This window comes from Esox lucius, chromosome 17 (assembly GCF_011004845.1).
Source record: "Esox lucius isolate fEsoLuc1 chromosome 17, fEsoLuc1.pri, whole genome shotgun sequence".
Lineage (NCBI taxonomy): Eukaryota > Metazoa > Chordata > Actinopteri > Esociformes > Esocidae > Esox > Esox lucius.
The window spans coordinates 33371028-33631277 of NC_047585.1; the positions used below are offsets into that span (position 1 = coordinate 33371028).

General features: G+C 40.6%; 15 protein-coding genes across 36 annotated transcripts; 7 read left to right on the top strand and 8 right to left on the bottom strand.

The window, feature by feature from the left end:
- Window positions 1-13094: 13094 nt before the first annotated feature.
- kiaa1328 (KIAA1328 ortholog) lies at window positions 13095-49123 on the bottom strand. 2 transcript variants are annotated; one of them, XM_010881001.4, is made up of 12 exons: window positions 48972-49030; window positions 48390-48422; window positions 48194-48278; window positions 47586-47851; window positions 45252-45352; window positions 45002-45117; window positions 29101-29219; window positions 27415-28070; window positions 25132-25218; window positions 24955-25037; window positions 24732-24849; window positions 13095-13474 (listed from the first exon to the last, which is right to left on the bottom strand). In XM_010881001.4, the coding sequence occupies exons 3-12, from the start codon at window positions 48222-48224 to the stop codon at window positions 13249-13251; spliced, it is 1803 nt and encodes a 600-aa protein (XP_010879303.2). In that variant the 5' UTR covers window positions 48225-48278; window positions 48390-48422; window positions 48972-49030; the 3' UTR covers window positions 13095-13248. The 2 variants fall into 2 exon arrangements, with proteins under 2 accessions (XP_010879303.2, XP_010879300.2); XM_010880998.5 differs by lacking the exon at window positions 48194-48278 and having other exon boundaries at window positions 48972-49123.
- Window positions 49124-51954: 2831 nt separating this feature from the next.
- On the bottom strand, window positions 51955-65353 carry LOC105016873 (myosin heavy chain, fast skeletal muscle). The gene is made up of 39 exons (XM_029113956.2): window positions 65150-65353; window positions 64895-65038; window positions 64656-64812; window positions 64477-64504; window positions 63849-63966; window positions 63416-63508; window positions 63260-63323; window positions 63056-63154; window positions 62857-62960; window positions 62387-62525; window positions 62136-62254; window positions 61904-62053; window positions 61569-61739; window positions 61063-61372; window positions 60850-60917; window positions 60604-60691; window positions 60374-60491; window positions 60133-60256; window positions 59904-60040; window positions 59352-59607; window positions 58868-59110; window positions 58605-58781; window positions 57735-57880; window positions 57548-57638; window positions 57073-57462; window positions 56858-56984; window positions 56641-56759; window positions 56349-56545; window positions 56011-56194; window positions 55747-55912; window positions 55460-55584; window positions 54880-55188; window positions 54591-54794; window positions 54370-54495; window positions 53152-53322; window positions 52927-53031; window positions 52743-52838; window positions 52337-52471; window positions 51955-51975 (listed from the first exon to the last, which is right to left on the bottom strand). The coding sequence occupies exons 1-39, from the start codon at window positions 65351-65353 to the stop codon at window positions 51955-51957; spliced, it is 5823 nt and encodes a 1940-aa protein (XP_028969789.2).
- A 7625-nt stretch (window positions 65354-72978) lies between these two features.
- LOC105016874 (myosin heavy chain, fast skeletal muscle) lies at window positions 72979-85201 on the bottom strand. 4 transcript variants are annotated; one of them, XM_029113952.2, is made up of 41 exons: window positions 85135-85201; window positions 84968-85019; window positions 84310-84520; window positions 84049-84192; window positions 83808-83964; window positions 83693-83720; window positions 83411-83534; window positions 83219-83311; window positions 83070-83133; window positions 82882-82980; window positions 82668-82771; window positions 82164-82302; window positions 81915-82033; window positions 81691-81840; window positions 81347-81517; window positions 80792-81104; window positions 80454-80524; window positions 80120-80207; window positions 79892-80009; window positions 79666-79789; window positions 79446-79582; window positions 79098-79353; window positions 78756-78998; window positions 78490-78666; window positions 78236-78381; window positions 78053-78143; window positions 77578-77967; window positions 77362-77488; window positions 77161-77279; window positions 76869-77065; window positions 76591-76774; window positions 76341-76506; window positions 76116-76240; window positions 75691-75999; window positions 75400-75603; window positions 75190-75315; window positions 74826-74996; window positions 74614-74718; window positions 74421-74516; window positions 73296-73430; window positions 72979-73103 (listed from the first exon to the last, which is right to left on the bottom strand). In XM_029113952.2, the coding sequence occupies exons 3-41, from the start codon at window positions 84511-84513 to the stop codon at window positions 73083-73085; spliced, it is 5835 nt and encodes a 1944-aa protein (XP_028969785.2). In that variant the 5' UTR covers window positions 84514-84520; window positions 84968-85019; window positions 85135-85201; the 3' UTR covers window positions 72979-73082. The 4 variants fall into 4 exon arrangements, with proteins under 4 accessions (XP_028969785.2, XP_028969787.2, XP_028969784.2 ...); XM_029113954.2 differs by having other exon boundaries at window positions 84968-85014; window positions 85184-85197; XM_029113951.2 differs by having other exon boundaries at window positions 84968-85014; window positions 85135-85197.
- A 14720-nt stretch (window positions 85202-99921) lies between these two features.
- On the top strand, window positions 99922-113170 carry LOC105016875 (myosin heavy chain, fast skeletal muscle). The gene is made up of 39 exons (XM_013138227.3): window positions 99922-99955; window positions 100172-100210; window positions 101041-101256; window positions 101368-101511; window positions 101594-101750; window positions 101851-101878; window positions 101998-102118; window positions 102821-102913; window positions 102995-103058; window positions 103163-103261; window positions 103365-103468; window positions 103665-103803; window positions 103969-104237; window positions 104324-104494; window positions 104590-104902; window positions 105019-105089; window positions 105486-105573; window positions 105673-105790; window positions 105901-106024; window positions 106239-106375; window positions 106467-106722; window positions 106986-107228; window positions 107315-107491; window positions 107582-107727; window positions 107818-107908; window positions 108013-108402; window positions 108503-108629; window positions 108722-108840; window positions 108947-109143; window positions 109229-109412; window positions 109505-109670; window positions 109806-109930; window positions 110163-110471; window positions 110550-110879; window positions 110970-111140; window positions 111248-111352; window positions 111436-111531; window positions 112800-112934; window positions 113039-113170. The coding sequence occupies exons 3-39, from the start codon at window positions 101056-101058 to the stop codon at window positions 113057-113059; spliced, it is 5829 nt and encodes a 1942-aa protein (XP_012993681.2). The 5' UTR covers window positions 99922-99955; window positions 100172-100210; window positions 101041-101055; the 3' UTR covers window positions 113060-113170.
- A 3778-nt stretch (window positions 113171-116948) lies between these two features.
- On the top strand, window positions 116949-124503 carry p4htm (prolyl 4-hydroxylase, transmembrane (endoplasmic reticulum)). 4 transcript variants are annotated; one of them, XM_034287502.1, is made up of 10 exons: window positions 116949-117242; window positions 117596-117959; window positions 118060-118141; window positions 118276-118470; window positions 118583-118693; window positions 119468-119630; window positions 120594-120779; window positions 122464-122554; window positions 122698-122821; window positions 123060-124503. In XM_034287502.1, the coding sequence occupies exons 2-10, from the start codon at window positions 117603-117605 to the stop codon at window positions 123284-123286; spliced, it is 1536 nt and encodes a 511-aa protein (XP_034143393.1). In that variant the 5' UTR covers window positions 116949-117242; window positions 117596-117602; the 3' UTR covers window positions 123287-124503. The 4 variants fall into 4 exon arrangements, with proteins under 4 accessions (XP_034143393.1, XP_034143391.1, XP_034143392.1 ...); XM_034287500.1 differs by having other exon boundaries at window positions 116949-117221; XM_034287501.1 differs by having other exon boundaries at window positions 116949-117221; window positions 118583-118687.
- Window positions 124504-124577: 74 nt separating this feature from the next.
- slc26a6l (solute carrier family 26 member 6, like) lies at window positions 124578-133054 on the bottom strand. 2 transcript variants are annotated; one of them, XM_010881009.3, is made up of 19 exons: window positions 132574-133054; window positions 131289-131428; window positions 130932-131042; window positions 129538-129713; window positions 129179-129343; window positions 128892-129044; window positions 128243-128325; window positions 127848-127995; window positions 127510-127623; window positions 127313-127390; window positions 127042-127137; window positions 126830-126936; window positions 126607-126676; window positions 126409-126501; window positions 125919-126041; window positions 125388-125816; window positions 125143-125197; window positions 124915-125057; window positions 124578-124821 (listed from the first exon to the last, which is right to left on the bottom strand). In XM_010881009.3, exons 1-19 carry the CDS (start codon window positions 132711-132713, stop codon window positions 124795-124797), a joined length of 2451 nt encoding a protein of 816 aa, XP_010879311.2. In that variant the 5' UTR covers window positions 132714-133054; the 3' UTR covers window positions 124578-124794. The 2 variants fall into 2 exon arrangements, with proteins under 2 accessions (XP_010879311.2, XP_019911520.2); XM_020055961.2 differs by lacking the exon at window positions 124578-124821 and having other exon boundaries at window positions 124925-125057; window positions 125139-125197.
- A 5694-nt stretch (window positions 133055-138748) lies between these two features.
- Window positions 138749-143016, top strand: kbtbd12 (kelch repeat and BTB (POZ) domain containing 12). 3 transcript variants are annotated; one of them, XM_010881013.3, is made up of 6 exons: window positions 138749-138885; window positions 139306-140463; window positions 140735-141005; window positions 141411-141561; window positions 141994-142191; window positions 142496-143016. In XM_010881013.3, the coding sequence occupies exons 2-6, from the start codon at window positions 139403-139405 to the stop codon at window positions 142663-142665; spliced, it is 1851 nt and encodes a 616-aa protein (XP_010879315.1). In that variant the 5' UTR covers window positions 138749-138885; window positions 139306-139402; the 3' UTR covers window positions 142666-143016. The 3 variants fall into 3 exon arrangements, with proteins under 3 accessions (XP_010879315.1, XP_019911503.1, XP_010879316.1); XM_020055944.2 differs by having other exon boundaries at window positions 139373-140463; XM_010881014.3 differs by having other exon boundaries at window positions 139445-140463.
- A 203-nt stretch (window positions 143017-143219) lies between these two features.
- iho1 (interactor of HORMAD1 1) lies at window positions 143220-148415 on the bottom strand. 3 transcript variants are annotated; one of them, XM_010881065.4, is made up of 8 exons: window positions 148283-148414; window positions 147833-147896; window positions 147484-147646; window positions 145659-145819; window positions 145504-145546; window positions 145339-145414; window positions 144851-144966; window positions 143220-144312 (listed from the first exon to the last, which is right to left on the bottom strand). In XM_010881065.4, exons 1-8 carry the CDS (start codon window positions 148287-148289, stop codon window positions 143512-143514), a joined length of 1431 nt encoding a protein of 476 aa, XP_010879367.2. In that variant the 5' UTR covers window positions 148290-148414; the 3' UTR covers window positions 143220-143511. The 3 variants fall into 3 exon arrangements, with proteins under 3 accessions (XP_010879367.2, XP_019911504.2, XP_019911505.2); XM_020055945.3 differs by having other exon boundaries at window positions 147986-148414; XM_020055946.3 differs by lacking the exon at window positions 144851-144966 and having other exon boundaries at window positions 143220-144308; window positions 148283-148415.
- A 1510-nt stretch (window positions 148416-149925) lies between these two features.
- On the top strand, window positions 149926-158216 carry c17h1orf159 (chromosome 17 C1orf159 homolog). 3 transcript variants are annotated; one of them, XM_020055947.2, is made up of 9 exons: window positions 149926-150027; window positions 151286-151370; window positions 152169-152253; window positions 155479-155574; window positions 155701-155757; window positions 156104-156238; window positions 156350-156375; window positions 156499-156529; window positions 156760-158216. In XM_020055947.2, exons 1-9 carry the CDS (start codon window positions 149969-149971, stop codon window positions 156861-156863), a joined length of 678 nt encoding a protein of 225 aa, XP_019911506.1. In that variant the 5' UTR covers window positions 149926-149968; the 3' UTR covers window positions 156864-158216. The 3 variants fall into 3 exon arrangements, with proteins under 3 accessions (XP_019911506.1, XP_019911507.1, XP_010879317.1); XM_020055948.2 differs by having other exon boundaries at window positions 150013-150036; XM_010881015.3 differs by lacking the exon at window positions 149926-150027 and adding an exon at window positions 150107-150685.
- A 2007-nt stretch (window positions 158217-160223) lies between these two features.
- Window positions 160224-162495, top strand: LOC105016881 (RING finger protein 223). The gene is made up of 2 exons (XM_010881016.4): window positions 160224-160583; window positions 161505-162495. Exon 2 carries the CDS (start codon window positions 161536-161538, stop codon window positions 162211-162213), a length of 678 nt encoding a protein of 225 aa, XP_010879318.2. The 5' UTR covers window positions 160224-160583; window positions 161505-161535; the 3' UTR covers window positions 162214-162495.
- A 4501-nt stretch (window positions 162496-166996) lies between these two features.
- si:ch211-157b11.14 (uncharacterized protein LOC799552 homolog) lies at window positions 166997-176100 on the top strand. Its single transcript, XM_010881017.3, has 4 exons — window positions 166997-167181; window positions 169556-173047; window positions 173936-174052; window positions 174362-176100. Exons 2-4 carry the CDS (start codon window positions 169579-169581, stop codon window positions 174475-174477), a joined length of 3702 nt encoding a protein of 1233 aa, XP_010879319.2. The 5' UTR covers window positions 166997-167181; window positions 169556-169578; the 3' UTR covers window positions 174478-176100.
- Window positions 176101-176698: 598 nt separating this feature from the next.
- Window positions 176699-199892, bottom strand: rereb (arginine-glutamic acid dipeptide (RE) repeats b). Of its 6 annotated transcripts, none has more exons than XM_029113908.2 (17): window positions 199700-199892; window positions 198390-198438; window positions 197981-198105; window positions 189047-189146; window positions 188717-188815; window positions 186109-186189; window positions 185744-185897; window positions 185217-185297; window positions 184804-185009; window positions 184257-184424; window positions 183763-183873; window positions 181012-182273; window positions 180660-180873; window positions 178803-179523; window positions 178350-178511; window positions 178005-178203; window positions 176699-177842 (listed from the first exon to the last, which is right to left on the bottom strand). In XM_029113908.2, the coding sequence occupies exons 1-17, from the start codon at window positions 199723-199725 to the stop codon at window positions 177809-177811; spliced, it is 3792 nt and encodes a 1263-aa protein (XP_028969741.2). In that variant the 5' UTR covers window positions 199726-199892; the 3' UTR covers window positions 176699-177808. The 6 variants fall into 6 exon arrangements, with proteins under 6 accessions (XP_028969741.2, XP_028969743.2, XP_028969745.2 ...); XM_029113910.2 differs by having other exon boundaries at window positions 183763-183876; window positions 184804-184997; window positions 199700-199891; XM_029113912.2 differs by having other exon boundaries at window positions 178350-178487; window positions 178809-179523; window positions 183763-183876; window positions 199700-199891.
- Window positions 199893-200260: 368 nt separating this feature from the next.
- eno1b (enolase 1b, (alpha)) lies at window positions 200261-208845 on the bottom strand. Its single transcript, XM_010881018.5, has 12 exons — window positions 208724-208845; window positions 205454-205548; window positions 204667-204762; window positions 203886-203944; window positions 203666-203735; window positions 203395-203528; window positions 202966-203188; window positions 202306-202503; window positions 201974-202175; window positions 201285-201393; window positions 200983-201041; window positions 200261-200849 (listed from the first exon to the last, which is right to left on the bottom strand). The coding sequence occupies exons 2-12, from the start codon at window positions 205536-205538 to the stop codon at window positions 200783-200785; spliced, it is 1302 nt and encodes a 433-aa protein (XP_010879320.3). The 5' UTR covers window positions 205539-205548; window positions 208724-208845; the 3' UTR covers window positions 200261-200782.
- A 25068-nt stretch (window positions 208846-233913) lies between these two features.
- ppil1 (peptidylprolyl isomerase (cyclophilin)-like 1) lies at window positions 233914-236325 on the top strand. Its single transcript, XM_010881019.3, has 4 exons — window positions 233914-234134; window positions 235072-235226; window positions 235835-235903; window positions 235992-236325. Exons 1-4 carry the CDS (start codon window positions 234079-234081, stop codon window positions 236210-236212), a joined length of 501 nt encoding a protein of 166 aa, XP_010879321.1. The 5' UTR covers window positions 233914-234078; the 3' UTR covers window positions 236213-236325.
- Window positions 236326-239225: 2900 nt separating this feature from the next.
- slc6a11a (solute carrier family 6 member 11a) lies at window positions 239226-249125 on the bottom strand. Of its 3 annotated transcripts, none has more exons than XM_010881021.3 (14): window positions 248838-249125; window positions 247249-247383; window positions 246759-246899; window positions 246048-246138; window positions 245785-245917; window positions 244524-244658; window positions 244266-244369; window positions 243010-243134; window positions 242417-242517; window positions 242171-242308; window positions 240881-240983; window positions 240632-240732; window positions 240274-240444; window positions 239226-240083 (listed from the first exon to the last, which is right to left on the bottom strand). In XM_010881021.3, exons 1-14 carry the CDS (start codon window positions 249022-249024, stop codon window positions 239976-239978), a joined length of 1773 nt encoding a protein of 590 aa, XP_010879323.1. In that variant the 5' UTR covers window positions 249025-249125; the 3' UTR covers window positions 239226-239975. The 3 variants fall into 3 exon arrangements, with proteins under 3 accessions (XP_010879323.1, XP_010879322.1, XP_019910727.1); XM_010881020.3 differs by having other exon boundaries at window positions 242417-242529; XM_020055168.2 differs by having other exon boundaries at window positions 239977-240083; window positions 240267-240444; window positions 242417-242529.
- Window positions 249126-260250: the final 11125 nt, after the last annotated feature.

The following is a 260250-nucleotide window of genomic DNA, read 5'->3' on the forward strand; positions in this document are numbered from 1 at the left end:
CAAGGAGAGCCATTGCAACGGTCTCCAGGGAGTCTTACCTGTCATTCCTTTGTTTTTTTAGGGACCAAAAGACCAAACATTTTTATTGTAGCTCTATTAATATACTCGGACCACCGCATCTCTTTTAATTGTTGGTAATTGATTAAAGAGTTTTATTTAAAAGATGTGTACATTTAGAATATAAACAATATGTGTATAAACATACATATATATTGCTGATATGCTTTTTGAATACAGGCAAAACTATTTCAGATGACCAATAGCTTACTTCGCTAGTTTACAATTAACTATTCAAAATGTTTATTTTTTCTCTTCTCATTTTCTCCTGGGGGATGGGATGAAGAGTGCATGGGAAGGGTTGTTCCATATCACAGCCTTACCTTTTTTAACTGACATCCTAACCTCATAGGTAAAAGAACATAAAAAATGTTTGAAATATATTAACTTGTTTATATTTGCAGTACATATATGTATATGTATAACACACATTCAAGCAAATGTATTCATATATACAGTATATATATATATATATATATATATATATATATGTATGTATATATATATATATATGTATTTATGGATCAAATTATATTAATCAAACTAATATATGTATTTATATGCACATATTTTATATAAATATAGATATGTGTCTGTATATAGAACGGCTATTGACTATGTTGAGCAGTCTTTTTTTTTTTGTAGGTTGTAGCTGGTTTAAAACACTGCACTGCTTGGGAAGAAACATCTGGCAGCTCCCAAAACTGCAGGCAGATATCTTTCTCATCAACATATATGCTGATACACACATATTCTTAAATATATGTGAAGGTTCACATACACTATATAGGTGTACACATACCATTTGAAAATGCAAAAAAGCCATTTCTCAGTAGCAGGCTTAAGAGAATCAGGCTAAATGAATTTTGTAGGTAAATGACAAATATCTTCGACTCAATTCCAAACATATCTTTTTAGTTTCGCAGTGCACTCTACACAGATGTACTGTCACGTGAGAAAACAAAGTGTTCTCCTTGAAACTTGAACCAAAATGGATGAATACCATGACCTTTTCTTTCTCTTAACTGCATTCAGTAAGTAAATGCATGCATGTAGCGTATGGGCTGTCACCACAAGGTGTGCCTTGTAATTTGCAGAATCTCCCATCAAGCACTGTGCTCTCAAAACACCTCTGCAAGCAGCCAGTGCGCTACAATGATGTCAAAACTGAAGTTGCATCCATCATGTCATTTAACATCTCCATGAAGAGCTTTAGCTGTAAACCCTGTCAAATATAACAAATTGTTCACGGTCTTCTAACACATCCATACCATGAATTAACCTGGATGTCCCCAGAATTATTTACGACTGGCAGTCAAAAACGTATTGTGATGTATATTTATTATACTTTCTATCAAAGTGGGCATTAGGTACTCTGCTAGTGCAGGTACTAACTGAAGGAGTGCTTGGAAATGCTGTATAAGAACCCTTGAGGGTGGGTTCCATTTGTTTTGGTATTAATTAAACTGATGGTATTACATTGCATATTGTATGGGTACTGTAAGTGTCATGATGTTAACACATTGCAGAACCAGAATGGTTACTGAACAGAATGGGACCAGGAAGTGTTTTTTTATTATTTTCTTTATGGATACAGCCACTGCTAATTCAGCCATAATTGTGTTGACCTTTATCCTCCAAACTGTTCCTCACCACACCATTGCACTAGTGGTTATTTGAATACTTGTAGTAGTAAATAGAAGGTGGGTAAACACTGACCACCGGTGAAGAACACCAGGCAGTTCCCAACATCAATAGTAATTTACTGCTGTACATGACATCTTTGCTGCAAGATCTCTCACCTTGTCTCCCCTGATGTAAACAGGCCTAAAGATGTCATTAACGCTGTCCTTGACACTTATCAAGGAGTGTGTTACCAAAATGCCTCTCCCCATTATAAGGATACAATTTATCTTGAGATCTTTTTCATGTTACTTCCATTTTTGTACACATTTCCTATTGACATCAGTAAACTCATGGTTTACTTGAAATGTATCTGCATATCAAGTTAGGATTTGGCTCCCAAGTCTTCAATGCATCTCCCCATCTCAGAACGAGCCCTATTCCCTATTCCCATCTCAGAACGAGCCCTATTCCCTATTCCCATCTCAGAACGAGCCCTATTCCCTATTCCCTATTCCCATCTCAGAACGAGCCCTATTCCCTATTCCCATCTCAGAACGAGCCATATTCCCTATTCCCATCTCAGAACGAGCCCTATTCCCTATTCCCATCTCAGAACGAGTCCTATTCCCTATTCCCTATTCCCATCTCAGAACGAGCCCTATTCCCTATTCCCATCTCAGAATGAGCCCTATTCCCTATTCCCTATTCCCATCTCAGAACGAGCCCTATTCCCTATCCCCTATCCCCATCTCAGAACAAGCCCTATTCCCTATTCCCTATTCCCATCTCAGAAAGAGCCCTATTCCCTATTCCCTATTCCAATCTCAGAACGAGCCCTATTCCCTATTCCCTATTCCCATCTCAGAACGAACCCTATTCCCTATTCCCTATTCCCATCTCAGAACGAGCCCTATTTCCTATTCCCATCTCAGAACGTGCCCTATTCCCTATTCCCTATTCCCATCTCAGAACGTGCCCTATTCCCTATTCCCATCTCAGAATGAGCCCTATTCCCTATTCCCTATTCCCATCTCAGAACGAGCCCTATTCCCTATTCCCTATTCCCATCTCAGAACGAGCCCTATTCCCTATTCCCTATTCCCTATTCCCATCTCAGAACGAGCCCTATTCCCTATTCCCTATTCCCATCTCAGAACGAGCCCTATTCCCTATTCCCTATTCCCATCTCAGAACGAGCCCTATTCCCTATTCCCTATTCCCATCTCAGAACGAGCCCTATTCCCTATTCCCATCTCAGAATGAACCCTATTCCCTATTCCCTATTCCCATCTCAGAACGAGCCCTATCACTTCTATTCATTGCATTACTTATTTAGATCACTCTCACCCTTAATCCCACCCCTCATATGTTAACGGAGGTTGGTGATGCTTCCTCCTTGAAATTTATCTTGCATTCTTCACTTGGTTCTGTTTTGCCTAATTTTTCTGCTTGCACACCTCTCTGCCTATGTTACCTCACCCTCCAAGACCGGACAGTACTGCGTATGTGTCAGCATGATGGTAAAAAGTCCTTCAAGCCTTTCAAAAAGGCTAAAGCACTGTTAGTGCGTTTCTTACACCTTTCCCAATGCTTTTAAATTGAGTGAATGATGGTAGCAGGAGGGGAATGACGATATTGAGCGCCTCTTTCTCACACAATAACTTTCAGCTGCAACTGTTTACATGTTAATGGGTAAAAAAAACAGTGGTTCAAAAACAATGAAAAAAAAAACAGAGAAGACTGAATATAAATATATATATATAAATATAAATATATACATAAACTGATGAATATACTGTAAATGTTTTGTTGCTCCGTTCCTCTGTACATAGGTTTGCATATTTTATAGGACTTTTACTTCTATCTAAAATTACTGGATAAAAATTAAACTTGAAATACTAAAAAAAAAGATTAATGGAAACATAATAATCATTGGAATCAGGTTAAATAAAAAAATAAAAAAAGAGTCCAAAGGGATATGATACAACTGTAACGTAGGACCTGACCTAGGCAGTTAGCCAGAAAACAGTCAGGGAGAGCATTGAACTCAATTAGACCATGGACATGCATTTATCTTTTTATAAAAATATTTTGGGGTTCTTTTATTTATTTATTTATTCATTACTTCTGTTTACAGACGATATGCATGATTTCATAGCATTATTTTTCTATGAGTTGGTATGTGACCAAATAGTTTTTTTATATTCATGTATAGGCCCACAGTGGTACACTGATGACCACTGTATCTTGTCTACAGGTTCGACAACTCCAACAGTGGTTTGAGAAATTGACATATAATTTGCCACGTTTGTTTTGTCAAGCATTTCTTTTTTTCATCTGTGAAGCGGCTTTATATTGAATATCAGAGCTTGATTCCACCTCAAGCTTTTTGCTGCTTTCAACTAAACTGTTCTTAATTTCCCTTGTACTTTGCCATACCTAACCTTCTCCTAACATTTTTAAATGTATCTCAACTGTTCAATCATTCATTGCTGTAAATACCCAAGCTTCTTAGTGCATTCAAATTGTTATATATTTGTAAATGGTCACATGCCAAATCCAAATTTTGCCAGTCTATATGTTGCACTGACAACAGCATGACAAACTATGATTGTTGGGGAATATCAAGATTTCATACCATTCCTGTCCTGTACTTGACTGACAAGCTTAGTTTGGTTTTTGCAGACATCTTACCAGCCAGATATAGTCACCAGAACGCAACAAGCCAATGAAATTCTCACTAACGATTCCAGTTCCCATCTGAGGCGACGCATTGAGCTCCCAGCAGCACAGTCAAGGCTTAAACCTGACAGTAGTTATTTATTTGTGCTACAAAAGACTGGCCTAGACATTGGCATGGGAATTGGGAGGGAAGAAATAACATTGAAAATACCAATCAGGCTATAATTTTTTTTTAATACCCCAATATACAGTACATATATGGTATTATGCCCAAATTTACTAATTTAATTTTGTTTAAAAATCAACAACAAAACATGTCCACTATAAAGTAAAAACTGTACATGTATCCAACAATTTGAATGTGCTATTCTGTTTAAATGCTGCTTTGTTGACCATCTAAGCTCTTTGTAACACTTCAAAAAAAGGGATACACATTTGGTTATTACATATTTGTTTGTAGTAGTCTAAGGTTGCCAGGTTAGATGTCCATCCATGACAGACGCATTTCCAAAGTATTGATGCTCATGTAGGACTTTTAAAGAACTAGTGCTGCTAATTGGTGCTTAGAAATGCTACATTGTATGTGTCCCTTATTCTGAGGTGTTAGGAGTTCTGTAATAATCACAGTTTATTTTTATCTGATTATTTGGTATGTCTTAAAGAGCTCTGGCATTGTACAAGTTCTGTATTATCAGGGGTGAAACACCCATCAAGAGCTGCACTATTTCATCAAATATTTAGTTACCCGATTTCTGAGTTTACCTTCAAAGCTGTTATCAAGGGTTTATTCTTACAAGCTAGTGTTCTTAGAATTACATTTTGTTAATGGTTTCAAAAGTATTCTGAAGATAATTTCAGTACATGAAGGGAATGGGGAATTTAATGTTGAGTGTTAGAGCTTCGCCATGTCTGATGAGGGAGGCCTCTTGTTGGTTAGACTGCATTAGGCTCCCACCCTCATCTCTCCAGACTGCATCATTCTCTGGTCCCCTGGACTCTTTTGTATTTTAATGAATGATGAGTCAGCTTAGCCCAATAATAAAGCACAGTCTAGAATACACCTGTGTCATGTCTCACTTGCTGTCTATTCTACCAGGACATTGATCTGGGTCATAATGTAATAAAGAACTAAAGGGAAGTAAATGTTCACTAGGCAGGAAATTACAGGTTTTTTTTTATGAAAAAACTACTATTTTGCTACAGTTTGCCCAATGTAATATGAGGCCATTCCATTTGTATGTATTTTTTGTACAGTATTAGGAAAAGGAACTACATTTTTTATTCATTGATAGAATATTTCAAATCATTCAAATATCTGCTCTTCACCCTGTGAGCAGGGAAAATACACACTACTTAAAACAAGAAGACTGTTTTTGGTTAAATGTGGTCACCCCTAAATGTTATTTGTATTCTTCTCTCAGTGAGTAATGCACACTATTTTTGTAGCTGCCTCTCACAGTGCCTGTACGTAAATTCCAGCATGTGGAGATGGATTCAGGATTTGGTTATAAATAACAAATGTATAGCTTGCCTGGGCAAGGAGACAAGTTATCATCACTCAATCCATTTGCTGTGAGGTCCTTGTCCAGTGAGTAGACATGGAAGATCAAAAGATGCTTAATTTGGTTATTACAGCTAGCTATCTGGCTGGCGAGAAATTGCTATGAAACTGAAGATCTTGTACAATGTACAATTCCCTTCGCAGATCAGTGCAAACTGGCTCTTACCAGAAATAGTTGTGGGAGGCCCCGGTGCACAACTGAGCAGGAGGACAAATACATTTGTGTCTGTTTTGCGAAACAGATGCCTCACAGGTCTTCAACTGGCAGCTTCATTAAATAGTACCCGCAAAACACCAGTCTCAACGTCAATAGGGAAGAGATGACTCCGGGATGCTGGACTTAAGGGCAGAGTTGCAAAGAAAAAGTAATATCTCAGACTGGCCAATAAAAAGCAAACATTTTGATGGCCAAAAGAACACAGACACTGGACAGAGGAAGATTGGAAAAAAAAGTGTTACGAACAGACTAATCAAAGTTTGAGGTGTTTGAATCACAAAGAAGAACATTCGTGAGACGCAGACCAAATGAAAAGATGCAAGAGGAGTGCTTGACGCCATCTGTCAAGCATGGTGGAGGCATTGTGATGGTCTGGGGGTACTTTAGTTGTGTTAAAGAGGGAGATTTGTATAGGGTAAAGGGGATATTGAGGAAGGAAGGCTATCACTCCATTTTAGATGTCTATCAAGTTGGCAAAAGCAGGTCATTATTTCACTATAACCTGTAACCACTAGTTCTTACAGTTCAGGAAAATAACAGAGTAGTTATTCATAATTGACTGTAGCAAACATGCTGAGGCCCTAAATTTAAAAAATATTTCTGATACTGTTAAGTTAGGCCTGGTTAGCTTTCTTGGTCATTGATTGAAAACATGCTATATAAAGTTAAGTATGTTATCATACATTTCTACGTTACAACTGATGCGTGAACAATGTTTCCCACAAAAATGTTGTATACACGGACATTTTTGTGTTCATCAGTGGAAAAAACCTTTTAATCCAAATTAAATAAACTGGATATCATGTTGCAACACAAGATGTCCAAGGAGGTTGAATACTTATGATAGCTACTCTTAATCAATGTAAAATATCAAAGACAAAGTTCCCACAGGTGTGTTAGGATAACAGTGTAAATGTTGTGGTTGAGCAGGCAACGAGATAAGAACCAGAATGGCTTTGTGTTTCCTAGGACGTTTCTCGACAGCTGTCCCAAATCGACTGGCAGCTGCCTACAAGGTGTGGCCTTATTCATTAAACTGGACTAAAATTACAAAAATCTAACAAATTACTGTTCTGATTGAAAAAGGTTTGTTAGACAATAAACCATAAAAAACAGGATTTGAAAACAGGGTTATATTTAAACATGTAGTTAACATTTATCCTAACTTCAGATTAATTTGAGATTGGGGTCCTGTTTTGTTGCTGTTACTGTGTAGCAACTTGGTTGATAGTGATTCAAGGATCAAACCTGGCCATAGAAATCTATGAAATGTTCAGAGTTTTGGTGCAGGGACCTCCAAAATCTTACAAGAAATTCTGATTAGATCCTGTATTCACACAGGATTTGGATTGCTCTAAAAGTACAGTAACTTCATTGAGAGTGGTTTGCCTAGTCATTTCAAAATCAACCCTGGCCATAAAATGTCTGCGGGAAGAGCTGAGTTTGGTACAGGGACATACAACACTTTACAGGCAATTGTGATTTGATCCTATAGTCAAAGTGGATTTAATCTTGCCAGTATATGGTATCATAGGGAGTTTGTTTTAGGCAGTGTATTATATTTCTCTTATCTGAATTGACATCCTTGTTTTAAAGTAAATATCAAAGTTTGAAGTCTTTACAGTATGTTAAAGAAAACAACAAAGAATTCGAAAATAAACACGTTCACAGAAATGTGTCAGTAAAGAAATATTGCGCCAAAATGTTAATAGATTTTAAAAGTCAGTCTGGATAACTAACTAATGAACAAATATCAAGTTTATATCCTCATCCATAGCTTAACAACAATTTAAACTGAAGTGCATTTGCGCTGATCATTAGTGAGATGTTTTGGTGAGTATATAAACAAAGAAAAACTATGCAAACCTAGTTCGGACAGTCTGCAAGTAGAAGTGATTGTGGTAAAAAAAAAGGGAGGAGGTTTGAAGAGCAGCTATTTATTGGCCAATAGACTTGAAAACTGAAACCGCCCATATTTTGCCATTTTGGTTCCATGGATTATGTGACCCATTCGTTTTTACCATAGACATTTCAAAAGAGGACGGGTTATGGGTGTTTGCAGTGATCAATCAGTCCGCAAAGCTATCAAGTTAATGATTGCCTTAAAAGCTTGTAAATCACTAATGCAAAATGTTGACATACAGCTCCGGAAAAAAATTAAGAGACCACTTTTCTTTCCTTTCCAAAAAAGTTGAAAAGGGAGGGGTTTGAGTGAGAAACAGAGGGTTAAAATTAAGAGACCACTGCAAATTGAATGCTTCTGTTCCTCACTCAAAACTTTCCTTTTCAACTTTTTTGGAAAGAAAAATCTAATTGTTTCAAAACAATGGATATTTTACTTCCGGAACCTCACTTTCTAAGTCTATGCCAGCTTTATTATGAATTGTGGCCAGTGTTGCCAGATGGGATGATAATTGGGCTATTTTTAATGACAGCATGCAGGCAAAAATGTGTTTAGGAGGGTCGATACATAGATAAGGTTGATGATTTGATAGACAAAATGGCATTTGGGATTATTTTTTGTGGGGTCCACAGGTGATTGTTTGGTTTACTGTCAATCAAATTTGGTAACCCTGGAAGTGGCCAATACTCTGTTCTTGTGCAAATCCGAAACCTAGTGCATGCAATGCACCCATAGCGGAAAAGCCCATAAACAGCCATCTCGGGCATTTGCTGGCAAATTTGCGACGTGCACCTTAAGCCACGCAGTTGCTATCCAGTGACGTGCGGTCTGGGTAGACACTGCTTATCTTGGAGTTTTGAAAGCAATATAAATGTATGATATCATGTTCCAAATACAAATTCCTGCAGTAATTATTGATTTGTCAACTAAAATGATGTTTAAATGTTCGGGATTTATTTGCAAGAAATATGTGCGGAGGCAGTATATTGGCTAAACCGCTTTCACTCTCAAATTCACACTAACGTTTGCGGGCTCTGCTCCTCAAAACGGTTGCATTGCTTTTCCCCCTAGTTCAAGTGTATGCAAATGTTTTTTGACGGTTGGCGTATGATTAGTACGTTCACATATTCTTAAAAATGGGTATGGAAAAACACAAGGGCTGAATCTCAAATTGCATTCTATATAATACGTCCTGCAAGTACGTACTTGGCGGGTGATGAAGTAGGTATTATACAGGTGCTGGTCATATAATTAGAATATCATCAAAAAGTTGATTTATGTCAGTAATTACATTCAAAAGGTGAAACTTGTGTATTATATTCATTCATTACACACAGACTGATATATTTCAAGTGTTTATTTCTTTTAATTTTGATGATTATAACTGACAACTAATGAAAACCCCAAATTCACTATCTCAGAAAATTTGAATATTGTGAAAAGGTTCAATATTGAAGACACCTGGTGCCACACTCTAATCAGCTAATTAACTCAAAACACCTGCAAAGGCCTTTTATTGTCTACACAATCATGGGGAAGACTGCTGACTTGACCTCTGTCCAAAAGACGACCATTGACACCTTGAACAAAGGTCATTGCAAAAGGTCATTGCACAGATCTATGTGTCCAAGCACATTAATAGAGAGGCGAAGGGAAGGAAAAGATGTGGTAGAAAAAAGTGTACAAGCCATAGGGATAACCACAACCTGGAGAGGATTGTGAAACAAAACCCATTCAAAAATGTGGGGGAGATTCACAAAGAGTGGACTGCAGCTGGAGTCAGTGCTTCAAGAACCACCATGCACAGACGTATGAAAGACATGGGTTTCAGCTGTCGCATTCCCTGTGTCAAGCCACTCTTGAACAAGACACAGCGTCAGAAGCGTCTCGCCTGGGCTAAAGACAAAAAGGACTGGAATGCTGCTGAGTGGTCCAAAGTTATGTTAACTGATGAAAGTAAATTTTGCATTTCCTTTGGAAATCAAGGTCCCAGAGTCTGGAGGAAGAGAGGAGAGGCACAGAATCCACGTTGCATGAAGTCCAGTGTAAAGTTTCCACAGTCAGTGATGGTTTGGGGTGCCATGTCATCTGCTGGTGTGGGTCCACTGTGTTTTCTGAGGTCCAAGGTCAACGCAGCCGTCTACCAGGAAGTTTTAGAGCACTTCATGCTTCCTGCTGCTGACCAACTTTATGGAGATACAGATTTCATTTACCAACAGGACTTGGCACCGGCACACAGTGCCAAAGCTACCAGTACCTGGTTAAGGACCATGGTATCCCTGTTCTTAATTGGCCAGCAAACTCACCTGACCTTAACCCTATAGAAAATCTATAGAAGAGCTGAAGGCCACTATCAGAGCAACCTGGGCTCTCATAACACCTGAGCAGTGCCACAGACTGATCCACTCCATGCCACCCCGCATTGCTGCAGTAATTCAGGCAAAAGGAGCCACAACTAAGTATTGAGTGCTGTACATGCTCATACTTTTCATGTTCATACTTTTCAGTTGGCCAACATTTCAAAAAATATATTTTTTTGTATTGGTCTTAAGTAATATTCAAATTTTCGTAGATTATGAATTTTGGATTTTCATTAGTTGTCAGTTATAATCATCACAATTAAAACAAATAAAAATGTGAAATATATCAGTCTGTGTGTAATGAATGAATATAATATACAAGTTTCACTTTTTGAATGGAATTACTGACATAAATCAACTTTTTGATGATATTCTAATTATATGACCAGCACCTGTATAGTAAGCTAGTATGCCAGTATTGGGACCAATTAGGCAAAAAAATTAAATCCAAATTCCACCAGCAGGTTCTCACTTCCTGGAAGCTTTGCTTTTTACATAACTTTTCACCACACAAAAACCTACTGTGGAACAATGCAGATAGAACTATTAGAAATAAGTTATCTCAAAATGGCACTAATTATATATTTCAGATTCTTGATGAAAAAGGGAGTGTCTTGTCATATGAACAATTTATGAAAACACATGACTTTCCCATACCCTTTAAATAATTTGCTTATGTAACTAAAGCCATCCCAGTTTGTCTACTACAACTTATGAAATCTCATTTAAGCTTTTATATTCTCAAATGCCAAGTATAAAATTAAACTGTATTGATTTATCAGATAAAACATTTGATAAAAACATAACATAAAGAAATAACTCCCAGAGGCAACTTTTACTAGAGATCTTTGATAATGGACATCAGTTGTATTGCGATAGATGAACTGCACCGGCAACGTCCACATTCCTCTCGATTTACAAAGCGTAGTTCACAAAGCATAGTGGAACCAGCCATGGAGTGATTGGAGTCATTGTTTTCATTACTGTTTAGATATTAGCTAGCCATCTACAGTAATATCCAATTCAACACATTGAATGTAGTGTAGCAACACTGTTATACCTGTTGTTGGTTTGGATGTTATCTAATGTAGGTAACTAGTTTAGAGAACCCTGGAGTTTCAACTAATTTGTTTAATAATGCAGAAGTATACCGACACTCAGTTTAAAGACACAGCCTGTCACATACAAGACCCGGTTCAAATCCAGCAAGGGCAAAAACATTAATCCCTTCTGTGATAATGTGGAATAAGCAGTCATTACACATATCATAGCTAGTTATTTTTGTATGTTTTCGAGTTAGGGAATGTTCCGGGGTCAGAGAGTGATCGTGTGTGGAAACAGTAGGCCGTGGGCAACGTGTTGGTTGTAATAAAGGAAAGCCAGAGTAACACGCTTCTCCATCATTGTTATGCACATAACCATTCCTTTGGGTTATTACACCTTCTAATCGCTGGCCAGCTGAACTAGGTTTGCCTAGTTTTTTTTTAATCGTCTAAATTTACATTAATTTATTTTAGAAATAAGCTATTTTATGAAATCTACTCGTTTAACAAATAATAAAAGTTCTGTGAAATCGTTACACTAATATCTTGGAGAAAGTGACTAAATGTCCTCATACCTTACATCCTATGTATGCAACCTCAATGATTGTTACTGTACATTCCATTTATTTTCCAGCAATATATCCAATACTGTTTCCTATGTACATTTTTTTACTATCATAACATTATTTGTATTCTAGATTTTAGTTATTTTGTTACCCTGTACGTGTTTTACCTTTAGAGACATTTTGTGTAATTTGGTAGTTGCCTACCCTGACTAGTACCTCTCTGCACATCACTGGAAACGTCCTGATTGTCTGTATACAACTCTAAATAACCCCACTCTAAATAACTCTTCCAGTGTAAGAGAGCAGCATGCAACAAGACAATCCAACACTTAAAGAAAGCGATTTATGTTAGACATTGTCAGTTATAGTTCACCCAATGCAACATAACAATAAACAGTTCTTCTTTTGGCCTACTTTGTGTAGGTACTGAAGCTTTTAGACAGTGAACTTTTAGTTTTTCTTCAACTAATCCTTATTTCTGTCACTGGCCGGATTCGATATCCATTCTCCTGTGTGGCAGACTGCGCCCCTAACCACTACGCTATTTTACAATGGTTGGCCAGTCAGTCAGTCAAAGACATTTGCCCTTCTTAGCCAGCTCCATTTACACAGCCTGGTAAAAATTACTCATTGGTAGTAGAAATGCCATTAATCCATTGTATTCTTTCTACTGTCGACATAATGTATCAAAAGAGGTAGTTTATTAACAAACCATTCTCGTGACCTGAATGCCTTCGGAGTCAATTTATTGAAGCATTGTGGGAGTACCAACAATGGACTTCAAATTTGGACAAATTTGAATTGGCCTCGACAATGAATACATTTAGAATCTGCAAATAGAAAGCGTGAGCTAGATTCACCATACTCATTTTTTATTACCCAAATGTTTACATCTGTCAGGTAACCCAGTTCATTAGTTGAAAAGCTGGAAAAATAAGCTTTTTAAGAATGTCACCGTTTAGTAATGAGAATGATTATAGAGACAATACTATCTGGGAGACCAGAAAATGTGTGGACCACTGCACAAATCTTAAATATGTTTATTTACAATCAATATAAAATACAAGCATAATACAAAATAAAATAGAAAATCAACAAAATCATGATTGTTTTGGAAATTCTAGGATAAAATGTAAGAAAAAATAAAAGGCACAGGTTTAATTTAAGTGCCAACAGTGAACAATTAGTAAATTATTAATCATTCTTTTTACATTTTCTTTTATCACCCCTGCCTTAGCAAATGAAGAAGATATCTTCCAGTATCTGACTCTCTTCCAGATCCTGTTCAGGGGCCCAGTAGCGGCCAGAGGGCGAGAGCAGAGTTTGGCGGGCTGGCTTGGGGGTACTTAAGGGGGGCGGACATCGGACATGATATTCTCGCTGGGAGGTTGGTCGGTTTTGCTCAGGCCCAGAGATGGGACTGAAGACCTGCAATAACTCAATCAAGGAGGAGTCCAACCTGAAAAGAAATAGGAATAAATTATTCATAAAAAAAGCATTAAAATGTACAATCCAGGAATTTTGAGGGATTTGTGTGACCATTTTTAAATTTAAAAAACCTGAAAAAAATATTTAAGGAAAATGTATTCTTATGTTGTAGCATTGGTGAAACGTCTTCACATTAATGTATGTGCCAAACAGCCAAACTTAGGGCCCTGTCCACTAGACATTTCAAAGACGAACGTCATCTTCCGAAATTGTGCCGATGAATTCCGATGAATTGTAAATGGAGTCACATCACATTGTGCGCGGGGATACCTGGCAACACTGGCTTGAGAGGCATATAATAGAGCTCACCCATATATTATGCAAATTTGAGGCAGATTTTGCTAGCCGGCGTTGGTATCCCTGAGAAAAGTCCCTAATGTTTAGTTAGGTCAGGAAACTCAATTCCATAGTTGTAACTTGAACAGTTTTCAAATGAAACTACTTTAAAAATGTCATTTAGAAGTCACCAATTATACTTTCGTGTCATACTTCACATTGCTATGATATTGTAACTGATGAATCAACATGACCTTGACAGATATGATCAGTCCAAATCAGACCATTCAGCCTCACTAGATACTTATTACATATTTGGACACATACAAGTGCTGGTCATAAAATTAGAATATCATCAAAAAGTTTATTTATTTCAGTAATTCCATTCAAAAAGACACCTTTTGTGTCTTGCCCTCCTTGTTGAAGGTGTCAATGGTCGTCTTTTGGACAGCTGTCAAGTCAGCAGTCTTCCCCATGATTGTGTAGACCATAAAAGGCCTTTGCAGGTGTTTTGGGTTAATTAGCTGATTAGAGTGTGGCACCAGGTGTCTTCAATATTGAACCTTTTCACAATATTCAAATTTTCTGAGATAGTGAATTTGGGGTTTCCATTAGTTGTCAGTTATAATCATCAAAATTAAAAGAAATAAACACTTGAAATATATCAGTCTGTGTGGAATGAATGTATACATTATACAAGTTTCACTTTTTGAATGGAATTACTGACATGAAATCAACTTTTTGATGATATTCAAATTATGACCAGCACCTGTAGATAACTGAGCCAATGATACAGGTAACCCAATTTAACAAATCACACAAAAATTTAACGTTAAAATCATTAATGTAATTAAACAGAAATGCAGTTTCCTTATTCTGATAAAAGCTTGTACACCCCTACCTTCACCTCACATAAAATGGATAACATTTGAATAAAAATTATTTTCAAATGATAAGAAAGAGTAACTTGGGAAAGCCCAGTCTTCGATAAAGATTAAAAGAATGGTCTGGTTTGGTCTTAATCTTATGGATGTTTGGTAACATTACCATAATTTCCCTTTTATAAACCATGGATTTACACACAGATTTTGAAAAATGTTCAACTACAGTGGTTAATACATGGGTGCGTCTAATACACGAGCGGACATTTTTTTAAACCGCTTCCACCGATGGACCTTTACATCGGTGGATGATCACTTGACGACATCAAGTGTCTCAAACTCATGCAGCAAATATTATACAATTGGCGTTACAGGGTTTTCAAAAACATTTTATTCTTCAACAAATTTAGTTAGCGCCCTATGACAGATGTTTAATATGAATGTACAATGTATGTACGAGTCACAATTCTCTGTTGTTTATGTATGGGTGTGGTTAATACTCTGGTTTGTATGCACACAAAGCTATAAAATTTATGGTGTGGTTTATACACGGTGCGGGTTATAAATGGGGAATTATGGTACGTCAAGATAAAGACCTATCGAATGCTCTCAGAAGAACAACTAAACTGAGGGGTAAAAAGCAATTTGAAGCACAACATTCTACTGTCACAAGGATCATTTACAAACAGAGAAAAGTCAAGATCACTGGAAATCTACATAGGACAAGTAGTCCCATCTAATTCAGGCCAAGAGCTGATGGAAAGATGCTCAGAATTTTTTAAGAACCCCAGTGCAATACCAAGGAATATACAGTACTGGCTTGTTGCCACAATAAATGTTGAAGTGCAGGAATCAATTGTCAGAAGAACACCTTAAACTATAGCCTATAGGGAAGGTCAGGAAAGAAGATTCTGCTCTCAAAAAATAATATCAAGACATGACTAAAGTTTGACAGACAACCTGGATAAGGATTAAAACATCTGCAACAATGTGCATGAGCTCTGTACAGATGAGCTAAAGGTGTAATTGGTAGGCCGCGATGCCAGAAGGGATGTTTGGCAAAACGGAGCACTGCCTTTGAAGAGAAGAATCTCATACCAACTTTAACACATGGATGCAGTGACATTATGGTTTGGGGCTGTATTGCTGCCATAGGTCCTGGCCAATTTACAATCACTAAGTCAACAAAGAATTCCATATTGTACCAGAGACTTCTTGAGGAGAATGTGAGACCATCTGTCAAAAAGCTGAAGTTGAAACAAAAATGGATCTTGCAACAGATCTAAACAGATCTATTGGACAAATTATCTAAAACCCACAAGCAAAGTTAAAACAGAATGGCAATAAACAAGGTGGGTTATGAAAGTCAAAAGACCAGATCTCAATCCCAATGAAATGAAAGCTTCTGAATAAATGAGTTGAATTAGTACTGTTAGGAATAAAGGGCAATAATAATGGGTCTTGATGTAAGCGGTTATAAGAAAAGGCTACGTAACGTTATTTCACGAGGAGGCAACACTAGCGCTATGAACTGTTCTGCACATTTTTTATTAATAACTGCCAGCAATGCATAATCTTTATTTGTTAAATTAGGTTACATTTATCTGTCAAGTGTTTAAGTGAAGATGACATTCGTACAAGCAAATACATAAGAAGAAAGGGGTGAACTTAAGTGGCTGGGTTATAGAAATATTGTTCTAGTTTTAACTTTTGTTCTAATTTAGGTTTGCAAATAGCAATAAAAAAAGATTGTTATTGTAGTAAAACTTTCATAAAATAAAAAAATACAGCTTTTCTTTCCATTCCAAAAAAGATGAAAAGAGAGGTTTTGAGTGAGTAACAGAAGGTATCGGAAATTTGCCGTGGTATCGGAATTTTAACCCTTCTGTTCCTCATTCAAAAGCTTCCTTTTCAACTTTTTTGGAAAGGAAAGAAAAAGGTGCAGTTGTCTCTTAATTTTTTCAGGTGCTGTATATAATACCACTAAGAAATGCATAATATTAATTATGAGTTTTACCATTCTCCCCAGAAAGAAGTGCAGAATATCACTATTATCACTGTATTGACTGAGCAGCTGGAGTGTGCAAGAAGTTGTCAGTGCCTTTACAAAAAGCTGGAAAAAGATGAGAGTTGGCAAAGCAACAAGAAAAACTCAACCTGCCCAAGCACCAGATGATAAGATTCACCAACCAAGAGGGGCTCATGACAAAAGACGATTTGTCGGTTCTTCGAGCAAGAGAAGGCCATCAATCAAGTTCTCTCAACAGATAGGTCCAAGCACCAGGTGCCCACTTGGCAAGACCTGGAGATCCTCGAATCAGTGCCCAAAGCACTGAGTCCTCTTGGATTTTACTGATGCTCATTCTGGGAATTATTATGTTAGTGTGTCATATCTGAAACACATACTCGGCCAGTTCAAAAACAGGCTTTTCAAACCTGAAAGACATGGAGCTAAAATAGACCAAGACCACTGTCCCTGATTATATCACTGAGAAAAATGATGGGGAAGACACAGCCGACGTAATCCAGGACATATCCTCTCTTGTGGATCCTCACTTTAAAATCCACTACGCCAGATAATGTCCATGAAAGTCAAAGCTAGGGAGGAGCATGACACAGGCTGCTGGACAATCACCACTCATGGAGCAGCCATGCCAGACGCTGCTGCATCAGAGCCAGCAGAAAAGACAAAGACAACCCTGGGCAACTGAAACAAGCACATCAGGCCTTACAAAACAAGAGGAAATTGACATGGGACTTAGAAAATACCCTTTGTCACCAGATGCTGAGTCTCAGGCAAACATTTTGGAATGGTTAGAAGCCTATAAGGCAAATCTTACACATATTGGAAATTTGGCAAAGAAGCAACTTTGCATGTCTGCCACAAGCAGCACAGGTGGCAACATTGTCACCTGCCACAGGGCATCTCTGAAGCCAGACGCAACTAGTTTTTCTAACAAGAAACTTTATAATTTTATACAACAGACCAAATAATAAATGTTACGTTATTTAGAATTTGTAAAAAAGTGTAGCATGTTAGGATATTTTTTTTGACAGGGACATTTTCATTTTTTACAGAATGCCTAATCCAGTTCTCACTGTGAAAGATGGACGGTAACATAATGGGGCTCAACATTTGTTTACTTATTTTGGTATAATTTATTTTGTTATACAGCAGTCTATTCAGAATAAGAAAGGATGTAGTTAAGCTATTAAAAATAAGAATGGATAGCTCTGCACAAATGAACTGTTAACAACATTTTATTTGATTCTGTAGTGTCCAAAGAAACCAAAAGATAACCAGCAGTCTAAGGCTTTGGGATTGAGAGGCAGAAGGGCATGAGATGTTACAGGTGAAAGACAGAGTGAGTGGGCGAGCAAGCATGCATGGGGGCCTTCTTTCCAGAATAAGAATGAGGGAAGAAATAAATAAACCAAAGCGGGAGATTAAGCTAATAGAGATTCAATCCTTCAGTCTGGCTGCTAGATAAATTATTCAGTGTACACAGTTGGACGAGTGCATTTTAGATACAAAACATGAATTCTTAAAGCATGCTCTGCTGATGTTGATAACCTAATTCTCTGCTCGTTTTAAGCAGAATCGATTTGCATCTGCACGCTTCAGAGATTGAGGGTCAGTGGTAGACACCCATGTGATCTTTGGCATATGTGTGGTAGTATCCTTGTGAAGCTTTAATTGCTACCGAAAGAGTGAACACTGTAGTTTTCCATCCACAGTTGTTTTCTAATGTACATTGAATGCATCTTTAGACTTGTGGGTTTGTGTGTGCGCGCGCACCTGGGAGAAGCAAACTGAGATAATACATCTGGGGAATCTTAAGGTTAGTAAATCTCTCTACCTGTCAATAACAGTTAGTGGGTAAATTACTGTGTGTGTGTGTGTGTGTGTTACTGTGTGCATGCCAGCGTGAGAGAGTGTGTGTGAGTATGGGGCAATCAGGTGTAACAGGATCCCTGTGGGGCTGATTTGGTCTCTCCCTTGTACTCTATGAACCGGCGCCCAACTTCTGAGAAGTGAACTTTACCCATCTTATCTGCTCTTCAATATTCAAGTATTCAATATCGGTATTGTTTGTCTTCTTTGATAATCGAGTTAGACATAAAAATGTCTGGATATGACTGAGTTAAAGATATTAGAGAAGTCAAACTTAAACAATAGACAATAGATATTTAGGTTCAGAAACAAAAACGTTGATTGTGAACATATACAGGATTACTACTAGTTTTCAAAAAAAACTGCTGATATAAAAGGACACTGCTGTTGAATTACAGAACTACCCCATTAGAGCTCTCACAGTGACATAAAAAAAGATGGTACGAACTGACTATCAAGGGTCGGACCTAATGTTGTCCTTATATCATTTTAATTGTCCAGGTACCTTTCAAAGGCTTGACGACAGCAGTCGGGCATCATTTTCACCCAGATTAATTCCATCTTCAACAAAGTAGTATGGCCTTTTCCAAAAAGAGTCTAAAGTTGACCACAAAGGACATGCCCACATTCTTGGACAGACACATTAGCCACAGGTAAAGAGACGAAAGACAACGAAAATTTGGTCCCACAACAGCAAGACTAAGGAATTGGGCCTGAGACAACAAGATTTTTAGCCAAGTTCCACCCAAGAAAAGCAAGTCGCGGTCTTTGAGCTTCTCAGATTTCATGCACATAATATAATTTGAACCAGCACCCCATCACGGTAGATGGCTCAAAAGGAGGAGGCCGCCACCCCCGACAGACAAATGTGTTTCCATGACTGGTTAGCAGGATCCAGAGAAGCATCCTGTGACTCATTAATAAACAACCCACCAGCTATAGTCTCTTAGGGAGATCCTTTCTGGTGGATGCCTAGAGAGCAATGGCCAGTCTACCGAAGACCGTCTGCCGGATGGTGAGAGACCCATCATCCCAGTGCGATATGCAGCCATTGAGGTGGAGGAGAATGAGAATGTAGGAGTATGTGGTTTTTCCTAACGGCTAGCTGTTTGTTTAGCATAGCAACTTTTTACCTGAAATCATCAGTGAGTAAGCAATTCTCCATCAGTGTTAATTATTTTTATTTTTTTTATCTTGGAACAGAGCAAAATATACACAGCTCCTGCAGCGCAAGGGAAATTGTTTTTTAGATTCATATAAATAGCGGACCCTGTTCTCCATTGTTGATTAAATAGCATAGCTAATTACAGTATGTATTGTTTATTTTCAACAACTTACCTATTCCCCCCCAATAAAATCTACACTTTTTATTTCAAGGCAATCATCAAGGTGATTATGAACACCACAGGGTACCTTTAATGGTTAGAACCTTCAACAGCAGAACATACCATATTGCCTACCACCAGGAGGGCCTCAGAAAACAGATTTTTACAACAGTTTTCAAGGACAGTGTGTAGTATTAATTTATTAAGGAAATGTCAAGGGGTAACATGACTTAAAAAAATGTCAGAGTAATTAAACATGTTGTACATATTTGTTTTGCACTTTGACGAAGCACCTGGCCTTTCTGGCATACAAATGCAACATTATGCATACTGAGAAAACTTTATGTTAAGGCCAGTGCTTGAGTTCAGAATGGCTGTCCGTCAAAATCCATAGAGCACTGGGAAGGGCCAAGCAGTAAATAACTGCTTTGCTGTAGTAATATCGCAGACAAACGTGACAGTATAACTATTAAGGATTCCAGCTTTAAGGGGCCACAAGGGCGCAGGTCCGTCAAGAAACCCTTAAAATGACACGGTTCATTGACGCCCTTCTGCACACAAGATTGGCTGTCTTTGAATAATGCAACAAGCTGCTACTGGACAGCAGACAACACTAAAAATATGCCCACACCCATGCAGGCATTCTCTGGTGCTTGTTAGCCTAAGCAGTTGCATTACTAGGGTTTGGAGTTGTCTGGATTAAAGGGCAGGTAAGAGTGGAATATGCAGCAGTGTAGTCCTATTGGAAGTGTAAAAAGGGTGTTTTAACTCTACATTTCCTCATTAGAGAGAAGGTTCTGGTAATTTTTTTGGGCAACTATTGGTTATTTTGTTTTAATTGGTGTTTGCTTTTTGGAATTTCAGGCTTGGTATCTGTAAAAGCACTTGTTCACAACTGCTGATATAAAAATGGCTTCCTAAATAAATGTGATTGATTCGGCTTGTCCAAACAGCTTCTACATTTTTATTGTCCAGAAGAACTGGAGAGATGTCTGACTGAAATGTTTAAAAAAAATTTAAACACTTAATATAACAGCAAACTAAGTATATGTGTCCTGATCAACTATCAACATGCTCCATTGGAATGCTCATGACAAGGTTGATATAATAATGTTGAGATCACAACTCAATTTCATGTTTTACATTTGATCCAGCTATTCCAGTCAGGAAACAATGCATTTTCTCCACTTTTCACATGCACAGCAAAGCCATCTGTAGTGATCTAATTTATGTTGCAGAATGAGAAGACATGCTATATTCCATTTAAACCAATAAAGATAAATCACCTGAAATTAGAATGTTTACTGTGATCTTTACATAGGGAAAGAGTTGGAGAGAGATTTTATTTTTTAATCAAGTAACAGATTCAAGAATTGCCCGGAAATGTCACACAGATCTTCCTAAGTAGCTACCCCACTAAATTGTTGTTTAGATGTCAACCAAAAGCATTAATTCTACCAATCTATAAAAATATTCAGGTGAGCAAAGAAATATTTCTATGTCCATCACCACTGCAGCAATGAGTAATAACATTACAGCAACAACTACATCAACTTTGATTGTTAGATGTTAATGGTTAAAAGCATCAAATACATTAACAAACATTTCATTCGGTGCAGGGTGTGTTTTGGACTTGTTGAATAAAATGTTGAATAAAATGACCCAAGCAAGCCTCACTTTGCTCCATTTGCTTGCAGTTGACTGTGGCATGTCTCAAATGATTTCACTGTCTCACTGAATTCTTAAAATGTGACTCATGTTAAGAGTCACGTTCGGAATTGGAATCTAATCAAACTGATTTCTCACCGTGATTTACTTAATTCCTGATCCAGAAAAAGGGCTGATGAGAGCAATCTGTAGCTTGCATTAACCTAAATGCGCGCACACACGCACACGCACACGCACACGCACACGCACACACACACGCACACGCACACACACACACACACACACACACGCACACGATTTTGCAGGTTTTCCTACTTACAAAGCATGTAGAGGTCAGTAATTTTTATCATAGGTACACAACAACTGAGAAAAATCCAGATTTTCTTTTTTATAATTAATTAGGATTTTATTGCATTACATAAGTATTTGATCACCTACCAATCGGTAAGAATTCCGGCTCTCACAGACCTGTTAGTTTTTCTTTAAGAAGCCCTCCTGTTCTCCACTCATTACCTGTATTAACTGCACCTGTCTGAACTCGTTTCCTGTATAAAAGACACCTGTCTACACAATCAAACAGATTCCAACCTCTCCACAATGGCCAAGACGAGAGAGCTGTGTAGGGACATCAGGGATACAATTGTAGACCAGCACAAGGCTGGGATGGGCTACAGGACAATAGGCAAGCAGCTTGGTGAGAAGGCAACAACTGTTGGGGCAATTATTAGAAAATGGAAGAAGTTCCAGATGACGGTCAATCTCCCTCGGTCTGGGGCTCCATGCAAGATCACACCTTGTGGGGCATCAATGATCATGAGGAAGGTGAGGGATCAGCCCAGAACTACACGGCAGGACCTGGTCAATGACCTGAAGAGAGCTGGGACCACAGTCTCAAAGAAAACCATTAGTAACACACTACGCGGTCATGGATTAAAACCCTGCAGCGCACGCAAGGTCCCCCTGCTCAAGCCAGCGCATGTCCAGGCCCATCTGAAGTTTGCCAATGACCATCTGGATGATCCAGAGGAGGAATGGGAGAACCTCATGTGGTCTGATGAGGCAGAAATAGAGCTTTTTGGTCTAAACTCCACTTGCTGTGTTTGGAGGAAGAAGGATGAGTACAACCCCAAGAACACCATCCCAACCGTAAAGCATGGAGGTGGAAACATCATTCTTAGGGGATTCTTTTCTGCAAAGGGGACAGGATGACTGCATCATATTTAGGGAAGAATGGATGGGGCCATGTATCGCGAGATCTTGGCCAACAACCTCCTTCCCTCAGTAAGAGAATAGAAGATGGCTCGTAGCTGGGTCTTCCAGCATGACAAGGACACGAAACACACAGCCAGGGCAACTAAGGAGTGGCTCCGTAAGAAGCATCTCAAGGCCCTGGAGTGGCCTAGCCAGTCTCCAGACCTGAACCCAATAGAAAATCTTTGGTGGGAGCTGAAAGTCTGTATTTTTTCCGGGGGGTGTGTGTATATATGACAGAGACTTTGCCTGTCACCTAACTGGCTTTAAGCACCCAATAATGAATTCATTACTGAATCATGACTGCACTTTAATTGGGTAAGTGTGGCTTTTTTGGAAGGCATGATTTAATGAATTTACATTCATGTTACCACGGCTAATGCAGATTTCTCCCCTGAAAAACCATAAATCCTGCTAACTTAATCGTTTTGGGAATTCTCAATCTTCCCTGCATTTTATTTAGGCAAACTTCAGCTCTAAATATTATAATGGCAATGGAACTTATTATAAAAGACATGTCAATTTTCTGTTCCACATACATTATATCTGGTTTTAGACATTAGGTTTACATTAAATGCATGTTTACATGGCCTGAAAATACATTCATGATTTATGCGTAAGCAAAAGGTTTAACCATGAAAAACACAAGCATTTTTAAGAGCAAATCTCTATTTGAAATGCATTCCAAGTTTACAATTATTATGATCTGTATGCATGATTTCCCTGGTTGTGGTTTTAAAGGCCATCTGCTTAAGTTTATACGTCTTGAGTTAGTACTGCTTGAGGATGTGCAAGTGGCAAATCCTGGTAGTAACTTGGACAGTACTGAATTATCTAAGATTGACTACTATTTCTCAGCACATTGTGAATAAAATTTCTTCTGGCCTGAGTCAGAGACAAGTTGCCTTTTGGCTTAATGTTAGCTAGACCTGTGATGTCCATGTTGCCACTAGAAGGGAAGAACATTTTGATATTCATATGCAAAAACAAAAATACACTTGCCAGAAAGAACAAGGAAAAACAAAGTCAAAGTATTCACTTTCCATTCAAACATTCAGACATGACAGGGAACACACCACTGTCAAATGAATTTCCTTTCTATGGAAGGTGAGGGGAAGGGGGTAGTAATGCATTTCATTTTATTTTCTTCGAGGGTTCCTCAAGATATAACATTTATTCCTCTCTTCTCCCCATATCTCCCTCTCTTCATCCACCTCACTCTATTTCAGCCTCTCTTTTATCATTATTACAGAAGCAGATAGAGAGCAGGAGAACGAGCGAGACATAAGACTGTTGAATTGTACCTGCTGCTGGTTCCCTGCTAAGCCGACTAATGGAAGGCAGCTTGGCTCCTGTCAGCCTCGCCACTAGCCCGGGAGAAAGCTTAATTTAGCCCATCAAACACTAAGGCCTGGCTACGCTGGACTCTGTCTGCCTTCCTTCATTTTTTCTTTCCTCATCCATCCATACACTCCAATCAAAACAATTTGGAACTCAACACAAACTCATGTAGAAACGCATTTCATCAGGTGCTAATTAAAGCTTCAGGCAAGGAAGTGCGCAGGAAATATCATCAGTGACTCTCCTCAACCCAGGTATTGCCTTTTCAAAACACAGCTCTGATAGGCAGGTTCAACTCAATCATGAGCAAAAATGCATATGTTGTGGTACTCACCTACCAACCACCTGGCCCAAAGACTAACGGACTAGGCGCTACACTGCCCAGTGCATCAAACCATTTCTAAACTCCACACAAAATCACATTCCACGAACACATCAAAGTGGTAGAGTAAGTCATTTGTGGAAATTCTACAGCAATGTACAATTGCAAATGGGATACATATTGTACAAATAAGTCATTACATTGCTATTGTGTGAAGGGGAAGGCCAAACCAAATAAATCCTAGTGTTCTTGACTGGACCTTTATTTACCGTGCATGGGGGGTCCTGGTTAGAGTGGTGGGTGTCACCGGTACAGGTGTGGCGTCCGGACCGCTTTGGGAAACCAAGGGGGAGGTGGCCATATCCCTCCTGGCCTCATGACAGAGCACTGCAGACAGAGGACATCAAATGAACATCTGAACACCAAGGAAGAAAACTAAGCCAAGAATGTAACTGGCTGATTCAAGGCTGGCGCGCTCACACACACACTTACTTGGTAGTGTGTCTTTCTGTGGAGGTATTTCTGGTTCGGCTGTTTCAGCCAAGCCCCACGCATCGTCACACCCTCTCATCTCGCTGCATATACACATACATTAAGGTTGGATTACTAAAACAAAAAATGTATTGAGAAAATGAACAAGAGAGTCAGGGACTGACTGCACGGATTTACCTGAGTGGTGCATGGCTGTTTGGTAAAGGATCAGCCCCGTTTCTGGTTAGGGAATGGCCAAGTTCGGCAGCGGTGGCTTGCTGGAATCTGTTCAAGGGATGAAATAAAGTACCGGCCCCAATTACTGTGAACATCTTGTATGTGTTTGTCTTTCACTTAATATTTTCTGTTTAAACTGTCTTATTGGTAATATATTGGTAATATATCCCCGAATTATCCACTTCTTAGTAAGTGATTGAACAGTACTGACTAGCATTTGCAAGGCCTTGGATATCTTTTTATATCCTTTTCCATCTTTATAAAGATCCATGACCTTGTTATTAATACACAGACACTAATTGCAGTTTAAAACGCTACAGGGGTGGGAAATTCACCTTTAATTGCCATTTTCACCTTTGTGTGTAACCTTGTGTGTCTGTAACAAGGCCAAACATTCAAGGGTATGTAAACTTTTGATCAGGGCCATTTGGGTGATTTCTGTTATCATTATGATTTAAAAAGGAGCCAAACAACTATGTGATAATAAATGGCTTCATATGATCGCTATCCTTAAAGATTTTTTTTTGCATGATCTGTCAAGTTTTCCGCCAAGGTATGCAAACTTATGAGCCCAACTGTAAACACTTGTCATTGTTGTGGACTTTCAGGGCAATATATGTAAATAGTCTTGGAAGGTGGGTGATATCTTTATCTCTGCCAATCAATCGATACTAGAAGGCAACTGTCAAGGCTAGGAAATTAGCCTCTACACTCAATTTGTTTTGAACACATAAGAAACATAAAAGAAAAGAACACAGCAGATGCCACAAAAAGTACATGGATGTGAGAAAAGAACAAACTGAATAATAATTGAAGACTCCCATTGACTACAGACATGTCCTTGGCCCTGCTCACTCCCCAGATGCATTCCCACCCAACACCTCTCCACCATTCAGTCCCTTCTCTCACGTCTACTGCCTGGAAAAAACGGCAGGCAAACAAAGACCAATCCACGGAAAAGAAAAGCACATCATCTAGAATGTGACATATTACAGAGCTGAATGTTCCAAAAAAGGATGAGGAGGGGCTGCCGGATCTTATCACACTTGGTTAAATAGTTGCTCGGCATATAAAATTCCCTCCGAATGTAGAGGGTTTGCACAATAATGGCTTATTGAATTGGCAATTTCATAGCTTGTCAACTTTGAGTTTTCTATTCCTGTTCACTTCTTAAATTCAGTTGTTCTTCCCAATTTGTGATTAAGGCCCTGCGTCATTGCAGTAAATCCCAGTGGACTCGGGTCAGTTAATATCGAGCTGTGTGTCTCACAAAGCACACCCAATGCCCTTCCAGTTCTTATCACCCTGCTCTCTTAACCAGCAAGGCTAGAGTGGGCGGGTGCTACACTTCCAGTGGTTTATGATTCAGACAAGGTTAAATAATACAGGTAAGGAACTCCATCCCTGTCTATATTTGACTGTTCTGCCTACCGGTACCATCAACACTGCCATCATTACTACTTCCTTTCTATAGTACCCAAACACCCTGTCAACTGTGGAAGACCAAAAAGCCAAGACCTAACACTGTCAGAATCCTACATTTGTTTGTGTTTAAATGAAAAACGCTATGTGAAATATTATATGATATAATAAATTATTGGAACTCAGGACCTAGCCTTTTTCCTTCACTGTGGGAAAATCTTGATTTGAACTATAATACAATATGGCTCGGCTGCTACTATAGTAAGGTTCCACACAAGATATTTTCGCAGATAATACAAAAATTTAAGAAAAGGTTGTGCATCAGTGACCATAGTGACCAGATTATCAGGACCCTTTTCTCTGATTTGGCCTGCCAAAAATTCATCAGGTAATTGTTAATTATACATACAAATACAATTTTCAATATAGAATTTGAAGATATGTCAGCCAGCACAATAATAGGCTACATTATTTCATGGAAACATTTTAAACTTGCCCTATCTATGAAAAAATGAACTAATATGACTGCCTTCAAAACTAAGGGATGAAGATTTATGCCAAATAATCTGGCAAATATTTGACGAGATATTGCGAGAAAATGTTAACCCACACGCACCGCATGTAAAGTGACAGTGCAGTGTACAGTCCCATTCTTTCTAAACCCAAGAAGGGGGATGACCGAAGTGAGAGAATCCTTAGACAATATTAGCTGCTTAACATGACAGAGTTCATCAAAAAAAGCAGGACCATGCATACTGCATTATTTGAAAACTAAGAGCAAGCTAGAACGCGCTATATACAGCTTCAAAAATAATGTAGTACCTGTTGTAGTCAAGGCGCGTGTGTCGGAGCTCCTGGTTTTGTCGGATCAGCCTCGTTTCCTGCTGAGCCAGCCGCGCCTGAAGCCGCTCCCTCTCCACCTCCAGCTGCATTTTCTGCAAGAGCAGCCGGTGCCTCCTCTCCTCCCAGTCCTCCCGGCCCAAGAGTGGTGCTGTGAGGGCCCCCTGTGCTCCTACTCCCTCACCTGCTGGGTCCCCTTCGGGCAGCAACACCTGCGGTCCAGTTACACCTCTGCTATCTTCGGGTGGTTCACCAGGCCCATTGTGGCACCGCGGGCTGGTGTTGCGGAGTTGAGGATCTTCTTTGTTTCTGTGGGGAAACCCTCCACTGACCAGGTGGTCCCTTCTGCTGGGGCTGGACGATGGGCGAGGCTCGCTATGGACCCCTCTTCCTTGGCAGACACAATGTCTGACTGGTCCATGGGATCGGTCACTGAAGGCGGAGTAGGGAGAGGCTGAGGGGGAGGCGGGACTAAGAGGCAGGACTCTTCCCATGCCACCACTTCCATCCCTTTTCTCCCTTTCACCTCCATTTGGCCTGCTTCCTCCAGCAGTGGGCAGACCCAAGTAGGAGCCATCCCAAGCTGTGGCCTTCTCTTCCTTGCTAGGCTTGGTGGAGCCTCCCTCACTGCTGGGGGCCTGTGGAGATAAAAGCCACACAGACAATATCATCAAGAACATTACGGTCTTCATTCACCACCATGTTAGTTCAAAACTACCATTTCAAATCAAGCTTTATATCTGTAGCCTATTAAACAGAATTGGAATTGTAGTGGGAAGACCACTGAACATAGGCTTATTCATCTAGTTTCCATATAACCTTCAAAAGGATGGACATTTCATCAGTATTGTATAATAAAAGGATTTACATTGCCATGCTTGAATAATTAATTTAACAGGAAGATCCCACTGTGTTGAACAAAAATTGTCTGTCAACATATATATTTTACAGACCCCCTCGGTTTCCATCCTATTGGAATTTTATTTCATACATGCCTTTACTTGAAAAACAACTGCGAAGGTAAATGAGGCTCCCTATATTATTCAATCTTATGCACCTAAACTTCAGCCTGAATTAACCGCTGAGGTACAAAGGACAACGAAGACGTATGGAATCTTTTGCCCAAATTGCATTTGAGCGAGTTTGAGCTGAGCAACGAGAAACCAAGGTCACCGAAGCAAGAGAGATAAACACTTAAATGAAAGAAAAGCCCACCTTCAGCAAGACGAGAGAGAGACTGACTAATTCAATGCGAGGTCACAGAGCATGCAAACACACATTACTCAAGCCCACTGTAGGACACTGAGGATGATGAAGTGATCTATCCTCAGAGCAGGGGGCCAGGGAAGTTGACTCTTATCTCTATGATTACCTTGAGAAAAACAACCGGTTGTGCTACTGTATTCAGCCGTATGAAGGAACATTTTTTATCATTATTGTGATATCTGATGTGGTGTCTAAGTTGTAGTAGGGGTCTTTAAAAAGAAAATATATATGTGTGTGCGTGTGTGCATCTGTTGGCAGCATGCTGATTAACGGTAAACTGCTTGGAGACTGTAGAATGTAAAACTGTCTCTAATACCCTCCCCATCTGTCAAAGACACATCTGCATCACCATCGTATGTACACTAGCATGCATGGACATACACACACAGACAACGGGAGTACCTTTTTGTGGGCGTGACTGAGCTGGGCGATGGACTGGTTGAGTTTCTCCTGCTGCTGGGAGAGGTACTGTTGGTAGAGCCCCAGCAGCTCCTGGCACTCCCGGTACTGCTGCTGTAGACCTGTGCCACAGGGGCCTGGGGTTAAGGGTCATGTTCTTCTCTTTTTTTTATTTTATTACTGACATTTTAAACAACACGACGGCTTCATTAGGACTGCAAATTAAAGAGTCATGAAAGTAAAAAGATGAGGCGGTAGTGATTCTCCAGACTTCTTTATCTGTGTCGGGCCAACCAGAAATAAGCAGTGCTGGGCCGTGATGCCAGATCAGCGGGCAAGACCGAATGCCAGACAGAGAACTGGCAACAAGCTGCAGAACAGAGCTTATCTGGAGCAGAACTACTGCTGAGCATCAGGGTTTTGCTGATGGCCCAACTCACACACACACCCAGGCAGAATGAGTGAGGTATGGAAACATTAATTTATACATAACCCTGTTGCAACACACACAGTAAGAAGGCATTGAATCATACACAATACGAATGTATTCAGACAGCGAATTTGTGGTTGTTATAGCGTTTCAGCCATGCACTGTGGATTTGAAACTTAGGTTAAAGGGTCGACAGTCATCTTAAATGTAAGGTAGGGCTGCACGATGTATCGACATTGCGATATACGCATCCGCAATAGGCACATGGCAGAACGTGCGATTTAGTAAGGTAAACATATATCAGTCTACAATATATATATTTTTCAAATAGAAAACCAGCATTATATTTGTCTGATATAATGTAATTTACTCTGCTTTATGGGTAACTGGATACACAGTTTATTATTATTTATAAACATGGTTCGTTGCTGCACTTTAGTTGACATGCAGGCTCTGCTTGCGCATGACGAAATGATGAGCGAGGAACAGGCAAAAAAGACAGAAATTGAGAATTTGGTTGCAAAAAGAAATGCATCTTCAATTATACGGAAATATTTCGTCTACAGACAGGATGTTGACCAAAAACAGGTACTTTGTCGAGTGCCTTGCCATTCTTCTCAAAACACGAGGCAACACAACCAATTTGTTTGATCATTTAAGGCGTCACCATAAATCTTCGTATGACGAGTGCAAAGCATCTCAATGCCGTCCAAAGCAAAAACACCATACTAGAAAGGTTCCAAACGTCACACAGATTCAATAACACTTCACGTGGAGACATGGTACCAATTAACACAGTTACCAAAGAGGGTTTTAAAAACATGATCCGTTTGCTTGACAAGCGGTATGTAATGCCATCACGCAACTATTTTTCTCAAGTTGGCATCCCAGAGCTGTACGAGAAGTGCAAGACAAGTTCAAACAGAGCTGTCACAAGTGGAATATTATACAGCAACAACAGACTTGTGGTCCAGCCGGACAACGGAGCCCTACATAAGTCTGACCGTACACTTTATTAATGAGGACTTAATGAGGTCGCTGTTTGCAAACTGTATTTTTCCCAGAGGACCATACAAGTGAGAACATCTGAGAGAAGCTTTAGCTGATTGGGGACTAGATGAAAGTCGTCTAGTCTGTATAACAACATAGAATGCCGCGAACATGGTGAAGGCTGCCGCCCTGAACAAGTGGACCAGATTGCAGTGCTTTGGTCACAGACTGCATCTTGCAGTTAGTAAGTTATGCCCAATTGCGCATTCTATTTTACGACTGTTGCTATAGGCTCTGTGCACAAGCGTATGGAAGAACTTCCGCTTCAGCCAGATGTCGGCATATCATTTTCCGGTTTACTTAAGGCGATCACCCGCGTCGCCCAAAATTTCAGTTTTTAGTAGATGTCTCCAAGACCTGCCTAAAATAAGCATTAGTGATGTCCGTCGAATTGTTGATGCCTGGTCCCCTGCTCCAAAAGCAAGCGGAACAAGGGATTCAAACTCTACGTATCCAGTTATCTGCACAACTAAGAGGGTAAGTAGCTTACTGTGGTTTGCAGGCCGGCAATCGGCTAAGCTAGTTAGCGACGTGTTCCTTTTTAGTGTAGTATTAGGCAGGACAATAGAATGCATAAAAATTCACCCTATCCTCAAAAACGGCAAAAGAACACTGGCTGAGCTGGAACGCTAGCGCGTCCCCATAGCAAGTGAATTGAAACAAACCTTCCTTCAGGCTCTTCTTACCTGAATGAAGCTTAAAATTCCATAGCCTCAAAAAAAGCACCAAAACAGGTCTCCTCTTTTATTTTACTACGGTAACCTCATTTCACAACGAAACTGAAAAATAACAACTGGCATAGGAAGTAAACATCTGGTCCTATATGGTATTAATTGCTCTTAAACCTGCGTTGCGTGGAAGTATATATATATATATATATTTTTTTAATCGCCTTTTCTGACTATTTCTAGTCTAGCGTTTGAAGTCGTTGAATGGCGCAAGCCATATTTTATTACAAAGAGGACATTCTCCTGATTAAAATGATGCCCCACTTGTACCTTTTTTTCGTACAACAGTATCACTCATCTTGTTGTGAGTTTAGGTGTTTACTAATGCGGATGAGTATTAGTAAGTAAACCCTAGACAAAACCGGAAGTTCCTCACTACGCTGGTGCACAGAGTCTATTGCTATAATGTTACTGTTACATATTATTACCTAGCAACCTGTTCTGAAATATAAAATTTTTCATGAGTTTCAAAACATTTTAATTGTAGGGGCTGGGGAAGAAAGATACATACTGTCAGGTTGATAGCCAAAGCTCTTTCTGAAGACATTTTTTCATATCGCAATATATATCACAGAAAAAGAAAATATCACAATGTCAGTTATTTCCAATATCATGCAAACCTAATGTAAGGGTAATTTCATCCATATTAGGAAAAGGTCAATAGTTTTTATATTGCTTTTCAGGGAACCCAACGTATGTGTATACATAGACATTTCTATAATAACCAAATGTTTAATATTGCAGTTTGTTGTAGTTGAATATTTTTAGAATAGGTTTGTAGAAAATTATAAAAATGTTGATGAATGTAGTGTTCAAACATCTATTTTATTCTAATTTACAATGACATTTATGGCACACATTTCTGAAAACAAACTGCCAATACATCGTATGGATTTCTGGAGTACCTGGGTGCATCCCACAAACAAAGCATTTGCAATTAATCCATAATACATGACCACACCCTCACCTGTAGCCACAGAAAGACACAAACATGCATAGATCGTTTTCAAGCACACTCCTTCCAACTGCTCATAAACATCCCTGCTCCCGGCCATATCCATTTATGGATTGGACAGCAACTCTGACCGATGACTCGCTCAACACCAGATTTAAAGGCTCAAATGAAGACTCCGATTTAAGAGCAAATTAAAGTTTCAATGTAAAGCCACACTGAAGTAAGTCAGTGGAAGGATATGCTCAAAGAATTTATTTTTTAGCATATCCTTGCCAGGGAAATGACAAGAGATGGGGAAGTGAAAGACTTCATATGAAGTGAAAAGCCCCAATACTATAAGGCAGATTAAAAATTGTGTCAATTTCCATAGAAAATGATCAATGTTAGTCATAGAATGTCCTCGGGTTTAGTCATCATATTCCAAAAGAAAAGCAATGCTTCACTGTCCAAATACTTGGAGGATGCTATCATTTCATCACTTTTCTTCAAAGCAACCTTGAACAACAATGTCAGAGTCAACCCACACAAATATGGTAAATTGCCAGTGTGGCACATGGCGATTGGTAAAATGTACTATTTAGCTTGAAATGTCCATAAGGCACTTCCCTTGAGCTGGCTTCTGAGTAATGCGACCAGTAAAGAAGCTGGTGGGAGGAAGTTCATCTGTTAATGAAGCGGAGATCCCAGGTTCGAAGCCAGGATTGTGCCAAATCAGGACAAAGTGGCACTTGCCAAGTAACTGGAGTTACATCCTTTACACTAACCAGACACAACAACAAAACGGACTCAGAGTATCTGCAGGTTTCAGCAAGTTAAATGTAAGACTTTAATGTCACTTCAAATTCAATTTAATACCAATTTCACAACACCCCACGCAAAAAATACATAAGGACCACCATTCGTATCACCAAAGCGTGTGGCCAATCAGTGCCCCCACCATGAACATAATGGTTCACTTATCTCAATGCCAAAAGCTAGTGATATCTGGTTTGGTCTTGTACTAAGTTTTGTTCAACTAATATAATAATTAAAACAATTATAACAATAGGCCTATAGCCTAATAATTATAACAAGAATAATATTGAAACCATAAGAAATACAAATAATCCGCTAACCTAGCTAACTACATTATTTCATGTAGTTGTCTTTTGTGATGGCAAAAGTCAAAACGATTTACGAAAATGGTAGGTAAGACAGGAAAACTCAAATGCACAATAAACAGTTCATTCTTGCAAGGAGAGAATACACAGGTTACAAAGTAACAATGAATAATCTCTAAATTAGTACAGGACAATTGTCATGGTGAAAAAGGGGTGTGGTAAGATGCTGCCCATCTGTCTTATGTCAACACAACACATTCCCTTTGTTCTATCACATATCCTAGGCTTCACACAAAGCACATGTTGTCATCCCCCACTTGGGTAACCTTCTCAACCCTTGAGGAGGACTTAAAGCATCTGGACAAACTACAGATAGGCAGATTTACGATTAACCCTATAATCTGCTGATTCCAGTCAAGGATGCTCCCTGAGACAAATACCAGATCCCCCTCTCCCACATTCCTCTACTTATCTAAACATGGGGACCCAGTCCTTTAATCAGTAAGAATATATCAGTTTAAGAAATTTCCCTGACACTTTAAGAGAAAGTTTAACACGCAATGTCTACTATGTTGCTAGCTAATATAACCTAGCTATCTACCTCATGAACAATGGTGTTGGGAGAAAAGCAGCCAACCGAAATATCTTGATGATATCTAAATCTGACTGAAATTGTGGTTCCTCTCTGTGAACGACCAGAGCTAAAATGCGTTGACACAATTTTTGCATCACCTAATCACAGAAAAGGACAAAATAAGACAAATCTTAATTTTTATTTTGATAAATAAATGTACGACTAAGGACTCGCAGATTCCCTGATTAAGTGTAATCTGGCCCAGGGTTATGAAGGTGACCGTAATGGCTTGATACTGTCCAAACTTCCAAAAACATGTCTGGGCATTGGTGCTAATTAGAGTTACATCCGGCTACACATCAACTTTTTGCCATTTCATTTGTTATCTGACATCTTCAGAAAGAACACATTTTCTAATGGCTGCCTAGGGGTCTAACTGTAGTTTCCCCTAATGATGGGCTTGGCTCAGCGTGTTGTAATGTATCATGTGACGCCGATGCTGACCATTACCGTATCACTGGTTGCTATAGAAAAGCATCATAATGGCTTCATTCTTATAAAAGCAAATAACATTCAGTTAGTTCCTTATATTGCTTCATATTGCTTACGAGAGCACATAAGTATTTTTGTGTAGTGTACCTTGACTGAAAATTCAAGACGTTTAGACTGTCAGAGCAGAGCAACATTGATCTCAGATGGGTCAAGCTCAAAGCACAAATGTCTCCAAGAGGCAACCTTAGCATATAGAGGAAGTAAAAGCTCAGAGAGAAAAAGAAAACCCATCCGATTGAGGCTGCCTTTCAGTTTCTTTTTATGCTATCCTGTGGAGTCAGCTGTAATGAAAAGGAAAATAATAGTTCAAATTCAGAACACTTAAATGAGAACCACAGCAGTGCAAGATCATCTTTTCATTCTGGAAAGCTTAGATCCCCCTCAGACAGGGGAAAGAATCAACCAAACAATCAACAAGTCCAAAGTCATCCAAAAGAGGGAAAAAACAACCAACAGGCTCCAGACCCAGAAACAAAGACACTATCTAAGGAGAAGAATGGAGGATTAACCAGATCTCAAACATCAGATCATCCTGGAAGAAGCAAAACCTGTGTCAAGAAGATCAGCATTATCCCAGAGTGGTCTCCAACCACGCCTTACTCCCGGCCTCCTAGCAACACGTCATCCAGCTCCATAGACTCATCGTCCTTACGGTCTCAACTGGTTTTCATAAAACCTCAACAGATTCTACAAGCCTCTGCTTCAAACTCAAACCAATGCTGCCAATCCTTCACCGCACTGACCTCATTGGGAAACAGCAGAGTTTCCCCAGACAGTCAAATGGACAGGCAGCTCCTGCCAGGTGTGCCATCCCGATCCTTTCCAGGAGAGAAGCGAGACAAAACCCCTGTGGGGATACAAGCTAGCAGCACATTCTATAGACACTCTATGACAACAGTTAGTGGTGTTCAAAAGTTTGCATACCCTTGGAGAATTAGTAACACATCTACCATTTGTAAAGAAAACATGAGTGAGCAGGCAAAACACATGTATCTTATTTCTTATGGGATTCACATTCAACTGTAGGTTATAACAGAATGGCACAATCGTAAAACAAAACATGTTAACAAAGAATTTTTTTTTACTGACCCATGTCAAAAGTCTGCATAATCTTAGTTCTTAATACTGTTTATTGCCCCCTTTAGCATCAATGGCAGCGTGCAGTCTTTTGTAATAGTTGTCTATAAGGCCCCGACTTCTTGCAGCTGGTTTAGCTGCGCATTCATCTTGGCAAAATGCCTCCAGGTCATGCAAAGTCTTTGGTCATCTTGCATGAACCGCATGTTTGAGATCTCCCCAGAGTGGCTTGATGATATTAAGTCAGGAGACAGGTGGCCACTCAAGAACCTTCACCTTTTTCTGCTATAACCACTGGAGGGTCAACTTGGCCTTTTGCTTAAGGTCATTGTCATGCTGGAAAGTCCAAGAGCGTCCCATGCGCAGCTTTCATGCAGAAGAATTCAAATTGTCCGCCAGTATTTTCAGATAACATGCTGCATTCATCTTGCCATCAATCATCAAGATTCCTCATGCCTCTAGAGCTCACACTTCCCCAAATCATCAGTGAGCCACCACCATGCTTCATAGTGGGGATGGTATTCTGTTCACTATAGGCCTTGTTGACCCCTCTCCAAACAAAGCGCTTAAGGTTGTGACCATTTATTTTGGTCTCATCACCCCAAATTACAGTGTGCCAGAAGCGGTGAGGCGCGTCAAGGTGTTGTCGGGCATATCATAACCAGGCTTTTTTGGCATTGGCCCAGTAAAGTCTTCTTTCTGGCAACTCGACCATGCAGCTAATTTGTGTTAAGGTATCGTTGTATTGTGCTCCTTGAAACAACCACACTGTTTTTCTAGAGCAGCCTGTATTTCTCCTGAGGTTACCTGTGGGATTTACTTTGTAACCCAAACGATTCTTCTGGCAGATTTGGCTGATATCTTTCTTGGTCTACCTAACCTTGGCTTGGTATCAAGAGATCCCCAGATTTTCCACTTCTTAATAAGTGATTGAACAGTACTGACTGGCATATGCAAGGCTTTGGATATATTTTTATATCCTTTTACATCTTTATAAAGTTCCATTACCTTGTTACGCAGGACTTTCGACAGTTCTTTGCTGCTCCCCATGGCTCAGTATCTAGCCTGCTCAGTGCATCCATGTGAGAGCTAAAAAAACTCATTGACTATTTATATACAGACAATTTAAAAAGCCACAGGTGTGGAAAATTCACCTTTAATTACCATTGTCACCTGTGTGTGTCACCTTTTGTGTCTGTAACAAGACCAAACATTCAAGGGTATGTAAACTTTTGATCAGAAACATTTGGGTGATTTCTGTTATTATGATTTAAAAAGGAGCCAAACAATTGTGTGATAATAAATGGCTTCATATGATCACTATTCTTAAATAAAAGACAGGTTTTTTGCATGATCAGTCATATTTCCAAAATACACAATTTCTGCCAGGCTAGGCAAACTTATGAGCACAACTGAACTTCAGAACTATACAGCAAATCTGACTTGGGAGATTACATCTCAGATGTAGGCACACCCAGTCCTCTGACGTCAGGGCTTAGTCATCAGAGGAGAGAACTGTCAAGTCCTCATCTGAATTTCCTTGGAACTGTCGTCTTTGCACCTGATGAGGAGTACCAGTCTGACATCAATATCTACTCTTCTGCCACCGACTCAAGGTGACGCACCTGAATATAAAAAGGAGATCTAGCAGGCAAACCACACCTGAATACAAGGAGCTCCAAGACTGGTGTCTGAGGCTGGCTGAACTAGAGAATGAGATTTCTCACTGCATTATGGACGTCGCTGATGATCAACGAACCAACAAGTATGACAGACTGACCAAACAATCCACCCATCTGTCCATCTGCAACGTCCCGTGCCAGCTCTCACACGCACGCACACGCACCTAACTCCCTCCCTCCCTCCCTCCCTCTCTCGAACATGCCAACAATCCCTTGAATCGTTTTTGTTCATCCTCACCGATAACACCTTTAGCCTGTTCCTTGCCTGTACTTTTGCCCATCGGATTTCCTGTTATCGACCTCTTGCCTGATCTCATTTTATGTCTGTTGTTTACTCCTCTTGTACCTTAGCCCTCTCTGGTTGGATTGCTCCGCTTTGGACGCCTGCCTGGTTCTGCCCTGACTATTCTCTTAAATTTGCCTACCTGTACCATTGCCTTTAATAAATATAACGCTCTGCACTTGAATCCACACCTGTCTCCCGAGGATCATTACACCATCCAACCAACCAGTAAGCAACCATCCATTTGACTAACAAGCTGTTCAACTAATTAGCCTTAACTAAAGACAGAGTAAGAAAGAAGTTCTACATCCCTGTAGTACTGATCCTGCACAGGATCAGAATATATATTCCAATAATATTGTTCAAATATACAAAATAATCCATATCATCTTAAAATCTTATAGTTGCCATGATTCTGTATTAGCGAAAGATAAGTGCTTGTGCCGCAGAAAGAAGCTGATCGCAGGGAAAAGAAACTCGCCAAGGTCGCCACTGCAGACTTATAAAGTAGAAGATGAAGAGAATATACTTTAAAAGACACTGTCTTTACTGCCTCATCGACAAGTCTGATTAGAAATACTGTCAACTGGGTATGTCATAGCCTTCTCGGAATTACATTGGTTAGTAAATTCTCGAGTAGAGAACTTAGTTCACTATTCCGTTCCTTCCGTAATTCCACAACACCACCAAGGTTGTTGCTTTTTAGATTTTTCAATACCATATTGCGCTATATTCACGATCTGCATAGACCAAGCTCAAAGAGGACTGATCCAATAGCCAATAGAAAGCTGATATAGAAATACGGTACATTCCGCCAATCAATACGTAAATTCCAAAATTCTGACAGATAGGCTACTGAAATGTACTTGATTATAAAATTAAATTACCCTCCCATGGATTCAAACAAGAAACCAGGCAAGCCTAGTTCAGCTGGCCCGCAGTAGAAAGTGTTGCTATCCCGAGATTCGAACCCGGGTCGCTCACGTGAAAGAGCTGTGCATTTGCCAGCTGTCAGTATAGCCCGGCATATGTATATCCTGACCAATGCATTTGTGAATGACATTGAAACACAGTTTAAGTGACTAAGTTCGCTTCTCAACCCACTACGCTATTTAACAAGGGGCAGTCAGTCAGTCACACACTCAGTAAGAGATATTCGCCCTTCTTAGCCGGCTCCGATAACGCAGTCTGGCAAAAAAAAATGGAAACCCTCCCCAAGACTGGAATTTTTAAAAAGCATCATCCTCCCCCATTTCCCTGCATGTCTCATGTGAAATCCCAATCTCTCCCTCAAAAATATCACAAATGCGTAGGGCTGGCCCGAATAATTTGAATATTCAGGTATTTGTTCATTATGCTGGTATTCAAATCTGAATTCAGTATTAAGAAGCTTTGTTTTTTTTAAATTTGCAACAAAACTTTTCAATAGTAGGCAAAATTACATTTCGTCAGCTAAGACCTATAATACAGAGAGCAGTAATTGCTAATATTTAGAAAATACACTCACCTAAAGGATTATTCGGAACACCTGTTCAATTTCTCATTAATGCAATTCTCTCATCAACCAATCACATGGCAGTGGATTCAATGCATTTAGGGGTGTGGTCCTGGTCAAGACAATCTCCTGAAACTGAATGTCAGAATGGGAAAGAAATGTGATTTAAGCAATTTTGAGCGTGGCATGGTTGTTGGTGCCAGACGGGCCGGTCTGAGTATTTCACAATCTGCTCAGTTACTGGGATTTTCACGCACAACCATTTCTAGGGTTTACAAAGAATGGTGTGAAAAGGGAAAAACATCCAGTATGCGGCAGTCCTGTGGGCCAAAATGCCTTGTTGATGCTAGAGGTCAGAGGAGAATGGGCCGACTGATTCAAGCTGATAGAAGAGCCACTTTGACTGAAATAACCACTCGTTACAACCGAGGTATGCAGCAAAGCATTTGTGAAGCCACAACACGCACAACCTTGAGGCGGATGGGCTACAACAGCAGAAGACCCCACCGGGTACCACTCATCTCCACTACAAATAGGAAAAAAGAGGCTACAATTTGCATGAGCTCACCAAAATAGGACAGTTGAAGACTGGAAGAATATTGCCTGGTCTGATGAGTCTCGATTTCTGTTGAGACATTTAGATGGTAGAGTCAGAATTTGGCATAAACAGAATGAGAACATGGATCCATCATGCCTTGTTACCACTGTGCAGGCTGGTGGTGGTGGTGTAATGGTGTGGGGGATGTTTTCTTGGCACACTTTAGGCCCCTTAGTGCCAATTGGGCATCGTTTAAATGCCACGGCCTACCTGAGCATTGTTTCTGACCATGTCCATCCCTTTATGACCACCATGTACCCATCCTCTGATGGCTACTTCCAGCAGGATAATGCACCATGTCACAAAGCTCGAATCATTTCAAATTGGTTTCTTGAACATGACAATGAGTTCACTGTACTGAAATGGCCCCCACAGTCACCAGATCTCAACCCAATAGAGCATCTTTGGGATGTGGTGGAACGGGCGCTTCGTGCCCTGGATGTGCATCCCACAAATCCCCATCAACTGCAAGATGCTATCCTATCAATATGGGCCAACATTTCTAAAGAATGCTTTCAGCACCTTGTTGAATCAATGCCACGTAGAATTAAGGCAGTTCTGAAGGCGAAAGGGGGTCAAACACAGTATTAGTACGGTGTTCCTAATAATTCTTTAGGTGAGTGTATAAACATATACATATATAGCAGGTTTTAATGCATCATAACGTACACCCTGCATCCACGTCCCACTAGACCCATTAGCATCTTTAATAGCTTAATAATAATTATTGCTATATTATAGATGCATCCCCAGACATCAAAACCATCGACCTCAAAAACAACACAAAGAGCACTCAAGTTTGAGAACCCTATCACGGAGAAGAGACATTACAGATAAAATAACAGAATTCATAGCGAAGGACATGAGGCCCATGAATAATTGAAGGCAAGGGGTTTAAAAGACTATTAAAAGACATTTCCACCCAGCTACACCATACCTAAGCATTCAACGTTCTCAGAAGCAATCACGTTAAGCACAACGAACTGCGTGGCCAAGATTTAATGCAGATAAGGAGCTCTACCGCAGTGAGTTTAAAAACAGAAATTATGATTTCTGTGGGAATCGAGGCCTACAAGGCAGTCACTGCACATTTCATTACAGAAGACTGGGAGCTGCAGGCCTATGAGCTTAAAACGAAAGTGATGGGGGACAGCCACACCAGAGAAAACATCACAAGACTTGGAGAGGTGGCAGACTATTTTGAGATCCCCAATTTTAAAAGATTGGCCATTGTTCACGAAAATGCAAGAAATATTACACACACACACACACACACACACACACACACACACACACACATACATACACACATATATATATAAATATATAAATAAATAAAAACTGCACAAACACCCGGAGAAGTGGGGCAATGTCCAGTGGTAAAAAAATGTAATCAAGGAAGAACAGAAACAGCAGAATGTGACTGAGCATAAACTCATTCAAGATGTGCGCACTCGGTGTAACTCTACGTTGTCACAGGAGATGTCATCGCAATCTGACAGATTTGGAGTGGGCACACTTATGCAACCAGGTTATTGTGTTTTTTGTTTTTTTTTCCCGCAAAGATTTCAGTTTGTTTTTCAATTGAATTTTTCACGTTATAGGTCACTTTAAAGGTGGAAAAAGTTCTGACAATTTCTTTGTCTCATTCTTTTACATCACAAAAACCTGGCATTTTAACAGGGGTGTGTAGACTTCATATAGTAATGGCCATTTGAGGCTTCATTACTGTTCTTCTAGCAGCAGGATATTATGCTAGCAGCGCTAACTCAGGTTGTCTTTTTCAAAATAAAAGCCATCATTGAAATATAAGGTTAATCTAGTCGGATCATTTTAAGTTTAATGTCCGTTCCAATATTATTCTTGTCCGTCCTTTTTCAAATACTAGATTGTAAACAATATTGCCCTATACATTTCAATGATGGCTTTTACTGTGATAAAGAAAGTCTGAGTGCTGCCAACATAATATCCTGCTGCTAAAATAACGCTAATGAAGCCTCGAATGTATCGTCACCAGGTGACGAGAACTTACTTTTTCGACAAGTGAAAAGACGAGAGAATCGTGTAGCCAGCAAAGTGTCTATCCACCAGAACGGTTTTATTTCAGGCTAAAAATGGTGGGGGCCTAGCTGTTTTCCAGTGCATTTACATTGGGAACTTAGTTCTCAGACCACTAAAAACGGCCAATAATGGGGGGGTGACCGATATCAGTAAGGAGACATTAGCTACTATTTACAGAAGGGAGCTCGCTTCAAATGAGCGAGTTGGTACTAGCTAGCCACCTACCTCATGAACAACGGTGTTGGGAGAAAAAGCAGTCAACAGTCACGTTTTGTTGACATCTAACAATCTGACAGAAATCGTGGTTACTTTTTGCGCACGACCAGAGCTACAATGCATTCACCAAGCACAAATGTTTTGCATCACCTATTCACAGTGCTAACAGAACTTAAATACGTTTTAAGACCTTTTAAAAGACGAAATAAGACAATTTAAGACTATTCAAGGTGTTTTATTTAGATAAATTAATTTAAGACTTTTTAAGGACCCGCGGATACCCTGACTAATGGATCTATGCTTACCAGTGGAAGTTCTAATAATGGGGAGATTAAAATTGCCAAGCTCCTCCAAAAACTGTTTAAACAAAATCTCTCACCTTGTCTAACAGTGACCTTGCCTTGTCTCAGAACAGTCAACACTAATCTCATCAAAATTAGTTTCAGGTAAGCAGCAGGTGTTACCATTATGTTACCTTCTAAACTAATGATTTTTTTTCAAGGTGGGACTTTTCAGATGGAAACAGTTCAGATGGATGATCCCATGACCAGAGTGGGCCTTTGAAAACATTGATGGGCAGACACAGCCATGCCACTCAAGTCCTGGTAATCTGAGGTAACTGGAGCGTAATTGTTAAGGTTCTCTTCTTTCATTTGAGGGCTTCAGATGGAGCCTGTCAAAATGATTCACTTGCCCTGTCAGGCCGCACCTAAATGTAAAAATGAAATCCACCTCAAGGTGGAACAAATTGCGCTGGAGAGGAATAACTTAAAGCCTCACTGTGCCAACCGAATGGACATGTGAATGTGCGTGCGTGCGTATGTGCGTGCGTGCGTATGTATTTGAGAGAGAGAGAGAGACTGATTGTAAATGTGTTCAGGCGTGACGATGAAGAATTGATGGAAGATGACAGTTACCATAACTGCAATACTTTAGGCTCCTGGAGAGAAAAAAATAATTAATTTACAATCACCTAACCAAAAACAGATAAATAGACTTGCAAACAAAACTACAGCATGTAGTCACTATACAAACATTTTAGTTTTATATAGTTCAGACTTATATTAGGCCTGTGAGATCTTGTGAAAAGCAGATCATGTCTTCCTGTGACAATGACATTTGCCAGGGTCTGCTGTTAGGTAACATGACTTAAAAACCTTTCATTATCAGCAACCTGGGATTTGCTGTTAAGCTGCAAACATGCCTGTTGCGAAACTGTGCTCAATTATTCCTACCTGGCATAAAAAGGCTAGGACAGCAAACTTGCAAAGCCTAGTTCTGATTTTACTGTGCTCTTTGTTATGTGCTTGCAAGACGATGAAACGATTAAGTATGTGCTCTGCTTTAATGTACACACTGTACTAATGTAACAGAACTCAGAGTCAGCATCCCAGCTCACAGTCATTGCTACATTATATACAAGGAATAGCTGCTCAGGAAAAGAGCACAGAAGAGTAGGTGACTGGAAGCGGATTCCACTGGCTCATTCTACTCATTACCGCTGCTACAGGTAACTCACGCGTGACATTTAAATAGACATGACTGCCTATTCTAGTTAAAAAATTCCACAACATTGGTGTATACACTGCTGTTGCTTATAAACAAAATTCACTTAACAGGCACCATCCAGTTAGGGCCAAAAAATTTGGTGGTATAATAAGAAACAGTACTACACTGTTGGTATCATAAGTACAATGACATTTTGGTAGTGACGTTAACATGGTACCAGTGTACCATGCAGCACTCCTCTGTACGTTCATATTATTAAAAGGTCAACAACAAATGTAATGAGACCAAAGTTAACTTAACCTTTAGCCATTTATCCATTGCCTAAGGGATGGACCACAGCAGTCTAAACATATATAGTCAGACTGATTGTAAGTTTTTTTTTTTTTATCATAAATGCATGTGACTTTCAAAGCACCCACTCTCCAATGACAGCCAGCCTTTTAACCTTTCCATGACATCATGCCAAGGAGAAATATCCAAAGATAAGCTTATGAAAATATTACATTTTATTCAACACTTGAGCTCCTAAATGGTTCTGACAGACAATATTTCAACAAGAACCCATCGCTCTCATCTGGGGGTTTTTAGATGGAGAGATATCCTCCCCTTGATAACCTGGCTCTTGGTAGATAAGACTGAAGGCGAGGCAGAGGCTATAATGGAATTAGACTTTACAAGTCTCCCCCTAGTCTGTTTGCCTTTGGTGTCTCCTTAACCTTTAAAAGATCCGTCGTAACCGAGTCAGAACTCTCTTTAGGACTCTGTGTGTGTGCTTTAAAAACTGGTTATACCCTCAGGTGCTTTAATCAAAGGGTTTTTCCCCCTCAAATTACTTTTTAATGGAGTTTAAAAGTTTAGTGTAAATGCCAGGTCTCCCAGCCAAAGTGCCTTTAATTGAGTTGTGCTTTCCTAATTTCCCAGCTCTGCTGCCAATTGTGCAATTTACCAGCCGGCGATTACTCTTCATATTTCGCAGTGTTTTCCCCCTAAATGGAAGGCTCTCGCCACATCGGTTTGACCTGAGTGAAATTGTTAAAAAGGATGTGATGTGATGTGATGGGGGGGGGGGGCACACTGGTTTCAGGAAAGAGTAACTCTATGTTGCTCCAGGAATTACAGGAAAGTTGCCAGTTCAGGCCAAGACACTGAGCCTGACAGTGTTAGCATATTGTGGTGCTGCACCTGAAAGCCATTCACAGGCCAGAAACAGGTTTGGTGACAAAATTAAAGAACAAAAGATTACCAAGAACGGACAAAAACTTTTCAAAAACTGAATGCAATCTATAGTGAACTTGGACATACTGTGGGGAAAAACACCATATAAAAATGTCAAAATGTGGCCAAGATGCAAAATCATGAAATTCGGGGGGGTACATGGAGTATCCTGAGAAGTTGGCAGAGGAGATAAAACCCTATGCAATGCTGCCCCCTGCTGCCAGAATGTTAGATCATTCTTGAGAATATAATAGGCGGCAAAGTAGGGCTGTAGTGTACATGACAAAGCAATGACTGATACAGGCTTGGAAAAGCATGAGCCCACCCACAGACACAGGGACTCACAATGTGTGTGGGTTCTCCATGGAGAAAAGGATACCCTCTCTTTCCAATACAATGAGCTGGTTCTGCTGCTCAAGCTGTAGAATCTTGCGCTCAAAGGTCTCCTGTTCATTCCTCAGCCTCTGTACTGACTCCTCCTTCTCCTCACTCACTCTGGGAAAGAAAAGCTAAGGGTCAGGGGTTATAGCAGCATTCCCCCTGAGTTCAGTTCATTCTTGAACATTTTAAATATAAACATTCCAGCACCCTAACTCCGTGCCAAACACAAAGACTCTTATATTGGTTACCTGGCCAGTTCCTGGATAAGGCTGGCAATGCGCCGTTTATCCTCAGGACAGAGGTCCTTCAGAGATGCCCTGCTCTTAGCTTGGGTCACCACAGAAAGTGCCTAACAAAAGGTTAGATATCAGAACAAAGGGGTGTATTAGAATCCAGACATTGTGTTTTTTAAATGTCAGCCTATTTCAGTTTTTTTCCCCTCATACCTGGTTTGGACAAGACAGCTAGTATTGCTGATAAAGGAATTTGAAATCACCGTGAAGCGGCATTGCGAGACAACTGAATGCTCTGCATAGGGGCACAGTTGATATAAGAATCACTCTGGAGAGCGGCTTTGTGGCATGAACTGAATGTGTTGCAAATTGTTAAATTGTCTAATCTATGAAGTGCCTTCACGTTGAATGTGCAACATAATATTGTATATTGGACTTCGAATTTTGGAATTGCTGTGAAGATTGGCTTTGTGGGTAAAATGAAATGCTTCGCTTTAAAACCTTTTGAAATTGCCGTGAAGAATGGCTTGGCAAGGAATATTTGAATGCTGTACATATTTGAACATCGCTGAACCGTTACCAGAGTTACCATGAAGAAGGAGAAATTGAATGCTCAGCACTGCATATCAAAACTTGGAAGTGTGGAATTTATTGTCGAGTGGTGGACAGTGTTTTTAATTTACCGGTAGTTGAAAATGTTGATTGTTGTAAAATTGGAAGTTTGCTTTCTGTTGATTCACTAGGATTAGGCATACAGAACAGACTGCTTTCTATAGATTTACATGTACTGTCTAAAGTACATTGCATTTTGACTCTGGAACTGATCCGTGCTGACGACTCAGGAATTAAAGTGGGCAGAGGGACAAAAGCACTTCAGAACGTTCTAGAGCACTTATTGAATATGTTCTCCTTTCTGCTCCCATTCCATTTTGTTGACTATGGCACCCTACACGAACATGGTTGCAATGATAGTGGCAATGCTGTTTAGCCAACTCTAGATGCATACATTAGTTGGTGGCTCTCAATAAAAGCTGTCTGATGACCCTTTCAAAGAGAAATTGGGCATGGAGAGAGAGAAGTGGTGAACCCCTTTATTTGTGAGTATTTTTCTCCATTGTGATTAGATGACAAAGGAAACAATGTAGACTGACATGTACTTTGACAAGAAAAAAAAAACGTGGCCAGCCTAGTTATTGTGGTGACCAAAAGAGGGGGTTTGAAGAGCAGCTATTTATGGGCCAATGCCAGCTTTGTTGTGAGAAGTGGCCAATATTCTTTTGCTGTGCTAATCAAAAACCTACAGTAGTGTATGGAACACCAATGGCAAATAAAAATGTACATTACACATTAGAAACAGGCGGTGGGAAAAATGTATACTACTTGTCTGTCAATCAACATAATATATTTTTGGTTGTTCGTTTTTCATGCAGCTGATGTATTTCTTCACAAAGTTCTATCAAGCGCATTAGTTGGAAGAGACCAATATGTATCATTGCCACCATTCTAGCCTACTCTTCCTGAGTGAAAGGATATGGTTTATCCTCAACAAATCCTAATTTGTTTTGTCCTTGGGGGATTTGATAGCCTGTCTGCCAGACTCCGTCTCTAAACACTACGCTATTTAACAACAGGTAGTCAGTCACTCAGTGACACTCACACAGTCAGTCACTCAGTGACACTCACACAGTCAGTCACTCAGTGACACTCACACAGTCAGTCACTCAGTGACACTCACACAGTCAGTCACTCAGTGACACTCACACAGTCAGTCACTCAGTGACACTCACACAGTCAGTCACTCAGTGACACTCACACAGTCAGTCACTCAGTGACACTCACACAGTCAGTCACTCAATGACACTCACACAGTCAGTCACTCAATGACACTCACACAGTCAGTCACTCAATGAAAAAATATATGTTCATAAAAAATTATGTTGTTTGATTTCATTCACAAGAACCCTTAGGTGTCTGTTTTTGGGACCCCTATCTTTTATAGAAAACAATATTACTTCTACAGCAATTCTTTTAAATAATAGCTTCCTTTATCTGAGCATACATTAATATAGCTCATTACCTTTTTTATTCAATATCAGTTGTTACTATCAGTGATTCATTTGTATTTCACATTAAAAGCACACAGCTAAAGCTCCGTACTGACAGTGCAAGGGGACATGAAGTGCCTTTAGAGCAGACTTCTCTAGAAACATGACATTTGGGGAAAGTCATCTCTGATGAATAAAGAAAAGATGTGTCCAGGACTTATTTGCGGGGGCCCCTATCTTTTAGAAAAGTTATCCGATAGTAACCCACAAGTGCTTAGTAAGTGGTTGCTCTTAGCAGATCTACCTTTGGGTCTTTCAGAAGACAATGCTGTGTAGCTGGGCTGGGGGGTGGGATTGTTGCTGCAGGGAGGGACAGATGCTGCCCACTATCAATGGAGGACCCCGAGACAGAGGACATGGAAAGAGGTTGGGATAGTTTCTTTCTACCACATCTAAGAGGAGCCTCAGCTTGGATCTCACTGCCATACTTCGCCCTCATCTTCACCTTTCGCTCACTGTTGCATGAGCCAGACTTATAAGCTGTCCGTAAGTTCCCCGTTCTGCTCACACCTGAGAGACGATACAGAGATCAAGAAAATAATTACACAGAGAGAGTGATGTGGAAGCCTAGTTAAAGACAACATTAAATGGATTCCCTCAGTATAGACCTTCAGTCACCATGTATGCAATCTCGGTATGGGTGAATGTCTCGGCCTTAAAATGAAACCCAGTCTCCAATAGGAACAGTGTGACAGTATGCAAAAGCTCGTGTAAAATAAATGGAGAAAAGAATACAGGCATCCCCACTGCTATTTTACAGTGATGTATAAAGACGCTACAGTTCACCATGTTTAATGCCGAAAACAAGCTATAAAATGCAATGTTAACATGCTAAAGAAGATATTTTCATACCTTCTCCGCGGTGGTCTGCACACCCACACATTGCTACCCCACAGCCCTGCACACTATAAAAACATCACTGTGCGGGTATGTGACACTGAAGTGAAGTACAAAAACTGCATAATAAGGATCTGGACTGTCCTGTGAGTGAGGGTGAAAAGCTTTTCTTCCCCAATTTTACACTCCCCCCCATTATTATAATCCTTACCTGGAATATACACAGGTTGATCTTCATCTGACGCTGTGTACAGTTAAGAATTATTTTTAATATTAAGTAAAGGTACGTATTACGTTCGCCCTCGTTTAACTGAATATAGTAAAACGTTAATTCTAGGTTCATTACAAACAACTTCACGTTATGTTAGGCTCCCTGCTAAAGTTGGTTACTACTACTAGACTGCAAATGTGCCATACATTGTTTTCAGGAGTACTTCTGTAGTCTATTACTTGCTTAATAGTCACAGCACAAGCTACTTTACTTTAAAACCTGACTCGCAAGTTGTGGTTACAGAATGGTTGTCCAATTTCCTTCAAGAAGGGCTTAAACAAGGTTTACCAAGACTATATTATTCTCTGATTAAAGAAAGATATCCGAGAAGTGTTTCGGACCTCTTCACAAGGCTGGGTTTAAAAAAGTTAGCTAGCAACAGTCATTCGAGTTCAACAGTTACGCCATCCCTGCAGCCGGCTGCTATCAAACATTCATTGACAACATACTGAAAATATCGACGTCGAAGTTTTTCATAGGATATACATGATATAAATGACATATATGTAGCGCAAAGGATACTGTCGTTAATCCAAACAAACCCTGAGTGGTTTCCCGTTGAAGCTGCCGCCATATTGAATCAACCGCCACTCCCAGGATGCTAAGCGTCGCGTTGCCAGGTTCTTTTTCTTCGTCTTTGGGATCGGCTTGGCAGATCGCATCTAACTTCATGCTGCATTCACCGCCACCAATTGTCCCGGAGTGTTAGGGCAGTCACGCCCAACTTCCGCATTGGTGCCTGCCTAACGTTATTTTCTTCATACACTGAACAAAATTATAAACGCAACACTTTTGTTTTTGCCCCCATTTATCATGAGCTGAACTCAAAGATCTAAGACTTTGTCTATGTACACAAAAGGCCTATTTCTCTCAAATATATTTGTCTAAATCTGTGATAGTGAGCACTTCTTTGCTGAGATAATCCATCCACCTCACAGGTGTGGCATATCAGATATTGCTGATTAGACAGCATGATTATTGATCAGGTGTGCCTTAGGCTGGTCACAACAAAAGGCCACTCTAAAATGTGCAGTTTCACTGTATTCCTTCGCATAGAGTTGATCAGGTTGTTGATTGTGGCCTGTGGAATGTTGGTCCACTCCTTTTCAATGGCTGTGCAAAGTTGCTGGATATTAGCAGGACCTGGAACACACTGTCCAGAGCATTCCAAAATGCTCAATGGGTGACATGTCCGGTGAGTATGCTGGCCATGTAAGAACTGGGATGTTTTCAGCTTCCAGGAATTGTGTACAGATCCTTGCAACATGGGGCTGTGCATTATCATGCTGCAACATGAGGTGATGGTCGTGGCTGAATGGCACAACAATGGGCCTCAGGATCTCGTCTGCGCTGTACAGTGAAAACCGGGATTAATCCATGAAGAGAACACCTCTCCAAAGTACCAGACGCCATGTGTAGACTGATAAGGAAAGAAAAAAAAAACATTTTAATTTTAGAAAAAGGCTGTAACCTAACAAATTTGGAACAGGTGATAGAGTCTGAAAATAAACATCCAAGGTTTAGGACCGTTAGGCTAGGAACCAAAACCAAAAGATTGATGGATCAAATTCCAGAACAGACAAGTTGAAAACACTAATTGCACCCAATATGGAAGCTCCCTCCTCCTCTCCAAAATTTTGAACAATTTGAGCTTTTGCTTGGGTTGACTCAGGAGCAACAGGGCTATTTGGCTAGCTACTTTAGTTTATCTATTATCTATACAGTAGCTGGATGACTCTCACTGCTGCACTGCCATTTCAGCACACTCCCTGAGGCATACTTCAGCTATGAGTGGAAAAACAAAATGTGTTAATGCTGACAAATAAATGAACAGCCTTAAGCATTTTAAATGAATCACACGCATATGGTGTCTCTGAAAGTCCTAATCACAACCTTTTCTTTTACGCTACTTTAATAAAAACATGGTTCGACCTTTGATTTACAGCATGTGTAAGTGTATTAATAATTTTGTCACTGCCCAATACATGTTCACTGCCCAATACATGTTCAACTGGGATTCCTCTGTGAAGGGCACATGTCTTCAGTGTGCCAGTGGCCATCAAAGGTGAGCATTTGTCACTGAAGTTGGTTACAATTTCAAAATGCGGTCAGGCTAACACTGTATCTGGGACAACAAGCACACAGATGACTTTCCCTCAGACAGTATCTGACAGTTTGTGCACAGTCAAGAACAGATCCAACCCCTGGATAAATTCAGAAATATTAAACTTAAAACAAATGTTTTGTGAGCCAAGGCTAGAAAAACAACTTCTAGCTTGGACTGGCAGATTTTGAGATATTGTGAAGCCTATGTATAAAACCTATTAGAAAAGCGAAAGCAGTCTACTGTGTAAGTACAATTTATAACTGTAATGGATTGTAGAAAACAGTAAAATGCTATTGAAAAAGCTGTCTTCTTTGTGCCTGGCCAAGGATACTTGCCTCTGGTTTCAAAATTACCTTAGCGACAGAATCCAGAATATTTTAACTGATGGAATTAAATCAAAATTCCTTGTAGTGCACAAAGGAGATCCACTGGATTCAATTTTGGGACCTATATGTACATATATACGTTCTCAGGACTGGATAGTACTGGAGATTCCTATTCCTAAATTGCCCCACACAGGAATACCATTCAGAGCAGGGGTGGGCAATTAATTTTTACAAGGGGCCACATGAGAAACCTGAATTGTGTCAGAGGGCCACACCAACGATAACTTGAACTTAATTCTGCTCAACTTTCTCCCATTGTAAAATGCACTAAATTATATATTTTGAATAGCTGGTACTGATAATCGGAAGAATAAAACAATTCTGTAAATATGTATATTCGGCGATGTGAAATTGTGGTGTAAAGGTCAAATAAGAAAACAAAAGCAATTATTGAACCAGTGCAATATATTTTTTTAACTTGTTAATCTCCACAAACAATGAAAAACAACTTAACAATTTTATAGAAATACAGCAATACAACAAACAATATCGGTGCATCCCTATAATTTATGATTGGCCTCACGCGGGCCAAACAGGGACGTACAAAGGGCCGGATGTGGCCCGCGGGCCGTAGTTTTCCCAGGTCTGATTCAGAGTGATCTTAGGTGAAATATTTCAGTGCCTATAAGGCATTCAATATAGTATTGTCAGTTGTGATTGTTTTTCTTAATGTATGCCTTATTTCCATTTTCTTTGTGTTTTTATTGTTGTAATCCAAGGCTCTGCCATGTGCAACCTTGGTCTCAGCTGATTTCTCTGTATATTTAAATGTAAAGAAACATTGTTGACCATTTTATACAAAAATATTCAATCTGTTGGATAGAAAAAGAAAATTGACTGTATTATAACTTAATACAGCAATATATTGTAATTTAAATAATCACAAAAACAAGAAGGTTTGCAGGTTTTGCCTGCTCACTTTATTGAACTATTCTACAATGTATTATGAGAACATTTTATTGGGAAGTCATATTTTATGATTCCTCATTAATGTCTCTTTCAGGGCTGTGCTTCATTCTTCAGCTTCCTTACCCTAAAAAAAAAAAATGAATGGAGTGAGTATTTTTTTTTATTTGTGAGTATTTTGATGCAAATCTTACTGGGGTTTCAGTTAAGTCCACCTCTAAAGTGGTTCTCGAACTATTCAATTTTTGGAAACAGTCAAAGGCATTTCATGAGCACCATAATGTTCCACAGAGGAGAGCATTTCAACATGTATACATTGGCAATTTAGTCCATTTTAGAAGTTAATTAAACTAATTATTAAAATGTATTACTTGCGAACGCAACAATAAACAAGGTACTAATACAAAATGTACTTTGCACTAGTACCCCATGTTGGAAATCGCTGATAAAAGGAAAATAGGTCAAATAAATATTGGAATATTGTATACCTTGCTGCCAATTTCACGGCTCTTGGCTCTCAGCTTGTTGACCTGGGACTCAGCGATGTCAGCACGCTCCTGAGCTTCCTCCAGCTCATGCTGCACCTTCCTGTACCTGGACAGGTGAGTGTTGGACTGCTCCTCCTACATGTCAAATCAATGTATTTGCCATTCAAATAAACAAAATAAAAAAGAGAATTCGCTTTTGAATCATTCAATCCTAACAACAAACAGAAGTCATTTATATTTTCAACATACATTTTTGAAACTACTTGCAAACAAAGCCATAAACCAAATATACATGTGCCACATTTAATATATATTACTTAGCTAATGTACAAATACCAAACTCCATGCAATCTTTAACACTACAAACAGTAAATACACAATGTCAGTACAGATGGAATTTACTCACAGCTTCCTCAGCCTGTCTCTTATAAGCTTTCACTTTCATCTGCAGCTTCTCCACCAGATCCTGGAGCCTGTTCACATTCTTCTTGTCCTCCTCGGTCTACGGGTTGTAAAATGATGTACAGCAGGCATTATATTACTTATGGCTTTATAAACTGATTTCATGCTTACTATGAGAAAATCCGAACCTGGTAGGTGAGCTCCTTGACTCTTCTCTCATATTTGCGGACACCTTTGATAGCCTCAGCTCCACGTCTCTGTTCTGCCTCAACTTCAGCCTCCAGCTCGCGAACCTGAAATGTTAGACTTATGTGTTTCTTTTTCTCAGGTGAGATAGTCATCTAATGTATCACCTTTGCAATTTTGGATTTGACTTTCAATAACATAAAAAAGTGATGCAGAGTCTAGTTTACCCTAGCCTCCAGTTTCTGGAGTTGTTTCTTTCCACCCTTCATGGCCAGATTCTCAGCCTCATCCAGACGATGCTGCAGGTCCTTGACTGTGACCTCCAGGTTCTTCTTCATCCTCTCCAGGTGAGAACAGGTGTCCTGTTCCTTCTTCAGCTCCTCTGCCATCATGGCAGCCTGGATTATTGCAAAGTTAAAAATATTGTTCTTAAGCTTCCACCATGTACCTCCAACAAGTACTTTAACAATCCATAGGCTGCATTCATCTTCTAAACCAGACAATTGTGCACAGTGTCTTGACCTTACTGAATACATATGTGTCAACATTATTTTGTTGCTATTCGAAATGCTGTGAGGCATGGTTCCAAATGGAATGATAATTCTGCCGTTCTGCCATGATATTGTAAAAATCTTTTGCCGGACCGTGTATGTGGAGCCAGCCTAGAAGAGTGAAGGTCTCTGACTGAGTAAGTGACTGACTGATTACCCATTGTTAAATAGCGTAGTGGTAAGCGATGTGGATTTCCATGTAGAGGATCGGTGTTCGATCCTTGCTCCAGACACAACAAATTAGGCATTAGGATTTGTTCCAGATGGTCTAAAACGTTGCTGGCTACAAGCTTCAGTAGCTACGTTATGATAAGCTTAAAAGAAAACTGTTTATGGTTATATTGCGATAGATGATCTGCACCGAAAAGGAACATATTGCTTTCGATTTACATAGCGTAGTGGTTGACTATTCAACTGTCATTGTTTTCTAAAGAAACAAACCAGCCATGGAGTGATTGGTGTTTTTATTACAGGTACTGTATAGCTAGACTAAAACTTTGCTGGCTACAGGCTTCACAAGCTACATAATAGTAAGCCTAAAGTCAAAATGTTAATGGTTATACTGCGATGGATGGACTGCACCGACAATGAACACATTCTTCTCGATTTCGATTTACATAGCATAGTTCACATAACGTAGTGGAACCAGCCATGGAGTGATTGGAGTCATTACTTTCATTACTGTATATATATTAACTAGCCATCTACAGTCATTTATTTCTAATTTAACGCATTGAATGTAGTGTAGCAACCTTGTTTTACCTGTTGTTGGTTTGGATGTTAGCTAATGTAGGGAAATAGTTTCAAGATCCGTGGAGTTTTGACTAATTAGTTCCTTTTCTATTTTTACCATTTCATCCAATTATTGCCTAGATGTAATGCATGTGGACTCACATCAGTAATAGCCTTCTTGGCCTTCTCCTCTGCATTTCTTGCTTCCTGGACGGCATCTTCCACTTCACCTTGGATCTGAGCAAGATCCCCCTCCAGCTTCTTCTTAGAGTTGATCAAGCTGGTATTCTAAACAAGTCATGATAATGTGCTTATGTATATACGTGGGAAACACATTTTAGTTGGGCATTCTTAAGGCTTGAGCATTTTGTGGTATCATTTACCTGGGAGTGTAAAAGTCCAGCACGCTCACTGGCATCAACCAGCTCCTGCTCTGCAACTTTGCGGCTTCTTTCTGTTTGTTCCAGGGCAGCCCTTAGCTCTTCAATCTCAGACGTCATCAGGTTGTTCCTGCGCTCCACCATGGCTATCTGCTCCTTCATGTCTTCCTGTCCTCTGAGGGCCTCATCAAGGTGCAGTTGGGCATCCTGAGATTTAGAGAAAAATGTATTCTGATTACAGCTCAATGGAGCAAATAACACTGTCTTTGGCATGCCATTAACTAAAGTGTACCTTTAGTTGTCCCTGGACATTCCTCAGCTGTTTCTGGCTTTCAGCAGCCTGGCGGTTTGCATGGCTCAGCTGAATCTCCATCTCATTGAGGTCTCCCTCCATCTTCTTCTTGATTCTCAGGGCATCATTCCTGCTCCTAATCTCAGAGTCCAAACTGCTCTGCATGGAGTCAATCACCCTCTGGCTGTTCCTTTTGATCTGCTCTATCTCCTCATCTTTCTCTTTAAGTTTCCTGTCAATTTCACTTTTGACCTGGGTTAGCTCTAGTTGAACACGGATAATCTTTGACTCCTCATGCTCTAGTGTGGCCTGCAAAAAAAAAAAAAGTTTATTTTTTTTATTCAGAGCTGAAATACCACAATACCTATTAATCAAGGTGATAATGACAAACAAGGAATGTCATCAACATTAACAATATTTATATTATTTGTATGGAATCACCTCTGTATGACCTCTAGATACACCTATTAAAATATTGGGGCATTCTGCAGTCTGTAACTTTATTTTTCCATAGCTAAGTGTTCTTGACCAACTGTCTTTGATGTGTTCCATCAGTTCATGCCTTTTACAGGACAGTTACCTCTGCTTCCTCCAGGGCTGACTGGATTTCTGTCTTCTCAGTCTCTGCTGATTTCTTTCCCTTTTCAAGCTCATGAACAGTCTTTCCAGTTTCACCAATCTGTTCAGTCAAATCAGAAATCTCCTCTGTTGGAAGAGATTCAAAGGCCAATGAAGGCACAATGTGAATGTTTCGAAACCAAAGCAAGAGTGCCAAGATGTGTCTGTTTTTGTTTAATGAAATATGTTCCTAAGTTGTTTTAATATGATGGTTTACCAAACATTTATTGCTGAATGAATTTAATATACGTTGCAGGTTCTTGTTCTCCCTCTTCAATGTCTCCAGGTGGTCCAAACATTCCTCATAGGAGTTCTTCATCTTGAATAGTTCAGTGCTGAGAGAGCGAGCCTCTTTCAGAGACCCTTCAAGCTCAGCCTGGCTCTCCTCATACTTCTGCTTCCATTCTGCCAGAACCTGGAGTTGTCATAAAGTGAATGAGTAAATTCCTGAATAGAAGGATGTAAAGGTTTTACTATAAGCATTTAAGTGTTTTATCATGTCAGTCAATTCACCTTGTCAAAGTTCCTTTGCTTCTTGTCAAGACTGGCAGCCAAAGCATTAGCTCTTTCAACATCAATCATGAGGTCCTCCACTTCACCCAGCAGTCTCTGCTTGGTCTTCTCCAGAGAAGCACACTTGGAGTTTGTTGCTTCAATGCATTCTTCTGCCTCTTGCAGACGCTGGGCAAGCTTCTTCCTGAGAATAGATACAGGTTTAATGGTGATTAAGCTTTTATTTACCTAATAATGCTGTCATTTTTTGTTTAATGATTAGAGAAATAACATGCGCGTATATATATATATATATATATTTATATGTGTATGTATGTGTGTGCGTGTGTGTGAATTACTTAGCCTCCTCTAGCTCCTCAGTGCGCTGAATGGCATCAGTCTCATATTTGGTCCTCCATTGAGCCACCTCCCCATTAGCCTTGGACATTCCACGCTGCAACTCAGCCTTGGCCTCCTGCTCCTCTTCAAACTGCTCCCGAAGCAGGTCGCAGTCATGGCGGGCTGATTGAACAGAATGGGCCAAGGCATTCTTGGCCTTTAATGCAAATTGTATGTTATTTCATGAACAGTTCTGAATTACAGATTCATTTGTTGATTAAATATTTTATAGATTATTCTCTATGTCTTTACCTTAACCTCCTCCTCAATGAGCCTCTTCAGTTCCTCAACTTGCTGTGTGAAAGCTTGCTTTCCCCTAGTCAACTGGGAAACAAGAGCTTCTTTCTCTTCCAGCAGGCGCCCAAGTTCACCTTAGTGAAAAAATTTATCTTTAATTGTTTGTCATTTGTATATTAAAACCTACAGTGATGCATATAATAGGTCACTGAATGAATGAAGATTCACACACCGTTTTCAGTTTGAAGTCTTGCTTTTTGGGTGCTGACGTCATTCAGCTGACGCACATGCTCATCATTTTTAGTTTTGAGTTCACTCAGTTGATCTTCTAATGTTCTGCACATCTTTTCAAGGTTGCCCTGTTTAAATGAAAATGGCATCCTTGAGTGTTTATAGTTTGTGCAGTGTGCTCTTTAAAAACAAATGAACACAGCACTTTGTTTTTACCTTTGTCTTGGCAATAGCTTCCATGTTGCTGGAGAGGTCATCAATTTCCATTTTGTATTCACTCTTTTCCTTCTCAAGCTTCTGCTTGACACGCTGGAGGTTGTCAATCTGTTCTCCCAGTTCAGCTACAGTGTCGGCCTGCTTCTTACGGAGAGCAGCAGCCGTGGCCTCATGCTGCAGGGTGGACTCTTCAAGATCACGACGCAGCTTCTGGAACTCAGCCTCACGCTTTTTGCTCATCTCAATTTGAGCAGCTGTAGCTCCTCCAGCTTCCTCAAGCCTCTCACTGATCTCCTCAAGTTCCCTGGAGAGATCAGACCTCTGCTTCTCCACCTTGGCCCGAGCAGCACGTTCAGCCTCAATCTCTTCCTCTAGCTCCTCAATTTGTGCCTGAAATACATGGTAATAAATGATAAGTTAAGCAGTATTTTGTTAATGTATACTTCTATTTACACATATCAATAAAAAGAATTACCTGGAGTTCTTTGATTTTCTTCTGAAGTTGGGCCCCAAGTGACTGCTCATCCTCAATCTTACTGAGGAACTGACTTGTCTCAAATTCCTTCCTGTTGTTGGAACGATTTCATTTGAATATACAGAGTTTACGTCGCTTTTATAAACATTGTAATTTCCTACTAGTAAATAATCAGAATTAATCATACTTTTTCAGCTTTTCTTCTGACTGCTGCTTGTCATTTTCCAGATCCATTATTGATTCTTGGGCCAGTTTCAGATCTCCTTCAAGCTTCCTTTTGGCTCTTTCAAGATCCATGCGGAGCTTCTTCTCTTGCTCCAAGGAACCTTCCAACTATAATGCAAGCAAAAATGGTGGTTAATTTGTTTTGTGTAGAAAAGATACAGTCCAAAAGTAAAGTTGTCTGGAAGAACCTTGTGAAGTTTCCACAACAGCAGAATCTTTCCAGTTCAACAAAGTTCCTCAAAGAACCCCCTTGGAAAGAGTAATTGAGGAACCCCAGTATAAAGGTATGACAGCTTATCAAGAGTGGGTTATTGGAAAAGTGGCCAAAAGATAAGTAAGATAAGTTATTGTAGACCACCCATTAGAGTGCATTTAATTTCCATTCATCAGATTTGATCACTTAAATAAAAAAATTTGCATCTACCTTTCTACAAAGATAGATGATACTGTACAGTATATTCTAATGTGATATTATTTACATAAATGTGGCTTAAAATCTACAGTAACAAAAAGGCAAATATTTAAATTTCATGAAACTCTATTAGCTTCAAGCTTAAGATGTGATGACATTAGGCTACAACAGAACAGATAACCTGGATGCATATTTACTCCATTAGGTGGTCAAAGAAATATATATCTTAAAGTCACACCACTACCACCACCTCCTCTCCAGGAACCCATTGCTACATCTCACCAATAAATCTCCCAACCTCTAAACTAACTAACAAAATTTGCAAATATGAACAATTCACTAGAAACAAAAGGGATTCTATTCGGATCTCTAAGGTCCTGAGCTCATTAATTCTAAGACAGAAGATACTACATTACTAACATCATCAACTTGCTGTTCCAGCTTGGTTTTGGCTTTGGTCAATGTGTTAACTTTATCTTCCTCTGCCTGGAGATCATCAAGAGTCTGCTGATGGGCCTCTTGGAGGGCTTTCTTCTCCTTGGTCAACTTGGCAATGGTTTCATCTTGGGAAGACATCTCCTCTGTCAGGTTTTTAACCTAAATATAATAAATTGTTATTTTAATCAAAGTGACATTATGGCGCATTATGGGTTGAAATCATTTTATAAAAAACCTAAAGAAACCTTGTTTTCTGTGGCATGTTTCTCCTTTTCCACTTTGGCCAAGGTGAGCTCCAAGTCATCAATATCTTTCTTCAGCTCAGAGCACTCGTCCTCCAGTTTCCTCTTCTTGGCAGTCAGCTCAGCACTGATCTCCTCCTCATCCTCCAGTCTTTCTGCTGTCTCTTTGAGTTTGGCTTCAAGCTGGATCTTGCTCTTTATTAGCCCTTCACACCTTTCCTCAGCATCATTCAGGCTCTCACCTTCCTAAATGTAAATAAAATGTCTATATTTTATCCAGCTTAAAGATGCATTCCGGGATCTTAATCACTAATCAGACAAACAGCAAAAAGCATTCATCTAAAGTAAATTATATAGTACAAACAGTAGAAACAGTAACGCCCATTTTGGTTCAGAGCACCACTTTAGCTGACTTTCACAAGATTCCTATAAGGGGTATCAATGTGATTATTTTTTATATGGAAAAAAGCTAAATTTTCCTACTTACAGATGCTACTTGTAAAGCCAGGTCATTCTTTTCCTGCAGTAGAGTAACCATCTTTTCTTCAAGCTCTTTCTTCTTGGCTAATGCTTTTTCCAGATCCTCCTTCATTTTCTCAAAGTTCTCCTTCATTTGTGCCATCTCCTTCTCTGTTTCAGCACTCTTCAGAAGAGGCTTTATCTTGAAGTACAATTTCATCCATGGCCAGGTTTTGACGTTCATGAATGAGCGAATGTTGTATTGGATGGCAAAAATAGACTCTCTGTGTTGCAAAGACAAGTAACATGACGATTCGATTATTGGCCCTTTTTCTGACTGATCTGGTGGCTGTACCACAATTTTATTTCAAAATAATATCCCTTTAGACTGTGATTCACATCCCTGTTCATGCCTCCCCCTAATGTGTTTCACCTGTGTACTCTGTTGTCTCTACAAACTCCAAAATCTGAAGAACATTTCAGTAATTAATGTGTTATTCTGAAGTTTTGATAAAATCTTTTTTATCAACTAGTTGGTGCATGTGTTATTAGATTTTTACTATAATGTCAGGTAATGTACCTCCTCTCTATCATTTTCATATATTCCCTCCTCATGAGGAAACCTCTGCAAAGAGCCTGAGTCATGGTAACCAGAGAAGCCAGTTTTTCATCTCGCATCTCCTCCAGCAGACCCAACAGACCAGCTTTGAAGAACACCTTAAATGAAATAAGTGGAATTATTGCACATACTTGCATAGCAGCTGTACCTATTACTTTTTTTTTTGCATGAGAAGCAAGCATTTACTTACCTTGGTGTGTCCAAACATATACTGACTGTGGTCCACATCAATCGAGCCCAAGAGCTTCTCTGAAGCCTTCTTGTTGTCCATGAACTGTCCCTCAGGGATGACACTTGCATTCAATACTTTGTATCTAGAACAAAAACAATGTATTAATAGAAATAGTATCATATAGGGTTGAATGTAATCACCTGCCAAGGGCAATGAACATTGCAAATGCTGTTTAAAAAATATTATACTCTATGATTACCTCTGCTTGAAGTCACCGTAGAGGATTCTGCTAGGGAAGCCCTTCCTGCAGATTCTGATACCTTCCAATACACCATTACACCTCAACTGGTGGATGACCAGGAAGTTCTCCATTAGACCTATTGTACAAGAAAATAAGAGGTTTAACAACCTTATGTAGTTTAAACAGTTAATACAGTAAAGAATAACTGTTTTTCAAAAGCATTCCGGTATTTCAAAAATAACCCAGACCTGGTGTCTTTGATTCATTGGGAATCAGACAGCGCACAAAGTGAGGATGGGTGCTCCTGAGATTGGTCATCAGTTTGCCCAAATTCTCCTGTGAGGTTTGAAGATTGTATTTTAACATTACCATTGTAGATTGTGAACACAATACAACGGCACAAAGTTTCATTTAAGATGTATGGGTCATGCACTGCACTAACAGCACATATGCATGCTGGTAACTACAAACTGAGGCACAGTATTCCCACTCACCCTGAACATAGCAGACACAGTCTGAAAGGAACCACCCTTCTTCTTGCCCCCCTTCTTGCCACTTGCCTCTGTTTGTGGGTTTAAAAGAAAGGCAGCCATATTAGTGGCAAACTCTGTTTATAGAACGCCCTATCAATCAGCTGGTTGTTTGGCATTTCATTACTAGGCTACAATTCTATAACAGCAGTTATAGACATGATGGGATGTATCCACCTTCTTGTCCAGCTGCTGCTCCTGCATACAGCAGAGCCAACAGTTTGACTGAGGACTTCTGGTAGAGCTGCACAACAGAGTCGTTCAGGGGGTCCTTGTTTTTGTCCAGCCAGCCTGTGATGTTGTAGTCCACAGTGCCGGCATAGTGCACCAGGGAGAAATGGGCCTCAGCTTTGCCTTTTGCCGGTTTAGGTTTCTCAAAGGCTTTGGCTTTACCAAGATGCTGATCATAAAGCTTGCTCTTGAAGGTTGTGTCTGAAGCCTTGGGGAACATGCACTCCTCTTCAAGGATGGAGAAGATGCCCAGTGGCTGAAAAAGATAAATGGTTTATAGGTTACTGTTCAGAAATGAAAATAACATTATGTTTAAAATATAGAGCTTTGATGAATAGAAATATATGTAACTGTGCCTTTGAGCCAGGTACTGTACACTAATTGCTCCTCTAAGTCACTCTGAAAAAGTACATATACATTTGGATTTCATTTGAATGACCTTTCTCACCTACCTTTTCAATAAGCTCAATGCAGGCAGCCAAGTCCATACCAAAGTCTATGAACTCCCATACAATACCCTCTTTCTTGTACTCTTCTTGCTCCAGTACAAACATGTGGTGGTTGAAAAACTGTTGCAGTTTTTCATTGGTGAAGTTAATACACAGCTGCTCCAAGCTGTTAAACTAATATTGAAATAGAGAAAACATTTCAATCAACTCACCAAACATCAACGCTGCTAGTCCATACCGTAGTTCTTATCAAAAGATATTGAACTCCCATATAATGTATTTATTCTAATTAGTAGGATGGGGTGAACAGCGATGTGCTGAATTGAGCAAACACTTACGTCAAAGATCTCAAATCCAGCAATATCCAGCACTCCAATGAAGAATTGTCTCGGCTGCTTTGTGTCCAACATCTCATTGATACGGACCACCATCCACAAGAACATTTTCTCATAGACCGATTTGCAGAGAGCCATCACAGAATTGTTAACCTATAAGACAAATGTGTTCAAAATGATGGACCAGCATTCATGTTTTGTATCCAATTAAATGCGCTGCTTAAGAAAGTACTACCTGTGGCACGGTCTGTCCTTTGGTCACCATCTCATTCCCGACCTTCACTCTGGGGTAGCACAGAGCTTTGAGCAAGTCAGCAGAGTTCAGGCCCATGAGGTAAGCGATTTTATCTGCCACTGAAATCAAAAGAAATTTAGTATGTGTTTAATTTACTTCACATGTTGTGTCCTAGACCAGAGTAAGAAAGACGTAGTCTGTAAATATTATTCAGTTCTTCATATAGAATTTTATGTCCAAGTTGGAGTTACCCTCAGTGCCATCAGGCTCTGCCTGCTCCTCGCGCTGCTTCTGCTTGAACTTCATTGACCCATGATGCATCACAGCACCAGTGAGCTTGTAGATACTCATCTTCTCATCGCCAGAGAAACCTAAAATGTCAATGGCCGTCTATGAAAATGGAAGAATTGTTTGATTAATGTTTTGTTTTAATAATGTTTTTATTAATGCATTAGGTAATCTGCATTATACACTTATACAGCAGACTTTTTTCTCTAAATGGATTCTCACTGATTACAATGTCAGTTAATGTATTATTATGTAGTTAGACCTATTACCTTCATCACCCTCAAACCTTTTAATAACCTACTGTCACTATACAATGTTCTTGACCATGTTAGATAGCAAAGCTCTATGTTTTCTGAAGTATCTTTTTAGTCTGCCAGGCCTAGATCATGCAATGTTAATGGTCTTACGTTTGTTGTAAACGTTTTTTACTTACATCAGTGGCAATAAACTCCTCGACATCATCGATACTCTTCACAGTGATTTCACCCTGACTGAGCATGGGGTAGTCATAAGGATTGGTGGTGATCAGAAGGGCCTCTGGAATATGAAGTGGAAAAAAAATGTGTCAAGTATTTTTGCAGCCCTTTTGTCTCTATCCATTTTATTTAAGGGTGTCTGTATTTGTCTTTTACCCAGCAGTTCTGGCTTGTGTCCAGTCATTAGCTGATAGAAAATGTGGTAGCTTCTCTCGGCCGACAGTTGAAATGTCACTCTGGACTTCTCCAGCAGATCTGTAGAAAAAAAGATTCTATGAGCAGGAGTGTTTTACATATCATATTACGTATCAATCAAAACGTGGATGAAAATACTGTGTAGACTAATCGGGAGGCACTTACATGTTTCAATATCAGCAGAGGCCAACTTTCCAGTTGTTCCAAAATGGATTCTAATGAACTTACCCTAAAAGTAAATTAGACAATTATCAGTATATTACCTCCAAAAAACGTTAAAAAGAAATTGTATAAATACTAATGTTTAGTTTTTACACTTACAAAGCGAGAAGAGTTGTCATTTCTCACAGTCTTGGCATTACCATAAGCCTCCAGTAAAGGGTTTGCTGCAATGATTTGATCCTCTAGTGACCCCTAGAGATATCATCAGATGTGTTTGTTAGAAAAAACTGCTAACGCATACATGTGTTTGTAGAAGCAACATCATTAATTATTTTCTGGGTCCAAGTGAATATATTATTGTCAGGCAAAATATTATGGTGGCTGTTTTCCATTTAGAGCTACAAACCCCTGGGATGGAGAGCTTACTGTTTTTCCTCTTTGTTGAAAATTGTTTTATGCACATCAAAATTAAAGGCACATTTTAGAGTAATCTCAAATAGTTTGTATTTTTTAAGATAGGAAGGGAAATTAAGGACATATACTTATTATGTGATAATTATTTAAACTGTAATGCTACAATAACATTTCTTACCTTCATTTTGCCAGCCGAAGCAGGTGCTTGTTCCTTTTTGCCACCAGACACTGCGATGGTTGCGAAGTACTGGATGACCCGTTTGGTGTTGACAGTCTTTCCTGCACCGGATTCTCCACTGGAGTGAAAACAGGCAATCGCTTCTAATTGGTTATCTTGTTTTCAATAAAATCTCAGAACATAATACATTGCATTACTTGTTTAGAAAAAGGGCCCCAAAAAGGATATTTTTTATGTAAGTGAAAAAGTTCAACCAAACACTGTTTATATCTGCAGAACCCTGTTTTGGAGACAAAGGTTTATTTATTTTTTCATGAAAAGCGTAAAAACAATACGCTCTTTTTGGATGAAAGGGTTCTTAGATGATTCAAAACAATCTCTAGTAAATTCATTGTTTGATTGGTTTTATGCTACACAACAATCCATCATTTAATAATAATAATAACTGAGAACTGCCCTAAGGTTGGGGGGATTTTTTTTTTTGCTACAATCAAGTGTATTTCTTTTCCAAGTTATAGAGCACTATTTTACATTCTGTTTTTCAAGAACTAACAATTTGCCTTGTATTTAAATTTTTTGACATTGAAAATATATTGTGATACTGGTGTTTACCATAATTTTTACTTACGTGATCAGAACTGACTGGTTCTCACGATCTGAAAGTGATACGGACAAATCAGTTTAAAATGTACAATATATATATATATATATATATATATATTTATATATATATATATTTATATATATATATATATATATATATATTCTGTAAAGTAAGTCATAGTAATAACACAGATGGTAATGTACCAGTGAGCATGAACTGATAGGCATTATCAGAGATGGAGAAGATGTGGGGTGGGGCCTCAATCCTCTTTTTGCCTCTGTAAGCATTGACAACCACGGTGTCGTACACTGGAAGCCATTTGTATGGGTTCACTGTGACACAGAACAGCCCAGAGTAGGTCTGTAACAGAGGAGTATCATGTTAAAATGCTCTACGTTCATTCCTTTATCTACAGTGGGATAATTGGTTACTTTAAACTCACATAGATCATCCATGCTGCATAGCGCTCTTTAAGGTTATACAGCACAGTGGGCTCGTTGAGGTGGGTCATCATGGCCATGTCCTCAATCTTATCATACTTTGGAGGGTTCATGGGGTAGATTTCATCCTCTTTTACAGTGATAGTCTGTGAATAAAGAAACACAAGGGATGTAACATCCCAACACAACATCCAGAATATCTCACCTTGTAAGGACTAACAGAGTAAAATTGAAGAAAGATAATTCTAATCACTTACTTTCCCACACAGAGTTTTGACAGTGGCTTTACCACCCTCTTTACTCTGGAGAACCCCTTTGAGGTACATCTCTTTGGGCTCAGCCACAAAGTAAGCTGTTTTGGCATCAAAGGGAGCAGCCTGGGCCGCAATCCTCTCCTTTTCTGGCTTCCGGAGGAAAATGGCCGCCGGGCCGAAAACCTCCATCTCTGCGTCAGTGCTCATGATGGTACCCTACTATAGAATGGGAGAAAATTTATAACAATTCAGCATATGTAGTACTGTCTATATTGCGTCATCACATATTTCAAAATATCATTAATTTATTCTTTTGTCTGATTTCTGAAAAATTACAATATTAGTCTACAATGAATCTTAAAAGTGCTGTTGAGAAATCATTAAACAATAATACATTTAAATTTGGTATTAATCTTTTTTGTAAAAGCAGTGGATAATACGGTATGTAAAAAATCATGTAAAAGATCAATGTATAGTTGGAAAACAGAGGTCAAAGGGGAACCAAGTGTGTAGACTTGAGTCGGATGGGATTAGAATTTCTGAGATGTGGGAATAATACCATATATGTCAATAGTGTCATATATAATGATTATATGAAAACATATGCATTTTTATATTTTAGTAATTTAGCAGGTGCTCATATTCAAAGCTAGTTATATTTAGTGTATACATTTTAAGGTGGAACATCCTGGCGTTGAGTTATTTTATGCACTCTTAAAATAGAGAGGGTTTTAGGGTTTTTCAGAAAATCTGCAGGGACACTTACTATATTTTCTGCAAATATATTTCTACTGTGGTTTCAAGTATACAAATAAAATGCCAAAATGTATGCTAAAAATTTAAAATGGTGAAAAATATCTGTACTTTTGTCTTGGATAGGCAAAAAAACTAAACACAACATTAGTTTGCAAAAGGTTCACATTAGTGATACCTAAACCCACTAAGCTAGATGCTAGCTAACTTGTTAGTCTGTAACGGTACTTAGTCATTAAGAACATGCTCACCATTAGTTCAACAAACATGCTTAATCGCATATGTTAGCATATCGCATATGTTCCCATATCATTAGCTATCTTCCTTATTCCAAAATTACTGGAGAGTTAAGAGTGGAGTTCTTCAGTTGTTTGACAGAATCAAAATGTTAAGGAAATCAGGCTAGAGAGCAGTACAACCAGGTTGTTTTTTATACAGGTTAGATCAATGTACTTTCAGCAGATTGAGAAAACATTCACATGGTTGAAATGAGAACTGTGAACTGGTTTACATACCCCTGTTGAAACATGTTCACAAACGAACAGGCAACACGCAACAGCCAGCAGTCTCACTAGGTCAGATGTCTGACCAGAGTCACAGCAGAAATGCATTTACAACCACATCAGCAGCAATAGTTAAAGATGAACTGTAGGATTTTAGCACGCCAAACTCACTATGTTATGATATGTTACGCATGTTACGAATTGGCTAAAAACTAACTGCTAATTACTCTGTCATATCTTGGCCAAATAGTACATGCAGACAGACATGTTGTTAGTTCAGTTGCACTATATTATTATTATCCATGCAAATAAACACCCATGACAGATCAGTAATCAAAAATGATTTACTCTACCTCCTTTCCTTCCCCAAGAGAAAAGTAGTTACTACAGTACTGAGGTGATCTGAGAATGCTACGAGGAAAACAAAACAGGACATCTTTGAAGTTTGACATTCATATTGTCATGATATTTAAAATATGTTAATAAACAATAAAGTCCTTTGATCAGATCAAGTCAGTTTCAAATGCCTTTTGGAATCCATAGACATCTTTGAATATTAAGTACTTAACATCATTGACTGAGCAGTTGGCTCTTCCAAGGCTGTATGAGAATGACAATATGAGAACTCACCTTGACTTGTTCCCTGTCAGCTCTTGGAGGAGTTCTGCAATGCTTCTTATATAGAGAGAAAAATGTCTACTCAGCAATGACTAGCTCTATTTGGTGGTGTTGGTATAGACCATTTGGGTATGTATTTTTAACACTGATCTTGTGTCAGTTTCATTGACACACATAAGTACTAAGCATGCCACTTATGTTAAACTCATGTTATATAAATATTAATCTCATAAATTCAGAGAACTAAATAATGATTTGAAATGTAATTTAGTCAAGTTAATGCGAGCATTACTGAACACCAACATTATCACCTAATAAATTTAATTACAGGATGTCAGCTATGAAATTACTGACATTACTGACACCTTTTTAAAAACTATGACCTCGGGTCTCTAATAGAACATGTTGTTGAATATACGAATGGCAATCTGTAGGTTGCATTTAATAGAGTATTTATAGAATAGGTCACTTGTGATGAACAGTTTGTTTATGTTGTGAATGTTGTTCTGGAAGGATATCAGTTAGGGAGAGTTAGAGATTGACTGAGCTGGGGGAAGCTAGTCCTAAATGGGGGGAGACTTTAATCCAAGTACCTATTTGCTTTGCATTGGGATGGTTGTATATTGGTGTGTTTGCATTTACTTAATCTTTACACATTTTGATATAGTCTGTTCAGGTTCCTTTTGTGGGAAGAGAGAGGTTAATATTGTAGAGATAAAATATCCAATCAGGATTTTTCTTTGCCTGTCTCTGGGTAGAAAAATCTAGCTAGCTCAGTCAGCTACTGGCTAGGCTTTCAGGATCAAGACAGGGCCTCTGCCATTCAGCAGTAAAACAGCATCATTTTATAGTAACTATTTGATTGAACCAATTCATTTTTTGTCATTTGAAACAAGACAGTGCACATCTTTTTGATGAAGAAAAGTGACGCAACTTTTTTATGAGTGACACATCTTTTTGAAGACGCAAGCATGCCCCAACTGACTGAATGAGAGTAAATAGCAGTAATAGGTAGGTAATAGGTATAGTATCAAGGGACTCCAGATTGGCGTAGCTGTAAAATCTTTGACTTGCAGAACAGCTGCGCCATTTCGGACAGGAGTTTAAATACTGGTCCCGGGCTTTTTGCCTGTGGTGGAGCAAAGCCGGTCAGGACAGTCTAGGGTGAGTAGGATGAAGTTAGACAAGTGTTGCCTCTTCGCGCACTGGTGACACCTTGTGGTAGGTCAGGGGCCTGCAATCTTGTGGTTTCTGGACGTTGAATGCATTCTTCTTCAGTGTGGTTGAGTCAGAATACATCATATCGTTGGTTTGGTGGTTGCAGCTTCAATGGTCATAGCACAGTGGCAAATCCAAAATACCAACTTACCATTCAAGCCTACTTGGAATTTATGTATTTAAAAAGGTTATCATTCAAAAGGTATAACTAGAATTAAAATATCTGTTTAAACGTTTGAATGGTGTCTCTAGACTAATCTAATGAAAAATAGTATTTACCAGCATTTTTAAGTGAACTGTGAAGAATTTTAGCATCCAGAAAATGGCAGAGGGATTTCAAATGACCCATTCGGGTGTTACTCATTTGAGGGAAGATGTTGAGGTGTCTTGGTGGCACCAATGGAAGAAAGGGAGTTTGTCGCTTTCCCTTTGGCAGCAGAATAGCCTTGTCTTGACGAGTAGAAATCCTGTAGTTTAGGATTAACTTTTGCATGCACCGCAAACAAATTCTGGGTGTAAATGTTGTGAAACACAATCATTGAATTATTTTGTGGACATTTATCAATATCACATTGCAGAAATGTTCCATAATTCCCCTTTAAACCACAGCGCCACCCAGTGGACTCAGGCTGCCCTTTTAGCATTGTTTTGATGTTGGTAGCTTTAACAGTTCAGGCGTGCAGATGAGAATCGTAATACCAGTCAAACCACTCAAGCATTCAAATTAATTTTAAGGTTATAATAAAAAATGGCACTTTGCCATGGCATTCACACAAATATGTTTGTAGTACCAAAAATATTAGTGTAATCAAACCTTTTTTTTTTAAGCAACTACTATCATTCAGTCTGAACTGAATATATCTAATGCTAATAAATAAAATAAATATAGCATTAACATTTCAAAATCTGATGTCCCCCGAGCTGATAATTGTCTCCAGTTGGCTATGATAATATTTCAATAAGACGTGCAGGAGAATGAGTTGTCAATTGTGGTCGAGGAACCATCAGCCTTCTAGCCCAAATCCTTTTGTATACTGTGCCACAAAATTACACTGTAGTGGTAATGTCAAAATCCATATTTATAAGCCCAGGGCTGTTACATTAATAAAAGCAATATGAGAGGGAATGGTGTGCCTTTTTACAGTACAATGGGAGGGTCAAATGAAAAAAACAAAACATTTTGGGAGGGGGAGTTTTTTAAATTACGCCTCGAGTTGGACCTTGAGTTACCCCCCCCCCATTAAATTGCGAACTGTCCCTTATTGGAGTTCAACCATTATTTTTGTCTTGTGTTGACACTAATCTCCCCTAATGCAACTTGGCACCACAGGGGATCCCAGTTTAGCTGTGGAGAAGCTCTCAAATGTCACCATCATACTGTTCCAGAATCCTTGCATGTCATTCATGTGACAAAGGTTGGGACTAACAGTTGTCCATCTGTGGACTTGTGAGAATGATGATAACTCATGACACTGGAAACAGGCTTATCTTCTTGAAAAGGCAATACTCAAACGGCAAAATTCACTTACAGTATTTACTAATTATAAATATATATACATATATAAATATATAAAACAATGCAGTGTAGCACATCATTTTCATTAACATGTCACACATTGTTTCACTGTTTGTTCAGAAATATAACGATAAACTGATCAACACATTGATCTTGGGGTTAGTCATTGCTCTGTAAAGGTAGCTCATCATCAGAGCTTAAATCGTGTTAAGATAATAATCACAGGCAGTGAGGAAGGTATGCAGTGCCAATCCCTCTACAGGAAGGAAACAAAGAACCGAACAGGTGAAGGCTGGGGTGGTGGGTGGGACTGCAAATCAACTGGCATCTAAGAGTAGCGATGCAGCACAGGCATCTTTGTTTCCAAATTCCTCTCTCCTTTTACCATCCATTCCATCGGTAATTGATTTAATATATATATATCAATTAGCAGTGTCCTTGTCTGCCTGGCAGATGACTTTAGAATACTCACGTTTATCCTACTGTGGAAGAGTTTATGATTCTGATGCATCCTTTGAATCAGATTTTATTTTGTTGAAAGTGAAAATCATGGGCATGTTTTAAATATGCAAATGTAATTCATTTCAGTAATTACTTAATAAGAAATGAACTTTGGGATCCGCTCTCCCCAGCTCCTGTCCTTGATTACCTTTTAACCTTTTCAGAAGGAGGCCATAGAGGATGGCTCAGGAGTGGTGTGATCAGCTTAAATAGATTGCCTTGTTAGGGTAAGCAAAATACAAGTGACGCCAACAAATGTGTCATCGATGTCAACTTCATGTACGTTTGGAAATTCAGACCCATCATAACATTTGTAGAATCCAGTGTTTAGTTTTAAGTTGCATTTTCATGTTTCTACGGAATGTTTATGAAGGCAAGTGTAAAAATATCTCAAGACCGCCCCAATCAATGTTGAAGTTCCATGAATTTGCTCCCTGTAGTGATAATATTCCCAATTAACTAATTAGAACGTTCTAGAATGGACATCTTGGAGAGAAGCCCATACTCCAGTTAATGTGACAAGAATGATGTAGATCAGTGTTGTAGTCATAAGCAGTGTGCCGCACTGAATGAAAGACTGTATGGAGGTCAGGGTAACATAAAGTCTGGAAATTCCTACCATTCAGCTGATACAACATATGCATCTATAAGTCATTCCACCACTACAAAGGCTGGGCCCTCTGTTCTTCATCTTTAAAATACTACAATGTGAAATCAACCTTTCCTAGTGGTACATTATCATTAAAAGAGGGGTATTTATTTGAGCTAAAAGACATGACCTTCCTGAAGTGTTTGTTCTTTATATGAGTAAGGAGGGGATACAATTATATGGTTAAATAGCTTTCAATCTTTCATTGTGGAAAGATGATATGAACAGGCGAAGATAGAGAGGACATTAAGAGTAACATTCCTAAGGAGTTCACATGTTATGAAATAGGTGATAAACTCAATAAAAATGTGATACTTGATCTCTTACCCTCCCTTGTGTTCTTATAAGGATAGAATACAAATATAGCTGCCTGCTCAGCAATGTTGTCACAGCCTAGCTATTTGTCACCAAGTGTATCAAGCCATATTTTGCATCAACCTTTGATATAAAAGTGCCTTGCGCTCTTTAGTGATGTTTCTGCTCCTCGCTGGCGCTGATACTGTCATTCAGAATTTGGCTGACATTTTTCCATGCAAACATTTTCAACAAAACATTTTAATGTTGTACATTTTTATATTTTGTATGAAGATGATATGAGCATAAGATAATCATCAGCTTAGGTTTTATAGGAACCTTTTGCGATACTGGTTTGTGGTAAGTAAATGATAGGAATTTACAATACTGTTCAAAAGTTTGGAGACGCTTAGTAATGTCCTTGTCTTCCATGAAAACATAGATGAAATTAGTTGGAATAGGAAATCGGGCAAAAGGAACAGGGAATAAAGCCATTGATTAGAAGGTTAGAAATAATTAATTTTAATTGAAATAATAATTGTCTTTCCAACTTTGCTTTCTTCAAAGAATCCTCCCAAAAATTGGATTGGCTTGATGGGCAATTCTTATCACATGGTCAAGCTGCTCCCACAACAGCTCAATAGTGTTGTGATCCAGTGACTGTGCTGGACACTCCATTATAGACAGAATACCAGCTGACTGCTTCTTCCCTAAATAGTTATTAGATATTTTGGAGCTGTGCTTTTGGTCATTGTCCTGTTGTAGGATGAAATTGCCTCCAGTCAAGCCCCGTCCACAGGGTATGGCATTGCATTGCAAAATGAATGAAAACTGAACTGATTTGTTTCCCCTTATTGGATTCAAACTAGCAACATTTCGTTCCCTGGACTGATACTCCTTACAGCAATTTGAGCTACAGTAGCTCGTCTGTTGGATCGTACCACACGGGCCAGCCTTTGCTCCTCACGTGCAATCAATGAGCCTTGGTCACCCATGACCCTGTCGCCAGTTCACAGATTTTCCTTCCTTGGACCACTTTTGATAGGTACTGACCACTGCAGAACCGGGAACACCCCAGAAGGGCTGGAGTTTTGGAGATGCTCTGACACAGTCGTCTAGCCATCACAATTTGGCCCTTGTCAAAGTCGCTCAGATCCTGATGCTTGCCCATTTTCCCTGCTTCTAACGCATCAACTTTGAGGACAGAATGTCCACTTGCTGCCTAATATATCCCACCCACTGACAGGTGCCATGATAAAGAGATTATTAGTGTTATTCACTTCTCCTTGTCAGTGGTCATAATGTTATGGCTGTTCGATGTATTTAAAAAAAGATTGCTGCAAATTCCAACCAATAAATACAGTATAGATATTTACATTTGAAGGTGAAGTTCAACCTTTGCTGACAGATTCAGCAGAGTCATTACATTATGAAAATGCTACAGTATATAAAAATGTGTTTAGACGTGTTCTTTAATGATCAAAAACAATCCAAACCATCTCATATTGCAATACAATCTAATTCTGGATAATGTTTATGCACTTTATTTGAAATGAAAATTCACTGCTAAATTAATTCACTTAAACAATTGTGAAATTTGTAAATCTATAAAAAAAATACAACAAGGCCCAGGGCCAATGATTTCTTAAACTGGAAATTATCTGTAGCAGAAACATGAGATCATCTGGCTTTTGATGTTGATACAATTAGTGATATCAGAGCAAGATAAGGTGTTTGTATCACACAGTGAATTTCAATGGCACATTAAAAAGAAAGACAATTTCTGGATATGCTTCGCTGATTTATTTTTGCATTATGAGAACATTTCACAAACAATCATATTGTATGACCTCTTGATACTGTTTCTCATCTGGACTGCATCTCTCACTCTTCAGCTGTACTCACCTTGAAAATAATGTGTTTTCATAACGTCAAATGAAACATTAGCATCATTGCATGCATTATCTACAGTATACATTCTCAAAATTGACTACTTTGAACTATGTATAAAACATTTAGTGAGACAGATGGTTTGAAGAAAAAAAAAATAATACTGTTTTTTTTAAATCAGCTAAATTTTCTTAAATTGATTGATACCTTGCTGCCAATTTCACGGCTCTTGGCTCTCAGCTTGTTGACCTGGGACTCAGCGATGTCAGCACGCTCCTGAGCTTCCTCCAGCTCATGCTGCACCTTCCTGTACCTGGACAGGTGAGTGTTGGACTGCTCCTCCTGTTAGAATTGATAACAGAAAATTCAACAATGAGACTTTGGGGAATATACATAAGCCTTCAAATGTCTTATGAATCATTTACGTACACAAATGTTTCCTGAACACCTTTTAAATAACAAGGAAATCATTATACAGTGGATATAAAAATTATACACAACCCTGTTAAAATGCCAGGTTTTTGTGATGTAAAAGATGAGACAAAGATAAATCATGTCAGAAAATCATGTCTTTTTCCACTTTTAATGTGACCTCTAATGTGAACAATTCAATTGAAGAACAAATTTAAATCTTCAAGGGGGGAAAATGAAGAATAAATACCTTACAATAAACTGGTTGCATAAGTGTGCACACCCTCTTATAACTGGGGATGTGGCAGTGTTCAGAATTAACCAATCACATTCAAACTCATGTTAAATAGAAGTCATTAAACACCTGCCATCATTTAAAGTGACTGATTAATCACAAATCAAGTTCAACTGTTCTAGTAGGATTTTCCTGACATTTTCTTAGTTGCATCTCAGAGCAAAAGCTAATAGACTCCTACCTAAAAAGACTGAGTGCTGTAATAAAATCAGGTTATTGTGAGTTTTTAATTTAAAATGTTTCCCCCTCAAAGATTGCAGTTTGTTTTTCAATTAAATTGTTCACGTTATAGGTCACATTAAAAGTACTGACATTTTAGACTTTTTATATCCACTGTATGAGCCACACAAGGCAAGCAGACTACAAAATTCTATATTTTATTGTTTTCTTTTTACTTTAAGTTCTTCTTAAACACTTATAAATGCTGTTAAAAAATGTACATTTTATTTGCAGGTAAATTAAAATCCTCTGTTACAGTGTTATTACATAACAAAAAACATGTAACTAAATCCCAAAGACCAAGTTACTAATTTTATTAAATCTTTGTAAAAGTTGTAAAAGTGACTTGTAAAAGTGTATTTTAATCACTTCTAATTCAAAATATGACATGAGTGTATTATACTCACAGCTTCCTCAGATGTTCTCTTGTAAGTCTTCATTTTCAGCTGAAGCTTGTCCACCAGATCCTGGAGCCTGTTTACATTTTTCTTGTCCTCTTCAGTCTATTAAATATACAGCATATTAAAATGACCAGTCAAACTCACAACTACTTTACACAGTATCTTAAAATACATTTTTAATAATCAATCATCGTTGTACCTGGTAAGTAAGCTCCTTAATTTTCCTCTCATATTTGCGAACACATTTAATTACTTCTGCTGAACGTCTCTGTTCAGAGTCAACTTCACCCTCCAGTTCACGGACCTTGAATTAAATAAATAAATTACCACCATTTTATTACAGTGTATTTCCTGTCACCAGGAGTCATTGGTAGTTAAGTTCATAGTTTTCATTAAAGTTATATAGTTTACCCTAGCCTCCAGTTTCTGGAGTTGTTTCTTTCCACCCTTCATGGCCAGATTCTCAGCCTCATCCAGACGATGCTGCAGGTCCTTGACTGTGACCTCCAGGTTCTTCTTCATCCTCTCCAGGTGAGAACTGGTGTCCTGTTCCTTCTTCAGCTCCTCTGCCATCATGGCAGCCTGGAGTAAAATATGGTCATTGATTATATGTTGAACACTTCAGCAGTAGTTCAGGATAGGGTTAAGAAATAAGAAATGTGACAGATGGACAGTGTTTGTCAATGTACTGGTGTAACTATTTTTGGTGTCATTATAAATAATAAATGATCTAAACACAGTACAGTAGAGACATAAAACATCATGTTAAACTCACATCGGTGATGGCCTTCTTGGCCTTCTCCTCTGCATTCCGTGCCTCCTGAACAGCGTCCTCTATTTCACCTTGGACTTGACTAAGGTCAACCTCTAGCTTCTTCTTGGTGTTGATGAGACTGGTATTCTAAATTAATTGAGGGCATTAATCACATGCTAAAACCTGATTTCACCGCACCTCATTTGTAACTGAGGAAGTTGATATGTGTACCTGTGAGTGCAGCAGTCCCGCACGCTCACTGGCATCAATCAGCTCCTGCTCGGCCACTTTGCGGCCTCTCTCGGTCTGCTCCAGGGCAACCCTCAGTTCTTCAATCTCAGCCATCATCAGGTTGTTTCGACGCTCCACCATGGCCACCTGCTCCTTCATGTCATCTCCAAAGCGAAGAGCGTCGTCAAGTTGCAGTTGAGCATCCTAAGGTTTTGAGGAAAAAGTATTTGAACAACATCTAAATGAAAATAAAAATGTATTTGGGGTCTACAAAAATAGGGCATAGAGTACCTTGAGCGCCCCCTGGACATTCCTAAGTTGTTTCTGGGCTTCAACAGCCTGGCGGTTGGCATGGCTCAGCTGAATCTCCATCTCATTGAGGTCTCCCTCCATCTTCTTCTTAACTCTCATTGCATCATTCCTGCTCCTGATCTCAGAGTCCAGAGTGGCCTGCATGGAGTCAATCACCCTCTGGCTGTTTCGCTTGATCTGTTCCATCTCCTCATCCTTCTCTTTAAGTTTCCTGTCTACTTCCCCTTTAATCTGGTTGAGCTCCAGCTGTATACGAAGCAACTTGGATTCCTCATGTTCCAGTGTGCCCTAAAGAATAAAATTGAACAATGACCAAACCATTAAATAGTATAGTGGTCTAGGTATAACGTATATCACCAGGGCCAATTCCTGCACATGAAAATTCCTTCACATGTGGTGTATACCTCTGCTTCCTCTAGTGCAGCCTGGATTTCAGCCTTCTCATTCTCCACTGTCTTCTTTGCCTTATCCAGTTCATGGATGCTCTTGCCAGACTCACTGACCATTTCAGTCAGGTCTGAGATCTCCTCTAGTAAAATGGAACACAGAGACAAATGAACATGCATGAAATGTGTATCCATGCATACATGAACATAGACATTGCACTGAAAATGTTAATCTATTCATACGTTGCAGGTTCTTGTTCTCTCTTTTCAGTGTCTCCAGGTGGTCCAAACATTCCTCATAGGAATTCTTCATCTTGAACAGCTCAGTGCTGAGACAGCGAGCCTCTTTCAGAGACCCTTCAAGCTCAGCCTGGCTCTCCTCATACTTCTGCTTCCACTCTGCCAGAACCTTGGTGCGCAGACAAGGAAATTAATATACAAGAAGGAATGTGTAGGCTTCCCTGTATTTTATTAATATCTGTCAAAAATGTACCTTGTCAAAGTTCCTCTGTTTCTTGTCAAGCTGGGTGGCTAAAGCATTAGCTCTTTCAACATCAATCATGAGGTCCTCCACTTCACCCAGCAGTCTCTGCTTGGTCTTCTCCAGAGAGGCGCACTTGGAGTTTGTTGCTTCAACAGCCTCCTGTGCATCTTGAAGACGCTGAGTCAGCTTTTTCCTGTAAAAATGAATAAATAATAATGAAGAATATGAACTATTGAAAGCAATTTTTAGAGTATGAAGATAAAGCGATATAATGTGTTTTGAATTACTTGGCCTCCTCTAGCTCCTCAGTGCGCTGAATGGCATCAGTCTCATATTTGGTTCTCCATTGAGCCACCTCGCCGTTGGCTTTAGACAATGCACGCTGCAACTCAGCCTTGGCCTCCTGCTCCTCTTCAAACTGCTCCCGAAGCAGGTCGCAGTCATGGCGGGCTGATTGAACAGAATGGGCCAAGGCATTCTTGGCCTAATGGTTAGGAGTGTGGAAAAAAAAAAATCAGTTAAAATATTAGCTCATATGTGAAATACAAAAAGAAGTGGACCTAGAAGATGGCAGAAGACCTTCACTTCCTCTTCAATCTGCCTCTTGAGTTCTTCAATCTGTTGTGTGTAAGCCAGCTTGGCCCTGGTTAGCTGGGAAACCATAGATTCCTTCTCTTCCATCTGATGCCCAAGTTCACCTAATTGAGACAAATTTGCAAGTCAGGTCTTTGCTATAAGGGAAAACAAATATACCTGACTTAACGTCTGCTTTTAACTTACCATTTTCAGTCAAAAGCCTAGCTCTCTGAACATTAATGTCATTAAGTTGGCGGACATGCTCATCATTCTTTGTTTTCAATTCACTCAGTTGATCTTCAAGGGTTCGGCACATTTTCTCCAGATTACCCTATCAATAATATTGCAAATATTATTCAACCATTTTTCAATTGCTTTGATATATATTATGTACTATATTTGAGCAACCACAACTCCTACCTTTGACTTGGCAATAGCTTCCATGTTGCCGGAGAGGTCATCAATTTCCATTTTGTATTCACTCTTTTCCTTCTCAAGCTTCTGCTTGACACGCTGGAGGTTGTCAATCTGTTCTCCCAGTTCAGCTACAGTGTCGGCCTGCTTCTTACGGAGAGCAGCAGCCGTGACCTCATGCTGCAGGGTGGACTCTTCAAGATCACGACGCAGCTTCTGGAACTCAGCCTCACGCTTTTTGCTCATCTCAATCTGAACTGATGTTGCTCCTCCAGCTTCCTCAAGTCTCTCACTGATCTCCTCAAGTTCCCTGGAGAGATCAGACCTCTGCTTCTCCACCTTGGCCCGAGCAGCACGTTCAGCCTCGATCTCTTCCTCTAGCTCCTCAATACGTGCCTGAAATACATGGTAATAAATGATAAGTTAAGCTGTATTTTGTTAATGCATACTTGTATTTACACATATCAATAAAAAGAATTACCTGGAGTTCTTTGATTTTCTTCTGAAGTTGGGCCCCAAGTGACTGCTCATCCTCAATCTTACTGAGAAGTTGGCTTATCTCAAAGTCTTTCCTTTTTTAGAAAAAACATTTACATTAAATATATGTTAGGAAAGCTCTTCTGAGAGATTTTTCAACTGTTTTTTATTTTTATTTTATACATACTTCTTGATTTTTTCATCTGACTGCTGCTTGTCATTTTCCAGGTCCATCAAGGATTCCAGGGCCAGCTTCAAATCTCCTTCAAGCTTCCTCTTGGCTCTCTCAAGGTCCATTCGAATTTTCTTTTCTTGCTCCAGGGAACCCTCCAACTAGTCCACACCAAAACAGTTTCATAATAAGTAAATTGTTAAAAAATATTTATTGGATAAGAACATTAAGCTGTTATATGTTATGCTTTAGGTTGATACAAATCTTACATCATCAACTTGTTGTTCAAGCTTGGATTTGGCTTTGGACAGAGAGTTGACTTTGTCTTCTTCTGCCTGGAGATCATCAAGAACCTGCTGATGGGCCTCTTGGAGGGCTTTCTTCTCCTTGGTCAACTTGACAATTGTTTCATCTTGGGAAGACATCTCCTCTGTCAGGTTTTTTACCTAAATTTAATTATTCAGCATTAAATAATATTAATTTGCATTTTACATTTAAACTCAATAGACACTCTAGTAAATTATAAATGTTAAACCTTATTTTCAGTGGCATGTTTCTCCTTCTCCACTTTAGCCAATGTAAGCTCCAAGTCATCAATATCTTTCTTCAGCTCAGAGCACTCGTCCTCCAGTTTCCTCTTCTTGGCAGTCAGCTCTGCATTGATCTCCTCCTCATCCTCCAGCCTCTCAGATATCTCTTTGAGTTTGGCTTCCATCTGGATCTTACTCTTGATGAGAGACTCACATCGTTCTTCAGCATCAGAGAGAGTTTCCATTTCCTACAACAGATACATGACAAATACAACAACATTTGTAACTTGTATTTAATAAAATTCTAGAAAGAATAATTGAATGTTGCAACCATTATCCTAACTCACAGAAGATATTTGTAGCTGTAAGTCATTTTTTTCTTGCAGCAAAGAAACCATTTTCTCCTCAAGCCCTTTTATCTTGACCATGGCTTTTGCCAGATCCTCCTTCATTTTCTCAAAGTTCTCCTTCATTTGTGCCATCTCCTTCTCAGTTTCAGCACTCTTCAGAAGAGGCTTGATCTTGAAGTACAGCTTCATCCATGGCCAGTGTTTCACATTCATAAATGAGCGGATGTTGTATTGGACGGAATAAATTGCTTCTCTGTTATAGTAACAAAAAGAAAAAATGAAATAGTTTTGGAGGGAAACTTTTGCTTCATTAGCACAATGTACTCAATAAGATAGTGTACATACCGTCTCTCCATCATTTTGACAAACTCTTTCCTCATCAGGAAACCCCTACACAGAGCCTGAGTCATGGTAACCAGGATAGCCAGTTTGTCATCTCGCATCTCCTCCAAAGTACCCAAGAGACCAGCTTTGAAGAACACCTGCAATATAATAATTTAGATCTTGATCGCATTTATACAAAATAAAGTTAGTTAGCTACGTTGGGAAAAGACCATTGATCTACCTTGGTGTGCCCAAACTTGTACTGACTCTTGTCCACATCTATTGAAGCCAGGAGCTTTTCTGAAGCCTTTTTGTTGTCAATAAATTGTCCCTCCGGGATGACACTTGCATTCAATACTTTGTATCTAGCATGATCATTTAAGAGAGAAATAAAAAAAAAAGAATGCAATATATTAACATTTGATGTGATTATGGCTATAAAATGAGCACTTACTGATGTTAATTACCTTTGCTTGAAGTCACCGTAGAGGATTCTGCTAGGGAAGCCCTTCCTGCAGATCCTGATACCTTCCAATACACCATTACACCTCAACTGGTGGATGACCAGGAAGTTCTCCATTAGACCTATTGTACAAGAAAGTGACATTTTCTGTTATGTTTCTCAAGGTTACCAGTACACTATATAACCAATACACTATATTTTCGTAAAACAGTTATTTAAAATGAGCCCAGACCTGGTGTCTTTGATTCATTGGGAATCAGACAGCGGACAAAGTGAGGATGAGTACTCCTTAAGTTGGTCATCAGCTTGCCCAAATTCTCCTGTGGGATTTTAAAATGAGTTGGGAATTAGGTATTTAATAAACAAATTTGTGTTTAACGATTAGATTTTAAGCCATTTTTAGTAAGATAAAATTCCCATGGATAAAATATAATTTTTATATTCTTCCAAATGTATGGGTATCATATACAGAAATAGCTATCTATAAGACCCCACCCCACAGTTTACAATCTATAGACAATACACTAAATTACATAATAACACGTTGTAATTAAAAGTGCAGATACCCTGAACAGAGCCGATACAGTCTGGAAGGAACCTCCCTTCTTCTTTTTGCCACCGCCTGCTTTTGCAGCATCTGTTTACAAATGTATTAGGATAGTAAATGTCTCCTCTTCATATTATTATCTTACATAATGTCAAACCCTACACACTAACATTGACACACATGTACATTTTAAACACTATAAAGAATTTTAAAGAACAAGTGATACAAACTTAAAATTTGTCCTGTTTACTGTATTGTTATTTAACACAAATGATCCCTTCTACCTAACTGATGTACATCAGCTATGTAGCAAAGGGTAAAGATGGTCTTCTGTGGTATTCCAGTAAATATATGTACCGTCTGCTTGTGAAGCTGCTGCTCCTACATACAGCAGAGCCAACAGTTTGACTGAGGACTTCTGGTAGAGCTGCACAACAGAGTCGTTCAGGGGGTCCTTGTTTTTGTCCAGCCAGCCTGTGACATTGTAGTCCACAGTACCAGCATAATGTACCAGAGCAAAGTGGGCCTCAGCCTTGCCTTTTCCGGGTTTTGGCTTTTCAAAGGCTTTGGTTTTTCCAAGATGCTGGTCATACAGTTTGCTTTTGAAGGTAGTGTCTGAAGCCTTGGGGAACATGCACTCTTCTTCAAGGATGGAGAAGATGCCCATTGGCTGTTGGTGAAAAGATTATGTGAAGTATTCAGTTAATAAGCAGACATGCCCATTACTGTACTGTCTGCATTTTTAAGATTTTACCCGAAAATAACATTATGTTTAAAATATAGAGCTTTGATGAATAGAAATATATGTAACTGTGCCTTTGAGCCAGGTACTGTACACTAATTGCTCCACTAAGTCACTCTGAAAAAGTACATATACAATTGGATTTCATTTGAATGACCTTTCTCACCTACCTTTTCAATAAGCTCAATGCAGGCAGCCAAGTCCATTCCAAAGTCAATGAACTCCCATTCAATACCCTCTTTCTTGTACTCTTCTTGCTCCAGTACAAACATGTGGTGGTTGAAGAACTGTTGCAGTTTCTCATTGGTGAAGTTGATACACAGCTGCTCTAAGCTGTTGTACTAATTTTCAAATGAAGAAACATAAAAAGTTAAGTTAGCTCACAATTGCATGATTCATACATTCATCATTAGATTTTACAGTCTTTCTGCCTACTCTTGGTTATATTTATTTTACAAAACAATCAGGTGAACAGAAGTAGAACATGCTGGATTTAGAATATACAAATACTCACATCAAAGATCTCAAATCCAGCAATGTCCAAAACACCAATGAAGAACTGTCTGGCCTGCTTTGTGTCCAACATCTCATTGATACGCACAACCATCCACAAGAACATTTTCTCGTAGACTGATTTACAGATGGCCATAGTTGAATTGGTCACCTATAGAAAATGAGATGTTAATAACTCTGTGTGTAATGGCATACTGAAACTGAAAATATTTTAAAAGAATATACCTGTGGCACGGTCTGTCCCTTGGTCACCATCTCATTCCCGACCTTCACTCTGGGGTAGCACAGAGCTTTGAGCAAGTCAGCAGAGTTCAGGCCCATGAGATAGGAGATTTTATCTGCCTCTGGTTGGAAGAGAAAATGGATCCGGATAAGAACTTCTGTCATAATGACGCAGCAGCACTGTGAAGCAGTTTCTTAGGCAGTTGCACCATTTGGGGACTCCAGTGAGAACAATTTAAATCTGATAGTTACCCTCAGTGCCATCAGGCTCTGCCTGCTCCTCGCGCTGCTTCTGCTTGAACTTCATCGCCCCGTGATGCATCACAGCACCTGTGAGCTTGTAGATGCTAATCTTCTCCTCAGAAGTGAAGCCCAAAATGTCAATAGCCGTCTGCCGGGAATGGAAGCATTGTTTGATTAGTGTTTTCTTCTAATGAATTTTTGGGGGGTTATTTTTTTAGGTAAGTAAAAAAATGACAGATATTGTTAATGTTCTCTTAAAATATTAAATGAAATGTATTTTGAACTAGAACATATTATCATGCTTTATTCATGTTTTACTACCATGCTGGACCTTTATACCAGGCAGTGTTAGAGGAAGGCTTTACAAATAAAGAAAAATTCCACACAACCAAGCCAAAGACTATTCTAAGTGCAAAAACTGCAGGGCTTCTGCCGTGAGACGTCGTAGCAAGACTGTTTTTTTTCCCCGTCTTTAAAATGCATTTGATTTATTTATCTCTTTCTGTTCCTTACGTCAGTGGCAATGAACTCCTCTGTATCATCAATACTCTTGACAGCGATTTCACCCTGACTGATCATGGGGTAGTCATATGGGTTGGTGGTGATCAGAAGGGCCTCTGGAATACAATAAGAAACACTTATTGTATGTATACTATTACTGTATGTATAATATACATACTGTTTGCCCCTATGCATTGTATTTATTGTGTCTGTATTTGTCTTTTACCCAGCAGTTCTGGCTTGTGTCCAGTCATTAGCTGATAGAAAATGTGGTAGCTTCTCTCGGCCGACAGTTGAAATGTCACTCTGGACTTCTCCAGCAGATCTGTGGAGCAGATGAGCCGGAGTCTGTTACACGTGTCACCATCAAAATGTGGGTGAAAATACTGTGTAGACTAATCGGGAGGCACTTACATGTTTCAATGTCAGCTGAGGCCAATTTTCCAGTTGTTCCAAAATGGATTCGGATGAACTTACCCTGTAATTAAATAATAACCAGTCTTTTTCCCTTCGGTGCACTTATATGTATTCATCTTTGTACATTGAATCTAGATTTCACTTACAAAGCGGGAGGAGTTGTCATTTCTCACAGTCTTGGCATTACCATAAGCCTCCAGTAAGGGGTTGGCTGCAATGATTTGATCCTCCAGTGACCCCTGTGGATGTCATCACAAGTGTTAGTCCGTGGATGATGCATACACACATACTGTCTTCACCTAACACTAGATCCGGAAGACTCCAGTCATTTTTCCAACCTTTATTTTGCCGGAATCCGCTGGGGTTGCTGCTGGTTCTTTCTTGCCACCAGACACTGCGATTGTCGCAAAGTACTGGATGACCCGCTTGGTGTTGACAGTCTTTCCTGCACCGGATTCTCCGCTGGGGGCAGACAGATTAGTTTTACTGACTTAATTCAATCATTTCAGATGTAGTAATGAATATACTAAACTGTAATAGTACCAAACATGCATCCATATCTATACCTTTGTATTTTTAGCCACAACTGAATCCCAATATATTCATTGACATTGACTTACGTGATCAGAATTGACTGGTTCTCACGGTCTGAAAGTGATAACATGAGGACAAATCAGTTAAAAACATATTATACATTTCTGTAAAGTAATTGTGGCAACATAGGTAGTAATGTACCAGTGAGCATGAACTGATAGGCATTATCAGAGATGGAGAAGATGTGGGGTGGGGCCTCAATCCTCTTTTTGCCTCTGTAAGCATTGACAACCACGGTGTCGTACACTGGAAGCCATTTGTATGGGTTCACTGTGACACAGAACAGCCCAGAGTAGGTCTGTAACGGAGGAGTATCATGTTAAAATGCTCTACGTTCATTCATTTATCTGCGTTCATTCATTATCGGTCACTTTAAACTCACATAGATCATCCATGCTGCGTAGCGCTCTTTGAGGTTATACAGCACAGTGGCTTCGCTGAGGTGGGTCATCATGGCCATGTCCTCAATCTTATCATACTTTGGAGGGTTCATGGGGTGGATATCGTCCTCTTTCACAGTGAGGACCTGTGACAGGAATAACATTTTGTTAATGGGTTATTTGTCTGACAATTAAGTCAAGGGTTTTAACTCGCATAACAGTTTTAACAGTGAAGACAACACTTGTCATAGAGAAATGCTTACTTTCCCACACAGAGTTTTGACAGTGGCTTTGCCACCCTCTTTACTCTGGAGAACCCCTTTGAGGTACATCTCTTTGGGCTCAGCCACAAAGTAAGCTGTTTTGGCGTCAAAGGGAGCTGTTTGTGCTTCAAGTCTCTCCTTTTCTGGCTTTCGAAGGAAGATGGCCGCCGGGCCAAATGCCTCCATCTCTGCGTCAGTGCTCATGACTGCCCTTTGTCAAGGAAAGAGAGATGTATTTCCTTTAAAATGACAAATACCCATTCTTATCATTGTCTTTTACATACATCACCAGTGAAAAGTTTGTGTACTGGTACTGTATATTTGATCTATGAGAATCTGAATATATTTTTTTCTACCCTGGTTATGAAGTCATATGTTATTATTAACAAGAAATAAATAAGAAAATCTCTATGATATATATTGAACCCTGATCATCTGATTCAAAATCCCCATCATGCTTTTCAGCTGAGATAAACAGTGACGCTATCCAATGTTCCTTTCATTTTCAGAAGACAAACTATTTCCCAAAATGTACTCAGTGTCAAAAAAAAATCTGTAATTGTATCAACATGATCCAGTAAAGTATCTTCACATTTCTTTAAATCTTTTCCTTATACTAAACAATATTGTACATGCCAGACAGATAAAACCAATTTACTTTTTTTATGCCCAGGTTCGTGGGATGCTGCTATGATCCGGTTGGTACTGTACTTGAAAAATAAGAAATGTAAGTAAGATAAACACAGGTCAGACGCACAACTTTAATTAATATTAAATAATAACAATTGATTGCAGTAGTGTGTTTTTAACCAACAAAAAATTTACCTGTATGCCTTGGCCAGTGGTAAGTGATTGTCAGAGCCGTGGTACTCACCTTTACTAGGAGGCCCTCAGTCTAAGTGGGACCCTAAGATGGCTTCTTTTATAGAGAGATTGGTGTTCACACAGCAGAAGCCCTCCCTTCAGGGACATCTACTTTGTCTTTATTTGGTCATGCAGGCGTGTGCCCCTTCTTACTTCAGCATCCCTACTTGTGTCACTGTTCATAAAAAACTAAAATTGTGCTAACAGCATTGTTTACAACCTTGGAATATTCAAGAATGATGTTGTTGTTCAAAACAAAACAATGAATTAAAGGAGAAAAAAAAGAAGCATTTTTCCTAATGGCACACATGTACATTCATTCAGTTGCATCATTATAGTAATTATTGTGAATGTGCTAAGCGGATGTCATTGGGTTTTCACTGAGTGCATAGATTGGGGGGACAATACACAAACATACCTGCTATGGGTTGCGTGCTACCAATTGAAATGTTAAACTGGAAATAGGCTTAAATGTCATATATTGTCAAAACATTTCAAATTGGAACATAATGTAATTTTGTTTTAAATGTACTAATGTGTGATAGTATTCAATAGTAATATAAAAATGATTTTAAAATGTTAGTGCTTAACATCACAAGGGTTATAATGGATATTAAAATGCCTGTCACTCAGGGTGTTTTGTCTCTCACCAAATAATGAATGGTGCCAAGATTGATGGTGACACAAGTCAAGTGCTCTAACAGCTACAGTCAAGTTTTTTAAATAGATTATTTGACCTTCTGTAAAAGATGATATTGTAACGATATTTTTTATTTTTTGTGCAAGCAGTTCCTTGAACTAAAGATGAAATCAAATGTCTATAAGTAGTCATTTTCAATGGATATAAATGGAATCCCCTCTCTTGAGTATTTGAACAGGAGATCAACTGATGCTAATTTAAGACAGGATCCATTATGCTGTCATACTTTAAGATATTTCTAAATGGGGAAACAGTGTCTTAAGTATTCTTCAGTGGTCCCACATGTGATAAAGTTGCAATACAAATGTGATACACAATATCTTTGGCTTCACGGCAGGTACTTATTAGGACTTAAAACAGATATAGCCTCTCGCTCATTCATGCAGACTATTGATATTGTTGACAAATGCATTGAGCCAAACATTCAAGTATCAGATTCCTTTCAACCTTCCAGCATCCTGCTGTAAAGAAAACTACTCCCACACTCTGATAGCTATGTTGCCACTTCAGTGTCACTAGAATAAATTGTTTGTCCCTCACAATGAAATCTGGGTGTTTACTATGGATCTCTTGATCCATCAGTCTGTGGATCTCTTCATCCATCAGTCAATGGATGTCTTCGTGTGTCCCTCAGATGTGTACGGGAAAACACTCCACTTGGACATCACTTGAGCTACGTGTCCAGTGTTACTCTGATAGTCAAGCTAGGTGATCAGTTCTATAGACAAACTAAAGACTAGCTTTATAGTGTTACTCAAATAATCAAACAGTTTCCAGTGTTACTCTGACAGTCATGCTGGATGCCAAATGTTACACTAATTAACAGTCAGGCTAGATGTCCAATTTTACTCAAACAACCAGGCTAGGTGTCCAATGTTACTCTAACAGTCAGGCTAGATGTCCAATTTTACTCAAACAGCCAGGCTAGATGTCCAATTTTACTCAAACAGCCAGGCTAGGTGTCCAATTTTACTCAAACAGCCAGTCTAGGTGTCCAGTGTTGTTCTAACAGTCAGGCTAGGTGTTCAATTTTACTCAAACAGCCAGGCTAGTTGACCAATGTTACTTTAACAACCAGGCTAGGTGTCCAATTTTACTCAAACAGCCAGGCTAGTTGTCCAATGTTACTCTAACAGTCAGGCTAGGTGTCCAATTTTACTCAAACAACCAGGCTAGGTGTCCAATGTTACTCTAACAGTCAGGCTAGATGTCCAATTTTACTCAAACAGCCAGGCTAGATGTCCAATTTTACTCAAACAGCCAGGCTAGATGTCCAATTTTACTCAAACAGCCAGGCTAGGTGTCCAATTTTACTCAAACAGCCAGTCTAGGTGTCCAGTGTTGTTCTAACAGTCAGGCTAGGTGTTCAATTTTACTCAAACAGCCAGGCTAGTTGTCCAATGTTACTCTAACAGTCAGGCTAGGTGTCAAATTTTACTCAAACAGCCAGGCTAGTTGTCCAATGTTACTCTAACAGTCAGGCTAGGTGTCCAATGTTACTCTAACAGTCAGGCTAGATGTCCAATTTTACTCAAACAGCCAGGCTAGATGTCCAATTTTACTCAAACAGCCAGGCTAGATGTCCAATTTTACTCAAACAGCCAGGCTAGGTGTCCAATTTTACTCAAACAGCCAGTCTAGGTGTCCAGTGTTATTCTAACAGTCAGGCTAGGTGTTCAATTTTACTCAAACAACCAGGCTAGTTGTCCAATTTTACTCAAACAGCCAGCCTAGGTGTCCAATGTTACTCTAACATTCAGGCTAGATGTCCAATTTTACTCAAACAGTCAGGCTAGGTATCCAGTGTTACTCTAACTGTGAGGTTAGGGGCCCTATCTCATTCTGACAATCAGGCTAGGTGTCCAGAAATGCTCGGACAGTCAGGCTATTACTAAATTGTCACTTTATCATTCACTTTCTGAGTTAAGCAAAAATGCGTAAGAGGCTGTGCTGTATCAGTGCGTTTCGCTGTCACATACAGTAACGGCTTAACAACACGGCTCAGAATCAGGCTCTTAAACATATTGGCTTTTATTTGATAATGTTGTCAGAAATGTAATAATTGATTGTAAAATAACCAACTATTGGAAAGCAAATCGTGCTTTCACCATTCAACATCTACAGTACAGCATGGAGCCTTGTGCTTCTAATGTGCCAGCATGTATCCTTTGTCTTTAAATACACCTCCAATCAATTGGGAGTGCTGGCTGGCATTCCTTTACAACACAAGGGAGAGCACAATCGCATCTGTTGCACTGACACTTGTGTAACCTGTCATCACAAAGCAGCCTTAGTCCACAGCTGCTACCACCCAGGGTGTGTGTGTGTCTAGGTACGTGTTGGTGTGTGTGGTTTGTGTGTGTGTGTGTGTTATGGGGGTGGGCTGACCTGGACAGATTTCCTGGGTTGCTGATAGAGAAGGTATAGTGCAGACTGCAAGGTTTGATAGTTTATGCAGTTTGCCGATGTTTACAGATGAATGCTTGCATGCAGGGAAAGTGTTTTGGCACCGAAGCCCTTAGCACTCTGTGCATTAGCTTAATTAATCAGAACAGGACCATTTTATTCAACCGTTTTGTCATCATGACATACAGGAATTTCCCTATCACATGGAGTTCATCATGGGTTATGTAGAGTTTCTAGGGCTTAAAGTTTGTGAAAACTGGTTAAAGAGCAACGGTCAATGAATCATACTGGATTTTAGTTCATCTTGGGTCATGGTCAAGCAAAATGTCAATGCAAGTCAAGGAAGCCATGTCAGCTGTATCAGGCTGAAAAATTGGAAGAAAATCAGTGAGAAACACATCCAACTAACTTTAGAATGAACACAATCCACCGTGTGAAGCTCTAGTGAGGTCAGCGAACCCAAACGGCCTGATAGGCAGACCCATGAACAGAGAGACCCCCCCGGGGGTGTTGGTGAGCCTGTGCCATTTCCCTCCACATTCTACAAGTGCCCTTTTTGGTGATTTCACTGGCCACCGTTCCATCAACATGCGTCACCTGCTCAGTCCATGTGACGTGGTTTGGTCAAACCATCAGGCACACGTGGCCCATTGTCTGTTCCTCTTGCGGCATGAATCTGGAGGAGTATTTTTCCAGATTCAGCACATAAGCCTCAAAAGGTCTGTGCACAGGGCGCCCCATTTTTTTTTTGCTTGAGCTTTTGCCTGCTGTTTGGCCAAGGAAGACTTCTTCAGTGGATAACCGAAGAATGCTCGCTATAACCGAAGACCGATCTGGAACACTCTCCAGGAGGTAGGTGTGGAGGTACAGATCAGCAGAATACTTACACTAGTGGTGTTCTAGATGCAACACATGGTGCAAAACAGTAGTTAGCCAAGTTATAGTTTGCTAAAAGTTAACTAAATTAGCCTGCTGTGTTAAAAAAAAAAGGCATTGTGGATATATAAGCCAAATATGAAAATGGACCAGAGTGTAGGCATGAGGAAAGTGTGGAGAAAAAAAATGAAGCTCCCCAAAATCCCCAGCGTACCACCTTGTCCGTCAAACATGATGGAGAGGAAGTTATGGATTCAGCATAGAGCAAGACGATCACCCCAAATTGCCATAGCAACTACTGTAGGGATAAGACTGACAGCAAAAAGCTCTTAAAACAAACAACAACTGAAGATGACTGCAGCACACCCTTGCCAGAAAATAACAGACACAATACCCAGCATCGAGTAGGCATCCCGAAGATGCATCACCCAATTAATCACAATTGTTTATAAAGCCCTTTTAACATCGGCAGTTGTCACAAAGTGCTTACACAGATACCTGGCCTAAAAACCTAATAAGAAAAAAGAGAGGCTGGCATTCCTCAACTAGCATTGCAGGGGATGCTGTTGGGTGGGGTAGGTGTGGGAGGGTGGGTGGATGGGGTTGGTTTTGGAGGGTGGGTGGATGGGGTTGGTGTGGGAGGGTGGGTGGATGGGGTTGGTGTGGGAGGGTAGGTGGATGGGGTTGGTGTGGGAGGGTGGGTGGATGGATGGGGTTGGTGTGGGTGGATGGGTGGGAGGGAGGGAGGGAGGGTGGGTGGGGGATGAACTCGTTACACACAGCCAGCCAGTGAATAGGTACATTTGGAGTTACACATTAATGCTGTTTGTTGCTTTGCTAAGATAAGGAGAACATTTATTTTGTGGAAGACTGGCAGCATCAGGGTATAGTTCACAGTGAGTAGCATAATATCCAGTCAGACCTGCATGTCTGCAATAGCCCTGTCTAAATATACAGTGTAGCATGTAGATATTGTCAGGAGAGATATAAAGACATGATAGACTGCTATATTTAAGATGGAAAAACATCGGCACAATGAGGTCTGGTAGTTGACCAGATATCATTGTGAGGGATAACTAGCGGCATTGGACTTTTCTTTAATGAAATGGTATATGACACTTGCAGATAGTCAAGGCAGTATAAAGTACCAGAAGTTATTACATAGAACGACATAATTTCAATAAAAATGTGTTACTGGATATCTTATGCTCAGCTCTAAAATGTAAATTTGGACTCTTTAGAAACAGACGATTGATGACCTCTTCTCCCAGAAATACATTAGTGATTTTTTTTTTTGCAGTTGTTTTTGATGCTTTGGATACAGCAGAAAATAAAATACCAGTGTATCTACAGCAGGACCACACCTGTACATTTGCGAATCTGTACCTTTGTGAATGAGGTTGATTTATTGAAATCTATGTTTATCAGGTCATTCAATGTTCGCATTACCTCAGCTTCTTTTTACGTTTTAGATTTTTTTCACTCTGTATAAAGTATAACCAATGATGAAAAGACTGTAGCCAGAAGCCACTGCCCTATGCCAATTACATGCATATTATACATGATATATGATGATAGGATCTCATAAATGTCAACTGTATGCTATTGAAGGGTTATCTATGATCTGCTAATACATCAGTTTAGTGTAACTAAATGTATTAATGAAATAGGCCAGGCAAGAAATAAACATATTTGGATTCATTTGTTATTTTTTATGTTAATACAGTCCACTTATTTTCCAAGGATCTGAGTTTCATTATAATAAAGTGTATTTTTTTAAAGTTTATGTTGAACATGGAATATCAAATAAATCGGTTTCTAATATTCTATATTATTTCCATTTTGTTTAATATCTTCTAACATTATCTATCCACTATATCCTTCCACAAGGAATGGTCCCAACACAACTGTAGCATTCAATTTGTTCAATTTGCAACTTGCCTGGTTGTCTGTTAATTTGAGAGGCTATGTGCATTCCCACAATAGGATACACTTGAAACATACCAGTTGGACAATTTTATATATTTCTATCATGATACTGAAGATTCATTTATTTCAATAACCGAAAAGTTCGAACTGAACAAGAGAGACAGTAAGCCAGCTGGATTTAGTTAATTTGTACCTATTATTTGCACTTGTCCATAAACAATATGCTAACACATGATTTAAATAATATGAGAAAATATAAGTAAAGCGGTCTGTGTCATCCTGATGCATGGCTGCTACCTTGGAGATGTAAACAAACATCAGAGAGGCAGACAGCAACAGACTGAGGATGCCACCGAGAACAATCTATTATCTACATGTGAAGGGTGTGTTTTAGTAGAATCCAGTCGGGTTGTATGTCAACTGTAAAGAACCCGTAATGTGTATGTCATTCAATCCCTATGTGTGGGAGCGCAGCCTCTGATATATCAGATATGGTCTCCAGAGTAGCCTATAAATAGCATGTTTGAATCCAATGGTCAGGGTCAGAGGACATTAAGAGAAATGGGTGAGACATATCCAAAAAAAATATGGTTCTAAACAATAGTCTACATACTACAAATGGCAGTGCAGACTTCTGCTTTGTTTTATATAGTTTTAGTACAATTTCTGATTAAATATAAGAATACGTGTGGAACTTTTACTAATAGTACAATAGCATTCATGATAGTGGTTTGCAAGTCAGGACAGTTGCTCAAAATATGGCATTTAGGAATGAAGCAGAATTTTATTGTCATCCAATACACAAAGCCGCCAACAATGACTTAATTGTTCTGAATTATGACTGATCTTAGGATAGACTGATTATCTTCCTCTAATAGTCATAGCCCCTCCCAACAAATAACTTATAAAAGCTTAAGGGAGTGTTCAAGTCTTATGCCTACATATAGAAAACTCCAAAATAATTTCAACACATAAACAACAGGTAAAATGATGTAACCATGTTTAGTACTCTGCAAATCCTTAGGCTAAAGTCTGCAAGCCATTGATGTTAAAAGCCACTGGGTATCATTGTCCTGCAGCATGATGAAGTGCTGTCCTAGGGGTTGTGTCGGGGCAGAGCAATGACACAGGGCCAGGCACTGGGTATGGGGGAGTTTTATTAATACATTTCCTGAAAATGTGAAACTGGAAACAGAGGAAGAACACAGACAGGCCACTGTTCACTCCAAGGCTTCCCTCCCAAGAGTTCCTGCCCCTCCCTTTGTAGCCACAGCCGGGACTGTTGGGCCAGGCCCTTCCAGCTGCTTCCAAAATGTTCTTGGTGCTTCTGGTGGATTCTCTGGCTGCACTCTCCCAGTTCCTTAAGCTGCGCTGGCAGGGCTTTCTGACCGGACAGGGCCTGAACACTGATGGAGCAGGCGTGCCACAGGGTTTAGAGGTACGCCGTTGAATCAGAGTGGCCAAGATGTCTCCCTGCTCTCTGGAATTCCTCCTACTGTTGCCCTCAAAAGTTACACCATCAATGTTGTAAAGACAGCTAGTTCCAGTGGCAGCCATACATGCCTAAAACATAACACCCCCTGATGTATTTCACAGATCCAGGTTAGCTGCCAGTTCCTTTCTTCTCCACACTATTCTCTTGCTCCTGCACTCCTAAAGCCTTCTCCTCCTCTGAATGCCTTTCATGTTCTAGAATGGCAATTGTTGCAACGAATGTCAAAGTCACCTTAACCATGACGCTTTCATCTCGTTGCGCTCCTTTAAATATAAACTGAACAAGCCGCTATCTGATCAGTGCACCAGAAGAGCATCAAATCTATCTGTGTGTCTTGTTGAACGTAGTGTCAATTCATTATTGTTTTATCTTCCTGGTGCGGTATACAGTTGTACTGTAACATTAGGAACCAGTAGACTCAGGGTAAACACCAGAGTTTATAGAAGGATTTATGAAGTAGTCAAGGTGTCAGGTAATTGCTTGCAACTGTTCCTCCAAGTCCTTGACCACCCTAACTGAAGTTTTTGGAATGCTACAATATCAAAAATATTGTTCGGCAAACAAATTATTTTAATTGGAAATGTTTTGATGAGTATGCTTGGGCTGGGTCCCGAGATACTCTATGTAAATATGTTTTACTGGTTTTATTATTTTAATATAGATGTTGTGTTCACTTGTGTAGGAGCTCTACTATAAAACAAGCTCCTGATATTTGTTTGGTCACACAGAGAATCTCTATGAGGTACACACTGTGAGTTGATTTTCATTTACCAATCAAATACCTTTTAAACATTTGTTTTAATGAAAGAGCTCATGATAAATATTTGCTCTACAGTTGAACCACTGATTACCATTTATTTTTAGATTTTCATCTGTAATTCCTGGTTTTACATTTTTTTCTGTATTCTTTTTTCGAATTCCCTTGTACCAAGGCTTACAGAAATGTTTTCATTTCATTATGGGGTCGCCGTCAGGATTAATGTGTCAAGTCTTTTCCGGCTGATATCATGGCAGGGTTTTTGAGTAGTCAGTGGTCTGAAAATGCTGTGCTAGAACCTGGAAACACTGTTCAGCAGACCAAGGTTCAGGGATTCAATGGCCATGTTCAAGAGCATCAAAACCACTGTATCGTAAAAACAACATGTTGTCATTATGTGTAGCTCAGTGAGTCCAAACGTACACGTGATACATGGCACCAAAGTAACATGAGTTCCACTCTCTTCATCTCCTACTCATATTCTACTTCTCACATTCCTACTTCTCACACCTCTGATTCAGATGTTCATTGTCACCCCTATCCCCCCTCGTTCCACATCGGCAGCCATTTGTTTTGAACCACCTTTTTATCAACCTTTTGGATTCTGTTTTGCTGACTGAACAACATCATTACAAAATTAGCATGTTTGAGAGCCTGCATGGCACGGACATCCACCTCCTCATTACCCTGTAATCTCACAAGGGCTAGGACTCGCAGGAACATCACAAATACCCCCATCTGTCTTTCATTTGAATCAGGTGTGTGAGTGCTAGGGCACAAACAAAAACATTCACCCCTTTGGGTCCTGAGGAGCAGGACTGGGAAACAATGCCAGCTCTGTCATTGGCTGAGTAAGCAACCACGTGCGTATAACAGGAACTAATTTAGGGTCAGTGTGACTTTCTAATCATCCCTATCTTTTTTCTACCATTATTTATAAATTAAAGCTGAGACCCATGCCTCTTTCACAGTTGAACCTTGGAATAAACAGAGAGAGGAGCCGGGATTCGGGCATAGTCAGTCCTCTTCTTGTTATTCCGAAGGCAAGATTGTTCATAAAACATTCAGCTGGCTAAATGTCAGTTTCAGTGGCTGCTTAGCTGAATAGTAGTGGTGGCTAAATTTATGACAGAATATTATTAATGATGATATTGCCTTGCTAGCAATATACAGGATTTGAATCCTCTCAGCCATTGTGTAATAAAACAGTTCAATTAGCCTTTGCAATGTGGTCATCAGTAACTGTGATGGTAGATAGTGGATGTAAATAACATCGGGAGCAGGTGGCTAACACAATTTTGAGCCAGATGATTAACCCAGCTACCTACGATTATAAATTGACAAAGACAGTTGCCTAGTTCATTTTCAGACATTATTCATTTGATCGATTAATGGCTTGCTAGATCTTATCCCCTGACCATGCGATTTAGAAGAATACCTGACAAAAATGTAGCTCAAAGACAGGTCGTCGAATGTGTAGCGTGGATCATGATTTCACGTGAAACACAAATCAGAGAAATGCATGTCACAAAACAAATATGTCTCAAAACTCTGAATAGAATATATTAAATTGTTACTTTGGTGTTGCTATTGTTACTATTTTGGTGGCCATACAGTCCTGGACTCCTGTAACGTATATTCTCTGATTCTTCAGTTTCATCATGTCTCCCCTAAGTGTCAGCTCAAAAGATCCATAGTATTTTACACAGTCAAGTATCTATCTACTCCCAGGTTGTGTAACTCTAGCATTCCAGACTACTTCTAGTCTTTAAGTTAGGCGTGAGTGAACCTTCCAGATGTGCTCTTTTAGAGCTTAGCCTCTTAAGTTGTTCAGCTGCCCTGCAAAGCATCCAATTCCCCAAAGTGGTCCATTAACATTGTGCTGCAACAGTAATCTGACGAAATCCTACGATCTCATAGCAAACAATCGCTGTAACGTCCAAGTGTTGGGTCTTCAGGCCCCGTGCCCAGAGGTTGCTGCTGGGAGAGTAGTAAGGATATGCGCAGCCTGTTCTGAATTATAACATTTGTTTTACACAATTCATACATAGAAAATATAAAGTGCTTTTCAAATGAAAACCAAAAAAAAGGCACTGCCCTCAATGCCGTAATGGGCCGTGGTTGGTCAGTCGGCTTTCATGACAAAGCATTCCAAATATTCACAGTGGTCATAATGGGCACAGAGGGTCAGCTGGCTTTTCATACTGCAGGCGAGTGTTAAGGCAATACAATGGGACCGCATTGGCTGTGGCCAGCGTCAGCAGACGTAATCTAGAACAGCAATAGGACCGAGCAGACTTAGATAGGGAGGACCAGGTGGATTGTGGGCAGTGACGGCAGGAGTCGCCAGGCAGGACGTAGACCAACAGTGCAACCAGTTGGAGTTTCATCCTGAACAGAACGAGATTGGCTGAGAGCAGAAGAAAGAGAAAGAGTTAAAGACATGGACCGACTTGAGACCGTTGTCGTTCCTATAGGTCACATGATAATGATCACTAGCCGCTGTATACCCCGAACTCCCAGCTACACTCATTGTCCGGTTTATTTGGGACACTGATCTAGTACCGTGAAGATGGTGTACCTTTTGAACAGGCCACTGAGTGGCGCTACATCCTGCGGTGTAGTTCAATTGACAGTGCGGTGCTTACAACGCTAGGATTGTGGGTTTGATTCCCAACATGGCCACCAAAACAATGTATGAAAGTATGAGAGTATGTAATTATACTCTGGATCAAAATAAAATCAAGAGCAGATCCATTTCTGTTCACTCTGTTAATATGGATTCCCCTATCTGTCATTAAGGCACTCAAGTGCTTTTTGGTCAAGTAGTCCTTGCTCCTCCCTAAACTGTACTGTGGGCATTGAAATCCCCACATCGCCTGTCTCCTAGCTTGACCTTCTACACTCCCAGGGGCCATCAAGTCTAGTCTCTTACATGGGTTCTAAAAGTTCACTATTATCATATTCCCCCCTCCCACGACTTTTCTACCACTACATACTCCTGTTCAACCCCCATCTCCCTCAGGCCTATATGGGATCCGCAGCTTTCTAAAGGTTGCTCACCCTCCCCCTTCCACCCAAAAGAAGGTTGAAGCAATGTATCTTGGAGAAATATCATATCTGCTTCAATCCTCAAGATACTGTTTGAACTTGCCCATTTCACTATCACAATTCTCCCATTCCATTGAAGGATTAACACAAAACATTATTATGAAAGTTAATAGTGAACTGAATTTATATCTTATTGAGGTCATCCTGAACATTATTTAACCTAAGTCCTGTCTTCTCAAGATACTTCACCACTTCTTTGGCAATGATCTTTTGGGTTCTTGGTCTTAGATTGTTATTAATAAAGATGTTAATAAAGATGCAGTCTGGGACATTTGCTGATGCAACATCAAAACAAATTTTCCATTTCAGGCTTGATTTGCAATATATATATATATATATATATATATATATATATATATATATATATATATATATGTATATATATATGCACATATATATATATATATATATATATATATATATATATATATATATATATATATATATATATATGTATATATATATGCACATATATATATATATATATATATATGTGTGTGTGTGCATCTACATGTAAAATCACTACCATACCTTAATTAGCCATGTTAGTTCAAGTTAGAAAGCAAGTGGTTTTGATAATATGGAGCTCACATTGACACAGATTATATAATATATCGTTTTCTGGGACTTATTTTGGCTCAACAGTGCCAGTTTTACAACCAGTGACCAACAACCCTAGAATGCATCTTTAAGTTTCCTTAATTACTATGTAACTGATAATATTACAAAATTATATTATCACCATACTCTGTATTACTTTCTTACTACATGTTAAAGCCTGTGACTTTCTGTCATTTCTTGAGATAAGATTTCATCACAGGAAAGTCTTCCACAATTTGTCTTGGTTGGAACTAAACCATTTGGGCTATAAACGAATAGCTACAGTACACTCTGTTGATGTAGTAACTGTCTAGAAGCACCACCGTTTCTGAGTTATTCCTCTGTGATGCTGAAAGGCTTCAAAGAGTTGATTGAAGTCAGGCATGTCTCTTTCAGTTTTTCAGTAAAGTGTTCCGAGCATGGACATTGGAACATTATCAAATTTGGGTTAGAGAAGACCTCTTCTTTCAATTCCTCTTACCACTATATATTTAAAACATATTATATATATATATATATATATATATATATATATATATATATATATATATATATATATATGTATATAGGTATTTACTTACAGGGGTATAGAAAAAATGCAGTTGCCTATATCAGATTAGCCCAAAAGGAAAATAGTTTAGAGACTCATGTTAATTACCATTTTAATATCACATTCCTAAATGTGACACTGTTCCATGCAAATGCAAGGTCTTACGACTATGGATACAGAAAGGAGAGTTTCTCCAATTCTCCTTCCGCTGCTACACTCCATTCTCATCCACTCCTAACATACCTTCCCATCCATCTCTGCTCCAGTCACAGCCCAGTTTTGCTCAACTTCATCCATGTCAATATTCAAACACTGTGTATTGACTATTTAAATGTTTGCTTCTCAATCGCCAGCAACAACCACCTGCCCTTCTCCTTAACGGCTTGATGCTTGCATGGCTACCTACCATGAAATTGCCTACAAGTAGTTCCTGTGTATCTTCATACTAAACCATCTTGGGTGTTGCTGTGCTGCAGCCTAGAAAGTGAACATTATGGACTTGGGCAGTACCAGAGCACCATCCAGTGGTTCATTTGTGGACAATTTCTCCATTAAGATTTTTCAATCACAAGAGTCAATAACGATTTCTTGGTGAAACATTAAGAATGAGTTCATTAGTATGGAGTGGAAAAGAATACAACATGCTAATTTCTTCCATTAACAGGAAACCATTTACAATACAGGTGACCAGTGATGTTGGCAAGACTCACTGTGTTGAATACAGTCAGGGATTGACTTCATTCAGCACAAAGGAATAGTTTTTCGGTGGGTAACGTATACATAAATTACCCCCTGATCCTATATAACTTTTTTTAATATATATATATATATATATATATATATATATATATATATATATTCATAAGCTCCTTTGGAACACATTCTTAAAAAAATACTAAGTATTTTGACTGAATGTTCTTGCTAATTGTTGACATTCACAATGGTCTGCTGTACTGTCTACAGTTGCTGCTGTCTGACAAACATGGAAGCTCAAGTGGTTGAATTTGTCAGCGAGATAGCAAGGTCCCGGAAAACACAATAAGCCTTCTAGGCATGTTGACATTTGGCAGAACACAACCAAGCCGCCTGCTATATTTGAAATATGTCCTAATAAGCAAGCAAGTGTTTCAAAGGAGATATCAAGTATCTGTATTCCATAGGCCTACACAGATGACCATTATATCCTCTGGGTAACCACTTTAGAATGTCTTATCCCTCCAATCCAGTGTTTAGATCAGATCACCTTACCAATGGAAATAAAAAGTATTCTTCTGGCAGCCTTCTCTTGGTTTTAAATCACACTGTTAGATCCCTTGGTGACTGCCACATTCTTGGCAAAACAGTGGAAGGAAGGTCACCCTGTTGCTTTCTTAAAAATATCTGCCATAAATCTTCAGACAAAGAGGAATGCACTCAATCTGAGCTCTGTGTTTGTTTTTCATGCATGTGTGTAACCTAGTCATGATACATTTCCCACAAAAAATATTAGCGTCTACAAACCCTCCAGGTCTGTCTAAATGCAAAACCTTTTTGGTGGGGGGGACTTGACACATACAAAAATAAAACACAAAATGTTTAAGTTGAAAGGCAAAGGGAAAATCAATCAATTTTGAGGGAGCTGAAATGTAGCAATTGTAAACATTCAATGACTTAAGATGTGCATACACTGGGAGGTTGTGTGATCCCCCTTCGTGTGATTAGCTGGTATGTCCACAGCTGTTGGCCTTGTTGTGTGGAACAATCATCTCTTGGCAACCTCCTCTTTCATTCAAGCTCATCACTGTAGCCATTCTATTTCCTTATAACAATTTAAATGTGCAAGGCCACTGCAACAGTATACCAATGACACTTCAAGACATCCCCACTGCTACATAAGGAGATTCTGTTGTGCTAGTGTTTATATTTGGAGTTTTGATTATTCTTATTCTATGATTTCAGGTGCCATAAAACACAATTTAGGGCCGTACACACAATGTAGTATTATGGACCAGCCAGACCTTTAATCAGGTATTTTCTGGGTTGTACCTCTTCTTCAATCCTCATTCTCTCCTGTTTTATGTACATTACAGTGTGATGTAAAAAGATGTGGACAAAAATCTCTCAGAACCATATTATTTAAGGCCAACAGTTAAATTTATCATTCAAAACAATGACAGCTACTGATCCCCATGATTAGAGGTAAGACAAATGGGATGTGCTATGAAGCAATCACTCATCCACATAAGGTTCAGAGGTTACTGCCAAACCAAGCTAAAATACATGACCAAATTGAGATCAAGTCGTAATCTCCTGAGAGCACTTGTCCCCATATAAAAGAAGGGAAACTACTCCTCCAAGGACAGACAGGGACCCAGCTTGGTGAGTCATTCTCCAACACAGATGCTACATTAGTCTTTCCTTGTTGATTGATAAGAAGCATTTTGAAATGATCAAACTTTAATTGTTACTTATTTGCTCAATTCTTAAACACTGTACATTCAACGCAGCCATTTGATATTGATTTAGGTGATTTAATATTCTACATTTAAAAAACAGTTAAAATGTTTGTTTTATTTATGTTTATTCTGTTTAAAGGCATCCAGAGACCTTCCTTCACTGTAGTTGTCTGACAAGGTAAAGACAATTTCATCTGAATATCTATGTAAAAATATATACATATCAGGGTTTTGAATTCATTTTTTCTTTTTTATTATTAGCTACTAAAACTATATTACTTTTTGGATGTGCCATTAATTTGTATAGCTGCAGTTACAATAGTAACATTCAACAAGGCAGCAGTTCTCAAGCCTGCCCTCAGGGACAGGCCAACATTTCACATTTTTGTTTATCTGATTCACCTAATTCACCTAATCAAGGATATGATAATTAGTTCACAAATTAAATCAGGTGAGCTAGCTCCGAAAAAGTCTGAAAACGTGGAATGGCTGCCGTTCCCCAAGGAGTAGTTTGAGATCCCCTGCCATAAGAGCAGTGTAATGTATCTATGCCGTGCTGCAGTGTAGCCAGTAGTCAGTAGCCAGTAGTCAGTAGCCAGTAGTCAGTAGCCAGTAGTCAGTAGCCAGTAGCCAGGTCATACGTCAATGAAAAGCATGAATGCCCAGCTAACCCCCAGACACATTACTGGGAGTTCAGTTAACTGAAGTTGAATTTTCTGAAATCTGGAGAAAATATAAGTATTAACTCTGTATTTATGGTACCATATTCAGTAATCAGCTAAGCTGTTTAAGTATATTTTGACCACAATCATTTGTAATTATTTTCATCTATTTTTTTTTTCTGCGACATGCTTAACTCAAATGGTTATTCTTTGTACATCACTTTGAAAATTAAGATATTTTTAGGCATACAGAAACTATATTTCATATAGTTATTGCTTGTATTTCTGCATTCTCTATATTTTTTGGGCATCTGATTTTTGTAACCAGCGTTTCAATATATTTCAGGAATAAAGAGCCACCATGGGGGATGCAGAAATGGAATGCTTCGGCCCGGCGGCCATCTTCCTCCGGAAGCCAGAAAAGGAGAGGATTGCGTCCCAGGCTGCTCCCTTTGATGCCAAAACAGCTTACTTTGTGGCTGAGCCCAAAGAGATGTACCTCAAAGGGGTTCTCCAGAGTAAAGAGGGTGGCAAAGCCACTGTCAAAACTCTGTGTGGGAAAGTAAGTGATTAGAATTATCTTTCTTCAATTTTACTCTGTTAGTCCTTACAAGGTGAGATATTCTGGATGTTGTGTTGGGATGTTACATCCCTTGTGTTTCTTTATTCACAGACTATCACTGTAAAAGAGGATGAAATCTACCCCATGAACCCTCCAAAGTATGATAAGATTGAGGACATGGCCATGATGACCCACCTCAACGAGCCCACTGTGCTGTATAACCTTAAAGAGCGCTACGCAGCATGGATGATCTATGTGAGTTTAAAGTAACCAATTATCCCACTGTAGATAAAGGAATGAATGTAGAGCTGATGAACATGATTCTCCTCCGTTACAGACCTACTCTGGGCTGTTCTGTGTCACAGTGAACCCATACAAATGGCTTCCAGTGTACGACTCTGTAGTTGTCAATGCTTACAGAGGCAAAAAGAGAGTAGAGGCCCCACCCCACATCTTCTCCATCTCTGATAATGCCTATCAGTTCATGCTCACTGGTATGTTTAGTTATTGGAGCAGATTTAATTATCTGGAAAGAAAAACTCTAATAATGTCTCATCAACATACTTTAACCATTTATCTTTTGCTCGCTGGCAGATCGTGAAAACCAGTCAATCCTCATCACGTAAGCATTTGTCTATGTAGCATGATGAGTGCATCCACTTTTAGATGCTCATTTTTCAATAAGGTGTCAGAGAATAATAACTGTGCAGTGTTTTTATTTTGAGTTTTTCCTTTCCACAGCGGAGAATCCGGTGCAGGAAAGACTGTCAACACCAAGCGGGTCATCCAGTACTTTGCGACAATCGCAGTGTCTGGTGGCAAGAAAGAACAACAAGCACCAGCTGCTGTTGGCAAAATAAAGGTCTGAATGCAGTGTGATAAATAGTATAGTGTGAAGAGATTGAACTTTTGTGTCTGGAAGGGACCTTGGTACATATGCCTGGGAAAGCAATTTAGCAGATAATCCATTCTGAGACCAGGTTGGATAATCATATCCAGAGCAAGTTACTGAAGAGGGTTATAACTTAACATATTGTCCTGTGGTAAGAATTGAACCCAGAACCCTAGCATTGGAAGTGTTATGCTCTGACCAAGTAAGGCTACATAAAAATAACTATGCACATTGCCCTTCAGCTTCCTGTTGTAGGAGAATTTAACCCTTTTGCATTATATGGTTCAGCATAAAAGTTATCTATGGACCGAAAGAAACTGTAATCTGTGTTTCAGTTTTTTATTCCAACAAAAATTACAAATTTCAGCTATCTTTAGCTACCGCTAGCTAAACAGTTATTCAATGGATGTTGTTAGGTTAGTATGATTTTTTAAATGGAGTTCAATTTAAGTTGGGTATTGCTCACCTGCGTTATTATGTCCAGAGATCTTTAGATAGCGGTGGCTAAAATCAAGTGTGTAATGGCTGTTTAAAAAAATCTGAAACTTGTATATACTATTTTCAGGAAGAGGAACCATCTGACATACATTTTTAAATAGTGAAACTTTATGTAAGTCCATTTTAGTAGATTTGTATATGTTGTTACTGATACTGTATAACTATCATTTCTAGGGGTCGCTGGAGGATCAAATCATTGCAGCTAACCCTCTACTAGAGGCTTATGGTAATGCCAAGACCGTGAGGAATGACAATTCCTCTCGTTTTGTAAGTAATCTTAAAATTCAGCTTTACAGTACAAGCTTGTTGAAATCTTGAAGAGATTTTAACAACATCTTGACTTTTCAGGGTAAATTCATCAGAATCCATTTTGGAACCACTGGAAAGCTGGCTTCAGCCGATATTGAAACTTGTAAGTATAAATATATATTTTAAAATATACTCAATGGTTAAATGTACATGTATGTATATTTGTTATGTCATACAACACTCAAAACCAGTTTTGCTTACCTGTAGATCTGCTGGAGAAGTCTAGAGTAACATTCCAGCTGTCTGCTGAAAGAAGCTATCACATCTTCTATCAACTCATGACTGGACACAAGCCAGAACTGCTGGGTAAGAGACTGTACCAAAATATTCAATTTAATTTGTGCTACAAATAGGTTATTTGTAATATGAATTGTTAACATAACCTCACAAAAATGTGTTCATATTCCAGAGGCCCTTCTGATCACCACCAACCCCTATGACTACCCCATGCTGAGTCAAGGTGAAGTGACCGTCAAGAGTATTAATGATGTGGAGGAGTTCATTGCCACTGACGTAAGGAAATGTCATTTTTTACATCATATTGTTTGGGAGTCATTTTAATATCATGTATTTGCTTCACTTAATCATGCCTTTTTTCCTTTATGCATACTTTAAAAGGCAATGTTTAGAGGATAAGCATTCAAATGTCGATTCCCTGAAAGTAATTTTCGCGTGTGCAATTGTTGCCCACCTCTCCGTTAAATGACAGGAGGCCATTGACATTTTGGGCTTCAATGCTGATGAGAAAATTGGCATCTACAAGCTGACTGGTGCAGTGATGCATCATGGGGCATTGAAGTTCAAGCAGAAGCAACGTGAAGAGCAAGCAGAGCCTGACGGCACTGAGGGTAAATAGAAAAACATAAATGACATAGTGATACTTGATCACTGGTGCTGTCAAACTGTGTACTTTACAGTCATGGAATTAGAATCAAGCAGTTCTAATTCCCCCGGGGATTGAAATGTCAGCTTTAAGATATTTCCTGAGGGTAACATTTTATTTTACATTTCAGTGGCTGATAAAATCTCCTATCTCATGGGCCTGAACTCTGCTGACTTGCTCAAAGCTCTGTGCTACCCCAGAGTGAAGGTCGGGAATGAGATGGTGACCAAGGGACAGACTGTGCCACAGGTTGGCAACTCAGTGATGGCCCTCTGTAAATCGGTCTATGAGAAAATGTTCTTGTGGATGGTCGTCCGTATCAATGAGATGTTGGACACAAAGCAGGCCAGACAATTCTTCATTGGTGTTTTGGACATTGCTGGATTTGAGATCTTTGATGTGAGTGAAAAACAATATTTTTCCTTCAAATTTACTCTGACTGCATGATTTATGCACTGTTTTAAGCAGCTTATTCTTTAATTCAGTTTAACAGCTTGGAGCAGCTTTGTATCAACTTTACCAATGAGAAACTGCAACAGTTTTTCAACCACCATATGTTTGTACTTGAACAAGAAGAATACAAGAAAGAGGGTATTGAATGGGAGTTCATTGACTTTGGAATGGACTTGGCTGCCTGCATTGAGCTTATTGAGAAGGTAATCATTTTTAACAGTTAACTCAATCAGACCAACATTCTTCAATAAAACAAATCTTCAGGTCTAATCACTTAATATGATCCCCTGGTCAACAGCCAATGGGCATCTTCTCCATCCTTGAAGAGGAGTGCATGTTCCCCAAGGCTTCAGACACTACCTTCAAGACAAAGTTGAATGAACAGCATCTTGGCAAAACAGCTGCCTTCCAAAAGCCCAAGCCATGCAAAGGAAAGGAGGCAGGAAAGGAGGCCCACTTTGCCCTGGTGCACTATGCCGGTACAGTGGAATACAACATCACAGGCTGGCTGGACAAGAACAAGGACCCCCTGAACGACTCGGTTGTGCAGCTCTACCAGAAGTCTTCAGTTAAATTGCTGGCTCTGCTCTATGTAGCTCCAGCAGCTGAAGGTAGTGTCCTCAATCTTATCATACTTTGGAGGGTTCGTGGGGAAACACTTTACACTGATTCTTGCATATTTTAAATGCTTCTCATACTGCAATCTGTCTTCTGAATTTACAAACAGAGGGTGCAAGTAAGAAAGGAGGTGGCAAGAAGAAGGGCGGCTCTTTCCAGACGGTGTCTGCCCTGTTCAGGGTGAGCTGATCACAAACAGGGAGAATGTTAGGAGGGAGTAACATTATAACTTGTGACTCTGATTCATGTCACATTTGGTTACGAGAAAGGCTTTGGTTGTGTGCATGGATGTGAAATAGCTTTCTGTTTAACCAAGGGACAAGCAACCGTGGTCCTGGAGAGCCAGAATTTGGATTTAGCAGAACATGAAGACCAGTTGTGTAGTTTTAAGTCAATTGATCGATTTGCTCACTCGTCCACTTCACCAGTTGATTGCATTCGACACATCTATTCCGTCGCGTCAGATGAATTGAAATCTCTAGGTATAGGGTTGCCTACCCCTGTAACCAAAAACTTTTGAGATGAAAAAACTTGAAAATTGTTGAATTAATTATTCCTAACCCTACTACATTTCAGGAAAACTTGGGTAAGCTGATGACCAACTTGAGAAGCACTCATCCGCACTTTGTGCGCTGTCTAATTCCCAATGAATCAAAGACACCAGGTAAGTGCTGAATAGCTGATTCGTAGGAGCTTTTGGTAAATTTAAGTCAGATTTACATTAATGAAAATTAACGAGTGAAACGTTACATTTGTCTTCTAGGTCTGATGGAGAACTTCTTGGTCATCCACCAGTTGAGGTGTAATGGTGTATTGGAAGGTATCAGAATCTGCAGGAAGGGCTTCCCTAGCAGAATCCTCTATGGTGACTTCAAGCAGAGGTAACACAGAGTGTGTTTGAAAATATAGTAATTATTTGGTCACAGACAATGGGACATCCAACACAGCACCAGGTAATTGACTGATGAACTTGAACTACCTTTACTTTCAGATACAAAGTATTGAATGCAAGTGTCATCCCAGAGGGACAGTTCATGGACAACAAGAAGGCTTCAGAGAAGCTCTTGGGGTCCATTAATGTGGACCACACTCAGTACAAGTTTGGGCACACAAAGGTAAACATTATTCTGTAATAATACATTGTTGGTTTGTAACTTCAGTCAAAAGATTGCCATGTAAGACAGTGGAGACTTAGTAAATTAGTATCTTTTTACATCATGTCCTAGAACCTAATCCGTTGCTATAATACAAATGTAATGCTTTAAGGGTGCTAAAATGCTTCTTTAACTTCTGAGTTTAGAATCATTTTTTATAATTTCTGAATTGCAGGTGTTCTTCAAAGCTGGTCTGTTGGGTCTGTTGGAGGAGATGCGAGATGATAAACTGGCTGTTCTGGTTACCATGACTCAGGCTCTTTGCAGAGGTTTCCTCATGAGGAGGGAATATATGAAAATGATAGAGAGGAGGTAAAATAAATATACTTATTAATTTAAACAGAATTGTTATATTTATTTTAATTTACTTCACCCAACAATTATTTTGATTTATTTTTAACAGAGAGTCTATTTTCGCCATCCAATACAACATTCGCTCATTCATGAATGTGAAACACTGGCCATGGATGAAGTTGTATTTCAAGATAAAGCCTCTTCTAAAGAGTGCTGAAACAGAGAAGGAGATGGCACAAATGAAGGAGAACTTCGAAAAAATGAAGGAAGATCTGGCAAAGGCATTAGCCAAGAAGAAAGATCTTGAAGAAAAGATGGTTACTCTACTGCAGGAAAAGAATGACCTGGCGTTACAAGTCGCATCAGTAAGTAGACAAAGTATATTAGTAAAATGTTAAGGCCATACTTTTTATTTCATATTTTATTTATCTAGAACAACTTACTGTAGTCCTAACCTAAGTGCATACGTTTTTGTATTAATTTAGTTACTCTTTGACCAATTAAACTGGCAACAATCACAGTAAGATTTGTTAACCCAAAAGCCTTTGATATTGCAATTAAAACAGCTGAATTGTGCCTAGAAGGGTATAATATGGTAACAATTACATTACTATCATCATAATCCTAGGAAAGTGAGAACCTGAACGATGCTGAGGAAAGGTGTGAAGGGCTGATAAAGAGTAAGATCCAGCTTGAAGCCAAACTCAAAGAGACAGCAGAAAGACTGGAGGATGAGGAGGAGATCAGTGCAGAGCTGACTGCCAAGAAGAGGAAACTGGAGGACGAGTGCTCTGAGCTGAAGAAAGATATTGATGACTTGGAGCTCACCTTGGCCAAAGTGGAGAAAGAGAAACATGCAACCGAAAACAAGGTAATCTATTTTTCAATGCGACTATTCTGCCTCCCTATATAAAGAGAGACGACCATGTTAAATAAAAATAATGTGATTGTACATAGGTTAAAAACCTGGTGGAGGAGATGGCCTCCCAAGATGAAACCATTGCCAAGTTAACTAAGGAGAAGAAATCCCTCCAAGAGGCCCATCAGCAGACCCTTGATGATCTCCAGGCAGAGGAAGACAAAGTCAACACTCTGACCAAAGCCAAAACTAAGCTTGAACAGCAAGTTGATGATGTGAGTAAAACATAATTGAATTTAGTAAGTGGAAATTATTCCTAAGTAGAAGTGCGCTATCACAGTAATGACGGCTCTCTTTTACCACAGCTAGAAGGCTCTCTGGAGCAAGAGAAGAAGCTCCGCATGGACCTGGAAAGAGCGAAAAGAAAGCTTGAAGGAGATCTGAAATTGGCTCAGGAATCCATAATGGATTTGGAAAATGACAGGCAGCAGTCGGAGGAAAAGATTAAGAAGTAAGTAGTTGGCCAATACTGAAAGACTTGTAAGACTTTCTTCAGTTAAAATCCTACAAGTTGTCACCATCCCCTATTTTTATGCTCCAGGAAGGACTTTGAGATAAGCCAGTTTCTTAACAAGGTTGAGGATGAACAGACACTTGGTCTTCAGCTTCAGAAGAAGATTAAGGAACTTCAGGTTAATTTAAGACATTTAACTTGACAAAATGTGTAGAATGTATTACAAATCAGTATTTTAAGTTTACTTGACAAAGGTAAAATATATACATTAATGTTGTTCAGGCCCGTGTTGAGGAGCTTGAAGAAGAGATTGAGGCTGAACGTGCTGCTCGGGCCAAGGTGGAGAAGCAGAGGTCTGATCTCTCCAGGGAACTTGAGGAGATCAGTGAGAGACTTGAGGAAGCTGGAGGAGCAACATCTGCCCAAATTGAGATGAACAAAAAGCGTGAGGCTGAGTTCCAGAAGCTGCGTCGTGATCTTGAAGAGTCCACCCTGCAGCATGAGTCCACGGCTGCTGCTCTCCGTAAGAAGCAGGCCGACACTGTAGCTGAACTGGGAGAACAGATTGACAACCTCCAGCGTGTCAAGCAGAAGCTTGAGAAGGAAAAGAGTGAATACAAAATGGAAATCGACGACCTCTCCAGCAACATGGAATCTATTGCCAAGGCAAAGGTACGAACATAAGATATACAAACATAAGATATACTTCATATTTAAATCTAAAAAGAATGAATGATCAAACAATGTCAATACATATAAAACTTTGTTTTAGGGAAACTATGAGAAAATATGTCGCACTCTTGAGGATCAGATGAGTGAGCTCAAATGCAAGAATGATGAATACGTACGCCAGTTGAATGAAATAGGTGTGGTAAGGGCAAGACTGCAGACAGAGAATGGTGAGTGTGCAAAGAAAAACGATTTACCCACACAAACGTCCTCAATAAACTGTATCCATTAGAAATGTTTCATACGTTGCATCTTTAATCAGGTGAATATGGGCGTCAGCTGGAGGAAAAAGAAGCACTGGTTTCCCAGTTGACCAGGGCCAAGCAGGCTTTCACACAGCAGGTTGATGAACTCAAGAGGCACATTGATGAAGAAGTGAAAGTAGGTGAAATCACTTAATAGGTGTGTGAAAAATAGATGAAATGTCTACAAATGGTTTGGAACAAATTCTAAAGAAAAGTTTATTTCTCTACAAATCAACTGAAAGGCCAAGAATGCCTTGGCCCATTCTGTTCAATCAGCCCGCCATGACTGCGACCTGCTTCGGGAGCAGTTTGAAGAGGAGCAGGAGGCCAAGGCTGAGTTGCAGCGTGCATTGTCTAAAGCCAACGGCGAGGTGGCTCAATGGAGAACCAAATATGAGACTGATGCCATTCAGCGCACTGAGGAGCTAGAGGAGGCCAAGTAATTCAAAACACATTATTACATTTGACCAAAATGCCCACAAAGGCAAAAAATATGAGAGAAAACTGTTTCCATACCTTTACAGGAAAAAGCTTGCCCAGCGTCTGCAAGATGCACAAGAGGCAATTGAGGCAACAAACTCCAAGTGTGCTTCTCTGGAGAAGACCAAGCAGAGATTGTTAGGTGAAGTGGAGGACCTCATGATTGATGTAGAAAGAGCTAATGCTTTGGCTGCCAATCTTGACAAGAAACAAAGGAACTTTGACAAGGTAGAGTACTGTGAAAGACAAGATAGCAAGTACAAATGAAAGAAATCTACCTATTCATTATCTTATTTATTGATTGTTTATTATGCTTCCAGGTTCTGGCAGAATGGAAGCAGAAGTATGAGGAGGGCCAGGCTGAGCTTGAAGGGTCTCTCAAAGAGGCTCGCTCTCTCAGCACTGAACTGTTCAAGATGAAGAACTCCTATGAAGAATGTTTGGACCACCTGGAAACACTGAAGAGAGAGAACAAGAACCTCCAACGTACATTCCAATAATTATACAATAGTTTAACACAGGCTGTATCTGTTTCTTAAAATATTCCAACTAGAGTAAATATTCTTTATAGAATCTAATTCATCATCCTCTTTTGTGAAACTTTAATTTGATGTTTATCAGAGGAAATTGCTGACCTGACTGAACATATCGGTGAAACTGGAAAGACCATCCATGAGCTGGAAAAGGGAAAGAAAACAGTAGAGATTGAGAAGTCTGAATTCCAGACTGCCCTGGAAGAAGCAGAGGTAAGTTAAATTCACTATTTTAAATGTGGAAGGTGAATAAGGTACATTTAAATGTAACATTAAAATAATTCAGCAGACACTCTTTTCCAGAGCGATTTTCTGTTGATTTCTTTTTACTGTACAGTATGTTTTACAATTTGGAACATTGTAATATATTCTTAGTTTTTTAAGTGTAATTGTAATTTAAAGTATATTACTCATCTTTAACTTAATTTTTGTTCAAATTGTTTAGGCCACATTGGAGCATGAGGAATCCAAGATTCTCCGTGTTCAACTAGAGCTAACCCAGGTCAAAAGTGAAATTGACAGGAAACTGGCAGAGAAGGATGAGGAGATAGAACAGATCAAAAGGAACAGCCAGAGGGTGATTGACTCCATGCAGAGCACTCTGGACTCTGAGATCAGGAGCAGGAATGATGCCCTGAGAATCAAGAAGAAGATGGAGGGAGACCTCAATGAGATGGAGATTCAGCTGAGCCATGCAAACCGCCAGGCTGTTGAAAGCCAGAAACAGCTGAGGAACGTACAGGGAATGCTCAAGGTGTGGATTGAAAGATGGACTCAGTAAGGATGTGTATAATTAATAGGATTTCACTAAGTTTGCTTTTTTTGACTACAGGATACTCAGCTGCACCTTGATGATGCTGTCCGTGCTGCAGATGATATGAAAGAGCAGGTAGCCATGGTGGAACGTAGGAATAACCTGATGCTGGCTGAGATTGAAGAACTGAGGGTTGCTTTGGAGCAGACAGAGAGAGGCCGCAAAGTGGCTGAGCAGGAGCTGATTGATGCAACCGAGCGTGCTGGACTGTTGCATTCTCAGAATACCAGCTTGATTAACACTAAGAAAAAGCTGGAGACTGACCTTGCCCAGGTCCAAGGTGAAATGGAAGACATTGTCCAGGAAGCAAGAAATGCAGAGGAGAAGGCCAAGAAGGCTATTACTGATGTGAGTTCTACCCTAATCCGGTATATGATGAAATACACACCTGCTGATTAGTAATATCCCTATAATGATCTACTTGCAATTATATGGCAGGCTGCCATGATGGCAGAGGAGCTGAAGAAGGAACAGGACACCAGTTCTCACCTGGAGAGGATGAAGAAGAACCTGGAGGTCACAGTCAAGGACCTGCAGCATCGTCTGGATGAGGCTGAGAATCTGGCCATGAAGGGTGGAAAGAAACAACTCCAGAAACTGGAGGCTAGGGTAAACTATATAACTTTAATGAAAACTATGAACTTAACTACCAATGACTCCTGGTGACAGGAAACACACTGTAATAAAATGGTGGTAATTAATTTATTTAATTCAAGGTCCGTGAACTGGAGGGTGAAGTTGATGCTGAACAGAGACGTGCAGCTGAAGCTATTAAAGGAGTTCGCAAGTATGAAAGAAGAGTCAAGGAGCTCACCTACCAGGTGAGTTCACCGTCTGAAGAAAAGAAAGAAATATCTATAGAGAACAATTGTTACCCCCTAAAGCACAATCCTTTTGTCCATAGACTGAGGAAGATAAGAAGAATGTAAGCAGGCTCCAGGATCTAGTGGATAAGCTGCAGCTCAAAGTGAAGGCTTATAAGAGACAGTCTGAGGAGGCCGTAAGTACACAGAATTCCTATTATCATATGAATGCCATTGAAATACATTGAAATACATTGCTATAATTATAATTACACTCTGCATGTTACTTTGGTAAAATATTGTAACAAACAGCACACCGAAGCATGGATGTAGGTAAAGACACTTCCATTGCAGATGATTGCATCTAATGATAAGTAAATACACCTACTTCCTCCAGGTCAGATCATATACATTCTTGACATTTCACTTTCTTTCGATTGTTTTGTAATCCCACAGTTCAAGGATCGTTAGTCAGATTGAGAATCTGAGGGAACATTAATACCAAAACAATTCTAGTGAAGTTCCAGATGAAGTAATACCAAGGCATACTGTAGATTAACAACATGGTAGGAAATAATATCCAAGTGTTTGGATATCCTAGTGAGCACAGTTGGATTGGCAATCAGGAAGTGGGAGCTACATCACACCACCCAGACAATACCAAGAAAAGACTGTCCCTGAAAACTCAGCACTCAGAAATAAGACTTTTGAGAAAAGCCACAGACAGGCCAACAACGCTTTGAATGAGCTACAGAGTTGAGTTTTTAGAGTGGAGGAATAGTGCACCAAATGGATAGTGGCAAGAAAAAAAACTGTGTGAGACCCAACTGCAATGTGGGAAAACGTTTTGTTTTCAGATGAGCTCAAGATAGAGCTTTACTCGTAGCACTCAAAGTGCAACGAGTAAAGCATACCAAACACTGCCCATGCCATTCCATGCATCAACATGGTCCCTCTTGTGAAATATGGTTGTGGCAGTAACATGCTTTTGGGTTGCGTCTCATGAGCAAAAAGTAGAATGTTCTACAGTGGCGTGGTCAAAGTCTTGATCTCGATCCCACTGAGAATCTGTAGCTCTATTTAAAAATCCACAAGCGTTTGTCCAACCATCCTGTACAACCTGGAGTAACTCTGTCAAGAAGAAATTACCAAAATCACACTGGGTGCAAATACTTACCAAATGACTTGAAGAGGGAATATTAAAGATATTTACAGTACTACTAGCATAACTCCAAGCAAAAATTATACTTTCTTTTATTCCACAAGTACATATATAGATAATCCCTTTATAATTAGTAACACTAAGGTACACCATGTCAGTATATAGACTTGCTGGTCATTCTGAAGGTAAGTGTAATTCTTTATAATAAGCATGTCAAGGCCTATATAATGAGTTATAATATGACTCACGATATACTGTATACCATGTATATTACATTTGACCACAAGTTACTTTGTCTAACAGGAGGAGCAGTCCAACACTCACCTCTCCAGGTACAGGAAGGTGCAGCATGAGCTGGAGGAAGCTCAGGAGCGTGCTGACATCGCTGAGTCCCAGGTCAACAAGCTGAGAGCCAAGAGCCGTGAAATTGGCAGCAAGGTATGATCCGCTCTCTATGATTTATTCATCTTCTTGCTAATCAACAACATTATGGCTTTTAAAAATGTCATTTGACACATTCCTGTGCTGTAAATTTGTTGTAGCCCAAGGATGCAATGGAGTGATGGAGAAAATGCAACCACGCAGCCTTCTGAAATGTCTACTTAACTAGTAGGTGAATGTGTAACTGGGGTTGTTAAACTGCAGCACTCAATAAAAATAGCTTAGTACAATAATTGCTGTGTGTTTCTTTCACATGTCATATGCTACATCTGAAACCAAGTAAGAGTTCATTACTTTGCAAATGCTTTTTCAAGGTCTAAATGAAGGTTCTTTGTGTTGGCAAGTCCAATACAAAGTTTGAAGAGAACACAAGTTGCAACAATATACAATCTTTTGTAACAGAAAAAACAGCTGTTGTATATACCTCTACACTTAGGAAACAGTATAGATTATAGAAACTGTTCTTCTGACTGGAGTGGAGTTTAAGTTGTAAAACCACCCGAGAAAAATCTGTAATGAGGTTTTATGGGGCAATTAGAAAACAGATTTATTTGCACGCGCAATGAAACGACTGCATCCGCTGCGTGCCCTATCCCTCTCCGGTGCACCACTTCGCCGGCGTACTAACCGCCGGCAGGAGATTGATGGCAGCAGTGCACCCCATACTGGAGAGTAGACACACCTGGTCCTCATCACGAATTAGTTCTGTGTACTTATGGCTTGTTCTCCACCTGCACCCCACGGATTATGACGTTGATATGGTATTGACCGTGAAGGGCTGTACCTTTGCTCTGCTGTATTAAAGACAAGCTAAATTGTGCTTACGTGTTGTTGTCGTTTTGTTGTTTTTCTTTTTTTGCCTCACCTTTAAAGCACACGCTAGCCCACCCTCGCACTTCACATACAAAATCCATCGGAACCATCACTCCTACTGATATTTTCCTCAGGGATAAAAGGCTGGGGTGGGAAACCAGGGAAAAATAAATCAAATTATCAGTGACTACAACTGTTTTCAGATATACCGCCACTGAGTAGAATTTATTATAATGGTAGCTACACATATTTTATATTTATTTTGTATTTACTGTGAACTATATAGGGTAAGATTGGGTAACTACCTAAGAACACTGTCTACCTGCAGACACAAAAATAAAAATGTGGATGTGGATGTTGATTAGGCTTAGACGAATAAACTATAAGGGAACGAATTGGACACAATTTCTAGATATTTAACTAATCAAATGAAATAGCTATAGCCTATAAAAGGCCTATCACAGGCTAATAAGCTGTTTAAACGGCCATGGCAAAAGCCATACAGTTCATAGATTCTATTTGTGGTGGAGGTAAACTTAATTAGAAGGTTTAGTCAGTAAAACACAATGCGTATTGGTGTCAAGTGAAATATTCAAACTTGGTGTGATGTTAATGCGTGGAATAATGATCTCATGTCGAGACGCCAAACTGCCACTCGGCAACAAGCTCAATGACGTTGTGGTTAAAGACACAGCCTCTCACGTGGGAGACCTTCATCACTTCTGATTGCAGGCTGGCTGAACTATACTTTTTTCTGGCTCCTTTTCTGGTTTTAAGAACACTCTCCCCACAGTTTACAAATGGTAATGTAAGTTACAAGACCAATATCAACATATTTCACACATAATCTCCATATAATTTTTCTTTTTAAATGTTTTGAATTGATCACATAAAGATCTATACAATAACTTTTACAAAATATTTTTGTCATTTTATTTTTCATCTTTGAATAAATTAGAATTCAAACAGAGGAGATATGATCAAATGTTAAAAAACAAATGAAAACAGAACCAAAAAGTTATAGGCACAGGTAGTTCCCTAATCGACCGTAATATACGTACTGTATTCGTTGAAATATAATGATTGCAATATGACTACTTGTCGTTGAAAATGTAGTAATAGTTTTACCTTTCATACCACTAGATGACACTGTCCCCCTTGTCTCTTCCAAGTTTTCCAAAACCCATAGCCTCCATCACAATGGAAAAGAACCGAGAATACAGTAACGATGAGTGAATAAGTTTGTTGAGCTGCACAAATCAGGAAATGGCTATAAGAACATCAGGAAATAGCTATAAGGACTGTCCCAGTCCCAAACTTTGATCCTACATAACCGTAAATTGTGTTGCAAAAAAAAAAAGCCATTGCTGTCATCAATCAACAAACTCAAGCATCTGGAATTTGCCAGAAGTTACTGGAACTTTTGATGGGACTGGGACAGACAGACGAAAATAGAGATTTTAGGAAATAATCACCAGAGGTGGGTTTGGCATAAACAGGAAGATAGCCATGCAGAAAAATACCTTATCTCCACTGTGACATATGTTGGTGGATCTTTGATGTTGTGTGGCTGCTTTTCTTCCAAAGGTCCACCAGACCTCTACAAGGAAGCTTAAACCATGGTTGGATCTTCCAGCAAGACAGGGATCCAAATAACACCTTAAAATCGACACACACAAAAATTAAAGGACACAAAATTCAGGTTTTGCCATGGACATCCCAGTCCCCTGACCGAAACCCCATAGAAAACCTGTAGGATCAGCTGAAAAGGAGAGTCCACAAGTGTGGACCTCCTAATCTGAAAGCTCTAGATATATTCTGCATGGATGAATGGAGTATACTGTTATCTTGGCGAAGGGATGTTGCACAAAGTATTAAATCATGGGGTGCCTAAAATTGTGGCAGACACATATTTGAGAAAATGTTTATTTAATGAGATGACACACACACACATATATATATATATAGCTCCAGAAAAAATTAAGAAACCACTTCAGCTTTTTCTTTCCTTTCCAAAAAAGAAAAGTTTTGAGTGAGGAACAGAAGCGTTCAATTTGCAGTGGTCTCTTCATTTTAATCCTTCTGTTCCTCACTCAAAACCTTCCTTTTCGACTTTTTTGGAAAGGATAGAAAAAGTGCAGTGGTCTCTTAATTTTTTCCAGAGCTGTATATATATATATAACATTATGACCACTGACAGGTAAAGTGAATAACACTGATAATCTCGTTATCCTGGCACTTATCAGTGGATGCGCTATATTAGGAATATTCTGGCCCCACAAGTTGATGTGTATCTGAGCGAATTTGACAAAGGCCAAACTGTGATGGCCAGACAACTGGGTCAGAGCATCTCCACAACTGCAGTCCTTGTGGGGTGTTCCCGGATTGCAGTGGTCAACACCTATCAAAATTTGTCCAAGGAAGGAAAGGTAGCTAACCTGCAAGACTCAAATTGCTGAAAAAGATCATGCTGGTACTAATAGAAAGGTGTCAGAACACACAGTGCATCACAGTTTTTTTGTGTAAGGGGCTGCGTAGCTGCAGACCAGTCAGGGTGCCCATGCTGACCCCTGTCCACTGCCGAAAGCGCCTACAATGGGCCAGTGAGCATCAGAATTGGACCACGGAGCAATGGAAGAAGGTGCCCTGGTCTGATTATGTTTTCTATTACATCACGTGGATGGGCCGGTGTGTGTGCTTAGGTTACCTGGAGAAAACGTTACCAGGATGCACTATCAGAAGAAGGCAAGCCGGAGGAGGCAGTGTGATGCTTTGGGCAATGTTCTGCTGGGAAACCTTGGGTCCTGCCATTCATGTGGATGTTACGTCTATGACAGATGGCAGTGTGTTGCTTTTCATTCTTTTTCTATATTGTTTGCTTTTTATTTTTATTTTCTTTCACCGTTTTAGAATTTAACTTAAAAACTGTTCTCCAATGGAGAGGAGTTAATCCTTTGTGTTACTTTTCTTATAAACGTATTGGAGCATTCACTCAGTCTATTCTTGAATCACTGTTTAATTTGAGAAAGAAATAACAACTTGTCATTAGATTTTCGGAGGATTTCACTTTCTTTCATTACACAAAGCCAACTTAATGTGAAAAGGAATGTAACACGTACTGCTGGTGTATACATATAGATATTAATTTTCTTCATAACAGAGATTCGTCCTCTAACCTTCTCTATGCCAGTAGCTAGGCATGTCAGGGCAATGGCGTGTTGTCAGTCTGCCACTGGAATTTCTAGAAGAAATGAGAGGTCGCACGCATACGTTTTTCCATATCAATAGATGATCACTGCACTTAGGAGATTGGAATGAATGAATCGCGCACTTTTTGAAATGGATGTATTCCATCTACTGTATTTTATATCTAACGTTAGCTTGCTACGCAGCACTGACTGCTGAAACTGCAACGTAAACAATTCGTTGCTGGATGCGGTTCCCTGCTGGCCGAGTCTCTGCAGCGTTGAGGTTGGTGCGATGTAACTAATGGTACTGTCAGTTCAACCTAGCTACCAAACCATGTTTTACATGATTTAAAGCTTTAATTGATTTATGTGAGAGCGAAAAATATAATTAGCTAGCTAAGTTGACTGATACCGCAGTAGAGAATGTTGATCAACTCATGATGATCACACGAGTCTGGACGGTTGTGCACTCATGCGGAACTTTTATGACCTAGTCAGTCATCTAGCTTGATAACGGCAATCTAATTACCAGAGGCAGCAGACTCCAGTAGTTCACGTAGCAAAATTGAATGACGCCTAGTTTTTTTCTGCATCAGGGTAAAAAAGGAACTCAGAATAGCAAACCAGTGATAAACGTGTGGTCCGTCCTCATATCAGGTCCAAGATGATTGAACCACAGGACTGCGGTGACGGCGATGAACATGAAGCTACACCACAAACAGTCCCTACTCTACCCAGTATGCCAAGAGAGCGGGTGCCGTTGCAGAAGAGCAGCGTATGCTCCCGCTCTTACTTCATGGTGGTGATGGTCTTTTTCCATGTATACATCATCAACGTCATTGCACTACTTTTCTATGTGCACTACAACAACACTCCTGGGGATGTACTGGCCAGCCCCAGCAGGGAAGCAGTAAGTGGAGGCAGTGATCATCACAAACCTCACGAGTCCCATCAGCAGCAATCTGGCTCAGAATCTGGCTTTCAGCGGGACATTTATCTTCCACGCCTTGAAGGCATAAGGGTGAGCATGAGAGACAAGGCTCTTTTGAGTAGTCATGTCTGCTGTGCGATTTCTGCTGCTGTTTGTGTCATATTTTCGTGATGGTGTTTGTGTCTGAAAGGTGGGCCATGTCCAGAAGGTTTCACTGATGCCAGGCAAAACACACGAGATGCGGACCCTGAGCCTAAAGCCTCTTCTGTTTGGTAAACTTCTTGCTACCACCAAGGTTCTTCTGTTCTACATTGCAGTCCTTGCTGCTCCATGTCACCTTTCTCCGAAGCTCTGTGTTTATGTGTCCGTAATAAATCCGTTGCCTGTGTCTGTGTCTTTTCCCCAGAGATCCCTGGGTTCCTGTCTGAAGAGGAGTGTCGTGTGGTGGTTCAGCTGGCGCAGCTGAAGGGTCTGATGGAGAGCCAGGTGATGGTGCCTGAGGGACAGGAGGAGCTGACGGAGCAACTCAACCTGAGTTCCGAGGAGATCTTCAACCTCCTGGACCTCAACCAGGACGGACAGCTACAATTGCAGGAGGCGTGTAGGGAGTTAATGTTATCGGTGTCCATGTCATGATGCAACGTGGCACGGAGACAGCTGAATTATTGTTTTATGTTGTCTCTGTATAATTGATCGGGAAAGATATATTGCAGTGTATTCCCTACAGATATTGACCCATTCGCGGGTGTTGGATGGTATCTGGCTTACACCAGAGAATCTGAGAGAGATCTATGTTGGGCTGAAGGCTGACCCTGATGGTAACGGTATGAGTCACTTCAATTATTGTTTTAGCACTTGGCTCTTTTTATCAGGCCTCTCTTTCTGTGCATACAGAGCTTATCATAATCCATAACTAATCCATGAAACTAACAGAATACAACCCACCCCAATACATCTGTGACGCCAGGATATATTGGAAGCCAGTTCCAGGGAACAAGCAAGAACAATAACATTGTATTCTTTACCTAGGAGCCGTGATATTATCGTCCTCAATCGTTAAATGCTTTGTGTGTTGTCAAACAGCTACAGTCATGGCTAAATTAGCAGATGGGCACTTGTCTGTATATCTTTGTTATGTCTATCTGACCCCTGTGTATGTGACCCTTGTGTATGTCACCCCTGTGTATGTCACCCCTGTGTATGTGACCCCTTGTGTATGTGACCCCTTGTGTATGTGACCCCTTGTGTATGTGACCCCTTGTGTATGTGACCCCTTGTGTATGTGACCCCTGTGTATGTCACCCCTGTGTATGTCACCCCTGTGTATGTGACCCCTTGTGTATGTGACCCCTTGTGTATGTGACCCCTTGTGTATGTGACCCCTTGTGTATGTGACCCCTTGTGTATGTGACCCCTGTGTATGTGACCCCTGTGTATGTGACCCCTTGTGTATGTGACCCCTTGTGTATGTGACCCCTTGTGTATGTGACCCCTGTGTATGTGACCCCTGTGTATGTGACCCCTGTATATGTCACCCCTTTGTATGTCACCCCTGTGTATGTGACCCCTGTCCATCTGTCTGTGTGACTCTGCATTAGGCCTGCTGAGCCTGGAGGAGTTTAGGCTTCTGGGTAGCGATGCTTTCCAAAGGTTCCTGCAGCAGCGTGGGGTGAAGAGCAGCCAGCTGGTCAGGAACAGCAGACACACCTGGTTGTACCAGGGCCAGGGGTCGCACCAGGTTCTCCAAGACCTCAAGAAGAGGTGAGTAGAGCGTCGCCGTTAAATGTTGACCCGACCTCTGCATTGAACCCTAGCTTTTCTGACCATTTATCATTCCTCTCCATCCTCTGTTCCTTCTGTTGCTTGACTGCGATACATTATTTATTTCTGTTTTCTATGACTAGAAGGGTATGATTTTACTACTGGCTTATGTGTTGAATTTGTGTGACGTTCATGGATATCATTCACTTGCCTTTATATGGGATTTAGAAAGAGTGCTTTGAGATGGAAAGAAATGTGCACACTATAAAGCAAGGGGTTATAACTTTAATTCCAAAACCTGATACGATCTTCTACGTCTAGATAATTGGAAACCAATCGGTTTGTTTTACGTTGATAACGCTTTTGCTTTGGTTTATGTCAAATGATTGAAGAAAGGATTAGGTCAGATAACCAATGATACTCAGTGATATCAATGGTTCTGCGATTTTGCGTCTTAATACCTCTGACAGATTTTGTTTCTCTGGAAGTGTGAGACAGGGATGTCAAAGTTCCCCTATTTTATTCTTGATAGTTGTTGACCTTTTACCTTTTGAAGATTCACAAAGCACAACATAGCTATGGAATATCTATTCGGATACAGAAGTCAAGACCTTACAATTAACCAGTAATACTACAGGTATCTTGTTTCTCTGGGGGGGAAAAATAGTAAATGGGTCTGGTTCTTAAAGTAATTAATTCATTTTGTAATGCTAGGGGGTTAAAGTTGAATATCTCGTAATGTGCAGTTCTTAGATTGCACGACAATACAAAGAGACGTGTCTATTATCAGCCGAGTCCTTTTGGTGAAAGCAGAGTGTCTTTTATGTTTTATATACCCCCGACTGTATTTGGCCATGAGTTTGACTGCCTGTTTGTTCCTTTCTCCACACCCAACAACAAAGGTTTTTATAAACTCTTGAGGTCATCCGGGTTTTTTGCCCCTCGCTCTCCCTTCCCCCTTAGGGTGACCCGCCTGACCCGGCTGCCCTCTGCTTTAGTGGACCTGAGTGAGCCCCTGCAGGTGGTGCGTTATGGACAGGGGGGTCACTACCACGCCCACCATGACAGTGGCCCTGTGTACCCTGAGACGGTGTGCACGCACACGCGCCTGGCCGCCAACGCCTCCACACCGTTCGAGACCTCCTGCAGGTCAGTGGGCTGTGTGGAGTCAGCCAGCACTTTGGTCTTTGGCCTGGTTTTGACGATACTGTAAGTCTGGCTCCGTGTGCTTCAGATGAAGGTGGATAGGGTTAGTGTGAGGATGTACTGTAACGTCTCCGCAACTCAGAAAAGTCTTTAACTCTGTATTCCAGTACTTTGGATCTGAAATGAGACAGTGAGTATGGATTAAAGTGCAGACTGTTTGATATAATTTGAGTCCATTTTCACCCTTACCCAACTAACCATTTAGAAATGACAGCGTGTTTTATACATTGTCCCACTACTGTAATGTGCCAAACTTATTTTAGCAGATTAACTTTATGTACAGTGAGGTAGTCATCTTTATTAGTTCTTGGTGATTTTACCTTTGCAATCAGTGATTGTCGGAAGTCAGCCACCCACACATACATACACACACACACACACCAGAAACTATGAATCTTCCCTGGTGATTCTCTGCCCAGCCTGTAACTCAGCCATCTTCAGTTCCTGCTTGTTTCCGGTATTTTTGCCCGTCTTGTTTTTAGCATGTGGAAGGAACGTTGAGTAAGATTCAGAAGGGTTGATTGAATCGGCCAGTCAAGAACTTTCCAGTGGCCCCAAAAACCTCCTTTTTTGCTATGGCATTGTATTTCTTCATCTCATCTTTTCATAACACTTTGTCCCAGAAATCTGCAGACTGTTTTTGGTACTTTTTAGCTAGCTATAACCTGTCTGTCCTGTTCTTGAGGCTTAGAAGTGGTTTGCGTCCTGTGGTGGGCCCTCTGAAGTTCTGCTGGGGTACTCTTTTGCGTATGGTCATCTATGCCTAGCTCATTTCGGATCAGTTGTAATGTTGTTTGTATTTTTTTTTTCCCTCACCCTTGGAAGTATTCTGAGCTCGATAGTGCTTTGTTTCGTCTTTGGACTATGTACAAAATGTGCTTTCATTTCTAAAGGGTTCATCCAAGAATTTTATACTAAAGTAAAGCAGACAATTTGCACTTCAAATGAAAAGTAATTGTTTCATTTGAAATCAAAAGTGCTGTAAACAAGAGCCAGGCAGATGTAGTCATTTCTGTTTATATCCGGTAGATCAGTAGTATGGTGATTAAGGCAGAGGTTTACAGACCTTTTTGCTGATCTCCCTATTTTTTGTGACTATTGAAGTTATGTAACAGCCAATGTTTACTTTGAATCTAACCCCCCAAAAAAATGTGACCGATTGTTAATAATAGAAAATAAATGTTGGGGACTGAATTGCATCAGAAAGGTACGAGAGGTTCTAGAACAACATCAAGGTATTATATTTTGTGTAGAAAAGAACATTATCATTGATGTTCTTTCCCTCCAAGTCTTATTGTCTGACATCCTTACCACTCTACTCACGGGTTCTAAAGAAACGCACAAGTGTTGCTCAGGGTCTCAAGGAACGGGGTCCTTGTACTTCGAAGCTTCTCAGCTGCGAAGTACAATGACCCCGTTCGAGAAGTTAGAGCCACGTCTGTAGGAAACATTCTGTTGCAACTGCGTTTTGTGGCTGCATGAGGTAGTTACATAATGACAACAACTTTCGACGAGGTGAGCGACCCCTAAAAGACGACGTCGCTAGGGCTGACGTTTCTATGGTGCGGCTGCTCTTTGTGTGGTCGCTGGTATGTGTGTGCAATAAATGCACGTATTGCACACCCAGGTACATCACAGTGCTCTTCTACCTGAACTCTGTTGAGGAGGGCGGGGAGACCGCGTTCCCTGTGGCAGACAACAGGACCTATGAGGAAGTGGTGCGTTTTTTTTCACTTTGTGTGTCTCTTTGTTTACACCATATCTCTGTTAACATTTGTGTGTTTGTAATGTGTGTAGGTATGTATGACAGGTTTTTGTTGTTCATCCGAGTATTAATGTGTGTTAATGTTTGTATTTTTAGTCTTTGATTCAGAACAATGTGGATCTTATGGACACAAGGAAGAATTGCGATAAGAGCAACCTAAGGGTGAAGCCTGTTAAAGGGACAGCTGTATTCTGGTATAACTACCTCTCTGACGGACAAGGTACAGACTACATAGTCCCCCTCCACACACAGACACAGCAATTTACCCCATTCCACCCAATCACTGCTGTTCAGGTCCTTATTGGACAAATCAAAGCATGTGCCATCTTGTGGATGATTAGGCCCACCGTTTTAGAAACGCATGCAAAGGGAACCCTCCTGCTGCTCCGTAATGTGGTTATCTGTTGTGCTGTGGTGAGAGCTGCTACCAGACGCTGACTGCCCTCTGCTCCCCACAGGCTGGGTGGGTGAACAGGACGAGTACTCCCTGCACGGGGGCTGTGTGGTCACCCGCGGCACTAAGTGGGTGGCCAATAACTGGATCAACATCGACCCTGACTACCAGCGCCAGGCTCGCTACCAGCAGCTGGTGTCCCTGCAGGAGGGGGAGGGGGCGGAGGACGGGGATGAGCCGGATGAGGATGGGCCTCCATCCCAGGTCACCGACGCCCATCAGGAACTGTAGCTGTCCTCAGAAACCCCAAAAGAATGACCTCTCCTTGGGTCCGCTGATTACACAAATTCCAGCGTCCAACGCTGGTCCATTGGCAAAGTCTCCAGGAGTAGTGGGTGGCCTGGACGTTCTGTAGTTAGTGGCCCCAGGCCTCACTCACCCCTCTGTTACCCTACTGCCCCTCCCCACCCTAAGCCCAACCAAACGTCTGTCCTGCTGTGCAACAACCTCCCATGGCAACCCATAATGTGGTCAGTAGCCTACATAGCGATATTTCAGGGACTGTGGTCACTTTGGATTTATGCAATGAGAGGGAAAGAAAACGGAAAGTTCCGATGTGTGTTCATTGTTTTGTCGTTTTCCGCAGCTGAATTAATTTCATAATTCCAAACCTTGTTTACAGTATATTTATGTATGCACAATTTTACCTCCCTTTGCATCGTAGAACACTTCCACTAGCCGTATCTTAATTTGAGCCAGTGTCACACAGCCGGAAAAGAATATCCCACAGCAACAGGAAATATGATTTATTATTTGTATCGTAATGATTTCTGAGGGGTTAACACACTATTTGTTAGGGCACAAGTGGAAATTCTAACGTTTAGAAGCCTTTTTAAACATTCAATACACAAAAAGGTTTTGTATTTCTTGCTGTAGGGGAAAATGGACGCAACAACGGGATGATCCAATTAAGCTATGGGGTATGTATGGTCCATTGATTTGTGAGTGAGTCTGTCACTCCTAAAACACTTTGTGGAGAGGTATCGATCATGCTTCTATTTGCACGTATGCATACCTTCCAATTAGCTGTTACGTTATGGCTGTGTACAGGTTTTTCCCAATGTAATGTTGAAGATAGCCATAGGCTCTCTAGACTAGAGAGACAATGTTAGATGCTGTGTTTGCTCTTCAGTATTTTAGCGTGACAATATCATCACCCAAAGACCCCCATACTCTGTGATGATGCATGTTAACTGCTATTGAAACGTTACACGGCTTGTTGTTTTTTTATTTTATATTTATCAATTTTTTTATGTATAAACAAAATGTTTAATATTGTCTCAATTACATCCAACACCTCTCAATTTACTATACCTATTGGAGTGATTTTGAAGTGTTATTTATTTATTCCATGTTTTGTTTCACATTGTTGTTTACATTGTTTGATGTTTGTTTCAAAATGCACTGAATCACTTTCCTCCGCTCCTAATAAAGAATACTTTAGATTTGAATTCTTGATTGGAGTCGCAGAGGGTTTACAGCTCATTGGCAAAGCTTTTCATGAGAATGCCCTGGCATATGCGGACCCGTATTGGCTTTTATTTAATAAGCATTTTATTCAAATGTTGATGCAGGTGGTTTTATACACTTCGTTACAAAAACATGACTTGATTAGACCTACCATATACATAGTATATGCCTGTGTAGTTCCATGAACATTCTAATGGGATAGGGACCCGCCCCATAACAGAAGACTGTCTCCACCAATACCCAGGGATGGCCGACTTCGCCGAGGGTCCTCAGAGTTTGCTGCTACACGGGATCTCCTGCGATGACATGTATTATTAGTTTATGTTCTTTTCATATCGTGTCTTCCGTTGATCTGCCGTGTTGTCATGTGTAATATGCGTGTGTCTCACCAGTGAATACTCCAAGCCGGGCGTGGACGTTCCCTGGTGGCCGAGGCAGTGTAACACAGCGTCATGGACGGTAACGAACAGGCGTCCTTTAGTGATGGTCTCTGAGAAGAAGCCTCCCAGCTCTAATTGCTCCACCACATGGACTGGATGTGGAAAGTAAGAGTTATTCACACATCCGATTCAAAGGAGTTATTCGTCTGTGCGCTACAGATAAGGGGGCTTACCTACCCTGACACCCGGCCATGTACACAGTAACATCAATCTCACCAAAGTCGTGGAATATCTATTGAAACAGGAAAGGAGGATGAGCTCTTCCGCAGTTTAACACATTAACATTCAAACCTAACATTTTAGTCCTAACCCCACCCCATAACTTTCATGGAGTGCACCCGCTACTGACAGTGTCCCCCTCTATTCAAGGTCTTCTCTGCTATCTCATCACTTGTCTCCCTCTTGCCATCACCTATACTAACGTTTTTCATAGTCTTGATGGCGACGGTGTCGATGAAGTTCGCTGTGGACAGGTCTAGGATGATGGAGTGGATGTCCCAGGTCCACTTTCCCAGTGATCCCAGGGAGACCTTGTCCAGGTCCCGACTCAAGGTGTCCTCACTGCTGGAGCCCAGGGTGGTGGTGTCCCCGTCTTGTAATTCCGACACTGTCCCCAGGGTGGCGCTGTCTGGGTCCCCACCACCCTTCAAGTACTCCCAGCTGCACTGATCGCCTGACGCGCGGGGCGTCATTGGCATGACGAACACCGTGCCGTTCTCGCGGCCGCACCAGCCTGGTTGGTCGTCTCCCGGCGACTCCCCCTGGTCTCTCCGCCCCTGCTCGTTCCATCTCCCCGCCTCCTCCACCGAGAAGACCGCTGTTATCGGCTCGCCGGCTTTCGGAGGCCGCCGCTGCGTAGTCCGGACATAGAAAACAGACGGGTGCATTGCCAGATGAATTCCAGGGTGGTTTGTATGGTTGGTGTGCATGAGTGGCGTCTCCGCCAGCCTCACCTGGCTTGTGGCCTCCCTCTTTGCTCTCCTCTTTGCTCTCCTCTCCGCTCTCTTCTCTCTACGTCTCTGCTTGGCCTCTTGTCTTCTCTTGTAGATGATCATCTTGCTGATGTCAAGCCCGCTCTAAAGACAAAAACTCAATTTCCCATCAAACACATTCATGACCTGCTCCATGGGTTGGCCTGGTGTCGTGCACGGTGTCGTGCACATGTGTCGTGCACCGCGTCTGAGGAAGGGCGCAGTTGAGGAGGCAGTCCATAAGGGCAAATAACTGTCCCCACGGGAAGCCCCCGTTTATGCCCCGGTTGTAACGTTTCCTTCATCTGTAACGTGACTCGTACGATCTGTTCGCAATAATGTAATGTGTCTGTTGGTAATTGCTAATGCCTGTCAAAAGATTTGGTCACAATCAGAATATTGACAAGATCTGGACACATTTCAGAAGCAGGCACAGTTTCAACAGGGTTAGAGTTGTACAACAAAAAGGCACCTTTTCTTTCAAAGCCTCCAGGTAGAGATCCGCGTTGGCAAAGTACACAGTGGCTGAGGAGTGGAAGATGGTGATGCCGGGGACCTCTCTTACCTGACCCACAAACACACACACCCAACATGGTTATAATGTGTTCTCTCCTCCACATGATCACCCATCCATTCTGCTCCTCCGCTTCCTCACTGGTCAGTGCGTCACCTCTCTATGGGTCTCCATGTCCAGGTAGAGCTCTGTGCCTGGAACGTGTCCCAGAACCGAGTACCTCGGCCTGGAAGAGAGGAAGGCAGGTCATGCTGACCACCAGAGCAACTCACAACTTGGATTATTAAAGGCGCCGTGTCGTGGGAGAGGTTCTGATGCCCCTCCCACAACACACTGAGAGACGAGGTGAGAAGCACGTCACGTCGAGGAGGTGTCTTACAGCTGGGTCCTGAAGATGACGGTCAGCACGGCGAAGATGATGGACGCACCCAGGCCCAAGTCCAGGTTCAGCAGCAGAGTGGACACCCAGGTCACGAACCACACCATCTGGGAACAGGGGGGATGCTTATCTACTGCTGAGAAATGATGTAGGTTCCTAAGCAACGTTTTTTTGTTAATGTGTGACCATGTGTGAGGTTGCAGCACGCTCACCAGATCAACTTTGCTACTTCTCCAGAGGGTGATGATGTCATAATATTGCTTGAACATGCTTTTCAGGTTAACAAAAATGATGGCCGCGAGCACTGCCTGGTATAGAGAAGAACACAGTGGTGCGTTCAACTAGTGAGAACAGTCACACACCAACGTGATACTGCAAACTAACGTGCATACACACCGCATTCCTTCTGACACAGCACAGTCTCCCGAAACACGCCGTAATAAAACCCTACAGGAGGCTTCAAATCTGAAGCAGATATGATACCTTGGGAAGCTCCTGGAACAGTGGGCCCAGCTTCAACACCGTCACCAGCACGATCACGGCCGAGGCAATTCCAGCCATCTGGTGAAAGGGACAAGCCTCTTACCTGGTTATGCCTTCACATTTGATGTACATGCACCGTACAACATGGGGGAAATCCCTTTCACCATTTATGTAAAATGCAGCGTGTTTTCTCAGACCTGTGTCTTGCCTCCGGTGGTCTCCTGGATGAGGCTGCGAGACATCGAGGAGCAGACAGCGTAGCACTGGAAGAGACCACCCACGGCATTACTGAGACCCAGCGCCACCAGTTCCTATGGCATTTCGAGGGATGACAGGAGAGAGATTTGACTGGGAGGGGATGATGGATGTAAGTGTAACACACAGATGTTGGTCCAGACTGTATTGCAAAGCGCCATAAGTTATGGTTGATGAAAGCACATTGAGTTAAAACATATGAATGAGCGGATGATAGTGTGTGTAGAATGTCAGGTGTAGAATGAAGGTGTTGCAACAACGAAATGAGTTGCACTTTCACCTGGTTGCTGTCCACCTTGTAGCCATGTTTCAGAGCAAATGTCTTCCCAAGGGAGATGGATATGGCATAGCCCACAATGGCCAAGGCAAATGCGTCCCCGATCACCTCTCTAAACAGGTTAGTATCAGGCAACCTTGGTGCAGCCAGGCTGAATAAAACAGGATGTGGAGGTCAGGTTAGTACCAGGTGTGTGATCCATGAATCAGCAGAGGCGAATAATGATAATCAACTACAAATACCAGCAAGACTAGAGGTCAACAGACATCCTCTGGAGTAGAATTTGACACACAAGGAATTCATTATAGGTTTTGTACCTTGTACATACTGTGTATCATCCACACACACACACACACACACACACACACCATTCAGTGCAAAACACTCTTTATACTCACCCACTGGGAATCTCCCCCACTACTTTGATTGTGTAGATGCCATTTAGTTTGATGTAGAAAGAGATCACCGTTGCTGACACAATCTAATTTCAGAATAGAAACACACCATTTTCAGTGCAACTTGGTCACACCTTTAGAACTGGATTGATGGAAAACATCATGTCAATCATTTAGTGAATATATTGTAGGTCCGGTCAATCAGAAGCCAGACGTGTCCCTAATCATTACTTTGTGAATACTCTGTTTCTGCTGTGTAAGACACTAATACATTACATTGACATGGTCTCTAAGTTGACTCAGCTTGTTTTATTAGGGACATTCTGGAGTGAATAGTCTTAACTTCTCTGTTTAACCATGCAGCAGGCAAGACTTGGGCCATCATAACATACACAACCTTTTTCTCTGCCAAGCAAAGAAAACTCATGTCAAGTCCAAATTAATGTATAGACACTGACGTTGACTGAGGAATTAAGATCATCAAAGTGGCCTGTAAACAGGGCCGAGGTTGGTCACATGATACATCGTGGTTTTGAATCCTGCCCGCTGTTGTTTCACACAAAAACCTTCTGGCTTTCCCGTCTTTCCTGTCCAATGAGGCACACAAGAAAAATATTTAATGTGCATGTTTTTTAAATGGACTGCGACTCACTGTAATGAGCTCCACTGGGATGGGCACGGGCAGTTTGGCGCTGATTGCCGAGTTTATCTGCTTCGCTGCGATGAGAAACCCAATGGATACCGCGCTGACCACCAGAGTGGGGAGGTGGGTCTGCGGCAGTTTGGAGCACACCTCCACCAGGGTCTGAAGAAGACAGGAACACTGATATTATAACACATCAGCACCATGTGTCGGGGTTTACTTACAGTGTCGGGTGAGTTAAAGTATAAAGCTCCCCTGAGCCCCCACCAACACTTACACGCACGCACAGTACTCACATACACCAGTGACAGAGGTCCGCTGAAGCGCGTGATTGATACCCCAAAAAGCTGTGCGACCACGGCCAACACGGCGTGAGCAGCGGCTGCTGTAGTGTAGGCCCGCACCAGTGGCTCTGACAAGTAGGTACCCACGAACCCAAACCTCACCAGCCCCAGAACCACCTGGAAGAGGGCGCATTCAAACACACCGCGTTGAGTGTACAGACCGTCACTGCCCGAACGGTTTATCTGCGAGGGCTTGATTTGTAATGTGCCGTGGCTCTTGATTGTATTTTATTGTTTTGCACTGAATCACGGTGTGGAATGTTTTGCACTGTGCTGCATTATCCGTTAGAAGCTGAACTGTCAATGCAGACCTGGATCATTCCTGCTAGGATGCTGGTAGCCGCGGCAACCTGCACCCTGTAAGAGTCCCTAGAAGCGATGTCCACCTCAGTCGAGTTTGTCCCGTTGATCATGATCAGGAAGTCGTTGTCTGGTGCCAACCTCTCTGTCACACTTCCAACCATGATACTGAGCACAGCAAAGGTACCTAAAAACACAAGATTAATTAAAGTCAATTTATTCTGCTTAATTACCCACGAAAGAGGACAGAACAGCTGTTTCCCGAGGGAGACCTGGTCTTAAGTGTCCAGTGAGTAAATTATCAGTGGTGTAATTAAATTATTATAAGCCCATGTGCAAGATGTTTCACTGTGTCCTTAAGTGAAAATATGCATTAGACTCTGCATTCAGGTAGTGGAATGAAGGGATCTCAATGCTGTGTGTTCATACAGCATTGAGCCCCAGTCAGAATGTGCTCATCTGCGATCTGAACAATTGTACACAACTTTTCAACAACAGACCCTGTCTGCAAATATAAGGACCCAAGCCTGTAGGACCCTGTCTGTAAATATGAGGACCCAAGCCTGTAGGACCCTGTCTGCAAATATAAGGACCCAAGCCTGTAGGACCCTTTCTGCAAATATGAGGACCCAAGCCTGAAGGACCCTGTCTGCAAATATAAGGACCCAAGCCTGTAGGACCCTGTCTGTAAATATGAGGACCCAAGCCTGTAGGACCCTGTCTGCAAATATAAGGACCCAAGCCTGTAGGACCCTTTCTGCAAATATGAGGACCCAAGCATGTATGACCCTGTCTGTAAATATAAGGACCCAAGCCTGTAGGACCCTGTCTGTAAATATAAGGACCCAAGCCTGTAGGACCCTGTCTGCAAATATAAGGACCCAAGCCTGTAGGACCCTGTCTGCAAATATGAGGACCCAAGCCTGTAGGACCCTGTCTGTAAATATGAGGACCCAAGCATGTATGACCCTGTCTGCAAATATAAGGACCCAAGCCTGTAGGACCCTGTCTGCAAATATAAGGACAGAAGCCTGTAGGACCCTGTCTGTAAATATAAGGACCCAAGCCTGTAGGACCCTGTCTGTAAATATGAGGACCCAAGCCTGTAGGACCCTGTCTGTAAATATGAGGACCCAAGCATGTATGACCCTGTCTGCAAATATAAGGACCCAAGCCTGTAGGACCCTGTCTGCAAATATAAGGACAGAAGCCTGTAGGACCCTGTCTGCAAATATAAGGACCCAAGCCTGTAGGACCCTGTCTGTAAATATAAGGACCCAAGCCTGTAGGACCCTGTCTGTAAATATGAGGACCAAAGCATGAATTGTGCCCCCCACCCACACACAGTTGTAGACCCAAGTACACTTGCAGAACCTGCTTCCCTCCTGCAGCATGTTTAACTTACCTATGGAAATATGTCTTGATGTCCCAAAGAAGAAGTAGACTAGTGCAGGATAGAAGGACGTATATAGCCCAAACACTGGAGGCAAGGAGGCTAGCAATGCATAGGCCATACCTGCAAACAGCAAAGTTGAATCCACAACACTCTCAGCAAACCATTAAACACTGCATCTCTCATTGTGTCTTTAATAAGTTGATTCATAGCTAGACCACTTGCGCATGTCCTGTTTTATGGCTGATCACAGGAAAGGAGGCAGTTGGTTTCTGTTATTTCAGTTAGTCTAGATCGACATGCAGGTTGTTTGTTTTCAGAGTAACTGCCATTTTCTGGGTGACCCACGGAGGTGTGGTCTCATAGTACCTTGTGGCAGGTGCATGATGCCCACGCTTATGCCAGCAATGAGGTCCGGCATGCCGTAGTCCCAGATCGAGTAGCGGGGCAGCCAGTAGAGCACAGGCAGGCAGCCCACCACTGTACGCTTCAGCCTGGGTACAGTGCATCTGGGAGGGGTTCGGGACCAAAGAGGGATTTAGGTTGGAATTAGATTGAACCGAGATGTGACCGTGAAGCTAGGGTCAGGGTTCAAATTATACAAAGGTGTTGCCGTAAAGCAGTAGGTTAGTGTTAAACCCGAAAGTGGACATGAACCAAGGGTTTGGGTTAGCCTTACAAATATACGCCAAAACCAAAGTATACTCTGAATCATTAAAATGTACCATTTTAGCCTTGAAGTGTGTTGGTACTACCGTCGTTCTACCAGTGTACCTAAAAAATGTCTACCATGGTATAGAGCTTAATCATGGACACGTACCGTCGTCTTAGCTGTGAAGTGTGATGGTACTGCCGTGCACCAAACAACAATGTGCAATGGTACTACTATGGGACTTTTCTTTCTACACTGGTACCACTATGGCACATTCACTTGTACCTTATAGGGGTATAGTCAGAGTCATGAGGTTGTGTACTATGTGCCGTGGGTTAAGTCTTAAAGTTCTGTGGTAATATTGAGCAGGGGTTTAGTTGGGGATGAACTGAACTGAATGCAGTTTAGCCAAAGTATAGAGAACTTTTTGTGACTGGTTATTATGGGTGTATATTAGTTCAACCATTGTATAAATAACTAGGATTTCGCATCCTTTACACCATGGTGTGTACGCTGGAGCTGAATCCGGGAAATGTATCGTGGTTGTAGCTTAAAACTGTCATGCATTCAAATAAAGGCATGCTACTGAATCATGTATCTTAACTGTAAGCAGGCCTGAGGTTAAGATTGTGAGCGTTGAGTCAGGAACCAAACGTTTTGGTAAAATGTAGTTCATTAGTTAGCGGTCTTTATTATCCACAAGGGGCAATTTGTTGCACAGCCAGCAATACATTCAACTATCAACACAATTAGCACAGTTAACTCCCCAAACACCACACAACAATTCACACACACAACAAAACAACAATGTACCATGGTGTATGAATGATGGGAGCACAGAAGTGCAATGAAATCAATAAAATAACCAACATGGAAAAACGAGCAGCAATGAGCCTTAGCCACAGGCCTACCAGTTGACCAGACTTTCTTTTAAATACAATCATGATCCCAGTTATTTACAAACAATAAGAAATGTACACACACACAGACACAACACCATACCTGAAGGACTCCTTTAGCCGCTCGTTCAGGGGAAGGTGAGTGTCGGAGTAGTCCATTCTTCGAGCCAGCTCTTCTAGTCCTTGCTCATCCAGCACATCTCTCTCCACTCTGTACCCCATAGCCCTCCGCCCTGCCCCCATACCACCTTGTACAATGTGTCCTTACTGTAGATATGAACCTGATCACACTATTTCCTCTCTATGTGAGAGACTTTACGTGCCTCAGTCCCCTTATTGTATGGTATAAAAGGCTTCAAAAGTTCTTCAAACAAAAAAACCTATCTCACACAATGCATGTGGGGTATCTCCACTGACTGAGGTTGCTCTGTCTCTGCAGTAAATACCACCATTTCTGATAAATCGTTCTTTATATATACTGTGTGTGCCTGTGGGTGTGTGTCTGTGTTTGAGGGATTAATCATGTGTATGGAACGAGTAGGATATTTGTCCAATCAAGTCTTGAAGAGCCCCACTGCAGGATGTCTTGGGCATCCGGATTACATTGCACTTTGGTCATAGGAAGGTGTTTCAACCATATTCCCTAAATTGCAAAAGTGATGCTAATGAACCATGAAAACTCTAGGCAGCCTGTAACTGATGACACACTAGCCCTGTCATCTATTACAGGCAGCTGATTTAGAGGAAGGTGACGGAAAGCCACATCGGATATGGAAAAAGCAACATCAGGGAAATTTATTTCATGTGGAAGAGCAGACAGTTATGTTAACCAGATTAGAAAACTAATGCTGGACATGCCTACAACCAATGTTGCACTGTCATTTTAATGCATAACTGATCAAATACTGAAATAGAAGTAGTTTTGATTGATGATTATGTTTTATTATTATTTGCCAAATGTTTTATCTAAGCCTGAAGAAATGTGTTTGCTCAGGGACCTGGAAGGAAGCCAAAGTCTATCAATATTTTAAACAGCCAAACCACTCCGACTGTTAGGAGTTTTTGGCGATCTTATGGAGAAAATGTTGTTCGACAAAATGTCACAGACAACAGTCCTGACACATGGCAGATGATTTGATGAAAGGAACTCATAATTAGAACATTGTGGAAGCTGTATTGTTAGAATTCACTGCAGCTTTTGATATCAAAAAACTTTTGTAATGGATATACATCCTCTTTCATTTCAAGGATTGCATTACCCATCTAATTGAACACAACGGGTCTTCATGATTGGAGGACTCTGGAATGCGAAACCATTTGAGTGTGGAGTATCGCTGGGCAGTTGACTTGGCACTTGTTTTTACCAACCTTTGAACAACGTTGCATTTGGAATTTTAATCTACTTCAATTGACAATTAAAAATACATGAAACATTTTACACCAAGCCACAGATACACATACCTCAAATTATCAATGATATAAACATAATAAAGTCAGAGATTTGTTTCCATTGTGGTTCTGAGTAAAGGCATCCAGGCAACGGACAAGGTAACATAAAGCTTATATGTCTGTGTATGCGGTTGACTGAACAGTATACATCAGCCACTACAGTGGAATAAATCAAAGAACCTCTGAACAAAGCAGTACATTAAGCCCGCTGGAGGCAGGACTTTCTCCTGTGTTAATGGAATACTCTGTGAACCAATTTAGGAGACGCAGACACTCACTATTCTACTGGGAAATGATCTCTTGAAATGTTGAACAAATTGACTTCCGACATAGTATTTAAAAAGGTTTTAAAATGCCACTTTGCATTTACAATTGATGAGTGTTCATTTGCTTCTTATGATGGGCTTCCATGAGGGTCATCCATTCTCTGTTATGGTCTCAATAATTTATATCATTTTACTGAGAGGTATCAACAAAGATACCACTCAGAATGTATTGTTATGATTAGTATTATGAGTATCAATCAATCAATCAAATTTATTTATAAAGCCCTTTTTACATCAGCAGTTGTCACAAAGTGCTTTTACAAAACACGTGGCCTTAAACCCCAAGGAGCAAACAACAGTAGTGTTGAATTTCAGTGGCTGGGAAAAACTCCCTAAGAAGGCCGACATTTTGGAAGAAACCTAGAGATGAACCAGGCTCAGAGGGGTGACCAGTCCTCTTCTGGCTGTGCCGGGTGAACATATTAAGTGTACAAATTGTAATAATTAATAAATGCATGTGGGCTAAGTCCAAAGTCTATTTAAACTTAGTCCAGGTCGGAAGCATAACCAGATGGACAAGGACAGACCATGCTGTTGAGATGAGTCTTTAGTAGACACTTGAAAGTTTGCCCTGAGCTTACATTTCTAACCTTAACTGGAAAATCATTCCACAGTAGTGGAGCTCTAGGAGAGAAGCCCTGCCTCCAGCGGTTTGTTAAGAAATTCTATGTACAATTAAAAGGCCTGCATCTTGTGATCTAAGGTTACATCTGCCATGCTAGTGTGTATAGGTTTGATTCCAACAAGAAAATGTAAGCATACACTATTGTGTATCACTCGAGATAAGAGCTTCTGCTAAATTACTAAAATATAAATGGATTACCTTTTAATTGGATAGTCAAAATGTTTTTGCCCCTCCATGAACTGCCACCTGAACGAGGGGTTTGAGTACCCAAGTGACCCTAGGAGCTATGTTGTCTGGGGCTATATGCCCCTGGTAGGGTCTCCCAAGGCAAACAGGTCCTAGGCGACGGGTCAGACTAAGAGCGGTTCAAAACCCCCTTAATGATGAAAACAATTATGAGTTCTGTGACGTCGCCCGGTATGGCGCAGCCGGGACCCCACCCTGGAGCCCGGCCGGGCTCAGCCCGAACGAGCGACGTGGGGCTGCCTTCCCGTAGGCTCACCACCTGCGGGAGGGACCATAAGGGGCCGGTGCGGAGAGGATTGGGCGGCAGTCGAAGGCAGGGGCCTAGACAACCCGATCCCTGGACACGGAAACTAGCTCTAGGGACGTGGAATGTCACCTCGCTGGCGGGGAAGTCTACTGGGGGACTTCAACACCCACGTGGGCAACGACAGTGACACCTGGAGGGGCGTGAGTGGGAGGAACGGCCCCCCTGATCTGAACCCGAGCGGTGTTCAGTTATTGGACTTCTATGCTAGTCACAGTTTGTCCGAAAACCATGTTCAAGCATAAGGGTGTCCATCAGTGCACGTGGCACCAGGACACCCTAGGCCGCAGGTCGATGATCGACTTTGTTGTCGTTTCATTTGACCTGCGGCCGTATGTCTTGGACACTCGGGTGAAGAGAGGGGTGGAGCTGTCAACTGATCACCTGGTGGTGAGTTGGATCCGATGGCAGGGGAGGAAGCTGGACAGACTCGGCAGGCCCAAGCGTACTGTAAGGGTCTGCTGCGAACGTCTGGCCGAGCCTCCTGTCAGAGAGATCTTTAACTCCCACCTCTGGCAGAGCTTCGACTGGATCCCGAGGGAAGCTAGAGATATTGAGTCCAAGTGGACCATGTTCTCCACCGCCATTGTCGAAGCGGCCGCTCTGAGCTTTGGCCGTAAGGTCTCCGGTGCCTGTCGAGGCGGCAATCCCCGAACCCAGTGGTGGACACCGGAAGTAAGGGATGCCGTCAAGCTGAAGAAGGAATCCTATCAGGCCTGGTTGGCTTGTGGGACTCCTGAGGCAGCTGACGGGTACCGACAGGCCAAGCAGACTGCAGCCCGGGTGGTTGTGGAGGCAAAAACTCGGGCCTGGAAGGAGTTCGGTGAGGCCATGGAGAAGGACTATCGGCTGGCCTCGAAGAGATTCTGGCAAACCGTCCAGCGCCTCAGGAGAGGGAAACAGTGCCCTACCAACGCTGTTTACAGTAGAGGTGGGCAGCTGTTGACCTCAATTGGGGATGTCGTCGGGTGGTGGAAGGAGTACTTCGAGGATCTCCTCAATCCCGCCGTCACGTCTTCCATTGAGGAAGCAGAGGATGAGGGCTCAGAGGTGGACTCGTCCATCACCCGGGCTGAAGTCACAGAGGTGGTCAAGAAACTCCTCGGTGGCAAGGCACCGGGGGTGGATGAGATCCGCCCTGAGTACCTCAAGTCTCTGGATGTTGTGGGGCTGTCTTGGTTGACACGCCTGTGCAACATCGCGTGGCGGTCAGGGACAGTGCCTCTGGGATGGCAGACCGGGGTGGTGGACTCTCTTTTTAAGAAGGGGGACCGGAGGGTGTGTTCCAACTATAGGGGGATCACACTTCTCAGCCTCCCCGGGAAAGTCTATGCCAGTGTTCTGGAGAGGAGAATATGGCCGATAGTAGAACCTCGGATTCAGGAGGAACAGTGTGGTTTTCGTCCGGGCCGTGGAACACTGGACCAGCTCTATACCCTCTACGGGGTGTTGGAGGGTTCATGGGAGTTTGCCCAACCAATCCACATGTGTTTTGTGGATTTGGAGAAGGCATTCCACTGTGTCCCTCGCGGCATCCTGTGGAGGGTGCTTTGGGAATATGGGGTCCTGGGTCCTTTGCAAAGAGCTGTCAGGTCCCTGTACGACCGAAGCAGGAGCTTGTTTCGCATTGCCGGCAGTAAGTCAGACTTGTTCCCAGTGCATGTTGGACTCCGGCAGGGCTGCCCTTTGTCGCCGGTTCTGTTCGTAATTTGTATGGACAGAATTTCTAGGCGCAGCCAGGGGCCGGAGGGTGTCAGGTTTGGGGACCACACGATTTCGTCTCTGCTCTTTGCGGATGATGTTGTCGTGTTGGCCCCTTCAAACCAGGACGTTCAGCATGCACTGGGACAGTTTGCAGCCGAGTGTGAAGCGGTGGGGATGAGAATCAGTACCTCCAAATCCGAGGCCATGGTCCTCAGTCGGAAAAGGGTGGCTTGCCCACTTCAGGTTGGTGGAGAGTGCCTGCCTCAAGTGGAGGAGTTTAAGTATCTAGGGGTCTTGTTCACGAGTGAGGGAAAGATGGAACGGGAGATTGACAGACAGATCGGTGCAGCTTCTGCAGTAATGCGGTCGATGTATCGGTCTGTCGTGGTGAAGAAAGAGCTGAGTCGCAAGGTGAAGCTCTCGATTTACCGGTCAATCTACGTTCCTACTCTCACCTATGGTCATGAGCTTTGGGTCATGACCGAAAGGACAAGATCCCGGATACAGGCGGCCGAAATGAGCTTTCTCCGCAGGGTGGCTGGGCGATCCCTTAGAGATAGGGTGAGAAGCTCGGTCACCCGGGAGGAGCTCAGAGTAGAGCCGCTGCTCCTCCACATCGAGAGGGGTCAGCTGAGGTGGCTTGGGCATCTGTTTCTGATGCCTCCTGAATGCCTTCCCGGGAAGGTGTTCCGGTCCCGTCCCACCGGGAGGAGACCCCGGGGAAGACCTAGGACACGCTGGAGGGACTATGTCTCCAGGCTGGCCTGGGAACGCCTCGGTGTCCCCCCGGAAGAGCTGGAGGAAGTGTCTGGGGAGAGGGAAGTCCGGGCATCTCTGCTTAGACAGCTTCCCCCGCGACCCGGCCCTGGATTAGCGGAAGATGGATGGAAAATGTTTTTGTAGAAGCAACAAGTATATTCATACTATCGACAAACTATCACAAAATAAGGGCTTGCTAATTTAAAGGTTAGGGTCACAATAAGTGTTAGGGTTAGGCTTAGGGAAAGGGTTAAGTTAAGGAATAGGATGAGGTTTAAGGTTAGGGTAAGTGTAAATAGATAATTAACTGAAATTCGAGACCAAATGTTTTAGTTTTTGCCCAAGCACTCACACACCTGATCCAAATGAAAGACTTGATGACAGGTTGATTACATCAATCAAGTGTGTAAGTGGTAGGGTAACATTTGAAACAGGTATGTGAGTGCTAGGGCGATAAAACAAAAACGTGCACCCCTTTGGGTCCCGAGGACCAGGATTGGGAAACACTGGTCTAGACAGTGTGTCAAGCCTCTACAGACTGACTTATCCAAATAAAGTGTTACCTATAAATGTGTGACATTTGAATCCGGACCTCAAGCTGCCCGGTTCCATTCACCACGACACATGCATAGTCTTACACTGGATTGAGATTGCTCAGAATAAGAGCATTGCCGAACATTGCACAGTCTCATTCCAACATTATACAATGTTAAACTGTGGTCCTCACCCTTGCATGCACGTGCCTCTCTGACCCAGTTGCCGCTCCGTCTGCCATATCACAGTCTATTTTAAGGCTTGTTGCTCAGCTCAGAGGGCCAAGGCATTCATGCAGTCAGCAACGTAAGGGGGGGGGGCAGTGCTGTGTTTCAGTGGGGACAGCTATGCCCCCTGTCTCTGTCTGACCCCTCTTCTAGATGCATTCAGTCACAATAAAAAACAACGCCTGCAGCCTGGCCGGATGAAAATGACGGTCTACTGGAATTGGAGTATTCTGACTGACTGGTAGGGTGTGATTAAATGAGCTCAACTACTGTGTGATCAAAGTTGAACGATGGCTAAGACTAAAGGGTGTAATGCTTAAGTAACACAGTGAGAGATGATTCTGATCCTTGTTTGACAATGAGTCCCTGGTTATAAAATGCTGGGCAGGGCATGACCAGGCTTTAGTTGGTGAACTGTGATCTAGGTGACAGTGTGAGAAATGGGACTTCTAGGAAGAAAAGATCTTAACAATTAATGATTGTATATTTACAACAACCGAACTTACAGTTAGTGCCCTTTAAACTCAAACTCTAATGCCCTTTTTGATTAATAAATAACTATTTTAGAAATACAGTAAATGTAAACAATGAACAGGACTTTATTAGATCAACACTGAAATTGTTCTATTTTCTGTGTCTTTTTTTTTATTTATTTTTTTAGCTAAAACTCTTACACTGTCACATGGGGATTATTTTTTTTAATTCATATTATCTTATTTTTTTCTGAGTTATCGCTGCCTATTAGACATTTGATCCAAATGGATCTGAAAATAAAACACAGTCTGGGTCTTCTGGACCAGCTGAGGAAGATGAGGGAGACCGAGAAGCTGACAGACGTGGTTCTGGTGGCGGAGGGCTCAAGCTTCCCCTGTCACCGCGTGGTCCTGTCAGCCTTCAGCCCTTACTTTCGGGTCATGTTCACCTGTGGCCTGAGGGAGTGCAGTACCAGGGAGGTATTCCTGCGTGACACACCAGCCGACAGCCTGGCTCTGCTGCTGAACTACATGTACGGCTCCAGTCTCCCGCTCAACAACACCAATGTACAGGGGGTCTCTGTCGCCGCCTTTCTTCTGCAAATGGATGAGGTGTTCAACCGCTGCCAGAACCACATGAAGGAGAACATGGACTCGTCCAACTGTCTCGGGGTGTACTACTACGCCCGTGATCTCGGTGCGGAGGAGCTGGCAGACTACGCCCAGCGATACCTGCGGACGCACTTTGTACAGGTGTGCATGAGCGAGGAGATTCTGGAACTTGAGGCCCACCAGCTGGGGGTGCTGTTGAGCTCGGACAACCTCAACGTGTCACGGGAGGAGACCATCCTGGACGTGGTGCTGCGCTGGGTCAAGCGGGACAACGGGGTGGAGGACGGCCGGAGAAGACACCTGGCTGAACTCTTGAGGAAGGTGCGCCTTGCCTTGGTCGCCCCCGATTACCTGAAGGAGGCCATGAGGAGGAATATGTCCCTGTTAGTGGATACAGGGTGTCTAGAGATCATGGAGGAGGCAACAGGGATGCACCAGGTCGCCGTTCCACGTAAACTGAAGCTCCGCTATGGGATGGAGACCACGGATCTGCTGCTCTGCATCGGCAATGAGGGCGGGGGGTTTCGGTCGCGGTACGGAAATTACTCAGAGCGCAGCTTCTGCTACGCCCCGGCCACCGGCCGCACCCACTACATCACGTCTCCGCGCTACGGAGACATTCTCGGATACGTTTGTGCGGGGGTCGTCACTGAGGGCAACGAGATCGTGGTGGCCGGTGAGGCAGGGGTGAGGAAAATGGCCAGGCAGACGGAAAGAAACGTGGAAATATTCAGGTAGGAATCTGGAAGAGCAGAGTGTCATTGTGTGTAAATCATCAGCGGTAAATGGACATGTTGGGTCAGCGATGAGAGCGACAGTCAGAGGGATGCTGTTTATATGCTGTGGCCTATGCTGTGGCCTGATGGAGTGACAGTTCAGTAACACAAAACCGAGGCTTGGCTTACAATGGGCTTTTATAACACTCCTGTGTTGATTTTAGCATTGTGTCTTAATAAAATTGGATTCATCTAATAGCCTCTGTCCCTTACTTGGTTGCCTCCTCAGGTACAGGGTGGAGGCCCAGGGGACCTGGGAGCACCTGACCTCAGCGGAGTACAGAGATTCTTATGCTGTGGGTGCGCTGGGCGATACCATTTACCTGCTGGGAGGCCAGATGAAGCTGAAGAACCAGTACCTCATCACCAACTGTGTGGAGCGTTGGTCCCTGAAGGGTGGGCCGTGGCGTAACGCCGCCCCACTACCCCTGCCGTTAGCCTATCATGCCGTTGTCCCTCTGAAGGACCGTCTCTACGTCCTCGGGGGTCGAACTCCACAGGTAATGAACTACAGAGAAGGGGTTTGAGGTTAAAACAGTCACTGATTCTGACACTGTCTGTGCGTGCACGTGTCGCTTGAGTACCAAAAGTCCAGACAAGCATACTAAACCATGCTAATGTTGAGAGGTGGTGACATTTGGCTGATCCAAACAACCAAAAAAATGTTTTAGCTTAGGGGCTTTTGTTAGGTGTATAGTTTGAATTAGGGTTAGTAGTGTGTGTGTTTGCCCTGTGTGTGGACGGAAAGGCCAGAGCTGCATTTCAGTTTCACAACACTTATGTCCTGTTGATCACACTCACTTGTGTACACACTGTGCCTGAGGCTGAGGCTGACAGTGCGTGACTGTTAGCCAACACCCTCTGTGCCCTCCTCATTCCCCTAACTCTGCACCTGTCCTTGGCAGTGCTGGAGGACGGACGATGAGCCGGATCGCTTGAGCAACCGTCTGCTGGAGTACAACCCTGAGACAAACAAGTGGACAGAGCTGGCTCCCATGGAGTTCTCCAAGTATCGATTTAGCGCTGTGGCGCTCAATGGCGAAATCTACGTAATGGGTACAGTCTATTAGATAAATATTAGATAAGTTCACTTTGAGTCAGAAACCAGTCATTATTTCCCATAATTGATGGTCTTCTTTATCATGTTTCATCTAGGTCAGTTTTTCTTAACCCTGCTTCAGGACGCCCCCCCTGCCCTGCATGTTTTAGGTCCCCCCCTGCCCTAACATACCTCATGTAGTTCATGAAGGACTTGATAATGAGCTGATCATTTGAGTCAGGTGTGACAGAGCAGGGAGAGATGTAAAACATGCAGGGCAGGAGCAGGGTTGAGAAACACTGACCTAGAGCAACCCTTCGAGTTCTCTCCTGAACAAATTTTAACACAAAAACATAAATATTGTCATTGAAAGTTGGACTCACCAATGCATTTTTAAGTACAGAAAAATAAACACCATTTTAATATATGATGACATTTGGTTAAAACAGGTGGCATTGGCTGTGAGGGGTTTGATCGTGGCCAGTCCCGTCATTGTCTTGATGCTGTGGAGATCTACAACCCTGATGCTAATGCCTGGCGGAGAGGGCCCAGACTCCCCTTTCCACAGCTATCCCTACGCAGCAACTCGTCCAACGCTGGAGTAGTAGGGGGCAAGATATATGTGTGTGGATACTACAAAGGAGCTGGTAAATAAACCTACTTTCCTGTAATACATTCAAGACAGGTTTGAGTAAAAGATGATCTGTCCCTTTAAGACTGTTGAAGCAACTGTTCAATTTCACTGCCACACCCAGAGGTTACAGGACACGTCCCTACATACTGTCCATGAGGGCATTTGTGAGTGTGCATTGTATAACTTCAATGTGGTCACATTTCTTCAATTGTTTTATGAAGGCATACAGCTCATTTTGGTGATTCCCGTACAATTTGCCATGTGTTGTCTTTGACAGAATGACATTTCTGGCCTTTCCTAATCCCTGTCTACCTTAGATCGTCATGAAGATATAATCAAGGACATCCTGGAATTCGACCCCTGGGAAAATCGATGGACTGTGGCGGCCAGTCGCGTTCTGATGCATAACTCCTATGATGTCTGCTTGGTGGCCAGCCTAAATCCCCTGGAGCTAATGTCTCCCCCTGCAGACCTGGCAACGCAGTGACAAGCAACAGCTCCTGAGGAGCCCTTCTCAGCTAAAAATAGATTGAGCAAAAAGACCGTGCCCTGCAGTGGGCCAGTAGTCAAAGATCTGTAATGCTGTCTGGACCTGGTGGTGCATGTTGGCGCTAAGAGGCTTACAACCCTGTGTTTAAAACCCTGACCTGAGAGGCGCACTGCACAAAACAACTCTGCACTTGAACTGTATATGCCCTACTTAGTTGCACATCTCGTCAATAGGCAATATACTTTAATATGACATATAGCTTGTAAATATGAATTTTAGGAATTTGTTTTCTATTGTTATAAAATGCCTCTAGAATATATCAAAATAAAAGTATTGACAATTTCTTTACATCTGTGTTGAAAATTATATATTTTTCTCAAGCAAATGAAGCTTACAATTAATGGTCTTTGCTCAGGCTTTAACATGTTTAGTGCTAGAATTAAGAGAGGGTCTTACACATGACTTGTGTTAACCTAGTGTTGGCCTCTTATAACTTCTCCTGTATGACAACAGAACGACCTAACTGCTATAGATAACTCCAAAACCAAAAATAATACAGTAATATAGACAGTTTATCTATTTTGCTTAGTTCTGTTATGTTTGTTAAAAATGCTTCGTTTTCTGGGCAGGCTTGATTTCTGTACATTTTATCAAAAGAAATTAAAAGAATTACCCTGAACCATTAGCCATTTCCTTATTTATGATGCATTAAACAGTTACAGTGCAAAGGATTTGGAAAAGAAGCATAGGGACACAATAACAAAAAAAAATGTAATTAAATTTTTGTGTCGAAAGAAATTAGAGATTAACCAAACTCAAGAATAACACTTCCTTGATTCTTCATCAGTCAGAATCACAGTTTATATCAAACAGATGCCAAAAGCCTCTCTTTCTCTCTGAGGAGAGAACCTCAACCCTAGGCTCAGGTGGTCTTTCATCCCAAGCTGGCCCAGGGTCCCCTGTGGCTACACACACAGATTGGTTACACTCCTGGGACCACATCCTGAAAGGGTGGCGGTATCCAACAGTTTCCCGCTGTTGTTTCTGTGGTTCTGTAACACTGTCCATATGTACCCAGTTGGGATCGTGTTGCTCCTTGCCAGTTGATCTGTTGTCCTGCTTCTGTTGCTGTTTGATAGGCTGTTGGTTCATGCACTGGCCCCTAGCCTTTACGCCACACCTCTGTGGAGGCACCAATGCCCTCCTTCTGCTCCTGAAGGGCTGTTTCAACGGTCTGTGGCCTCTCAGTGTGCATCTCCTCATGGCCCTGCCCTGGTTACATGTCTTTGAGAGGCCCCCATCTGCAGAGGGTAGCTGTTCTGCCGCCTCACCTCCAGTCTCCTTTACACCACACAATGCTTTCTGAGGCGCTGTGACTGCCATCGCGACACAAAGGCCTACATCTTCCAAGTGCCTGTTCTCCTCATCCACCTGGCTGAACCTCTCCATCATTCCTGGTGATGTCTGGACCATGCTGTCCATCACCCCGACAGGGACGGGGTGGAGCTCGGAAACCAAGGTGCCTGTAAGGCCCAGGACTTCCCCTAACATGCGCTGTACTTGACTCTGCTCATGTCTCAGGAACTCTAGATTCTGCAGAAGGCCCTGCATGTGAGAGCTGAGTGCTGTAGTCGCCACACCTGTCTAGGACAGAATACAACAATGTCATGTCTACCCATAATAACTTACACCTCTATCGTGGCCTTATGGAATTCAGAATAAGCATGTAAAATAGTAAACTCGGCAACCACTGTTATGCTGAAATAGGGATGAGGCAGGATACTGGCGCAGGGAGAATAGAAGATCTCAATAAAAGAACTAAGAACAAGCAAAAACTACAGACAAACTGAAAATACAAGTAAACAGAAATGTTACACTGGCGTTGAGAACCAAATAAATCAAGAAACACTACGGAAGGAGGAACTGCAGTAGGGACACTGATAAGCAACACAGGTAAGGGCAATAATAAAAACAGGTGTCCACACAACAGGGAGGGCTTTGGATTTCACTATCCCTGCAGGCTTTGCCATGACGTGACACACATAAACAAAACAGTGTGTGTGTGTGTGTGTGTGTGTGTGTCACAGTAAATATAATGGTATTACGCTCGCTACGAACTCTCACTCATCACGTCTTTATTAGGTGTCAACTCAACAGCAGGAGAAATGTCACCTGTTCTCACCTTAGCGGCTCTATCATCCATCTCCTTCAGCATCTGATTCTGGGTGCTCAGTTTATTCTGCAAGGCCTCAAACTGCTGTGCAAACCCTTCCTGCAAACTGGCTATGTTTTGCTGCACTGTAAGTAAATAGCAACAGATTCTGCTACTTTAAGGCAACCCACATCTATTTTTGTTCCTTATTTGTGTATGTGGCACTACGGCAGGCTTCACAGTGGCATTATGAAGATACTTTCTGGGATGTAATAAATTCATCCACACAATATTTCATGACCCTCATCAGTGTTGCCTATTCTGGTGCAGCTAGCAGTGAGCAATTGCCTGACCTTTGTGGAAAGTATGCAGTGCCTGTGTTCTTTTGTAATCGTAAAAATGCAAATGGTAAGTGCTGCTAGATTTCATGAAGACAATTAAAGAACCTAAATAGATTAGTTTCAACATAACTTGGCCTAAAACATCTAGTTTTCCTAAAAGTATTCAGATCAACTTACATCTCTTTTCAAAATCAGCAAAATCTTTCTTGCCAGACATAGTGCTCTGATCAATGTGATTTAGAGAGAGCTTGATCTGAAACACACATAGAAGCAGGGTTTTACACTATCATATAATCATATCATACACTTGGAAAAACTTATTGTTCTGGACAGTCGGCTTACACATTCGAGGTTGTCACGAAGAAATCCAGAGGTGAGAATGTCACTGATAAAACATGCAATAAAAGACAACAACAATTAAACAACCAGATTCACAAAACAAAATATACTGTAATATCCTGGACATACATTAGCTGCCAATCATAAGACAAAGTTACCTCTCTAACTTTTCTTTTGCCCTTTTCTTGTCCTCTTCAAACTTGTCCAGCACACCAACAGATTTGCCACTTGAAAAGCATGGTGCCTTCACTTTGTCCTTACCATTTCCAAGAAGGAATGGTTTGGTATGGTAACTGCTTAAAGGTTTTGGCTCACTTGCCTGAAACCAATAATCAGCTCATAATCAGCTCATCATAAAACAGAAAACCTACAATTTTACGATTACGATTTTGAGCAAGTCCACTAACTTTAATAGCATATAGGGCCAATCCAGTCATTGTTTTTGTTTTTAAAGCTGATATTACACTTAATGGCTGCACAATGAATCTATGTGATTGACATTTACAGTGCAGCTTGAAAGCATGTGAACTTCTTGTGCAATTATTAAAGTTTTGTGTTTTTTAGTGTTCACCATGAAATCTTAATCAGAACCAGTCTTTTATACCTGACATAATAGGTTTCAATCAATGAAATGCATTTATAAATCCCTTTTTCCAACAGCAGTTGTCACTAAGTGCTTTTACAAAACACCCAGCCTGAAACCCCAAGGAACAAACAACAACAGTGTTGAATTTTAGTGGCTAGGAAAAACTCCCTAGGAAGGCCGAAATTTTGGAAGAAACAGAAAGGAACCAGGCTCAGAGGGGTGACCAGTCCTCTTCTGGCTGTGCCGGGTGAATTTTAAGAGTACAATTTGAAATAATAAAAAATGCATGTGGGCTGATTCCAGGTCAGAAGCATGACATGATGGACAAGGACAGGGGTATATTTTATATGTTCATCAAAGGAGTGGTCAGGGTCGAGGGTAACGCAGAGGTTTCTTACAGTTTTTGGGTTTATAGTTTTATAGTTACCAATTCCAAATGTTGATTTAGGTGAAATCAGTGTGTTGTAGGTTTAGGGGAAATCAATTTGTAGTAGAAAAACTAAAAGAAAAAAGCACTTAGCGAAGGTGCAAACATAAGTGAAGATCTGGGGCTGCTTTTCCTTCTCTGGACCTGGTTGACTACACATCATCAAGGGAACCATGAATTCTGTGGTATACCAGGAGATTCTTGAAAAGAACATCAAGCCATCAGTCAAGGAGCTTAAGCTGGGCCAACAAGGCAACGACCCAAAGCAATCAAGCAAATCTACCAAAGAATCTCTCAAAAGAAAGAAGATTATGTTTTGGATTGGCCAAGTCAAAGTCCTGACCTTAATCCAACCGAGATGATGTGCTAAGAAGCAGGCAATACGTCCCAGGCACCACCTCATACCTCCCTCAAAAGTTCTGTAAGGAGTGGCTAAAATAATATGTTAGAGACTATTGATTAGTGGGCATAGGTTTCATTCAAATTATCGCTGCTAATGGAGGTGCCACAAGCTATTGTATGGGGTTCAGATATTATTGGACGAATGAAATTTTTAAACCACCTTTGTTAAATAAACAATTAATATCATTTAGTTATCTTGTGTCCTTTATTTGCAATGTTTTTATTACGATTTGGGGTTTAGATAAGGATTATATGACTTAATTTAACATTTTATACAAAATATAATGACCATCACTGTAGGGTTCACATACTTTCAAACAGCACTGTAGGTCAAGCCTGTGTATTTGTCATAAATTAACAACTGTAGTTTTCCACTGGAAACTAAGCAGTTCATAAAGAACCAGTATTTCAGGTGCTTGGGCCAAAATGCATGTTGTTTCAGATAAATAGCTGGTAGCCAATTAAATGTCAGGAATGGCTTTCATATTGGCTACTTAAGGTTAAGTGATGGATTGTTCCATCTGAAATTTTGTGAATATGGGTGGAAATGGACGCTAACCAGACCTACCTCCTGTGATTGTGAACTACCAGATGTTCTGTTTGAAAAGGCTGTGTCTTGCAACATTCCCTGCATGTTGTCAGGCAAAAATTGTGATCCAAACAGAAACTGTGAATCTGTCAAGCTGGAGTAGTCACTGGTTGCCTCATTCCTGCTGGTGATTTTGGGTCCACTACAGTACCATAAACAATTAATTAATTACACAAACATTTAAGCTAAAGTAACTATAAAGTAAATTCCAATAATATATTTGAAAATTGTATACATAGACTGCTGCAGAGCAGTATTCGTTCTAGGTACACAATTTTGGTCCTGAGGTTCTTGGCAGACTGTTTAAACTGTAGCTACTTATGCTTACCTGGATCCATTTGGAATGCTTAAAATCTCTTTGATATTCCACATATTAGGATTCATTGTTATTTCTAAAAGAAAAATACCAAAGATAAAAAATTCTAACCCGACAGCAAATGTATTACTTTATCGGTATCTAGCTATTACGTAGTATCTGTACCAGTTTAGCTAGTTGAACTGTTTCATGAACTTCACCTGCCTCGTTTAGATTCTACCAACGTTAACGTTTGTTACATAAGCAGGCTACCGTAGGAAGGCCATACTATGCTAGCTCATAAAACGCGTACTAGTCAGCCAGCTAATTGCATATATCTAGCATATTTTCGGTAATGAACAACACAAACACTACTGGATTAGTTTGATTCGAAAAACTGTTTTCTTACAGAGGTTGGCTAGTCAGCCAAACATTTTATCACGCGCTAGTACCATAACGCACGTGTCGGTAACTCCCGCCTACCTTTCATGTTGTAGAACCCTGCCTCTAAATGACATGACTTGTCTCCTCGTCTACCCTAAGACCAGTAATGTACTGGCTAGTCTAGGGTGGTTTAGGCTTAGCATGGTAGTACTGTGTGTCTAAAGCAATTATAAGGAGATGACAAGTCATTGTAAACTGACAGACCTAGAGGCAAGAAAGATTAAATGGGGAATATGTCAGTCACTCAGATTCATTTTGTAGAAAAATATGATTTGCCCCTTCATAATGAAGGACATAGAGGGAGGCAAGCCATGCCCCACGGGACCTCATGGTGCATTTATCATTTATACAGTTTAAACCCATAACCAAAAATGTATATATTAGAATGGTTTGCAATAAAACTGAAGCATATTTACATACATTTTAATATATTAGGTAAATGTATGTGTCAGATAGACCCCATAACTTTCTCTATCCAGATTGCAATGTCAAGTCATATATAACAATGAATCACTGCAAATCGTCTTCTAATATAAATAACACATTAGAAAAATGTGTAGGATAATTTACCCTGTACTCGGTGATGTGCTTCGGGTCCCTGCTATTGTGAAAATAGCAATGCTGACTGTTTTGAGTACAAGCTAGGACCCAGTATCTATTCCTGTGTTGATAAGTAATTGAAAGAATCGTGAGCATGCAACCCATAAAGTAAACTTGCCTAATCTGTTAACACGTACTAGTCTAGGAACCCCTATTATATCTATTAAGCTGGCTTAATATCAGATCTCCCCCCCACAAATAATTCTTGGTAAATGACATTATAATATCCTACAACCTAGATTTTATGCTTCTCACTGAAACGTGGCTAACAGAAGATTATAGCGCTGCAATTCTTAACGAGACAGCACCCAAAAAATGGTAGGAAAGGGCTCATTGGGTACATCCTCCCATTAAAATGTATTTCCTTTTCATATATATAAACATACATGAAAATATATGAATGCGTCCAAAACTGTAACATTTCCGAACATTTGTTTAAATATACTGTATGTACATATATAGTATATCTTTTGATATCGGTCATTTAAATAGATGTAAATACATGCACATACATTTTGCAAAAATACATTTCAATATATGACTTTTACGTATGGGAAGATGTGATTGTATTTTTGTCCGAGAAACATTTCAACTGTGTTTGGTTTGTTTTTACATTTTGGAACAATCAGTTTAAAAACAGCGATGTGTTGGGTTGAACTAGAACTGCCTCTGTCCATTATAGCTCACTCGTTGCTTCAATCAACACCTCACCACAAACCTACTCAAGTTCTGTTGAATAACATTTGGGGAAACAGGTTGTTCTGTACAGGTAGTTCTGGAAAGGTTTTAAGATTAATTATAGGCATTATTTTCAGGCAATTTTTGCAAGGCAATGTGAAAATAGGCATCAGCTAACCACATGGTAAACATCCTAATGTTTTCCTGCTCAGATGCTTGAAGCATCAACCAGTGGTCATGTTATTTGATAGTTAAATACCTAAGCTAAGTCTAACCTTTTTCCAAATCTTAATCTACTCCCTGACTGACACGTTTAGTTCTCTTTACCTGCTACGTGATCATAACCTCTCATGTTCATTCTCCTAACCTGTCGCATTAAGGTAAATTAAGCCACCCGACACTTTTATTTTGAAGGATTAATATCCGGAAGTCAGTATTGCGTGTCTAATGCTGCTAGTTATTCAACAGCTGTCACCTGTTTCGAGCGTATGTTGTTATTTGAAAAGGTAGCTATTGTATGTATATTTTGCTTAACATTCTGCTTAACAAAACTGTTTTTCTTTCTGATTTATTTAATGCTGTTGAAAGCTAATCTTGCGACATTATCTTATTTCTTATTTTAATGGAAATCTAGTGAAAACTAGTTAGCTAACGTTACATAGCCAGAAGTGCGCATTACGACTTGAGTGTTGGCCGTCATTTTGCGTAGATTGTTATGATATTACCTAGTCTATTATTAGTTTTTTATATTTGCTGTGCGGAAAAATTGTATAACCTAATTTTGCCTAACCTAATTTTGATGCATTTTAGCATGGCTAACGTTAGCCAGTTTGCCTAAGTACTGACTCAGAATATAGGGACAGAGACGATGATTTGACAGGTTTACTCTGAAGCCTAGCTAGAGCGTTCAATTAAAAATCTAGCTGGCCAGTCTGCAAACGTAATGTCAAAATACGTTAATTACGGGTCAAAACGTTTCGCAGACCATCTAACTGCGATCGTTACCTTCTTTTACTCACAGTAACAATAGAACTGCAAAAATGTCGCGTGCCTGTTAGCATGTTTTAAATTATTTGTGAGTTTCAAATCAGTGTTAATAGTGGACAGTGACTCAGTTGAAAAAGTTGGTAGATGAACTTCGCAAAGCTACGACAGCCTGAAAAGGTGAGTATTGGTTTGGGCTCTAGTTCAAAAGTTAGGTATAGTATAAATGGATTACTTCATGCAAAGAGTTAAGTACTGTATTTTTGTAACTATAGACAACGGAGCCAAATTGAGCTCAAATGTATTGAATAAGAAAAGAAAAACGTAACTGAAATATTTCATAATATGAAAAAACTAAATTCAATGAAATTAAAAAAAAATATTCAAACGTGAAAAAGTGTATGCTAAAATCAGTCAATGGATTTTCGCGTCCGATCTTAAAATGTCTTCGTTCAAACACGTTTTTTCCACGTTAGCTTCTTACGATTTCTTCCCACCTTCGTTCGAATCATGTTTTCTCAAAACCAAGTTTTGAGCCTCTATTGGGCATTGAATTCTCGCACCCGATTAGCCATGAATCACACCATTATAAGGGGAAAATCATATAGCCTTTCCGAGCACTGCAAACATTTTATAATGTTTATAAAAAACTTGCTTGGCATTGCTTGACAGACTGCTGATAAAATTGCTTCTCAAATCCATGCTGGATACAGATCTATCTTTTAAATTTTTTGTTGAGTATTACACACTTTTCCTGACACCTCCGCTGTGTATTTCTAGGACTGTTCGGAATATGACTGTGTCATACCTCATGGTTCTTTCAGCAGCGTTGATCCTGATCAGTCATGAAACTCTAGTAACTAAGGTAACATCAAATATTCATGTTTGTACATAACAACGTACAGTGAGGGAAAAAATTATTTGGTCCCATGCTGATTTTGTACGGTTGCCCAGTGACAAAGAAAGGATCGGTCTATAATTTTAATGGTAGGTTTATTTGAACAGTGAGAGACAGAATAACAACAAAGAAATCCTGAAAAACGCATGTCAAAAATGTTATAAATTGATTTACATTTTAATGATTTTAATAATGCAGTGATCATGAGAACGGGACCATAGTCACCAAGTAAACAATTGGTAACTCAAGGTCCCCCTGCTCAAGAAAGCACATGTACAGGCCCCTCTGATGTTTGCCAATGAACATCTGAATGATTCAGAGGAGAACTGGGTGAAAGTGTTGTGGTCAGATGAGACCAAAATTGAGGGACAAAATCCCTTCTGTGCAAACCTGGTGGCCAAATACAAGAAACGTCTGACCTCTGATTGCCAACGGGTTTTTTGCAGAGGGGTAAAATACTTATTTCGCTCATTAAAATGCAAATCAATTCATAACATTTTTGACATGTTTTTCCGGATTTTTTTGTTGTTATTCTGCCTCTCACTTTTCAAATAAACCTGCCATTAAAATTATAGACTGATCATTTCTTTGTCAGTGGGCAAATGTACAAAATCAGCAGGGAATCAAATAATCTTTTCCCTCACTGTACATGAAAAGTTGTGAATGGGACTGGCTTACCTTGGATGTTTGTTGGATTATGTGAACATGTGCTGCTTTTACCCCAATCCATTTTAAAGGATTACAGTTTTTTATTTTTTATTTTAGGCCCTACATCAGAATCTCATTGACTGCTGTGGAGGAAGACATAGAGTGAACAGCTCATGCTCAAATGGCACTCAATGTGAGCCAGGTACAGAACAACTCTGCATCCTTTAATTCATTTAATTAATTGTTAAATCTCCAATGCAGTCTTTTTAATTGCAACCCAGTTTCCAAAAAAAGGTTGGATGCTGTGCAAAATGTAAAGGAAAACAGAATGCGCCGATGTGCAAATTATTTATACGCTATATTCAATAGAAAATAGCTAGTATGAAACATATCAAAGTTGACAATAAGAAATTTTATTGTTTTTTGAAAAAGATGTGCTCAATTTGATGCCAGTAACATGCTTCAAAAGAGTGGGGACAGGGCAACAAAAGACTGGAGAAAAAAAAACAAATTAGGTTAATTGGCAACTGGTCAGTAACATGACTGGGTATAAAAAGGGCATTACTGAGATGATGAGCATATCCGAAGTAAAGATAGGGAGGGTTTCATCACTCTGTGAAAGACTGTGCAGGCAAATAGTGCAATGACGTTTCTCAATGTTAAATTGAAAAGAGTTTGGGGATCTCATCATCTACGGTACATAATATAATTAAAAGATTCAGAGAATCCAGAGCAATCTTTTGTATGCAAGGGTCAAGGCCAAAAACCAATATTGGATGACCATGATCATCAGGCCCTCAAGTAGCACTGCATTAAAAACAGACATGATTCTGTTGTGGACATCACTGCATGGGCTCAGGACTACTTCCTAAAAACATTGTCTGTGAACACAGTGCGTCACTGCGTCCACAAATGCAAGTGATAACTCTACCACGCAAAGAAGAAACCATACACGAACAAGATCCAGAAATGCCACCGCCTTCTCTGGGCCCGGGCTCATTTAAGATGGACACTCATTTAAGTGTAAAATTGTCTTGTGGTCTGACAAATCAAAATTTGAAATTATGTTTGGGAATCATGGATGCCACATCATCTGGACTAAAGAGGAGAGGGACCATCCAGCTTCTTATCAGCGCACAGTTTAAAAGCCAACATCCGTGATAGTATGGTGGTTCATAGTGCACATGGCATGGGTGACTTGCACATTTGTGAAGGCACCATTAATGGTTAACAATATATACAGGTTGTGAAGCGACATGCTACCATCCAGATGAAATTTTTCAGGGAAGGCCTTGCTTATATCCCCAAGACAATGCCGAACCATATTCTCCACGAATTTCAACAGTACAGCTCCGTAGTAAAAGTGTCAGTGCTAAACAAGCCTGCCTGCAGTCCAGACCTGTCACCCATTGAAAACATTTGGCGCATTATGAAACGAAAAATATAACAAAGGAGACCCCGAACTGTTGAGCAGCTGCAGTCCTATATCAAGCAAGAATGGGAATACATTTCACTTTCAAAACATCATTGCATTCAGTTTTTACAGTATCTCACAAAAGTGAGTACACCCCTCACATTTTTGTAAATATTTAATTATATATTTTCCTGTGACAACACTGAAGAAATTACACTTTGCTGCAATGTAAAGTAGTGAGTGTACAGTTTGTATTACAGTGTACATTTGCTGTCCCTTCAAAATAACTCAACACACAGCCATTAATGTCTAAACCGCTGGCAACAAAAGTGAGTACACGCCCAATTAGCCATTTTCCCTCCCCGGTGTCATGTGACTTGTTAGTGTTACAAGGTCTCGGGTGTGAATGGGGAGCAGGTGTGTTAAATTTGGTGTCATCGCTCTCACACTCCCTCATACTGGTCACTGGAGGTTCAACATGGCACCTCATGGCAAAGAACTCTCTGAGGATCTGAAAAAAAGAATTGTTGCTCTACATAAAGATGGCCTAGGCTATAAGAAGATTGCCAAGGCCCTGAAACTGAGCTGCAGTACGTTGGCCGAGACCATACTGCGGTTTAACAGGATAGGTTCCACTCAGAATAGGCCTCGTCACTGTCGACCAAAGAAGTTGAGTGCACGTGCTCAGCGTCATATTCTGAGGTTGTATTTGGGAAGTGGACGTATGAGTGCTGCCAGCCTTGCTGTAATCCCAGAAGGAAGCCTCTTCTAAAGATGATGCACAAAGAATGCCCGCAAACAGTTTGCTGAAGACAAGTGGACTTATGACATGGATTTCTGGAACCATGTCCTGTGGTCTGATGAGACCAAGAAACTTGTTTGGTTCAGATGGTGTCAAGCGTGTGTGGTGGGAACCAGGTGAGGAGTACAAAGACAAGTGTGTCTTGCCTACAGTCAAGCATAGTGGTGGGAGTGTCATGGTCTGGGGCTGCATGAGTGCTGCCGGCACTGGAAGCTACAGTTCATTGAGGGAACCATGAATGCCAACATGTACTGTGTCATACTGAAGCAGAGCATGATCCCCTTCCTACAGAGACTGGGCCGCAGGGCAGTATTCCAACTTGATAACGACCCCAAAGACACCTCCAAGACGACCACAGCCTTGCTAAAGAAGCTGAGGGTAAAGGTGATGGACTGGCCAAGCATGTCTCCAGACCTAAACCCTATTGAGCATCTGTGGGGCATCCTTAAACGGGAGGTGGGGGAGCGCAAGGTCTCTAACCTCCAACAGCTCTGTGATGTCATCATGGAGGAGTGGAAGAGGACTCCAGTGACAACCTGTGAAGCTCTGGTGAACTCCATGCCCAAGAGGGTTAAGGCAGTGCTGGAAAATTATGGTGGTCACACAAAATATTGACACTTTGGGCCCAATTTGGACATTTTCACTTAGGGGTGTACTCACTTATGTTGCCAGCGGTTTAGACTTTAATGGCTGTGTGTTGTGTTATTTTGAGGGGACAGCAAATTTACACTGTTATACAAGCTGTACACTCACTACTTTACATTGTAGCAAAGTGCCATTTCTTCAATGTTGTCACATGAAAAGATAATCAAATATATACAAAAATGTGAGGGGTGTACTCTTTTGTGAGATACTGTATTCACATTTCTATAGACCATTACAGCTTTTTTGGAATACATTTTAAATCTTCTGTGTATGTCTAATGAATCAGTTTATGCTCCGTCATTTGAAATTCAGAGAAAGCCAGTGTATTGCTGATGTATTTACCAGAGGCTCCTTTTGCTGTTTAGATGCTTTGTATAATACGAAAGGGCGCAGAACACTTAAATCTGTTGACTTAATCAGTCATTGAAACTTATGTCCTAGTATTGAATTATTATTTAACTAGTAGTGGAGAGTTAGTTTTATGGATTAGATTTGTTGATTAGGATTAGGAAAGAGATTGCCTTGTTTTTCCAACATTTCAGCTTCATCCAATCTGATTTTCTCAGGATGCTATCAGCGTGTCCTGGAGAACAGCACAGCTGTGTGTTGGCCCTGTGACTTGGCGGTTTCTGATCTTGAGAACTTCACTGCTTGCAACTACAGTAAGAGCACAAGAATGGGACATAATATTATGGGTATTACTGACTCAGAAATCTGGATTCAAAAAGGGGTTGTGGGTTTTCCACAGGTGTCCTTCCCTAACTAGTATGTATTTTCCCCTTCTAAAGCATACGTCACAGACAGAACCAATCGTACAACAATAACTACAGTCCTACCCAAAATTGGTAAGACATTGTGCAAGTTCTTCTTTACATAACATTGTGCCAGTTATTTTAGACTTAACTCTTGCACATGTGCAGTTCCTTTTTTAAATGTATTCACCCCCCCCCCCCCCCTTCGATCTTTGTTTGTGTTACAACATGAATTCTAAATTGATTTAATTAGGAGTTTTTTATTTTACTTCAAAATGATTGATGTTTTGGGGGTTGATCAGTGGCACCAAAAAGTTTCGAGAGCCACGCTATACAATATGAGGCCAGGCTAGTTGGGCTGTATGTCTCATGAGAACAAAGAGCTGAACTGTGTGTCCACTGGGAGTGATGAGGGTGCAACATGTCTTTGTGTGAACAGGAGGTCCTGGTGTGGCAGCATCCCTTTTGTTTGGAACATTGTTGATCAGCCTCTTCTTGATTCTCTCCGTTGCCTCCTTCTTCTACCTCAAACGCTCCAACCGACTTCCAGGTATCTTCTACCAGCAGAATAAGGGTACGTTTTTCCTCTTGACTGGTTGACTTTGAATAAGTGTTTACAGTCTTTTTTTTTTATTGTGTGCTCCTAATATAAAATGGTAATCATGTGTCTGGTGTACATTTACAGGCTTCATATTCCAACCAAGCGAGGCAGTAAGACATTTTCAATTTATTGTGCAATGTTCACATTTTTAAAAATGGAGTATATGTCTTAAATATTATATACAATACTATAAAAAGACTCTGAATACAAGACTCTGGTTTTCATCTTTCCAGGCTGTCATGATCCCATCAGCTACATCTTCAGGTAGGAACATTTCACAACAACACGTCACAACTTCAGACAGGGGTTTTACGTAGGACAATTTGTGCATTTGTGTAAAACATGAAGAATTTCTCAACATTTTCTTTTGCTCCTTTATCCTTGCACACGTGTAGTCAGAGTTTAAACTACAGGCAGTTTTTGGGATTCTTAGACTCACTCCTCAAGATCAAGTTTCGTTTACCGTAGTCCCCTCTCTCCATTGTGTTCGGTAGTTAGGAAACCCAGATACGTGAGGAGGGAGAGGCCTTCGGCCAACTCCGGACCTAGCGCTGCAACCATCCCCACCTCCGCCACCACCACTGTCTATAATGTGTAGGGAGCGAGGAGGTCTGAGCCAGCCTGCTAGCAGATGCAAGCGGAGGGGGGCACGTACCGTGAGTCGGTGTGGTTGAAGTCCTGCCCTTCTACTGTGTTGTCAAACAGGACCATTCACTCAAAAGAAAGGGGTGTCAGCTGTCTGTGTCTGCAGTATCTGCGGTAGCTCATTTGCTTATCTAAATGTTAAATAGACATTTGGTTATTTAATTTGTTTTTTTTTAATGTAATTTCGGTCAAAAATTTGACCAATTATTTATTACATTTGCTATGTAAAGAATGGGTGGAGGTGGATTAGGAATCTTCAGTAATGATATTGAACTAGTCCATGCTGTTTTTGATACTGTAATTTAGTGAATCTTCTCTCAGGAGTTTTAAATTGTAGACTTTTTTCCCTGTATGTTCTTTGAGCACTGGACCAAACTGAATGTATTGTCATTGTCTTCTTGTACTAAACAAATGCGCATATACAAACACTACAGACGGCTTACCAAGCAGCACACACCAATAACATTAACACATGATCTGCTGGCTGTGAGATGTCTTGCATTACTTAATTAAACATGACAAGATGGATTGTCAGAACATGTTTATGCACCACTGCACATAAGCTATTACTTTTATTCCTTTTTGATTTGAAGCCTTGTTTTTGAGCTTACATTTTGAAATGTGCTGAGACCGATGAAAAAAGTGATGTCTGTTTCCAAATATTCGTTTTAAATGTGCACTAAATTGAAGTTATTGCTGTGCCATGTATGTGATGTGCTCAAAGATATCTCAAAGGAATAGGGGTGATTATTTAAAGACGGGAGGACTTTGGTTAATTGTCTTTCGTTAGTTATTGGGAATGTGGGGATATTCTGTGGCCTTTTAGCAGCACCTTGTATTCAGTCAAGGCTAATTTTTATTTTGCTGGAGCACTGGTAAAATGGTTTTGTTTTGTAAAATTTAAGGGTGATTGAGTGAATTTATGGAAAGGATTTTTTAAGTTTGTTTTTTTAGTTATTTATGCTGAAAGAACTGTGAAGATGTTTCAGGACTAGTATGACTGGTTTTTCTAGTTTTGTATGTACAGTATGCATGAATCATCTGAAATGATGGTATTTCAAACAAAACAAGAAAAACTTGTAAAACAGCTTTCTCCCCAGAGTATTTGTCCTTTGATCATTAACTGTTGCAAAGCAATTTGTAAAATTGTTACACGTGTACATACCCTTTTTATTTGACAAATATTGTATTGTTTTTGTATCGCAGTATTTTGTACTAATGGATTCATGTTTTTTTGGTAATTGAAGTATGTTTTGATTCTAAAGTTTCTGTGTATGGTTTACAATAATAAAGCACCTTTCTCTTATTAGTTTGTGTGGTTTTATTTTAAGTATTACTGTTGCTAAATATTTGATCAGCTATGGATAGGATGTTGTAAAATCTTTAGTTGAGCAAGTCTTCTGCATATGGTAAATATGTTTGGTATAGTAACAGAATGTGTTATTTTTAATCACTGAAGGTAGCTAAGATAGATTGGAGCTCCTTTCCAAAGGTTGAGTTCAAGTTACTAGCCTTCCATAATACCAACAAAATGTAAGAAACACTTGAGAGCATGACTCAAATATACAAAGTACAGGTGCTGGTCATAAAATTTGAATATCATCAAGTTGATTTAATTCAGTTATTCCATTCAAAAAGTGAAACTTGCATAATGTATACATACATTCCACACAGACATATATTTCAAGTGTTTATTTCTTTTAATTTTGATGATTTTATAACTGACAACTAATGAACTGACACAATCTGCTCTGGTGGCTGGTAGTGGCCCACTGCTATTTGCACATAAAAGCTGTTCTGGTGGCTGGTAGTGGCCCACTGCTATTTGCAGACACTGTATTTGTAGACACCCTTTATTAGTAGACACTTGTGTTGGTGTTTTCCTCATTGTGGTTGATGCATAATGCAGCTCTGGAAAAAATTTAGACCAATGTTTTTGTTCCTTTCCAAAAATTTTGAAAAGGAAAGTATTGAGTGAGGAACAGAAGCATTCAGTTTGCAGTGGTGTCTTAATTTTTTTCCATAACTGTATATGTTGTTACTCTTGAATAATTAATGTAGAAAGAAGTAAAGACTAATCCTTGAAACAATGAGGCATAGCTATGTAATGTGTAACCTAGGATGAGGAAATAGTGTTTGAAAATAGCTCTCTGATAAGGGCCTACTTAGGGGAAAATGTCTTCATGGCGGTTTAGATAAGCTTTATTGTGGCAATAAGTCAGGGAACAGATTCTGGATGACTAATGACCAAATGGTTGTCTCAGCCTTAACAATGCCTTTTATTGTCCATGGAGAAAAACAGTGAGCTGTCAAACTCCCTCCTATTCCTCAAATTATTTTGGAGGATACACCTTTTCATTTGAATTCTTTTTTAATATTCATTGTGGGGTGTTGAAACCGTTTTGTCTGTATTCAGTGATAGTTTGACATACTGTACTTGACTAACCTTAGGAATTTACATCAACCATTTCATATTACAACAGGGACTACACCAACATAACGAACTTGTTAAATTTCAGTTCACTCATAATAACCCAACAACAAAAAATTATATTAGATCAAAAGAATTTCAATGAGATACACAATAGAATCTTTATAATGTGTATGTCCTTGATAGTAATGTTACTCATGTATTTTAAATTGTCAAATATATCTAATCCAACAAATACACACATTCATTTATATCCTGACTAAATTCAACACCCATTGCCCCATACATAACGTCTCACTTGTTTATAACTATTAATTTGGTTAACATGGACTTGAAGTTTTGAAGGAAATATCCCTCCCTCAGTTCAGGGTAATTAAATCTGGATCATTAAGGTCCAGTGCTAAAGAGTGAATCTTAGAGAATGCATTCATGGTAAATATTGAATATTCCCAATTATCTTTAAATTTGAATTCCTCTGAAAACCTACAATATGGATTGAATTGAATCTTGGTTGCAATGAACGTTATAATGACCCAAGTCATCACATCTTTTACGATGCTGGGATTTCTATATTGACTTTTTGAGTACACATGAAATGTAATGAGCAATAAAAAATATTTTTATCACATGGTTCTATGTTTAGACCTTTGATAACTGGTGGAGAAGTAAGGGTTTGTTTTGGTTGATATTCCTGGGGTATTTGATGTACTGTATGAAAGTATACAGCCTGTGTTGGTATTCGTTTTTTTAAGTATAATAAATAGGTAATATTACATGGAGCCTTACAATAGGCCCTTTATTTGGAACTCCGCCATTTACACACACACACCAAAGTTTGCCATAGCAGGAAGCTCTCTTTATTATTTACAGTAAAGCTCACAAAAATGTGATAAAATGCTTTGTCACCATTATGTGGCTGTGTGTGTGTTTGAGCTAGAGTGAGTGAGTGCTTTGTTTGTTTTTCCAATTTCCCTCCATGGTATTTCCCTCCCTCTTCTCATCTCCACTTCAGACGTGTGGAAGCACTCCAGGTGCAGGTGAGAATGGCGTTTTAGTACACAGAAAGCAGAGAAGGCTGGAAGAGGACAGAGTGAGTAACTGAGGCAAACTGAAGATTCAGAAAGATAGAAACGTTGCTTTTGATGCTCCATCAATTGCCCAAATTCTGATCCCTGGACAAAAGGGAAACTCCCCTGGAAATAAAGAGAAATTAATTTGATACTATTATTAAAACCCCTCCCTGTAAGTAAGACTTTTACTTCTCCTTTTAATGTAATAGTTTGGGATGGAATAATATAAGTCGGTTGTTCTATCATGCATATTGCTTTGCTGTTGTGAGATGGCAAGAAGTCACAAAGGAAGATTTTTTCTAATGTGATATGGTAATTTACTTTAACTTATGCTAGATTAACTGATATTAGAGTAAACATATATTAGAGTAAAAATATTATCAAGCTTAAACGTACATTTTTTAATTGGCACCTGTAACTCACAGGTAAAGCAGAAAATATTTTTATTTAGTTGGTATGGAGTTCCCTGAGAACATTCTTAGTAACAGCATCAGCCACAGCAGAAATTAGGGGATAGAACTACAGATTTCTCACCTTTCCGGCCCGAGCTGATGACCTGTAGTAACCTTTCTCTAACTGGTCAGATGCTCAACCCGCTGAAAGACATGCTGTACCATGTCATATTGCCTCACCTATAAAAGTAAGGGAGATTCAGGAAGTTGACTTCTTAGACAATGATTAATATGCTGGATATAACATCAGTCTGGGCTGTTAACAAAGACATTCAAGGACCCAGATCAATAAGGAAATGGGTATTTCTGTAAAAACGTCATTTTCTCATCATTGTTTCCTTATAGTATCAACATTACTCATAATACATATAATACATATCCGAGGCAGGACAGACAGAATAAGGTCAAAATATCAGACTGGATCGCCTAAAAACCTGTACATTAAGGAGAAGCAAGCCATCTACATAGCGAAGGAACACAGTTCACGCTACAAAATATATTGGATGAATCAAGTTGCCAACATATTTTGCCAAATTGACAGGATAATTAGGCAGTGTCCGTTATTTTTCTTAAAGGTGTATCAACAAAACGTAATGTCAACCTAAATGATTTTTAACAGTCACTTGCATGTTTTGCTGTAGGTGTTATATAAAACAGAAGGAAGAGTAAACCATGAAGGCCATCGAGGTCTGGCACACACAGGGCACAGACACAGCGCCCAGGGAAGATGAGGAGAACGACCCTTCACCAGTGAACAAGCCGGAGTGCTCCATCTGTTTCAGTACTTACGACAACGTCTTCAAGACCCCCAAGTTGCTGGACTGCGCCCACACCATCTGCCTGGAGTGTGTCACTCGGATCATGGCCGTGTCCACAGAACACGAGGGTGGCCAGATATCCTGTCCCCTCTGCAGGCGTCCCACCTCCATCCCCACCAACGGCCCCCCGGCCCTCGTCACCAGCCTGGAGGTGCTCGGCAGGCTCCCCGTCCACCTGCAACGAGAGGAGAGGGTGTGGCTGGAGGCAGAGAAGTTGTGTTACTACAACAGCCCCTCCACGTGTATCTGCATTGACGTTGGGAGGGTCCGGGAGGAGGCCTCATCCCGGCGGACTGAGGCTGGACGAGGGAGACGTATGTGGGGCAGACGATGCCTCTGCAGCTTCTTCTCAGACCGGAAACAGCTAGTGTTCTTCCTGGTGCTGCTTGTCCTGCTGGTGTGTGTCATCATATGGCCACTGCGGTGTTACTTCAGCACTGGATCAGTACGCTGTTTCAGGACACTGGTGACCACCACAGTGGGACAAACCTCCACGCCCTCTGTATGTCCGAACGCCACTAAACTGGCCTGAGTGACACGAGACACTGTCCGTGTGCTGCCAAGGTCCCGGGACACCTTGTTGTCAGAGATGACACCACTACTCGCAAAGGACCATGAACGGTGAGATTGAAAGGCTAGCTAGCTATCCTGGCTGATTATTATTTTTTGTCTGAAATGTCATAGACTGCAAATTGTGATTTCCAACTTAGGTAATGATGACCAACTTAAAACAAGTTGCACTGAAAGATGTAGTTAAATCAGTAGTTAAATTATATATATATATTGTATATACACTCACCTAAAGGATTATTAGGAACACCTGTTCAATTTCTCATTAATGCAATTATCTAATCAACCAATCACATGGCAGTTGCTTCAATGCATTTAGGGGTGTGGTCCTGGTCAAGACAATCTCCTGAACTCCAAACTGAATGTCAAAATGGGAAAGAAAGGTGATTTAAGCAATTTTGAGCATGGCATGGTTGTTGGTGTCAGACGGGCCGGTCTGAATATTTCACAATCTGCTCAGTTACTGGGATTTTCACGCACAACCATTTCTAGGGTTTACAAAGAATGGTGTGAAAAGGGAAAAACATCCAGTATGCGGCAGTCCTGTGGGTGAAAATGCCTTGTTGATGCTAGAGGTCAGAGGAGAATGGGCCGACTGATTCAAGCTGATAAAAGAGCAACTTTGACTGAAATAACCACTTGTTTCAACCGAGGTATGCAGCAAAGCATTTGTGAAGCCACAACACGTAAAACCTTGAGGCGGATGGGCTACAACAGCAGAAGACCCCACCGGGTACCACTCATCTCCACTACAAATAGGAAAAGAGGCTACAATTTGCAGGAGCTCACCAAAATTGTTGAAGACTGGAAGAATGTTGCCTGGTCTGATGAGTTTCGATTTCTGTTGAGACATTCAGATGGTAGAGTCAGAATTTAGCGTAAACAGAATGGGAATATGGATCCATCATGCCTTGTTACCACTGTGCAAGCTGGTGGTGGGGGTGTAATGGTGTGGGGGATGTTTTCTTGGCACACTTTAGGCCCCTTAGTGCCAATTGGGCATCGTTTAAATGCCACGGCCTACCTGAGCATTGTTTCTGACCATGTCCATCCTTTTATGACCACCATGTATCCATCCTCTGATGGCTACTTCCTGCAGGATAATGCACCATGTCACAAAGCTCGAATCATTTCAAATTGGTTTCTTGAACATGACAATGAGTTCACTGTACTGAAATGGCCCCCACAGTCACCAGATCTCAACCCAATAGAGCATCTTTGGGATGTGGTGGAACGGGATGTGCATCCCACAAATCTCCATCAACTGCAAGATGCTATCCTATCAATATGGGTCAACATTTCTAAAGAATGCTTTCAGCACCTTGTTGTATCAATGCCACGTAGAATTAAGGCAGTTCTGAAGGCGAAAGGGGGTCAAACACAATATTAATATGGTGTTCCTAATAATCCTTTAGGTGAGTGTAGTTCACTACTTTCCAACACTGGCTGAAAGAGGCATTGGAGGCCCAGTAGGGGGCATTCTTCCCTCTAGTTTTAATCCGTATCAGGGAGGTTCAGTGTGAAGAGGTGATGTTCTCAGGAGACAAGATTTGTGGTAAACAAAAACATTATATTGTTTTGTTACATTATAATATTAAATTAATATCTGCAACACATCAGTGAATGAATGATGACCTTAATCCTAATGTCTCAGGGTAATGAAGGGATATCAACCTGAATAGGGTGCCATCTTTGGGGAGGGTCATTTAATGGATATCCTGATCTCATGTGGTTTGTTGAAACGTCCATGACACTTATCGCAAGAGTAGATGTGTTTAACATAGGCTACATTTTAAATGACAGTGTTTAGATATGCAGCCAGGTTATCAATACAGTCATTCAATTCATAAACCCTTCTTTTTTAATGTGTTTATTTATCATTGTAAAGCAGGAATCTAAAACTGTGGTTGCCCTGTTTATCCTATGCAAATGAACAACCATGAACATCCATTTCTTAACACATTATGAACTGTTTTTCTAAATTGATTTTGTTGTCCACTCTTTACATTTGAAAATACATGCATGTAATTAACTGACATAGTGGTTATTTTTATAAATAAATCATAATTGTGATTTTACTGGTATGCACTCCATTTCTTGATAAGCAAATAATAAAGTTACAACTCAGCAAACAGAGTTTACATGCCAATAAGTATTCATTTTAAACCAACAAGTGTTTAATGTAATGGCATACATGGCTCTCACATACAAGCTGCTCAAAATTGTTCCTGTTAACAAAACTCTCAGAGACCAGTCGATTTGTCAGATATTTGAAGAAAGCCTAAACAATTCACATTTCCATAGCAACAAGTGTACCTGACTTTGCTTTGACCAAAACAAAATGAAAACAAAAACTCCCACATACCCCTACACTTCAAAAACCAACCAAACGGTCCTTTGACGGTCTAGCTCGAAAGACTTGAATTTCTAAAAATGAATGTTTGTCAAATTGTTGGAGTGATTTTGAGCCACAACAAAATATTCCAAAATATACCTGTAAAGTATAAACTCCACATTACAATAAAACATATTTGAATAATCCTCCCTTTATGTAAACCGTTGAAACACCAGGCTCAACAGTTAAATCCCCAGTAGATTTTTTTTCTTCACATGAAAGCTTTATCTGGCATTCCCAGCCATCTGTGTGCACAACACTGCATTAGGATGGGGAATAACTTGTCTGGAGACCAGGTGTGATACGCCTTGAATGAGGGAAGCAAAATATTAAACCTTTATATATTAAATACACATTACCACACCAGTTTGAAGTACCAGACCCTCACAACTTAATGCTTCATCCAAGACATTAGATACCTGTGAATTTCCCACTAGACCTATTTGTTAAAAAGCTGTCTTCCAGGTCCAGTGGGTTTATTATGTTAATATCAGTTCACTTTAGACATAAATAATAGATCGATTAAGCATGGACAGGTATTTCAGCCAGAGGCCACTGTCCATCATTTCACTGATGACAACAAATGCAGTGATATCTTCAAAATTTGTTTGTCAGTATTTTGCTTATATTGTTCTTCAGCCAATACTAGAATTAGGTACCCACTACAGCAGGGAAGCGCAGAGTTCATCAAATCTTAGCGAGGCACAATATGCCCAAATGTAGTCACTCCCACTTCACTGAGTCAAATAAAAAGGTCAGGTATTGTCAGGAGTTTATGCCTGAAATAAAGAAAGTCACCTCCATGTGAAAGTCAGCTCCATGTGATTTATAAAGTCACCCACAAGTGTTTCAGCATCAACATGCCTTACGCTGGTGTTTCACTTCATCAATAACTAGGAGCTGAAACACAGTGTTCAACCTTCTTTTTTTGTTTCTTACATTTCATTATCCAATAGTCAGCACCTCTACAATCTTTTTGGGTGTGCTCCAGTTCAGATTTTTCACAGAAATGTATGTTTGGGATTAAACCATTAATAGGATTTTGAATGAGCCTGATAAAACCAGACTGGGAGGAATATAGAGGGTGCTGGGCTGGACTGTCCCTCTCGCTGAAGTACAGCAAGAGAAAGTCCTCCATATTTAATCAGATCAATATCTTTGGAGTTTACTCTTAGCTGATTATTGATTGATTAAACAATCATTTAAATCAATGGGCATTCATGGGCTCAATTGGAAAATATCTTTGATGTGCTCTACAAAGCATGATCAGATTCAAACTCCCACATAGATATTGAGCTACTTTTAATTATGCATGCAATCATGTTTTCGTTACTGAAATGTTCTTTAGAGAACTTCATCAAAATGCATGAGACTACATAGAACAGACAGATGTGAGGAGCCTACTATGTGATCTTGAATGTGTTTACAATTTACAGTATCTTACAGTGGGTGTAGTGTGAGTGATCTATTTTTTGTGATCTATTTTTTCCTGACCATGTGGCATTTCCTTTCAAGGATATTAGAATTGCTTAAATTAAAAGACATTCTATGTTTTGTTTAGACTTAGTGTTTGGATAATTCTGTACAATTCAATAGGACAAAATGATGTTTGTCCAAATGTTTTGCTCCAATTACCAGGAGTAAAAATATAGGACTCCTATAAAAATATAGGAATCCTATTTCCGATAATTGCTCTATGATGTGAGATATTTTATTCAAATGTTTTATAATTTCAGCAAAAGGTGCATTGTCTTTTGTATGAAATATACTCTTGCTAGTGACACTCCCTTAACAAGTTTCACATTTTGATACTCCAAAATTAAGATGGGATTACTTTAGATTTATATGATGCTTTATAAGAGTTTTTTTCCAAATTTATCGCTTATGTCTTTACATCCCAAAGCGGATTCAGACCTTGTACAACATAGAGCAACGTATCTTTTTTTTCAAAATTGCTCACTATCAGTGATTTTATTTGGGAGCCATTGCAGCAAGTGAAATGTTGTCTAAGGTTTCAGTTAAATTACATACAACATCAGAAAACCGTTAAGTACTGTGAAGGCAGCATCAACATATGGGCATGCTTTTAATTGACTTACAGACACCTCGGCATGACCGCAAACAATCCACACTATCACTCTCTTAACCACTCTTACCGTGTCTGGTTAGATACTCTCACCATTATTATTACTGTGTCAGAGAATAACTAATCACACCATTCATCCAATAGTTTACCCTTCAGAGTTTGTCTTTCTATTTGAGGCACTGTGAAATGTTACACCTCTGGGAGGGAGGGAAAGCAGGAGGGAGACACGGAGAGCAGGCACAGGGACAGACAGGCATCCAACCATGGCACACACAGGAGGCTGCATGTGACCAACACACAGGCAGACTGCTACAGATCTATTTATAACGTGATGAATGACCAGGCCCCTGTTGACTCTCACCCACACTATGGGCAAGGGCAGGGGGACACTGGACCGTGTAACTGCTGTATTAAAAACTGAACCTGGAGACGTTATCACCGTGGCAAAGGTAAGAGCATGTTATTGCTGAAGAAACACCAAACATGTTAGAAGAGAGCACCTGCATCGCACATAGACGACAACATTGTTTTGATTGAACATTTTGGCTGATTGCTGGAGTACCGGGCCATTCTGAGAACCAGTTTCTTTAATTAGCATTTGTAACCTCAATGCACATCTAATCACACACTGTATATATTTTGACAAAATACGGTATTTGTTCACACACATTTTGTGAGTATGGATTGTACATCAAAGCTGAATCAGAGTGATTGAGTGACAGTATATCTACCTGACTACAGTACACATGCTATTTATACGTTTTACTTGAGGTTGTAATAAGAGCATGTTGTGATAGTGTAGGGAGGTGGAAGTGTACAGCACTATGACCGCCCAACTCTGATCACAAAACCAGTTTTCCAGGAATTAATTTGTTTGGGCAAATGTGTCTTTTGGGGGTGTATTATGAAACCACAACTGCCATGTTTTCTTTGACGCATACTACTATATAATGTTTTTTATAAAAAAATGCTTTGAAAAAAGTTTTAATCAAGGATTCAATCTACCATCCAATCTAGTGTTTGGTCAGATGCTTTAACCACAAGAGTACCTACTGCTAGGCTACTAAGCTGCTTTCTGTTTTTATATTAACTGATATTCCGTGTAGATTTCTGAAAATAAATCTACAAAACTATTATTTCTAAAATCTAATTCAAACTTAACTTAAAATCATATTCAGTTACATGACAAAATACCTGTAAATATAATTTGAAGCAAATCATGCCAAGGCATTCTGATTCTTATCATATAGCTTGCACAACAAGGATGTTATCCTGGTACACATTTGGTGATAAGAGAGCATTTCCCATCTTATAGCCATGAGTTTGCACACACTTAACCTACTAAGGTGTTGTGATAAATAAGACTCCGTTCCCTGTGCTGTCCTTTGTCCTTCCGGCCGTTGACTTTTGAGCGGCGATGGCGACATGGATTACCCAAGAGCATTCAATTCATGTGTGTTCTTGTACAGCTCAAGAGCATCTTGTTGTGGTGGTGGCTACTCATTCTTTCTCTTCTCTCTTGCTCACCCGTTTTCCTTTCAATTCCATGCTGTCAGTGTCACCTGTCCCTTTCTAAAACGATCATCATCTATCATCCACCAAGGTCTCTTGAGGAGGGGGCCAATCTGAGAACCAAAACTCCTCAATGAGCTTGACACGTTAACAAGCTCATTTCCAGACAGCGGCTAACCGCTCAACTTTCCAACATCTGCCTTTGATTCATTTTTTCCACCTCTTTCTTTCTTTCCACTCCATTCCCCTTTTACCAGTCTTTCACCCTTTCCCTCTGTTGTTTCACTCACAAGCCTGGCAAGGCTGCGCTTGACCTGATCTTTACTAGAGGTTTTCTGTCAACTAATCTAACTGCAAAGCCACTGCAGGTCTCTGATCCCCGGTTCTGATCACTCATTCTCTCTCCCTGATTGCTCTCTCCTATCATCTCTCCCTTCTCCTAAATGTTTCTCCCGTCTGTCTTCTAAGTCTGCTTCCTCCACCCTACGCTCCGCTGTGGCAGGCTAAGTCTGCTTCCTCCACCCTACGCTCCGCTGTGGCAGGCTAAGTCTGCTTCCTCCACCCTACGCTCCGCTGTGGCAGGCTAAGTCTGCTTCCTCCACCCTACGCTCCGCTGTGGCAGGCTAAGTCTGCTTCCTCCACCCTACGCTCCGCTGTGGCAGGCTAAGTCTGCTTCCTCCACCCTACGCTCCGCTGTGCCAGGCTAAGTCTGCTTCCTCCACCCTACGCTCCGCTGTGCCAGGCTAAGTCTGCTTCCTCCACCCTACGCTCCGCTCTTTCCTCATCCTACGACAGTCACTGTCCTTTTCCTGCTCCATGAATAAACAATGAACTGCAAGCTCACAGAAAAATGACCTAACATTTAACTTTTAACGTTTCTTCAACTAAAGCCACTTTCTTTCAGTTAAAAATCTAATTTTCATCCTCTGGCCCTAGGAAACTATCAAATATTAGCTATCTTCTCCTCACTCCTTAATGTTCCATCCCCATCATCCCTGTTAGCAGGCAACATTATGAACCAATTTCAAAAGAAGGTTGATGAAATAATACCTTTCTACCTGCCTTCCTCCAGACTAACGACTTTTCAAGCCGTGAATACAACACTAAAGCACTTTGAGATTGTATTGAAACGTGTTATAAAAAAGTTACGTGAAATTATATCATTACACAATAAACCCTTTACTGTAACAAAATCTGACTTAAGTTACATATTGTTTTCCCATACACTTGTCTTCCCAAGTATGAACAGGTACAGTAGATGTTCTATGAAACTTTGACCTTTCCATTAACTATAAATCTTGTGTTGTACAGATGAGGAGCCAATAAATGTTGCCATGGATGACTTAGACCACAGTGTGCACATTGCAGAGCACGACTGGGACTGTTTCTATGATGAAAGTGAGGAATGCTCCCTACCACTACCTGACTTAGCAGGCTCAGATGACTCTGGCCTCAGTGAAGAAGAACCAGAGGATTCTGGGATACATACTGTCCAACATGACATACAGCAGCAGCAGGCAGCTTCAAACACTGCCATTGTTTCTCAGTCCAGAATTGAGGAACAGTGTACTGTCAGAAAGAATATCTATTTAGAACTGCCCCTAAAGCCGTGTCAGGTTGTCTCAGAGGAAACACAATTAAATGATCCATTGGCCTTCACTGAGGAGGACGGAGGTTCCCTCCAAGACATGGTCTCAGACAACATGCCCCAGACACAGGAAGTATCAGATGTGGACTACATTGTAGAAAACAGAGATTCTGGCTACTTTGTCAAAACGTTGCTTGTGGAAAACCCAGGAGAGACCACCGAAGAGATCACTGAGGAGACTGCGAGCAGCCAGGACATAACAAATGATCTGGGCTCAGCTCCAGAATGTTGTAGCAACATGTGCAGAGCTAACAGTGACCCCTCTGGAGACTGCCACATCTCAAATATCAAAGGAGTGGATGGAGAGATGCCAAGCAAAGGTGTCACTGGCACATTAAATACTGTCCCAACACCCCTCTACCTAGAGTCTGTATCACTGCCACTCAATGACCGGTGGCAAGGACAAAATATCTGCCAGGAGCAGCTGTTGCGGCACACGGATAGAGCTGTATTATGTGAGAGAGGCACCAGCGAGGCATCCAAAGGAGAGAAGGAACGTTGGTTTGTGACGGTGAACGACAGCCCAATGCCACACAGAGTGCACGCTCACAGCACAACGAAAAAAAAGAAAAAAAAAAAACCTTGTAGGAATTTGTTCCCGAGGGATCTCACATTACAGCAGCTGGACCCCCCCACTGAAAGTGAGTCGGAGAAAGAGAAAGATGTATTGGATGGTTTGGATAGACAGGAGGCCATGTTTATTAAAGCCTGCCAGTCATGCTATGAGTCACAACATTTGCCGAAAAATCATATTTTGCTGGACAATTTTTACGGAGAGATTCATAAAGAGCTACCCAAAATAAATTTTAGTTATTCAGAGTTACCTCCTCTCTTTTCAGAGTTAAGTTTGTCATCGTCGTTCACTGAAAAAGTAAACATTTATACAAAGGCATCCTCAGAGAAAAATTACTCTTCAGAAGTGTTTGCCCCAGAGACGTTCATTGAAAACAACAAACAGGAAAATTACAGCTTAGCTATTGGCTTACAAAGGTCAGCAGACCATCCATTATCCAAACTACAAGACCTGTTATTTGCACAGTGTGACGAAGATGAACCACAGCATCATCCCTCTGAGTCTGGGGACTCAAACGAGGAAGTGGAATTATTTTACACCACCAGCACCAGCTGTGATTCTGAAGAGGACTATGTCTCAGCCACAGAAATGAAAGACTCCACTTATACTGACCCACTCTTGAATGAGATAGAATCCACTTGGCCCTCCAAAAATGTCACAGATGATTCACAGCCACTAATTGAGGAAGACTGTCTAAATTGTTCCTTGCCACCTCAATCTGAAGGTTATGAAAACACAGCTGACAAAGCATATGTCAATGTCATGGGTGGTTACAAGACACCAGCACAAAAAATTGGTGTGCCACTCACAGACTTTGAACATTTAATCCAGACTAATGTATCAGAAGAACAACCCACACCTACACCTTCTCCCATTTATATCCCTCTTCCTGAAGTAAGTGTGTCACAGACAGAAACCCCAGAAACATCTCATAAAGCTTCAGACTCACCACATCCAGTTTATGCCATCTCTTCTTTTTGGGAAGAAATGGAAAAATTGACAATACAAGACATATTGCACCTAAAGGTATCTAGAAGTCCATCTCCCCTTAGGAAGATTGTTGATTCGGACACATCAGATACTGCAGACTCTGACTATTTTACACACACCGATGACTCACCCAAGCCAGAACGCTTAGGTTGTGAATTCTCTGATGAGTTCAAGACCAGAAGACCAGCATCTCCTTGCTCAGGAGAAATCTCGCAAGATGAAGAAACAGAATCCAGTAGTGGCTTGGTCACTCCTGTTGACTACGAGGAGCTTGCAGCACTAAGCTCTTTTTCTAAAGACAGCATCCTCAATGAAGACAACATCCTCAATGAAGAAAATATCGTCATTGAAGAAAATATTGTCAATGAAGACCGCGCCTCAAACATCAGCCTCCTCCCTGAGTTTACATGCTTGATTGGGATGAAGAAAAGCCGAAGCATGCAAAACATTGCTCAACCTCTGGAGGTAGCAGTTGTAGACATGCCACTGCAGAAGGTACACAAAATACAAGATCTTGATGTTGTAACACAGTTAAAGGATGTGCCCATTCTACACACGCAGGTACATCCAGAAGACATGCCAAATGTAAAATGTCTGGAGACTGCTGAAGTACAGGTGCAGATGAAAGAAATGCCCAATGTACAACCTCTGGATGAAGTAGAAATTCATCAGAAGGAGATAGAAAATGAACAAGTTCTGGGGGTAAAACAAATGCATAATCTCCAAGCTCTGGATGCTAAGATACAATTACAAGAGGAGCAAGACATTCAAACACTGGAGGTTGAGTTTGAGCTGAAGGACATACTTCAGGATGCCAGAAAATGCTTATGTCTTGAAAGCTGTCAGGACATAGACCTGGTACAGCCTCCTGTTCTTGCTGCGATTACAAAGATCAACCAAACGCCCTCCCTAGTTCTACCCAACACAGACATACTGGACAAGCGCCACAGAATCACCTTTCCAGAACTATATGAATACCTATTCACAGATGATGTCCTCCCAGTCTCTGAGTCTTTAATGTCTATGTCAGTGCCTGATCCTTGTTGTGATTACTCTCCCTCTAAGCAGTCCCAGGACGATAAAAAAGAATTAGTCCCCATTTTCTCTTGCTCCCGCTCAGCAACACGAGATCTCACGTTCCCCGAACTGGAAGGTCTTCTCTTTTCACAACAAGACACCTATCTTCAGTCCAAAGAGGACAACCGCTCCTCAATCCAAGTGTTGACTTTATCAGACATCCAGGGCAAAGAGGCTGTGTCCTCCTCCTGTTCTTCCCACGTCTACAGCCAGGGAGCCTGGGGAGGGAACTGGAAGAGCCTGCTCTCCCTGAGGAGAATTCCCATCCCAGGAACTGGAAGCAGTAGTTGGTTCTGGAAGTCTCCAAGCCGGGTGTCTTCAGATGTGGGTCCGGCTCAGAGGGTTGATCCCATGCCCATTACACAGGGCAGCAAGGGGGATGCATTTTTCAGTGGTGCAACCAGGGTATCACCGACTCCTCCTGAGGTCGTACAGCTTGGACACAAAATCTTCAGACAGCTTTCAGAACAGCAGAGACGATTCAGAAGCTTACAGACAACCGTCTCAGCATCACGTAAGTGTTAGCTAGTGATGTGAGATAGTTGACGTGCACACACATATGTAGCAACTGACCAATAGTGTAATAACCGCTAATATTGTACTAACTTTTGCATTTAAAATGTGACTGCTGTTTATTATATAATACATTGCCAGTAATGCAACAAACATACAGATATCATGTAATAATGATTTTGCACCTAAGAGCATAGAGCATTTAAAACGATTTCATTAATTATTCAAATACTTAATAATGAAAATATCCCAGCATTGGTCATCATTCTTTTTTTTTTTTTACTTTTTTACTTTAGCAAAAAAGGTAAATGTTTAGGAATTTATGCTTAATTAGACAGAATGGATTTTTTTTTTGTTGAGAGCAGTGGACCAGATTCAAACCCATGATGCAGCAGTACATGTAAGTCCTGAATAAGATGGCTGATGTCAGCATATGTGCCCTCCTGAGCAGCTCTGATGCAATTCTGTTTTTTATCGCATTGCTTGCTCAACCGAGAAGTCCACACCAGAATCCTTACAAGCCTGAAGGAAGGCACAATCCAACCTTCTACCATAACTGATAATCGGTAATAGATAATAATAGGTGACCAAACTACCACAAGGAATCACTAGAGATAAGGAAGGCAACCATGAGCCAAGGCAACCATGTTCAATTACTAGCCCCGCAACCACAGATGGTGCTGGCCAATTGCACTGCCCTCCGTGTGACCCCGTGGCTAATTCACAGATTCAAATCCTGGTCTCGCAATGACGCACCTGACTGTGAGCCAGTGATTTTAAGGCTTGCTAAAACACACAATCATACTCGCAATGCAATTACAATACTACACTGACACTGTACAGTGCATTTTCGTTGAGTCGTCACGGCTCCTTGTTTTCACACCGGTAGAGAAAGATGGCATCCTCTTCTCACTGACGCAGTCTGACATGTGTCTGGTCTGCATTGCCTTTGCCTCCTGGGTACTGAGGTCTGCTGATCCTATGGTTGCAGACACATGGAAAGCAGGTAAATCACTCCAGACGCTTACTATTTCTAAAATGACACCTTCATTATCACTGGATTGTATCTCAGTTTATATTACATTGATTCTGTCAACATTTATTCTGTAATAATAGTGTTGAATATAATACATGTTGAATGCACAGAAAAATGTAAAAAATGTATGTGTTGAACTGCCTCATAAAAATGGCGATGTCAATTGTTGATGTGACAGAGGTGGCAAGAAAATGTAAACTAAAACTTGACATAGGCTAGTACAGAAACCAGTGTCAGATTTCAAAAACTGTAAATAAACTTTCACTAAATATTCTTCAGCTCTGCTGGCAAATGTCAGCGCAATGTCTGCCATCCAGTACTTTCGGCATTATGTGGTGAAAAGGAAGGAAGGGAAAGCTGAAGACTTGAAGAATTCAACTGAAGACGAGCCATGAACCTTTCAGACATTTTCATTTGGGGCCATATAAGTGTCATAACAGTTTTATATAATATATTAACACAACCATTTATGTCATACTGAGTAGTAACTGCCAAATACAGTACCATAGTATTATTGTAATCAACATACTTATTCCCTTTTGGGAGACAGAAGTAGCTGAGTCCAGGAATAAAAGCAAGCTCAAAGGAGACTCCATTAAAAATGTATTTGGGTCCAGCACTGTGTGTTTTGGAAACTGGACCATGATGCTTTAGTTAAAGATGCACTCCAGGAATCTCAAGCACAACACATTTTTAATATATAGTTTGAAGTGAATTTGAAAACAGGATATAAAATGCATACAAAAAATACAGTACTACTAATTGGAGGACCATTTTTGCACATCACCATTTTCAAAACTCCTGAAGGAAATCATACAATAGCTTTGGGAGAGCATCTTTAACTGGAAACTTTAGCTCGTACTGTAAATCCCAAAGGTTTTGAAATCTATTTTCTAAATAAAGGTATTTGTTCTGTATGTAAACATATCTCAGATAGCATTAAACTCACCTAAATAGCAGGCCTAACATTTATCTGGGTGAATGGAGATTGACCAGGACCAGACTGTGCAGTATGTGACTTGTAATCATGACTATGTGGGGCCTTCAAGTAAAGTTTAGTATTTGATATTTAAAAAAAGGTTTCAGTTATTAAGCATGTTAGTCATTTTATCAATACAATGTGAAAAACAACCAGAGTGTGTATTAATTAGTATTTTCTTATGATTGTGCAAAGCAAAAAATGAATACCCTCTGTACACTCAGTGGCCAGTTTACTTCTTAGACCCATCTACCGCGTCTGACCTTTCCAGATCAGACCGACATCTTTGGGACAGGGATTCTACAGTGTCAATGTTGGGACGTCGGTCCATGCTGATGCAATCGCCCCATACTGTTGCTGCACATTGGACAGCGTTACATGACCTGTCTCATCTCATCCCAAAGACGCTCTTTCGGTTTGAGGTCTAGGACCTGCGCAGGCCACTTGAGTAAACTGAACCAGACAATGTTTTTCCATTCCTCCTTTGTCCAGTGTAAGTGATCGCATGCCCACTGGAAATGCTTTTCACTGACATAAGTGGAACCTGCTGTGGTCATCTGCTGTAACAGGCCGTAGGTGAAAAGGACTGATATGTTGCGTTCCGCTGTTGCATTGCATTACTATTAGCCTGTATGTAGCCCACCTACTGTCACTTGTTTTGGCCATGTCTAATGTTCAATTGACAAGTACCTTGAAAGCCACATTACACTTTAAGGAGCCATCTATTTTTGTGAATGGCACGATGTAAAAAGTCTGTAGTCCCTGGAAGTTATGTGTAAGTCAAAGATGTCGGACAGTCAGGCAGGTTTTATTTATGCTTGGAGAGAATCTGTAGTATGCATTTGCTTAAGCATGAATGCAAATGGTAGAAAAACACAGCATTTTCTGAGGTTACAAAAAGAGAATAGGGGAAAATAGTTTTATGCAAAGATGACTTGAAATACTGTATAGTGTAAACGACCTGCATGACAATTCATTGCTAGCATTAGGTTGAGTAAAGACAAAGATCAACAGTTTTAAATATGTAAAAATAAAAAATAATATATTTTATAACATTTGGTTGTTGTGTAATTAATGCTTAAAATGAAGGTCAGTATGAATTAATCATTGAGCTTTTGCAAATGATCATAGAAAGATCTCAATAACAATTCCACCAAGAGCCATTTTTTGACAAGGAACACAAAAATCTATTTTGTGTTCCTTGTTATGTAACTCAATGTACTTTGGTGGGGCTGTTGCACACATTTTGAGTTGAGAGAAAATTGGTCATTTGAAAGCTCCACCTGTACACAGTTATGCTGTGTTCTCATGCTATCTGATCGACTCAAACACAACTAAATCAACGTTGCCCAGGCCAGGATATATTGTTCGTTAGAATCACCTAATGTTTTTGTTATTGGTGGCAGTTAATTTTCAAAGATTGATTTTATTCGATAAAACATAGCTCCATTATATTACATACCTTCCTCTAGGTTTAGTTGTTTTTATAATGCATTTTTTGATTAAGGAGAAGTTGCACTTTCAGATTACCTCTCATTTGTCAAAATGCAGCTACCATAACAAATGCCTTATAAGGACCATCTCATCATATACCACCACCGTACATACACAGGAAACAGTTTCATCAACAAATGGCATGTTATTGCAGAATGATTTATTCAAATAAATATGCAATGCATACATTTTGTTTTTCCATATTATTATTATTGCCCATAAATACTCAAACAGGGTTTGTCCATGGTAAGGATGCCAAGGTTTAAATGTTTGTCTGCTTCGTCAAACCAAAACTATATTACTAACTGGATCCACTGTTCTTAACACCGTTTTCTGTCTGGGGTGACAATAGTGAATCTCCAAGGTCGAATTTTCTGTGTTAACTCCCTTTTCTTTATAATGCTATATATTGTGAGTGTATATAGCTAAATAATTTAACTTTATTGTGCCAGCTCACACCTAATATGAATAATAATCATAGTTAATAATATAGAATATTGAACATATATTATTTACAATCTCAAAAATGTACTGTATGTGTCAGAGCTTAGGTTAAATTGTGAAAACATATCTTGAAATATATAAAACTTTAGGGTTTAGACAAATATTTAGCAGTTATAGAATAAAATTAATCTACTATGCTTTTTTTGTTGCCTAAACACAAATAAACAATGTAACTCGCTACTCTAAGTTCTTATGAAAATCAAACGGGAAACAGTCATGCAAGGTTATTACAGTCAATCATCCAAACATCTAATATGAAATGTAGTTTTGTACAAGATCAGTCAGATTGTTTAGAAATTAAAAGGATAGTTCACCTCCCAAATCAAAGTTTGTGAAAGACATATTCATAACTCCACAGAAGAACCTTATTCCACCCTATCTATCGTGTAGATCACGCACAATATACGTTGTATTGAGTTAGGGGAAATCAAAAAGCTACAAAATCCATATCAGGTGAAAACATTTAAAGCATTTAGAAAAACAAATGTCACGGACAATAAACTCTGCTCAGCTGTAATATTTTTATAAGACCATTACTTAGCTATGAAAAAGTCTCACAAACTCTGAGGATTTGGGGGTAAGCTATTCCTTTAAGTGCTTAGCAAGAAACAAGCATACGGATCCACAAAGATTCTTAATTCTGAATTACATTTAGATTAATAGAAAAAGGGGACACTAACATTAGTTCTCACATAATGTATGTCAAAAGTACACAGCATTACAATCTCTTGATGTATTTTCAAGGTTTCTCACGATGGCTTATCACCTTCTTTCTTCAGACGACTGTGGAGGCAAATGAATAACAACATCAGTGCAGGTCGTTCATCAGTAATCAACATCCAACCTTGTCCAAAAAAAAAAAAAAAAATCAGGGTGTGTCAATAAATGTCTAAATGAATGTACTCGGGTGAGCGGCTGTCTCTTCGGGGCTCGTAATCACCTCACCTGTAGTAATCCTCCTGCCCGGGCAGAGCCCCACCGTGTTGTAGGTGGTGGTGTCCATGCAGCCACTGCTGCTCCATTGCCAGCCTTTGCAGCTCGGCGGACTGAGCATGCATGGCCTGGAGCTGGTGGGCTGCGGACATCTGGGGGATGGGACCCTGGAGCTCGCGGGGGTACCCCGCCCCTGCTACAGCAGCGTAGGCTGTTGGGGTTGGGATCAAAGGGCACAGAACCAACAGAGTGAGCCCAGTGATTAGACACGCGCATGCCGTCGGGATACACTGAACTGAACGTGTGCGTTTTGCCATGCAGCGGCTGGTGCTCTGGGTGACGGGTGGTGTCTCTCACCGAACAGCGGGTGCCGCATCATGTCGTGGTCGTGGGGCAGGTCGTTGAGCAGAGGGTTGGGTATGGGGCCCCCGGGGAAGGGGAAGCGGGCCATTCGGGGCCCCGGAGCCAGGGGGTCCAGGGGGTGGGGGCCATTACCTGGGTAACAGTAACACACATCATCTAATGAGGCAGGGGAACAAACGACAGATCAATTAACACAGAAACATACACAACAGTTAACATGGGCCAAACAGTGTACAGTACGTACAAACCGATGACTACACTGGTAGGCGGACAGCAACGCAGTCAATAAGAACATACTGCACACATAACACGTACAGCATATTCAAATACATGTATAGCTTGTGGCAGAGCTTGTTCGTTACAGCTGCCTTCAGACTAGCCTAGCTATGCAGTACACACGTCACGTCAAACGCACAGGGCTTATAAGTTGGATAGAAGTGTCCTTACCCTCACCTTGATTCAGTGGGTCCTGCTGGTGCAGGTGGAGGTGTGAGTGGATGTGGGAGTGCTGGTGGTGGTGTGGAGTGACGTTGAGCATCTGCAGCCTGGCCGCCGGGTCGTTAGCCACAGACGCCATCCTCTCGGCGTGGAGCCTCTCGGCGGTCAGGCGCTCGGCGTAACTCAGCTCCGGGCGCATCTGGGGTCCGGCCAGCGCCATCGCTTGCCTTTCCCGCTCCAGGTGGTTCTGCATGGCCGGGTGGAAGTGGCCGAAGGGGTGGTGGGGCGGCCCGGCGATGTGGGGCAGGGCCAGGGCTCCGTGCCGCGCGAAGTGCTCCATGGGATTGGCCGACGGATGCATAGCGTCCATCTCCGGCGGCTTGACCTCGAAGCCGGGCTTCATCCTCTCACGGAGCTCCCTCTCCCGGAGGTTACGGAGCTCCCTCTCTCGGAGGCTGGGCTCGGCCGCGTACAGGCCAGGCATGTGGTAGGCCAGCAGGGGGTCCCCGGGGGACAGCGACACGAAGAAGGGGTGGTTGCGGTTGGTGGGCGACATGACGTGGGGTCGGGCGTACTCGCTGAGGGTGCGCAGCGCCGGCGTGTCGGGCCCGATGTAAGGGGGCACCGCGGCCACGCTGGCGGGGGGCTGCTCAAAGGAAGAGCGCATGTGGACCGGGCCGGACATCTGGACGTCACTCATACGGCTGTCGTGGGACGAGCTCGACGCTCTCTAGAAGAGGGAACAGGCCCGTTTAGATGGTTCACACTTCAGAACACACAATGTCAAGTTAAACATTTGAATGTAACTGATTGTGATTTGCTTTGCTATCATCTTCCTTTTTAGTTGTACTCTCTCTTGTAAAATGAGAACCCTGTTCTTAATGTGTTTTCTCTGAATAAATACATAAATACAAAACAGAGCCTCACAGGCATCCACAACACACAAACTGATAACACTGATGTACTAGTTCGTTTTTAATAATATCACTGATGAACACTGATGTACTAGTAGGTAATAATATGATTGTTGAACACTGATGTAGTAGTAGGTAATATTGTTGAACACTGATGTAGTAGTAGGTAATAATATCATTGTTGAACACTGATGTAATAGTAGGTAATAATATAATTGTTGAACACTGATGTACTAGTAGGTAATAATATCACTGTTGAACACTGATGTAGTAGTAGGTAATAATATCACTGTTGAACACTGATGTACTAGTAGGTAATAATATCACTGTTGAACACTGATGTAGTAGTAGGTAATAATATCACTGTTGAACACTGATGTACTAGTAGGTAATAATATCACTGTTGAACACTGATGTAGTAGTAGGTAATAATATCATTGTTGAACACTGATGTAGTAGTAGGTAATAATATCCTTGTTGAACACTGATGTAGTAGTAGGTAATAATATCATTGTTGAACACTGATGTAGTAGTAGGTAATATTACTGAACACTGATGTAGTAGTAGGTAATATTGTTAAACACTGATGTAATAGTAGGTAATATTGTTGAACACTGATGTAGTAGTAGGTAATATTACTGAACACTGATGTAGTAGTAGGTAATATTGTTAAACACTGATGTAATAGTAGGTAATATTGTTGAACACTGATGTAGTAGTAGGTAATATTGTTGAACACTGATGTAGTAATGGGTAATATTGTTGAACACTGATGTAGTAGTAGGTAATATTGTTGAACACTGATGTAGTAGTAGGTAATATTGTTGAACACTGATGTAGTAATGGGTAATATTGTTGAACACTGATGTAGTAGTAGTTGTTGAACACTGATCTACTTGAATTGAGGTAAACTAAATGAATTGAGGTAAAAGCACAACAGTGAATTACTCACAGCATTTTTCTCCTCCTGCCTCTCTCGTTCCCTTTCCCTCTCTCTCTCCCTGTCCTTCTCCCTCTCCCTTTCTCGGGCGCTGTGCTCAGCCTCCCTCTTGGACCTTTCTACAGCCTCCTCTCTTTTCTTGGCCAGCTTGGACGAGGCCAGGGGTGTAAAGAACAGGTCTGTTCTGGAGCAGGAGTTGTAGCCCCGTTCCCAGTGTTTGATAAACCTGAAATTGATAATGCCAACAAAACAACAGCAAATTTAGCACTCCATTCTGTCAGGGAGCATTCAACAACATGTTCACATTTAATTGAAGGAGGTCCATTCTCCAAGACTGTCTGGTGTGATGTCATGGTGTATATACCGTGCTGATTGGCTGGCATGGCTGGCAATATGGACAACAGACGGCTCTGGCGATGGACTCCTGGGTGGAGGGGGTGGGCTCTCAGGCTCCTCGCACTCATCCAATGGCTCCTCTTTAATCTGTACGTGTGTCCCTGCCATTCCAATGGGGTTTCCAGGCGTGGGGCGCAGGGGCAGGGAGGGGAAGGAGGGCTGGAGTCCAGGGACTGGACCCATGGTGGAGGGAGAGGAGGAAGAGGGGACAGAAGAGGGGGGCAGGGTAGAGTGTGGGTGGCCGCCTCTCCCCGGGAGGTTCTGCAGCTGAGTTAGTACAGGAGGCTGGGGCGGGAGGCCCTGCTGCACAGGCAGAGACTGGGGCATGAGCTGGAGGGGTGGGGGTGGGGCTCCAGGAGGGTGCTGGTTGGGCAGGGAGTTGAGGGGCTTCAGGGCCGGCGGAGGGGGCAGGTTGGACGGCATCTGTGGGAAAGGGGGAGCCAGGGAAGAAGGGTGGTGGGGTGGCTGTTTGTGCGACGGAGGAATGGGCGTGGTCGGAGGTGGTTTGATTTGAGGCCCAGGGGTGAGGGGCAGGGCCTGGGGGAAGGGGGGGTCCCTGGAGAAGTGGGGAGGGGGTCGAGGCGGGTGGGGGCCTTGGGCCGGAACACCGTGGTGGAGGAGGGGCTGGGTCGGAGCAAGAGACCCCGGGGAAGGAAGAGGGCCCTGGAATGCAGGAGACGGAAGATGAATGGCCTGTCCCAGAGGTGGAGGCAGGGGCGAAGAGCCACACAGAGGGTGAGGGGGGGGTGGTTGGGGTCGGCCGTGCTGGGGACCTGCCGGATAGCCAGCTGACTGACCGGCATGAGCCGAGGCAGCTGACGGACGGACGGGCTCTGGGGAGGGGGGTGCCTGGGCCGGGCCGGGCTCTGCGGAGGAACCCGGGCGGGGCAGGGACGGGGTGGGGGCCACAGGCTGTGGGGGAGCAACAGTCTGTGAGCTCGGTGCCTCAGCCAGGGCAGCAGCGGAGGCGCAGACGGCCTCGGCCACCGCCTGGCGGGCCCCCTGGTGCTGGGGGGCGGAGGAGTCCGAGTCGCTCTCGTTGCCCTCGTTGCCCCGGTGAGGGCTGGGGATGCTGGGGGAGGACGAGCGGTTGTCCTGGTCGATGTCTTTGGTGTCGCTGCTGCCGTCGTCCTGGGCACTGCGGCTGTCCGAGCAGCTCTCCTCTTCCACCTCACCCCCCTCGGCTTCGGCCTCCCCGTCACCCTCCGACCGGCAATCAGCCTGCTCCCCCTGGAAGGTGAAGGCGGAAAAACAGAAGTTACTGAGTGGAGGCTCTTACTGTGTCAATGTTACAGTAAAAGAGGCATTACCCTACGAATTGGCGTAAAGACGGATTTCACCAGTGTTGCTTCTTCGGCTGACAGTCCCCTTTTGGCTGTCATTGCTTCTCTGTTGTCTTACCCTGCGTGCACACTGGGGTTGCACGATATTGGAAATAACTGACATTGCGATATTTTGTTTTTCTGCGATATATATTGAGATATGAAAAAACAGAGGATGTCTTCAGAAAGAGCTTCATTCTTCCCCAGCCCCATCCTCTACAGCTAAGGATGGCAACTTGAGAAAAATAGTTGCGTGATGGCATTACATACCGCTTGTCAAGCAAACGGATCATGTTTTTAAAATCACTCTTTGGTAACTGTGTTTATTGGTACCATGTCTCCACGTGAAATTGTATTGAATCTGTGATATTTCTCTGACGTTTGGAACCTTTCTAGTATGGTGTTTTTGCTTTGGACGGCATTGAGATGCTTTGCACTGGTCATACGAAGATTTGTGGTGACGCCTAAAATGATCAAACAAATTGGTCGTGTTGCCTCATGTTGTGGCAACAATTGCAAGGCACTCTCGACCAAGCACCAGTTTCTGGTCAACATAATCCTGTTTGTAGCCGAAATATTTCCATATAATAGAAGCATGCATTTATTTTTGCAACCAAATTCTCAATTTTGGTCTTTTTTCCCTGTTCCTCGCTCATCATTTCGTCACGCGCAAGCAGAGCCTGCATGTCAACCACATGCAGCAACGAACTCCGTGTTTAAAATAATTATTATTATTATAATTAACTGTATATCCAATAGCCCATGAATCGACGAAAATTTCATTATATCAGACAGATGTAATGCTCGTTTTCCATATGAAAAATATATATATTGTAGACTGATATATGTTTACCTTACTAAATCGCACGTTCTGCTATGTGACTATTGCGGATGCGTACATCGCAATGTCGAGGCTGAAACGATATATAGTGCAGCTCTAACGCACACTGCCCACTCGCTAGCGCTACAAAGAGGCACGCTCCCATTCAATTCCAACAATAACCAGCGATTCACGGCAACAGTGGGCGGATTTAGGCTCGGAGATAAAATCACACAGCGGCAACGACAGTTGAGAAATAACTTCATGCTAATTTCCAGCGAGTGACGGAGTTCGGAGACTACCAATAGCAGGGTAGATGTTCTCTGCATCTTGAAGTCCCTTCTCTTTTCTACTCGCTAGCTTCAAACGTGCTCACTAGCTCAAAAAATGGACTAGAAAGTATTATTGCTGTGTCCAATTTCCCCATTATTTATGATGCGCCTCATACAGAGATATAGTTAAAAAAATGGTTGCATGGAAAAAGGTTTGATTTGGCACCCCATGCGGTTTGGAATGGCACCCCGGTTTGCGAGACAATTAGCGGGCAGTGTGCACGTAGGGTTAGTCTCTGTCTCACCTGCTGTGTCTTGGTCCTTTTAGTTGGTGTTCTCTCAGGCTCCTCTCGGTCCTGGGCTGCACTCTCCCTGGAACGTTTGGTACTCTTTGGTAGGGGCGCCTCTTCCTTTATCTTCTGTTTGATGAAGGAATTACAATTTACCTTTTCAATAGATTTATGCACTACACACTTAAGTTTCGGATAAAGATCAAGCCCTGGTCTGAATAGCAGATACAGAACTAGATTGTGTAATGATTGTGTGCTAGGAAATGAGGTGTAGATTTATTCAGAGATGTATCATAACGTGTCATCAACGTTGACCCCAATTAGTCGACTGGTCAATGGTTTGGTCGTTATTCCTTATGAAAACCTGTCAAGTTTTGGTTGATTATCTGACCAAATTTAGTGTCAAAACGTATACTTTTTTGTTTTAAAAAGGGGGCAAAGACTTTTCAATGGAATTGTACATCCCTAACTTAAAAATAATATGATTGTATTTTTGTATGTGTGTGTACCTTGCCAGGCTTCTTTATGGAGTCAGTCTTGTCTGAGCAGGAGGTTCTGGATGTGTTGGAGGTGGAGCTAGCTCCACTGGGGACGGGAGACGGATGGCTACTGGAGTGTTGGTCCTCACTGGTTGGAGAGCCTGTCAGCCTCTTGTGGCCACTTCTTAGTGACGACAACTAGAGTGAGATACAACATCCAGTGAGTAGTTAAACAGAGAAAGACTATAACACCAAATATATAAAATAATGATGAGGGTGGAAGTGGCTGAGTGACAGAGAGGGTGAGAAGGACAGAGTATGGGGTGGTGGTGACTGACTGTGTGAGAAGGACAGAGTACGGGTGGTACTGACTGGGTGAGAAGGACAGAGTACGGGGTGGTGGTGACTGAGAGGGTGAGAAGGACAGAGTATGGGGTGGTGGTGACTGACTGTGTGAGAAGGACAGAGTACGGGGTGGTGGTGACTGAGAGGGTGAGAAGGACAGAGTATGGGTGGTGGTGACTGAGAGGGTGGCAGTGAGGAAGCCTGTACCCAGATAGGAGGTTCCTTGACTCACCGGTGCTCTGCTACGACGTGTCCTCATGCCGTGCTTTCCGTTGCCCTCCTCTTCCTCTTTGACAGGTTTGAACATGAAGGGCGGGTCAGCTGGCTTGGGGCCGGGAGGCAGACGGCCATGTTTACTGTAGTAGGTACGGCAGTTGGTACACAGAAGGATGTTATCCCGGCCTCCATGCTGCCAGTCCTTAGAGGCTGAAATTAAAGCTACAATCCTTACTTGATTCATCCATTTCTGGAGGAAATGTTTTGTGTGTGTGTGTGTGTGTGTTTAGACAAAAGCATCAACTGAAATAATGTTTTATTTTGAGGTAGTATATAATGTCTTTATTGGATGGTTAGAATGTTGACATCAAGCTGAGACCCTGAAAACAGGGCGATTCAAGGCGTTTTCCTGTGTTATAATGTACTCACTGGTTGTGGCACAGTGTCCACAGGTGCCCTGCTCACTGTCCTCACTGTCCAGGTCATCCTCGCTGGGCGAACTCACATCCACTGCAGGTGACAGAAAGTATCAGATTACAGATAATACCTGCTGCTATTCCTTCAGATAAAAACTGTCCATGTTCACCTTCAATTGCTGGAGTAGTCAGCACCGCCATGTTTCTACTGAGACTTTATGTGATATCTGCAGACTAAAATCATTGATTTTCCTGGAGCAGTTATGAACTTTAGCACTTTGTACACAAAAACTAACTGAAAGTATTTTTTTAATGCCAAGATGGGTTGGTTTAATGCTACAATAATTGATTTCAACAGAAATAGAATTGCTCTTGGAAAATAATTAGCATAATATGACAATTTAGATGTTTCTACGGATTCTGAGACTTACTAGTAAAACTAGAGCCTGTTTCTACATACATTAAAGCCGAGCTCTGCCTCAAAACGCATGGAGGATTAGGCCCTGAACGGGACTGACTCTGAAAAACACTGGCACTCACTGGACTGGGACCTGGATGGGGTGTTCACAGTGGCAGCGGTGGCTCGAGTCTTGGCCTTGCGGGAGGATGGCTGCCTGCGGTGCTGCCGGTAGGGACGGGTGCCTGCCGCCTCGGGCGTCTTCTTCCAGTGGTAATAGAATGTGATCAACTCACCCTGCCAACGACCAAACACACGTGATTTAAAAAGATTCCAAGTCAATTCCCAATACTGTAGAGTGTTAGCAAATACACTGAATAAAAGGAACAGCAGACTTCACTGCAAACCGATTTGTTGATTGCATAATTATGTCTAATGGGATTATGTCTTGGCGGACATGGGAGAGAGTGAAATAGCCACGGGTATTACAACCGGCGCTTTCCTTTACCGTTTTCTTGTTGGGCAGCAGCTCTTTGCGAATCCTGAAGAAATTCTTCCCATACTGCCTTAAACCTTTGATGAACCGCTTCTGTGGATTGAGAATAGATTGTTGGGGAAACAAAACGACACAGTCAACATAGTGTTGTGCAATGTAGTACCATGTCCCCCATAAACCCCTGGAATAATCCACAAGCAGCATTCAAACCCTGGTCTCGTAACGATGCATGTGGCTCATAGAGAAGCAGGCACCATTCAGGGCCCCATAGAGAAGCAGGCACCATTCAGGGCTCAATAGAGAAGCAGGCACCACTAAGGGCCCCATAGAGAAGCAGGCACCATTCAGGGCCCCATAGAGAAGCAGGCACCATTCAGGGCTCAATAGAGAAGCAAGCACCATTCAGGGCCCCATAGAGAAGCAGGCACCACTTAGGGCCCCATAGAGAAGCAGGCACCATTCAGGGCTCAATAGAGAAGCAGGCACCACTTAGGGCCCCATAGAGAAGCAGGCACCATTCAGGGCCCCATAGAGAAGCAGGCACCATTCAGGGCTCAATAGAGAAGCAAGCACCATTCAGGGCCCCATAGAGAAGCAGGCACCACTTAGGGCCCCATAGAGAAGCAGGCACCATTCAGGGCCCCATAGAGAAGCAGGCACCATTCAGGGCCCCATAGAGAAGCAGGCACCATTCAGGGCCCCATAGAGAAGCAGGCACCACTCAGGGCCCCATAGAGTAATATTCTGTCTTGAAATTTGAGCACTTAAATATCAGTACAAGTCCGTTATAACAATTATCTAAACTCATAAATGTATACCACACTTCACAGTAGGGGTGGCATTAACCAGGTAATGAGCTGTACCTTGTTGTCGCTGGACATAGCACTTGGCACTCCGGGTTACAGTTAGTTTTGGATCTCATCAGACTAGAGAATCTCAAAGTCCTTCAGAATGCATGTTATTAACCTTTTACTCAGGCGTGGTTTCTGTCTAGACACTCTACTATAAAGGTCTGATTGATGGAGTGCTGCAGAGATGGTTGTCCTTCTGGCAAGTTAAACCATCCCTGCAGAAAAAATGTGAAGCTCTGTTAGAGGTCGCGGGGTTCTTTTTCACCTTCTTAACCAAGGCCCTTCCTTATTTAGTTTGGCCTGACAGGGATTTTTTAAAACCTTCCCCAGATCTATGCTTTTGGCACAATTTCCTTTTGGAGGTCTACAGAGAGTTTCTTGGATTTTATGGCATGGTTTTTGCTCTGATATGCACTATGAAGTGTGGGTCCTTATATACAGAGTTGTGTGCCTTACTAAATATTGTCCAATTGAATTTCCCACATATGGACTTCAATCAAGTTCAAGAAACAACTCAAGGAAGATCAAAGGACACAGGATGTATGAGAGCTCAATTTGGAGTGTCATGGCAAAGGATGTAAATACTACCTGTACATGAGATATTGACATAATTCATTTCCAATGAACTGAAACACATTTCTAAAAATGTATTTTCACTTCATAATTATTGGTCATTGCGTTTAGATTAAAAAAAATATATGTATATAAAATGTACATATACACTCAATAAAATATTAAGTCTGTAAAACAACAAAATGTGGAGAATGTAAAGAGGTCTGACTGCTTTCCCAAGGCTCTGTACCAGATCTGCAGTGGAGTGATTCTGACCCATTTTCTCTTTGTCTTTTCAGATTCAGATTGGTTGGATGACACTTGTGTACCGCAATCTTCAAACAGATTGAATTTGGACTTTTACTGGACATTTACTTTTTGTTCTTGAGACACTACAATGTTGCCTTGGACTTGAGATCATTGTACTCCTGAAAATGTGAATTTCCTCACAAACTCTAGTTTTTTAACATGCCCTGCCTCTGCAGATGAGCAGTATCCCCACAGCATGATGCTGCAACCAACATACTTTTACTCGTAAAAAATGTCTGTATTGAGGAATGTGCAGTATGAGTTTTGCGCCTCACATAGCCTTTTGAACTTTGTCCAAGATCTGACCACAAAATCTTTTCCCGCATCGCAGCTGGGTCTCTCTCATGCTTTCTGACAAACTCCACACATTCTTCCAGACTTTACTTTTTGACAAACTTTTGTAGAATGCTCTTTGGTATTCATTTTCCCGCAGAATCATAGCCTGATCAATAATATTTGTAATAATAATAATTTTTATCCATCAAATATGACAACCTTCCAATCTGTGCATTACTCTTAAGATAGCTAGGTGGTACCACTACACAACCCAGTAATAGGAAAAACGGTATATCATTTATGGAATAATTATGGAAACATTTGTTAAACTCTGTTAAACTCTTGGGTAAGCTAACAATAGCTGCCAGTGCTGACTTAGAGCCATCATATTTGGATTATACTGAAAACAACAATACAATTCTGTTATCAGTACCCAGACTTAGAAGGGATTTATGAAACAAATGATAAACATTTTAAATAGGGCCATGGAAACGAAACCAAACATTGATTGCTTTCAACAGGCTTCTGTCAAATGAAGAAAACCAATATATAATGTAATAATGTAAACTGGGAATTTGGGTGATCTGTCCCTTTAAGCAAAACAATCCATTCATCATCTCCCAGTGCCTTACCACATCATCCTCTGACCAACATTTCTCAATGAGTTTGGGCACAGGTTTCTTCACTAGGCGCTGGAGAGCTTTAGCTGCATCGTAGCGGCTTGCATGTAACTGTAAAGGGAGACAGAAGACTATAGATCTACTAAGAGTCCAAGATCTTAATCATAACATCAATCTAAAAAATCTAATTGTTTTTTTAAAGACATTAAATATATAAGAATAATGTGGAAAAACAAATGTAAAAAATAAATATTAAGTAAGTGAAAATTAAATACACAAATTACATATTATATATCATATTGCACTATTCCCAGTTAAATGCATCAAAGATTTCCTGCTCACCATGTTCAAAGCGTTCAGTGTGGTGCCATCTCGGGAGGCTGCCAAACACCCATCCTCAGTGGATCCTCCATCACACATCCCTGCAAATGCTGCCATGCTCCTTTAATCAGGAAGAAACAGGGAAGATAATGAAATGGAGGGTCGGCTGTGTGGTCAGAATGACACAAACATGATAAACAATTGTAAACTACGTTTGCGTACAGACTTGGTTGTAAATGACATTAGCTTTTACAATAATCACAATTGCAGGCTATCTAGAATAAAGCTGATGAGAAAAATATGCAACAAGCCTTTGGACGCATCTCAACGGACTTAAAAGAATCACTGACTTGGCCTGCCCAGGCTTTTCTGCCCACTCATTAAAAAAGGAAGGAAGCAATAATTGTTTTCGGGGTGTGGTTTGAAATGGGCTTGTTATGTTTTGAGTATCTTTTGGCTCTGCACTTGAGCAGCTTGGATTTCAAATGATACAATAAATTAGAGAACAAAACATAACTGGAAGAATCAGTAATAAATTCACTTCCAAAATCATTCGCAATACTTCATGAAGATTAACAAAAACTACTATAGATAAAATAATACAGAAATTACAAATTGTATGATCAACAAAAACATTTTATAATACACTAATACAATGTTAAGAGATAATATTCAGAATTCCCTATGCTAATCATTCTCAAAGGCAATGAACCTAAAAAAACACTTGATCAATGCCCCTCATATTATACAAACAGTGTCCTCCAGAATTATTGGCACCCTATGAAAATATGAACAAATAAATCTGTGAAATAATTGTATTGTTCTTCATCAGCTTGCCTCAAAATCATCATAAAAAATAAATGAGTGAAAAGTCTTATTAAGAAAAAGAATAATCACCAAGAAATAATTATCTTATTCAAAAACATGTGTGCCACTATTACTGGCAGCATTAGAAAATATTATGAACAAAATCAAATTTTTCCCACAGTTTACAGTTCAATCGTTTAAGCAGATGCTCTTATCCAGAGCAACTTACAGTAATGCATGAATATTAAAAAGAAAAGTGAAGCACACAACTCAGTAGGTTAAATAACAGTTCATATTTTTTTTTTACATATGATATAGCTGATTTACAATTATCACTTAATTAATCTTTACAAAGGGTGCCAATAATTCTGAAGGGTTCAGAATGTAACACAGCTTGTGTGCTCTGGACTTGATACAATGACACATACAAAGCCTTGTTAAGAACCCGGCTTCCATAAAATGGCAAATCAAGCATAACAACAACAATTTTGGAGGCATGGCTAGCAGGACTAATACATAAACATGTGCCATTCAAATGCATTATTAGTGATGCCCAAAAGTCAAAATTCTATGGGAATTTTACAGGTCTAGTTCATAATTCAGTATTCAAACACTGTATAAAGATATGCTATTGAGCACACTTGAGAGGTCCTAAAGTAGACCTGTGTGCTGTGGCACAGCACATTAAAGCCACTGCATTGGGACATCAACCGTACAACTAATTAGAACCAATTGTATTTGTTGACATTTATCATTAGGGATTAAGCAGCAAAGCTTTGAAAGATCACGTTCTCTCTACTCACAAGGAACAAATTTACATCAACAATCCGTGACAACAGATTTTCCAGTGTTTTGAAAAACCCAGTGCTGAGCCAATGCTGTTTAGCATACTCCACACGTTTACATTTGTCCCTGGCCATGTATGCCAGTAGTTGTCGTCGCAACTAAATGAGAATGCGTGAGCAGAAAAGCAGAAAGCCACATATCTACTGTAAAATACAGCAATGGAAATGTGATGTCACGGGCTACTTGGCTTCCACTGTTCCCGGGGGCCTTGTTAAAGTCAACCGCATTATTAACTGATCCCCGGCAATATTCTGGCCGAAAGACTTGTCGCCTCAGCCAGGAGCCTGAAACTTCCAATGTCCACAGGTCAATCTTATACCCAAAGCAAAATCCACATATAAATGGTTAACCACAAAATCGCTACTGCCATCTCAGCCTCCGGAATTTAATCACCCTGAAAATATGTGGTTGGATTAAAGAAGGCTGTCCATAACGGTACATGGACCAATCTCATGTATCTGGAAAGATTGTATATGGAGGAAGGCTCTAAGATCAATTCCAATGTGTTTTCCAATCTTGTGAAAGTTTATAGGAAAAGACACTGTGCCGCTATCCTTGCAAGTGGAGGGTGCATATAGTACTGAAAACACAGAAAAGTACTTGCCCATCATTTTGACACTTAATTGTCATTCCCTTGATAAGTACAAAAAAACTCTCAGATTCTGAAAATATTCTAGCTAATTACCTGTGCTGCTTTTTATAATTACATCTTTTACAAGGGTGCCAATAAATGCAATGTTGACTGCAATTTTTAATAAGCTGCAAAAAGAAATGTGTGAGCCTTTTTCAAGCACAATATCACTATGTGATACGACACACCACAGATAGCATTTGGATCAAATTACCATGAAATTTGACATTCAGGGCCACAGAGCAGTGGACTGGTTAAAGCCAAGGTTGTAAGGATAATCAAATAGTGTGAACATACAATAGGCTAACTATGCTAAAGCAATAAACAAAGGAAATATTGTTCTCCAGTGATTCATTGAGGCTACCTACAACACGCAGCAATTTAATTATGATAAACTTAGCTACAAACTTATAATGCAGAAAGGTTTGATTGTAATCAATAAGTATTATTCTCTGTGTGGTTTTTTAAGTTACATTTTAAAATAACAATAACAAGAAAATTAATTAGAGCTGAACGCACTAGTTTAGCACAGTGACTTACAACTCTTGTTTCATATGAAGTCAAACAGCAGATACCTCACACCCCATCTTCCATCTCTGAACTGAGTTGCGCTGGGGTTCACTCATTGCAGCTATTTCAATGAGCTAAAAAGCCAAAAGCCAGCCAAACAACTAGACTTTCCCACTGCCCTGAGGCACATGCATGGTCCTAAAGCCCTACCAGGTTTTACAACAAAATATTGTGGAAGGCTCCATTCCTTACTTAATTTCATTTTTTATTCACCTTTTTTATAACTTAACGTCTATTTATCAATAAAAGTCCCTTTTCAATTGAAACCAGAGGTTATTGTTTTAGTTATAATGAAACATTTTAATATATTTTGGTCTTTTAGTAGTAAATCTCTTATAGCCCCTTATGTTTCAACTCTGCCATTGCAGAGGTACCTTATAGAGGAACCCAATTCTCACCTCAAAGCACCGGGTGCAGGTAACAGAAAGATGATGGTTCTTTAGCTCCTCTTTCTCCTGACACAACTGAATAAAACATTTCTGTAGGATTTATTTTTCCTTGAGATTAATATTTGTGAAACATTTTCCCACCCATAATGATGGATACTCCATGATGGGTTTTTTAATACATTTAGAATTAAGTGAAAACAAGAAACCAGGCAAGCCTAGTTCAGGCGGACCACAAAATAAATTATTGCCCTCATGAGATTTGAACCCAAGTCACCCACGTGAAAGGTTGTGTCGCTAACCATTACACCACAGAGCTCTGTTTGAAGGATGTCAGTATTGCCTCTATCCTGAAGAAATCCTCTTTTGCCACTGGCCATTTTAACAGCTAATTGGCCATTCATGAATGATATTAATACACAGTTAAACTAACAAGTTTACCTCCACCACAAATAGCGCCTATGAACTGTTAGCTTTTGCCACTGGCCATTTGAACAGCTTATTAGCCAGTAATAGACTTACTGGTATCTACTAACTTCTTAGGAATAATCATAAGAATTCAGCAATTTCTAGCGAGACTGAAGATTAACTTTTCCATGCCAGAAACAGTCGCAATATAACCATATACAGTTTTAGTTAAGGCTCACTGTAACATAACTACTGTAGCCTATGTTGTAGCCAGCAAATGTGTTTGTCTATCCTGACCCAAAACGCATGCACAGATGCGTACTTCAAAAATCCACCAAAAACAGTCGCACTATAACCGTGAACTGTTTTATTTCAGGCTTACTGAAATAAAGGTTTTGTCTCTGCGGAAAAATGAATAATGCGTATTTAGGCTTCGCCTGCGAGGAGATACGAGGAGGGCCTATAGCGAGGAGGGCCTATAGTTCGCAGGTCTGCTTCTCTAACCACTACGCTTTTTAACAAGGGGTAGTCAGTCAGTCAGTCAGTCACTCACTCAGTAAGAGACATTCGCTCTTCTTAGCCGGCTCCGCTAACGCGGTCCGGCAAAAACAGTCATCTGGCTCCAAAAGACAGACCTGCACAAAACATTAAGTCATTATTTCTATAAATATGTATATACATAGTTACATAAAATATGTAGAACTGCAAAGTAGGCCAGATTAATAAGACTGCCATACAACTTTTTGCTAGAACTGCAATTACATGATCGTGTGTTCTTCCAAATTAAAACGCTTCTACAGATGTGATTTAATCAATGATATGGACTCAGATCATCCTACTTTTTTCCTCAGTGATTTATTTTAAGAACAACATAATTCCCATTACCTCACAAAATACAGCTGAGAAAAAGATTTTTGAAAACGTAAACGTGATAGTGGCCCCCAATGAGTTGCTTATTAACCCCTATTATACCAGGTATAGTGACATAAAACATAGTGCAATACATTCTCTTGCACCCCAGGAAACTAGAGAAAAGTAGGAGGGGAGTGCCCTCCACAATTATTGGCACCCCTAGTAAAGATGGGAAACAAAGGGATATAAAAAATTCACCTTTTGGTGAATTAGCTTAATGTCACGCAGAACATTCAACCTTTAATTGAAGTAAATTAATTCAGGGGGAAAAATATTTCTAACAAAACTGTAAATGTGCCTTCAAAGCATTTTAAAGAAGAAGAAAAAAGAAGCAACTTATAACACGTTGATTTTTTTTTTTTTTAAATGCACTGCTGTGTGCAGGCCTTCATCTGAATCCAATTCTGACCACATTTTTGCCTAAACAACAAAAGACAATACGTTAAAATCTTTAGGTGTGATTCAGTGTTGGATCTAATGCCTGCACACCCAGCAGCTCTCCAGCTAAGAGGGGCTGAAATCTGTTTTATACTGTAACCTAACATAGCAGTTATTGTAATTGGCACCTTGATCAAGAGCACAATGGTAAGAGATGGTAGAACTATGGGATCAGAGACCAGCAACCTTCTATTTAGATTTATATGGGCTACGAAGAGATGCTACAAGTTATTGTGATAATTTGAGGGGGAAAATTTAAGGGTGACACACACTGGTCAAGACAGCTCCTGCAATTATTTAATTTCAATTTGAACATTGCCCATAGTTTACAATAAAAATAAAGCATGTATTTAAAACCATGCACTGAATGCAATTAATCACAATATATTATTTTAATAATTTGACACCCCTACCTTTGCCAAAATATAAAAGGGCCAAAAAGGGGTGCAAATGATTAGAATATATAGGGAGGGTCCAAACTTCCATAAAGATCAGAAACTTGGTCTGGTTTGGTTAGAACCATATGAGTGTGTGGGGACACATACCTACAGATCACCTACAGTGGGGAGAACAAGTATTTGATACACTGCCGATTTTGCAGGTTTTCCTACTTACAAAGCATATAAAGATCTGTAATTATCATAGGTACACTTCAACTGTGAGAGACGGAATCTAAAACAAAAATCCAGAAAATCACATTGTATGATTTTTAAATAATTAATTTGCATTTTATTGTATGACATAAGTATTTGATCACCTACCAACCAGAAAGAATTCCGGCTCTCACAGACCTGTTCGTTTTTCTTTAAGAAGCCCTCCTGTTCTCCACTCATTACCTGTATTAACTGCACCTGTTTGAACTTGTTACCTGTATAAAAGACACCTGTCCACACACTCAATCAAACAGAATCCAACCTCTCCACAATGGCCAAGACCAGAGAGCTGTGTAAGGACATCAGGGATAAAATTGTAGACAAGGCAAGCAGCTTGGTGAGAAGGCAACAACTGCTGGGGCAATTATTAGAAAATTGAAGAAGTTCAAGATGACGGTCTATCTCCCTCGGTCTGGGGCTCCATGCAAGATCTCACCTCGTGGGGCATCAATGATCATGAGGAGGGTGAGGGATCAGCCCAGAACTACACGGCAGGACCTGGTCAATGACCTGAAGAGATATGGGACCACAGTCTCAAAGAAAACCATTAGTAACACACTACGCCGTCATGGATTAAAATCCTGCAGCACACGCAAGGTCCCCCTGATCAAGCCAGCGCATGTCCAGGCCCGTGGTCTTGTGGTCATGTGGTCTGATGAGACAAAAATTTAGCTTTTTGGTCTAAACTCCACTCGCCGTGTTTGGGGGAAGAAGAAGGATGAGTACAACCCCAAGAACACCATCCCAACTGTGAAGCATGGAGGTGGAAACATCATTCTTTGGGGATGCTTTTCTGCAAAGGGGACAGGACGACTGCACCGTATTGAGGGGAGGATGGATGGGGCCATGTATCGCAAGATCTTGGCCAACAACCTCCTTCCCTCAGTAAAAGCATTGAAGATGGGTCGTGGCTGGGTCTTCCAGCATGACAATGACCCGAAACACACAGCCAGGGCAACTAAGGAGTGGCTCATAAGAAGCATCTCAAGGTCCTGGAGGGGCCTAGCCAGTCTCCAGACCTGAATCCAATAGAAAATCTTTGGAGCGAGCTGAAAGTCTGTATTGCCCAGCGACAGCCCCGAAACCTGAAGGATCTGGAGAAGGTCTGTATGGAGGAGGCCAAAATCCCTGCTGCAGTGTGTGCAAACCTGGTCAAGAACAACAAGAAACGTATGATCTCTGTAATTGCAAACAAAGGTTTCTGTACCAAATATTAAGTTCTGCTTTTCTGATGTATCAAATACTTATGTCATGCAATAAAGAAAACACCAGTCTCAATGTCAGAAAAGAAGGCGACTCCAGGATGCTGGCCTTGCAGGCAGAGTTGCAAAGAAAAAGCTCAAAAATCTCAGACTGGCCAATAAAAAAATATTATTAAGGGCAAAAGAACTCAGACACTGGATAGAGGAAGATTGGAAAATAGTGGTATGGACAAACAAATCTAAGTTGGAGTTTTTCGGATCACAAAGAACAAGAGTGCTTGAAGCCATCTGTCAAGCATGGTGGAGGCAATGTGATGGTCTGGGGGTGCTTTGGTGGGGGTATAGTGGGAGATTTGTAAAGGGTAAAAGGGATCTTGAAGAAGGAAGGCTATCTCTCAAATTTGCAATGCCATGCCACAACCTGTGGACGGCGCTTGTTTGGAGCCAATTTCCTCCTACAACTATGCAAGAACAATTTAGGGAAGAAGCTAGTATTCTGTCTTTAATGGAGTGGCCAGCACAGTCTCCAGATCTCAACCCCTATTGAGCCGTTGTGGGAGCAGCTTGACCAATGTACTAAGATGTGCCCATCAAGCCAATCCAACTTGTGGGAGGTGCTTCAGGAAGCATGTTGTGAAATCTTTTCTGATTACCTCAACAAATTCACAACTAGAATCCCTAAGTTCTGCAAGGCTGTATTTGCTGCAAATGGAAGATTCTTTGACAAAAGCAAAGTTTGAAGGGCAAAATTATTATTTCAAATTAAAATTTATTATTTCTAACCTTGACAATGACTATATTACCTATTCATTTAGCTATATTTGAAATTCAAACTAATTTCATATATGTTTTCATGGAAAACAAGGACATTTGTAAGTGATCCCAAACCTTTGAATGGTAGTATATATTTCAAGTTTTGTCAGTGAGAATAATTTAGATATGCTGTGTGAAAATGCCTCAACTGGTTAGCTCAACTATCAACTAGGTTTACATTAACTGGTCCCCCAGATATTGACATTGTTCACATGCAATGTGCAGTACTTTAAAAGCCTGCCAGTTTTAAATACAATTTACTTTAGATGCGAGCACTCATATGTTTCCATTTTACTCTTTTGTACTGAATACAAATGAAGTAAGCAGAAATCTTTCCACTATTGATTGACTCAAAATGTGGATTATTAAAGTGTTTAATGTCATAAGTAGTCCAAAAATCCAGCATAGACAGAAATGTGGAGCAACAAGTTTTTCTTCACAAACTAATAGCTTTTCCAGCAGGGAAGCATTTAAACTTTGAATTTAGACACACACATGTAGCCCACTGCTGGCTAAAATATTCACAGCCTTCTAGTGATACAAAGAGCTGACATGCCAAGTAATCTGAGACCAGCTGCAAAAGTAGCATTCTATTATGTGACACTACATCAAGCCTTTTTTTTTGGCTTACACTAACTTTTTTCTAATATATTTTTGAACATAAACAAGAATTTTGCATACCTGCAAGAACATCTGCCATAATGTTTGTGACAAGTTAGACTTTGAAACCCCTCAAACATTAAATAATTAAATCAGTCTGCTGCTAAAACATGGTCCATCCGTATTAACATGCAGAAAGGTGAGGCAAACTGACTACAATTAATGTTTTACCAGAAGTAATATTTCGACCAAAGGCTTTGCAACCAAGTACTTACTCCAAGGTGTCTTATTTTGCAAATAATAATTGTCATCCTAACGGTGTATCTTTAAAAAAAAAAAAAATGTATGTAATGTAACACGGAATGTAACACTGCTATTGACCAACCATTTTGTCAACATTTCAATATGAGAAGATAATGTGAATTATTTAAGAAAGGTCCAAGGGTGTCTATACATTTGTCCACGCCTGTAAGCTGCTTTTAAACAGAGATGTTTTTTTGAGTTCAGCTCTTCATTAAATCTCTGAAGAAGTCCAATGCACCATTTAGAACACAAGCTATACAGTATAGAATGTGTAGCCGGGTCCCAAATTATTTTGTGCTGTGTAGCCAACTACCACCAGAGCAAGCTATAAAGCACAAACAGATCCGGGATCTGGCTAATATGAGCGCTGCTGAGTTGACACTAACCTGGCAGCTCTGAGGTACATGAGGAGGTCACAATCATTGACCCCTGGCATCCACACCAGCTCTTCATTCTCTGTCTGGTTTTGCACAACAAACGTAGGGCGTGGTTGAAGCTCGGGAAGCTTAGCCTGCACTCACACAAATAATACAGACAGACAAATACCATGTTAGTCTCAAGGTCTCAGACAGTTCATTACTGTGATGTGACATGTGCACCTAACCATGTATTTAAAAAACACAAGACTACGGACATGTGACGGGTATTAAAAGCGACCTTGTTAATCATGATGTACATGTAGCTTTAAGATCTTGCAACAATATTCCAATGGAAATGATCATGTGTGCCAGTACTGCTACGTGGCAAAGTCTCATATTGGCAATGCATTAGTCTGACTGACTATTAGAACATTACCTGATGACTTGATCCCACTCTGATCTCCCCTTGTGTGCTGTTCAGGCTCCTGGAAATAAAAATAATTTGGATATGAAAGTTACATATAACACTACATTACATTAACTGTCCATTGTCTTATACTTGCAACTGTTAATGTGAAAAGAAAAAAGAAAACAGATAATCATTGAAATGGTGAAACACTCACCATCATTAGAAGCAAATTGTTTTATTGAAGTCTCGTTGACACAATTGCATTATCAATTTGTTGTAGTATCAATCAATTGAAAGGTGTAATGGCCAAGAAGAAGAAAGCCAGGCTCTAGAAATAAAGGGGAATTGATCTGGCAATTTAAAGGCTGGTGTTAACCACAAGCCCCTACTGTTTAGCTTTTGAGAAGGACCTATTACCACACTGTTCATTCAGGGGCACTTTACTGGAGTTTGACCCTGTGCAATGTGTGCTATAAAACTTCCATTGTTTTCTGTAACATATGGACAATCTTAATATATTGTAATGTTTAAGACCATATTCAAACCATCTAATTGTCTATTGCTAAATTGATTCTTATCACACGCTAATGCATGCATTTGAAACCAAGATTATGCATATTCAACAAATTTAAGTGCAAACCCAAATAGGCTATATGAGCAGTGACAATATTTTAATCCATAATCCCAATATGTCATAATGTTACTGGGTTAGTCTTGCCTTTCAATTGGCCAGTATTTTCCTTGAATCCCGCCCATCCATCAGTGAGAGCCAATCTGAGTGCAGCTATTACGTTCCCTCCAAACATTACATAAACGAGACTCGTCCACAGGCCCTTGGCCAAGCATATCAATCACACATTGCTTTCGTTTTACAAAATATCAACAAGCATACAACGAAGCATGCAACTATCGAGATCGTAATAACGCATAATATAGATTCAACAGCAACAACAGCCTAACTCATATCGTCAAAAAGTATATTTACGTGGCCATACAGTCTCGCAAAATGGAGTATTGACATAACCTACATAGCGACTCTTTCCCGGGAGCCGAATAGTAAAATTTGTCAGAAACCACAACAAATCTGTGACAGCTTAATTGGCCCATATGACAGTAATACATTCATAATGCACCGCGCAATTAAATCAAAACCGATGTAGGCAAATAATGAAATATTTTATCTGTACGATAGATTGCTAGCTTTAGCTACATGGATCGAGCTAACTCCATCGCGACCATTGCAATTCCAAGTGTGTCATAAAAATGTCAATGTATACACTAACAATCAAGATGATTGCTCCGAAAACAATATAAATATATAGAGTTAACTAGAATACCTTCTCGGACTGAACAGGTCGTCCATGTCGGAGGCTCTTTAGGTGTCGTTTTTATGTTGACACTGCCAGCGTAGTGGTCGATACAAACTATGCTATTCCTCTATTTCATACAACTCAAAATGGAGGCTACGAGGAGACGATTTTTTCCCCTACCACTAAGCTGTGCAATGACCTCAGCCCCCACGATCAGCCTTCAAAGTTCTCCTCTCCGTAGCTATAACAGAGCATGTGCTTTGGTCGCTACGGTTAATAGGATCAGCCGCTGTAGTGTCTACAGAGCCAAGCCCAGTGTGTAGCAACCATATAAATACATTTACAAAAATAAACAGTTAACGCCTGCAAATATATTTAATTGTAGATACGCGTACAAAACCACTGGAGCAACACAAACAGAAAACATACAAGCGCATTGCTCATCAGTTATTCAGAATCTGGAAAATTAGTGTATAATAATTAATAGGTTTTTAATTATTAAATATTCCAGACATATTTCAAATGACTAGCTAATGAAAGCTTGACAAACATTTAAACATCTTGCAGTGAAGTGACCACAGAAAACAGTTCAGTTCCAAGCAAATGTGTTTATTCACTTTACAGCCAGAGGTATGCCTTTATAATTTCCCAATCCATTGCATTGATTGTTCATAAATAATGATGATTTTGTTCTATATTTAAACAGATTTCAGTGGAAGACAATTATTGCAACTTACTACTAAAGTGTATGTGCCCCCCCCCCCCCCCCCCCCGCCAGACATCTAACTATGGTGTCCACTGTCACATTTGTTCACCTAAAACAGTGGTAGACTAGGGAATGTACAAGTCTTGGACTGTAACTTTGAATGTTTCTGTCTAGCTGCCAATAACTATGTGTCACAGTTTATTCTCTAAGCATTCTTTAGCATTTTGTCACTCTGAGGAAACTCAATTTCACAGTTGTGCATCAGTTAATGGGAGAATATGAAACCGTTTTATATTTTCTGAAAAAAGTGTCCATTTTGGAAAAGAGGTTTTCAGACAGCAAAAGTTTGAAAGAATGCTTACTAAACTTGTGTGCATGCAACTATGTAGATTTGACCATTTCACTTAAGCCAGAGGGTTCCTGAAGTTCTTCCCAGCAAACACAGCCTTGTCTCCCAATTCCTCTTCAATTCTTGGGGAATACAAAGTTACATTTAATATTTAAAAAAATATAAATCTTGTATACAATGCTCTGACTGGATCAGTTAAATAAAAACATGATCAGCACCACAATATTGATCTTGTAAAATGAGAGAAACTCTTACCGGAGAATCTGGTTGTACTTGGCCAGACGCTCAGAGCGGCATGGAGCACCAGTCTTAATCTGCAGATGAAGACACAGGAGTAACATTAAAATGCTGTGAAACACCCCCCCCCCCCCCCCCCCCCCAACTCATCGAGTTGGCCAAAAAGCCACAGGACCATTCCTCAAACGTTCTGTAACCATGTTCCAGGAGTCAAAAGTAGAACCTTTTGGGCAACATGGGCACTACAATTTAAAGGCTTCTGTACATTAACAAATACAATATACAGTAAAAGACACCAACAGGTTTGTGCAGCTCCTTACCTGTCCAGTGCACAGGCCTACTACCAGATCTGCAATGAAGGTGTCCTCAGTCTCCCCAGAGCGATGGCTAACCATGACTCCCCAGCCACTGGACTGGGCCATTTTGCACCTGGACACACAATAGACACACGCTGTACAGTCAGTCAAGACAGACACTGGATATAATCAGTTGTCTCTCATGATTTCACTTATTTGCATTTAGTTTATATACATAAAATGAAGTGAAACTAATTTGACAGTCTTAAAAATAAATGACAATTAAATATATAAAGCTACTGCAAATGTTCAGACATACTGACAGTAAATTACTATATTAGTAGAAAGGAGAGAAACTGCCAATGGTTGCCACCATAGGGCCACTAGTGATTTTAAGACAGAATTTATAAAAGGCAATAAAGAAACACTACACTGATGTTAAGACAATGAGCGTTCAAGAGAGGCAATTACTGATTTGACTTAAAGATTCAGTCTAGGACTTCAGCGGACAACTTGTTTTAAAACCTCCCATGTTGGGATGATTTGTAATAAGTTTATAATAGTTTAAAAAATTATATTTTGCTCAGAAAAAGAAAAAGGCTTATGCCTTTTATCCACAATTTTATCAGTTTGATGAACTAAACAGCAACTTCTAAATATCTTCCTCTTTATGACAAGTAATTATTAGGTGAAGACAGAAGTTGAGTACTTACGCAGCCAGAGACTCGGTCACCGAGCCGATCTGGTTGACCTTCAGCAGCAGGCAGTTGCAGGCCTTGTCCTCAACAGCCTTGGCAATGCGTTTGGGGTTGGTCACAGTCAGGTCATCTCCCACCACTTGGATATCGGTGCTGCCAGTGAAGCTGGACCATGCTTCCCAGTCATCCTGGTCAAAGGGGTCCTCAATGGACAGCACTGTCAGAGCAGACAGGGAGAGTGATCAGTGTTAGTCATGGTCCTGTACCTCATCACATAAACCACAAAATGAAAATTCTGCGGTTTACTTGGAGGAATGACAAATCTAAACAAGTGGGAGAAGCCAGACCTGGGTAATCCTTGCAGAAGCTCTTGTAGAGGTCAGCCAGCTCATCGGGAGTGATGTAACGCTCTGGGTCATCAGCGGACTTGAAGTCTAAATCGTATTTCCCGTCCCTATAGAATTCAGAGGCTGCCACATCCATACCGATCACCACCTCTTCGGTGTACCCCGCTTTGCTGATGGCCTCTTTAATTAGCTCTAGAGCTACAGGAGATGAAAGTATAGGGGTATGCTTACTCAACATTCATTGTGTTGCAAATCTATGTTGTGTAACCAGTGGCCTACTTCTGTGCTAAAGCAATGTATGATCTTCTGTGCAGCAAAACAGCATTATTGATTTAATGCTGGGTCCTGTGCACTCCGTTCTATGAGTCCTGCACACTTGTGGGCATTGTAGAGCAAAGCAGAAGACCAGTCACAACTACATCTAGTGGCAAATAGCGATGTTACTGACAAAAAAAGGATTCAATAAACCAAATGCATTTAATCAGGGATCACAAGCCGAATGTGGGAAGCACACGATGATTGATTAGTTTCTCCCTACAGCATCGATGTCTGGTAAAGCACAGACAATAGAAAGATTTCTGAAAAGCACCAAATCACAAAACAGTAAAAATACAATGTGTGTTGTACTGAAAAGACCATACGATCACTTCTATCGCCCACCTTCCTTGTTCTCCAAGATGTTCGGAGCAAAGCCGCCCTCGTCACCAACATTGGTGGCGTCCTGGCCATATTTGCTCTTGATGACATTCTTCAGGTTGTGGTAGACCTCCGCCCCAATACGCATGGCCTCCTTGAAGGAGCTGGCCCCCACTGGCAGGATCATGAACTCCTGCATGGCCAGCTTGTTGCCCGCATGAGATCCTCCGTTGATCACGTTGAAGGCCTGGCAAGGAAAACAAGTTGTTTTCATCAAGTTCCATTTCATTTAATCGGTCCCTCAAGATGCAGGTTTTTTTTTATAGGGAGACCTAGACAGAGCGTGTGTAAGCATGGTCTTCCCAGTAAAGGTAAATTCATTTTAATTCCTATACACTACGGTAGCTGAATTTATGCTTTGTATCACACCGTCTGCAAAGTGATGTTACTTACCGGCACAGGCAAGATGACCTCCGGGTTCCCAGCGAGGTCAGCAATGTGACGGTACAGGGGGACGCCTTTCTCTGCCGCACCAGCCTTGCACACCGCCAGGGAAATACCCAGGATGGCATTGGCACCAAACTTGGCTGATGTCAAAGAGATATTGGTCAGAAATAAACTTTCCAAGGAATAACATAGTAGTGGTTGTGGACATGCCACTAAACCGTTTACTAACTAGTTAAAAGACCTTCTCTGATGGAATCCAATCTGCAACATAACTTACACTTGTTCTCGGTTCCATCCATGTCAAGCATGATCTGATCGATTTTCTCTTGCTCTACCACTGATACATCCTGAGACAAAAACCCAAAAAATCATTTTGGTCTAGGTGTTCCGATTAAGTCAAAATGTGGACACAAGACCTGTTCTTAAACAGGGTGGAACACATCTAGACTAGCAATTTCAATATTCCTTGTAACATGCCACGAATTAGGATTTCATACCTGATCAACAAGTGCAGGAGCAAGTGTATTGTTAATATGGTCCACAGCTTTTGAAACCCCTGAAAGTACAAGGAACATTACTAAGAACCAGTTGTAAGAGGACTTTTAAAATAAAAACCTTTCCAGGCACACCTTAAGAACAAAAGATCCTGAAAACAGTCACCAATAATGCACTGCAGTTTTTGTTTTGCTTGCTTATCAAACACTGAATCATGCAGACTTTACGACTGTGACAAAGTGTTGAGGTCATGCACAGAAGATAAACACAGTAGTTAAAGGGATTGCTTAAATGTCACAAAAGTAGGTTTCCTTAAACATTACAAAGGATGTGGACATGCAATAACAGCAGCCCAAGCTTTCAGAATGAAAAGGACAGAAAATCTAATGAACCATTGTTTGACAACCATATACTTCATATCTACCATGAGCGACAACATGCAAGAGAAAAGTTGTCTTGGCTAAACAACAATGCTTAGAGGGATCACAATTACACCATTCTTCAATATGGTCAGTGTGAATGAGTTGGGCTACATGCTTAAGTTGAACACAAGGTTTGTTGCTTTGATAATGACAACAATGAGCAATCAGTTGGTCTAGCAAACTCTGCCTGGCCATTGTTAAGTCAAGAGCAAACCCACAAACTTACTTAGTAGCCCTTTTTACACCTGAGAGAGGAAGAGCAATAGCAGGCTATGAAAAGGAACAGAATGGAAAGATTGCCATTGGAAAGTTCATTAAGGGCTCCTTTGTGGAGATTAATATAGTATAACCCCCTACACACCTTTGCCAAGATAGCGTGACTTGTCATTGTCCCTTAGCTCCAGGGCTTCATAGATTCCAGTGGAGGCACCACTAGGTACCGCTGCTCTGAACAGACCTAGGAGATGAAGAGAAGGAACAGAACCATTGAATGCCAACTCCAGCCCCTGTGACACCATCACCATGTACTTCAGGTTTCAAATTTAAATAATAAAAAGGACATGTAGTTCAGATGAGAAAATCTCCCGGTTGACAAGATTCCAACAAATTGTAGATGTCACTGAGTTTTCAAAGGAAGAAACGATCAAAGGGTTAAAAAGCCTCTAAACCACACATGGGCAAATGTGGCCAACTGGATGATTTGAAAAACAGAAGATTCCAACGTTATTTGAATAGTGCAAAATTACCACAGCTGAGACAAAACTTTTAAAATAAATACAAATGTATTTTATTTGTGGATCCTTGAAAACAGATCAAATATAGTACCTTTCCTGCATTTCCATTAATTTGACAGTATTGACTGAAATAATTTGAAAACATTAATAGAACAGCTCCACCTTCCATACTTTTCACTTTCAGCTTTGAGACAATTTTGCATAGGGCTGCATGAATATGTAAATGGAGGACAGTTCACAAAAGCCCAACCAATGTAGATTGGATGGTTTGCCCTAACCTGGAAGTGTTAACTGAAAAATTTATTAAACTGCCAGAGGGATAGTTAGTCCTTGAGAACAGTGAAGATAAACATTTCTGAAATTTGTCAAACAAAAAGGAATGCCATTCGGTGAACACTGTTGGGCTGCATTCACCTTTGTCAGTGTAGAGGTCCACCTCCACAGTGGGGTTTCCACGGGAATCAAAGATCTCCCGGGCATGAATCTTCAGGATGGACATGGTGCTTGATCTTTGGAGAAGAAAACATTTTTAGAAAGAATGCTGACCAGAGTCTCTAAATGAAGGGAGTTAATCCTATAAACATGACACCCCAACTACCACTGAACAAACCCTGTTATTGTAAGTGTACCTGCCCATAACTATAAAGGTGCGATTTCAGATCCTAATTGACATTAGGTCAAGCCAATGAAAACAAACAGATTGGGATGGGGCTGAGTAAGAGTCCTGACCTGAAGCATGCTTGTTTGATTTCCTAATACAACAATTAAGCACCTAACTTGTCATTTTCTGAGACTACACACAACTACATTCAGTGTGAAGTGTAACAATGCAGAAAATCAGACAAATCAAGTCAAATACATTTTCACAGCACTGTGTCAGTTAAAAATGTATGGCTCCTGGATGCTGATTGGATGAGCAGCTGTGTGGTATTGGGACAGATTTCTGCCTGCAAACTGTATTTGATTGCTAAAAATTCAGTTTGTAAAATATTCCTGGAGGCTTAGTCAAGCTAGCAGGATTTTGTATTTACTTGATCAAATCCCACAGGTGGCAAAGTAGAACAGAAATTATGATTTAATGCATATGGAAGTTTCCTTGAGTATGGAAGTTTACCCCGAATAGTTTGAGGTAGCTCAGCCCTGATCTAATTCAGAATGGTATAGAATGCCAAACTTCACCTGAACCGGACGAAAATGATTACCCCCCCAAAACAACCCATGGCTAAGTCAGTCAGCTGTGGTTGAAAATACTATCCTTGATGAGTCCTAAGTGTCCTTGCAGGTTTTTGTGAGCTTAATAACATTAGCTGCCTAACTGGATTAACTACCGTCCATCACAGTCACATGGCACAGGACAAGAGGGTAGCTGAAGGCTAATATGGTGGCCAAAATATGGGTGAGCTGGTGTGGAAAGGGGGTGTTGAAAATGCTGTGAAAACACTAGGCGGTTGAAAGTAGGAGGCATGTTGGAAAACAATTCCTGTGTAGCTTTCTATCCTAGATAAAACACCTGTAAACGTTTTTAAATCAATTAACAGTAAGCCAGAGCTCCTTACATAAAATCTAGGGCTCTGTATCATTCAAGGGCACACCAAAAGATGTCAAGGATTCGACCAAGTTACCCTTCAGTAACTAGCGCAATGCACTAACTACTATGCCATCTGCCACCCAGTGCTAGTGGACCAGAGTTGTATTGACCAGAGGTGCATCCTACAGGGCATCTGATCGGTGTCACCGCTGACAACATTAGGTAAAAAAGGGACCAACACACGTATGGCCATGCTTAACTACTGTTAACTACTGCTGGTAGTCAACCAGAACATTCTGGCCTACTGGTGGCTCTTACTGGGCATAATGGGGTACTTTTTAAACAATATTTTGGGCCATGTGTAATATATCTACATGTGGATAATTAGTATCAGTAAGTAGAATCACCATCATACCATATTTGGCCATTTAATTTCATGTCTGAGAGTTTGATGACAAAGGGCACAAAAATCAGCACATACATGACAGTACAATTTTCAAGGTCCTGTTTTGGCTCAACACCAACCCTTTTCTTCCAGGGGGCAAAAATCCTAGAATGCATCTTGAGGTTAACCAGGCCTACACCAAGTGATGGTCTGTCACACTACAAAGCAAAGGCAAGGCCTAGGGCTGTTACAGCAGTGTTCGGGTTACAGTGACTGGCTAGGTCAATGAACTCCGTTACAGACAGAACCGCACATGGGAAGGGGCTTACCTGTTATTTCTAGTATATGCCATCTACTTGACCCAAAGTATGAGTCATTTATAAACCACTACATTGACAGCTGAGCAAGAAACCCATTTTTGGGTTTTGAGAGAGAAAGCTTTCGACAAAGCTCATGGTCTATAAAAACCTCTTCAAGAGCCACATTTTCTGTTCTACCTTAGCATCAATTGCACCCAGGTCTTAACTAGTCCCTTATTAGAAGGGGGCAACAAAAACTATTGCAATCCAGACTTTAGGGCCATTTGATGCATTCAAGAATAATTTGTATTTATAAATTTAAACTGGCAACTATGAATCAGTCATTTTGAGCAACAAAAAAAAGAGGAATTGTCAGCCCAACTCAGATATAGTAATTCTGTCCAAACAGATCAGCCATTTTGCCCCAGATCTGAATTTGTGGTAAACACAGCTACCTGTCATTTAGGTACCATTTGTGTACTAATGAAAATGGTTCAGCTAATTACATTTTATAAAATGCACATGTACACCATTACATTATGCAGGCTAATGACAGAGGCAGATCACCATTCCAGACCACAAATGTAGTTCCACGCCACCTCTCAGACCCCAATATATCCACAGTGGGCCACCATCATTTTTCTACAAGAGGAAGGACTGTTAGGAAAAGCTTGGCTTGGGCTAAATACTCTGGCTTGAAAGCTGAATACTCAGCGTCATTGCATCGTTATTCACCAAGAGCATCTCATTACACTAGACCATACTGGATTGGAGCTGGTACCTTGCACCATCTAGCATGCTTGGTAACACCCACACAAAGGCGAAACTAGCGTGCGCACACCATTTTTCAAAGTTAAAAGGCCAACCTAAAGTCAATATATAACGTTTTGACAGTCAAACCACTTGATTGTTGGCCATTAATTTATGGCATTTATGGATGGTAACGGATCATAGAATCTACTGTACTAAAGAAGCATCAAATGATCCGATTGACATGAGGGCCCATTAATCCTTCCAACGGAGCGTTCCTTGAACTTGAAGTTGGTGTTCGAGTGGTCCCAAGCGTAGTTTGAGAGAATGAGCTCTATGAATGACTGGACACTTGCCAGTTCCTGCGAAGTCGCAGTGATGACACGAGGTTTGTTTTGCATTTCGTATTAGAAAATCGTCTCCAGAGTTGTCTACATCTTTGGCACACTAACAAATATTAAAAAGCGTTGTATAAAGATAGTACACTTTCACTCCACCTTACGTTAATTCAACTTTAATTTCAGGTATTCAAAACTTCAGTAGGGAGGCATATTGAAACTTAGTTCCCTATAAACAATTAACGTGATAGCGGCTAACATCGTTAGCGGAAATAAAGAGGAACAGGAGCTTCGGGAAAGGTAGACAAAAAACTCTAAGCAGTTATTGTCGTCATAAAACTGGTAGTTTTCTCGCGTAACCGATACATTCGCCTAATCACTTACCTTTTAAATTCAAAGAGACACCAAGGTGAGAAGAAGGGCAGTCTTACAATAGTTACGCCGGCGATTTTAAGCGTGTTCAGTTTTGTGGGCGGGGGCGGGGGCGTGTCTAAGAGATTTACGCTGATCAGTTGCAAAACGAAAAGGAAACAAATTGAGGCGGTGCCCCAGACAGAGCCATCTAACTGGACCATTTTCTATATTCGGGGCGGGGGCATTAGTAGAACAGAGTCCCAGGAAAATTATTGACAGTCTGTTGCGGAGTTGCCCCACGTGGAGAATATAGACTGAACAACATTTTTAAACGCAACACTTTTGTTTTTGCCCGCATTTATCATGAGCTGAACTCAAAAATCTAAGACTTTCTCTATATACAAAAAAGGCCTATTTTTCTAAAATATTGTTCGCAATTCTGTCTAAATCAGAGATAATCCATCCACCTCACAGGTGTGGCATATCAAGATGCTGATTAGACAGCATGATTATTGCACAGGTGTGCCTTAGGCTGGCCTATACATACATCTTCATTGTATAAGGCATTTTGTTAGTTGCGTGTGTTATGCAATATATTATTTTCCCTGGTCCTGCCACAGCCGCTCCTCCAGCAGGTGGCACCCTCCTGTTTTCCAGGTGCTGTTGAAAAAGCTGCCCCCTCTCAGCCAGGTAAAGATGCTTTCCCATGGGAAGCAAGGTATGAGTGGAACAAAAATTGCAATAAAAAGGTGTTACACTGACCCCCCACTTTTCCAGTAATCTGCACTTGTTGCCCCCTTCATAGATTATAAGCAACCGATTGATTCAACAGCGCTGGGGTAAAACACTGATTAAGTAATAAGTCCACTATATTCCTGACACCACCAATTCATTCCTTTTCAGGCCTGAGAGAAGGATTGTATAAATGCATATTTTGGTTTAGGGTAAAGGGGTAGTCTTGTGTTTTCATTTGTCACTCTCATCCCAAAGTGTGCATTAGTTCAGTGTCTCTTAAAGTTGCCAGCAATGTAAATTGAAACCCTTATGTGCTGTCAACTGCTGGGAGAATTTACAACAATGTAACTGAATTGTGTTTAGTGCACCTATTCCAGTACATTGATGATATGTCTTTGGTTTCTATCCACTGAAACCTTTTGAAATTATTGGGCTGCTTTATCACAGGTGGTTCTAGATGATGACCTGTCTTCATAGCTGAGAGGAACTGGCAAATAAAAATAAAGTAGAAATCGTAACCTATTTCTTGAACCTCAGACTGTGTTGCATGTCTCTAGCACGTCTCTAATGTGTATCTTTAAAATCATTTGTGTAAAGAAAAAATCAAATGTGTATATGTAAGAAAAATATGTTAGTTAACTATAGTATGTATGTACTATTTAAATAGTAAAAAAAAATTAATACTTAATTTTGTTAAAATGGAATCCTTTATTTCCTACTTTATTATACTAATAATCCATGATTGGAAATAACATTTTAATATACATTTGAGCATGCTATAACACAGGCTATAACCTTTTAACTTTTATAGTAGCCACTCCCAGGTATACTGCTGAAGTAACTACACCAAAGAGCAACCAACACCTTGATGACCTGGCTGCCATAAACCATCCCTAAACCTTCCCTAAACTATACTTACTTAAGAAACCTCTATAATGCATATTACCAATGTTACAGACAGGGTTAAATGTCCTTGTTCTAAGTATGGAAAAAATAGGAGATTGTCAACATAGCCCATTTATATTTTTGCTTCATGTTCTCAGGTATCAGACGGAAGACCGGTTGTGGGAGACATTTAATCCTTTCTTTTATATTTGTTTCACTACAAGGGTTTGACATTTTTCCTGATATATATATTTTTTTTATGTGACTTGGTCTATATAATATTGATAGAAGAATGCCAACCAGATGAGAGCTCTATTATGTAAATATTTTGTGTGATATCTATTGCTTGAAGATGTAGTCTGGGAATATAGTCAGTAACAAAAGGTGGATGTGCATATTTTATTCTCTTTATAAACAGGGAAAATGACATTATTAAGGTTATTTCCTGGTTAATGTCTCCAAGCCATAATTTGGAGACATTTTGTTTCCATACAGGGCCTTCAGAAAGTATTTAGAAAGTATTCAGACTTTCACTTTCAGCACATTTTCTTGTGTTATAGACATAATATGACATTGATCAAATATACATGTTTTGTCTACCCACAATTTGTCTACCCACAATTCCCGCTAATGACAAACCACATTTGTGAAAATGTATTTAAAATTAAAGTATTCGGACCCTTTCCGAATCACCCTTGAGATGTTTCTAGCGCTCGATTGAAATCCACCTTTAGTAATTACATTATTTTGTTCTCAAAAGTCCTACAATGCATCTTTGAATAACTGACATCACACAAAATATTTACATAGTATACTTATGGAAAAAACTCTTGAATGAAAGCATGTTCAAATGTCTGATGAGACAAAAATCAAACTGTTAGGCCTGAATTCCAAGCTCTAAATCTGGTTGAAACAAGGTACTGCTTCTAATCTAGCAAATACCATCCCTAGAGTGAAGCATGCCCATCATGCTATAACCAAATCCAGAGTGCACAGTACCCCAGACTGGAGCAAAGATTCATACCCAAGGTGACTAAACACTGTGATCGCTGTCAAAGGTGTTTCTATAAAGCATTGAACAAAGTGTCTGAACATATATGTGCATGAGATATTTCTTCATATATGTATACATGTGGATATAAAAAGTCTACACACCCCTGTTAAAATGCCAGGTTTTTGTTATGTAAAAGAATGAGACAAAGATAAATCATGTCAGAACTTTTTCCACTTTTAATGTGACCTATAATGTGAACAATTAAATTGAAAAATAAACTGAAATATTCAAGGGGGAAAAATTACAAATAAAAATCTTGCAATAATCTGGTTGCATAAGTGTGCACACCCTCTTATAACTGGGGATGTGGCTGTGTTCAGAATTAACCAATCATATTCAAACTCATGGTAAATAGAAGTCATTACACACCTGCCATCATTTAAAGGGACTCTGATTAATCACAAATAAAGTTCAGCTGTTCTAGTAGGATTTTCCTTCATTTTTCTTAGTTGCATCTTAGAGCAAAAGCCATGGTCTGCAGAGAGCTTCCAAAGCATCAGGGGGATCTCATTGGTGACAGTCAGGAGAAGGGTACAAAATAATTTCCAAAGCATTAGATATACCATGGAACACAGTGAAGACAGTCATCATCAAGTGGAGAAAATATGGCACAACAGAGATATTACCAAGAACTGGACGTCACTCCAAAATTGATGAAAAGACCAGAAGAACTGATCAGGGAGGCTTCCAAGAGGCGTACAGCAACATTAAAGGAACTGCAGGAATTTCTGGCAAGTACTGGCTGTGTGCTACATGTGACAACAATGTCCCGTATTCTTCATATGAATGGACTATGGGGTAGGGTGGCAAGACAGAAGCCTTTTCTTACAAAGAAATCCTCCAAGCCCAGCTGAAGCTTGACCAAAACAAACATCAAGTCCCCCAAAAGCATGTGGGAAAATGTGTTATGGTCTGATGAAACCAAGGTTGAACTTTTTGGCCATAATTCCAAAAGGTATGTTTGGTGCACAAACAACACTGTACATCACCCAAAGAACACCATACCCACAGTGAAGCATGGTGGTGGCAGCATCATGCTTTGGGGCTGTTTTTCTTCAGCTGGAACCAGGGCCTTAGTCTGGGTATAGGGAATTATAAACAGTTCCAAATTCCATGTAATTTTGGCACAAAACCTTCAGGCGTCCAATAGAAAGCTTTCAGCATGACAACGACCCAAAGTACACATCCAAATCCACAAAAGCATGGCTTCACCAGAAGAAGATTAATGTTTTCAAATGGCCCAGCCAGAGCCCAGACCTGAATCCAATTGAACATCTGTGGGGTGATCTGAAGAGGGCTGTGCAAATATTGCCACGTCAAGAAGTGCCATGCTAATATACTCTTACCCAAAAAGACAAATGGTGCTTCAACAAAGTATTAGTTTAAGGGTGTACACACTTATGCAACCAGGTTATTGTTTTTTCTCTTTTTATTTTTTTCCCCCTCAAAGATTTCAGTTTGTTTTTCAATTGAGTTGTTCACATTATAGGTCATATTAAAGGTGGAAAGAGTTCTGACATTATTTATCTTTGTCTCATTCTTTTACATCACAAGCACATGGAATTTTAACAGGGGTGTGAAGACTTTTTATATCCACTGTATAGGTACAGATTTCTAAAAGGTTTCGCTTAGTCTTTTGGGCATTATGTGTAGACTGATGGCAATGCAATTTATATTTATTCAATTATAAATTAAGTATATTACACAAATAAAAAGTGAAGGGGTCTGAATACTTTCTAAAGTCACTTTATATATTAAAGTTATTCATACACTATCACACATAATTCATTAGACTGCTCAAAGAATAACATATTGTCTTCTTTGAGGCTAGTGCACAACAGAATTCAATACAGCAACATGTCAACTTACCAATAAACACCCTTTTCCTGAATCGTAGGCGGGCGGCTCTGTCCCTGTGCCCTCTTTTTCGCTAAGTACAGAAGGAAGATAAAGCGAGAGAGGGTGCAGTAAGAAAATGTATGTAATCACCACTTAAAGTTGCTCTGGATAGAAGTGTCTGCTAAACGGATTAAGTTGATGTAAAGACCGACAATGAAGGTTAGTTGCACTGCTATATTGTTGAATGTTGTGTATTACTTTAGGCTTCGGGGATAATATAATAAATATTTTATTAAATGTGAAAGATGGGGGTTGAAACAACTCAGTCAAGGCCTCCTGTGTTACCTGTATCAGAGACCAGTTTCTGCCTGATATCAGATGACTCTATAAAATGTGTTTGAACAATCCCTTTAATCACACACATTCACCCTGTAAATTCTATTCATAGTTCCTTCTCTACTGCTTGTGTGTACTTTGGAGTGTATTCCCATGTTAAATTCACCGCGCCTATATCGTTTGTTCAGCATACACTAGAACACTACTGTCGTTATAATATTCGAGGAGAAATTACAAAACATTGGTATTTAGATCTCAGGTACTATAACCCTGTTTCCAAAAAGAAAGAACAGAATGCAATAATGTGAAAATCATTTAAACCCTATATTCAATAGAAAATGGTACAAAGACAACACATACAATGTTGAAACCGAGACGTTTTATTGTTTCTTGAAAAATATATGCCCACGTTGAATTTGATGCCAGCAACACATTTCAAAAAAGTTGGGACAGGGGCAACATAAGAGTGGAAAAGTTCTGTAATGATAAAAATAAACCTGGAGGAACATCTCACAACTAACTAGGTTTATTAGCAACAAACAGAGCATCCCTGAGAGCATGAGTCTTTCAGAAGTAAAAGTGGGGCGGGGTTCACCACTCTGTGAAAGACTGCGCAGGCAAATAGTGCAACAATTTAACGTTTCTCAATTAAGTAACTTGAGCTCATTTAAGACGGACTGAGGCAAAGTTGAAAAATGTACGGTAGTATGACAAATCAAAATTAGAAATTATTTTTGGGAATCATGGATGCCATGTCCCCAGGGCTAAAGAGAAAGACCAATCAGCTTGTTATCAGCGCACAGTTCAAAATCCAGCATGCGTGATGATATGAGGGTGCTTTAGTGCACATGGCATGGATGACTTGCACATCTGTGAAGGCACCATTAATGCTGAACAATATATTAAAGTTTTTGACCAAAGTATGTTGCCATTCAGACAACATTCAGACATCTTTTTCAGGGAAAGCCTTGCTTATTTCAGCAAAACAATGCCAAACCACATTCTGCATGTATTAAAACAGCATGGCTACGGTGCAAAAGAGTCTGGGTGCTAAACTGGACTGCCTGCAGTACAGACCTGTCACCCACTGAAAACACTTGGTGCATTATGAAATGAAAAATACGGCAAAGGAGACTCTGAACTGTTGAGCCGCTGAAATCCTATTTCAAGCAAGAATGGGAATACATTTCACTTTCAAAACTACAGCAATTGGTCTCCTCAGTTCCCAAACACTTTGGGTATTGTTAAAAGAAGAGGTGATGCAACGCATTGGTAAACATGCCCCTGTCCCAACTATTTGAAATATGTTGCTGGCATCAAATACAAAATGGGCATGTATTTTTCCAAAAACAATAACATTTCTCAGTCTCAACATTTTATATGTTGTCTTTGTACTATTTTCAATCAAACATTGGGATACATGATTTGCACATGATTGCATTCTGTTTTTATTAGCATTTTATGCAGTGTCACAACCTGTAGAATTTGGGCCACCTTTACTATCTACTATCCACATTTTGCTTTGGTTTACAAAACCCCAAAATTGGAAAAACCAAAAACCAAAAATAGAACAATGTAATAAATACTATTCCACAAATAAATACTGAAATGGTCCGACAAACTGACACTTTCTAGAGGTAGTTGTGGCAAGGTATTATTTGAATGGAGTAGAAAACAGCTCAATCAACTGCTACACAGAGAAGCAGTTCAAAGATGTTTGGGACATGGTTTCATGAAGTCAGGAAAATACGAAGGCCTTTGGATGTCCTACCCTGTGTTATAAAGCAGGGTATCCATCAATGCATTACTCATGCAAAAATTAATTTTGAAATATTAATGTATTAAATGTTTTCTTTTGACATTATGTCCAGAATGTTATATGCATTATGGACATAATACACTCACCAAAAGGATTATTAGGAACAACATCGTAATACTTAACTACCTTAATTCTACGTGGCATTGATTCAACAAGGTGCTGAAAGCATTCTTTAGAAAGGTTGGCCCATATTGATAGGATAGCATCTTGCAGTTGATGGAGATTTGTGGGATGCACATCCAGGGCACGAAGCTCCCTTCCACCACATCCCAAAGATGCTCTATTGGGCTGAGATCTGGTGACTGTGTGGGCCATTTCAGTACAGTGAACTCATTGTCATGTTCAAGAAACCAATTTGAAATGATTCAAGCTTTGTGACATGGTGTATTATCCTGCTGGAAGTAGCCATCAGAGGATGGGTACATGGTGGTCATAAAGGGATGAACATGGTCAGAAACAATGCTCAGGTAGGCCGTGGCATTTAAACCATGCCCAATTGGCACTAAGGGGCCTAAAGTGTGCCAAGAAAACATCCCCCACACCATTACACCACCACCACCAGCTTGCACAGTGGTAACAAGGCATGATGGATCCATGTTCTCATTCTGTTTACGCCAAATTCTGACTCTACCATCTGAATGTCTCAACAGAAATCGAGACTCATCAGACCAGTCTTCAACTGTCCAATTTTGGTGAGCTTGTGCAAATTGTAGCCTCTTTTCCTATTTGTAGTGGAGATGAGTGGTACCCGGTGGGATCTTCTGCTGTTGTAGCCCATCCGCCTCAAGGTTGTGCGTGTTGTGGCTTCACAAATGCTTTGCTGCATACCTCGGTTGTAACGAGTGGTTATTTCAGTCAAAGTTGCTCTTCTATCAGATTGAATCAGTCGGCCCATTCTCCTCTGACCTCTAGCATCAACAAGGCATTTTGGCCCACAAGACTGCCGCATACTGGATGTTTTTCCCTTTTCACACCATTCTTTGTAAACCCTAGAAATGGTTGTGCATGAAAATCCCAGTAACTGAGCAGATTGTGAAATACTCAGACCGGCCCATCTGGCACCAACAACCATGCCACGCTCAAAATTGCTTAAATCACCTTTCTTTCCCATTCAGTTGCAAGAACTCTTAATTAAATCCATTTTAATGTCATTTTGGTACAAAGAAAAAAATTTGGAAAAGATCAGGGTATTTACATCCATATTGAATAAATCCTATTTGTGTTAAAATTCGATGGGCAGCAAAGCCCTACACTCCCTAATGCCATAGTGTAGTTAACACTGAAGTTTGACCTGAAGTTTTTACTTTCAATCGTCCTGTTTCCTCTCCAGCAGTAGGCCCTTCCTGTTCCTGTGGTTTGATTCTTCCAATAATAACACTTTATCAGCTGAATAGTCACGGCGTAACGCCTGAAACACACCCTCTCAACCTCTCTTCTTTCTCAATAATAAATATAATGCAATTTTAAACATTATTGCAATAAGAAACATTAAAGAAAGAAATACACATAATATGTAAAGAAAGCTGGTATTCCTCAAAATCATCCCAAATGAGCGTACAACAGTGGTGAAATTGACCTACTGTGTCTTGTTCAAAAGACTGACAGACTTGTTTCTGGGTACGCTGTACTGCAATCTGTGTATGTGGGAATACATATTTTCCTTTTCACACATTCTCCCATGCCTCAATATTTCACAGCTGTCAGCAACCGAAAACTGTGTTTACACAGTACTATAATCTGTGGTCTAATGAGCCATAAAGCACAGGAAGGCTTATGGTCTAATCAGTCAGCATGGCTTTCTACTACTTCCACTTTTATGAAATATTTGTTTTTAAATATAACCGTTATATCCAAGGCAGAATGGGGGAAATAATAATGCACTCATATATTTTTTAAGATGGTAAATGATGAAACAACATGACATCAGGGACAGGGTGTAGTGCCTTCAGGGCAGTGTCTCTGTGTGCCTTGGTACCCATGGTAACACCATCGTAACAGGACTCCCTGAGCTGAGCTCAACCTCCCTACAGTGTCTGTCTCTGTCAGTCTGTGTACCTTTAGATGCATCTTTCCCACAACCCCCAATCCACCTGTAGCTGGAACATGATACACATCTTCACGCGTTCTTCATCATCAATCGATCAATAAAACATTGCTCACAGAGCACATTTCTTACATGGGATGCCTTGTCAATGGGCTTATCAATAAAGCAATTGAACTTAGGAAAGAAAATTACAGGAAATTGTTAAAAAGTTGACAATATAAAATTGGTACAAATGAGTAACAATGGATCTGAGGGGTTAATGGATTAAAATAAAATAGCAGTAAAGACAGTAAAGACATAGTTCAAGAGGTGTAAAGTAATCCTTTCTTAAACATTTGTTATTTTCTGTGGCCTTTAGGGTCCTCCAGCAGGTTATTCCTGAAACCAGATCTATTTCTTGACACAATTCAATCTCATAGGTTAATGGAGATTCCCTTGCATTCATTGTGAAGTGTGGGACCTTATAATGAAAGGTGTGTGCCTTTCTAAATCATGTCCAATAAATGTAATTCCTTAAACTGACCCCTCAAGTTCTGGAGACATCTCAAGGATGATCAAAGGACACAGGATTTACCTGAGCTCAATTTGAAGTGTCATGGCAAAGGTCTGAAAATGTATGTACATAAAATATTTCAGTTTTGGCATATATTTCTAATAATGTGTTTTCACTTTGTCTTTATGTGATATTGTGTGTAGACTGAAGGCCAAGCCTAAAGGTTTCAAAACAAATTTGTAATGCAAATTCATGCAAAAAATAAACAATACAAACAATTAATTATTTTGGGCTTGAACTTAAGGGGGAGCTGAATACTTTCAATACAACACAACATTTCTAAAACACAAAACCTTTTATTGAGTAGTACAATATTTTCTGCAAAACATAAATGCCAAATGTATTGGCACCCCAAAATAAATTTCAAAATAAAACCAAACAAGTGGCATCTGTCATGAAATTCTATGCTTTTCAGTTGGTCTCCGTCTGATGCCTTTCATCTGTTCCTGTTTCCCTGGGGTATACATATGAGGTTGCACACATGTAAAATCTCTTTGTCATCCATCACCATGGGTAAAATCAACGAGCTGTCAGTTGATAGGAGACAGATGGTTGTTGACCCACACAAATCAAGTAAAGGATATAAAAATAAATAACCAGATGAGAAAACAAGAAAACAGTCAGAGCAATAATCAAAACATTTCAGAAGTCTAGAATAGTTGCAAAAAGGAGACATTTGCATATTGCCCCCATGCACTTTGAAAAAGCTAGTGAGGGAGGCAAAGAAAAATCCAAGGATCACAGTTTGAAAACTGCACAGTCTAGTGGAATCTTGGGCTTATCAAATCTCTAAATCAATGGTTTGACGCCACCTCAATATCACCTCCATGTCAAGCTCTTTGAGAAGGTGGTAAGAAAGAAGCCTTGACTGAGCCTATCCCACAAATTGCAGCGTCTGAACTTTTCCAAGCGTCATTTGTAACTATAATTGGAATCTTGTGTTTTTCGTCAGAGACTTAAACATAACTTTTTGGACACGTAAACCATCAGTATGGTGGAGGATCGTTGATGATTCGGGGCTGTTTTGCTACAAGTGGTTCAGGGGCTCTTGAGAAATTCCGGTAAAAGCCAGGATCATTTAGCCCAAAACCTGCTTGCCTCCGCTAAAACATTGAAATTTGCCTGTAGATAGACCTTGTAAACAAGAAACTGACCTCATACATACAACAAAAAAATGATAGAACTAATAAAAACCAGAAATGGTTTAAGGACCTTAAAATCTATGTTTTACAATGGCCATCTCAGTTTCCGGATTTTGAAAACATGTGGTCTAAATTGAAGAGAGCAGCACACAAGTGCAAACCTAAAACTATAAAGGATCTTTAAATGGATTCCAAGATCCCTCCAAAAGTGTGTGAGAACCTTGTCAGATTTTACAGGAAGAGGCTCAGTGCTGTTATCTACTCCAGGGGAGGCTTCACAAAATATTAACTGAAGGAATACCAATACTGCTGAAGCATACACCTTTGCCGAAATAAATTGTACTATTCAATAAAATGTTTTGTGTTTTAGTGATAATTGTGCTTATTTTAGTACACAGCTCACTCTTATCTTAAAGCCCAAAACATGACTCATTGTTTGTGTTGTTTATTTAGTTTTTTTTTTTTGGGGGGGTGGTACATTGCAGTAATCAATAATTAATAATCTACTAATAAAAGCATGCATTCATCTTTCAGTGTTGACTGAGCAGAATAACTGATGCACTATGGTAATATTTCTTGGAGGATAAAAGGCTAGTTTAGTCACATTTTGGATGTGGGCCTTAAAATGTAGTTCAGAGCTTAAATCACTGTACATATCTGCCAGCTTCTCTTGATGAGCCTTAACAAGTTAAGTGCCATGGGATCTTTTGTGACTACTTAGGGATGGCACAACCAATACTGTAAATTTGACCTCCGCCATCTCCTCAATGCCAAAAATTTAATGTATGACCTTCAGTGGGAACCTACCTGAACCTGCTTGACCCCAAACATCCTTGCACTATACTTGGAGTATGCTGACATCTACAAATACCTTGGTATATGGCTGGAGTGCTCACTCTCATTCCATATCCAGATCAACAACCTTCAGTCTGAAGTTAAATCCAGAACGTTTTTCTTGTTCTGCAGATAGGTATCATTCAAATACCATCAAGTACACCCTTGAACAAATTACCATCCTGCTAACTATGGCGACATATTTGACATGCTTGCTACTAAAAACGTCCTCAATAAATTAGATATAATTTAACACAGTGACATTCGCTTTGTCACCAACATTTGGACCGTTAAACCTACATGTACCCTACGTCCACAACACTATTTACAAGTCAGTCTCTTTTAAGGAAATCCCCCCTAATTATTTCCAGATCTAAAACCTCCATTGGCCGTCAAATTTCTCCATTGCCAATGGCTGAAATTATTTCCTAAAAACATACCTCAGTCTTAAAAAATACACCTCTATCTGATCATTGTGCCTCTTGGGTATTCAAATATGATGTTTATGTGCATTTCCATTGAACATATTGTTTATATGTTGTTGTTTTTTAGAATATGAATGGGGTTCAATGTGTTGTCCTGTTCTCTGGCAATTGAATGCATTTGGCCAGCTGGTCACTGAAAATAACAATTGGTTCTCTATTGACTAACCTGGTTCAGTAGCAGTGAAATAAAAAAAAATGAAAACGTAATATCTAGGACCATGTTGTTTTGTCTTTTGTTAGATTTTTCTGCTATTCAAATGTATTGTGAATACAGGCGTGCTGTTACCTGAGCATCACAGTGAAGCCACGAGAATGATAATGTTTGACAATACATTATGTGGTTTAACCGCTATACAAGCAATGCAAGGCAGATGTCCTTAATACAAAGGTGAATCAGCCAGTTAATTGGCTTGTTTGGTTGTTGCTTTGCTTCCCAGATTTACCAGGTCCCATGGGTCTCTGGGGGCAGTCATCTGAACCCCCTGTACTGCCCCACCTGGTGCACAAACATCCTGCTGGGCCCAATTACCTGCTAGTACAAGTCAGAGCACACCATTGTTGCTGGGATGCATTTGTCCTCTGATGATTACCCCATGCCAAAAGATTAACTCACACCAGTCACACCAAATGGAAGATGTTAAAGCTTTTGTCCGTTACCATACAAGGGTCTGTCAAATAGTTGATCTTATGAAATAAGTTTATGTTCCGTATACTGCTTGAGTAGTTAATCAGAAACATTTGAACTCGGCAATTCGTTACTTGTTTGTTGCGGCTGGCACTGTACTTTTTGTTCCTGGTTTTGTTTGAGGAAACATTTTGCTTTGTCATAGAATCTGATCAATGACACAGACATCAACAAAATAAAGAGTCCAAATCAGAGGCGTTGCTGGGAGCACAATACCCCCAGACATATAGTACAGGGTTTTGAATGTAGATTCTGGAGGAACATTTTGATATACATGCTAGCGGACTACATGTCTACCTTTGTCATAATGCGTGATTGGAATTATAGATAAATAGATCAAGGGCTTTTTTTTTTGTGGTCAATTTGAGATTCAGGGCTATTCATAAAAGATCCGGGGCTATAACCCTGGACTCCCAGGCCTAACGACACCACTGGTCCAAATGTCTGAAACCTAAATTGAGAAGCAAAAATGTAATTGGTAATGTTTCTATACACCATATAGTGGAAAAAGAAAATAGTTGCTTAAGCAGACACATATATAGTCTAGCTGTATAAACCCTGTCAGTGTCACAGGTTTGTACTCACAGTCCTTTAACTCACACATGACAGGACATCTTTTCTGTCAGTTCATTTTAGGACCACTATATATATTTATGGCATCATGGGTGTTTTTCAGATTTACCTCTAGTATTTATTATACCGTTCAGGTCACCCTGGCCCTTCTGCTTAAGCCTAACACTAGTCAGGCCCACCTGAGTTTAACAAATCGACTGATTGTGAAGCCCTTCGATCAACTGAGTGATTTACTGGAGTATATTACATGTTGTAAATTACATTGCTGCTTAACAGAATATTTAAATATCAAGACACGTATGTATATACAAACCAAAATGGACTTTTACCTCAACCTATTACCATTTTCGATAACTTTTATTGTGTTACACAACATTAGGAGTTATGTGAGGATGTTATTTTTTACACCAATGCACCTTGTTTTTTCTTTGTGGTATTCGACACAAGCTCAGGTCAGGTGGGAAAAGGTGGGTTTGAGACAAGGAAGAGAAGCTGTGCCGGGTTAGGGCGTGGTTCTCAACTGTAAAGCTGATGTCATACATGCAAGAACACAAATAGCATAGTGGACATTCAGTAGGCTGGCTCGACCAATCACAATGAAGGAGACACACCTGCTTGGTGCTTGGTGCAAGGTGATTGGTTACATTACAGAAAGACATTGGGGTAGGGCTTGTAGGTGTACATGTAAACCAAGCCCTTTACAAACTCAGACTCTTTGCATTAAGAGCTTAACCAGGTAACATCACCACCGCGCTGTGGCCTGTCAACGGCGGACATCAACGAATGGACATCACCTCTGGTATCTGCCTTTCTGCTTCCCCACTGCATCAACTGATCTCCTGAATCTCTGAAGCTTCTTTTTTTCTGACCCCGGCATGCAAGAAATAATTTGTCCTTCGACAAAAGGAGGAAAGAGGTAAGAGGCAGAAAAGCCTGTCCGGCATTGAGACCTGGCAACACAATGGTATCTCTTGTTATGGCTTCTGGCACTTTGGCTGCTCAAACGAAGGATAGGTTAAGAATTAAAATGCTTGACGTTTTTTAAACTGTCGCGTTTTCATAGAAATATCTTAATTACTGCCTGATTTACTACAACTTTTATTCAAGGGTCTTTTTACTTATAACTGACAGAAAATAATATTTTAATGACTATTTAAATATTTTTCTGTATAGTTTGTCTGCAATAAGATATTTCCTATTGGAAATAAATGAAGATATGATTGGTGTTTGATCCATTGATCATTCGCCTCTAAACCCATCAGATTCGAAACACCTGTCGTGTCACTTGAGGAAAGCCTCTCCCCCAGGTTTGTGCTCTAAACAGAGGACAATGGTGGTACAAAACAGGAAAACGTCTATTCTTTGACCAGACAAACCAGTTTAGGCACAACAGTCAAGACAGAAAGAGTCGTATCAACAGTTTCTCAGCAAAACTATATGCAGGATAAACAGTTACTGATGGTCTCACAGAGGATTTACTGTTCATTTGCTGAACGTAGGTGGAGAGTCATTTGGCCTCCTCTTTTCTGTGTGTAAACGGATGGCATGTCTTCTCTAAAAAGGTGTTTGAATGGCTCTGGTCAGACTTGTCCTTACTTGTTTTTTTTTAACTGGCATGATTAGAGAGGAGACTAAATAAGAGCATTGTCCATTTCTCATTCAACTACCGTAAATCTAAAGAAGTTGAGAATACAGTACAGCATGTTGTCGTTATTGGCCCAAGCTGATGTGAGAATTGTCTGTAAATGTCTGGTTTTATATTTGTTGGTTTATAAAGAACTGCCTTTTTGTGTTTTTACATGACTTACATAGACCAGTAGTAAACACAAGCAAACATCTATAATCAGTGTTTGGAATGTGTGGAAGATAGAATAATTTGTACTTATCTATAACAACGGACGTCAACAGAGGCTCATACTGTCGTTTTCTCAAGAGAGCGTTGCTGCTACAAACTTTTATGATGTCTGACTGCGAATGTAAGATACATCTTGTGATGTGGCAGTGTGCCCAGCCTTGGACGTGTTAAAAACATAACGGTTTATTGGTGTTCACAGGTGAGAGGTCAGGCAAGTGCATGAATTGGTTTTGTGTGGTTAAGACCATGCAGCCATTTTGTAAGAATGACTAAGCAACCGGTTGAGTCCTTTGTTTCATTTCTGTTTGTTCAAGCATGCAAAACACTCCGGGTAGGCGGTGTCCGTGCATATGTGGGATTACCAGTTTGGCTTTGAAGCGAAATAATATGTTGAATACATTGCATGAAACTGAACAGATGACGATCCATGCAATCCTTTCATATCAGTTGCTTCCTTAATAAAAGGTGCTTTCATATTCTGATAAATATACTTACTCTTTTTTTTCTCTCTCTCTTTCCTTTTTTTCCCCTTTGAAGGCCTCTAGTCCTGGTCTGTCTACACGCTGCCTGGCTGAAGACTGGCAGGGAGCTGAGCGTATCTCTGGGTTTTTCCTTTCATGGCGCCTTGAATGACCAGAATCAGACTGGATGTGGTTCTCTCTCGCTTGGGCTCCAGGGAGAAATTTGAGAAAAGTTCCCCCCTTTTTTCCTTTCTCCCTCCAGAACCTTTTTTTTTTTTACATTCTTCCTTTACCACTCTATTCACAACGGTAAGATTACAGGTGCTGCTGTTTGATTTCCTTCTCAGTCCCCTCCCCTTTTGTCCCCCCTCTTCCAACCTGCTCCCTTGCTAATCCCACAACATTTGCATCATGTTTGCTTTACTTTTTTCAAAGCAAAACCATCTCTTTATGCTTGTTCTAACAGCAATGGAGACTATATTTTCAGCTTGAAGGAACAAATTAAAACACATATTTTCATCACATAGACAAATAAATCAAACCTGAAATAACTTGATTTTAAACAACAGCATGTTTAAAAAAAACTACAAAGGCCACAAGTGCCTAGTTTGCTGAAAGCAATGGGACAGCCTTAAAAACTTACAATTTCTGACGAAGTACATTGTAACTTACCTATTTCAATATATTAAGTCAAATATAAACAACTAACGGTAAAATTTTACACAGATAAACCCCTATACGGATTCTATATGTAGCCGAGATTCTGTGTATAAAATTAAACTGAAAGGGGAAGAAAACATCTTACTACATGCTTCGCTGTATTAAGAGTGGTCCGAGGCAGGGGGAAAATAAGGAAGTGACCATAGCCTGGAGAGGTTTTTGGGGGAAAGTGTGTCCACTGCTGGAACACTAGGATTTGTGCATAATACAGGTTATGTATTAGAGGTGTGAGGTTGCTGTCGCTGTGTCCTGAATACAACGACCCAGGAACGTGTGTATTGGTACTGGGGTGAGCGCTGATTGCATAACATCTTTGTAAAACCACGGCCTTAAATTACAGTTCATGTTCTTGAGTCATAAAAAAAGACGTGTTTGGATACTTATTAACAGTGACTTGGCCTAGTGACGGTTGCACGAATGTAGACACAAATATCAAAGAAATCAAACAGGGTTCAGCTGGAACTCAGTGCTTTTTCTGGATTCACCGTTATTGCAGCCTCTCCAACTTGTCCACCTCTGAGCCAGTCTTGAAAATTAAATATTGACTTGGATGGCCATCTTCATCTTACAAGGCAGTCTTGGATGTCATAACTCTCTCTAATACTGCCTGGTAATGATGATGATGACCCTCTGCAGGCATCATGGACATGAACACAGAACATCCAAACACAATCCTGTATAACTGTAGTACTGTATTTCATTAACCCTCAACCTCGGGTTCTTTTGGAGTTGCTTGTTTGAGCCGTGTTCTAAGCATTGCATAGAACTAGATACTCTCTAAGGTTTCCTATAATAAGATATAGGTATGTGTTTTTGGTTTACCTTCCTCCTCTGGCTTCTAGGACCCATCTTACCTGACAGTGCTGGGCTGTACACTGGTGTTCTAACACTGTCTGGTAATGATGTTTCCTGAGTGTACCGCAAACAACACCACATCCCAACAACCAATCAACGTGAAACAGGAAGCATTCCCACTTCACCGGTTTTTGGTGCTGTTTGGGAACAGTTGTTAGTTAATGTTTTAGTCATATGATTTGACTCCAGATAACCTGATCTCCAGTTTATAGTACAGCCAATGAGAAGGTCAAAGCAGTCGTAGGGGTGGTTCTTTTTAAAGGACAATACTGTACGTGAATGAGAGAGGCGGATGAAACAACTGGCTGGAGGAACAATCCAGAACAGGTGACACACACCAAGTCCCGTAGTGTAATAGGATGAGGTAATAGTTTTAAACGTCGTCTGCGCTGCCACCTTCTGCCTAAACCCCCCCCCCCCCCACCCCCTTTTGTGAAAGGTAGTTCCTCCCTGCCTCCAGCCCTTTGTGTAGATTTTCCACCCCACCCTGTAGTTAAAGAATACCACTGAAATGACTGTTGCAGTAGGAGCCACTTCCTCTTCCCCTCCCCCAGCCCTGAGCCGTAGCTGGCTGGTGATTGGTCCAGCCCTACTGTACCTGCGTGGCATATTGTGCAGCTGACACCTGAGATCTGTGTGAGAAAAATAAACACAAGGACCTCTATGGCTCTGCCTCTCTGCTGCTCTTTCTCTCTCTTGCTCGGTCAAATTCAAATTAAGTGAGCTTTAAATGAGTACTAATTCTGTTCCCTTTAGCTCCCTGTCCCTTAAAGAGATAATCTTTTTTTTTATTTTTATTAATTACTCTTATTAATTACTCTTTATTAATTACTATTTTATGTTGTTTCGACACAATTGGGATTCTGAATGTAAATTGAAAGTAGAGAAGGGATCAATGTTTCAAATAAAACTTCACATTGTGCGTCCTCCTACAAGAAATGTAATGTACAAATCAATGGAGAGGTGACAGATGTGTTTCCGAGGTGATGGTTGATAAGGGGTTTACTTCTGAGTTCTGTTTTAATTACACCTTTGTGTACTCATTCTGAGCAATCTGAAATTGTAGTCGAATGTCATAATTTATTTGCATTATGCATGTCCATTCAAAGTAATAAATATATTGTCAATATTGTTAACTTATGACAGAGAACCAGCCTTTACCAATTATTTTAACTATAATTCTTGAAAATGAAACATGCAAACTATAACTGTTGTTAAAATGATTGTGTGTGTGTGTGGGGGGGTGGTTCTCTGACATATTTGTGGTTTATTTAGTGGAGAGTCAATTAGGAAAGTAAGTGGTTTTTGCTTAGGAGCAATATGTGCACTTGAGGCAGCATCTGAATCTGCTGGACCACTCATTTGCTTCTATTTATCCAGGTATCTTGATGTATTGCTACAAAATATTCCAATTCTCTAACTTATTTCTGTCTTCTGTCTTTACAGCTTGTCTATCCACAAGCTGCTGTAGCTACAAAGACCCTTGCTACTTTACTCTGATGCTCCTCCTACCTAAACCTTGTAATTGTCGTCTTACCAGACAAGTTTAGATCTAGCTATTTCGTCTAATACTGTCTGGTAATGCCGTCCATTACAAGGTGCCTCATCGTTCTTCCTCTGTCAGTCTCTTGGACTACCTATACATATCCACTGGGATCAAGTCACATGTTGTTTCTTTCCCCTAAATGGTGTAACTATTTTATTACAGGGTGAAGAGTTACATGATGCATTTGCGAGCCTAGAACATGTTTTAAATTCGTTAATAAAGGTAATTAAATTAATTCCCGGTGTTTTGCACTTTTCATTACCATATTCATTATTACACACACACACACACACACAATAACAGGACAATGTATTTATGCTGATGAAGTATGTTTATTAGAATACAATTATATGCTGTCACACATGAAGCATAGATAGGAGTCTCAAAATAAATGCAAATAATAGGAAGAATCGACACTCAGCAGTCGTGTTTGTCAATTGACATTAGTAGTAATAGTAATACTGGATCAGTATTTTGGCCACAACTTATTATTCCATAATACATAGTATATTATCCGACATTCAAATGTGTTTTGCTGTGAAATCTTAATGAAGATGAATTCACCATTCACCAGTGCTTGAATTGGGCCAGGTTCCTTCTTTTACATGTACATTTTTTGTAATTTAACATACACTCTTCTTCATGTCGTTTTACAGTACAACACAAGTACATTCATCGAAAACTTACTGCCCAGGACATTTTCACAAATTAATATTCTGTTAACTCATGGCAAAACACCAGCGTTAAGTGCAAGGGTCTTGAAGTGGACTGGTATTTCATTTTTATTCAATACTAACAATGAAGAATGTCCAGATTAGCCATGATGTACATTATACGCATTAAAACTACACATCCTTTACACATCAAGAGGAATGGCATGAAATGTAGACAATGGATCTAGGTTTATAAATCCCAATATTGAGAATACAGAATTTGAATTCACAATCTATTCAATAAATAAATAGTGGGGAGAGTACATAATTGTAGTCCATGCACAATTTTATAAGCGGGTAACAAACAGCTAAAATGTTGTTTAAATAATGAATCAAATCAAATAAATATGAAAGGATTTTAAAGTATAATGTATTTAAACATGCATGTCATGATCTGACAATCTTAGCTTTTTTAGCTTTACCATGGAGATTTGCACTTTTGTCATTGTTCTAAGGTTGTTCTAAGCAGTTTCAATTGGAGCCAAATGATACAGATCCTTTAGGTAAGTAGAACCACAGGATCACAACTGCTCAGCCCCTAAGCTCTTGCATTTTCCACTTTTCCTCTGGGGAATCCCCATGGAAATCGGATGCAGTTTGATTGCATGTCCAATTCACAAAATCTGCCTCTGTGCTTCATTTAGCTTAAAGGGAACAAGTGATCATCTTTGTTCATGTACCAAGCTGATACCATCCACAATTCAAGAAAAACTACTGTCATGTGACCAAAAAGCCACCTTTCATATAGTGTAAAATGTTATCAACAAAACAAAATTTTTGTGTCAGACTTCTTATTAGGTGTCTAACAAGTTAGCTACCTCCATATATACAGTGGCGAGAACAAGTGTATTTGATACCTGCAAAATCGGCAGTGTTTTCCCACTTACAAAGCATGTAGAAGTCTGTAATTTATATCATAGGTACTCTTTCAGAAAAATCCAGAAAATCACATTGTATGATTTTTAAGTAATGAATTTGCATTTTATTGCATGACAATTATTTGATACATCAGAAAAGAAGAAATTAATATTTGGTACAGAAACCTTTGTTTGCAATTACAGAGATCATACGTTTCCTGTAGTTCTTGACCAGGTTTGCACACACTGCAGCAGGGATTTTGGCCCACTCCTCCATACAGACCTTCAGGTTACGGGACTGTCGCTGGGCAATAGACTTTCTGCTCCCTCCAAAGATGTTCTATTGGGTTCAGGTCTGGAGATTGGCTGGGCCACTCCAGGACCTTGAGATGCTTCTTACGAGCCACTCCTTAGTTGACCTGGCTGTGTGCTTCGGGTAATTGTCATGCTGGAAGACCCAGCCACGACCCATCTTCAATGCTCTAACTGAGGGAAGGAGGTTGTTGGCCAAGATCTCGCGCTGGCTTGAGCAGATGCGCTGGTTTGAGCAGGGGGACCTTGCGTGCGCTGCAGGATTTTAATCCACGTAGTTTGTTACAAATGAGACTGTGGTCCCAGCTCTCTTCAGGGCATTGACCAGGTCCTGCCGTGATCTGGGCTGATCCCTCAGTCTGGGCTGATCCCTCACCTTCCTCATGATCATTGATCCCCCACGAGGTGAGATCTTGCATGGAGACCCAGACCAAGGGAGATTGACCGTCATCTTGAACTTCTTCCATTTTCTAATAATTGCGCCAACAGTTGTTGCCTTCTCACCAAGCTGCTTGCCTATTGTCCTCTGCCAGCCTTGTGCAGGTCTACAGTTTTATCCCTGATGGCCTTACACAGCTTTCTGGTCTTGGCCAATGTGGCAAGGTTGGAGTCTGTTTGATTGAGTGTGTGGACAGGTGTCTTTTATACAGGTAACGAGTTCAAACAGTTGCAGTTAATACAGGTAATGAGTGGAGAACAGGAGGGCTTCTTAAAGAAAAACTAACATGTCTGTGAGAGACGGAATTCATACTGGTTGGTAGGTGATCAAATACTTATTTCATGCAATAAAATGCAAATGAATTATTAAAAAATCACACAATGTGATTTTCTGGATTTTCTGGACAGTTGAAGTGTACCAATGATAAAAATTACAGACCTCTACATGCTTTGTAAGTAGGAAAACCTGCAAATCGGCAGTGTATCAAATACTTGTTCTCCACACGGTAGATAGCTAACTCCAGTCATCTCTCCCTTTCTTGGGCAAGTGCACTCACATTTAAAATGTAATTCAAGGACTAAGGGGAATGCCCATTGCTATGAGGGACTAGTTTACTGGTCAGGTGACTTTTATCTGCCATGTGTGTGGACAAGGAAGACACCAATGTTGTATTGGATAATTAGCTTGTATTTCCCAATAATGCTAAACATTCTTGTACCCTTCACTCTTTCTCCATTTAATACCAAACAAATTATAATAGTTTTAATTAATGGTTGACCAAACAGTTTGCATACCTATTCAACAATAGGAAAAATGATAACCAAATGCTTTTGTAAAGTTAATGCAAAATATTGCGCTTGTCACTTCCTTTGACCCATATTAGAGAAGAGCAGATGGTCTTGTTGATTCCTTTAAAGATTTTGCTATACCCAGTTTGGCTCTGTCCACCTGCATTCATAAGTAATTTAGCACATGTTCTTACCAAGAGTGACTTACAGTAGTAATTGCATATATTTTCATACTGGCCCACTGGGAACTGAACCAAAAACCCTGGTGTTGCCAGAACCATGGTCTACAGAGGTACGCAAAAACAGATTAAAAAATTTTGAATATGCAGTCGAAATAACAGCTTATGGGTCATATTCGCTTTAAAACATTAGTGTGTTTTAAGCTCTAGGTTTCAAACGGTATCTAATTGCATTGAAATAAATTATGCACATGGTAAAAATATTCTGACACTGAAGAAAGCAATGAACGGGTTACGTAGGCCAGAAACCCAAATTCATAGCAGGACATGACGTCAGTGATATATGTGATATAACTAGTTCTTTGTAATATCTCATAATTATAAAATACTGGAATTTCGTAATTTTGAAGATTCGTTTTTCCACCCAACTTTCTAAAAGGTATTTCTTGCCGTAATAATTAACAACCACCATAACAATCCGAATGCAATTAGTAAACCGTCGGCTTGAGCGGGAGCTTGCCGCATTTGTATTCAGGATGGCCTACGTGTTGTGAGCAACATTAAAAAAACACTTCCGGGTAACGGACATTTTAAATATTTCAAAATAAAAGAGGCTAACATATTAGCAGAAAAGTGTCATGAACAGAATTTATTAATTGTGTAAGACAATATGCTTTTCTAAACCTTAACAATAATTAAAATTAATTCATATTAAATAGACTTTTCCATAAAAAAAATGTAAAATGTTTCCACGCTCAAAAATGTAACCAATTCAAACTAGGCTACTGAATATGGAATACATAAAGCCTCATAGTGCAAATACAATTCCATGTGACGCTGTAAACGTATTGTAGAAATAACTCAGGAGGGTGTGTAGAGTTAGAATATGGTGTCAAATCATTGGGCACTCGGTGTAACATTGGCAAGGATGGGCAAGATATATTATATATCAGTAAAATCCTTTTTTTATTGACTCTAGACTTCATCACACCACCAGTGGCATCCTAGAATTCTGCAAATAAACATAAAATGAGATAATTGTAACAAATGTATTTACTCCTTGATAACCTTAATATATTATTCTTTCACGAATTGCAAGGTATTGAGTCAGTCAAAAAAAAGTTGGTGCATTTGGTGTTAAAGAGGGGGATGAAAATATAGTATTGCTGGATTCAGCACACAGGACCCCATGATTTGAAATTATATTTTGACTCCACACAGTCTACTGAGTATTTTCTACAATATATTCACTGTGAAACAGATTTTCCGCTATAAGGCAAGAAGTATCCAGGGTGTATTACAGTTTGAGGTTGGGTGGAAATATTTATTACACAATCTCTGTCCTTTTTCAAAAGAAAGGTTGAAAACATCCGCTCCATGCTCTCCAGTACCCCTGTCCTCCAGCCACCCGCTGTACCTGCTCTGTTGCACCCGACCACTCTTCTCCCAAGTCCTTCTGCCTCCCCTGTTACATCCACTGAATCCCATGGGACTACCCACCTCCTCAGTTGTTTCATGGATACTAATCAACATGAGATTGATGTTCTCCTGAGGAAGATGAAGCCCTCCACCTGTGAACTGGACCCTTTTCCCTCAATTTTAATTAAAAGTCACTCTTCTGTGGTAAGTCCCATGATCACCAAGATCATTAATCAGTCTCTTCGGTCTGGCCAAGTCCCTGCATCTTTGAAAACTGCGGTCATCAAACCTCTGCTCAAAAAGCCCAGCCTTGACCCCGAAGTATTTGCCAACTACCGACCCATCTCCAACCTCCCTTTTTTGTCAAAGGTGTTGGAAAAGGTAGTTTCTGCGCAACTTCACAATCACCTCATTACAAACAGTCTTTATGAGAAGTTCCAGTCTAGCTTTCGCTCTGGCCACAGTACAGAAACTGCCTTGGTCAGGGTCACCAACGACCTGTTGATGGCGGCTGATGCTGGATCTCCATCACTTCTCATCCTTCTAGATCTCACTGCAGCATTTGACACTGTGGACCACCATATCCTTTTAAACCGCCTTCACTCTTCCATTGGACTTTCTGACACTACTCTGGCTTGGTTTACTTCATATCTCACGGACAGAACAGAATATGTATCCTTGGGTGGTGCTAAATCGGACACACACTCTGTCACTTGTGGTGTCCCTCAAGGATCAGTCCTTGGCCCCACCCTTTTTACCCTGTATATGCTCCCCCTGGGTCATGTCATTAGCCGGCATGGAATATCTTTCCATTGCTACGCTGATGACACGCAACTGTACATCAAAACAAACCCAACCCCGGCTACAGCTCTCTCCACACTTTCCATCTGCTTGGAGGAGATAGAGACATGGATGGCGGATAATTTTCTGCAACTAAACAGTTCAAAAACTGAAGCCATTCTTGTTGGCACTCCACACCAAACCCGGTCATCTACCATCACCAGCATCACCTTCTCTGGTGACGATATCCACCTCTCATCCTCAGTCACAAACCTCGGTGTTAGAATGGATCCCCATTTGACTTATGACGCCCATATTAAACATCTGTGCAAAACCTCCTTCTTTCACCTCAGGAACATTGCAAAACTCCGCCCTACCCTTACCCTCCCAGATGCTGAGAAACTTGTCCATGCCTTTATCTCCTCCAGGTTGGACTACTGCAATTCACTCCTCATCGGGATCCCAAGCAAGAATATCCAGCCGTTGCAGTACGTCCAGAACTGTGCTGCTAGGATCCTGATGGGGGTGCGGAAGCACCACCACATCACTCCCATCCTTAAATCGCTTCACTGGCTTCCTGTCCAATACAGGATTGAATTCAAAGTTTCCCTTCTGTCCCATCAGTGTCTCTATGGCACTGCACCATTATACCTCAAACAAATCATCACTCCCCTTTCTGCCTCACGTCATCTCCGCTCTGGACAGGCTAACCTTCTACAGCCTATGAGGACAAAGCTGCGAACAATGGGTGACCGTGCTTTCTGCTCAGCTGCACCAGCTCTGTGGAATGCTCTCCCTGTTCATCTAAGGGCCCCACAGACTGTGGACTCTTTTAAAAAGGGCCTGAAAACCCATCTTTTTAGAAAAGCCTTTTTTGTTTAATTGTGTTATTTTAATGTCGCTGTTCTATGCTTTTAGGCTAGTGCATTGTAGCACTTTGAGGTCATTTAATTGATATAAAGTGCATTATAAATAAAATGTATTATTATTATTATTATAAAACTAATGAGCACTAGTAAATTAACAAGTGTGACATAATCAAAATATACATATTTTTACATATCACATTAATTTATTTTAGCTCTAACATTTTCTCAATGTGCTCCACCTTATAATATTATTTATCTTATGAAAAGTATTATTTAAATAGTAATTGTTCTTGTTGCCATTTTTCTAAGTAGTTTTTCCTGTGAAAATATATTTTATAGTATACACAATGCAATGGAGCACAAAATAATCATATACCGTTTTACAGCGCACTTTTGTTTTGAAAGAACAATGCAAAAAAAACGGAAGTCTTATTTTTGCAGCCTAATGTTTAATGTTGCCTGATGACGCTAATTATTTCTGCCTTTACCTAGAAGTTATTGCTTCTGTGTTCTACTACCAAGTAGCTGTGGTCGGCTTATATTGATTAATTGCACGACGTTGAGCAACTTTCCTGATTCATTTATTTTTACATTTTTATATACTCAACATGTCGGGAATACCACCAGATACCTGGCAGCCGCCAACAGTGAGCCTAGAAACAACGTAAGTAGTCTTACTAGTAGTAGCAAGCATGCTCTGCATGTTTGTTGCTAACGTACTGATAGCTAGGTATGAAATCATTGGGTGAGAAGGGGGTAAATCGGACACTTCACAGTATTGTGAAAATGGGAAACATTTAAATTAAGCTTAAATTTCCCATTTTGCTATTTTAACAATACTACCACTGTATTGTATGTATACGGCCTCTTACTCTCGAATGAAGAAATTAGCAACTGATTCGCTAGCTAACATGCAGTGTACTTCAAATGCTTTCTGTCCTGACAGGTTTTCTCAATGCCCAACGCTACGTATTGCTGTACATTTCATTTGCTTGTTTATAGTGTCCAATAGCTTTTGACTACTTAGTAAAACATGTCAGTTGTCTAGATACTTTAAGAAACGCAATGGTCCAAACCTCATGTTCCTATTATAATATGTTCGAAGTTTATTACAGGTTTTTACTCAAGTTGTAGGATGGCCGAAATAAGAGTGACAAAATCAATGGCCAGCAAACAGACGTATTCAGGAAATTGCATTTGAAGGCATTCCTATATGAAGAAGTATTTTAGAAATGGGCCATTAAATATGTATATAGCAAATTAGTATATATCCCCAATTAAATGAGAATTTCACTGAATATTTTTGCAAGAATACAACAAAATGTTAAATGCTCAAAAATTGCTGAGAACAACATACACCTCACTGTCAATAGGTGCTTATTTTCATAAATGTTAGGTAACTAAATCCAACTTTTAGGATGCAATATGATTTGTGTTAGAGACCCCAATGAATAATTCAGAACATGCAGAATCATATTTGTCTTGGTAAATTGATATATATATCATTGTGGGAGTTGTATTGCTAAAGTGCCTATTGTGGTACCTCCATGGAAAGTAAAAGCTCTTAGCTGTATTACATTAACTCTTATGTTCCATTCCAGAATGGGCACATTTGTAGTGGAACTGTACTGGAGACATGCTCCTAAGACCTGCAAAAATTTTGCTGAGTTGGCAAGAAGAGGTTACTATAACAACACCAAGTTTCATCGTGTCATTAAGGACTTCATGGTGCAGGGAGGAGACCCTACAGGGACAGGTGAGACACAGATGGGGACTGGATACATTCTTCAATATCCCTTATTTTCATATTGTTGCGGTACCAGCCTTTTGTGCGCCTTCACCCCTTTTTTTCAGAGTGGTTATACGTTACAGGTTTTCCAGAGTCAGAAGAAACGATTCACTAAACCAGGGATGTGAACTTGAGTCACATGACTTAGACTTCAGTGCGACTCGAGTCACATATTTAGCAAATATAATCTTGACTCTGTGAAAAGTGCAAACACTTGCAACATGACTTTGACTTGATGCCAGTGATAATATTAGGTTTCTTTGAGCTCATCCAAAAAATTCTACAACACAAATAGATTTGATAATCTCCATATAACACAACTTTTCTTAACCATTGACTTGAAAGCAAAAATGTGGTTCTTGTGACTTGACTCAATCTGAGCTGTGGACTTGAGACTCGCCCTTTATTACTTGGAACTTGACTACAGACTTGAAGGTTAGGACTTGAGACTTATTTGTGGCTTGCATCAATGCGACTTTGTCCCATGTCTGCACTAAACTCAATATGATGACGGTAAATCTGTTCATGAAATGAAATTCTTACTCTCTGTAATCAATGACACTTAATGCTTAAAGGTCGTGGCGGTGCCTCCATATTTGGCAAACAGTTTGAAGATGAACTTCACCCTGAATTAAAATTCACAGGTAACTGATTTCTGGACAGCATAAAATTCCCCAAAAACGTGATGTTGTTGATGTTGCTCTCTACTACATATTGCACTGTCTCCAATAGGTGCAGGGATCCTAGCTATGGCCAATGCTGGACCAGACACCAATGGAAGCCAGTTCTTCCTGACCCTAGGGCCTACTCAGTGGTTGGATGGGAAGCACAGTATCTTTGGGAGAGTGTGCCAAGGCATGGCGGTGGTCAACCGCATTGGCATGGTAGAGACAAACACGCAGGACAGACCTGCTGAAGACATCAAAATCCTCAGGACCACTGTGCCCAACTGAGACTCATACAAAATCCTCAGGACCACTGTGCACAACTAAGACTCATACAACCAGTGGCTGATTTACTATATTTTTTTTGTACAGTGATTTTGTAATAAAAAATACAGATTTTTTGTTGTTGTTTTTTTTTAAATTGGTAACAGTCATCATATTCATTATTGTTCAGTGACATGGTCATATTATAACATGCCAAGACGGAGAGGAAGAGTCTAAGCAAGGTGATCTCCTTTATGGAAGTGTATGAGGACGTTTCAGTTTACATAACTTCAATGCTATCAATTAATACGTTTTGTGGATTTGTTACAAATGTATTGAGGTTTGGAGAAGTGTTTTGCCTGCAACTGAGGAAGGTGGTTCAGTTATTGCTGTTCACATGCGTTTCTTCCTAATGGTATAAAGGCACCACCTGATCTTACCGGCTTCTGCCTGTCATTTGTCTCTGAGGACAAGTACAGCATTTACATTTTCAGTCTCACTCTATAACTTCAAAAAGCTACCTCTGGAGGGAGACAAACAACAGAGCATTATTTAAGGCAAAGGGTGACTGGTACACACATGATTCGTGTTCCACTTTTGAACTATAAGACAAATTTTTAACATGAAAATCAAATGACAGTTCCTGTCTGTCTTAAGCGATATGAACCTCATATTGCACACATTCAATAACAACCTAGTATCTTATGGATGATCCACTTTGCTACAACATTAGGACTTCCTGGAAGCGGCTACTGGAGGGTCTAAGTAGCCCCTATACTATAATTTTTACCCCCTCGACTTTGGTACAGGTGCGCAAATGACAGGACTGCGTTAACATGCAAATGGAAGGCCGAAGGGAAGGGGGTCATTTAGGAATTAGTCACTAGGACTGGATTGCTAGGCATTCAAATAAGAGCATTTCTTGATACACAACCAGATTAGACGGCTGTTGGGGGCTTACCTCCCTCCAGGGCTTTAAGCATATTATTGTTTGCAAACTGCCTCACAAACGGTTCATTTTGGAATTTGTTGAGCTGATACTATGTATGTTTTGGTTGTTTTCAATTAACTGTGTCCGTCATAACATACAGTAGTCAATTACACTGAACAAAATTATAAACGCAACACTTTTGTTTTTGCCCCCATTTATCATGAGCTGAACTCAAAGATCTAAGACTTTATGTACACAAAAGGCCTATTTCTCTCATATTGTTCACAAATTTGTCTAAATCTGTGTTAGTGAGCACTTCACCTTTGCAAAAACCAAATTGTTGCGTTTATAATTTTGTTCAGTGTAGTTGCATTCATTATTGTACCATGGGTTCAGTTGTCAGTTCTAAACATGGATTTGTTTTTCTGATGCTGCCAAAACCATGACAGTTATTGGTCAGAGCAGGTCCCTCTGGAGACTGTGTATTGGTCCTGTAGGACTTGTTGCCGCCATCTTGTATAACAAGTGACTAAAAGGAAATTCAGTCACTTAAAAATTTAATAAGTAAAAAGAGTAGTTCAACAATAATTATTTGCGACTGAACATTACTGCTTAGTTGGCAAAATATATAATGTTGTGGTTTTAATCTTAAGTAATCTTCCAAACTGTTCAAGGGTTATTCAAGTCCACCTGGCAACAGATTTAGCAGGGTTGTGTCTTGAACTCACTGACAGCTCCTTTTTGTTGGACAGATTGCCAACATTACGTGCCAATTTCACAGAATCATTTTGTAACCGCTTAAAGGTTGCTTACATGCCAACCTGAATTTCTTTGTTGGCTAAACTACCTCTGAGTCATGTTTACACAACTTGGTTGAACCCACATCATGTGATGTTTTGTTGTCCTGGTAACAAGCACGTCTTTAAATGACTTGATTGATTGCTTTTTTTGTTATTGGGAAAAGTACATTAGAGGTTGTTTTTCATATCCTTCTGTTGATTTCACGTGATTAAGGCTGGGATAAATTTATACCTGCCATTGTAATGTATATGCATACTTATAAACGTATTATTACAGGTGAAAGCAGACCTCTGAAGGGGTTCACCCCTAGTAATAGATCAAGATTTGGGACCAAAACCAATCTGAGCTAATTTGACCGTGGAAGGAAGAGAAAAACATGCACCTCACTGTTTTCTGAGATACTGAATTTGGGGTTTTCATTAGTTGTCAGTTATAATCATCAAAATTAAAAGAAATAAACACTTGAAATATATCAGTATGTGTGGAATGAATGTGTACATTATACAAGTTTCTCTTTTTGAATGGAATTATTGAAATGAATCAACTTTTTGATGATATTAAAATTGTATGACCAGCACCTGTATTTTTACTGTTACTATTCTCTCTTGGTAATAGGGTTCAAATATTTTTGTGTAAACTGTTAAAACGTTAAAGCATTTGAAGTAACAAAATAAAAACAAATCTGTTTATTACTGCTGAATTCAGTGGCTAAATGTTTACTGATGTTTACCTCCAGTTCTACAAACCAAGTGCAAATTATTTTCCATAGTTTTTCCTCACACCCCTATTTTCAGATAAGTGAACCTCTAGCTTTGGAAACTCTGTTTTGGCTGTTCTCTGTTAAAGCATCACTGTTTGTCCCAAACTCACTCACCAGAGACGTGTTGGATTAATCTATCCAGTTGAACCAACACATTCTTTTACTCTCCATCAGACCAGACAGATGTGTAATGAAGCGTTTCCCTTTGTGCTCAAGCAGAGGTCTGGATCAGGTTTGAGGTGAAGGGGTCAATTTGAACTGAAGGCAGTACTCAGTCTCAAATTCCAGACTTGGAAAGGGTATGTTTTTTTTATCAACATTTTTCTTCTACATTTGAGGATGAATTCCACTCAAGTGATAGATTTCAAATCCATGATGTGTGTACCAATGCATTCTACCAGGAGGTATTGATAATGAAGACTATTTTCTGTGTTTTATTACATAAAGATTATTAAACATACCATATAAAACTGTATTAGTTCAAATACAACATTTGATATGATGTCAAATAGATATAATGAAATACTGTATGTACAATGTCCAAGGTCTATAATTTGACTTTCTAAAAATAGATACAAAAACTACAAGATTTTCAAATATAACATAATACAAAGTTGGGTATAACTAAATCAAGATTTCATTTCCAAAATTGGCCCATTTATACATCTGATAGGCTATCTGGCTGGCTGTTCACTTTGAAACCGACATCATTAAAGGCTTTGGGGTTTATAAGTAGACTGCAGGGCAATCCACTATCAGATGTATAAATGAGCCAATTATTATTGGTACCTTGTAGAAATTGTTAAATATTTTTTTTCTTTTTTACTTCGGAATTGAAGTCACCTGAGTTTGTGCCTGCAATCAAGAAATCACGAATTCTGAGATTTTTTTAGAAATGTTTTGTCCAGGGTGTAAATCATTTTTTCTGAAAGGATGTATTAGGGTCTGAATCAAAGACACATTTTCTAAAATATTAAGTGTGAAATTAAGAAATGTGGAGGTCAATATTTTTGTTAAGTAAATTTTTTTATAAAGTGCAAGGGTGACTATTATTTTTCCCACAACTGTAAAACAAAGAAAACTCACAAACATCTAAGGTCATCTGGTGAGTGAGTGTGCCTCCACGTGTTGACACAGGTTATAAATATTTTAAATAGGGTTAAATAGGGTTAAACAGGGCTAAACAGGGCTGTAGATGTAAAATGAGGGAAGGGAGGAAAAAAACATTCAGTATAAAAAAAAGTTAATATGGAAACTGGCCCAATCGTGATAGTGGAACATTCAGCCAGTCTATCTTAGTGCTGCGTTTTATCACTAGTAGCACAATCCAGCTCATAGGGACGTATCATCTCCTTCTTCATTATAGGAAGGTCATCTGCTGGCCGACAAATTTCTTTGAAGCGCTGGGGAAGCAAACAGGTATTAACACTAGTATGATTTGCTGCGAAAGAGTTCCCCAAATTATAACATAAAATGCTGTGCTGGATATTAAAGGCACAGGTTAATTCCCATTCGCTTCTACCAAATGACCAAGGTGTAAATATTAACATTTTATTTTGCCTTTTTAAATGAAACTTTAAGCTCACTTCTGACCTTGCAGAAAGACCCATTGCCCCGGTAGAGTTTGTAGACCATGGTGATGGGGATGAGAGACAGGGAGGACATAGCTAGGAACCAGCCTAGCGTGTATGCCCACCAAGGGTACACATACGTGTTGTTGAACTTAAGAGGGCTGTACTTAAGCAGAGAGAATATAAAGGTTCCCTTGAAGAGAGTAAAGATATCAGAAACATGTTTTATTCTTGTTTCACTGTGCATTATGTTATTGTGTTATTATATGGTTTTATTAGCTTAACTGTACTTGTTTATTACTTGAGTTATGTTTGTTAAGATAAATTACATCCATAAACTTAAGTGGATAATTGTACAAATGGACTCAGCTAAAACTCACTGTTCCAACAGATGGGGTAATGTAGAGCAAACAGTATTTCAGCAGGGAGGAGGGCCTGTAGCCAATCATATCCTCAATGTTGTCACAGAAGCGTTCAGCACCTTGGACAGAGACAGAGATGTTGCAGGATAATCATGAATTGATTCTTTAAGGCTTCTCCATAAACATAAAAACTATCTGGTGAGGAGGCAAGCAAATGTCCAGTAAATGTTGGCCTATAATAACATTGCAAGAGGTCTTCATTCTTACCATATATCCATCCAATACTGAGTGACTGACATATGGACATGAGCAGCAGAGTGGCACCACTGCACACATAGTGATCAAACAGCTGGATGACATATAGGCCACCCTGAGAGGGGAAACATTTTTATATATTGTAAAATCAATATTTACAGATTTTGTTATTGTATCAATATTCCTGAATATATAGTATGCAGTAAACTATACATTTCTGTTGAGCAACCACCAGCATACCACCACTCTCTCGTCAATAAAAACAAAAAGTCAGTTGTTTCAAAAGATTACCATGTACCATGTACAGTAATTATTATTAATTATTGAGTAATTAAATGTATTTTTTATATTTTTTTGTAAGCAATCTCCACCAAGGGAGTAGTTTGTTAATTCTCTTTACACTGCACAGCCGATTTCTGAAAGATAACATTTGTCAGGGTATGCATAGAACGTCAGTCCAACACCCACTGACAACTCTAGATTACCTACCGTATGACTTGTTAAACTACTCTGAAACTTGTCGCAGGCAGCCAGCCAATGTTAGCTAGCTAACAAGCTGGCTGAGATAGTATTGCTGCTCTTGTAGAATGCCATTGCTGCTACTAAATTGCCACTGATAGATAACTAGATAGTAAGATGACAAAGGAACCATTGAATTTGCTCCACTTAAACCCAGTACCAGACTGTAAAATGCTTAGCTAGCTTGCTTAAGTTTGTTAAATGGCTAACATGTTATTTTCTAGCAATGTAGCTCTCTCAATAAATGATGGTAACTCAGGTGCTGTTCCATCTACAATAGCAGTTACTCAGAAACACAGATAACTGCTACTGTAGATGGAAATGAATCAATCCTGAATTATAGAATTAATAATGTCTATACTAATGTCCGTAAAGCTAGGCTAAAGAAAGTAGTTAGCGTTGTGTGAATGTTTTCTATGCTCCCAGTTATCTACACTCTGTCAAGGGGTTTGAGTTCATCAACCTGTTGTAGTCTGTCTTTTTGGACCCCCATTTGTGTGCTCTGATGGGTTCATCTCTACAGATCAAGTAAAAATATTCTACATGTGGCTAATTACACTACAGCAGAATCATCTCCAAAATGTTCACTTTGAAATGCATGCCGAATAATAATAATTCATTGTTACATTAAATAAACCATTCAACCTAATCCTAGCTGGCTCTTTTTAAATAGGTACACTGAACAGTTTACACTGATTAAAATTATAAACGCAACACTTCAGTTTTTGCCCCCATTGTTTTTGCCTTTTCAGAAAGCGAGGACCTGTGTCTGTGACCTCTCACCTCGGTGACCATGATCAGTCCGACAAGGTAGCAGCAGCAGCAGAAGACCAGCAACAGAATCTCCCTCCGGTAGCCCTTTCTGATGAGGTGTGGGTAGACATCCGTTACTGAGGTCACAAGGCTCTCAAGTCCAACAAACTAGGGAGCGTGAAGAAAGAGAGCAATGTACACGGGGAAGGGAGAGGGAAAGACGCAGCAGGGACAGAACGTCCAGACAGAGGAGGGGGTGGTGTGTAGAGCTCTAACCTGTCCGTCCACTCCTAACAGGATGATCATGGTGAAGAAGCAGACGGCCCAGAACTGAGGGCAGGGGAGCAAGGAGACTGCCTGAGGGTACACTATGAACACTAGGCCTGGACCTTCAGCAGAACCACAACAGTGAAAATGTTCACCCGGAGACAAGTTCAGATGGAAATAGTGAGACCTGTGCCTACTTCACCAAACTAAAGCAAATGGGTCATATCTTGTTAATGGTTAGAGTGCACATTGATGAAACAGTTAGCTTTCCACTACCTAAAAAACCTACCATTCTGACCATTGGTGTCACAGTATACAGTATAGGTTGATCTGAAGGATAATAGGATGTCATGCAATGGCAAAGAAGCATAAAGATGGAGAAATTCAGTTATTACCTCATTACGTTTATCAGTAACCACAGACTTCAAACTATAGGGCACAACATTGTTCAACGCACCAATGAATCAGAGCAGTCCGCTAGAACAAGATCATTCATACTGTGCTAATGCAGATACAAAAAAACGGAGTAACAGAGAACAATGTAAACAACCGTGGAGTTAGCGCCATCTTTCTGCCCCAGTAGATGTCCTTTGGAGCCTCACCTGACTCGGCAACCACAGAGATGTCCACTCCTTGGTCTTGAGCCATATAACCCAGTATGGAGAAGATGGCAAAACCGGACACAAAGCTAGTGCCACTGTTCAGCAAGCACAGGTAAAAGGAGTCCCTGCAAGCCACAAAACAGCAGTGTTCAAAACATCATGCCGACCTTCTCTTTAACGTACACTATTGTCATTGGGTCTAGATTTAGATACAGATCAGTAACTTGCAGGACACTTGTGGGAATGTTGTGCCATGAGTCTTTTGGTGAAGCTGAACGTCTACTACTGTAAGATCTTGACCTTAATCATTGCTAGCAAGGCTAACCATCTGGCTCATATTTACATTAGCCATTTGATCAAGATGCTAGATTAGGGTGACCAGGTTGCCCGGGACTGTCCCGGTTTCAAGCTGGTTGTCCTGGGTCCCGACAAACAGAGGCGTCGCTAGGATCACAATACATTCGGGGCTTGGCCCACCCTCCCGCCCCGCCCAGGACAGAAAGTACAGGGTTTTAAATGTACATGCGGAAAATGTCGATGTACATGCTAGCGGCCTACAGGTCTACATTGTAATAATTCGCGATTGGAATTATAGATGAATAGATCAGGGGCTATTTTTTTTATTATTATTATTTTTGTTGGTCCCAGTTTTCACCACAATAATAATAGGGATACTGTAATGTTGGAGCCAAACCTAGAACTGCGAACCTAGAACAATTCTCATCAAAGCCCCCCCCCCAGCTCCACCAACCACAAGCACGCATGATGACAGACATGCGTGCATAAGCGTGTACATGTGCACGTGCATTAACATGGTTAAAAAAGGGTCCCGTTTTGGGGGTTTGAAAATGTGGTCACTGTATTCTAGCTGCTACTGTGGTTACTATTGGTTACATATTTCAGGTTAGATATAATATTTCTTGTTTTGGTTATGGTGTTTGGAGTTGGTATATTGATACTTTGATGTCAGGTCAAATGTTTACTTCATTTAGATGGAACTGTAAATGTCATAGTGTAACAGCATAGTTGTGCTTAGCAAATACAGGCAATTCTGATTACCCTCTATCCAGATATTGTGGCTGGGGATCATTTTGGTGTTCTAAAATAGCCAACTATGCTACAACTTGAACCCCAAATTAAAATGGCTGCTGCTTCTGCATTAATGAATAGGAATCTAAATAAATATATTGATATGCACCTTTTTGTGCTTAATTATTATTGTAAATTCTTAATCAACCCACACCTTGAACACTCACTTGTAGCAATTGTTATTGTATGTGTTGTAGCTTCCGAGAGAGGCCAGGTAGCCCAGGCATATGGCGTAAGAATAGAAGATCTGGGTTCCTGCATCCATCCAAACCTTATAATTCAAAAAATAGAATTGAGTTACAATGAGTAACAATTGAAATGTATGGACACTGATTATATTGTGCAAAAAATGCCCAATTACAAGGCCTTGTTAGCACGGGATTAGACTATCCAAAAACTGGTGGCCCATCAACAACAGATACTACCTGTGGATCAGCTAGACGTGTAATATTTGGGTATAAGTAGTAGAAGATGCCATCTGTAGCTCCTGGTAGGGTCACTCCTCGGATTAATAGCACCAATAGCATGACATAGGGGAAGGTGGCTGTGACGTAGACTGCCTATAACACATCATAGCACACCTGTATTACCATGCCACCCACGGAACCATCGTCTCACCGAGTAACTTCATAGCTAAGGCAAATCACAGTCCGCATGATCGACGTAATAAAAAACATGTATTCTCATCTCAAGGTAAAGTATGTATTAGAGCAAGGTTTACTCTAACTGGGTTGTCGTTCATCAATGGTAATGACATGGTAATGGATGCTTTTGGTGTCCAAGAGGGAGGGGGCAAGTAACTGAAGGCTTCAGAACAAGTGTTGCTGTGGAAACAGCTGTTGCCTGTCTATGATTAAGTGGTTGTAGTGTAATGCTCAACCTCTGGTTCCACCACAAAATACCAGGAAATTAGTAAAAAAAAAAAAAAAAAACAGTTAATCTTTTATACACTATCAATTGCAGAGTAGATGTTCAGTGTTTCTTTGGAGGTAAAAAGGTTTTTTAGTTACAATATTGATCTTAAAAAATAAATCTGTTGCCCTTGGTGGACATACCACTGCAATTTGAAAATGAGTCTGCGTACTAGTTTTTTCAACAATAAAGCATGTTTCGATTCAACAAAGCATAACATGTAAGAAAATATATTGTTTTCTTATCATATGTGGTTAAAATAATCCAATAAGTAACAAAGTGGATATTTTTTCATATGACTAATTAAAGATCGTTTTAATTTTCCATGTTAAAAAATAATGAGCATTTTGATTTTACTATTTGTTTGATGTTAATGCCACTATGTCGACAATGAAATAATACTCTCAAATTGTTAAAGCTATAATAATGCTTTTTGTGGGTGAGGTTGTTGAGGTTGGTGTCAGACTAGGGTTGCCCTGCATCACTGCTGTTTAACAACCTCTTGTGGTAGATTAAGAGCTTAATCGTGGTGGCTGGCTGGTAAGTAGGACCTCCCCCACTTTTGAGTACTTCCTAGATGGGTGAGCGGTGTGATAAAGTGCCTTCATGGTGCCTTCATGAGAACCTCCTTTAATATAACAGGCTTTTGAAATGTACTACTGCTGCACGTTTTTTACTTCAAAAATGTTACTTGTGGGGATCCCTTTCGTAGAACGACCCGACTAACGTTTGAGCATTACAGAACACCCATAAAATAAACCCAAAAACTCCTACCTTCCCTGTTGACCTGATTCCTTTCCAGATACAGAAGTAGCAGATGACCCAGGACAGCAGAAGACACAGAGCCAGCTCCCATCTAATACCTCCCAATGAATCAATACCATTTGATATCCGTAGCACACGCCACCTGAAGGGAGAACCGCTTGGTACTGTAACAGCTTCAAGAATCAGCATGTGAATCTTGTATAACGTCCGCAAGAGTTTAAAAGATTAGCCAAAGAAAGTATCTGGAAAAACAGCAATTCTTTTTGACTTACAGCCAAAACTCCACTACAGACGACGACGTATTCACGAGAGGAACAGTCCAGTTGCTAGAGGCGTTATTGGTGCCAAATGTCACACAAGCGTCTGAAATACATTGACGTGTAGTTGGGGCAGGTTGTAAAGTTCAGCTTAATATCCAGATCCTCTCGATGTAATTGAGTTGATTGATGTAATAATGTAACAATGCAAAAACTTCAATGAAATTCGAAATGCCATGAGAAAGATCTAATGATTATTTCATTTCATAATAATTTATTACATTTGTGAAGCACTTTTCATTATGGACGAATAATGTCAAAGTGCATGATAAAAAAACCTATGATACTGCGTGGTCTTATACATTTTTTTAAAAAGTGTACATTTTATTATACTTCATTCAATCTGAGAAGATGGTTTTCAGAGGTATGACAACAGGAACTAAAAACCTTGTGGCAGTCTGTAACTATGCAATGGCAAAGAGATATGTAAACGGCGTCAACCTACAGTAGATACCTCCCACAATGACTTGAAAGCAATTAACTGCTTTGGTCAGGGACTGATCAACAGATTCTTCAAATTCCCGGATGGAGATTTGATCTAAAGTAGCTATTGGTTACTGTTCAGATATGTTAACCACTAGGCTACCCTCCCGACCCTACACACAGAACATCACCAAGCACGACATAAGGGAGGCTCAGACTGGCGAAGGCCATTACTTTACATACCTGTGTTCCAGGCATTGTTGCAGTTGGCCCATGGCAGGTCAGCAGTAAAGGATGAGAACAGGTAGAAGAAAGCCCACGCCAGAATAACTGTGTAGGTCATGCATCCATATGTGGTGATTACCAGGGCAGCATAGCCAATTCCTGACGAAGACAAGAAGAGAAATGTATGTCTCCTATATAGCCGCTTATCAGTGTTTGACATATTTTTGGAGGGATTTTTGCCCACTCCTCAGCATTACAGACCTAAGCCAATCGAGTGTGGTAGTAGTAGTGACATGTACTGCTCACTTCAGGTCCGGCCCCAGCACCTCTATCCGATTAAGGTCAGGACTTTGACTTGGCGCGTGTGCTTTTTACAATGTCAACAGTGTTTAAATGGCTTAGTTATATTCTGTTTTTTTGTATCCATCTCTGTGGGGAACCGTTTGTTTGGTAGCCTAACTGTGCCACAGCAAAAGAAAAGTGCAGATAAATGTGCAGCAAAGCTCACCCTCAAACAGCGGGCAGATCTTCTTCCAGCAGATGATGCCCCCCTGGCTGGTGTACTGTCCCAAAGCAGTCTCCAAAATGAACAGGGGGATGCCACAGGTCACCAGGTACAGAATGTATGGGATAAAGAAAGCGCCTACAGGAGAGGCAGGACCAACACATACAGTATAAGGCTTCCATATACAACATTTCATGCTAATCTATTTTCAAATGTATTAACGTGATTTGTTTCTGGGTGCCGAGATTAGTTGACACAGACCATACATCTGAACAATGCCATTTCTGATTCTAGTGGCTCCCACAGTATATCCAGATTTGATAATCACTTTGAAGTTGTGTGTGAGAGCTGACTTCTGTCAAAACTGATCAGGTCACATCCCTAATAACTAAATCTAGTAACAACTGACAGTGATGGTAAAGAAAGCAAGACATTCCATTTATTCTTTTAATCTGGTGGCCTAGGGCCACTCCTGTATGCTGGTTGGCCCCCTCTCGCAGAATTTGGGTTGGGTGAGGAGGATGGGACAGGTAACTATTTTCTCGTACATCTAAACATTTTATTGAAAGATAAAAACAAATGGGAAACTTGGATGTGATAATAATAACAATAATACAGAACATGCCATATTATTAATAGCAACCTACAGTCACGTGTTTATGAAATGGAATATTGTAGATACAGCCGTTAATGAAAATCTTCACAACCCTTGTGCATCTTCAAACTTTGATGCCTTATAATGAAATCTAATAAGGGATTCAATTTGAAGTAATCCACATTTACACCTCACGATTTTAGTTTGTGCAAGGTCGCTGACAGGTCTTACAGCTGCTACTTATTTTTAATGACGTTCCACCAACTTTGCTACTCAAAGTATATTATTTATATATAATATATGCTCAATACATTTGTTGGGAAATCATTGATGCATAGCAATAATATATCAGGAAAATAACACCTCTTGGAAAGCAAATCTGGTGTGTCTTTGGCATTTAAATGTGTAAAATGTCCCTCAGAAATGTAAAAAAAAAAACGAACGCAGGTTATCCATTATTTTAGAATGCAAACATCCACTCTAAATAATTACTTGATTTGCAACAAGGCAATGTAGTTCTGCAAGATACAAGGTAAAGACATAACATTATTGCAATGTAGTATGTACTGAAGTTTATTATTAATATGCAATTCAGTGAAAAATATAAATAACAAAATCTGTAATTTTGTGTTCTCTGATGTGATGCCAATTTAGAGCCCAAGTTGAAAATGATTCAGGTATTACATCTCTAACTACCATAAGGATAATGAAGTCTAGTAACAGAATTATTGCAAAACAAATGTCAACTTGCAGACTGGTTTAATGTCAGAATAGCTGTTATGAAAGACTGAATCAACATCTTAAATATATTTTACTCAACTATACTAAACTGACCCATAAACATATTAAAACATTTTGATATAATAAATATCAAAATGTTTTCAAAGGATCCAAAGAAATGTAATCTCAGCCTAAAGAAAGTCAACCAAATCCAAAGTCATAAGTCATAAATTTATGTACATAAATAACAAGCAAAAAGATAACTTGGTTGACTTACCCCCGCCATTCTTGTAACAAAGATAGGGAAATCTCCAAACATTTCCAAGCCCAATAATAGCACCAGCTACAGCTAGAATAAACTCAGTTTTACTATCCCAGTGGCCACGCTCTTTGACCCTGTGTTGGTTGCCCTGCACCAGTCCCGGGAGAGCCCCATGCCTGCGTACTGACTGAGGAACTGCCATCCTGCCAGTAAAATGGAGAGAGAAGGAAAGGGAGAGGATCTGGAGGCAAGTACCGCTGGTGGTTTCTGAGTTCCTGCCTGAAGATCTTTGGTCGGGGCGATTTTCTGCTGCTGGAGTTTTTAAGGATAACAGCACTGTCAAGATGCCAGGCACTTCTGCATAAAGGTGGACCGACATACATTTATTAGCTAGCTCGAGATTGAGATATTTGACTATAGAGAGCTGCTCTTTTAGTATGTGAACGTGTCATTTGACACTGCCAACAAGTTTGCTCTCAGTACAGTGATCCTTTTAGCAAGACTCGAAGAGATTGATGTTTCAGCAGAGGAATATGAAAAAACACATCTGACATTTCTTTAACAGGATAGGTTATTCCTTTTTGGTGTGACATTAAATAGAGTGATGGCCTTTTCTTCCAATCTTTCTCTGTCCATTGTCTGTGTTCTTTTGCCCATGTTAATACTTTATTTTTATTGGGATATGGCTTTTTTTTGCAACTCTGACTAGAAGGCCAGCATCCAGTGTCGCCTCTTCACTGTTAACATTGAGACTGGTGTTTTGCAGGTACCATTCAATGAAGCTGCCAGTTGAGGACCTGTGAAGCGTCTGTTTCTCAGACTCAACACTAATGTATTTGTCCTCTTGCTTAGTTGTGCACCAGGGCCTCCTCTTTCTATTCTGGTTAGATACAGTTTGCACTGTTCTGTGAAGGGAGTATTACACATTGTTGTACGAGATCTTCAGTTTCTTGGCAATTTCTTGCATGGAATAGCTTTCATTTCTCAGAACAAGATCAGAAGAAAGTTATTTGTTTCTGGCCATTTGAGCCTGTAATCAAACTCACAATTGCTGATGCTTCAGATACTCAACTAGTGTAAAGAAGATCAGTTTCATTGCTGCTTTAATCAGCACAACAGTTTTCAGTTGTGCTAACATAATTGCAAAAGGGTTTTCTAATGATCACACAGCCTTTTAAAATGATATACTTGGATTTGCAAGCGAGTTAGGTCACATTTGACATAGGTGATTATGTCAAATATAAGTTATGCTACATTTTTTAAACCTTTTCAAGGCATGAAATGCCATAAATGCTTTATATTTTTTTTTATAGTGCTTCTAAAAGTATTATGATGCCGTTATGAAGCATTTAAAAGTTAAACATTTCAAGCATTTGGGTAAAGCAGGTGCACATTATGCAAGATGAAACATGGTAAAATCCCAAGTGAGGGTTGTGTCCCAAGCAACACACATACATAACATTTAACATTAAGAGTTTTGTCGTGTGTGTACTGTCATGTTTACCATATGTTGCTTCAGTTTCAGTCAAGTGATATTCCCATAACACGATGAACTGTCTGGACTGTGAACCCCTGCATTGAAGCCAGCAGGATATGTTGCTTCAAAGCATCTAGGCCCGCGTCCCTAACAGCACCCTATTTATTTTCTAGTACATTATTTAGACTTAGGGAATTGGGACATATTGTGTGTAATACATCTTGGCAGCTGGAAGGCGAGATTTATGAAGTTGTTTTCCCATTGTCTTATCAGTCCTATTCCATTAAAATCTTCTTATTAAGTTTTCAGGAGATCCTTCTAAACTCTTCACTGAAGCAAGGAGGCACTGGAAGCCTGCCAAACTAAAGTTGAGTAAGCCACACAAGAAAGAATAAGATGTGCAGCCATACAATTATAAGGCAACACGTTCTCACAATGATATTACAGCAGGCTGCATAACAATGTTACAACCATCCTCAATATTGGCTTGAGATGTATGACTACATAACAAATTTTAAAACCATCCTCAATATTGGCTTGAGATGTATGACTACAAAACAATATTTAAACCATCCTCAATATTGGCTTGAGATGTATGACTACATAACAAATTTTAAAACCATCCTCAATATTGGCTTGAGATGTATGACTACAAAACAATATTAAAACCATCCTCAATATTGGCTTGAGATGTATGACTACAAAACAATATTTAAACCATCCTCAATATTGGCCTGAGATGTTTGACTACATATTGGAACCCAGCCAAAGGGTGTCATTCACAAGCCAATGTCCTTTTAATGAATGGCTCTTTTTGTCACCTTATTTGTGACTTTTGGAACTGAAATGCCTTGGTTGAAAGCAGATGTCCTGGTTTACAGTGACTATCATCATGCTTGATGATTGATTATTGACTGATTGGGTATTGCTACTATTACAATAATGTCAACTGGAACAACCATCTCAATAATATGTGGAAAATGCCCATCTTCTATTATATTTGTTTGATTTATGTCTTCTAGCACAAGGTTAATGAACTAATCAGTATAAGAAAATAACACAGGTATTGAAATAAACTGAAATTCAGAAAATTAACTTACAATATAGCAATCTGGGAATCATAGTCTTAATGATGCAGTCTGGGAAATGAAGACCATAGTCTTACTGATGCCGTCTGGGAATTAAGGTAATAACAAAGTATTTATTTTTAAACCTCCCATTTTGGGCTGGATGTGTAATTTGTTGTTTATATTATGTGCATGAATAACTAGGTTACACACTCCATGTCAGCTTTTTGCCATGCCTGAAATCAGTAGATTGTGTCCCTGACTAGAACTTTCTGCTAGATTTAGCACTCCCCCTTGGGTGATGTGCAGAGATGACCGTGAGTTATATACTCAGACTTGTCACAGGGTTGTTGGAGGTCTGTTGATGTCGCTTTTTTGGTCTGGGCTTTTGCTTGAAGGAGCTTTATCCTGGTGATTTGCCCTGTCCAGGGTTACAATTTTGTACATGTCCCTAGTATCTACGCTGCAATAGTCAATGTCCAGGTCTATGGTCAGTTATTTGTGGTCTGGTACTAGTTGTCCTGTCTCATCTGGTATCCTTTTGGGTTATAAGTATGCCCACTCTAATTTCTCTGGTGTCCTGTTAAGTCTTAGTAGGACCTGAGCCTTAGGATCATACTTCAGGGGTACCTAGCCTGATGACTAGCAGACTCCACCTATGCAATTCCATTAATCTCCTCAATCAAACCATTCCCCCTAATCTGCTCCCTCTTCTGGACTCTCAGACTTTGTGGCACTGTTGGCAGGCCACCTGGTTTTCTTACTGACCTAGACTGTACAGAGTGCTCCTGTCGATGGCAACAGTTCAACTGTATTTTTTGACCTATTGGTCATTTGCAGAACTCTAAATGGAATTGGCTTTCATTATCTCCACCTCGCACAGATGAAAGAGGCCTGGCCACTCCCCAAAGCCTGACTTTCTTCCTAGGTTATGGTTTTTCCTCACCAATGTGATTCAGAATCATATTGCTTGCTCTTTGAGGACTTAGGCTGAGTATACAGACGGCGTTGGGGCATGACGAGCAGCCAAAATAGCTTCAATGTGCCTTGGCATAGATTCTGAGAGTCTCTGGGACTCTGCTAGAAGGATGGAACGCCATTCTTCCTGAAGATATTCCCTCACTTGATATTTTGATGATGGTGGTTGAGAGCGCTGTCTAACACATCGAAATAATGAACCCTCTTTCAAAGTCACCTAGATGACTAAAGTGCTTATACAAAACACCCAGCTTGAAACCCCAAGGAGCAAGCAACAACCATGCACAGTGGCTAGGAAAAACTCCCTGAGAGGGGCTGAAATTTAAGAAGAAGCCTAGAGGCTTGGAGGGGTGAACAGTCCTCTTCTGGCTGTGCCGGGTGAACATTTTAAGAATACAAGTTGGGGGGTAAAAACAGGGTAGGGTAAAACCTTGGGGCTGAAATACGGTTCACAAAGCGGACATTCTTCAATTCCCAGCAAATTGGTGCCCCTGAAGCCCTACAGCACTACAGGGCTGCTATCTTAACATAATAAGCAGGAAATGAAAATATTACTTTGGATATTGGTGGAAAGCAGTGTCTAATGCGAAGACTGCCTGAACAGCTCAGTGGGATTTCAAACTTGGATTGGAATATATATTATACAAAACACATGAGATATGACATAACTTGGGGGGGGGGGGGGTATACAATTATGAAAGGTTTCATCATGAAAGACACCAACTTGCTGAACGGTCTGTGACGTCCCTCCCAGTCTGTCTGCTGGGCTTTCCTCTTTGGTTCCTCTTAGGGAGGTACACAGGACAGGCTACGAGGCGGCGGGGGGGGGGGGGGGGGCGTATCAGCCACGTCCCTCTCTTCTCCCGACTGGCAAGCTGACTTTCATTACCTACTGTGTTTGGTTGGTGTGCACCATACAACATCCACAACACAGTTTCAACTCATCTATCCACTGCATACGCCACTAATCTTACAGACATCCATAACTTACCTTTGGTAAACCTCATTTCAGTTGAATAAATCAATTCCTTTTCACATATCCATTTTGTGGTCTCCCCTTTCTTTTATGAGCTCAGAGCCAGGTTGTAACGCTTTGCATATAATATAGACATCTGCAGTATTTTTATGTGGGTAATATACAGTACCTCACAAAAGTGAGTACACTTTGGACATTTTCAATTAGGGGTGTACTCACTTTTGTTGCCAGCGGTTTAGACATTAATGGCTGTGTGTTGAGTTATTTTGAGGGGACAGCAAATGTACACTGTTATACAAGCTGTACACTCACTACTTTACATTGTAGCAAAGTGTCATTTCCTCAGTGTTGTCACATGAAAATATATAATCAAATATTAGCAAAAATGTGAGGGGTTTACTCACTACTGTGAGATACTGTATATACAATGCCTTTGGAAATCATTCACCCTCACTTTCTCTACATTTTGTTGTGTTACAGCCATCAATCTACACACAATACCGCATAATGAAAGTAAAAACACATTCTTTGAAATGTATGTCTATTACAAAATGGAAATATTTCATACATACTGTACATCAGTACCCAGTACTTTTTATTATGTGCTTATGGCAGCAATCACAGCCTTGAGTCTTTATAGACATGCCATGTTTACACACATGGCAAAGGACAGTTTCCCAGACACTTCCTTGTAGATCCTCTCAAAATCTGTAAGATTAGATGGGAAGCATCAGTTAAGTCTCCCCACAGATGTTTAATGTTTAACGTTGTCTTAGCTGTATGCTTTGGGTAATTGTGTTGAAAGATAAATCTTCAACCCAGGCTGAGGACCTGCGTGTTCTGGATCAGGTTTGGTTTAAGGACCTTTCTATATTTTGCTCTCTTCATCTTTTCCAAAATCCTGAACAGGCTCCAATTCCCTGCCACTGAAAGGTATCCCCATTGCAAGACGCTGTCACCACCATGCTTTACCTGAAGGATGATATTAGCCAGGTGATGAGCGCTATCTGTTTTTCACCGGAGGTGGCGTTTCGCATTTAGGCCTAATAGTAACATTTCTGTCTCATCAGAGTTCTTCAGATGGAATATTATGCTTTTTAATCAGGAGTGTCATCACTCTAGCCATTCTAACATAAAGGCCTGATTGAGTGCTGCAGAGATGGCACACGAAAAAAATGTGTTTTCGCTTTGTCATTAGCAAAAAAATTATATTACACATTGCTGCTTATTTTTCATGTATCCAAAGGCATTCAGAATATTTTACATGTAGTAGCCTACAACACTTGTACATTGCTGTCTGACTAAGACTGGATATTTATCACATACCCTGTACTGCCATCTAGTGAACTCTGTGAATCAGTGTATTTCTTAACCCTGCTCCTGGGCGCCCCCCTGCCCTGCATGTTTTACATCTCTCCCTGCTCTGTCACACCTGATTCAAATGATCAGCTCATTATCAAGTCCTTCATGACCTACATGAGGTATGTTAGGGCAGGGGGGGACCTAAAACATGCAGGGCAGGGGGGCGTCCAGGAGCAGGGTTGAGAAACATTGCCCTAGGGGAAATACAGGTGCCCATTCTGTCTGAGACCTGTGGTGTCACATCCCAAAAACAGAAAGACCTTTTGTAGCCTCCAGTCAACATTTCCGAACCAAGCTGAGTTGATAGTCCGAATTCAGAGTCAAATGGGTAATATCGCACTGCGACCATATCAACAACCTCTTAGGTTATAGCAGCATGTCACATGATCTCAACTGCAGATTTCTCAGCCTCCTTTCACTGAAACATAATTCTAATTGTCCTATTTTATATGTATATAAACGGCTATTATCCACGCTACTAACCGTAATATTAAAGAAACTAAATTTTTACACGTCGGTCAATGACTAACACTTTCACACCTACATCCTGGAGTGTTGTTAATTTGCCGGACAGTTTTTAGTTTTTTCTCTTCATAATAGAGAACCTTCTATGGTCATTCATTGATCTATCAAGTCATTGGCCACTGATAAGCACATGATTGATTTCTTTCTTCTTGATATACAAACCCATTTTTTGCAAACCTATTGCTTTGGGCGTAATTTATTCAGATCGATAAACCGGATGGTTTGAGTCATGTATCCGGCTTGCCGTGGTATATGAGACCGTATTCTACAGGTATGACATCACTTTTTCCTGCTCTGATTGAGTTCATAACCAGTTTATAAGCACACTAAGGCCTCCTCTGGGTCTGTGATATATTGCCTAGGTCTTCCCCGGGGTCTCCTCCCGGTGGGACGGGCACGGACCACCTTCCCGGGAAGGCGTTCAGGAGGCATCCGGAACAGATGCCCAAGCCACCTCAGCTGACCCCTCTCGATGTGGAAGAGCAGGGGCTCTACTCTGAGCTGCTCCCGGGTGACCAAGCTTCTCACCCTATCTCTAAGGGATCGCCCAGCCACCCTGCGGAGAAAGCTCATTTCGGCCGCCTGTATCCGGAATCTTGTCCTTTCGGTCATGACCCAAAGCTCATGACCATATGTGAGATTAGGAACGTAGATTGACCGGTAAATCGAGAGCTTCGCCTTGCGGCTCAGGTCTTTCTTCACCACGACAGACCGATACGTCGACCGCATTACTGCAGAAGCTGCACCGATCCGTCTGTCAATCTCCCGTTCCATCCTCCCCTCACTCGTGAACAAGAACCCTAGATACCTAAACTCCTCCACTTGAGGCAAGAACTCTCCACCAACCTGAAGTGGGCAAGTGACCCAAATCCGAGACCATGGCCTTGGATTTGGAGGTACTGATTCTCATCCCCACTGCTTCACACTCAGCTGCAAACCGTCCCAGTGCATGCTGAAGGTCCTGGTTTGAAGGGGCCAACACGACAACATCATCCGCAAAGAGCAGAGACGAAATCGTGTGGTCCCCAAACCTGACACCCTCCGGCCCCTCGCTGCACCTAGAAATTCTGTCCATAAAAATTACGAACAGAACCGGCGACAAAGGGCAGCCCTGCCGGAGTCCAACATGCACCGGGAACAAGTCTGACTTACTGCCTGCAATGCGAAACAAGCTCCTGCTTCGGTCGTACAGGGACCTTAGCAGAGGACCCAGGACCCCATACTCCCGAAGCACCCTCCACAGGTTGCTGCGAGGGACACAGTCAAATGCCTTCTCCAAATCCACAAAACACATGTGGATTGGTTGGGCAAACTCACATGAACCCTCCATCACCCTGTAGAGGGTATAGAGCTGGTCCAGTGTTCCACGGCCCGGACGAAAACCACACTGTTCCTCCTGAATCCGAGGTTCTACTATCGGCCGTATTCTCCTCTCCAGTACCTTGGCATAGACTTTACCGGGGAGGCTGAGAAGTGTGATCCCCCTGTAGTTGGAACACACCCTCCGGTCCCCCTTCTTAAAAAGAGGGACCACCACCCCGGTCTGCCATCCCAGAGGCACTGTCCCCGACCGCCACGCCCTGCTGGCGTGACAACCAAGACAGCCCCCACAACGACTTGAGGTACTCAGGGCGGATCTCATCCACCCCCGGTGCCTTGCCACCAAGGAGTTTCTTGACTACCTCAGTGACTTCAGCCCGGGTGATGGACGAGTCCACCTCAGAGTCCTCAGCCTCTGCTTCCTCAATGGAAGACGTGACGGCGGGATTGAGGAGATCCTTGAAGTACTCCTTCCCCAGTTGAGGTCAACAGCTGCCCACCTCCACTGCAAACAGCATTGGTAGGGCACTGTTTCCCTCTCCTGAGGCGCCGGACGGTTTGCCAGAATCTCTTCGAGGCCAGCCGATAGTCCTTCTCCATGGCCTCACCAAACTCCTACCAGGCCCGAGTTTTAGCCTCCACAACCACCCGGGCTGCAGTCCGCTTGGCCTGCCGGTACCCATCAGCTGCCTCAGGAGTCCCACAGGCCTTATGGACAAACTGTGACTAGCACTGAAGTCCAATAACTGAACACCGCTCGGGTTCAGATCAGGGGGGCCGTTCCTCCCAATCACGGCCCTCCAGGTGTCACTGTCGTTGCCCACGTGGGTGTTGAAGTCCCCCAATAGAACGATGGAGTACCCAGTCGGAGCACTTTCCAGTACCCCTCCCAGAGACTCCAAGAAGGTCGGGTACTCTGCACTGCCGTTCGGCCCATAGGCACAAACAACAGTGAGAGACCTATCCCCGACCCTCTCGTTCACTGGGGTAAACTCCAACACATGGCGGCAGAGCTGGGCAGCTATAAGCAAACCCACACCAGCCCGCCGCCTCTCACCATGGGCAACTCCAGAGTGGTGAAGAGTCCATCATCTCTCAAGGAGTGTGGTTCCAGAGCCCAAGCCATGCGTAGAGGTGATCCCGACTATCTCTAGTCAGAACCTCTCAACCTCACGCACAATCTCAGGCTCCTTCCCCGCCAGCGAGGTGACGTTCCACGTCCCTAGAACTAGTTTCCGTGTCCAGGGATCGGATTGTCGAGGCCCCCGCCTTCGACTGCCGCCCGATCCTCTACGCACCGACCCCTTATGGTCCCTCCTGCAGGTGGTGAGCCCACGGGAAGGCGGCCCCAAGTCGCTCCTTCTGGCTGAGCCCGGCTGGACCCCGTGGGGAAAGGCCCGGCCACCAGGTGCTCACATACGAGCCCCAACCCCGGGCCTGGCTCCAGGGTGGGGCCCCGGCTGCGCCATACCGGGCGACGTCACGGTCCTCAAAATTTGTATCATCATTAAAGGGTTTTTGAACCGCTCTAAGTCTGACCCGTCGACCTGTTTGCCTTGGGAGACCCTACCAGGGGCATATAGCCCCAGACAACATAGCTCCTAGGGTCACTCGGGTACTCAAACCCCTCCACCAGGTGGCAGTTCATAGAGGAGTAAGACTGCAAATTCAAAGCCTAAAATATAGACTATACATTGACAGCTGCATTGTGCATGAAGCCATCTGTTTAAACACATCTGGTACCCTAAAGTGGTAAAGACTATGTAAAACAATTTGCTGACATTTTTGAATGGTTCATCCAATGTGTAGGAAAATACCCTCACATTAAAGCTGACAGTTTGTATAAATGTAAAGAAAATCATAATAATCTGTTACTGTCCAAATACTTTTGGAGTTAACTGTATGTCATTAATCTGTTTTAACAGCTTGTAAATATATTCAACAGCAGAAAAGCTATTAATACAACTCAGCTTGATTCAACTTATTAGAAAAAAAGAAATGCACTAAACTGGAGAAAAACAATCAGATTGTATTGGGTAAGACTATAGACTTTGAGCACTGCTCCAAATAAAAATATCTGAGAACAAATGCTTCTGAATCACTGAAGAAAGGATCTCACAACTGTTTTAAACAGTCTCTTTGTAGAGGTCCTGGGTGATGCTTTCATCGCCCTCAGATAATCCCAGTTCAGAGACAGCGTCACCTCCTTTCATGGTTTCACAATTATCAAATGAAATAGCTGGTCCTCCAGGCTGCTCGCTCTTGACGTTCATTATAGTTTTCCTGTCATACAATTCTCTTTTCTGACCATTCCGGGGGACGCCAAGGAAAGAGCAGAGTTTTGGGCCATGGTTTGGGGCCCAGTCCTCCTATTTCCCACCAGGTGCTGCGTTGTATCCAACAGTCCTCAACCCACCCGGGAGAAAAAACAACGAAACAACCATTTTGAGATACCATTCCTAGGGTTGATTCCTAGGGTTCTGAGCTTAGTTGTTTCCCTCTGAGCTCTAGTAGGTAACCAGTATTCTCAGATAGCTATTCCTCTTGTCAGGTGGGTGAGGGATATGGACAGGGTGTCCCCGGGGACAGTTGGAGCGGGGTTTACATTGGAGTGGTTCAGCATGAGGGTGTTCCCTGTCAATCAATTTCATGGCTACGTATTTCAGTGCTACTGGACGGTAATCGCTTAGGCATACCACAACAAAATACTCATTGTTGTTCCCAAGATCAGTTAGGATCTCTTTCTCAGGCTTTTATACTACTGACACGAAACGGAGTAAAAACAATGAAAGCTCTGCTTTATTTGTGAGATTCCTCTTTTTGACACAATGGTTCATTAGCCATGAAACAAGACAGACGTTTCAACACAACGAGACAAGACAACTATAAGGCTTATCTATTTACAGCGGGATCATAATCTCTAGTACTTACAAGACCATGCTCTCTGTACAAAAAATGATCAAACTTGTTACACAGGCAGACACCAAGTGCATGCTCAAAGTAAGATAGTAAACAATATTTCACCTGCCAAAAGCAGTTTCAAATGAATATTTCTGTAAAACAAAAGTAAAACAGAATGGTTATGAAATAATATCCCATTGAAATGGTAATACTCCTATCTTAATGAAGACAAGTTGAACAGGTACAGGCAGCTATTGATCATTTCCTCCAATGGAAAGAGTCAGTGTAAAAAAAATCCACTTTGGATTAAAATAGTCATCAAAATAATATGTTCTTTACAGTTTAATTTTAATGTTGACATTACATTTAATCACATACATAAGTCCCGCACTTCAATTATACCGTTACTTTCACCAAATGGCATGCATTCACCACTATGGTATTCACCAAAATGGTAACATTTACCAAATGGCATGCCTGTTTAGTTTTGTAATGGGACGGGGGGGGGGGGGGGTCAGGGGACGGTGCAGACAACATCCTGTATTATGCTGGTCATCTTCTCTCAGAGTGATGGTATATGGAATGTTTTTTATCCCCCAAATATACTGAGATGCTATAAGTTGCTTTGAGAATTTCAACAGATGTAGAAAAAAATAGCTTAGTTACAGTAGCTAATAAAGACAAGAGAAGACCTTCACTGCATCATACCCATACATACAGTATATGTACATACAAAGAGATACATACAAGATACTTACAAGAAATGCAAAGATACGAAGAAAATCAGATTGCAAATTTTTTAAATTGAGACGTAACTTTTGA

Excerpts from the sequence above, each read along its gene's own strand:
- c17h1orf159 (XM_020055947.2), top strand. The coding sequence starts at position 149,969 with ATGCTGCTAGTTATTCAACAGCTGTCACCTGTTTCGAGCGTATGTTGT. Across the intron at positions 155,758-156,103 it reads TACAGTCCTACCCAAAATTG|GAGGTCCTGGTGTGGCAGCA; the intron begins GTAAGACATTGT and ends TTGTGTGAACAG. Across the intron at positions 156,530-156,759 it reads CCCATCAGCTACATCTTCAG|TTAGGAAACCCAGATACGTG; the intron begins GTAGGAACATTT and ends TGTGTTCGGTAG.
- rereb (XM_029113907.2), bottom strand. The coding sequence starts at position 199,725 with ATGGACGACCTGTTCAGTCCGAGAAG. Across the intron at positions 188,816-189,046 it reads CACTGAACGCTTTGAACATG|TTACATGCAAGCCGCTACGA; the intron begins GTGAGCAGGAAA and ends CTCCCTTTACAG. Across the intron at positions 185,010-185,216 it reads TGGACACTGTGCCACAACCA|CTTTAATTTCAGCCTCTAAG; the intron begins GTGAGTACATTA and ends TAAGGATTGTAG.
- LOC105016875 (XM_013138227.3), top strand. The coding sequence starts at position 101,056 with ATGGGGGATGCAGAAATGGAATGCTTCGGCCCGGCGGCCATCTTCCTC. Across the intron at positions 101,257-101,367 it reads TCAAAACTCTGTGTGGGAAA|ACTATCACTGTAAAAGAGGA; the intron begins GTAAGTGATTAG and ends CTTTATTCACAG. Across the intron at positions 101,879-101,997 it reads AACCAGTCAATCCTCATCAC|CGGAGAATCCGGTGCAGGAA; the intron begins GTAAGCATTTGT and ends TCCTTTCCACAG.
- slc26a6l (XM_010881009.3), bottom strand. The coding sequence starts at position 132,713 with ATGGGGGCAGGGCGGAGGGCTATGGGGTACAGAGTGGAGAGAGATGTG. Across the intron at positions 131,429-132,573 it reads CGGCTAAAGGAGTCCTTCAG|ATGCACTGTACCCAGGCTGA; the intron begins GTATGGTGTTGT and ends AACCCCTCCCAG. Across the intron at positions 126,502-126,606 it reads ACATGGAGACCCATAGAGAG|GTAAGAGAGGTCCCCGGCAT; the intron begins GTGACGCACTGA and ends TTTGTGGGTCAG.
- iho1 (XM_010881065.4), bottom strand. Across the intron at positions 147,647-147,832 it reads AGCATTCCAAATGGATCCAG|TGGACCCAAAATCACCAGCA; the intron begins GTAAGCATAAGT and ends ATGGTACTGTAG. Across the intron at positions 145,820-147,483 it reads GTAGTTCACAATCACAGGAG|GCAAGTGAGCCAAAACCTTT; the intron begins GTAGGTCTGGTT and ends TATTGGTTTCAG.
- LOC105016881 (XM_010881016.4), top strand. The coding sequence starts at position 161,536 with ATGAAGGCCATCGAGGTCTGGCACACACAGGGCACAGACACAGCGCCC.
- kiaa1328 (XM_010880998.5), bottom strand. The coding sequence starts at position 49,023 with ATGGCGGCAGCTTCAACGGGAAACCACTCAGGGTTTGTTTGGATTAAC. Across the intron at positions 45,118-45,251 it reads CTTATCCAGGAACTGGCCAG|AGTGAGTGAGGAGAAGGAGG; the intron begins GTAACCAATATA and ends TTTCTTTCCCAG. Across the intron at positions 24,850-24,954 it reads ACAGAAAGACACACTACCAA|TGCTCTGTCATGAGGCCAGG; the intron begins GTAAGTGTGTGT and ends CTCTGTCTGCAG.
- slc6a11a (XM_010881020.3), bottom strand. The coding sequence starts at position 249,024 with ATGGCAGTTCCTCAGTCAGTACGCAGGCATGGGGCTCTCCCGGGACTG. Across the intron at positions 240,984-242,170 it reads GACTGATCATGGTCACCGAG|GGTGGCCTATATGTCATCCA; the intron begins GTGAGAGGTCAC and ends TTCCCCTCTCAG. Across the intron at positions 240,733-240,880 it reads CAGTATTGGATGGATATATG|GTGCTGAACGCTTCTGTGAC; the intron begins GTAAGAATGAAG and ends TCTCTGTCCAAG.
- ppil1 (XM_010881019.3), top strand. The coding sequence starts at position 234,079 with ATGTCGGGAATACCACCAGATACCTGGCAGCCGCCAACAGTGAGCCTA. Across the intron at positions 235,227-235,834 it reads AGGAGACCCTACAGGGACAG|GTCGTGGCGGTGCCTCCATA; the intron begins GTGAGACACAGA and ends TAATGCTTAAAG. Across the intron at positions 235,904-235,991 it reads CCCTGAATTAAAATTCACAG|GTGCAGGGATCCTAGCTATG; the intron begins GTAACTGATTTC and ends TGTCTCCAATAG.
- eno1b (XM_010881018.5), bottom strand. The coding sequence starts at position 205,538 with ATGTCCATCCTGAAGATTCATGCCCGGGAGATCTTTGATTCCCGTGGA. Across the intron at positions 204,763-205,453 it reads GGACCTCTACACTGACAAAG|GTCTGTTCAGAGCAGCGGTA; the intron begins GTGAATGCAGCC and ends TTCATCTCCTAG. Across the intron at positions 202,176-202,305 it reads CTTCTGCAAGGATTACCCAG|TGCTGTCCATTGAGGACCCC; the intron begins GTCTGGCTTCTC and ends CTGCTCTGACAG.
- kbtbd12 (XM_010881013.3), top strand. The coding sequence starts at position 139,403 with ATGGATCTGAAAATAAAACACAGTCTGGGTCTTCTGGACCAGCTGAGG. Across the intron at positions 141,562-141,993 it reads TGGCGAAATCTACGTAATGG|GTGGCATTGGCTGTGAGGGG; the intron begins GTACAGTCTATT and ends TGGTTAAAACAG. Across the intron at positions 142,192-142,495 it reads TGGATACTACAAAGGAGCTG|ATCGTCATGAAGATATAATC; the intron begins GTAAATAAACCT and ends TGTCTACCTTAG.
- LOC105016874 (XM_029113952.2), bottom strand. The coding sequence starts at position 84,513 with ATGAGCACTGACGCAGAGATGGAGGCATTTGGCCCGGCGGCCATCTTC. Across the intron at positions 83,134-83,218 it reads ATGACAACTCCTCCCGCTTT|GGTAAGTTCATCCGAATCCA; the intron begins GTAAGTGAAATC and ends ATTTAATTACAG. Across the intron at positions 78,999-79,097 it reads TACAGCTACAAATATCTTCT|GAAATGGAAACTCTCTCTGA; the intron begins GTGAGTTAGGAT and ends TATCTGTTGTAG.
- p4htm (XM_034287500.1), top strand. The coding sequence starts at position 117,184 with ATGCGGTTCCCTGCTGGCCGAGTCTCTGCAGCGTTGAG. Across the intron at positions 117,222-117,595 it reads CGAGTCTCTGCAGCGTTGAG|GTCCAAGATGATTGAACCAC; the intron begins GTTGGTGCGATG and ends TCCTCATATCAG. Across the intron at positions 120,780-122,463 it reads CCGTTCGAGACCTCCTGCAG|GTACATCACAGTGCTCTTCT; the intron begins GTCAGTGGGCTG and ends TTGCACACCCAG.
- LOC105016873 (XM_029113956.2), bottom strand. The coding sequence starts at position 65,353 with ATGAGCACTGACGCAGAGATGGAGGTTTTCGGCCCGGCGGCCATTTTC. Across the intron at positions 55,585-55,746 it reads GGAGAACAAGAACCTGCAAC|AGGAGATTTCTGATTTGACT; the intron begins GTATATTAAATT and ends CTCTTCCAACAG. Across the intron at positions 51,976-52,336 it reads GCCGTGAAATTGGCAGCAAG|GGTAAGGAAGCTGAAGAATG; the intron begins GTATACAATATT and ends TTTTTTTTTTAG.
- si:ch211-157b11.14 (XM_010881017.3), top strand. The coding sequence starts at position 169,579 with ATGGATGACTTAGACCACAGTGTGCACATTGCAGAGCACGACTGGGAC. Across the intron at positions 173,048-173,935 it reads GACAACCGTCTCAGCATCAC|AGAAAGATGGCATCCTCTTC; the intron begins GTAAGTGTTAGC and ends TCACACCGGTAG. Across the intron at positions 174,053-174,361 it reads TGCAGACACATGGAAAGCAG|CTCTGCTGGCAAATGTCAGC; the intron begins GTAAATCACTCC and ends AATATTCTTCAG.